This window comes from Bos taurus, chromosome 11 (assembly GCF_002263795.3).
Source record: "Bos taurus isolate L1 Dominette 01449 registration number 42190680 breed Hereford chromosome 11, ARS-UCD2.0, whole genome shotgun sequence".
Taxonomy (NCBI): domain Eukaryota; kingdom Metazoa; phylum Chordata; class Mammalia; order Artiodactyla; family Bovidae; genus Bos; species Bos taurus.
Genome location: NC_037338.1, coordinates 62,922,438 through 63,210,795, shown reverse-complemented (window position 1 = coordinate 63,210,795; position 288,358 = coordinate 62,922,438). Strand labels below are relative to the sequence as shown.

The window sequence follows — 288,358 nt, the reverse complement described above, 5'->3', positions numbered from 1 at the left end:
AAATAATTAATCTTTCCAGTGGAATCTTTCAAAGCCCCACATTTCCTGTTATTTTATACAGCTGCAATTTGTAACTGGAGCTCCTGCCCAGTGTTCCACGGGCAAAACGCCAAATCCACTACATTTCACCTACCAAGGTGCCCCGTGCAAATAATCCTTAACCACAAGTTAAACAGTCAGGTCCTGTCCTAGCTGAAAAGAAAAGCCTGGGGAACAAAAGAGTTTTAACATGCTTCTGCATTAAAATTTTAGTGGATGGTCACAGTATTTTATTTTCCAGTGTCAACACTGGGAAGTATCACCATGATGCCACAATCAAGGAAGAGTTTTCAGAAATGGATTGGTCCTTGTGTTAATATTTGTGAGTCATAAAAATGACACCCTCTTCCAGTTATCTAGAAGCCAAAAACTGTGGATTGCTCTATCAAACCCACCTTGTTTGCTTCCCTGTCTATGACCTGGAAGATCAGAGCCAAAGTTGGCTAAAAGGTGAGCCGGGAGGCAGATGCTGGCCAGTTGGTCGTGGCCCTGCCCTTCTGTCTTTCCGTCCTCCCTTTGCATTTCTCCTGTTCCCTCCACCCAGTTCTCTCTCCTGCAACCTCCCCATGAAGGAAGTTTTTTCAATCACTAAATTGGAAATTTCTTCTATTTCAAACCCTCTGCACTCTCTTGCCTACTCTTCTTCCTCCCACCCTCTCCCTATTTCTGCATATGACCTACCTCCTACTTTTTAAAAAGGGAAGCCATTGAAGCAGACCCTCAACTTCCTGCTACAGCCCCACCTTCCCTGGCGCCATCTCCCTTCCTTTCCTCCCATCTCGCAGTGGATGCTCCCATCCTGAGGTCAGGACCTACGTTCTGGATCCCAGCCCCTCCTGTCCTCTTTGGAGTCTCAGGTTGTAACGTGGCTCCTCTCCCCTGTATTTCAACCCTTACCCGAGTCTGAATCTTTCCGTTTACATTTAGACATGCTCAAGTCTCTTAAAATAAAACAAAACACCTGTCTCAACCCCAAGCCCCTTCCTGCTATTATTCCTTCTTGTCTCCTTCCCAGTGAAATTTCTTGAATGGGTTGCTTTTCATCAGCTCCTCTCAGTCTTCAGTTCTATCACTTGGGCTAAAATAACTAATGACCACCATGTTGCTAAAGCAAAGGACTCAGTCCTCACCTCCCTTACCCTTTCTGGGAACCTTCGCTCCTGAAACCTCTTCCCTGGCCTTCAAGGACCTGAAGCTCTTCTTATTTTCCTCCTACTTCTTTGCCTGTTCTTTTTGTTGTTGTTGTTTGTTTAGATTGTAGAAGTTTATTGATATGATCAAAAAGCAAACAGCCACATATTTGATTATCTTTGCCACTGCGTCATTTTGAATACTGTTTTTAAATGCATAACAAACAATATTTAAATAATTACTAGAAAAGTAAATTAAGAGTCTACTTAAGGCACTTCAGATGCCTATTCTTTGTCTTCTTTCCAAGCCCATCATTCTCTGCAGAGCCATTAAACGTTTAAGTTTTTAAGTTTCCCTTTCTCACTCTACAGTCAATCCCTACCGTGCATGTTTACAGCCCCAACAATCAGACTCATCTATTCATTTGCCTATTCGAAATCTCCAGTGAGGTTGCTCATTAGGCACAAGTCCAAGCTCCAAGTCAAGATCGCCCCTCCCCAACTTGGTTTTCTACCTCAGATCCTTATCTCAGCAAATGATGCTACCATCCACTGGATTTCTCAGGTCATAAGCCTGACATTCTCAATACTTTTCCCTATTTCTCAAACCCAACCATTTTGTTAGCCCCCAAAATTTTACTTCCTAAAATTTCTCTTATTTATTCACTTCTCTCCATTTCTACACCCACCATCCCAACCCTAGACACCATCTATTCTCTTCTGGATCATTACAACTGCTTCCCACATATCCATTCTCAACACTCTTTAAGTTCTTCTCCATAATGTTGGCAGACCACATCACTCTCTTGCATGGAACCCTTTAATGGTGTGTTGGACACAAACTCCATGTGCTTCTCAGATTCCCTTGTGTGCGTCCTTCTTTTTCTCTCAGTTGGTATTCTACCCACAACTCAGCTTCCAGGTTTGAATAAAATGCCACCCCTCTGACCTGACCAGAGAGGGGCTGAGAGATGCACTCTGAAGTACAGAGGGGTTAGCTTTCTGCAGTGTGAGAAACCAACAAATGAGCAATAGAAGAAAGGAGAATATGAAGCAGATGAATTACTCCCTCTTTTCTCCCTACTAAGAACTGCTCTGAAATATGATTTTCCTTGTAAGCTTCCTGGAGCAATCCTGTGGGCTGAACAACACATCTGGCCATTGATCAGCTGTGTTTCTTTGCGGCTGAGACTCCTTGTGACCCGGTGACCAGAGTGATAACACATATATAGCATTTCATTGCCTCACCTCCCTTTTTCCTCACTCTCGCTGCCCTAGGCTTTCACCTTCCGATAAAATGTCACCACTTTAATCTTTAATGCAGACTTTACTTCCTATAGGTCCCAGGCAAAGCAAATGCTTAAGAGAAAGACCAAAATATCTGTCCATGTCTCTCCATGGGTTGATTCCTGTATACTTCTTTAGCCCCTCCTCTCCTACTATTTTACCATCATTTTCTAGCTCCAGCTACAGAACAGAGTTCTTCATTCATGCCAAGCCCTCACGTGGCAGAAAGTCAACCTGGAAAATGCTTTTCACCACTCCTCTGGCTTCACCTGGCTAATTCCTTTCCCACCAGACCTCAGTTTCCATATCACTTCCTTCCAAAAGAAGTCTCTATGGCCCTCTCCCAGCTCCCTCCTCCCCAGTATCTCCTAAGTTTCCTTTGCTACAGTGTCTCAATGATCTACGTCAGGATTTGAATAGTGTCTGCCTCCTCCCCACACTGACTGTAAACACTGTGACAATAGAGATGGAGTCTTATTTGGCCCCTCTTTGCATCCTCAGCACAGAGCCTAACACTCAACAAACTTACACAGAGTAAAGGAGCTTATGGGATTGAACGCTCATTTTATAGGTGGAGAAGCTAAGATTGCAGAGATGAAGGGATTCATTCAAGACAGCTGATCAGTGGTAGAGCTCAGCTCTACCTTCTAACTTTTGTAAAACTTAAGAATCATCCTTCTTAACTCTGAAAAAGACAGATAACAGATGGATCAATGAAGCAGAATAGAGAATCCAGAAATAGATCTAATTACCTGCTTCAACATGTGAAAAGTACTTGTCCTCATTCATAATAAAATAAATGTAAGTTTAAAATATGAGTTTTTAATCTTTTCAATTGGCAAAATTTATTCAATGTGGTCATTTCCTCGTTTGGTAACGGCATTCAACAGTAAGGTGCCAAATACATGAGTGGATATGTGTTTGTGGAGTACGCAAATCATCTTCCTTCATGGAGGACAGTGCGACAATAGCTATTTTGATTGCAATAGAGGTCACATCACAAGAGCAGATGCTCTCTGACATGCAAGCCATTAGTTCAAATTTTATGTATTTATTCTACAGATATATTTGCCCAAGTGGGAAATGGAGAAGTATAGTATTCATTGCAACATTATTTGCAATGGCAAAAGATTTAATCTGAATCATTTAGGGACTGGTTAAGTAAGTTATGCTGTTTTCATACACTGAAATACTATGTAGCTATTAAAAAAAATGAGGTATTTCCTTTGAATTCCATGTTCCTATTATAGGAATATTCCATACTACTATATATTCCATGTGTGCATGCTACATCACTTCAGTTGTGTCCGACTCTTTGTGACCCTGTCAACTGTAGTCTTCCAGGCTCCTCTGTCCATGGGATTCTCCAGGCAAGAATACTGAAGTGGGTTTGTCATGCTCTCCTCCAGAGAACCTTCCCAACCCAAGGATTGAACACATGCCTCTTATGTCTCCTACATTGGCAGGCGGGTTCTTTATCACTAGCACCACCTGGGAAGTCCTGTATATTCCATATTTCCCTTTTCAGGATACATAAGCAAAAACCCAAGGTGATAGTAGTTTTACAGTACACCATAATTTGGGTTAAAAATGAACAAAAATCATAAATAAAGTCAACTGGATTGTAAATTAACCTAGTGAGAGCAGTGGCCTCGTATAGTTTGTCTTTCTTACATTGCACAGCAAATATTCAGTTAATATATTTTTATTAATTTCAATAAGAAGAAATGCCCTAAGTGATAAGAGAAAGAGGAAAAAAGAGAAAATAGACAAGCAATCATCATTTATACTTGTATGCTGGTTGAGAGAAATTTCATCAAAGGAGAAAGTGAAATGTGACAGTTAATATGATGGTTTTAGATCATCTGTGGATTTTTTGTTATTCTCCATGAATTAGTTAGTTATTCCTGTGGGAACTGAAGACCTATGTGTTCTTGATTGTATTAGCTCCTTTCTACCATAACTAGAAAAGAAAAGACACTCAATCAAACTCTTTTGGCCCAAAGCTTATTCCAATCGGGTCTCTGCCCTTTGCATGTCTTCACTACTGGATTAACCTGATTTCTCACTAATATGCCACGTCAGGAAAATCAAATGAAAAGATGCCTAGGAATTGACAGAAAGCATGCTCATGCTAAAAAAACAGGTATAATTTTGATTCAATCCTGGGTTTCACATTGCTGCCTGCATGTTCTTTTGGAAGATGTATGACTATATAGCTTAGTCCTGGGAAGTAATAACTGTGAAATCTGGCTGTTGCCAAAGTAAATATCGCATGTTTTCCTGTCAAAACAGTCAGTGTGTGTGCTTGCTGTGCCTCACTGGGGTCAGTACTGCTATAGAGGCACTTGTATTATTTTTTTCCCTGATTTGAATACTATTTTTTCTAAATAGTATTCAAATGTGTCAATCCAAAAGATGTTTTCTAATGTGTCAAAGGCCCAATGATATTTATAACATCAGGAAACTGAAATCACTATATTAAAGGCAGTGAGTGGTGCTGGAGAAGATTCTTGAGAATGCATTTGACAGCAAGGACATCAAAACAGTCAATCCTAAAGGAAATCAACCCTGAATATTCATTTGAAGGACTGATGCTGAAGCTCCAATACTTTGGCCACCTGATGTGAAGAGCTGACTCATTGGAAGAGACCCTGATGCTGGGAAAGACTGAGGGCAAGAGGAGAAAGGGGCGACAGAGGATGAAATGGTTGGATGGCATCACTGACTCAATGGACACGAGTTTGAGCAAACTCCAGGAGATAGTGAAGGACAGGGAAGCTTGGTGTGCTGCAGTCCATGGGGTGACAGAGTCGCACACGACTTAGCGACTGAACAACAGCAAAAACAACAAAGACAGTGAGAGTCTTTTCCAGACACCAGAGAGCAGGCAATGGGCTCTCTGCAGGATGAGCCTTGACCCTTTGACTTCATCTTAGGTATGTAGATAGACGGATAGATTCATACACAGGAGATTGATACAGAGGTGGATACATAGAGCATAGCCTTGCAGAGGGAGGTATGGGATGAAGGCTATATTTCCTGGCCTTTCTTGCAGCTAGATGTGGCTAAGCCATGATATGTAAGCCATGTATATGGGTCCTTCAAGGACTTAAAGATGAATCTGCAGGGATGAACACCTTTCTTATCCTTTTGGGTTTGGTTGCTTGTGTTGGGATGCTAGAGCGATGCGGAACTGAGGAAGGCATGGCCTCTATCTTCAAGGCATTTATAATTAATCACACACTAAAGGTATAAAAACTACTGGAAGGCAGAAGAAAAGAGAATTCATTCTGAGTGAAGGAAAGTCAGAAGACTTCACAAAGAGAATACAATCTAAGCTGGCTCTTAAAGAATGAATTATAACAATAATGACTCAGATTTATTGAGGACCTAACTGGGCTCTCAATAAATGGGCTTCCCTGGTGGCTCAGCTGGTAAAGAATCTGCCTGCAATCCAGGAGACCTGGGTTTGATCCCAGGTTGGGAAGATCCCCTGGAGAAGGGAAAGGCTACCTGCTCCAGTATTCTGGCCTAGAGAATTCCATGGACTGTATAGTCTATGGGGTCACAAAGAGTCAGACACGACTGAGCAACTTTCATTTACCTGAACTGGGTAGTGCATGAAATACTTTACAGACATTGTCTATTGATAACTTATTCTGTATAACAGTTCTGTGAGATAAGTACTATGATCATCCTTTTTACAGATGAAGGAACTGAGGAGTGAAAAGGTTAAATGACATGCCTGAGATAAGAGAGTTAATAAGTGGCTGAGCCAAGGTCTAAACCTCACACCATCTGATGGTCCTAAAACTCCACCCCAGCGCTAGGTTGCCTACAGATGAAATGGATGAAGACAGAAAGAAAAGCAAATTGTCACAAAGTCCAACAGTGATCGGTGCAGGCAATTCAATCTGAACCAGTTCTTAGGTGGAATTTAGGCCAGTGTTTCTTAATGTATATTAGCTTATTTGGCAGAGTATCAGTCTTTTGAGATGTTCTGCAAAGGAAAACCAAAAGATTTACCTACACACTAACATATGAAGGTTATAAGAAGGCCTATAATAAAGAAAAATGCTTAATTTAATTTTACAAAAACTAGAATTCCTCAATCCTATTTGACCACAGAACATTTTTTAAACTTTGCTTTATAAAATGTAAATTAAAGTAGAGGCTGTAAAAACATTTACCTACTCATCACCCAGCTTCAACAACTATCACTATTCTTTCTACTTATTTCATCTATGCCCACTTCCCCCGCTTCTCACTCTCTCTCTCTTTTTTTTTTGCTGAAGTATTTTAAAGGAAATTTCAGACAGCATGCTATTCCATCCTTAAATACCTTAGAGTATATCTCCATAAAAAGGATTTTCTTACAGAAAGTGTCATTATCATGCCTAACAAGATTAAAATATTTTTTCTTAATATAACAATACTCAATTTACATGTCAATGTCCCTGATTCCCCCCCTCAAAAAAAAAACAGAGCCCCCCCTTTTAATAAAACCATTGCAGCTCTGTGTTTGTCATATTGATTCAGTTTTACAACCAAACACCAGAAGCAAGCAATCACACATTAGAAAAATGTACAAATAGTTGATAGCTCTCTTCTAGGACACATTAGAGTTAAAACCCTCTTAAAAATTCAGCCTGAAAAGCACAAGACAGAGGACATTTAGGTCTTTATCCTCAAGACGTCTCTTGGCTAGAGAAGTGACTGACAACCAGGTTATATCACCTTTTCCTTTTCTCACTTGACTTGCCAAATAGAAAGAAAATAGAATTCTTTTAGCATCCCATGAATACGTATGCTGAGGAACACATTTTGGGAAATCTTGATTTAGACAAAACAACCAGTTGAAAGAAGGGACTGTTTTGGTATTTAATCAAAAAAGCAAGAGAGTTCCAGAAAAACATCTATTTCTGCTTTATTGACTAGGCCAAAGCCTTTGACTGTGTGGATCACAATAAACTGTGGAAAATTCTTCAAGAGATGAGAATACCAGACCACCTGACCTGCCTCTTGAGAAACCTATATGCAGATCAGGAAGCAACAGTTAGAACTGGACATGGAACAACAGACTGGTTCCAAATAGGAAAAGGAGTATGTCAAGGCTGTATATTGTCACCCTACTTATTTAACTTATATGCAGAGTACATCATGAGAAACGCTGGGCTGGAAGAAGCACAAGTTGGAATCAAGATCGCCAGGAGAAATATCAATAACCTCAGATATGCAGATGACATCACCCTTATGGCAGAAAGTGAAAAAGAACTAAAGAGCCTCTTGATGAAAGTGAAAGAGGAGAGTGAAACGTTGGCTAAAAGCTCACCATTCAGAAAACTAAGATCATGGCATCTGGTCCCATCACTTCATGGCAAATAGATGGGGAAACAGTGGAAACATTAGCTGACTTTATTTTTTTGGGCTCCAAAATCACTGCAGATGGTGATTGAAGCCATGAAATAAAAACACGCTTACTCCTTGGAAGGAAAGTTATGACCAACCTAGATAGCATATTCAAAAGCAGAGACATTACTTTGCCAACAAAGGTTCGTCTAGTCATGGCTATGGTTTTTCCTGTGGTCATGTATGGATGTGAGAGTTGGACTATAAATAAAGCTGAGCACCGAAGAATTGATGCTTTTGAAGTGTGGTGTTGGAGAAGACTCTTGAGAGTCCCTTGGACTGCAAGGAGATCCAACCAGTCCATCCTAAAGGAGATCAGTCCTGGGTATTCATTGGAAGGACTGATGCTGAAGCTGAAAGTCCAATACTTTGGCCACCTGATGCGAAGAGCTGACTCATTTGAAAAGACCCTGATGCTGGGAAAGGTTGAGGGCAGGAGGAAAAGGGGATGACAGAGGATGAGATGGTCAGATGGCATCACCGACTCAATGGACATGAGTTTGGGTAGACTCCAGGAGTTGGTGATGGACTGGGAGGCCTGGTGTGCTGTGGTTCATGGGGTCACAAAGAGTCGGACACAACTGAGCAACTGAAATGAACTGAACTGAACTGAGTGATAGATTTGGACTCATTATGTAGATTTCTCACTCTCTCTCTTTTTTTAAAAAATTATTTATTTATTTATTGTTTTGGATGTGGTGGGTCTTCGTTGATGCTTGGGAACTTTCTCCAGTTGTGGTGAGTGGGGGCTATTTTTTGTTATAGTGTGCAGGCTTCTCACTGTGGTGGCTTCTCTTGTTTTGGAGGGCTCTAGGCTCTCAGGCTCAGCAGTTGCAGTGTGTGGGCTCAGTCGTTGTACATGGGCTCAGTTGCCCCACTGCATGTGGGAGCTTCCTGGACCAGGGATTAAACCAGTGTCCTCTGCATTGCAAGGCAGACTCTCCTCCCCTCGACCACCAGGGAAACCCCAAATTTTTCTTTTTTGAAGTCATCACTTCTAAAATAGCGCCACTTGCAGCAACATGGATGGACCTAGAGATTGTCATACCGAGTGAAGCAAGTCAGACAGAGGAGAAATATTGTGTATGTTATCCTTTATATGCGGAATCTAAAAATAAATGATGCAAATGAACATATTTACAAAACAGAAACAGATTCATAGACTTAGAGAATAAGCTTATGGTTGCTGGTGGGGTGAGGGGATGGGGTAGATAGGGGTTTGAGGGGGAAGATGGGGGGAGGGATAGTTAGGGAGTTTGGAATCAACACATACACACTGCTGAATTTAAAATGGATAAGCAACAAGGTCCTACTGTATAGCATAGGGAACTCTGCTCAATGTTATGTGGCAGCCTAGATGGGAGGGGAGTTTGGGGGAGAATAGATACATGTATATTTATGGTTGAGTCCCTTTGCCATCCACCTGAAACTATCACAACATTGTTAATTGACTATACTCCAATATAAAAAAAATTTTTTTTTAATAAAATCATTCTATTCTAAAAGGGAGGGTTTAGTAATTAGTCCTGGTTGTGACTCCTAGTTACATAGGTGATATTAACACACACACATACAACACACAAGCTGCTGCTGCTGCTAAGTCGCTTCAGTCGTGTCCGACTCTGTGTGACCCCACAGACGGCAGCCCACCAGGCTCCCCCGCCCCTGGGATTTTCCAGGCAAGAACACTGGAATGGGTTGTCATTTCCTTCTCCAATGCATGAAACTGAAAAGTGAAAGTGAAGTTGCTCAGTCGTGCCCGACTCTTCGCAACCCCATGGACTGCAGCCTACCAGGCTCCTCCGCCCATGGGATTTTCCAGACAGGAGTACTGGAGTGACAACACACACACAAAACACTGCAAATCTTAAAACAGAGAAGCATGGCTGCCGAGTTAAAATCAGGTCAAAACCATCTGAGGCAAGTGACTAGGTTATTCAAGATCTGTTTGAAGGAGATGCATCTAAAAGAGAGGTTTGCAGTATGGATATGGAAAGGGACGGAATGATAAACCATACAGCACAATAGCGGTTCAGTTTCCCGTCCATGATAGGAGCTGAAATAAACACTCATACTAGTATCCTACCAACGGTATCTTCCAAAGTAAAGAATAGAAGAAGTAATTTCATTAACTGCTGCTTCAATGGCTGGCTAAATATTTATATACCCCACATGCCCTGTACTCAAAATTTGTACTAGCAAAGCAGCCTGCAGCAAGCAAAATATTGATTGAGTCATAAAAACTCAAGATTACTAACCCGAATATCTTCTTGCTTTGTATAAAACTAATTGCTCGGCCAGGGAACGCAATTTCTGAGACAATTACCAGGAATGGGGGCTTTAATGACTTTGTCTTAATGTTTTGCATAAGTGAATAGTAGCTGTCTGATTCAGGACCCTGAGTGAGTTTCCTTCCACTGTGCAGAGTTAATGGAATGCATTTCTCACCAGGAGCCCGGGTGATTCTTTACCTGAAGTCAGACCCGTGTACATCCCAAACTTGAAATTTCTTTGTGTTCCTGAAGCAGTTCCCACCCTCAGGTCATCCTCAGTGTCTGATGCTACATTATCAACTGTCAAATTGTGTGAAGGAAAGCAAACAGAAGTGTAAGTCATCAAACAGTGAAAGGTATTTCTATTACCAAAGCCCCAGGTACTCATTTGCTGGGTTTGACACTGCAAACAGACTGCAAGCCAGTTGGCTTCGGGACTGGTAGGGAAGTGTCAGGTCAGGGGAGACTAAGCACTCATATTATGTGCTTCCTGTCAGGAGCCTGACAACCCTTTCCCCACTTATCTCAGGACATAACCAGGCATGGCCTCGTTAATTGCTATAGGACAGGATGGACAAGGAGGAGTCAGGGCCTAGAAGCCAATCTCCTCCAGGAGTAGATAGACCCTGGGAAGGCCCAGCCAGCCGAAGGAGCAGTGAGGGTAGAGTTTAGCGTCCAGAGGGTATGGCAATAGGTAAACTTTGGTAGTGCCAGCAAGACGTCGGCAATAGGCAGCTCCACACAGAAGAGCGGAGGTGTCAGGACAGACAGGCAAAGTATGATGATTGCTAATCCTGGAGTTGCTGATGGTCAGAAATCCAGGAAGATGGTCAGTTTCACTGGGGCTGTAGGTCAGTGGAGTCAGGACTCCAGCACAGAGAATTTATAGGCAGGTAGAGCTTGAGATTGATCCAAACAGCATGGAAGCCCAATGTTTTAGTTAAGGTATAGCTGGATAAGTGAAGTGAAGTTGCTCAGTCGTGTCTGACTCTTTGCAACCCCATGGACTATAGCCTACCAGGCTCCTCTGTCCATGGGATTCTCTAGGCAATAGTACTGGAGTGGGGTGCCATTTCCTTCTCCAGGGTATCTTCCCGATCCAGGGATCAAACCCAGGTCTCTCACACTGTAGGGAGATTTTTTTTACCATCTGTGCCACCAGAGTGTGTCCAGCTAAATTTCACACCCTGATCAACACAGCAAACCTCACTCAATGCTGAGCACCAAACAATTTGTCACCAGCTCTTCCTATTTCCCCAGTTGGGTACTAGATTGGTGTGGAGCCTGAACTGGGCTAGACCCTGACTGGGGCCAAGTCAGGCAGGTGGCCCTGGCCATGAGGGAAGAAGGGCCACTGAACAAAGGGAGCAAGTAGGCAGGCAGTGTGTGCTTTGTAAACAGTGTCACCCACAGTGAGAAAGCTCAGTGACTGTTACCCAAGGGCACACATGAGGTTCCTGGACAACTAAGTAGGTACTGAGACCTTGGTACAGCCTTGTTTGCAGGTCACAGCCCCTTAAGACAGAAGGGTGCCTCCCACCTCCGCATTCCTTACTTTCCTCACTCACTGCACCCACAAATACCCAAACAGTCCAGATGCTTGTGAGTGAGACGGCAAAATCCCCTTTTACCCACTTCCCCAATTAGACTCCCCAGAATTCACCACTGTTAACCATGTGATCCTTCCTGACTTTCCTTCATGTGTTTATAAACACGAACACAGAGAAAAATACAGTGGTTCCTTTTCACGTAAGTGGGATTGTGACCCACATGTGTTTTATTTCTTCACTTAATAATATATCATCAAGAATTCTCTGGTGGTCCATCGTTAAGACTTGGCACTTCTGCTGCCAACGGCCTGGGTTCTATCCATGGTTGGGGATCATAACCACCTTCTTGACTGGGTGCTGTTATTTTCCCCTCTTAAAAATGATAGTTATGGGGAGTTTAAGTGACTTGCTCTTACACAGTTGGTGAGAAGTCTAACTACGATTGGAATTCCGACCTCAGTCTTTTTGTGAGCATCCTTTGCTATCACACTTATGCTGTGGACATCCTTGTGCATCTTGTCTTGCAGTTCTTCCTCAGCGAACCTTGTCAGCAGTTGCACCAGAAAAGCTTAACTTTTGCATTACCACCTCTTGACTCCCCTGGAAATGGAATCAGTCTCCCTGATTACTGGATCGCTGCTTGTCTCATAGGGCACATGGCTTTAGCTGCTCCAGTTGACTTGTGCTGGGAAGGGGCCCTCAACTCCATTCCAACCACTGTACCTGCCCTAGCTCCAGCCCCTAGGCTGTCTTTCTCTCTACCTCCAAACTCGTCCTCTTAAACACTAGTAGGTCTGACCCAGCATCTGTCACCCCTGCTCAGATAAGCCGACCCTGCCTGGTACCTTCTGCCTAAAAGTTTACAGCCATGAATGATGTAGATTTTCCCTCCCCTCTGCTGCTACAGCAAATAGAAAGTCTTTGAGGGGTCAGTGTCCATCATCCACCTTTCCTCCTCAGTCTCCCTGTTAGGCAGGAGCAGGTAGCAAGGGCCTGATACCAGGGAGACCTCTGCTCCCCTTCTGGGTCATCACTATGGAAAACAATGTTCTTCAGGGGCTATATCCCCCTCCTGTCTATTTCCCTTCACCTTTAGTAGGCTCTGTCCCTCTCACTTCCCTCTTGCCTATCTTCCTATCATTAAAACCTTCTTTAGCACATGTGAAAATGTGGGTCCCAAGCCCATGGCCTTGTCTTCCCCCGCAGAGAACAGGACTTTGATGCAAGGGTGAACTGCTCTGAGAGTGGTGGACATGGACACGGATGTTGGTGTCTGCTGCTAATGGGGTAGGGGGAATGTGTCCATCAAACTTTTGAAGCTGGTGGCTCTGATTCTGGATCTTTAGAAACTGAAGGCTCTGCCAGGCACACAGTGGCTCTGAGGTGTCAGGACAAAAGGCCCCCAAACCTATACTCCCCACCTCCCCCTGCCCTCAGCTCTCCCTGGTGTGGCTGCTTCTCTGGACCCTACTTGTGGTCACACCCTCCATGAAGCTGGTCTCCCTCATCTGTCAGGCGGAAGGCTTCATTTTCTGACCTGGCTGCCTTGTTATTTAGTTGCTAAATCATGTCCAATTCTTTGTGACCCCATGGACTGCAGCACACAAGGCTTCCCTATCCTTCACCATCCCCCAGAGCTTGCTCACACTCATGTCCATTGAGTTGACCTTCCAAAACGAGGGCAGATAAAGCAAGTAAAACTCAGGAGTTGCCACAACACCGGCCATGGAGATGCCATGGTCTCAGGGTGAGTCTCACGGTCTCAGGGTGGTTTCTCACAGGCCTGCTGACCTCACCCCTGTTCCACCCCAGATCCTCTGAGTCTGGGTCTCTGGGGTGCTGCCCACAATGTGTTTTAAGAAGTCCCCCGGGCCCAGGGAAGTCTGATGCATGCTCAAGTGTGAGAACATTCTGTGTGTGGCTCCTCATTCTCTCTCCTGGGCGGAAAGAGTGTCCACTTTCCTCACAAGACTAAGGGTTTTCTGTGGTTTGTCACTTGAAGCAAGGTGGTCAACCCCTGTTAGCCTAGGCTCAATCTGTTCTGGGCCATGAACCGAACATTTCTATCCTTTGTTTGGAGAAGCCAGGTGTATGCCCAAGAAAAGAAGGAAGTATCGCCCCTCTTGGGGGTACTATTGTTTCATGAGGCCAAGAAAACTAACAGTGGAGTCTTGGGATTTGGGGAGAGGAAGAATTTGAGGGAGGCAGCAGTTTTCCGGGTTTTCTGGAAACTGGCATGTTGAGAGGATCCCCTTGTTGCAGAAAGGGGGACTATACTTCTTAATCCTTCATGTACCACTCATGCTGAAGTCAGATTTCTAGTAACCAGTCTTCTAGAATTCAGATAGGGCTGGAGTAGGAGCCAGGATCATGAGGGCCCTTGAAAGCTGTTTGTAAAATGTTAGGTAGTTAGAATAGGGAAAAGGAGTCCAAAATGGCGGAGGCTAAAAGACAGGGAAGAGAAAAGCCTGCGAAAATAGAACAGAGGAAGGTCAAAGGAAGGTCAAAGGAGGTCCGAGGACCAGAGTGAGGACTTCAGGTAGAACAGCACTCCGGACTAAGCCCAATTTGCATAGGGCAGGCCCAGGGGGAAGGAAAAAAAAACATATAAAAACAGGAGCCAAAGGGCTCTCTCTCTCTCTCCCACCCGCTGGGGCACTCATGTCTTCGCATCTTTGTATTGATGTGCCCTCAAGCCTGGAAGATGGATTTTCCTGCTATCTTCTAAATAAAATAGAGCTGTAACACTGAGCTGTAACACTGATTTGTCTAAGAGCTATAACATGGACCATTCGAGACCTGAGAGCTATAACACGGTCTGTCCAAGACCCGAGAGCTGTGACACGCTGAGGGGGCTTTAATGTCCGTCACTCCACATCTTTGTTGTGACGAGACAAAGAACCTAGGAACGTACACTCGCCTGACATAACAGTTAGTCTTTATCCTCAGAATGATGGAGGAGCTTCCAGGCATGGGAACGGTATGCTCAGATTTGAATGCAGGGGACAGCTCTGTCTCCCTTGCAAAGAACAGATTGGAGTGTGGCATGATGGGGTCACAAGAGTGAATGTTCAGAAACCAGTCAGGGACACAGGTGAGGTGGAATGGCAGCTTGACTCAGGATATTGGCTGGGGAGATGGTCAGATTTTCAAGATAATGTATATGGAGGAAGGGGTGAGGGGAAGAACACACTTACATGCCATTCACTCTGTGTGAGTCACTTGACTGCTGGCAGCAGCAACCTTATGTGATTTGTACTGTTAGGTGAAAGTTTGAAAATTCATTTGCTAAGTCATGTCCGACTCTTTTGCAACCCCATGGACTGTAGCCTGCCAGGTTCCTCTGTCTATGAGATTTCCCAGGCAAGAATACTGGAGTGGGTTGTCATTTCTTTTTCTAGGGGATCTTCCCAACCCAGGGATTGAACCAGTGTCTCCTGCATTGGAGGTGACTTCTTTACTGCTGAGCCACCAGGGGAGCCCCAATAGTATCAATAGCATTTCATACATTTATTAACTAATCCAATTTGAAGTGATGTGTTTACCTAGGGAAACTGTGAAGTACTATTATAATCCTCATCTTTTTTTTATGTTCTTTTTTTTAAATTAATTTATTTTTTATTGAAGAATAATTGCTTTACAGAATTTTGTTGTTTTCTGTCAAATCTCAACATGAATCAGCTATCAGTTCAGTTCAGTTCAATAGCTCAGTTGTGTCCTACTCTTTGCGACCCCATGAACCGCAGCATGCCAGGCTTTCCTCTCCATCACCAACTCCCGGAGTTTACCCAAACTCATGTCCATTGAGTCGGTGATGCCATCTAACCATCTCATCCTCTGTCATCCCTTTCTTCTGCCCTCAATCTTTCCCAGCATCAGGGTCTTTTCCAATGAGTCAGCTCGTTGCATGAGGTGGCCAAAGTATTGGAGTTTCAGCTTCAACATCAGTCCTTTCAATGAATGCTCAGGACTGATTTCCTTTAGGATGGACTGGTTGGATCTCCTTGCAGTCCAAGGGACTCTCAAGAGTCTTCTCCAACACCACAGTTCAAAAGCATCAATTCTTCAGCACTCAGCTTTCTTTATAGTCCAACTCTCACATCCATACATGACTACTGGAAAAACCATAGCCTTGACTAGACAGACCTTTGTTGACAAAGTAATGTCTCTGCTTTTAATATGCTGTCTAGGTTGGTCATAACTTTCCAAGGAGTAAGTGTCTTTTAATTTCATGGCTTCAATCACCATCTGCAGTGAATTTGGAGCCCCCACAAATAAAGTCAGCCACTGTTTCCACTGTTTCCCCATCTATTTGCCATGAAGTGATGGGACCAGATGCCATGATCTTAGTTTTCTGAATGGTGAGCTTTAAGCCAACTTTTTCACTCTCCTCTTTCACTTTCAATAAGAGGCTCTTTAGTTTCTCTTCACTTTCTGCCATAAGGGTGGTATTATCTGCATATCTGAGGTTATTGATATTTCTCCTGGCAATCTTGATTCCAGCTTGTGCTTCAATCAGCCATAGATAAACATATATCCCCTCCCTTTTGAAACTCCCTCCCATCTCCCTCCCCATCTCACCCATCTAGGTTATACAGAGCCCCTGTATTATCCTCATCTTATAGATACAGAAACTGAGGCACAGAGAAGCGAAATAACATGCCCAGAGAGTTTCTGATTGCATGAAGATACTGGGGGGTGGGTGGGGGGAGGGCGGGAGGAAAGAGTAAAGGAAGGCACTTTACTTTCTGACATAAACGCTGGTAGATACCCATACCATTTCCTAAAACCAGGAACCTGGGGGGAAAAGCAAGCTTTTTAGGGGGAAGATCATGAGCTGTCCCTTGGTCTTGGGTTGGAGAGACAGAGCTCTCCAGCCTTATCTCTTTAATGTTCTCTTTTTACAGAAGACACCATGGTGCAACCTAAGCATTTTTATCAGAAAGATCATGATGAAAAAATATTCAGGTATTGGGAGGGGGTGAGTTCCAGTGATGTGGATTACTTTTAAGGCTCTTGGGCTAAGCCTATCTTTGAGATTCTGATCCCTAAGTCATGAAAGACAAAACCTTTGTCTTTTCATTAGTAGCCTTGACCTCAGAGCATTTAACTCTCTCTCTCTCTTTTTTTTAAATGTAAAGCTGCTTCTTTAGAGAAGGATTCCTCACCCAGGAGATGAGCATGAATCAGGAAATATGTGTTTAGGCAGTTTCTAAAAATCTGTAGTTTAAGCCAAGAGACCAGAAAGGTTTCTGTCTCCTAGGTAAACAGCAATTAAATGGTATATTAAAATGTATATTACGTACCCAATTGGTGCATGGAGTAATTATGTATTTTAGGAATATTTTAAAACACGTGTTCTGCCTCCCTCAGCACTGTTTCAATCCATCAAGTAACTGTATACTTAGAACATGTGTTCTGCATAGTAAGAGTCGTTTTATAAACCTCTCATTAAAGGGAACCAAACGAAAAGGCATCAGCTGCAGCCCATTTTTCAGAAGTGTTTATGCCAACCAAATGTAGACAAAGGAAAACAAAACCGTAGAGGCAAGTCATGGACCACGGAACTTCTGTCACTGACTGTAGAGACTCAGCAGTGATCCTGGGCTGGGAAGAGCAGAGGTCAGGACTCACTGGAACACCTTCTGAAGTGAGGCTAGAAGACGTTGATAAAGAAAACCAGGGGAAGTGTTAGAGCCCAAGCACAGTTTTTTTTCCCCCAAGGGGAAACCTCACACTCCCCCGAAGAGAATGAAAAGCAGGTGTTCTCCTGGCTGGTTGGCAACTGAGAAGCAGTGGGCCAAGGTCCAGCTCTGTGGGGTGTGCTGTGTTTGCCAAGGGGCTGGAGCTGGCCAGGTGAGCTGGGCACCCGGGTCGGTGGAGGTGGGAGGGCACAACAGGAGAAGGAGTGGCAGGAGCCCCCTCTGAAACCCGTGGCCCGGGGCCAGTGGGATACCCACACCAGCCATGGCCTCATCACCGCGCTAAAGGACACAGCAGCATGCAGAGCACTTTCCTTTCCTGGTATTTCAGTCTCTGCTTAGTATTTGTAAAGTGCTGTTTGCATGTTAACTCTTTCCAGCTGTAAGGGAGCAAGGGTGTACTGAACGTGCCTTTTTCCTGGTCTGAGAGCCATTAAATAGAAGGCACCAGGGCTTCTTCTAACCTCGGTGGATTTGGTGGTTAAGGGAAGTTATGAACTCTCTGAGCCAAGGTGGCATCAACTATCACTGAAAGGCCAGAAGAGCTGTTACACAGGAGAGGAGCTTAGGAACTTGGGATCCCACGTGAAAGGACTATTGGGGGTGGAAATAAAGCAACTCACTGAAAACTAGGTACATAAGGCAAAGAAGAGAGATCACAAAAAGAGGGTGGCGGTGGGATGGGGGTGGCGGGGAGGAGCTGAAGAGGAGTACTGGAGTGGCAAAAAAATTTGTTCGGCCTTTCCTAGCTTATGGGAAAACCCAAACGAACTTTTTGGCCAACCAAAAAGTTGGCCAAAAATAATAGGAGGGAAAATTTGAAATGCAAAAGGGAGAAATGGAAAAGTAAAACCTTCAAAGGAAAAATCAGGCCATGTCAAAATATAGGCTTTTATGTGTGTTTGTGTGTGAAGTCACTTCAGTCACATAAGACTCTGCAACCCTATAGATAGTCGCCCCCCCAGGCTCCTCTGTCCATGGGATTCTCCAGGTAAGAATAATGGAGTGTGTTGCCATGCCCTCCTCCAGGGGATCGTCTCAACCCAGGGATCGAAACCGTGTTTCTCATGTCTCCTGCATTGGCAGGAGAGTTCTTTACCACTAGTGTCACCTGAGAAACCCATGGGCTTTCATGGGATTGATCAATGATTTGCTTGTTTTAGGGCTTCCCTTGTGGCTCGGGTGGTAGAGAATCTGCCTGCAGTGCGGGAGACATGTGTTTGATCCCCGGGTTGGGAACCCCTGGAGGAGGGCATGGCAACCCACTCTAGTATTCTTGCCTGGAGAATCCCCATGGGCAGAGGAGCCTGGCAGGCTACAGTCCATGGGGTAGCAAAGAGTTGGACACGACTAAGCACACAGCACATTGCTTGTTTTAAGTTCGCTAGTGGTGGAGACAACATTTTTTTCTCCATGTAAAAAGAGAATTCCCTCTGCCAGAGAAGATGGCAGCACCCATCTTGTTTTAATTGTGATATTATAACGGCTCACAGCAGTGGCTATTATCTGTGAACCGGGGAATTCTTTTGACATTATTTTTGGACCCAGTCCTAATCAGTTTTAAAGTATGACACATTCTTCTAATGTTTAATGTCTAAAGTCATTGATGCTGCTGGGTGAGGAAGGAAATGAGCTGCGTGAAATGCCTGAGTGGGTCTTGGCAAGGTCTTACTTGAAGTCTTAAGAAATAACTGTGTCCTCAGAACCTGCCGCAGGTAAGGCTGCTAAATGACCCCGGACTTTGCAACAAGTCACATATTCATTACCATCCATGTTGTTGTCGCTGCATTGGATAGGAGAGTGCTGACCCCATTTCATCATCTAATAGCCCTCATCTATTGGGCACACACCATGTACAAGCATTGCCATGGATGTGTCACATTCATCCTGCCAGATCCCAACAGCATCTGGACAAGGTAGAGTTTCTCGGCTTCACTTCACAACATGGGAAATCTATCATGATCTTGGCCCCGTAAATGACTGCACTTCAGTACTGCCTGTTTAACTACCCAGAGGTGGTGTCTTTGCTGAATGGTGTTTAATGTGCTCATTCTTTACAGGACCAGCTTGTCATCTATCCAGACTGAATTTCTGGCAGGGCGTAAGTGGGTCTGCAAGGTGGTGGCCAAAGAGATAAAAGGAACCCTAGGGCATCAGATCCAGGACAGCCCCCTCCCCAGGGTCCACTTGATCATCTGCCACATGACAAAACATGCTAGGTGCTACAGGGGTCATGAGAGAAGCCTTACGTCCAAGGAGCTTGTGGCTTGTTTAGGACGTGAGTTACAACAAATCGGTCCATCAGTCCACCATAGTTTTTTTGTTTTGTTTTCTGGCCTCCCAGCATGCCAGAATCTTAGGTCCTCAACCAGAAATCAAACCCGTGCCCCCTGCATTGGAAGTGCAGAGTCTTAGCCACTGGACAGCCAGGCAAGTCCAAATCTACCACTGATTTTTGAGCATTTATTCAACTCTGTGCTGGATAAGACATGATCTAGGCCCTGGAATAGAGCAGTGAGCAAAACAGACAAAAATCCCTGCCCTCATGGAGCTTATAGTCTAACGTGGACAATAGAAAAATAATTGAAATGTATAGCTTGTTAAACAGCAAGAAGGAAAAGAGCATTGTAAAGAGGGAAGGAGCTTCGAAATTTTTTTTTCAAACTTCTTATTTTTTATTGGGGTGTAGCTGATTAACAAGGTTGTGGTAGTTTCAGGTGAACAGTGAAGGGACTGAGCCATATATATATATGTATATATACATATATATATATATACACATCCATTCTCCCTGAAAACCTCCTATCCAGACTGGCATGCAACATTGAGCAGAGTTCCATGTGCTATACAACAAGTCTTTGCTGGTTATCCATTTTAAGCATAGCAGTGTGTACATGACCTTCCCAAAGTCCTTAACTGTCTCTTTCCCCTGGCAACCGTAAGTTTTTCTAAGTCTGTGAGTCTCCTTCTCTTTTGTAAGTAAGTTCATTTGTATCGTTTCTTTTTCGATTCCACAAATAAGGGATGTCATATGACATTTCTCCTTCTCTGTCGGACTTCACTCAGTATGACACCCCCTGGGTCCATCCATGTTGTCGCGAATAGCATTATTTCATTCTTTTTAATGGAGCCTTGGAATTAACAGAGGGTCTTGCACTTTTAAATAGTGTGGTCTGGAAAGGCCTTGGTGAAGAAGTGACAACTGAGTAGAGACTGGAAGGAAGCAAGGTCACTAGCTGGGGGAATGGAAACTGCTGAGACAGTGGGGTGGGACAGTGTCATGTGGAGCTGGAGCAGAGGACACAACAGAAAAGGCAACAGAGTGGAAACTGGGTTCCAGGAGGAAAGGAGGCAAGGGATGGGGCTAGAGGAAGGAGGAGGACTCTACAGACCATTGTTTAGGAACTGTGGGCTTCCCTGGTGGCTCAGACAGTAATGTCTGCAATGTGGGAGACCTGGGTTCGATCCCTGGGTTGGGAAGATTCCCTGGAGAAGGGAACAGCTACTCACTCCAGTATTCTTGCCTGGAGAATTCCACGCACAGAGGAGTCTGGCAGACTACAGTCCATGGGGTCGCAAAGAGTTGGACACAACAGACCGACTTTCACTTCACTTAATAACTGTGGTAAGAATCACCAGGAAGAAACTGAAAGCTTCTGAGTGGAAGAGGAAAAGATTCTAGTTTTTTAATCAGCTCAGTGTGTTGAAAACAGCATGTATAGGTCTTAGGAGAGAAAAGACTAGTGCCAAAAGACCTGTTAGGAAGTTTCCAGATTTCCAGTCCTCCTTCCCCTTTTCCCCACCATTTAACTCATCATTCAAGTTTAATGATTCTGCCTCCATTTTCGTTTTGCCACTCTCTCTGCTAGTGACCTCTTGCAGAACCTTGTCGTCCTTCAGTGGGAGTGATGCCAAGGATGATCTTGCTTCTAGTCTCTTGCTCCCCAAGCCTTCCTCCACATCACTGCCCGTGGAATTGCCTCAAAAATGCAGATCTGATACTGTCATTTTTCTGGACAGTTTTAATGTGCCAGTTGCTGGGGAGATTGAAACATGATAAAGAGATGCCCTTTGCTGCTGAGGAACTCTGTCAAGTGAGACACACGAAAGAGCAGCGACCCACAGCACCAGGTGACATGTACCATCTCAGAGCAGGGCACCAATCTCTGCTAATCAAAAGGGGAGTGTAGAAGTAGTCCTTGGGGAAACAGAACACCATTACACCATGCCTGGGCATTCACAGATGAGAAAAAATTCTCCTCTGGAAAAGAAAAGAGCATTTGAGGCTCAGAGAATCACCGGGTCCATTCATTTCAGTCCAAGAAGGAAGACATGCTGACCCTGCTGGCACACTAGATGGGACTCCATCTCTCGGCAGTGGACTCACATTAGCCCAACTCACACTGACTGACACAAACATTTCAATTTGAATTTTTAAAAAATATATAGTTGTTGTTGTTTTTTTTTTTTTAACAGCAGTTTTAGATTTGGAGCAAAATTGAATAGAAGGTATAGAGAGTTCTTGTATACCTTATGAGTCCATTATACATAGTGCCTCCCCGATATCAAAATCCTGCACCAGAGCGATACGTTTGTCACAATCTTTGAACACATACTGACATAGCATAATCACTCAATACTATACTATACTATACTAAGTCGCTTCAGTCGTGTCCAACCCTGTGCGACCCCATACACGGCAGCCCACCAGGCTCCCCAGTCCCTGGGATTCTCCAGGCAAGAACACTGGAGTGGGTTGCCATTTCCTTCTCCAATGCAGAAAAGTGAAAAGTGAAAGTGAAGTCATTCAGTTGTGTCCAACTCTTCGTGACCCCGTGGACTGCACCCCACCAGGCTCCTCCATCCATGGGATTTTCTAGGCAAGAGTACTGGAGTGGGGTGCCATTGCCAGTAGTCCATAAGTTTCCCTAGGGTTCACTCTTGGTATTCTACATTTTATAGGTTTTGACAAATATGTGATGGCATGTATTATACAGCATATCATATAATATTGTATATACAGTATCATACAGAGTAATTTCACTGTCTTAAAATCCTCCATGTTCCACCTATTCATCCCTCCCACTACAATCCCCAATCTCTGGCAACCACTGACGTTTTTATTGTCTCCACAGGTTTGCCTTTTCTAGAGTTGAAGTCACACAGTATGTTGCTTTTCCAGTTTTCCTTCTTTCACTTAGTAATATGCATTTGTTTCCTCCGTGTCTTTCCATGGATAGAAATGAGCTTTGATAACTCATTTCTTTTTAACACCAGATAATACTTCTTATCTGAATATATCACAATTTTTTTAATCCATTTACCTATTAAAGGATAGGTATCCTTTAATAGGATAAAAGATAGGATAAAAGATATCCTATTAAAGGATATCTTGGTTGCTTCCAAATTTGGGCAATTATGAATAAGCTGCTATAAACATTTTCGTGCAAGTTTTTGGGTGGACATACATTTTCTGCTCATTTGGGTAAATATCAAGATTGCTGGATCATATGGTAAGAATATTCTTAGCTTTATAAAAAACTGCCCAGCTGTCTTCCAAAACAGCCGTACTATTTTACATTCCCACTGGAAATGAATGAGAGTTCCTGTTGCTCCACGACCTTACCAGCATTTGGTGTTGTTCAACTTGAATTTGAAATAAAAAATCTGGGGAATTCCTTGGTGGTCCAGGGGTTAGGACTTAATGATCTCACTGCCAGGGTCCAGGGTTTGATCCCTGGTCAGGGAACTAAGATCCTACAAGTTGTGCAGCACAGCCAAAAAAAAAAAAAAAAATGAAATAAGAAATCTGAATACGTTACAAGCTGAAGGTAGTCTCATGTTTGCCAATAGGATTTCTCTCCTTATATGAAAAACTACTTAGGAAGCCACACGGAAGCCAGCAAGTTGCTTGGTAAACAGGAAGGCTGAACTAGAGGAATTACCAGAATCCTCTTAATGTCTGGCATTAGTCCTAGTGGCCTGCGCCCTCAAAACAACTCTCTAGGACTTTGTGAGCTGGAAAAGAGATGTTATTTTTTTCATTGGTTCCTTAATTCTCCCACTGATTGTGACTTTCTATACAAAATATAATCATACCTGGGGCCATTCCTTCTCTTGCAGGCAAAGATGCTCAATCATTTTTGTGCCATGGACCTCTTCGACTATCCAGAACTCCTTTCTTGGATCCCTTTTTGTAATAATGCTTTTAAATGCATAAAATAAAATGAATGGGATTATAAAGTAAATCAAATATATATAGCAACATGTAAATTGTGATTTAATAATACACATTTCTTTATTAAAATATTAATTAACCTGATCTAATGGTGAGTTTAATAGCTATAGTAATTTTGAAAAGATAATGAATGTTAAAGCAGAGGAACCAGAGATCAAGTTGCCAACATCCATTGGATCATCAAAAAAGCAAGGGAATTCCAAAAAAAACCACATCTACTTCTGCTTTATTGACTATGCCAAAGCCTTTGACTGTGTGGATCAAAACAAAGTGTGGAAAATTCTTAAAGAGATGGGAATACCAGACCACCTTACCTGCCTCCTGAGAAATTTGTATGTAGGTCAAGAAGCAACAATTAGAACTGGACATGGAACAACAGACTGGTTCCAAATCGGGAAAGAAGTACATCAAGACTGTATATTGTCACTCTGCTTATTTAACTTATATGCAGAGTACATCATGAGAAATGCTGGGCTGGATGAAAGCACAAGCTGGAATAAAGATTGCCAGGAGACATATCAATAACCTCAGATATGCAGATGACACCACCCTTATGGCAGAAAGTGAAAAGGAACTAAAGAGCCTCTTGATGAAAGTGAAAGAGGAGAGTGAAAAAGTTGGCTTAAAACTCAACACATTCAACATAGTTTTGGAGGTTTTGGCCACAGCAATCAGGGCAGAAAAAGAAATAAAAGGAATCCAAATTGGAAAAGAAGAAGTAAAACTCTCACTATTTGCAGATGACATGATCCTCTACATAGAAAACCCTAAAGACTCCACCAGAAAATTACTAGAACTAATCAATGATTATAGTAAAGTTGCAGGATATAAAATCAACACACAGAAATCCCTTGCATTCCTATACACTAATAATGAGAAAACAGAAAGAGAAATTAAGGAAACAATTCCATTCACCATTGCAACAGAAAGAATAAAATACTTAGGAATATATCTGCCTAAAGAAACTAAAGATCTATATATAGAAAACTATAAAACACTGGTGAAAGAAATCAAAGAGGACACTAATAGATGGAGAAATATACCATGTTCATGGATTGGAAGAATCAATATAGTGAAAATGAGTATACTACCCAAAGCAATTTATAGATTCAATGCAATCCCTATCAAGCTACCAATGGTATTCTTCACGGAGCTAGAACAAAAAATTTCACAATTTGTATGGAAATACAAAAAACCTCAAATAGCCAAAGCTATCTTGAGAAAGAAGAATGGAACTGGAGGAATCAACCTACCTGACTTCAGGCTCTGCTACAAAGCCACAGTTATCAAGACAGTATGGTACTGGCACAAAGACAGAAATATAGATCAATGGAACAAAATAGAAAGCCCAGAGATAAATCCACGCACCTATGGACACCTTATCATTGACTAAGGAGGCAAGAATATACAATGGATTAAAGACAATCTCTTTAACAAGTGGTGCTGGGAAATCTTGTCAACCACTTGTAAAAGAATGAAACTAGAACACTTTCTAACACCATACACAAAAATAAACTCAAAATGGATTGAAGATCTAAATGTAAGACCAGAAACTATAAAACTCCTAGAGGAGAACATAGGCAAAACACTCTCTGACATACATCACAGCAGGATCCTCTATGACCCACCTCCCAGAATATTGGAAATAAAAGCAAAAAATAAACAAATGGGACCTAATTAAACTTAAAAGCTTCTGCACATCAAAGGAAACTATTAGCAAGGTGAAAAGGCAGCCTTCAGAATGGGAGAAAATAATAGCAAATGAAGCAACTGACAAACAACTAATCTCAAAAATATACAAGCAACTCCTGCAGCTCAACTCCAGAAAAATAAATGACCCAATCAAAAAATGGGCCAAAGAACTAAATAGACATTTCTCCAAAGAAGACATACAGATGGCTAACAAACACATGAAAAGATGCTCAACATCACTCATTATCAGAGAAATGCAAATCAAAACCACTATGAGGTACCATTTCACGCCAGTCAGAATGGCTGTGATTCAAAAGTCTATAAGCAATAAATGCTGGAGAGGGTGTGGAGAAAAGGGAACCCTCTTACACTGTTGGTGGGAATGCAAACTAGTACAGCCACTATGGAGAACAGTGTGGAGATTCCTTAAAAAACTGGAAATAGAACTGCCTTATGATCCAGCAATCCCACTGCTGGGCATACACACTGAGGAAACCAGAAGGGAAAGAGACACGTGTACCCCATTGTTCATCGCAGCACTGTTTATAATAGCCAGGACATGGAAGCAACCTAGATGCCCATCAGCAGATGAATGGATAAGAAAGCTGTGGTACATATACACAATGGAGTATTACTCAGCCATTAAAAAGAATACATTTGAATCAGTTCTAATGAGGTGGATGAAACTGGAACCTATTATACAGAGTGAAGTAAGCCAGAAAGAAAAACACCAATACAGTATACTAACGCATATATATGGAATTTAGAAAGATGGTAACAATAACCCTGTGTACGAGACAGCAAAAGAGACACTGATGTATAGAACAGTCTTATGGTCTTTGTGGGAGAGGGAGAGGGTGGGAAGATTTGGGAGAATGGCATTGAAACATGTATAATATCATGTATGAAATGAATTGCCAGTCCAGGTTCGATGCACGATACTGGATGCTTGGGGTTGGTGCACTGGGACGACCCAGAGGGATGGTATGGGGAGGGAGGAGGGAGGGGGGTTCAGGATGGGGAACACATGTATACCTGTGGTGGATTCATTTCAATATTTGGCAAAACTAATACAATATTGTAAAGTTTAAAAATAAAATAAAATTAAAAACAAAAACAAAAACTCAACATTCAGAAAAGTAAGATCATGGCATCTGGTCCCATCACTTTATGGCAAATAGATGGGGAAACAGTGGAAACAGTGACAGACTTTATTTTCTTGAGCTTCAAAATCACTGCAGATGGTGATTTCAGCCATGAAATTGAAAGACATTCCTTGGAAGAAAAGTTATGACCAACCTAGACAGCATATTAAAAAGCAGAGACATTACTTTGCCAACAAAGGTCCGTCTAGGCAAAGATATGGTTTTTCCAGTAGTCATGTATGGATGTGAGAATTGGACTATAAAGAAAGCTGAGCACCCGAAGAATTGATGCTTTTGAACTGTGGTGTTGCACTCTTGAGAGTCCCTTGGACTGCAGAGAGATCCAACCAGTCAATCCTAAAGGAAATCAGTCCTGAATATTCATTGGAAGAACTGATATTGAAGCTGAAACTCCAATACTTTGGCCACCTGATGCGAAGAACTGACTCATTTGAAAAGACCCTGATGCTGGGAAAGATTGAAGGTGGGAGGAGAAGGGGACGACAGGGGATGAGATGGCATCACCGACTCAATGAACATGAGTTTGAGTAAACTCCAGGAGTTGGTGATGGACAGGGAGGCCTGGCATGCTGCGGTTCATGGGGTCGCAAAGAGTTGGACACAACTGAGCGACTGAACTGAACTGAACTGAAGACATATGCAGTAGTTTTTATATGATTTGAAAATATCTGAAGTTTCTACTGCTGAAAAAGTCATAGTTCTTGGTGATATTGCTGTATAGGTTGTTTATACTCAAAATGGAATGGAATTCTAAATTTCAATTATACATTAAGGAAAAGAGATATGTTAACTTTTTCCCACTCATGTTCATGGAGCCCCTGACTTTTTCCCTCAGGCCTCCAGTTTGAGAACCACTGCTTTAAGCATATTTTGCCTGTGTCAGCTTTCCTGATAGCTCAGTTGGTAAAGAATCCGCCTGGGTTTGATCCCTGGGTTGAGTCGATCCCTGGATTGAGACAATCCCCTGGAGAAAGGAAAGACTACCTACTCCAGTATTCTGGCCTGGAGAATTCCATGGACTGAATAGTCAATGGGGTCGCAAAGAGTTGGATGCGACTGAGTGACTTTCACTTTCACTTTTTTTGGCCTGCATCTGTTGTATATGGTTTTTATCATCGAATTTTCTCCTGTTTCCAAGTCTGTTTGCACAGGAGCTTCTCTTCCAGGAAGCTTTCTCAGGTTCATCTAAGCAGGTCCCTTCCCTGTGATTCCTTCCCAAGCACCATGAGCTTCTTCCTTCTCATTTTGCCCTCAGTCATAGCATCCTATTTGTGTGTTTTCCCTTTTAAAAAATATTAAATATGGGACTTCCCTGGTGGTCCAGTAGTTACAAATCCAACTTGCAATGCAGAGGATGCAGTTTCCACCCCTAGTCAGGGAACTAAGATCCCACATGACCCAGGGCAGCTGAGCCTGTTTGCCACAACTAGAGAGTCTGCATAACACAGCAAAGATCCTGCACGTGCCACAACTAAGATCTGACACAGCCAGATAAATGAATAAATATTTTTTAAAAATTAAATGTAACTTTTTTCCTGATAATATAAATAATATGGGTTCATTGCAACAATTTTGAACATTACATAAAAGGACAAGGGAGACAATGAAAATCACCCAGACCCCAGTTCTTTGAGATAGCCACTGCTCATATTGTTTTTGTTTAGTTGCTAAACAATTGTATCTGACTCCTTTGCAACTCCAAGGAACACCAGACTCCTCTGTCCATGGGATTTCCCAGACAACAGTACTAGAGTGGGTTGCCATTTCCTTCTCCAGAGGATCTTCCCCACCAGGGATAGAATCCTCATCTCCTATAGTAGCAGGCAGATTCTTTACCATCTGAGCCACCAGGAAAGCCCACTGTTCATATTAGATCAGAATAAATTCTTGATCCCTGTGTGATGTCTTGGTATATGTTGGTCTCCCCTGCTAGAATGTAGCCCTACAAGTGGCGGAGAGTGGGAGGGGAAGAAACTTGTTGGTGTTAAAGGAAAAATAAAATCTGAGGGCCCAGAGGCTGAGCATTGAATGAATTTTTTTTTCTCTCTCCCAGGAGAGCCTGATCTATGGGGGACGAGACTGAAGGAGGGAAAAATTGTCCTTTAAAAGCAAAAATCTTGCTCATCATCTCTTTCCGATATTAACTAGCAAATCAGTGCTGGGTTTGTTGGTTGGGGAAATATTGGGCTATGTGGGGTGCTCACCCTGGGCTTTGGTGTCCATCTGCTTTCTGTGGCACTCAGGTCTATCAGCAGCTGGGTGGCCGTTTCAGGCACCATAATTGGTGTCTGCTCTCCCCCGGGACCTGGAGTGTAGGGGATGTTTAGTAAATATCTGCTGAATCTTTATTCCCCATTATTCCCTCCATGTTCCACTTTGTGATAATGTTTGAAACCCCTCCTTCATCTCTTTGACTCTGCCCACTCCTAGTTCTCTTAAGTAATTGACTTCCCTTCTTTTGTCTCTGAGAGACCTCATTAAGTTTTTCTTTACCTCAGTGGTGATTCCATATCATTTTTCATTCATTTGAAAAATGAATGAAAATTTGTCAGTGATGTCTATTTACTTGGTTTTGTCCTTCACCCCAACAAAAATAACAACTTATTGAGAGCAGAGACAGGACGCCTCCAGTCACATGTCCATTTCCCAGGAAACAATTTGTGGTCTATCACAGGTGCCCAGTAAACACTTATTGATGAAACTTAAAATGAATGATAAAGTAATTTCTCAGACCAAATCCTCCTTCTCATCATAGGCTACAAGACTTTCCTGGTGGGTCTGGGTATTGGTGTGCATGTCCATTCTTTTTTCTTTTTTGGCTGCTCTGGCTCTTCACTGTAGCATGAGAAGGCTTCTCTAGTTTCAGCACGCAGGCCTAGTTTCCCCACAGCATGTGGGATCTTAGTTCCCTGACTAGGAATCGAACCTGTGTCTCCAGCATTGGAAGGTGGATTCTTAACCACTGGACAACCAAGGAAGTTCCACATGTCCATTCTCATTGCAGAAAACCAATCTGCACTAATGTCTGCCCAAGCCCTTCCACTTTCCTGGCTCCTCTTGGTCACAGGTGTTCTAATAATTCAGTGCTGGTTTTGTGCTCACAACACATTTTCAATTCCTGAAATTTGGTTGTGTACTTGAAGAAATTTAAAGATTCAGAACAAGACTAAAGAAGTGAACAGTGATTACAAAACGATGTCTCATAGTAATTATAAAATTATCTATGGTTCCCGTGGTGGTATCAACATTTTACCTCCCCGACAATACATCTACATACATCTATCCATATGCTAACATTATATGTCGCTTCTTTAGTACTATAATCTCAGCAAGTTGCACAGACGCAAGTTGTGTCCACACCAAGTTGCAATACTCATTGACTGATACTGTTGCAGTGATTTTATGTCTCATCATAGCAAAAATACATTTTACACATGATTCTGAATTCACCCACCTATGCAGGTCTGGCAGCTCACCACTCGCACATCATGGTGCCAATCTATTGATTATCAGTTTTCTGATGCTTGGCCCGACCCAAATGCAAGACAGCCACTGTTGACCCACATGGGTTCCTCATTAAATATGTATCTATAAAGTGAGGGTATGGAGCCCTCTGTACATGTGGGGAGTGGTTGCAGATATTCTATTGAGTGTATTTCTAACTGTTAGGTAGAGCTGGGAATTTCTCTCCAACTGTGTAAATGGCAAAGGTTGGATAAAGAGAACTAAGAGTAAGCCAAATTGGCACCAGCCAAAGCAGGAACTGTATGAAGAACAGGTGTAACAGGTCGGCCACATCCAATAAACAGAGTGAAAGGAGATTAAAAGCCAAGATCAGCTAACTGTCCAGGAGAGCTCCCTAAAGACTCCCACCCACCTACTGTCCCCTAGGAAACCAACCCTTGCTTAATTATAATGAGACGGTACCAAACATAGAGAGAGAAGTAGTCAACTAAAGCAGGATATTCTAGGGTTAAGATGTGGTGGGCAATGGAATATTACTCAGCCATAAAAAAGAATGTATTTTGAGTCAGTTCTAATGAGGTGGATAAAACTGGAGCCTGTTGTACAGAATGAAGTAAGTCAGAAAGAGAAACACCAATATAGTATATTAACGTGCATATGTGGAATTTAGAAAGACAGTAACAATCATTCTATATGCAAGGCAGCAAAAGAGACGTAGATGTAAAGAACAGACTTTTCGACTATGTGGGAGAAGGTGAGGTTGGGAAGATATGAGAGAATAACTTTGAAACATGTATATTACCATATGTAAAATAGATGACCAATGCAAGTTCCATGCATGAAGCAGGGCATTCAAAGCCAGTGCTCTGGGACAACCCGGAGGGATGGGGTGGGGAGGGAGATGGGAGGAGGGTTCAGGATGGGTGGATACGTGCACCTGTGACTGATTCATGTTGATGTATGGCAAAACCATCACAATATTGTAAACTAATTATCCTCCAATTAAAAGAAACAATTTTTTAAAAAAGACGTGGTAGACATGAGGGCAGAGAGAAGAGATGCTTGAGCAAAGGACACAGAAGAAGACGACAGGGTTGTGGTGCATGTGGGTTAGACTGCACACCATGTTGTTGAGGTCAGCTGACTCCCATTAGGAGTACACCCTGCCAGGTAGGATTACACACGGGTTATCAAGTGGGAATAAAGTGGAAGTATTTGGATACACGGCTTTGGCCTTTCACTAGGAGTGATCTTGATCGGTGGGTTCCTTTTGGGCTCCAGATGATGATCTTGAGAGTGCAAGCCAGTAATTAGGCATCACTGATACACCAGGTCTCTCCCATATCATCAACGCTTTGTTATTCAAGTGTGCTAATATCTCTGTAGTGGCTCATACAAGTGCCAGCCTCCTCCTCCCTCTTCTCACTTCTCACTTACCTATGATTTCACATCTTACAAGGTCTTCAACTAAAAAAAGGTGGGCTAAGAAACTCTGTGAAACCCCAAATAGTTTTACTTATATACCTGTAAGCACTGGTTTAAGATTTTTTTCCTGGGGAGATTGAAAGAGATGGGAATACCAGACCACTTGACCTGCCTCTTGAGAAACCTGTATGCAGGTCAGGAAGCAACAGTTAGAACTGGACATGGAATAACAGACTGGTACCAAATAGGAAAAGGAGTATGTCAAGGCTGTATATTGTCACCCTGCTTATTTAACTTCTATGAAGAGTACATCATGAGAAACGCTAGGCTGGATGAAGCACAAGCTGGAATCAAGATTGTCAGGAGAAATATCAATAACCTCAGATATGCAGATAACATCACCTTTATGGCAGGAAGTGAAGAGGAACTAAAAAGCCTCTTGATGAAAGTGAAAGAGGAGAGTGAAAAAACTGGCTTAAAGCTCAACATTCAGAAAACTAAGATCATGGCATCCAGTCCCATCACTTCATGGCAAATAGATGTGGAAACAGTGTCAGACTTTATTTTTTTGGGCTCCAAAATCACTGCAGATGGTGATTGCAGCCATGAAATTAAAAGATGCTTACTCCTTGGAAGGAAAGTTATGAACAACCTAGACAGCATATTAAAAAGCAGAGACATTACTTTGCCAACAAAGGTCCATCTAGTCAAGGCTATGGTTTTTCCACTGGTCATGGATGTGAAAGTTGGACTATAGAGAAAGCTGAGTGCCAAAGAATTGATGCTTTTGAACTGTGGTGTTGGAGAAGACTCTTGAGAGTCCCTTGGACTGCAAGGAGATCCAACCAGTCCATCCTAAAGGAGATCAGTCCTGGGTGTTCATTGGAAGGACTGATGTTAAGCTGAAACTCCAATACTTTGGCCACCTCGTGAGAAGAGCTGACTCATTTGAAAAGACCCTGATGCTGGGAAAGAATGAGGGCAGGAGGAGAAGGGGACTACAGAGGATGAGATGGTTGGATGGCATCACTGACTTGATGGACATGGGTTTGGGTCGACTCCGGGAGTTGGTGATGGACAGGGAGGCCTGGCGTGCTGCAGTTCATGGGATCGCAAAGAGACACGACTGAGCGACTGAACTGAACTGAATAGCATAAAATAAGATCTCATAATTTTCTGTACAGTTGGATTTCAATTAGTACTATCTATGAAAGCATCATCTCTCATATCATTAGTTATCAAGAATTAACTCTAGCAGAACAAGTATAAAACACAGTTATAGATATAAATAAGGACACATAGGCATGCATTTTAAATTTAATATTCAGGTGAGGTCATTAAAAATAAACAGAAAGATTTATTGTTACCAGACAGTCCTGAGTTATTTTATTATGGGAAAAATTATAGAGTTTTGTATATTGAAATTCATGAATGCTAAGAAACCAAAAAAAAATTTTGTGGAAAGCTAACAAAGGTCCATCTAGTCAAGGCTATGGTTTTTCCAGTGGTCATGTATGGATGCGAGAGTTGGACTGTGAAGAAGGCTGAGCGCCGAAGAATTGATGCTTTTGAACTGTGGTGTTGGAGAAGACTCTTGAGAGTCCCTTGAACTGCAAGGAGATCCAGCCAGTCCATTCTAAAGGAGATCAGGCCTGGGATTTCTTTGGAAGGAATGATGCTAAAGCTGAAACTCCAGTACTTTGGCCACCTCATGGGAAGAGTTGACTCATTGGAAAAGACTCTGATGCTGGGAGGGATTGGGGGGAGGAGGAAAAGGGGACGACAGAGGATGAGATGGCTGGATGGCATCACCGACTTGATGGACGTGAGTTTGAGTGAACTCCGGGAGTTGGTGATGGACAGGGAGGCCTGGTGTGCTGCGATTCATGGGGTCGCAAAGAGTCGGACACGACTGAGTGACTGAACTGAACTGAACTATAAGTTATTTTTAATAATACACATACGGATGGATGTATTAGAGTAGAAATCAGAAGGAGAATCAGATAGCTATATCTGCTTAAACCAAAAGAAAGAAAAGATTTCACTCGCTCATTGCTAACTAGGTACTGTAGAGAAACCGGGGAATTTAGAGTAGTGACACTATGCTCATGTTTCTAAACTTTGGTCTTCATCAAGCCAAAGTTACTAACCTCCCTCTTGTGTTATACTGGGCATAGGAAAAAAATGGCTTCAATTTCAAAACCAGGTCACTACATCAACAGTTTTGAAATCAATTTTTATAGTTTAATGGCCGATTTCCTCACAGTTCACCGAAACACCAGCTCTTGACCTATTTATTCCTTTCATTTAGATCAAATAAAAGGCTATAAAGAGTCTTGAACCTATTCTACACTTGTGAGTTAAATGAGGGTTCTTTTTAAAAAATCTTCGATTATACCATACACCTAAACAAGGTTGCAAGAAATAGCCCTATTTGAACACCATTCATTTATTTTTTGTATAATAGCATAGACATTTGGAGCTAAAGGGATCTTAGAAATAAAGTAGTCTGTATCAGTCAGGAATATGGATTTTACGATTGACAGAATACGATCTCAAAACATCTTAGGCAAAAAGGAGAGTGGATTGGAATCAATCTTAATGTCCCATAACTGCAGATCAGGCAATATACATGGGTCTCAGTGACACCTGGTCTAAATGCCACCAGAATGATCTCTTACATCTGCTTTTCACTGCATGTTAGCACTTCAACTTCATGTGCCAGAACCAGGACTGCCAAGTGGTTGTGAGCCCCATTCTACACACTTTACCCAGAGATGGTGACTCTTTTCACAGTTCCAGTTCAACAACAAAAACAAACAAACAAAATATCTCAAGTGAGCTTTCTGATCGGTCCAGCTTCGGTCAGGTGCCCCTCCGAACTAATCAGTGATGGCCAGGGAGGTGAATGAAGTCCTGTAAGAAAATGGAGGTCCAACATTTGGAGTGTGGGAGAGAAACAGCTCCTGGAAGAAGGGAGGGAGATGATGGGCAGACACCCCCAAAAAATCCATTCTGACTCATTTTACAGATGTGGAAATTTAGGCTCAGAGAAATTAAGTGACTTACTCAAGGTCACAGCTTGTTCTTAAACTTGGCTCATCTGGCAGTCTGTCAAACACTTGCCTCACTCCCCTACACTGCTGCTCATTCTGTACAAGCTTCATTTCAAGCTCTTTCAGCAGGAAAGACAGCAGGCTAGGGGTGAAGGAGGGTGGGATTAAGGGTCTTATGTTGAACTTCTTGCCAGTCTTTTGCTAAAGTTCTAACTTCACCAGTCTTTCTGTTGTCTAGTTTTGCTTTATTTTCTTAGTGGGGACACCTGAAGCAGGAATCCCCCTTCTGCCCTTGTCAGTCCCAAGGGGCTTCAGCCAAGCTGAAGTTACATAACTATCACCATAACAGCCTACACTGGAGAGAGGACTCACAATATGCCAGAGACTGTGCTTTTGATACATTCTCTCATTTAAGTCTCCTAATAGCCCTGTGAGAGAAGCATTAATATCATCATCACCCTATTTTGGGGCTTTCCAGGTGGCGCTAGTGGTAAGAACCTCCTTGTCAGTGCAGGAGATGCAAGAGACTTGGGTTTGATCCCTGGGTGGGGGAGATCCCCTGGAGGAAGATATGGCAACCCACTCCAGTATTCTTGCCTGAAGAAACCCATGGACAGAGGAGCTATAGCCCACAGGGTTGCAAAGAGACGTGACAGAAAGGACTTAGTACGCATGCATCCCATTTTGCAGTAAGAAAACAGGCAGAGAGAGGTTAATTAATTTGTTGAAAGTTGTAACTGGGAAAGAATGTAGGTATTGTTGGAACCCAGGCAGTTTGATTCCAGGCCCGCTGAAGGCCTGATTGTGTCTGAGACTCCTCAGGTGCCTGCTGACCTAGAGCAGGTTCAAGTCTGGAGATAAACTGTTTAGGCTTTGGAGCTAAATTAGGGTTTGAGAGCTGGTCAACTGCTCACTAGCCTTGTGATTTTGGGGAAATAAGTTCTTAGCCATTAATCTTTGCCGTGGTTTTCTTAAAAAAAACAACAAAACACTTATTTTTATTTATTTATTTGGCTGCATTAGGTCTTAGTTGCTGCATGTGGAATCTAGTTCACTGACCAGAGATCAAACGTGGGCTTCCTGCATTGAGATTGAGGTGTCTTAGCCACTAGACCACCAGGGAAGTCCCCTACCTTGGTTTTCTTATGTGTAAAGTGAAGGTAGTAGTATCTGCCTCAAAGTCTTGTAAAGACTGAGTGAGATAAGATGTTAGAGCCAACAGCAGAGTGCCTGGCAGAAAATAAATTTCAAAAAGGTCATTTTAGTTTTGAGTCTTATTCTTGGGGGCTGGGTCTGACTTTTGGGCACCCAAATCCTTACACTTTTTTGAAGAGTATGAGGGTAGCTTATGTAAATAGGATTGTTTGTGACCTGAAGCTTGACCTTGATCCACCTTCAACCTGGGCTGGCTGGAGGAAAGTGGGTTTGGTAACTCAGGAAGGCATGTGGACATGGTGGCAGGAGAGAGGAGACCCTTGCCCTCCACAGATGGTGCTGAAAAAGACAAGGCTGCCAGTTACCCTCTACTCCCTTCTCATCAATCAGGGGACTCTTTCTTTCCTTTGGAGGATATTGCTGTGGTCCTTGTTTTTTTCTTTCCTTTGTCATGGCTGCACCAGGTTTATTTCTGATATCATCTGATTTGTGCCATATTCAGGCCCCTCCCAACCTGAGGGTTGGCCCTGGCAGAGCAAAATGCCTCCTGGATCTGTGTAATGATTGCACAAGTCCAACCTTACTTCCAGCCTCTCACATCCATTCTCACCTCCAAATATTTTAGCCACAAAAGGTATGCCTTTTGTTAAAACTTTAACCAGTTTTTGCCTGGATTTTTTTCAGGTCCGAGGTCTAGGAGCTCTTTCTGATTTGTGTGGCTGATAAAGGGTTGCATTTTTACTCCAGACAGGACCCACAGCAAAGAGGCGAGCGGTCAGCCATTCCACAGATGGGAACAAGAGCAAAAAGATGACCAAAGAGATGACACAGTGGATGAATGAAAGATGCCAGTGTCCTTTCAAATATTGTAATGATCAAAATTTTGCTTTAGAATGTGTGTGCATGTATCTTTGTATGAACGTCATATCTGAAAATACCTCCCCCCACCACCTCACTTTCCCTGCAGGCCTTTTTATTGTAAGCAAGCAGCCCAGCACCCAAAGACATTACAGAAGTTTGTGATTCCTTCAGCTAAGATGGTTTGACCTATATATAAGAAAAATCCCAGCTAGTCCAGACTCTCCGAAAGTGGAACTATATAACACATTTCCCTGAGATAAAATGCCATGAAATCCTCTTGGTTTTTTCCAGGAACCCTTGAGTCCTTAAAGGGACAGAACTTAAGGCAATGGGAAGAGGGGGAAAACAAACAAACAAACAAAAACTCACGCAACCTGTGAAAGAAAAACGAAAGAACCGAAGGGAGCAGATTATGAGAAAGAGTGAAATAAAATCAACAGAAAAGGACAGGGAAACCCAATGGAGGAGCCAATCAGAAGCGAGAAGGAACTGCTGGACATGCACACACACACAGACACACACACACACACACACACACACATTTTCAAGAAAAAGGTGCAAAGGAAACAAAACTGTTTGTTGTGGAAAAGGGAAGGGGGGCGGGGAGGGAGAAAAGAATGAAGAGAGAGAAGCAGATTGAAATCTCAAGATCTAGAGCGGGTCAAGCTGGAAGGACTGGCAGAGTGAGAACCAAGGACTTGGTGGGGAATCCCATAGCGATCTGTTTACAAAAAGATAGGCCTATGGAAATTCCACAAGTGACTTTCGAGATTCAAATCCGAAATAGAGAAGGACCCAAAGCACACACTATCTGTGTGTATTTTAACCGCCGGACGAGCTTCTATCTAGAGGAAATTCTCCCCAGCCTTGAACAGACACTGAAATTTTACGTTTCAACAGACCTAAATACCCTCCACGTGGCCTCCAACAGTGCCTGGGGGGCCGGCCAGTGGCCGCGGTCCCGCCCCCTACCTCCGGGAGCCCCGCGGGCACGCGCAGCGCGCGGGGGCCGCCCCCTCGGAACTCCCCTCGCATTGTCTGTGCGCCAGGGAGTCTCCGCTTCCCCTGCGCGCTCCGGGTTATTGTTCTCCCTGCGCCCGCGGGGAGAAAGGAGGGATGGGTGGGAAGGGGGCGGCGGTGGCGTGCGGTGGCCACCTGGGCAGGGGCGCCTGGATCCTGGAATCGTGCACACGGGGGTGGGTCCGTCCAATGCCACCTGAGGCGGGGGGGTCGGGAGGATGCGGGGGCCGCCTCGCGCCTCCCCAGGCCCGTTCCTGTCCCGCAGGTCCCCAGCTCCTGGGTGACAGCCGGACAGGCTGGGAGCGGGAAGCCGGGCGGGCGTCCCGGTGCCGCGCAGTGGCTCCCGCGGCCGCCTGGCCGCTTGCAGCTCAGGGGAGGGACGCTGTGACGCACCCTCCGGGTATTAGAACACTTCACCTTCTATTTATAGACACTCCTCCAACCGCAGACCTAGCTCTCCTTCCCTCCGTCGTGAAGGAAAGGACGAAAAATCCTACCTAGAATGGAAGCTCCTAATACGCAGTGATAAGGAAGAATTCCATTTTGCGCGTTCCTTTATAATTCCAACTATTAATTGCAGGTCTAGGGAGCTCTCTCTGGCACAGGGAATTTCTGAAGCTTTAAAACCTAGGCGACTTTATTTTATATGTCTCCTAAACATATCAAATAAATTCGTCTCTTGGGAGTTCATGAAATATTCGCCAAGAATTTGCTCAAACTGGGTAAGGCACAAACCCACTGAATTCAGAGAAAGGGTGCTTCTATCTGGTTTTCTGTATTTACTAAAAACTAGTAATTCTAACCATAAAATTTATTTGGGAGGGGACGTATTTGGAGGGAAAATATTGCACATTTCAAACAAAAGTAAAGTTTGCCTTAGGGTTTGGTGTTTTTTTTTTTTTTTTTTTTAATTGGTGCTTTTGGATACTGACTTTATGCTCTTAGATGTACACCATCCATGTAATTATAGGTGATTAAAAATAATTCTTACCTAGTCATAGTAACATTTGCAGTAATTAAAACAGGGGATTTTTTAAAACTGTAATTTATTTCTCATAATTTGGTTGTTTGTGCTGCAGTCAACACTTAAAAGGAAGCCTGATCGTTATCTTTCATCTTGGTTTCTATTCAGTTTCACTTTCTAAACTCCAGAGTCAACCAAAGAAATACTGCCCTTTACATTTATTAACAAAAAAGATATACATATGTAAATATAAGCATTTTATATGCCTTTTTGAAAGGCTTTTTTTTAGAGCCACAAAATTGAGAGCAATGTACAGAGATTTGCCAGATAGCCTCTGCCCCTACCCAAGCATAGCCTCTCCCATCATCATTATCACTCACCAGAATTATACATTTTTTACCAAGGATGAGCCTACCTTTACAAATCTATCACCCAAAGTCCATAGTTTACCTTAAGGTTCATTCTTGGCCTTGTACATTATATGGGTTTGGACATTATAATACAAAGTCTTTTCACTGCTCTAAAAATCCTCTAAACTCTCTATAGGTCCATTTTTAAAAGCCTAGCTTAACCACAGATTGCTTACCATGCAGACAATTCTAAGACCACAAAATGCAAGCAGAATGCCCCGTGTGGCATTCCTGCTAACACCTAGTGTGTAAAGTGACGGGTATCTGTATGTGAAAGCAATATAGTTGACCATTGAACAAAGCAAGGAGGTTGGAACACTGACCTTCCTATGCCCTGTGCAGTCAAAGATCCCAGTATAATTTAAAGTGGGCCCTACATATCCCCAGGGCTTCCCTGGTGGCTCAGTGGTAAAGAATCTGCCTGGGATTCAGGAGACGCCAGTATTATCCCTGAGTTGGGAAGATCCCTGGAGAAGGAAATGGCAACCCACTCCAGTATTCTTGCCTGGGAAATCTCATGGACAGAGGAGCCTGGCCGGCTACGGTCCATAGAGTCACAAAGAGTGGGACATGACTGAAGCAACTTTGTACACACGCACACAGTTCAAACCTTGTTTAAGGGCCAACTGTATTAAAACATTATTTTACTATACAAAAATCATATGCTATTACTGTAGAAGCATTTAATAAACTTTAAGAGCAAGCAAGAGCAACCACAATAGCAGTTGTTAGTGCTTTATAAAATATCCATTTGATAGTAGATCACCCTGTGAGAGACAATTTGGCAATAGCCATCACATTTTAAAACATATTAATATTTGCCCTTGGACCCAGCAATTCCTCTCCTGGGAATATATGCTACAGATGCAGTACACACATGTGAAGTCATTGGTTTGTTGCAGGGTTTGTACTAACAAAAAGTTAGAAACAGTATAAATGCCCTACAATTATGATGCATCCATATACACCCATATTCCATAGGCTTGAAGAAGATTAAAGCAACCTCTTTTTGTGCTGACACACTATTAAGTAAAAAAAGAAACGTGCAGAAACAGTATAAAATATCATCAATTACATTACAAAAATAAATATAATGCTATGTTAATTTTATAAATATCAAATGGATATTTATATGGAAATATTTATAAACTGGTAGCAATGTTTGCCTCCTGTGAGGTAACTAAGAGGCTAGAATGGGAGACAAACATTTTCTATTATCTATCCTTTTGTATCTTTGAATTTTGTTCCATAAGGATGCATCATCAATTTGCAAGTTTTTAGTCTAAAATTACTTTTAAATTCCTTTCTAAATTTACCTACATATGATAGGTCTCTCTTTAGTTTGTAGAAGTTCTACATTTGGGATTATTGTCATTTTAGAGAAGTTTACTGTGATGAAACAATATTAAATTAAACTAAACTAAGCTAAACTTTTATCCTCAGCACTCTTTTATTCTAGCTCTACCTGATCCGTGCATGAGTCATCACAGAAATGCTTTACCCAGAGGTTGCTAGCACTTTAAAAGAAGATTCTCAGTTATTGATATATATTTTTCTCTATTCATGTGGCATGTTATGAATGGGAGTAATGGCAAAGTTAATGGCCTATTGAGTATCTATTATAAAATAATTACTTAAAGATATTTTTTTATAACTCATCTATTTTATTTTGCACTAGACTGTCACTTAATGCAAGGGACTGTTTATCAGAAGTCATATTTTTGTGACTACAATGACCTACAATGACTTTTTGTGCTAGAGATCAAGTGGTTAGGTTTCAAACTATTCCAGTGGGATAATGGTGCACAGAGTGTTTCTGCTTCTGTTTTTTTTTTTTTTTTTTTAAACTTTACATAATTGTATTAGTTTTGCCAAATATCAAAATGAATCTGCCACAGGTATACATGTGTTCCCCATCCTGAACCCTCCTCCCTCCTCCCTCCCCATACCATCCCTCTGGGTCGTCCCAGTGCACTAGCCCCAAGCATCCAGTATCGTGCATCGAACCTGGACTGGCAACTCATTTCATACATGATATTTTACATGTTTCAATGCCATTCTCCCAAATCATCCCACCCTCTCCCTCTCCCACAGAGTCCATAAGACTGTTCTATACATCCGTGTCTCTTTTGCTGTCTCGTACACAGGGTTATTGTTACCATCTTTCTAAATTCCATATATATGCATTAGTATACTGTATTGGTGTTTTTCTTTCTGGCTTACTTCACTCTGTATAATAGGTTCCAGTTTCATCCACCTCATTAGAACTGATTCAAATGTATTCTTTTTAATGGCTGAGTAATACTCCATTGTGTATATGTACCATAGCTTTCTTATCCATTCATCTGCTGATGGACATCTAGGTTGCTTCCATGTCCTGACTATTATAAACAGTGCTGCGATGAACATTGGGGTACACGTGTCTCTTTCCCTTCTGGTTTCCTCAGTGTGTATGCCCAGCAGTGGGATTGCTGGATCATAAGGCAGTTCTATTTCCAGTTTTTTAAGGAATCTCCACACTGTTCTCCATAGTGGCTGTACTTTTAAAAGTCAAAAAACAGAAGCATCAGGGTAGATGAGAGGTGTGCACCAAAAAGCTATACCAGACATGAGATAAATTATGTTTTCAATTCCATTGTAGATATTTCTTTTTTCCCCCTTCCAGCTTCATTGAGATATAATTTACATATAATATTGTGTACGTTTAAGGTGTACAAAGTGTTGACTTGATACCCTTACCTATTGCAAAATCATATTGCAGGTATAAGTTCATGTAAGTTTGTGCCATTACCCTTCAACATAACAACAGGACTAGGTGCGGGATTGACTTTGCCAAGATGGTTTTCTTCAGAGGAACCAGCACCAAAGCCTTGTGATGAAGGTGATGATGAAGATAAAGAGGAGAGATATCTTTGAACAAGTACAACTATTACTCACTATATGAACTAATGCACGTAGGGCACTTTGCAAGAGTCTGGCAGAGAAAGGGGGCTCAACATAGAATTATTATTGGAATGAGGAGAGGTTTATTGTCTCCTGGGTCACAAGTTGTGTTTGGGGTCATAAGGGCTGCCCACGTTCCACTATTCTTAAGAGCTGCCAAGTCCCTGTGCAATGTTTCCCACCTACAGGTACCACCACAGTGAACCGTGTTCATGATTTGTTCTATCTCTAGGCACCAGTTACACTACTGTTAATACAGGTAGAGAGTGCTGGCATGCTGCTGTCCATGGGGTCACAAAGAGCCGGACATGACTGAGTGACTGAATAACAAGAGAGTTTTTAAATCATTAATTCAAGCTGGTTTTGCTCTCTACTTTAGCTAAGCTTTGTTCAAAGCAATAATCATGGCTTTTAGGTGTCAGTGACATACGTAATATGCATATAATATTTTATGGCAGAAAGTGAAGAGGAACTAAAAAGCCTCTTGATGAAAGTGAAAGTGGAGAATGAAAAAGTTGGCTTAAAGCTCAACATTCAGAAAACGATCATGGCATCCGGTCCCATCACTTCATGGGAAATAGATGGGGAAACAGTGTCAGACTTTATTTTTCTGGGCTCCAAAATCACTACAGATGGTGACTGCAGCCATGAAATTAAAAGATGCTTACTCCTTGGAAGGAAAGTTATGACCAACCTAGATAGCATATTCAAAAGCAGAGACATTACTTTGCCAACAAAGGTTCGTCTAGTCAAGGCTATGGTTTTTCCTGTGGTCATGTATGGATGTGAGAGTTGGACTGTGAAGAAGGCTAAACGCTGAAGAATTGATGCTTTTGAACTGTGGTGTTGGAGAAGACTCTTGAGAGTCCCTTGGACTGCAAGTAGATCCAACCAGTCCATTCTGAAGGAGATCAGCCCTGGGATTTCTTTGGAAGGAATGATGCTAAAGCTGAAACTCCAGTACTTTGGCCACCTCATGGGAAGAGTTGACTCATTGGAAAAGACTCTGATGCTGGGAGGGATTGGGGGCAGGAGGAGAAAGGGATGACAAAGGATGAGATGGCTGGATGGCATCACTGACTCGATGGACGTGAGTCTGGGTGAACTCCGGGAGTTGGTGATGGACAGGGAGGCCTGGCGTGCTGCGATTCATGGGGTTGCAAAGAGTCAGACACGACTGAGCAACTGACCTGATCTGATCTGATATCACACTAGAATAAAAAATGCTTGTCTGTGAACCTGCTGAAAGTATGTTGACTCATGTAGCTTATTGACCCAATTGCCGTGTAACTGTCTTCCGTAACTTGAAGTGGACCCTGTGAGCCACTTGGCAGATATTCCTCCTCTTCATGGCTTCCCTGGTGGCTCAGTAGTAAAGAATCCACTTGCCAATGCAGGAGATGTAGGTTCTATCCCTGGGTCAGGAAGGTCCCCTATAGACAAAGATGGTAACCCATTCCAGTATTCTTGCCTGGGAAATCTCATGGACAGAGGAGTCTGGTGGGCTATGGTCCAAGGGGTCACAAAGAGTTACACATGACTTAGCTACTAAACAACAATAGTGACAACTCCCCTTCACATCCTAGATTTGGTTGGGGTGGCTGCTTCAGAAGCAGTAACAGTGTGCTAATCACTGTTGCACTGTGTGCAACTGTGTGCACTGTGTGCACACACTTTCGGAGCAGAAAGCTCTTCTGGCTCCTGGCCATGTGTAATTAGACCTGCATGTATTCATGTGTCTGTGCGTCCATGATTCAGGTGGACGTTTGCACTGCAGTTGATCTCAGCTCAGAAAGGACACTCTCTGATAAATATACTCCAGTCAGTTATTGAAGAACCAGAGCACCTTATGTGGGTAGTGAAGATGTCAAAAAGATGGGAGTGTTTTGGGGGAAAAGCCCCAGTTTGTGTGACCTCTGTGGCAAAGCCTCAGGTTACAGAAGAGTGAGAGGTTGTGGAAAACCTTATCTTTGGGCATCAGCCTAAGATATATTGGCTTAGATTAAATCATGCATACAAAAGAATATAAGGCATACCTCGTTTTTATTTCACTTCAAGGTATTGCCTTTCCTGGATGTGTTTTCTGCAAATTCAAGGTTTATGGCAACCCTATATTGATCAAGTCTATTGGTGCCATTCTTTCCAACAGCATTTGCTCACTTTGTGTCTTTGTGTGACATTTTGGTAATTTGTGGAAATTTTCAAACTTTTTCCTTATTCTGTTTGTTATGGTGATCTGTGATCAGTGATCTTTGATGTTACCGTTGTTTTGGGGAACCACAAACAACAACCATATAAGACAGAAAACAATTGATAAATGTTGTGGTGTCTGCTTTACTCTTCTCCTGTCCCTCCCTCTCCTTGGGCCTTCCTATTCTCTGAGGCACAATGATGTTGAAATTAGACCAGTTAATGACCCTACATTGGCCTCTAAATGTTCTAATGATAGAAAGAGTCGCATGTTTCTCACTTTAAATCAAAAGTTAGAAATGATTAAGCTTAGTGAGGAAGATCAAAGAAGGCAATGGCAACCCACTCCAGTACTCTTGCCTGGAAAATTCCATAGACGGAGGAGCCTGGTAGGCTGTAGTCCATGGGGTCGCTAAAAGTCGGTCATGACTGAGTGACTTCACTTTCACTTTTTCTTTCATGCATTGTAGAAAGAAATTGGCAACCCATTCCAGTGTTCTTGCCTGGAGAATCCCAGGGACAGGGGAGCCTGGTGGGCTGCTGTCTATGGGGTCGCAGAGAGTCGGACACGACTGAAGCGACTTAGCAGCAGCAGCAGCAGTGAGAAAGATATGTCAAAAGCTGTGATAGGCTAAAAGCTAAGCCAAGTTGTGAATGCAAAGGAAAACTTTTTGAAGGAAATTAAAAGTGCGACTCCAGTGAACACACAATGATAAGAAAATAAAACAGGCTTACTGCTGGCATGGAGAAAATTTTAGCCATCTGGAGAGAAGATCAAAGGAGCCACAACATGCCCTTAAGCCAAAGCCTAAGCCAGAGCAAGGCCCTAACTCTAACTCTCTTCAATTCAGTGAAAGCTGAGAGAGGTGAGGAAGCTGCAGAAGAAAAATCTGAAGCTGTTAGATGTTGGTTCATGAGATTTAAGGAAAGAAGCCATCTCCAGAACATCAAAGTGGAAGGTGAAGCAGTAAGTGCTGACATAGAAACTTCAGCAAGTCATTCAGAAGATCCGGCAAGATAACTAATGAAGGTGGCTATACTAAACAACAGATTTTCAATGTGGATGAAACAGCCCTCTATTGGAAGAAGATATCATTTAGAGCTTTCACAGCTAGAGAGGAGAAGTCAATGCCTGATTTCAAAGCTTCAAAAGACAAGCTGACTCTCTTGTTAAGGGCTAATGCAGCTGGTAACTTGAAGTCAAAGTCAATGTTAATTTACCATTCCAGAAATCCCAGAGCCTTTAAGAATTATTCTAAACCTACTCTGCCTGTGCTCTATAAATGGAAAAATAAAGCCTAGGTGATAGCTCTCTCTTTAGTACATAGTCTTCTGAACATTTTAAGCCTACTGTTAAGACCTATTGTTCAGAAAGATTCCTTTCAGCTCCTTGACAATGTACCTGGTTACCCAATAGTTGGGATGGAGATGTACAATGAGATTAATGTTTTCATGCCTGCTAACACAACATTCATTCTGTAGCCCATGAATCAAGGAATAGTTTCTACTTTCAAGTCTTATTATTGAAGAAATAGATTTCATCATGCTCTAGCTGCCATAGATAGTGATTTCTCTGATGAATCCAGGCAAAATCAGTCGAAAACCTTCTAAAAAGGATTTACCATTGTATACTCTGTTAAGAACATTTGTGATTCATGGGAAGAGATCAAAATATCAACATTAGCCAGAGTTTGGAAGAATTTGATTTCAACCCTCCAAATTACTTTGAGGGTTCGAGACTTCAGTTGAGGAAATAACTGCAGAAGTCATACAAATACCAGGAGAACTAGAGTTAGAAGTGCAGCCTGAAGATGTGACTAAACTGTAATCTCATGATAAAACTTTGACAGATGAGGAATTGCTTCTTATAGATGAGCAAAGAAAGTGGTTTCTTGAGATGGAATCTACTCCTGGTAAAAATACTGTGAAGATTGTTGAAATGACAAAAAAGGATTTAGAATATTACATAAACTCAGTTGATAGAGCAGTCACAGGGTTTTATAGGATTGAGTGCAATTTGAAAGAAGTTATCCTCTGGGTAAAATATTATCAAACAGAATTGCATGCTAGAGAAACTTTTTGTGATAGGAAGACTCAATCAATGCGGCAAACTTCACTGTTGTCTCATTTTAATAAATTACCACAGCTGCCCCAACCCTCAGCCACTACCACCCTGATCAGCCAGCAGTCATCAACAAGAGGAAACCAGGAAACCAGGAAAGTGCTTATGACTCTCTGAAGGTGCAGGTGATGGTTACCTTTTTCTTTAAACAATAAAGTATTTTTAAATTAAGGTAAGTATATACATATATATTTTAGACATAATGCTATTGCACACTTAATAGACTACGGAGAAGTGTAAATATAACCTTTATGTGCACTGAGAAACCAAAAAATTCATGACTCACTTTATTTTGATATTTGCTTTATTGTACTGGTCAGCAGTTAAAGATTTCGCCTGTAATGTGGAGGAGATGCAGGAGACACAGGTTCGATTCCGGATCAGGCAGATCTCCTGGAGGACAGCATGGCTGCTCAGTCCAGTATTCTTGCCTGGAGAATCCCATGGACCTGAGCCTAGTGGACTACAGTCCACAGGGTCACAAAGAGTCAGGATACGACTGAAGCAACTGAGCACTGGTCTGGAACCAAACTTGCAAACAGTCTCAAATTTATTTGGGCCATTTCTTAAAATCAGTTAAAAACTCCAAAGCATTTGTCTCTGATGTGTGCCTGAATAAAATGAAAGGGTATTGTTTACGAAATTCAAAAATTGGCCACTCATATGTCTACCACCCCAGCTTAAGAAACAGGCTATTACCAGCCCCTTAGGAAGTGCCTGTGTGCCCATTTCTGAACATATCTGCCTCCATGGCTTCTCTTGGGAACTACCTTTCTGAATTTTATTTTGCTTTATAGCTGTAATGGTTATGTATGTATTCCTGAATAACATAGTATTTGATTTTATCTGCCTTTGAACTAGAAATAGATGGAATCTTTGACAACTTGGTATTTTTTTGCTCTGCATTCTATTTTGAGCCTCATCTAGTTCCTTCTTTTCTCTCCTCTTCCCAGACCTCCAGCCCAGATCCCCTCTGGGATTCTTGCATTTATCTCCTGACCAGGATCTCTTGACAGACTCTTCCCTCCAGAATTCACTTTGCAAACCACCACCAAATCCTCACCTTCAAATGGGAAGTTATATTTAAAACTATTTTCTAGCAGTGTATTCAAGTGGCCTGAGAAATGTTTATCTTTAAAATTTTGCACACAAAAAACATTTTGTATGACTATAGATTACAATGGAGATGGAAATGGCAACCCACTCCAGTATTCTTACCTGGAGAATCCCATGGACAGGGGAGCCCGGTGGGCTGCTGTCCATGGGGTCACACAAAGTCTGACATGACTGAAGTGACTTAGCATGCATGCATGCATAGATTACAAATCACACAAAATTTTAACAATGACTCTCTCTGGATGGTAGGATGATAAATAGCTTTTTTGTGTGTGTGTGATTTTTTCTATTCGCCAACTGTTCAGTGGAAGCTTAGGATGCAAGGTTCAGGTCTTCCCTGCTTTTATCTTCTCCTGGTGACTTAGCAGCAGCAGCAGTGGTTTCTGAGGTCTGGCCTGGTGAACAGGTGGGCGTGTGGGGTACAAGAGCAGAACATGGAGACCCTTTCTCAACGACACTCGTATTCAAAGCCACAGCCTTTCTTTTCCATCCCCAAGCCAGCACATCATTATTTCCTCTGAGTGAGGCAACCGGGCCCTTCAACCATTCTTGGAAACAGTGCCAGGATCGTATGCCACCTTGCAAACACACAGGAGCCTGCACTCAGAAGGGCTTTCTGCTGCTATGCTGTCTTGATGTTATTTTTGAACCTATGTTTTGTATGTGAAATTGGGTGAGACAGTGGAGCAGAGGGCATATTCATGCATTGTATGTTTGCTGTTCCTGTTGCCACATGAGCACAGACTTCTGGTTGTCCCAAGTGTTTGTGAGTTCGGCAAGATGTAAGAGTGTTTCATCTTTGATTGAGTAAGCAGGGGCGCTGGCAGCCCTGAGAGGTCATGCCTTCCATTCAAACCAGGACTTGTTCTGAAGCAAGAAAAAGGGCCATAGCATTCTAAAGACATGAATAGCCACGGAATCTTATATCCTGAAAATGAAGACACAGAAGGAAAGGGAAATATAGGGCACTCCATAGTTCCTTTTCCTTTTAGTCCTTCCTTACTCTTCAGAAAGTTGAAAGTAGAGGGTTGAGCATATATCAAGAAGTGAAATAAAAACAACTCGAATTGGTTTTGTGCAGTAGTTTCCATTGTTCTGGTAAGAATGGACTACATAAGCACCTACAATCTACAAAATATGAATTAGATCTTTTTAATGTTTCTGCTTATAAGTTGAATGCTCTTATACTTGCATTTAAAGTGGATATTCTAATATAAAAATAATGAAATTCAGGCTAATATTTTTAATTTTTGTTTACTTTTTGTTTTGTTTAGTCACTAAGTTGAGTCCGACTCTTTGGGACCCCATAGACTGTAGCCTGCCAGACTCCTCTGTCCATGGGATTTCCAGGCAAAAATACTGGAGTGGGTTGTCATTTCCTTCTCCAAGGAACCTTCCTGACCCAGGCATCAAACCTGTGTCTTCTGCATTGGCAGGCGTGTTCTTTACCACAAGCCATGAGGGAAGTCCCTTTGTTTACTTAGAATAACATGAAACAACAATTTTTTTTTAAACATGGCAAGTTGAGAGAGACTGTGGGAAAACTATTAACAGTACCTTTTGGGCCACCCCTCCCCCCACTGCAAATTATAATTCCAAACCTATAGTTTATGTTGCCTTGCAGCTCAAGAAATCCCAGGCTTTTTCTCTAAAACTTTTGTCTCTGCCGTGACTTCCTAAAGTCCATTTCAAGACCTAGAAGTCAAGAGATGACTCTTCTTTCTAAATCTCTGCCGTGTAGTAGCCGTACCCTGAGGGAACAGGCTGGGATACAGAAAGCATAGGAAAATCACACTGGTTAAAATCTCAGAATAGTGCCCCACCCCATATTAAAAACAAAAACGGAACACCTAGTGAGCATTAAATTCCTTAGAGGCAAGGACCTTCTTCCTCTTGTGCTTCAGTTCAGTTCAGTTCAGTCGCTCAGTCATGTCTGATCCTTTGCGACCCCATGGACTGCAGCACACCAGGCTGCCCTGTCCATCACCAACTCCTGGAGTTTACTCAAACTCATGTCCATTGAGTCAGTGATGCCATCCAACCATCTCATCCTCTGTCGTCCCCTTCTTCTCCTGCCTTCAATTTTTCCCAGCATCAGGGTCTTTTCAAATAAATCAGTCACATCAGGTGGACAAAGTATTGGAGTTTCAGCTTCAACATCAGTCCTTTCAATGAATATTCAGGACTGATATCTTTTAGGATGGACTGGTTGGATCTCCTTGCAGTCTAAGGGACTCTCAAGAGTCTTCTCCAACACCACAGTTCAAAAGCATCAATTCTTTGGCACTCAGCTTTCTTCACAGTCCAACTCTCACATCCATACATGACTACTGGAAAAACCACAGCTTTAACTAGACAGACCTTTGTTGGCAAAGTAATGTCTCTGCTTCTTAATGTGCTATCTAGGTTGGTCATAACTTTTCTTCCAAGGAGTGTCTTTTAATTTCATAGCTGCAATCACCATCTGCAGTGATTTTGGAGCCCCCAAAAATAAAGTCTGACACTGTTTCCAGTGTCATCCAACAGTGTCATCCAAAACAGTGTTTCCACTGTTTCCCCATCTATTTGCCATGAAGTGATGGGACCAGATGCCAGGATTTTAGTTTTCTGAATGTTGAGTTTTAAGCCAACTTTTTCACTCTCCTCTTTCACTTTCAATAAGAGGCTCTTCAGTTCTTCTTCGCTTTCTGCCATAAGGGTGGTGTCATCTGCATATCTGAGGTTATTGATATTTCTCCTGGCAATCTTGATTCCAGCTTGTGCTTCATCCAGCCCAGCATTTCTCATGATGTACTCTGCATATAAGTTAAATAAGCAGGGTGACAATATACAGCCTTGACGTACTCCTTTTCCTATTTGGAACCAGTCTGTTGTTCCACGTCCAGTTCTAACTGTTGCTTCCTGACTGCACACAGATTTCTCAAGAGGCAGGTCAGGTGGTCTGGTATTCCCATCTCTTTAAGAATTTTCCAGAATTTGTTGTAGTCTGCACAGTCAAAGGTTTTGGCCTAGTCAATAAAGCAGAAGTAGATGTTTTTCTGGAACTTTCTTGCTTTTTCGATGATCCAAAGGATGTTGGCAATCTGATCTCTGGTTCCTCTGCCTTTTCTAAATCCAGTCTTGAATATCTGGAAGTTCACAGTTCACGTACTGTTGAAGCTTGGCTTGGAGAATTTTGAGCATTACTTTACTAGCGGGTGAGATGAGAGCAATTGTGTGGTAGTTTGAGCATTCTTTGGCATTGCCTTTCTTTGGGATTGGAATGAAAACTGACCTTTTCCAGTCCCGTGGGCACTGCTGAGTTTTCCAGATTTGCTGGCATATTGAGTGTAGCACTTTCACAATAGTGCTTACCATGTAGCTTTCCTATAATAGGGACTTAATAACTGTCCATTTTCTCAATAAACATTTTCTACCTTAAATTTAAAACACTCTTTTTTCATCAGACCTTTCTCAAACACCTTAAAAGACTCTCTATTGCTTTAACCTACAAATTGAAACTCCTAATCAGACATTTTAGGTTCTATAATCTGGGTTCAATCTACTTTTCCTAATTCATCTCCCCAAACTCCCTAGAACTCTGTTAGTAATGGTTGAACAAATATGGGATGATTGGATTACACAGCTCCCAGGAGTTACAGAAGCTACTGATGGATAAATCATTAGCTCTTTTTAGGGTTACGTAATACATGTGAGCTCACATTAATGTCCCAATACTGGGACCTGGTGATGAGTCTTACAGACCCTAAATGAGAGTCGTAAGATATTTGATCTCAAAAAAGTCATCTCTGCAAGATCACATCCTAGCTTCTGCAGAAATCGGGGACCAAAGCTGGTCAGAGAGAAGCCTGCACGTGTTTTTTAGTCCTCCTGGAAGTGTGTGGGCTGCCGCCCTGTGGAACTCCCCACCTGGACTCTGGCAAATTCTTGGACTTTGAGGGCCATGAAATCATAGCGTAGCATTACTAAGCATCAGAATTTCATATGCTAGTAATGAGCCATTAAGGATAGTTTAGGGCAGAGACAAGCTTTTAAGGCAGTATAACCCAAGCAGCGGCTGTTCTCGTGTACCTTTGTGGGAATCAATTGTGTTTCCCACATGTCTGCGTGGGGGAGATTCTTAACCTGATGGGGCTGGGAGAAACTTCAAGAGCCATCACATCCATTCCCCTTGTCTTGAAGATTAGGAAACCCTTAAATCTTTTTGAAAAATTACCAATCTATCTCCAAACTTAGGGGGTAAGGGGAAAGGACCTGCATGAAAACCTGCCACAACCTCATATGAAAACTAGAAGGAAATATTTGAGTTAAAAGTGAATCACAACAGCACCTTCTTATCCCTCCTTCAAAGTGCCCCAGCTAATAGCAGAAATGAAAAACACTCATGTATCCTTTAGTGAAAGACATCCCAAGGCCTGGGGCTTACACTGTTTTCTTGTTTCTTATCCTTTTTCAGTATAAAACATTTTAAAGATTTATCCATGTTGTAAGACATACATTTAGTGCACTACTTTTAGCAGCTGCTTGTTATTCCATAGTATCTGCTACATTTTATTTCCTCTCTGTATTGCACAGTGATACATACTAAGCTTGCCAACAACATGCTGCTACTTCAAGTGCTGCTATGATGACTATTCTCAGTTGTACCCTTTTATGGACATGTTTCAAGATTTTCTTAAAGGTATATATTCCCAGGAATGAAACTGCTGGGCCATTAGGAAAACATATGCTACTTTTTCTTTTCTTTTGATGTGGACCATGTTCAAAGTCTTTATTGAATTTGTTACAATATTGCTTCTGTTTTATGCTTTGGTGTTTTGGACAGGGAGGCATGTGGGATCTTACCTCCCCAACTAGGGATCGAACCAGCAGACCCTGCACTGGAAGGCAAAGTCTTAACCACTGGATCACCAGAGAAGTCTCCACATGCTACATTTTATTACCTATTTCCAGATAACTCCAAAATGACTATCAGATCAGATCAGATCAGTCGCTCAGTCATGTCCGACTCTTTGCGACCCCATGAATCACAGCACGCCAGGCCTCCCTGTCCATCACCAACTCCCGGAGTTCACCCAGATTCACGTCCATCAAGTCAGCGATGCCATCCAGCCATCTCATCCTCTGTCGTCCCCTTCTCCTCCTGCCCCCAATCCCTCCCAGCATCAGCCACCCAATAGCAATGCATGAGGATTCCTGATTCCCCCCATCCTAGCCAACACTTGGTGTTACCCAACTTTCACATTTTTGCCTATTTAATTGATGTAAAGAAGTGTCTTGCTTTAATATGCAGTTATCTGATTATAAGTGGAATTGTATATCTCTTCATCTACTTCTTTAAACTGAAATATAGTTGGTAAACTGGCAAAAAATTGGCAAAAGGAGAAGAGGGCAGCAGAGGATGAGATGGTTGGATAGTATCACCGATTCAATGGAGGTAAACTTGAGCAAACTGGGAGATAGTGAGGGCCTGGCCTGCTGCAGTCCATGGGGTCACAAAGAATTGGCCATGACTTTGCGACTGAACAGCAACAATAGTTGGTATACAGTATTATATAAGTTCAGTTCAGTTCAGTTCAGTCGCTCACTTGTGTCCGACTCTTTGCGACCCCATGAATCGCAGCACGCCAGGCCTCCCTGTCCATCACCAACTCCCGGAGTTCACTCAGATTCACGTTCATTGAGTCAGTGATGCCATCCAGCCATCTCATCCTCTGTCGTCCCCTTCTCCTCCTGCCCCCAATCCCTCCCAGCTTCAGAGTCTTTTCCAATGAGTCAACTGGTGTACAATATCATGATTTACAATTTTTAAAGGTTATATTCTGTTTATAGTTATTATAAGATATTTGCTATAGTCTCCATGTTATACAATATATCTATTCATCCAGTTGTCAGTCTCTCAAGCCTCCTTTCTGTAAATTTGCATGTTCATATCCTTTGGCTATTTTTCTATTGTGTTTCCTGTTTTTTTTTTTTTTTTTCCTTTTTCTCTCAATGATTTGCAGGAATTCCTAGCATATTGTAGACATTAATTTCTTCTTGGTTTGGAAACACCCCTCAATGTATCAACTTTCTCTTGTCTTATGATGTTCTTTGTTCACCAGAAAACTAATTTTGATATAGTCAAGTTCATCAATCTTTTGGTTTTATAGTTTATGCTTTCAGAGTCTTTGAAGAAATCTTTTCCTATCCTAAGATTCCAAAGAAATTCTTCTGCTTTTAATTTCTATTAGCTTTACAGTTTTCCCTTTCATTTTTAGGCAACGTTCAGAAAACTAACATCATGGCATCTGGTCCCATCACTTCATGGCAAATAGATGGGGAAACAGTGGAGACAGTGTCAGACTTTATTTTTGGGGGGCTCCCAAATCACTGCAGATGGTGATTGCAGCCATGAAATTAAAAGACGCTTACTCCTTGGAAGGAAAGTTATGACTAACCTAGATAGCGTATTAAAAAGCAGAGACATTACTTTGCCAACAAAGGTCCGTCTAGTCAAGGCTATGGTTTTTCCAGTGGTCATGTATGGATGTGAGAGTTGGACTGTGAAGAAAGCTGAGTGCTGAAGAATTGATGCTTTTGGACTGTGGTGTTGGAGAAGACTCTTGAGAGTCCCTTGGACTGCAAGGAGATCCAGCCAGTCCATCCTAAAGGAGATCAGTCCTGGGTGTTCATTGGAAGGACTGATGCTAAAGCTGAAACTCCGATACTTTGGCCACCTCATGCGAAGAGTTGACTCATTGGAAAAGACTCTGATGCTGGGAGGGATTGGGGGCAGGAGGAGAAGGGGATGACAGAGGATGAGATGGCTGGATGGCATCACCGACTCGATGGACATGAGTTTGAGTAAACTCTGGAAGTTGGTGATGGACAGGGAGGCCTGGTGTGCTGTGATTCATGGGATCGCAAAGAGTCGGACGTGACTGAGTTGACTGAACTGAACTGAACGGATTCATTGAAATATTACCTTTGCAAATGGTATGAAATATGGATGCAACTTTATTTTTCTCTATGGTGAACCAATTTTTCCAACATTATCTATGAAACAAAACTTTTCTGTTAGGTTGGATTATTTTTCCCAAACCTTCACATCCTCCTGGTTATAGAATTATATACCCATGCTCTTTGCCATGTGGTTTTGCAGCACCTTCCACTACTTTGGTGGACTTGGCCATGTGACTTATTTGGCCAATGGAATATTAGGAGATGTGATGGCAGCAGAAGTGTTAAATGTGTTTGAGTGACTTGACTTCACCTCTTGAGCTCCTGTCATTGCCAGAGACATGTGATAAAGACCTGAATTTAACCTGTGTCCTGGGGCAAAACTCAGCTGAGTCCAACCAAGTCTTAACCAGATGGAATCAGCAGAGTCTCAGTTCACATACAGACCTGTGAAAGAGAAAAAACAATGGCTTTAATAAGTCACTGATATTTCAGGGTTATTTGTTATATGGTATTATTATTGTAGTGATAGTTGACTATCTCTACATGATTTCCTCATAGATTTGTCATGTTACCGTTATCACATACAAAGTTCACATAGGTAAATGGGTTGTTTCTGAGTTGTGTTTTCTGGTTCTCTGTTTTACATGTCTGCTACTATGACTTATAATATGTCATTATCTGGAAGGGTAAATTTCCCCTCTCTGATTTTTATTTTTAAAAATGACCAGATTATAATGGAATTTAATCTTCCATATATATTTGAGAATGTTTAAATTCTTCAAATCCTGTTACAAGTTTGAATGGTTTGCACTGAGTTTATGAATACATTTAGAGATCATTAAAATCTTAGTGGGCTTCCTCAGTGGCTCAGTGGTTAAAGAATCTGCCTGCAATGCAGGAGATGCAGCAGGAGCCACAGGTTTGATCCCTTGGTCAAGAAGATAGATGCCCTGAGGAAAGAAATGGCAACCCACTCCAGTATTCTTGCCTGGAAAATCCCACGGACAGAGGAGCCTGGCAGGCTACAGTCCATGGGTCGCAAAGAGTCAGACACGACTTAGCAACTAATCACACACACATACACACACAATTATCTTAGTAACGTTACTTCATCCTATCCACAAACATTATACACACCCCTATTTAGGTCTTCTTTGAAGTCTTTAAATAGCATTAACATTTTTTCTTTAGTCTGTTTTTTTTTGGCCGCACCACGTGGTATGCAGAATCTTAGTTTCCCAACCAGGGATCGAATCTGCATCCCTTGCAATGGAAGGGTAGAGTCGTAACCACTGGACCGCCAGGGAAGTCTAGTATTAACATTTTTTTTTTCATGAAAGTTTTGTGCATTTTTCTTAGGTTAATCCTCGAAGACTTTTAGAGTTTTCTTGCTATTGTAAATAGTATCTTATTTTAGTTTTTTAGTACTAGTATGTGAGTATACTACTGGTTTTCATGAAATGATTTTGAATTTGGGAATGTTGCTATATCATGTAGGATTAGGTTTGGCTGTCTGTAACAACATACACGCATACACACACACACACAAACTAAAATAAGAGTGGCACAAATAAGATGGAGGTGTGTTCAAGAAGTTCCAGAAGTCTGGAGGTAGCTGCTTTAAGGTTGGTGCTGGTACAGAAGGTGCCTTCTTTCTAGTTTCTCTGTGTGTGGTTTCCATATCCAACCTCAGCTCATGGTCTAAGATGACTGCTGAAGCTCCAGCTACTGTATCTCATTTCAGATGGCAGGAAAGAGGATGAAGCATACTCTCTCCCTTTAGGAATGTGTGCACCAGATCTGCTTTTAACCCATTGCCTAGAACGTGGCAACACTTAGCTACAAAGGAGGCTAGCAAACATTGTCTTTATTCTGGTTGGCCATATGCCCCATAAAAGAGTAGTTCTGGAAAAAAGAGAAAAAAATTGCTCGCTGTCATTTTGTGGCTTTCTCATATTATTTCTAATAGCTTATTGTTTCTATTAGGTGTTTTATGTGGTTGATCATATTATTGCAAAAATCCCGATTTTATCCCTTTCCTTCTGATTCTTCCATTTAATTTCTTCATCCTTTTATTACAAATCTTATTTTGTCAGCCAGGACTTTCAATATCATTTAAGCAGCTGTGGCAAACTTGTCTTGATCCCATACTTAAATGGAATGTGTTAAAGTTAATCCATTAATAATATTTTGCAGTACATTTTTGGTCCTTCATAAATTTAAGTACATTTCTTCCTATTCCTAATTTTTCTGAAAGTTTCTATTATTAATAAGGGATGCACATTCTCCAATGCTTTCTCTCTTAGCCTTCTTGAGGTACATATTTGGATAGGTTTTCTGATGTTAAATCATACTTGAATTTCTGAAATAAGCCCTACTTGATTTATTACATTTTCATGATAAACGGCTAGACAGGTAGCTAGACAAGTATATTCTAAAGAGGGGGAAAAAAATAAAGAGAGGGAAATGAATCTCAAGGTTTCTTCTAGTTTTTCTGGAGTAAGAATGTTGGATTCAGTTAGCTAATATTTAGAATTTTTTGCATATATGTTCATAAGCAAATGGGCCTATTCTTGTTCTTTTTCAGATTTAGAATCTAATTATAATTTTCCTTTTTTTCTGCCTCTGCCTCCTCTTGCTGATTACAACTTTTTAATTCATTTATTCTGTAATTTGGATTGTGAGCTAATGTTCATTTGGGCTCTATCTGTAGGAATGCTAATGAAACTCGGGTTGAAACTTCCATCTTCAATAAAGGATGTACTTTTGCTTCCTGGTTCATGTGAGTTGTATTTAAGCTCTTTGAGATAACAAAAATCTCATAAAGCACTTTTTATTTTTTTTGGTAAACATAACAGTTCTTAGTACATCATTAGTCTCACTCCATTGTTTAGAAAATGATAGTAACAAATCATTTGTACATTGAAATTTGCATTTTGAAACATGACTCTCCCATGTAAAAAATTCTTTTTGTATACTTCGAAATCATAAACTAGTAAGTTTCACACATACTGAAATTTATACATAACATCAATTACAGTGTTATTTTTAAGCTTATACATCTATTTGACTTAGTATACATTTTAAATGGTGTAATTATAAAGTATACCTATGGTATTTATCAAAGGCAATTTGCCAACTTCACCTTTTTTTTTTTTTTAGGGATTACCCTGCCAGTGTATTATACAATCCTGTGCACAAGAAATATAGAAAGGTAAGTGAACACAAAAATGAGAGAAAAAATGTGTAAGAGAAAGGAATATATGTGGAAAAAAGGAAAGAGATATGTGTGAGAAAGAAAAAAGGAAGAAATAAATAAGTAACAGTTCTTAAATTTTCAAAAGAAAGGAATAAAATGGGGGTTTCAAATGAAACATTTGATTTTTTAATATTTATTCATGTCACAGGCATATTTGCTAAAAATGCAGAAGCCCATGACCAGCTTACAGAGATGATGATTCAGTAGGTCTGAGAGCAAACTCAGGAATCTAGGTGGGCCTAAGACAACCATTTAAGAAATACTGGAATAGGGTGAGCACAGAATTAGAAGATGACACATGGTGGGGACTGGAGGCATGCCAATAACAACTGACAAGGGAGCAACTTCTGCCACAGGAGGCTAACCCTGGCTATTTGGAGATCCTCTGAAAGATCCTCTAGTGTAGTTTAGACTCAAAATCTTATGTTTTTAGTGACATTCATAGTATGTAAGATAATACCACAATCAGTTATATTCACCTGAGTCATAAAATGACCTCACAGCAAGAGAAATATGAAATAGGCTTTCTGAAAGTATCATTAGCACACTCTTAAATGTAGTAGCATAGCCCACACTAGAAATGGAGCTGATTCTTCCCACAGGAGGGATTTAGTGTGTTTCAATCATCACAGGGTGACCTGGCTAAGGGAACACAGCCCCCCTCCTGAATATCATTATGTCCTGGGATGATGATGCTGGCGTCCTTGCATTGCCAAACTGCAAAGAAGTTTCAACACAATGAGGGGCAATGCATACACAATCTGGGCACTATAGGAAGTGTGTAAGTTGGTTCATTTTCTTAGGTGGACTCAGGATGCAGGCTGACATCATGGAATAAGGCTAAAATCAGAAAGAGAAGAGGCAAGAGGTGTCAGGCTGAGTGTCACAATTACAGTTTATGGGAAGGGTCCCTATCTTAAAACAACAGTAATCAAGGAAAGCCTCCGTATGACTAGGGTAAGCCTTAAGGCTTATTGTTCACTTACTACCTCTCCTCTGAATTCCAGACCACTGTAAGGTTTTACTCTGATAATCATGGGGAAAAAATGATCTTGCTCCCTTCAAGACCACAAGTCAATCCTGGGTCTCTCCAGTTGACTTGTCTAAAGAAAATGGATACTGAGTATTCTAAGTGGACTGGAAAATCTTTTTTTCTAGGGATGTGATACGTGATTTGTCTTTCCTTGGTTTTTTAATAGGAAGCAAATGTCATAAATTTCAATAACCTGCAGAAATGTCCCTTGTGGTTAAGAAGGTGGATTTTTGCCAGTGTATTTCTTTTGCCGGCACCTCTGTTCAGGTTCATTAGTGATCCCAGTTACTTTCAAGTACAAGTGCGTGCAGTGTTAAGGTGTGTACAATGATTCCTAGACAGTAGGCAAGAAACTGAGAAAAAGCCGTAGCTCCGGGGAATGAGCAGCGAGATCTAGTAGTGAGTACAAGGTGTCAGGGTCCAAGGTGAGGAGAGTGGGCAGAGAAGTGGGAGAAAAAGAGTAATGCATGCGGGAGCAAGGGCTGGAGGAAGCTGATATTTACAAGCACAAAACCCACACAGCTTCACTCACGTCAGGTTAAGTACCTTTTCCAGAAACCCAATAAAGAAATGTTATGTATTCAGGAGGTGTTTCAACCTGTCCACACCCTACTCTGACTTCCCCAGAACACAGGCAAGCAAGGAGGGAAATGCCTCCGGTCTTGGCGTCCAGCTCCCTCGGCTCCCGGAGCACAGCCCCACAGAACGTCACACGGAGCTGTCTGCTAGAGTGGGCACAGCACCGACGGGAGGCAAAGTTTTGATCCGATTTACTCCACATCTGTCTGCCACTCGGGAGTGGGGTTTGGCCGCAGGGGCTCCCAGGCAGCGCCGGGCAGAGGCTGAGCAGCAAGAGCAGCAGCTTGAAGGCTGAGTAAGGAGCCAGCCTTCTTCATCGCCTCCTCCGGTAGGTGCGGAGTCGGCAGCACAGCCAGTCCCTATCGCTGTCACGCCTTCTGTAGCGCGGCCCTCAGCCGCCCCACCCCCCCGCCGCACGGCCCCATCCCTCACACTGTTCTTTGCGTGACTGACCTGAACAGGGCGGGAGGGAGGACCCGGGTGCCGGAGGGAGGGGAGGACCTTGGCCCGCCCACTCCTTCCCCTGTGGCTCGGAGCGGCACCTTCTCTTCCTCATTGGGCACACGCTTGCGTCCATCACCCCCATGCGGCCCTCGGATTGGCAGAAGGCGCACTTCTGGAGCGAGGAGAGCTGAGTGACTCCGCCGGTCTCCGGTGCCTCATCTTTCTCTCCACCGCTCCCTCCCTACTTCAACGTCCACCCACCACTCCCCACCCCCCACTCCACTTCCCCCCGCCCGGTTAGCGGCAGTGTCCTTAGAAGACTCATTGGGCCAGGGGCGAAGCCGGCCGCCTATCGAGCCGCACCGTCATTGGCCGACCCCCACGCCCGTCGGAGCGGCGGGCTTCGGCATTGAGTGATTCCGCTTCGCTCCCCGCCCCCCATAACGCCTCGCCCTCTCACTCTCCTCCTCCCCTCCCGGCTCTTTCACAGCCCCCCTTTCCCTAGCCGTCCCCACCGCATCTCCCCTGTCCAGCTGGGCGGGGACTGCTTTACGACTCTGTAAAGTCTGTGAGTCACTGCACAACCCATCAATCCAATTAAATGTCTTGAGCTAGCCGAGCAGGCGGTGCTGCTGCCGCGGCCGCTCGCCCCGCCGCGGCCGCCCCTGCTCGCAGCGCCCCTCTGATCCATGGCTGTCTGTCTGTACTTGTTACGGTGTAACCTCCTCCTCCGCCTCCTCCGCCTCCTCCTCGGGAGCCGCTGCAACTTCCCCTCAGCCAGCCTCCTCCTCCGCTTGGGGACTGCAAAGGCATGGGATAGACCTAGAGCCACTTCTGTCACCCCTCCAGACCTCGCTCAGTCTCCCCCCTTTAAATTAAAGTCTGATCCTTGCTTCTCATCGTTTTAGAGGTTTATTTGTCAGTCTTTTTATTTCCCCGGATTTTATTTTCCCTTCCTGGGGCAGGGGGGTCGCAGGGGCCGGTGGGCTTATTTTAGGGAAGGGGCTTTCTCCTCCATCCCCTCGTTGCTCCTCGTCCCTTTTCGGCAGTGACTTGGTTTCCCGGCTCCTCTCCACTCCCACCCCTCGAACTCACCGTCCTGCACTCTAGTGACGCACCGACACCCCCCGCCCACAGCCCAGACGTCCCCTCCCTCGCTGCCACCCCGACCCGTCTCGGAGCTGGACCGGGTGCCGACTTCGCTGAAGGGTGAGTGCTGTGTTGGGTTAGCGGGGGTGGGTGTTGGGGCGGAGGGAGGGTCTGGGCAAATGTAGCGAGTCCACTTTGGGGAGGGCAAGGGATCGCGCTGTGGACTGGAGGTTCCCGGTCCGGCGTGGATTTGAGGTGGCGACTGCCTTCCTCCCTCGCTCCCTCTTCCCCCGCCCCTCGACTCCTTATTCACCAGCCTTGCTGTATTTCTAGGTATTGCCAACGCTTATAAAATGAGCGGTAATGGCAAGCTTTCTTAGTGAGCGGTCATAATCAGCGAATTGAACTGATAGACTCTATGACCTGCAAAAAGTGTCAGACGGCTAATAATGGGTACGTTGTCTTCCAAATCAGAGTTAAACTTTTATTCAGTAAAGGCAAAGCAAAAGGTACGTCTGATTTGAATGAGATAGACCACGAGAAGACAGGTTGCCTAGTGGCATGTCTTGCTGTTTTTATTTTTAAATAGTTTCGTAGGTTCTCTTTTGGAAAAAAAAGAAAAGATAATTCAATATTAATGTAAAGATTACAAAGTCTTTGAACCTGTTGGAGGAAAACGAGGTAAGATGGAAATCCAGTTTGACACTTCATCTTTAGCTCACCTCTATTCTGGCCAGAAATTACAACACAGAATTTTTTATTTCCTGGTCACTGGGCACAGTGGGGTGTGTTAAAAGACAAATAGGGATTTTTTTATCTTTTGATAGCCCTTTTTTGTATACTAGATTGCTCTTGAGCAAAATTTTAATTTGGTTTCTTGGTTGCAGGCTGTTCAAAAGTACACATGCGTGGCCGTATATATGCTTTATAAGACTTGCCCTATGCATCTTTAGTATTTAATTTGAGGTAAAAATAAGAATTATGAGAAATACTTACTCTGAATCGCCTTCTGAGGTTACGTTTGAGAATTCAGCCTGTTTAAAATGGTACTTATTCTTTTTGAATCAAGTTCTGGTCTACTTGTCCACAAGATTCAAATTAGGCCAAACCAAACATCTTTTGAAATATTAAAGTACACGAAAGGCCTCTTAGTAGTTCATTCTCTCCTTTTCTTTCAGACTAACCAGAATAAGTTGTTGCTAAATTTAATTGTAAAGAATAGACTGTTCCTGTACTGAAGTCTGCCAAGTTTCTACAGAAAAATTTCTTTTTAAAGAGGAGCAATGTGTTTATGATCAGCCCAAAGTAGTAAAGTTGACTCAAATGTAAATGCTGTCATAAGGAAATGCTTGTCATAAGCCCCCAAACCTGGCAGAGTGTTTCAGGAAGACTTATACAAAGCCTTTCTGAATTGTTTAATACATTTCATCATGTGGCCTTTTTCATGAGTGTTTAAGACTGAAATCATTCAGAGGCCTTATAACACAGGGGAGCCATGCTGCCTGAGTTTGAATCTAGCCACAGTCACAGGATGGCTGACTGACCTTAGGCAAGTTCAAACCTGGCCTGTGAGGGTTTTCTCCTGTAAATGGGAGGGATGACTTTCCCCTCTAAGGGTTGCCTTAAGGGTAAGTGAGAGGGCACAGGTCACCGAGCACTTGGTGTTAGCTGCCCTACCTCCATCATCATCATCACCACCCCCTGAGAGGGTGTCTGGTCTAGTGGTTAAGAAGGGGACCTCCATAACCAGTCTCTGTAGGTTCAAGTCTCAGTATTTCCTCGTGCTATCTTTGTGATCTTGGCCAAATCAACCTCAGATTCCCCATCTATAAAGTGGGGATTAATAGAAAAATTTTCTTCATAGGGTTATCATGAGGTCAGAATGAGTTTAGACCAGTGTTTAGTGCTTATTTTCAAGTTTAATTCTTTGCTCTGTTCCTAGTACATCTAGAAATGTGAGTGACTGTATTTTTTAGAAGTATGCTTTTTGTAAAGATAAAGAATTATTACTGTCGGATTTACACTTTTAAGTAAAGTTTATACGAGTTTTTATGAAATTTAGTTATTGGATGAGTTGAGCTGATTACTTTTTGATTTTAACTTGCACAACAGAGTATGGATACCTCTATTATAATGATACGTATCACGCATTTGCTGTTACATGTGATTTTCTCCTCTACTAAACACAAAGCTCTTTGAGAATAAGAGTAGTATTTCATTCATGATTTAATCTCAGGTGCCTAGCATTGTGCCTGGTACATAACAGTCTTGATAAATGTTGTGGAATGGATTAAACAATCTTGTTCTCGTAGTTAAACGACATTGTAAGTGATACTATGGAGAATACTATTATTTGTGTTGTTGAGTTGAATTTTTATGTTTTCAATTACTATTTTTGTAAATAGAAATGGAATTATAATGTTTTATTAGGAAAATAATTTTTATTTTGAAGATTAAACTTAAAATATTCTGAAAAGTACTTACCAAATATCTCATCTTAATACCTAACATGGTCTCTTTTTTAATTGAAAAACTTTCTGATTCCCAAACTTCCTTTCACTACATTGGATGTTATTATAATTAGTATAGATTATACAAATTAGATTTTGAATGTCCTTAATGATGATGTGATGTTATTATTAGCTTCAGAATTAATAATAATAAAAGTGAACTTATCAAACCAACACTGTGGAAATAAAATAGCATAATTTCCTTAAAGACCTAAGCTTTATTTCTTTTTTCATTCAAGAGTGAAATTCTTTCTCTTGAGCAGACTTAATAAATAATTAGCTTTACAAATAGTTGTAGTAAATAGTATAACAGGAATCATAAAGAAGGTATATGTAATCAGTAAATAAAACACTTTAAACTTCATTACACACTTAATTAGCATTATACAACTGGGTAATACATATTTTTTCAATAAGCAAAATTGATGGGGCCTGCACCACCTGCTTCATTTATAGACTCATTCTGCTTTACTTGTCAGTAAAACCACTAATTACTGTGCCCTCTGAAAGTATAAAATGCAAGAAATGTCTTTCATGAAAGAGATGTCCTCGATAACAAAATCTGAATGCTCATCTACTCAGAAGTGTTACAGTGTTCCATAGCATTGTTGAAACATTTCAAATGGGTGAACTATGTAGCACAATGTGGGTAATTTTATATACATAATCCTTTGTTTAACCAAATAATCAGTTAATCCATTTTAGTTGAATATATTCCATTTTCATTGGCTAAAACAATTAATTTTAAAAACTTGCCTTTTTTGTTCATATACTTTGAAAGCAGTTAATCTAAAATGAAACTTTAAACAATTAATTTATAGGCACTTAGAAACTACACTGAAGCATATATTCTACAGGATGGAAGGTCTAATTTTTTGCTTGACAGATTTCAACATGATTTCTATAGCTCACATCTTTTTCTTTTATTTAACATTTTTTGGTGAGGACAGTTGAGTACTTTTGGTATTTTACAGATATATAGGATGTCCTCAGCTTTTAAAAAAACAAAGTTTCTGATGAAGAATTGTCTGGAAAGAAGAGGGAAAGAGGAATAAAAATAACCTTTAGGGCCTATCCGTGTCTTTTAGTATTAGGAAAATGGATAACAATATACTCTTGTCAGTGATCAAAAGGAGAAGAAAATTATTTTTGTGTTATGTGTTGCCATACACTTAGAATTAAAGTCCATGGAGGTCTAGACTGAGCCATGTTAACAACTGGCACGTGACCTTGAGCATTACACTTAACCTCCAAGACTCTCCCAGTTCTTTCAGTGTGAAGAGAGAAGGCAGTTGCCTGGTCCTCACTCACAGGGGACATTGTAGGGGTAATTTGTAAGTGCTTTTTAAAAGCACTGGAGAATGACAAAGTGCAAGCAAATACAAAGTAAACATTCACATTTAGAAATGAACATTTGTTTTGTCATTATTAAAAAATTGTGACTTTAGATCTTTTGTCTTAAGCCCATTTTTTCCTTTTAACTTTGTATTTATGGAGACTTCTTATTGGTATGTTAAGAAGAATGAATAAGGTACCTAAAGAGGCGAGGAACTTTGAAAGGGATTTTAAATGCTAACATTAAGTTTTGGTGTATCCTGGGTTGTAGCACATGTTGATGTTCTAAGATCAAACTTTATGTGTCTAGAAGATAATACATTTTATTAAAGATTGTAAAACTTGCACGTATAGGACCCCCTCCTGACGCTCATTTTGTACCTTGAGTACAATGAAATGTGCATGTGTCAGAATATAGTAGCTTAGAGGATTTCATTTATTCCATATAATCTTTTATTTAGGAAGGTGAGTGAAGACACGTATGGAAAGGCTGTATTTTAAGAAACTAGTTCTTTTTTTTTTAACATCTTGTCCCAAAAAGTGAGTTCTGAGTCTTTAAAAATAGAAAGCCTAGAGTTAGCACATTATATCAGTTTCTTTGAATTCAGCTTTTCCTCTCTATGGTTATTAACAGAAGAGTTGTCACAACCTAATGGTATTATATCACTTTTTAAAGTAGAAATGAAATTCTGGTTTATTCAGAGTAAGACTTTATTAAAACAGGTGGGACATACAAAGAAATATTTCTTTTGTTCCAACTAAATATTAAGTATGGTGAACAGTGATCCTCAAATGCAAGGTTGCTAAGAAGAAAGCAACTTTTAAAAGTATATTATCCTTTTGTCCTTATTGCTGAACATTCAGTTGATGAAAACTCAGACTGATCAGATTTCTTTTCTACTTCTGAATGTATAGTCCGCACTGTTGTTTATAAAGTTTCGTGTGATGTTATGTACAATCCTTTAGTATTGAATGTTTGCTTTTAACTTACTAAATGGCCAAAACAGTCCACCTTTTAAATTTTATCTGATTTTCACAACCTTCTTTGTTTTGTTCTACCACTGTTTTTCAATTTTCTTAATATTACTGCATGAATTTGTCTTTTAACGCTGTGTCTTTCTCATTTTGCTCTTCTTCTCCACTGGTCTTTTTCCTTGATTACTGCAGGTTTTTTTCTTTGGCTCTCTTTTGCCTTTGCCTCTGTTTAAGGCATGGAAAAGGGGTTTTCATCTATTTCATTCTGCTTTTCTGAGACTGAGGCAAAGGCCTTCTATATAGAAAATTTGCTTTGCCCTATCTCAAAAGATGAACTTTCTGATCATCTTATCTACACAAAACTTAAGGAACCATTTTGTAAACCTAAAACCAAGTTTTAACTTATGTGAGGTGATAAAAAGGGACAATAATGATGTGTTTAGTACTTCTTGCTTTTCTGTTAATCTCTTTTTTGGAGAGATACCCACAGAATTTTTTATGTCTACATTATCTTAAAACATCTCAAGCATCCATTGCTTGGCACCCAGCGCCTGATGAGCACTGGTGGCTGTCTGAGCTGTGACTGTGGCCACCTGACTATTTGAAGGGGCGTGCAGGCCTGAGAACAGCACGTGAGACGTGAAAAGCAGGTCCTTTGTTTTGTTTTTAACTCTGTTCAAACCAGACAGAACCCCAGACTCTGTCCACTGAGGTTTTCCAGGGTTCGCCATTGTTGAATGATTAATGGTTCCTGATGAAGTAACCATCAGCTTTATTGTGTTCCAATAATTTCAACTCAACTGAAATGTATCCCTTTGAGTTAACTTTTGTTTTGATTTTTAAGACTTCTTTTTACTGAGAAAATCAAGGAGTATGAAAATAAATATGTATTTTTAAATAAAAAAATTTATATAAAAATCCTTTGAGTAAAAAGATTTTCTAAGGACCCAAATCCATTGACTTGGAGAGAATGTTTAGTAGTTTCTTAAAATACTTCACATTATTCAGACATTAGTGGTAGAAGACCTTTCTATTTGATTAAATGAAATGAATCCCCCTTTTGATTTACAAAACAAATGCTCCATTATACCTTTATTTAAACAATTCAAATATGAGATTAGATAAACTGCATTTTGGAGTTGGTGAAATGAGACTTTCCAGAAATTATCCTTTGTAAAATCTATGCCTTTTAGAGGAAGTTTGGTCTTTTTTTTTTTTGTACACCGGTATCTCATTCCTGACTTCTGTTCATTTCATTCAACAGATTTATTGAGCATTTATTATGTGCCAGCTACTTTTACGAGGCAATACATTACAGCAGTGAAGAAAATGAACAAATATTATTGTCCTTGTAGAAATTACATTCTAAACTATTTTGATATATATTTAGAGCTAGTTGTCTACTACTTTGAGTAGTCACAGCTCCACATTGTGTAATAGTGGTCTACAAAAATGTTAAGATTTCTTCATATGGATTTTATGCCTTTTGACTTAGTGTGAAGGTCTAAAAGTGAATCCTGAAACAACTGCATTCGAGTTGACCATTTTTATTTGAGTTTGAGATGAAACATTAAAAGCATAATGTTGCCGATGTTTCCACCAGAAATCATGAAATTATCCTCGTTTATGAACCCCAGGACACCTTACAGTGGACGTGGTCTGAAATTTCTCCTAGCTTTTCTTTACACCTTTGAAGTTGTTTTCTCCCTTTGCTTTGTTTTCTTTGTGACAGAGCCTGAAAAAAATGTGTAACACTGAAAATTGCACAATGTAAATGTAGTCCTCATAGCTGTACTGCACAGTTTACAGGAAAATCTTAAATTTCCTTTGTCTAGTGTATGTAAAGAACTAATCTTTTGTTTCCATTATTATAAAAACTATATAATTTCCTAAACAAGTAAAACCCTTAGGGTACGTTTCACCTCAAATATTAAAATAGATACATGTGTTTTTACAGTATAACTAGCACTAATCTCGAAGAAGGCAATGGCACCCTACTGCAATACTCTTGCCTGGAAAATCCTATGGGCGGAGGAGCCTGGTAGGCTGCAGTCCATGGGGTCACAAAGAGTCGGACATGACTGAGCGACTTCACTTTCACTTTTCACTTTCATGCATTGGAGAAGAAAATGGCAACCCACTCCAGTGTTCTTGCCTGGAGAATCTCAGGGTTGGAGGAGCCTGATGGGCTGCTGTCTGTGGGGTCACACAGAGTCAGACACGACTGAAGCGACTTAGCAGCAGCAGCAGCACTAATCTGAGATAATGACTTTTATTAATTATTTTATTTTTGTTTATAGATAACACTTGTCCCATGTGTGTGGGGGTTGCTGCTGCTGCTACTGTTTAGTAGCTAAATCGTATCCGATTCTACAATCCCATGGACTGTAGCCCACCAGGCTCTTCTGTACATGGGATTTCCCAGGCAATAATACTGGAGTAGGTGGCTATTTCCTTCTCCAGGGGATCTTCCCGACCCAGGGATCAAACACTCATCTCCTCCATTGGCAGGTGAATTCTTTACCACGGAGCCACTTGGGAAGCCCTAATCAGAGACCGATAGACATGGCACCTGTCCATAATGGTGTTCACGGTCCAGATGGGAGAGAAAAGATCCCCACATGAAGATGGTCTCTTGTGTTGAACAATATGCGATCTAACTTGATGGGAAGTCTGGGAGAGGCCACTACAGTAAGCTAGGTCAGATGGACTTGCCTCCTGGAAATCCTGGACAGCCTTCATGGGAATCCATCCTTCCTTTTTTTTTCATCCTTCCTTTTAAGTTTGGCAAAGAGGGCCTTCTTTGTGCATTAGACACCTAAGGGTAGAACAGTCCCTTTTCTGGCCACTGCAGCTAGCTGCTCAGGGAGGACGGAAAGGAAATGGAGCACGCGTCCTAGGCATTCATTACATTTGTTAGCTATCCCCATGGGAGGCAGAAACTGCACCCAGAAATAGAATACAGCTGAGCCAAATTACCGGGGTTCAGCTTCCAGTGATTTGACTTTACAGAGGTGTGAAAGTTCTACACATTCTGTAGAAACTGGAGTTTTGAGTTTTGACAGTTTTTCTGGACCGATGGTATGCTACCAGTGGTATGCTAAACGATGCTCTTGTGATGATAGTCGTGAGGTAAGTAACCAGGGTACTTACAACCATTCTGTACCACACAGCCATTCTGTTTTTCACTTTCAGTACAGTATTCAACAAATTACATGAGATATTTAATACTTAATTAGAAAATAGGTTTTGTGTTAAGTGTTTTTGCCCAGTTGTAGGCCAGTGGAAGTGTTCTCAGCATGTTTAAAGTAGGTTTAGCTAAGCTGTGGTAGTTGGTAGTTTGTTTTAATATATTTTCAACCTAGAATATTTTCAGTTTACATGTGTCTCATCAGAATGTAACCCTCTTGTAAGCTGAGGGAGATCTGTGTATGGACACATAATGGATGTGGTTTGGCTTCTTGAGAACAAAAATTTTTTCATAGCTTTGGGAGGGCTGGTACATCAGTGAGGGTTCTGTACACAAGGAGTGTTCCCTGAAAAATGGAAGAAACGCTGAAAGAGGAGGAAAGAAGTAGAGAGGGAAGTTTTTGACAGTTACCAAAGACTCACTCATTTTCCCTCAATTTTGCCCAGACCAGTCCTGCCTGGGAGATGGGCATGTCCTGGGCCTAATATGCCAAAATTAGAAAGTCTGTATATTGCTGTAATATGTAGGTGTAATCTTTCTAAATTGTTTTGCTTTGCAGTCAGCTGAAATCTGGATGTGTATATGTTTAAATTCTCAAATATAATGCCTTGTTACTATGGCTTTTGTTTTCATTTTCCTGCACATTTGAAGATACCAAGATTTTCTTTGTTTTTTGAGTATATTTGTTTATTTGGACCTAAATCTAAGCTAGAATAATACAATATGTGCTTATCTCTTTAAATTAGGGGAAAGAATCTAAAGCTTTAATGTTTATTTTATCTGTTGATGAAAATATCTGGACACTTGTGTGGACTCTTCTTTTTTTTTTAAATAACAATTCTATCAAGAGTTTCTTTTCCTAAAAACTGCATCTGTGCTAGAACCATCATGTATCTATTTGACTTAAAGGCCACTTGGGATAGTTATGTTCATTATCCTGATTGCTAGTGGTTTCAAGGGTATATACCTATGTCATGACTTATTGAATTATACATTTTAAATATATGTATTTATTGCATATCAATGAAACTTAAAAAACAACCTATGTTGTAAGGTATGTTTTTCAAGATAAAAATCTCTACTGTAAGATTATATTTTTAAAGTTGGTCATTTATTTTTTATTTCTTTTAAAATTTTATCTACTGTTTGTTTACTTCTATCCCATACCCAAGACACATATAGTTTAAGAAAGACAAATGGAACCACGGAGACTCATGTGCCAGCTGAAATTTAGATATAGGACCTTAGAGAGCTTTTTACTCTATGTAATGCTCACTGGAGTATCTTTAAGTCATTTGCACAAATTTGAATTTGGAGAATTGGAGTTGTGTATTTTTCAAGGAATTCTCCTTTCCTTATAGTTTAACAAGATGATGACTCATCCTTGGTGTGGAGTAAAGAGCATGATTTTAGTAAGACTTTTTTTTTTTTGAGAGGTTAAGTGGCTTAATACTTCTTCTTAAATATTGTTCCTTTTATAAAATTGCATTTTTGTAAGTCAAATTTTGGCATGTTGGACCATAGACTGAATAGATTTGTTTAGGGAATAACCAAGTCTACTGTATTCTTCTTGCCCTCCTGGTCTTGAGCACAGCTTAGGACCCTGATGCTGGGAAAGATTGAAGGCAGGAGGAGAAGGGGATGACAGAGGATAAGATGGTTGCATGGCATCACTGACTCGATGGACATGAGTTTGAGCAAGCTCCAGGAGTTGGCAATGGACAGAGAAGCCTGGTGTGCTGCAGTCCATGGGGTTGAGTCAGACACGACTGAGTGACTAAACTGAGTCATATAGATCTGTTAAAGTCGTGGTCTAATTTTAATTTAGTTTTCCTTCTCTCACTCAATGTATGTTTCTAGAGAAGTTTCTTTGTTGTTGGAATTAATATGTTAACTTTAAAACAGCAACTTTTTTATGGATAAAAAACATTCTAGAAAAAAATTCAGAATTGTTTTTCTGGGATTGGGACTGTCAGGGTATTAATGAGTTGTGACTTTCAAGCCCAGGCTCTTTCTACCATATAAGAGGGCCGCATTACAATCACCCTTCCCCAGGCCACAATCCAGGGTGGGGCCCTGGTTTCAGTATTTTTGAAAATCCTTAACTTACTCCAGTGTACAGCCACACTATGTTCTGCAGCGCTGTTTCCCACACGATATTCCCCCACACCCAAACTTTCTATTGTAAAACTTTTAAGCCATGTATAAATCTTGAAAGAGTAATTCAATAAAAGACCCATATTTCCTCCACCCAGATTCAGTAATTCTTAATCTTTTGCTATATTAGTTTTATGACTGTTTGTCTCCCTTTCTTTATGTGTATACTTTTTTGTACCAGGTGAAATTAAATTTTAGACATCCTGACTCTTTTACCATTAAATATTTCAGTATGCATCTCCTGAGAATAAGGACATTTTTCCTACTTAACCACAGTACCATTATCGCACCTAGGAAAATTAATAATAACTCAGAATGCTCTTCATGGAGAAGGCAATGGCACACCACTCTAGTACTCTTACCTGGAAAATCCCATGGATGGAGGAGCCTGGTGGGCTGCCGTCTGTGGGGTCGCACAGTGTCAGACACGACTGAGCGACTTCGCTTTCACTTTTCACTTTCATGCATTGGAGAAGGGAATGGCAACCCACTCCAGTGTTCTTGCCTGGAGAATCCCAGGGACGGGGGAGCCTGGTGGGCTGCCATCTATGGGGTCGCACAGAGTCAGACACAACTGAAGCGATTGAGCTGCAGCAGTAGCAGAATGCTTTTCAAGAGCTCAATTTCATTTATTAAATGTGTATAAATTCACATTCTACTAAAAATTAAATGCAAATGGAGTGAGAAGTTCTGCAGAATATGAAAATCTGAGAATTTTTGCCAAAGATATGTGCAAGTAAGGTCACTACTTCAAACATTTCCATAAAGTAAATGCCTTTTTAATGTATGTTTGCGGTAAGATCCTTTTTTGGATCTAACGTCATTTGATCTTATCATGAGAAAAAACATTTATGAAAGTTCAGCCACAGTGTGGTTTAGTGGAAGAAGCCCCATTTTGGGCCAGAATGACCTTGGCTCATTCTCGCTCTGCCTCTTACTGCAGGTGACCTTGGAGAAGTTAAATTCATGTATCAGTTAGGATGCTTTCAGAAACTACTCCCAAGCTTGCTAGAATCATCAGGAAATTCACTGTTTTACAACAAATCCACAGGCAAGGCAGGCTCCAGGGTTGGTCAGTTCTGAGCTCCGGTTCTTAGCTACGCTCAGCTCCCAGCTGGACTCCTTGCTGGCTCCTGCTTCTGTTTTGGCTCCTTCCTCAGGCTGGTTCAGAGCCGTATGTTCTGGTATTCAGAAGAAGTCAGAAACCTCCACAGGTGTGGACGGTAAGCAGGGCTGGCTGAGGTTCTCTCAGGGAGGGGAAGGGAGGAATGGATGTTAGGTATACCGCTAACGGTATTCATTACTCCTCTCTAAGTCTCCGTTTTCCTTGCTTTTGACTAGAAACAGTGATATCTACCTCTGTGATTATTCCTTGATATATAATAGGTAAAGCAGTAAACACATAACTGATTTTAATAAATGGTGATTCCTATTTTTTTCTTCTTTCCATTTTATGGCAAATCCTGTCTGCCTTTGACCCTGCTACACTACATTCTAGTAAGTATATACTAAGTGACTCTCTTTCAACTGGTTTTTTACCTGTCCTCTTACCTCAGTATCTAGGGTGTAGCATTTTATATGAATTTTTCACATTGGTCAGGAATCCTCCATTAATCTATCTTGGCCCTTCTTATTTTTTTCTTATATATTTCAGTTTATATTATTTCAAAGCCAGGGAAGGGAAACTGTCAACAGTGTATGTATATTCATCAAAATACAGATCTGATGGGAACAAAAATCTCTTTAATTTCACTATTCATAAAAGCAGCAGAGTTGAAATAGACTTTTCCCCCCTTTTATTCAAAGAAATGCACCATGTCCTGTGGAAAAATCAGCAAAAGTGCTGTACTTGAAATATAGTATCTTATTAGTTGAGGATGGACCAGGTCTTTGATGTTTTGGGGATGTCAGACTTATCATGGTAGTTTAGCTGCTCTGGTTTCTCTAGACCTTATTTTCTAAATACAATTGTGTCTGATTTACATGTCAGTCTTTTCTGGATTGTTTGGTCTTGAACCCTCTCTTACCTACCATGAGAAAACATCTAAACACATCTAAAGATGTGTTTTCCAGTATGTGTGCATGCTGGAGGGTCTTTGTTCAGGCATGCCCTTCTCAAAATATGTAGAGAAGGATTGTCACATTTTTTTCCCCTATGGAATTTCTAAAGCACTCCTGAATGAATCACCTATGAAGTCTGCATCACAACCCAATTACCTGGGAAGATCTTCACTTTTTTTTTTCCTAAATTTTCTTCCTAATTGATGGGATCATTCTCAAAGAAGAGCTACTGGATTCTTCTTGACCCCTCAAGAGACTAATTGCTGCCAACCTCCATGGCAAGAATAGAAGAAGGGTGCAAGTCCAGTGTCTCTTTTGACTTGAAAGATGCCAAGTTTTGGCCTGTCCCTAAATTTTCAGTTAACAGTTTTTTCACTTTGTCTTTAAGTTTTAGATTTAGTGTTGATGAGATGTCTTATTGCTGTAGTAAGCTCTGTGAATACTGAAACCTCTCAGATTTTGAATCATTCCATCCATAATTCAAAGCTTCTGCTGGCATGAATTGTTTCAGCCAGAGGGATGCTTTTTAAAAAAACTTAAGTGTGTTTTGATGTTTCTTACACATCTCAAGTGAAAGTTCTATAAACTGTAAATTATGAAGCAGTACATTGAATGTGGAACTCTGAAATACATTTTATTTTATTAAAGAAACCAAGAAGGGACATTGTGGCAATAATTTTAGTTAAAAGTGCAAGATTTTGGGGGCAGGGGAGTTAGAGCTTGGTATTGCAACTCCTCAAAATGCTATTGGTTACTTTTAAAAAGGGTGACATAAGACTTTAACTTGTGAAGCCTGGTTTTGTTTGGCCAATTTTTAATTTTAGTACCTTGCAGAAAAGTTTAGTGGGCAAGATTCCCTTTGCTGTGTAACAAATGTTTTTACTGTTTAGCTAAGGTTTGCTCCCGATGGCTCAGAGGCTGAAAGGAAAAGTGAAATGGCTGTTGTTTCCCATCTGACACCAGATTTTGTTTTTATTTCCACTACCCAGTGTTAAAAAAAGAAATGAAAAGAAAGCAAAGATCAAGATCCAAAAGCTCAAACTAAAGTTTAATTTCCTAACTAGAATAAGGCTGGTTTTGCCATGATGTGAAAAGTCATGGGTAGGAAACATTTGTTAATAGCTAAACAGTTGGCCATGCTGATTGCTAAGATGAGTAGTTGGATGGGCATGTATTCCTGTCTACAGATACTGAATCAGGCAGGTAAAAACCAATCAAGGGTAAGCAGTTGGAGCCAACTCAATTGCTTTTTCTCCTTCCCACAGGTAAATGTTTCAACTATGCTTCTTGTCCCTACTCTTTAGTCTCCCTGAGAGGTTGAAACGAAAGTCCGGGTGACAAGTGGGTTGGAGAGCAGTGCATTATCTGTCTTACTACTCAAGACTTACATACTCTAATGATTAGAATAATTGCTAGAGCTTTGTCTTTTTTTCTTTCTTGATTCTATCATTTCTGCATTGCCTTGGAGCTTCTCATGCTGCTGCTGCTGCTGGTGCTAAGTCGCTTCGTCCGACTCTGTGCGACCCCAGAGACACAGTGCATGGGCGGGGTCTAAAGTTAAGTGGAGTAGATTCTGAGGTCAAACTTCTTTGTCCCAGCTCATTTATTGTTTTCACTTTCCATAAGAAGTTCTTATTTTAGCTGAAAAATGGCAGTATGACCAACGAAAAATTGTTGACCAGCTAAGAAAAGTGTATTTATAATAGTTTTGAAAAAATTATTTGGAAAAGAGATTATACTTAGAGAATGATTTTTATTATTATTTCTGAAAGACCCACATACCACGGAGAAATTTTCCAGCCATGAATATATTATTGTATTAACCATTTGTGCCATTCAGTTTGTGCATTTTTAACTATACACTATATATTTGAACATGAAGCATTTGGGGACACTTCCTGGTCAACTTTGAGTTTTGAGAAATAATTCTTTTTAAATTTGCAGCTGGACAAAACCAAAGGATAGTTTGAGGGTATTATTGGAATTGTATCATGGTTAAAATTTTTTATTTATAGGAAATTTGTCTGTAATAGCCATGAATTTAGCTTTATTCTGGAGATGCAGCCCATCTTTCCTAACTTAGTGTGAAAACCTCGTGGTTCAGGGACTGTCTTGTCTTCTCAGCACTGTTGTCATGTTCTCCTGCAACCCGTGTCACCTGTTGTGGCCAGTATAGTGACTGCTGAGTGGTTAGCACACTAGGTCAGGGGGTTGTTTTTTGCAGTACTTATGCAATAAGAACAACATGATGAAAACGGAAACATTTTCTATTAGGGCTAATATATGATCACCAATAGACACATAGAGGCATTTGAACACTTCCCCTCCTCCCCCAGTTTTGCTCTTACCTGCTTGCTGGTTGGGGAGATGGCCATAGAATCCATGTTGAGAGAGGGTGGTGGAGGAGAGGTGCTTGGTGCTGCAGCTTTTTGTTCATCTGTGTAGTAGTCTGCTGATCATTTCATATGATCTTTGGCAACTGTTCTGGTGACAAGTTTCACTTCTTTTGAAGGAACTGTGATTTTTATTTTTGAATAATTATATGAGTAAGAAAATGGGTTTTTTCAAAACAGATTTCCTATTTCCTAAAATAAAGTAGAAGCCTTTTCTTTTGTTCTTCTGCTTCATCTTCTATTAGCCATTTGTACACTTATAAACATTATGGTGTGAGAATTTCTCTTTTGAATTCCTTCAAGTTGCTTTTTGGTTCAAGTTATTGACATCCTACCTGACAGTGTCCCTGCTTCTTGTTTTAGGAATACAAAAGGAGATGTACTTTAGATTATTTGTACTTTAACTTGTGAATACTAGATGTAGGTATTAGTGCAAACTCAGTATGCCATTATGTGATGAGGAAAAAAAAAAAGACATGTTTATGACTAGGAAAACATTCTTGGTGAAAGAAAAGTTCTGTCCTGCTCACTTACTGAAATGAAACTGAGTTTTCTTTTATTATGTGTCTTGAAGTTGCAGTGATTCAGTAGTCATCTACAAGCATTAGAGTAGTAAGTTCTTGGGACTCTTTATACTCCCAAGGAGGCAGTTTGTGAAGCAAATGCATAATGCGTAAATGTATTGTGGCTTTTCTAACTACATGCTATAAGAGCAGATAATGTTTAGACTAGTGGGGAACAGCAGTTAAGCTGCAAGGTGTCAAGTGGAAACTTAGTCCCTTAGCCAATTCAGTTATCAGAGGCTTCCCTGTTGGTTCAAACGGTAAACAATCCACCTGCAGTGCAGGAGTATCTGGGTGGGGAAGATCCCCTGCAGAAGGAAATGGCAACCCACCCCAGTATTCTTGCCTGGGAAATCCCACGGACAAAGGGGCTTAGTTGGCTGTAGTCCATGGGGTCTCGAGAGTCAGATATGGCTTAGCGACTAGCCATCACCACCACTCCTCATATGCCCTTATTTTCTCAGTATGTATTTGTAATTGTTTAAAGTGATCCTATCAATTTGAAAACCAGAAAGAGTAATGGCAACAAAGCCCAAAGAGTTGATTCTAGAGTTTTATAGAAGTCTCATAGGGGGAACATATTAAGTGTGAGGATAATCATCAATTTGATTTTTCTTACTCATCCTCTTCCTTATCACCTGGACTGACAAGTTGACTTCTTCACTTTATGTAAAGTTTTATTTCTTCTAAATTAAAAATAAACCTTCATGAACTTTGAACTATAACAGGATGTGCGATGGGTGCTTTAATCACTGCTCTGTTCAGTCAGTAAAATTCCTGTACTTTTAAAACATTCCTGACTGTCAGACTGTCAGTGTTACTGCATGCTGCCATTTTGTTACCATTGTTTTGCCTCATTGTTGACTCATGTGATCAGGTGTCCTTCATCACATAAAGGAATGAAGCTGGCAACAGCCATTTTATAATGGTGTGTATAAATGTATAATGTATAATCTACTCCATATCTTTCTACAAGATTTTCTCGCATCTTTTTTATCATTCATGTTTAGGAGGCACTCAGGATGGCCCTTCAGGTTTCTTGATGTGTTTAAGAATGGGTGGCCACTGTTACTTGCTGGAACCAGCCCTGGAAAAGTTGAACTGGTGCCATATATTTCTTGCTACTGTTATGTCTGACTACAAAATGAAGGAAGTGCTAATAACACTTCCTACTTGTTTAGCACGTTTTCCTCCCCAGCTTTCCAAGGAGTTGACCAATATCAGGCAGGATTCCCAGCCTGTGTTTCTGTTATTTTCTAATTCCTGTAACATAATACTGCATAAGGCCTCCACTCATTATCTTTTTTCCTATGTTCTCCTAAAGTTTGGAAAGTAGTATTTGCTAATATCATCCCCACTTCTCAGATGCTAAGAATAAGGAATATTTTGGCTAAGTATTTGACCTGGGATTATACTGTAATCAGCCGCAGTGCCAAAAACAGAGCTTGGGATTCTTCCTCGACTTCATTTTATTACTGAGCAATAGTTTTTCTCCTTCTCAGATGTACATTCTTACAACAGAACCAAAGAAAATACATTTCCAGGTTCCAAAAATATTTCCCACATCTCTTCTTCAGTGTTCGTTCCAATGTTAGGATTTATACTAGATTTATTGTCTGAAGTAAAGTTTCAGCGCCAGTTATAAACATGATCCATTCCCATATTATTCCTGATTTGACTGCTATCCCAGAAGGAACTGGATAGTTGAAGAAAGAGTGTAATGAATGCATCCCCTATTTTCTTTTTGCCCTTCTAAATTTGATTTAATATAAGGTTGCTTTCTGCCAGGAAATTTCATGAATGGGCATATGTTAATAAGCCAGATTTTTTTTTCTACTATAGTAATAAACTAAACAAAATATCTCCCTGAAGTGGATTTAGTTAAAGTGTGTTAATACTTAAGCAAGTACTTCCTGAACTTACAGGAGGAAGCAACTCCAACCACTCTGAAAATGAAGTTGTTCCTATAAAACTTAAGTTACCGCAGTCTGAATATATTTTATGCTTTGAAGTATATCTTCCATAATTCTTTTTGTTGGTGAATGTTTGTAGAACTTGAGGGGGAGTCTGTCAAAACTAGAAGAATTGACTGTTCTTGCTTTAAAAATGCTTTTTTAAAAAAATCTAACTGAAGATAAAGTTCCTGAGAGTGGCAGGTTTTTTTTTTTCCCTTTCAGAGTAACAAAAGTGAAAGTTGCATTTTGATCAGTTTTGCTCGGCCTCTTTAGTGACAACTCCAGGCGCAGAGCGTGTGCTGGTGCACACACAAAGCGGGCTCCTTGTTTGGGTGCCCCGCACGTGAACCACTGCATGTCCACACAAGCCGCGCATAAAGAGTCCATTCTTGCTCACACGCAGCCAAAGGAGGCTGGCCGCTGCCGTCTTCTGCTCAGTGGAAATTGGCAGGCTTTCTTCTCCTGTAAACAACAGCCTGACGTCACCCCATGCAGCAGTGACAGTGAACCCACTTTAGAGATTCTCAGTTGGCAGATCTGCTGAAGGCCTGTCACTGGCTTTGATCTTCATTCACACCTGAATCAGTGCAGTGCAGAGAGATTCGTTTATGTCAGGAATACTAGCATAGCCCTTTAAAAGTTTGCAAAGTACATGACCTTGAATTTTCACATATAATGCTAATGAAAAACCTGTGTGATTGGCAGGAGAATTGTAGTTATTTCGATTTTAGAAATAAGCTAACTCAGGTCCAGAGAATTCAAAAGTTAGTCAGGGGTAGAATGACTGAAATGTAGGCCTTCTAAACACTGTTTTGTCTCTCTTTTTACTATATTAAATCACTTCTTTAATAATTGTTAATTGTTCTGTTCTGTTACTTCCTCTCCCATCCAAAATGTGTGGGAAGATAATTTATGAGTTTTTTTTTTTTTTTCCCCAGTCAAGACATCTGTGCATTAAAATCAGATACAGTCTTGTTGCATTTGGGAACTCCCAGACATTACATTAACCCACTCCCTTGCCTCAGACAGAGCCTTTCGAAAAATCTAGCATAAGTCTACACTCACCAGCCTAATTGGGAAGATTTATTAACAAGGTGATCCTGTTCTTCATTTGGCCTCTGAAAGCTACATAAAATCATAATTCTTCTGTGTTGTTAACAGGAAGAGACAAAGCTGACATGAAGTGGCTGTTCTATTAGTTAGAAATCAGGATTTTATTGGGAAGGAGGAGAGAGTTGAGCTGCTGGTTAAAATATAATGTGCTTGTTATATAAATAGTTGTCTTTCTCATGTGCCCACTTCTAGTTTATTTTCAGACAGTTACAAAAAGTGAAAAAGAACAATGACCCTTCCTGATTTATAGTTGCATATGTGGTTTGGGAACACTTGAGGCTGTAGATAACTCTTGGTTTTCTCTTTTTGACTCCGAGTAGGTTTTTCAATGTGACATTGAAGAGTAGGCAGAAGGGTGTTTAGATGTGAGTGGACTATCCACGGTAAATTAGTGGGACCTTAACTTCTCTACTGAATGCCGCAACTTGAGCCAGCTCCCCTCATTTTGACGTGTGTGTTTAGGGAATGAAAATTAATGTTGATTTTAGCTTACCCCTGACAGAAAATGCATTTAAATCCTATGTATTAAAAAAGAAAATATAATTTAAAAAAAAACTGCTTTCTAAAACTGCATTTTGGTACATAGTGGGCACTCAAAAAGGAATTTTAAATGAAACTGTGATAATCAGAAATTAACTGTATTAGCAACCTCAATAAGTCTAGCATCTATATATAGTAGTTGACTAAACTATATCCAAGAAAAAAAGTGCATTTGGGGTGAAAGAAATATATTTTATTGCATAACTTAAAATGAACCAAAGAGCTGTTTGTTTTGCTTTTTATTTCACTGAATAGAAAAAGTCGTTTTGCCTTTAAAAGACGGTACTGCTAGTTTTAAAAATTATAGCAGTTTGAAGGAATAGAGGGGTAGTACATCAGATCTACTTTAACACAAGTCACTACCTTCTTAGCATCTTTTGCTTCCTTCTATCTGTGACAGTGAATAAGGAGCAAAGTAACAGCTGCCAGTCAGAACCCCTCATTTCTGTTGGGGAGTGAAGTCTCAAAGTCTGGGGGTGCTGGGGGAGTGGAATGGCCAGGGCAGTGAGTGGCTCCCGCAGTGAGGGCAGTGCCAACCAGTGCGGGGCAGGCACCAGTGTGGGACTTCCCCAGTGCTGCCCATGGGGGATGCCCGTGCCCACTGGTTACAGGAAAGGCCGCAGGGGGTCTGCCAAACCCAGCTTTAAGTTAAAGAACTGATGCCTAAGTGTCCCAGGCTATCACTTAACAGCATGGAGTTTCTCATCTCTGCAAGCGGCTGCTTGTAATTGTGAACGCACAGGAGCAAGGGCAGAGGACAGACGTTAGGTAATGAAGTCAGGGGAGAGCCAAGCTGGCCTTAGATCTTAACTCTTAAGTGATCATCTTGTTATGTGTCCCACAGTGCATAAAACATGAGCAGAAAACAAGGTGGAATTTGAATTTTAGCCCTCCATAAGAGCACCAGGTTTTTATTTCAGCATTTCAGAGTTGGAAAATACCATTTTGGCAGATTTGGTACAAATGATTATGCCACCTGAATTTGTATGGTGTGTTGCGGTTTGTAATCACTCTCAGGAGCATTATTTTATTTTATTTAGCACCCGCAGCCTTGACCACCTCATGAGGAACTGCCCTTTCTCTTTATAAATGAGAAAACAGAATTCTGAGAGGTTTGACTGGTCAAAGGGCACCTAGCTAGTAGGCAGTACTAGAGTTCAACTGAAATCTCTGGCCTTTGACTCCAGTGTTCCCTTTGTGGAGCTAGGAAGGAGCACCTCGATAGCGCCCAGCTTTGTGGTCTTCCCACCTCTCGCTCTCGCATCTGCACAGAAAACCACAGGCAGCAAATCAAGCTTAGTGACCAGTTCCTGTTGCTCACAGTAAAAGTATATCATCAAAGGGCAGCTTCTTGATTGACTTTGAAGTTAATAATCCAATAAAGAAAGGGGACCCTCGTTATTTCTTACTCAGAATTAGAAGAGCTGTGTGGAGTGAACCGTAGGGACCATTTGGTTTTAATACACATTGTTTTACCCAGAGTAAAGCCCTGTATAAGGAAAGTGAAACTCCAGTTAATTGCAGAGAACTAGAGCCCATTTCCCAAGCCTCAGACCAGGTTGCATTTTCTCTTAAAAAGGACACCTCTTTCAACAGAGACCACAGTTCTCATCCCAGATATTTGAGTTGAGCTTCCAGCAAAAGCATTTATCCTGTGCAAAACCTTGTGCTGGAACCAGCTTTGTGAGAGTTTAGGATCTTTGCGGGAGACTTAATCTGGGTGAGACGCCCGCATGTTAAGTGTTTAGTCATTTAAGAGACTGAGAAGGTCACAGATAGATTCATGGATAACTCAGATTTGGCCTCAGTCTTCTGGAAACATATGAAGAATCCCTTTCTTACATGACCTCTTTGTAAGAAAAATGACAACTGTGGCCACTTTGGAGTGTTTCAGAGTAAGGTTGCCCATCTCTAAGAAGCTGAAGTCTGAAGATTAGAAGTAAATCAAATCGTGATTGTTAGCACTGGATTTCTCTGTTGGCATTGTCCCTAGAAGTTTTGACTGAGAAAATCGTATATTGTGCCTTGTTGTAAAAGCTCTGCTAATACCTTTGAATTCCTTGGCATACATTTTCAAAGAACCAGTGGTGAGTGAGTCCAGCTGAGAGCCTGAAGAGCCCTTTTGAACCCCCTGGTGATTTGGGCAGTCTCCAAGTCAGGCTGAATTGATAGGGGATGCAGAATTGATCAGAATAATTACAGGCTCCATTATGTAAAACTTTGCCAACAAACACGCTCGCGGAATGCCTTTATAGGACCTAACTTGCACCAGAATTAAACTTGTCTTTCTTACTAGTTACTTCCAAAGCCAAACAAACTACGTTGTGTAACTGGATCAGTTGGTGCAGTATTCTGCATGAAATGTTCAAGTGTACACAAAGGCAGCTGGGTTATAAAGGGCAAGTTAGCGTCCAGTATAGGAGGAAGCTATCTTATATTCTTAGAGAAAGAGAAAATTCTCTTTCATATAAAAGTGGCATTCTATAAAAGTGGCATTCAAGTTCCCAGTGTCTTGGCTCAGATCATGCTCACCCCTGTCAGCTTCAGGTTTGGCTCTTCAGCCAACCTCCCTTTACTCTCATGTTTCACCTCTAAGTCCTTGACTTGCACTCAGCTGTGCTTGCTTAAAATCAGGTGCCCCTGCCCTCACTTGGTTCTTAGGGCCTAAGAACTGGATGGAATGATTTGGGTTTAGCTTTTAAAAAGATAAACAGATATCCCATTGACTACAGTCTGAGTAGTACCTTTCTGCTGTAATGTGTTTCACTGCTTCAAATCAGGCCAAAGACAGAGGTAAAAAACTATAAATGGTATGTATGTAAACTTTGCGAAGAGGCTACAAGGGTTCTACCTTCATTTACTACATTTACTCAGAAGCGTCCCTCATTTCATTTAGTATTAAAGCCCAAAATTGAATTTCAATAACCATCTTTGTATATTTGTAGCTTTCTGTGAGTTGTGTCAATTTTTTCTCTTAGGTGATAAATGGTGGTGGTGATAAAGGGAAGTTCCATAAATTTTTAGGCAAGACCCCAACTCATTATTCATTTTGTTAATTATTCATCATTTAAATTTTCGTTCATCGTGTTAGTCCCCAAAACTTTAGGAGAAAAACAGGCGTTGCCTTTTCTGTTTGTTTGACGAAAAGTGTTAGAAACCTGTCAAACTAACTTGGAAAATGGAGACTTCCTGAGACTTCCTGATTTGCCCTTTCGCCTGGGCCACCAGACTGTGGGAGCACCAGTACCCCAGTCAGCTTGAATATGGCCAGGACTCTCTCCATCTTTCATCTCTGCCTGTTTTCTGCATGTTTGTCTCATTCCTTCTCATAGCTAGAGACATGGCCACTGATAGTTTATCTTATAGCTTATGTCACAGAAAAGTTCTCTGGATGCAAGGTTAGGAAAAAAATCGAGCTCAGATCTGTTTGTGTCTCGTGTTCATCCCTGAGTCACTCGGCAGAATCAGGGAAGTAGGGGTCATATAGAAACATGGCGGCACATAATGTTTGCCCATATTACTAAAAATGGATAGTTATTTCCCAGGATAAGAGATGATGGTTGGGAAGAAAATTCCCTAGCATATATGCTCACTACAATATGTCAGACCACTGGCTTTTAAATATTTTGGCAGAAAACCATAGTGAAAAAAAAGACACTTTACATTGAAGCACACATATACTCACACGTTTAATTGGGGGGAAATGTTGTGAAACCTTATTTACCCTCACTATGTACAAGGCATTCTGATACTTTCTGTTACATTCTATTGTAGTTCATTTTTAACAAATATTGATCATAATCTACCTAATTGATTTCATGACTCATTCATGGTTAAGATCTGTAGTTTGGAAAATACTGTGCTAGATGTTTAAAAATAGCGGTCCTTGGGCAAGGATATTTGTTCAGTCTTGTTGAAGAAATAACTTACATTCTGTAAAGATGCTGGGTCTCATAGGGTGACAGATATGTGATGTAAATGCCTTATCCAGATTCGTGGTGGATGATATGATGGTAGTTTTCCTACTGAGGAGAATTCTGGAGCCACTTCCTAGGCCTTTGTAAAATAAGCAAGGTGAGTGCCATGTGCTGTCAGCTGCACTCTGCTGTTTTGGACTTACCTTTTGCTGAGAGATACTGAAATCCTATGGACCTAGAAAATTTCCCGAAGTACTTTCAGTTCTTTCTTAAAACATCAACACTGCTTTCTTAAAAACTTTGTTGTGACAGTCTGAGAGGCATCTTTATTGATCATGGTAATACTGTAAAAGAATGGATGAAATCTTACTTATCCAGAAGTCAGTTCAGAAACTAAGGCCTCTTATTTTTCTTATTTTCTACTGAAACATTTGATTCCCTAGCCTTTGATCTTTTAAGCTGAATTGAGAAATTCAGATGGAAACTTAACAGCAGTAGAGAAGAAGTCACTCCTTAACGAGACATTTGAAAATGCCGAGAAGAGTGGTGTAGAGTTCCTTCCTGCAGAAGCCCATGGAGATCCTATGTAACAGCTGATTAGCATGTGGTGCTGTGAATCTCACTGTGAGGTGCGCACCCATACAACATTTAGAAGAATATATTGGAGAATATAAAATTAGACGTACAGAGCGGTTTCATAAACAAGATACAAAAAATGCTGACCATCAAGGAAAAGACTGATAAATTTGACAACCGTTGATGAACTTTTATTCACTAAAAAGACTAGGAAAAGTAGATTAGGAAAAATATTTAGAACACACATAATAGACAAAGGACTCATACTCAAAATATATAAAGAACTGTTGATGGGACTGTAAACTGGTATAACCATGTTAGGAAAAAATTTGGCATTATGTAGTAAAGCTGAAGATAAGATACAATGTGATCCAGCAGTTTTGCTCCTACTAGATTTATAACCTAGAGCAATAGTTCCTCAAACCTTCTAATCTCACTTTACACTTTTGAAAATTATTGAGGACCTCAAAAAACTTTTGTTTATGTGGATTATGTCTGATGATATCTACCATATTAGTAAATAAAAATTTTAAATATTGTTTATTCATTGAAAAAATCATTATGTATTAACATGACATTGTTTATGAAAAATAACTAAATTTATCCAAAGCAAAAAAGATTAGGCATTCTGATAGTTTCTATTACATTCTATTGTAGTTCATATAATGCAAAAAAAAAATTAGTGGGAATACCTATGGCTGATCCATGTTGATGTATGGCAGAAACTAACATGATATTGTAATTATCCTTCAATTAAAAATAAATTAAAAAATAATTGTCGGGAAGACTGGCATTGTTTTAGTTGTGTAGACCGATTTAATGGCTAGCTTAATAGAAGAGAGCTAGAGTCTCCTATTTGCTTTTGCATTTATCTGTTGTGGTGTGTTGTCTTGGTTGAAGTAGACAAAGACTATATAGCCTCACACAGTAATGTAACTGGAAAAAAGAGGAATATTTTAATAATCTTTTCAAACAATTGTGGATACTATTTGTAAAATCTGAAATCATATCAATAACCGTTTAGTTTACTTAAAATCTGTTAGTACCTTGCATATTTATTGAGTAGATCTTTCACTCATGCCTAATTTTGTAATGTCATACATTGATTATTTGGAAAATACTGTTTCACTGAGCTATGCAGATCTTTTCATTGTTGACACATTTCATTATACAATATTAAAATGTCACATTCTTTAACTTTATTACTGATCTCATCAGAAAAGTATTGAGATGCTATCAAGCATACTGTGGCAGATAAACAGTTTTCCAAAATTCTCATTTTCACTTGAAAGCCCAAATTTTATCACTGGCACCAAAACTCAGTTTTTCTTGAAGCGATAGGCTTCCTTGTCTGCTAGGTATTCAAGTCTGAATAACCACAGTTTGTCTGACTGTCATTCCTTCGGTAAGAATGGTGTCCCATGAAACAAGTGGCTACTGTTAGCTCAAAGGCAAACAATTGCCCAAGCCCTCTCTCCAGGCAACCTTCGTACCTTGGTATGTGGCAGGAGTGCTTTATGTGTACTCTCCCATTTTGTCACGTGGAACTTTAAAAAGGCATGTACTTAAGGGCTGAGATTTAATTGAATTAGTATTTTTCTCTGCTGTAGTGGGTGGAGGTCAGGAAAATAATGACTGCTAGTACAGTTTGGTGCTACTGTGTTTGTTCATGTCCTCCTGAATCCATCCAAGCTTTTCACTGTTTTTCCAATAGTAAAAAATGCAAATAATATCTTAGAATTATTATGAAAATAATTTGATTTTGTGGACGCTCTGAAGGGGTCTGGAGATCCCCAGGGATACTAGAACGTCCTTCCCCATCCAGGAGTTGGACCACACTTGAGAACTGTGCCCAAGAGAAAGCACGGCTCTTGTGTACCAGGACCATTACACATCTGGGATACATGAGTGTGAGTGGAGGTCAGGTGGGGGCGTATGATCAAGAGGGGTATACGGTAAGGAAGATGCTTTCAGGATGTTGACAATGTTCTGTTTCTTGGCCTGAGTGAGAATGTTTGTTCTATGGTATGTCAATCTGTCCATTTTTATTTATATACTTTTCTGTATGTCTTTTACTTACAAGTCTGATTCTCTGACTTTTTTTAGCATCCTTAGTTAGTGATACAAGGGTGTTGAGAAGGGGAAACCACCCTCCAGTGCTCCCCTCTTTGTATTGTGTATGGGATGTATTTCTTCAGTTTTTTATGCATTTTGGGCTGTGGTTCCTTTGGTGATATTACAGCCGAGGTCAAGTACCTCTGGTGTGTTTCCCTCATCATAGTTTCTGACATGGCTAAGGCAGTGAAAATTATGAGGAGAGAGCTTTTCTCTTTTTTAATTGAAAACTTTATGTAGTTCTTAGTTATTTGAAACTTAGGAACCTTACTATAGAAGATACTCCCACATTCTTCTTTTCTGGGAGGGAAACAAAGTGAGAAGTAACTCATTAAGGACACAAGTAGAAAATAAAACCACTCCTTCTTTTGCTGTTATTAAATCATGAAACAATGGTGACCATACACGAAATAGGAAGTCATGATAAGATTTTGACATTTCTGGATAATCTTACTTATGGTCATGCTTTGGGAACATTTTCACTATAGTTGTCTAATTTTATCTCCACAACACTGATTTAAGCACAATAGATACTAATACTCCCATTTCATAAGTAAGAAAACTGAGGCACCGAAAAGATCAATGAATTAATTCAGCAGCAAAGTCAGAACTACACTGTACTCTAGATTTCATGACTCCTAAGGAATTCAAGATAGTCATCAAAACTTGGACATTTTTGTCTTGGCCTTGTTGGTCCTCCTGCTGTAAACAAAGCCATTCCACTTTTGGCCAGGAAAATCAAGTCAGTGTTCTGATGTACATCAGTAAGTACCATGTACCTATCATGCTTCCTTATGCTCTGATACTTGGAGTGAGAACATTTAGAAAACTGCAAAGACTTAACTGAAATTTCAGTTTTGCTTGTTAAGAGACTGAATCCACTGAGGTGTGCGTTCTACGCTACTAATCTTGACGTTCAACCTGAACCCGTGTGCCATAAGTGAGAGGAGTGTTTATGCTCCTTTTATTAGCTCTCAGGGTAGGTAACTGGAGGGTGGAGGATCTGGAGTGCAGATGAAACCAATTCACTTTGAGATGTACCTGATGTCCCAACAGTACCGTCTTTTTGTTCCTTGGCTGAGGTTTACACACATGGGATTTATGTGTGCAAGAATGTATTTGCACTAACAGAAAAGAATGATCTCAGTTTGGGGCGTTAGGCAAAGATGATCTGGACTCTGGAGGATGTGGAAACTGGCCCATAGAACTGGCTTTGTCTTAAATGGACGAGTGGCAACACTTGTTGGACAAGTGGATCTATATCAGTCCATCTCAGACCTGTCTTTGGGTTTTACCTAGGAATGCAAAGGCACAGAAAAAAGCTGGAAAAAAAATTTTTTTTTGAAAACTACCCTTCCCCCTACTTGAAATTGAATGTCGTTTATTGGGGGAAATTGTTTAAAATAAGATGTTTCTGTTGCAACCTGCTCATAACTGCTGACTCCTCCCAAATTATTTCTAAAAATCTGGCAGTAGAAAGGACTTCTCTGAAAAACCATCTACAGCACTCACTTCCCTGAATCGCATTCTCCCTTTGTCAGGCAGTCTATCTAATGTCCCAGATAAAATGAACTCTTTGGGAGAATCTGAGTGCATTTCCACTTATGAGCACAGAGAAATAGTTTATTTAGAGATAGGAAGGATTTTGTCATATGCCAGTCCTTGTAGCAGCAGAGAGCTCCTATCCAAAAATTAAAGAAGGTGGGGATGGTGTGGGGGCACCTCTCCTGGATTTGCCTGGATTAGGCCTAGACTCAGAAGTCTGAGAAGGGACAGTGGTTTATGTTCTTTCCAGTTAATATAAATATGAAGAGTGAGAAGAAAGGCCATTGTTAATTCTGCCTTAGAAATCAGATTAATTAGGCAGAACCACACATGGGAGAACTCTTACAAAGTTTCCTCCACTATAAAGAAACTAGAATATTGATACAAATGGTAAAGACAATAAAAAGACAATAGAATAATATTATTATAAGAAGTTTTTATTTTAAGAAAGACACATAATAACCATTAAACTGCCATTTTTACTTTTGACATCTGCCTTGTTTCATGTGTGTTTTAATATAGATATAAATAATATCTATACAATGATGTCAGGAATATATATGTATTTGAAATATAACAATAATTTTCTTGTATTTCTATAGCATTTTTATGATTGAAATTTAGTGTTATAAATATTCTATGTTGATAAATCATATTTTACCAAAAAGTTATCTAATGCTGGATTATTAGATTGTTTCTTGTTTTGAGCCGGTAAAGAACCTGCCTGTCAATGCAGGAGATGCAAGAGACACAGATTTGATCTCTGGGTTCAAAAGATCCCCTGAGAAGGAAATGGCAACCCCCTCCAGTATTCTTTCCTGGAAAATTCCACAGGCAGAGGAGCCTGGTGGGCTATAGTCCATGGAGTGGCAAAGTCAGACACGACTGGGCAACTAGTGCATGCGCACACACACACACACACACACACACACACACACGCACTGTGTTGTGTGTCTTCTATACATGTGCCTTTTTGCTCTTATTCAACTATATCTCTAGAATACAGTTGTAAGAGTAGATTTATTTACTCAAAGGGTATAATATCTTTATGGTGCTAGTCTCAGTTCTTTTTTGAAAATGAGTACTTTCTATAACTGCTTAACACGCTAATGATAATAAACCTAGAAATATAAAACTTCATTACCACAATTTTGATTTCAGGTTTTTCATCTCAAATTGATAAAAACTATTATTCCCTTAAATTTCAGAAATACAGTTCCATCTGTAATATAAGTTAAAAATAAATTCCATTTGTGAATGTATAATTATCTAAATAAGCTCTATCCTTTATTATCTAAAATAAATCTCGCATATTATCTTCTCTTTTTTTCAGTATTTCCAGGAGGTTTATATCACTAGTTTTTTAAAACTATAAAGCCCTATAAAATCCGAATTTTTCTTTTTTTTCATAATAATGCTAGATGATTTCAATCATATGAATATATACCTAGTATGTACCAGAATTTGCTTTTTAAAAATTGATGTTTGTGCATGAATGCATGTTTCTTTTGTTAATTTTTAAAAGGAAAAACCTAATTTTAATTTGCGTTATTAGATATCAGTGTGGAATATTAAAATAATGTTTTTCTGCAAGCTGCAAGTCATCTTGTGTTCAGGTGGGTCTTTTTCCGAGGACTTGTTTTCTGTGTGTCTGATATATAGCTGTGTTAAGACTAAAGTAAGCTTTGTGGCTTAGAATAGTCTCCTTGCCAGTCGGTTGCTGCCACACTTTTCTTTCCCCTTCAGTCCATCCTATTCATTACTCCCAGATTAATTTTCCCAAAACACTACTTACTGAAAAACCTCACTGGAAACCTTAATTGACTCCCTGTTTCTAGCTGAATTGAGTATAAACTTTTCACCTTGGCATTTAAGATCCATTACAAAACATGCCTTTGCAGACTTATGAGAACTACCAGCCAGAAGATGAGCATGCTACTGTGGTCCCCAATCCCAGATTTGCCTCATCATAAACTTCTAGATGTGGGAATTTCCAAAATATCTCTTTTTTCAAAGTCCCCCAGGTAAAGCACCATTGGGCAGGGGGATGCCCTCTGCCATTGGCAAAGGGGAGAAACAGATTTACATCCTGTCTTTGCCACTTAGCAGCCCAGTGATTTCTAGCATGGGTGCAGACCACTACACCTAGACTTTCTTCTCTTTTCTTAAAATGGAGTCAAATAGCATTTTGTGAGAATAATCTCAATTATGCATACCAAGGTTGGTGGAGGGTAAGTACTAAACAAATGCTGGCTGCTACTGTTTATAGTGGCAGGTGTTCAGTCACCCAGTTGTGTCTGACTCTGTGACTCCATGGACTGCAGCATGCCAGGCTTCCCTGTCCTTCCTTCACCATCTCCTGGACCTTGCTCAAACTCATGTTTGTTGAGTCAGTGATGCTGTCCAACCATCTCGTCCTTTGTCGTCCCCTTCTCCTCCTGCCTTCAGTCTTTCCCAGCATCAGGGTCTTTTCTAATGAGTTGGTTCTTTGCATCAGGTGACCACAGTATTGGAGCTTCAGTTTCAGCATCAGTCCTTCTAATGAGTATTCAGGATTGATTTCCTTTAGGATTGACTGGTTTGATCTCTTTGCAGTCCAAGAGACTCTCAAGAGTCTTCTCCAACACCACAGATCAAAAGCATCAATTCTTTGTCATTCAGCTTTTTTTATGGTCCAACTCTCACATCCATACATGACTACTGGAAAAACCATAGCTTTCACTATATGGACCTTTGTCAGCAAAGTAATATCTGTGCTTTTTAATACGCTGTCTGGGTTTGTCATAGCTTTTCTTCCGAGGAGCAAGTGCCTTTTAATTTCATGGCTGCAGTCACCATCTGCAGTGATTTTAGAACCCAAGAAAATAAAGTCTGTCACTGTTTCCATTGTTTCCCCATCTATTTGCCATTACGTGATGGGACCAGGTGCCATGACCTTCATTTTTTGAATGTTGACTTTTAAGCCAGCTTTTTCACTCTCCTGTTTCACCTTCATCAAGAAGCTCTTTAGTTCCTCTTCACTTTCTGCTGTAAGTGTGGTATAATCTGAATATCTGAGGTTGTTGATATTTTTCATAAGAAATATCTTGATATTTCTTAAGATATTTCTCCAAGTAATCTTGATTCCAGCTTGTGATTCACCCAGCCTGGCATTTCACATGATGTACTCTGCATATAAGTTAAATAAGCAAGGTGACAATACACAGCCTTGATGTACTCCTTTCCCATAGTGGCAGTAGTAGTAATAAAAATCAGAAGCTTTATAATCAGGCAGATGTGGACTGAACTCACAACTCTGTTCCTCCTCTCTTTATCTTATCCAGATTGCATTATTCTCTGACCCTCAGACTCCTCATCTACAAACAGGGCTAATAATGCCTCCCTTATTTAATATGAGAAATAAAAAAAATAGGCTTCCCTGTTGGCTCAGTTGGTAAAGAATCTGCCTGCAATGCAGGAGACCTGGGTTGGATCCCTGGTCAGAAAGATCCCCTGGAGAAGGGACTGGCAACGCATTCTAGAATTCAATATCACATTGACACATAGAGGCACAAAATGATAGCAACTGTTTTTATTGTATGTCAGTTGGTGTCCTGGGGAGCTTCCCATGTGGCACAATAGTAAAGAATCTGCCTGCCAGTGCAGGAGACACAAGAGATGTTGGTTGGATCCCTGGGTCGGGAAGATTCTCTGGGGTAGGAAATGGCAACGCACTGTAGTCTTCTTGCCTGGAAAATTCCACAGACAGAGGAGCCTGGCAACTACAGTTCATGTGGTCACATAGAGTTGGACATGACTGAGTGACTGAGCACACACAATTACTGTCCTAATAAGCTCTTTGTGTTTTAACTACTCTTGTTATGAACCTTGTGAGGTGATACGACTATCATCATTATTTTACAGATGAAGAAAGTAAGATGCAGAGAAGTTAAATAACTTGCTTAAGGTCACACAAGCTATGGATTTGGACTCACTCCTCTGACTGCAGAGCCCATATCACCCACCAGGCAGTGTTCCTTCTCATTATTGCATTGCATTTTTATTGACTTTATTTCTCCCCATTTTCCTCCTCTGTGCTGTATCTATCTATCCCTTGTGCTTAATCACTCAGTCATATCCAACTCTTTGCAACCCCATGGACTGTAGCCCACCTGGCTCCTCTGTCCATGGGGATTCTCAGAGCAAGAATACTGGAGGACTGCCATGCCCTTCTCCAGAGAGCTTCCCAATCCAGGGATCGAATCCAGGTCTCCTGCATTGCAGGCAGATTCCTTACCATCTGAACCACCAAGGAAGCCCGTCTATCCCTTTGGAAGGTGAGTAATTTTTCTTTATATCCCCTATAGCACCTGGTAAGTACCTCATCTGTAGAAGATAACTTTACAAGCATGTGTTCAGTTGAGCACAATAAGCATACCCATTTATCACATCTGGTCACAGGTGAACTACTCTTGGTTTTAGGCAACTGTCTTCTGGCAGTCTATCTTCCAGCCACAAATCAGGACTCTAATTTGCCCAGTTAGCTGCTTTCCCAGCCTCTTGCCTCTGAGCTTTAAAAATTGCTGTTCTGAGGAGGGGAAGAGGTATCATGGGTCATGGAACTTGGCAGGGACTCTCTGGAAAGAACCAGATACCTGGAAGCAGCTTAGCTGGAGTGCTGGGAGGTAAGAGGCCAGGCTCGGAAACAGGTGTCTCAGGGGCAGGCTGGTTCATATGCCACCCAGGTCTCCCCTCCCCGGTGACTGTGATTGCGCCAGGAAGAAGCTTCCTCCTGCAGTTAATCTTACTCCTCATCCATTGCTGACAGATGTTGCATTCATGTCTTCAAAGTATGACCCTGTTTTGACTTGCTGTTTTATTTACTTATTTTCTGATTCTTTAAACAAATGTTTTATTTATGTATTTATTTTTGACTGTGCTTGATCTTGGTTGCTGCGCGTGGGCTTTCTCTAGTTGCAGTGCACTGGCGTCGCTTACTGCAGAGCACGGGCTCTAGGTGCATGGACTCAGTAGTTGCAACGCATGGGCAGTTGCCTCATGGTATGTGGGATTTTTCCAGACCAGGGATCGAACAGTTGTCCCCTGCATTGGCAGGTGGATTCTTAACCACTGGACCACCAGGGAAGCCAGTGAGTCACTGTTTTCAAGGGTCCATTTCTGAGTTGATCATCTTCTCTGACCTCTTTCCCATTCTGTGGCATAATGAGAGTGTCAGTTATGTTCTTTTTTCATGCTGCTACACTTACTTCTATGGATTTCACACTTACCCCTTAAAGACCCTTTTATTTTAGTTTTTCTCCAAAGGAGAGGTTTAGGTGTACATCTTCCTTTATTTTATTACTTTTATTTTGATTGGAGAGTTCATCAAAATTGCTATTTCTTGAGTAATCTGAAATTATGTATTACAGTTGTGATTATTTTTCTTTGATACTAATGTTTTATCAGGATATTTGATTTCTGTTTTTCATAATACCTACTCTTGAATTTTTATTATTACAAAATCAATAAATATTCATTGTAGGAAACTGTTAAAAATTCAGGAAAGTGTAAGTTAAAATGTACAAACAGTGTTGCATTCTGGTATTGAGTGATATTTATTTTTAACAATTTGACACATGTTCTTCATGAAATTAGCATTTGACTATACATACTATATCTTAATTTTCTTTTATTGTATGATTAAGAAGTATGGTACTTTGACTTGTTTAGGAAAATAATGGCAATGAAAGACAGGGAGATGGTGTACATGGCCAATAATCAGCATTAGGCATTTTTTGCTAATGCATTTCTTGGGACCTAGGCAGCCTTTTGTCCAAGCTCCATTTGGAAGTCTGTCTCCATAGTAAGAGCGACTAAAAGAAAATGAGCTTGACGGGGCATTTTGAGGTGGTTCCCTCTGTGAATTGCCAGCACTGGCCTTTACCCTGCTGTTTGAGTCTTGTTACTGTAAACAAAGCTGGCTTTGGACTGTGCACTACTGTGTGTGGTACTGGGTTCTGTATGCCTTGGTTTTCCATATGCTTTGCCAAATTGGTTTCCTGACCATGACCTTGTAGTTCAGCATTTCCCTTTTCCTCCACCCATTTCCTGCCTTTACTTTGACCATCAGGCTTCTTTTTCACATGACTCCCACGGTAGTAAGGTATAGTAGTCAGACCCATAGTCAGGAGACCACCCCACCCTTGGTCTCCTGAAATTCGTTTTGGAAAAGTACATTTTCCAGGTCTGTACTCAATAATTGTAATTTCAAACTACAACACAATTTCTAAAATGTCTTTTTTGTTCTGTTCTTAGTAGCACATTTTGGAATAGACCATTTTTTTTTCCTTTCCTTTTATCAGTCCTGGCATTGACATTGCTCTTAAGGAGCTTTTTCAACTCTTACCTGTATGCACATGGTGAGTCCTACAGCTTGTTCAGTCCTCACATCTTCCCTCTGCTTCTGTCCTGTATTTCTGTTTACTTTTATTAGGACATCTCCAGTTAAGTATAACATTGTCACTATTTGACCTCATTATCTTGCATACAAACTTGCTTCAACTACCTTTTTTCTTTCCTGTGGAATCTAATACTCTTTCCCTCTCCCAAAGTACCAACTGTTAGAACTAGTAAGAGAAAACAGTAAAGCAGCCAGATGCAAAGTGAAGTATGCAGAATTCAATAGCTTTCCTGTACATTATCAGTGATAATGATGAAATAAGGAAAATATAATGATAAAAGATATATTTGAAAATATAATGAAATAAAGTCTCAATCACTATAGCCATTAAAGCTATATAATACCCAGAAATGATTTTAAATAATAGGTCTGCAAGACTTATAAATTTTTTTTTGCTAAAGGACTAAATATGGACAGAAACATATTCCTAGGTGAGAAGATGCCAGTTCTCCCCAAGATGATCTGTAGATTCAGTGCAGTTACAACCAAGGCCCTGATGGAATTTTTAATAGAATTTGATGAGCTAATTCCAGCATTTCTCAAAATGTGAATAGAGAAGAATGAAAAGCATAATTCTACCAGGTACAAACATCTACCTCAAATTTATAGTTATTTAAACGTGGCATTGGCACAGGAAGAGACCAACAGATCAAAACACAGAATAGAGCCCAGAAAAAAAAATGCAGAACCAAACTGAATATATGATAAATATAGCATTTACAATCAAAGGGAACAGGACAGACTCCAGTAAACTAGAGAGCACACGAACCTAGCAGAGACCCTCAGATGAGAGACCCGTGTGGTGCTTCTGTTGGAGCAAGAGATTCTCTTAACTGGAGAGGAGGAGTAGGGGCAGGAGAAAGAAATGGTGTTAAGGAGATAAGCAAGGGTCTTCGTTTGTTCTTCCAAAGAGTTTAGGCCTTTTATTCAAGTACCTTATTCATCCTGCTGCTGCTGCTGCTGCTGCTGCTAAGTCGCTTCAGTCGTGCCCAACTCTGTGCAACCCCAAAGACGGCAGCCCACCAGGCTCCCCCATCCCTGGGATTCTCCAGGCAAGAACACTGGAGTGGGTTGCCATTTCCTCCTCCAATGCATGAAAGTGAAAAGTGAAAGTGAAGTCGCTCAGTCGTGTCCGACTCTTTGTGACCCCATGGACTACAGCCTACCAGGCTCCTCCATCCATGGGATTTTCCAGGCAAGAGTACTGGAGTGGGGTGCCATTGCCTTCTCCAACCTTATTCATCCTAGCTTAGTACAAATTTTCTCATATATTTTCTTCTATGTGCTTTTATGGTTTGTTTTATTACATTTAGATCTTTACTTCGAATTTATACCCATTCATTATATGAGGTAAGGGTACAGTTTTAATTTTTCCTAACTAAACAGCCAATTATCCCAATTCCATTAATTGAATCTTATTCCACTGCTTTTAAGTGCTGCTTTAAATGTCATCATATATATTTTTCTGGATTTGTTTCTGAACTCCATTGCATCCCATAAATCTTTTTGTCTGTTCCCATGCCTATATAAAATGCACCATCTTGAATAGTCTTAAGCAGCAGAATGACATGATCAGATTTGTAGAGAGATCCAGAGAGCCGTCCCAGTAAAACTCAAGAGATAGCCTCAACCTGAGCTGAACTGAAACAGTTGGGCTGGCATGGTACATGCTGGAATGTGGTGGGTTTCCAAAGAGAAGGGGATAAGGAAGACGCCACAGTTTCTCACTTGGGAAACTGGTTGGGTAACAGTGATACCTTTCACTGAGAAAGGGCATGAGCAGCAGCGTTTGAGAAGAGGATGAGTTCAGTCTCGGACACGTTGTATTTTAGAAACCCATACGACTTCTCACAGGGGAAGTAGAATCAGGCATTTGAATTTATAAATCTGAATGCCATGAAAGATCTGGATGGAAAATACTTGTGAGGCAGATTGACCTTAGGGAGTAGATGAGAGTGGAGAGGATGTAAGTGAGCAGGATAGTTTTTTGAGTTCCTTTTTTTTTTAAATGGGCATGACTTTACTATACTTAGATGCTGACGGGAAGGATCCAGAAGAGGGAAAAGGAAATAATTGATAAGTCCTGGACTCCAGGGTGACTGAGAACAAGAGCCCCAGAGATGTTGGGGTGCCAAGAAAGAGTGCATGTCTCTGTCACTTTCTTGGAGTGGGAAAAGTTAGGAGATTGTAAAGGCTTCTGTTTTCTCTGTGAACTAGGAGTGAGGTTTTCTGCTATAAATAAGGAGAGATGTAGTGGAATGAAGGGTTTGAATGAGGGGTGGAATGCGAAATGTTTGAAACAGCTACTGTGTGGAATGGAGAGCAAGACAGCTAGCACAATGATAGGATTTTGGACATGTAGAGTCCGAATTCAGAGGGACAGTGTCTATGTGAGGTGTGGGTCTGGAGCTGAGGCTTGAGTTCAAGATTAGATCTGGAGATTTGAGATCTGGGATTGTTAGAAATCTTAAATTAAGGGTCTAGAGGAAAAGGAACAGTTGGCAGAGCAAATGGAATCAGAGAAAGAGCCTCCAGTCAAGGATATTGAAGAAAAAACACTAGGAGCAAATAGAAATACCCAGCAAGTGTGATACTGTGGTGGCCAAGGGTTTCAAATAGAAGGGGCAAGTTACTGAATGGAGTCAGTACTGTAGACGGTGGTTCTTCGTCCTATAGAATCACCTGTGAAGCTTTAAGTGAGTACCCAGCCCTCTACCAACCCAAGACCAATTAAATTGGATTCTCCAGGTGGGGCCCTGGCATCAGTATTTTCTTCATAGTTGTAATTTGTAGCCAGGGTTAAGAATCAGTCATATACCAAGAGTTTGAAGACTGAGACGTAATTGGATTTGGCAACTAAGTCATCAGTGACTTTTGAGAGCAGTTTCAGTAAAAGGGTAAGCTGCTGCTGCTGCTGCTAAGTCGCTTCAGTCGTGTCAGACTCTCTGCGGCCCCATAGACGGCAGCCCACCAGTCTCTCCTGCCCCTGGGATTCTCCAGGCAAGAACACTGGAGTGGGTTGCCATTTCCTTCTCCAATGCATGAAAGTGAAAAGTGAAGGTGAAGTCGCTCAGTTGTGTCTGACTCTTCGCAACCCCATGGACTGCAGCTTACCAGGCTCCTCTGCCCATGGGATTTTCCAGGCAAGAGTACTGGAGTGGGGTGCCATTGCCTTCTCCAAAAGGGTGAGACTAGACCCCAAATTGTAGCAGGAGGGGCTGGATGAGTATACGGAGTTTTGTGGTAAACATAGACTAAATGGAGGGAATTGATGCCACATGGCCCCCATCTTCTTACAAAATAAATGTTGTCAGCTACTATATGAGTGGGGTGTGGATCTATTTGAGATTGTGTGCAGAGTAGGGAAGAAGGTGAACAGATGCTCCGAGGAATATAAGAGACTGCAAAGCCACAGTAATGGCCCAGACGAGTGTGAATTGCATTTTGTAATTGGCCTCTATTATTCATGGTTATTGAGGTAATACATGCAGTGCTGATACGTAGCATGGAGTTGCATCTAAGACAGGAGGTATGTTTTGGAGTTAGTATGTAAGGCAAAAAATGCATTTGGTCAAAGTTGTTCATGTAAATCCTTTAGAAAGGTGTGCAGTGGGGACTGCCATTCTGTCTCCCCAGAGAGCCAGTTTTCCCCTAGGAGCAGTGGAATTATCACTGTTTATTCCACTGAGCACCAGATGAAATAGTTGACTTGTATATAAATAAAATTATATAAAAAATGTCTCTTTACACTAAAACCACACTCAACTTAATTAAATATTCTCATTAAAGAGAAGTATTTGGGTCATTAAGCAAGAATACTTAAGTACTAAAATGGATTATGGGTACAAAAGAATTAGTTTCCCATATCTGCCCTGGGCATACAATGAGTAGAACAGGGGGTACTGTCCTATTCTACCTAAATTGTTATTTTCCAGTTTTTTTTTTTTTTAAATCAGCATATAGTAGTTGAACTTGCAGAAATTACATATGATAATGTAACTCACACTACTATATTTTTTTATTTCTTGCTTATCCAAAATCATCTTGAAAGAGTGTAATACAATGGTTATGGGCCCCGGCCGACCTGGGTTCAAACGATGTTACTGTCACTCACAGTATGTGCGACTTTGGTCACGTTGCTTAATCTCTCTTCTCCTCTGATTTCTCATCTATAAAGTCAGTATGAAAATAATATCTACCTCATAGATATATTGGGAGGACTGGTAAATAAGTCAATCCATGGAAAGCACCCAGTGCTGTTAGAAATTATTACTGTGAGTTGTAATAACAGTGGCGTGTGCTGATTCATAAGTGTGATTCGAAGTTAGGCTAAACTTACATCACAAGGTCAGATTTTTTATTAGATCTTAGACTGTGGCCAGGAGATGAAAAAGCTGCTGGCAAAATTCAGATGTTTACTACCAAAATTGGGGGCTGTATTTATGACTTGTAAATACTCAAACCTGCCACAAAAGCATCTCTCTCAAATCTCAAAATTAAACAAATACATCCTTGACTAACAGGTTACATCCTGATAAAACCATTGTAAGTTGAAAATATCATAAATCGAATAATGCGTTTAATACACCTAACATACTGAGCCTGTCTTAGATGTGCTCAGAGCACTTCCATTAGCCCACAGACGGGCAAAATCATTTCACACAAAGTCTCTTTTATAATAAAGAGTTGAGTGTCTTCTGTAATTTAGTGAATACTGTACTTCAAGTGAAAAACACACAATGGTTACAGGGTCCAGGGTAGTTGTATAGATGGTTTCCCCTATCTGGGAGATCTGGCTACCCCTGCCCAGTATCACGAAAGAGCGTATCACTAGCCCAGGAAAAGGTCCAAATTCAAAATTCGAAGTCTGGTTTCTACTGAAGGTATATTCCTTTCACAACATCATAAAACTGAAAAATCGTTAAGTTGAAGCATTGAAGTCAGAGACCGTCTGTACACCAAGCAACACTCAAAATCATGGTCTTTGCACTAAGATAAATGGCAACTGTGTTGGGAGGTACTAGATTTCTAGAAATGTGGATTTTCTAGATTGTCTCTGTCAAAACCAACAGTGCTGTGTTTTAAAGACAGACTTTTTTTCTTCTATTTTTTACACTGACGTATAGTTGATTTACAATGTTATGTTATTTTTCAGGTGTACTAAATAGTGATTCAAAGGCACACTCTTTTATGTGAAATAATATGAGTTGGATGGATTTTTAGACCTTATGATTTTTTTAAAAATTGGAGAGACATTTTAAAAGACCTTCCCTGTTGAAAAGGAACAATGAAATGATGTCTAATGATGTGTTAATGAAATTAAAGAATGACTAAAAGAAGAATGATAAAGAAGTAAGAAGAAAGAAGCATCATTTTGATAGAGTGGAGGGATTTTTTGATAGAGTGGAGGGAGAAATGTACATTAAGATTAGAGCATTTCTTAGTACAAGGTTTTTCATGTAGTTGAATTTTGTAATGGTCTCTTTCAAATTTGCAGTAATTACTGGCATAAACTCATTACCTCTCTTTTGAAGTATATGTGTCATGTTTGCAGAGATTTTTTTTTTTTTTTTTCCAGAATAAAACCTGCAACTGGTAAACGTACCCACTTTCAGAAATTATCTATCTGAGGAAAATAACACCATGTTTTGGCTCAGAAAATAAATAACTAGATTAAACCTCTGAGTTGTGAAGATCCCCTGGAGAAGGGAAAGGCTACCCACTCCAGTATTCTGGCCTGGAGAATTCCATAGACTCTATAGTCCATGGGATCACAAAGAGTCAGGCATGACTGAGTGACTTTCACTTTCACTTTCAAACCTCTGAGCTCTTTGAAACAACTGTACTATATAACTTTATGAATAACATTTAGTTAATGCAAAGTGTTAAAGCATCTCAAAGGAAGAGAATCATTCACCACTTTTTTAAAAAGTCAGAACCATAATAAGTTGAATTATAAATGCCTTCAGTTCAGTTCAGTTGCTCAGTCGTGTCCGACTCTGTGACCCCATGGACTGAAGCATGCCAGGCCTCCCTGTCCATTACCAACTCCCTGAGTTTACCCAAACTCATGTCCATTGAGTCAGTGATGCCATCCCGCCATCTCATCCTCTTTTGTCCCCTTCTCCTCCTGCCTTCAATCTTTCCCAACATCAGGGTCTTTTCAAATGAGTCAGATCATTTTAATTCAGAAGAGCATCATTTACAAGATAAAACAATTTCAATTCTTGGGATGCTTTACCTGGATAAACTGCTCTAGCCTCCATTTTTTCCCTTGGGTTTTATACCTCTGGAATGAAAAGGGGGATTGTATTCCCTATTAGGCTAATATGATAAATTTTTGGTTTACTTTCCCATAATGAAAAGATTAAGATTCTGTCATGTCTTTTGTGACTTCATATTAAATTTAATTCCTTTGGAAATTGCACTAAGTCTGTATATATGAATGTGTATATTGTTTTTATTATTCTGTATGTTTATAAAGAGATTAGATACTTGTTCAAGCAATCCAAAGTATAAAAGTATACCCCCTCTGACTAAAATCCCTCCATTCAGAATCTACTGGCACCATTTTAATGAATAAGCTTCTAATCCCTCCCCCCGGGAGATATAAAGAGATAAATGGCTTCATTAAATAAAGCCACACTAGAAATACTGTTTTGCTTTTTGTTATTTTCAGTCATGGAACTCTTTCCATGTCAATATAGATTATATTTTTAAATAGCAGCATAGTATTCCAATGTGAATGTATATATAATAATTTATTCAGTAAACCATTATTTCCAGACAGACATTTGTACTGTTTTTGTTTGTTCTCTTGGAAATAGTATGCTGCTGGGAACAGCACTTATATCTTTGCACACCATTTTTCTCAGTAAGATAAGTTGATAGGTATGGGCTTGCTGAGTCTAGCAGCATATTAAAACACATGATAGATAGTATTGCTGATTTGCTCTCCAGCGTCTGTACCAGTGTGTGCTCCTAGTAGTGCATGAGAAGGTCTGTTTTATTACACTCAGTTGCTTCTTTCCTAACTGATTCACTTATTCAAAAAAAAAGTGAGTGCTTACTACATGCCAAGGTATACTAAGGTTTCAATAATGAATAATATAGAAAAGATACAGGATTTGTTTGGGGAGGCTAGTATCTGTTTTCTAAACCTTCACTTCTTTTCTTCTCATTAATTTGAATAGTTAAATATTGCATGTTTACAGACTTATTTTTCCTGTAATTTGTTCTTATTTTATTACTACTTTTAGCTTGTTCTATAGTCAGATCTATCTTTCTATGCAGGACTTCTCAACTCTTAAGACCACAAAATTGTTTGCTCATTGGACGAGCTAAAGTTCTTGGTTGGAAAAACAGAAACTGACCCTGTTCTTCGTAAGCCCAAAATGGTATGAGGTGCTCAGAGAATTGCCAGGAAAGCTAGAAACAGGTAGTCCAGAGGAGATGGGTGGCCTGCAGCTGAGTAAGAGCACATGGCTAAGACGGACTGGTAAGATCAACCTTCTCATCCTGAATCTGCTTCTACTAAAATAATAATGTCAGGAATATGTAATCTTTTCTTGCTTTCCTTCATTCCTCTCCCCCGCCCCCTGCCCCCCATGGTAGCATCATTCTTAGGTATATTGTCCCCATGTGGTAGTAATGACAGCCAGAAGTGATTGTCTTACCTTTTTAGCATCCTTGGCAGAAAGAGGGCACTTCTTTACCAATTGTTTGTGCAGAAGTCTTGGATTGAATCTCATTGGCCTCTTTGGGGACACATATGTATCTATGAACCAATCATGAGGGGTGGAATGCTTTGACTGGCCAGCCATAGGTCATGTGCCCTTCCCCTCTACTGGTAGTAGAATCAACTGGATTGAGGAAAAAGGGAGGAGTGGTTCTCACAGAAACTTGGGGTTCTGTTATGGAAGAAGAGGGACAGATGCAGCAAAGCAGCAGATGTCCTCTGTCATCATGATGTTTGACATTTTCAGTAATACTGCATTCTGCATTCTTTCGGAGGAACAGAATTTCGCTGTGCAACTTATTGTTTCAGAAAATGAAAATTTCTTTTTTTATTAAATTAGTTATTTCTTATTGTACATCAGTCACTGTGCTGTGCTGTTTGCTTAGTCACTCAGTCATGTCCAACTCTGCGACCCCATGGACTATAGCCTGCCAGGCTCCTCTGTCCTTTGGGATTCTCCAGGCAAGAACACTGGAGTGGGTTGCCATGCCCTCCTGCAGGGGATCTTCCCAGTCCAGGGATCCAACCCAGGTCTCCCGCATTGCAGGCAGATTCTTTACCAGCTGAGTCATCAGGGAAGCCCAAGAATACTGGTATGGGTAGTTTATCCCTGCTCTGGAACTTCCCGACCCAGGAATTGAACCGGGGTGTCCTGCATTGGCAGGCAGATTCTTTACCAACTGAGTTACCAAGGAAGCCCACAGGAAGAGGAAATATTAAAATCCCAATAAGGAAAGTAAGCTATATCCTTCATTTTAGAGTAGATCGTAGGCGGTAGCCTGTGGGGTCGCTAAGAGTCGGACACCACCGGGTGACTTCCCTTTCACTTTTCACTTTCATGCATTGGAGAAGGAAATGGCAACCCACTCCAGTGTTCTTGCCTGGAGAATCCCAGAGACGGGGGAGCCTGATGGGCTGCCGTCTGTGGGGTCTCACAGAGTCGGACGTGACTGAAGTGACTTAGCAGCAGCAGCAGCGTATTGAATAAAAGACAGCTATATAGAGGAGCAAAGAATTGCTTTCTTTTTTTTTTCTGCTTCTTTTTTTATTATATACATTGAACACAGATCCTTAAAGATGCAAGATTCATATCTGGTGAAGATATACATCTTCCTAAAAATCCATTTGTTATTGAAATCTGATTTAGTGTTAAAATATGTTTAGAGGTCCAGAAACAAGGAAAGCCAAAGATATAAAACACAAAAGAAAAATACACATACCCTCAGTCACATAGCATGAAAAACCACTGCTGTGTGTTCCGAGACATTCCTGCAGTCATTCAGAACTGTTTCCCTGTTTGAGTCAGTACTTGCTTAATGTGTTTTCTCCCACAAGTGCCAGTAACACACAGAAAATATCAAGAAACAATGCGGAGTAGTGAAGCAAAGAAGGGTTTTGGAGTCAGCCGAACTTGAGTTTCAATCTGATCTTAAATGATGTGACTTCAAGCGTGCATCCCCATCTGACAAATGATGTAATATCTATCTCATGAGTTTAAAGATTTAAGTGACACAGTTTGCATAACAACAGTAACTATTATTATTATTGCAATTTAGAGTTATTATGTGGGGAAAAGGTAACATGCTTTCAGAAAATCCATTGCGTCAGTTAGCAAATTCAGAGACAGTTGTGTAGATGAAAGAAATACGATGCATTTCCAAATGTGCACTGGAATTTTCTTTTAGAGTGTAGGTATTGCTGTGGTAAACCTTGGGGTGAAAAGATTGATTTACCAAAGACAGGCTCTGATGTGCTGATTTGGATTTTTCTAGTGTTCAGGATCTGTGAGAAACATCCTATACGTTTTCAGGTTCCAGGAAGAACAGCAGCAGCTCCAAGTGCCTGGTGACTATGCCATGGTCCAGCACCCTAGAAACTGAATGACTTATCTGTGGAGTGAGCCCAGTCTGGCCCAGCAGCATTTGAACTCAGGGTCATATTTTACTTTGATTAACACTTTCGCTTATTGATGAGCTTGTTGTTTCAGCACTTTGTAGTTGAATGATTTACACAAAGGCTTTATCTTTTATTTGTTGTCTAACTATGGAGTCTAGCAATAATTTTATGACAGACCACATTTGGCATGCCTAGTTATTCAGGGAATTTTCAAAGAACTGTAGTGGGACTTTTTAGTCACACATCCTCTCTGTTCTTAGTCATCCATTCCTTTTATGGTAGTCATTAGCAAATATCTCTCAACCACTTCTATAATAGTTAACAGTGTAAGCTCTCTGTTGTGTTGGCTGTTTTGAGCTCTGTGTACTTAATTATGAGGCAGTCAGCATATACTTGTGAAAACATAAACTAAATGTTGGTATATTCTCTGCATGGTTTCTTTTTACAGAACTACAGTTGTAAATACACGCATTAAACTAGTTCAAAATCATTAATTAAAAGATTTTTCCCATATACATAGTTTTGGGGGTTACTATCTTTTCTCTCCTTCAGTTGTACCCCTTACCTAAGTGTGATAAATTACTTTTAGAATTAAGGAAAAAGAGAACTGAAAATCAGGGTGATTAGAGGTTTTATTTTATTTAATAGGGAAACAGACATTTTGAAATTCCAGGTGATCAGAAGCACCTTTTCCATTTAACTGCTTGACCCTAACGGCCTGGTCAAATTCCAGTGTTGCACAATTGTATTCTACCTTCCCTGAAACCTAGTAAATCTAATTGTTTGGCTGCTCCCTATTTCCTTAACTTTAAAAACTGTTTATAGGCTATGCTCTTATTAATAGTAAGTGTACACCAAAAGCAGAACTTGGCACCTTCTTTAAAAACTTTCACTCCAACTCCTTCTTCCAACCCTCTACTTTCTTCCCAAACTCACAGACACATTTCTCCATACGTACTCAGTAGCGTTCTTTTCTGTATATCCAAAAGACGTTGGACACAAGGTCTGAAAGCTGCACCAAGGGTAATAATTAATTAAGGTGAGAAAAGGAGATACTGGGCAGGACCTTGCTCCTGATGTCAAGAAAGTATTACAAAGTGCTCTTCTTGGCTCCTTGCAGGCCCCTGACTCAGCATATCCTGAGTTAAACTTGCTAACTCGCCCCAGCCTCTGGCTCTCCCGTTATGGCATATCTCTCCATCCTCTTATCGTCTTGACCACATCCCAACTCTTCCTCACACTCCCTATGCAATGCTCTGAGCTCTTGGTGGTGTGGGAGTGGTCCTGGCAAGCCCCAGATCCCAGTGAACTCATCCAGCAACCAATAAGGGCATCCATTCATGTCAGTTTGCTCCACAGATATCACTGTCTTGATAATCGTGGGTCTGGTTTGAACAAGTTTGGGAAATACCACTCTATAGGATAAAATATTCTCTCCCATAAAGACTGTGCCAAAAATGACCCCGACTGACTTCTGGCTTCAGCTCCTCTGATTTCCCACAAGTGCATTTTATGTTATAATCTCATCAGACAAGTCTCAGTACTCTAGTTACACTTTGCTGTTTCATTCCCCTGTCAGAATTGGCTCATTTTGTAGTTGCTTTTCCTTGTTTCTGCCATGTGAAATTGTGTTCACCCTTTAAGCACAACCTGAATATTATGTCTTCGTCAGCCCACTAGGTGGGATTAATAGCGTTTTTTTCTGTGACTCCGGAGCTTAAGCTTTTTAACCACTAGACTGTGTGGGCCAGTAAATCTCTATTGCTTGGAGTCAGACTCCCTGAGTTCAGATCCCAGCTGTACAGCAGCTGCCTGACCTTGAGTGATCACATAAACCTTCGAGTACTCAGTTTTCTTTTTTGTAAAGGTACATCATAATAGTGAGTAACTCATGGAGTTTCCCAGGTGGCGCAGTGGTAAAGAATCTTCCTGCCAATGCAGGAGATGGAAGAGATGCCAGTTTGATCCCTGGGTCAGGAAGATCCTCTGGAGGATGAATTGGTAACCTGCTCCAGTATTCTTGCCTAAAAGATTCCATGGACAGAGGACACTGGTGGGCTACAGTCTGTGGAGTCGTGAAGAGTTGGACATGACTGAGCATACAGTCACTCACTCATAGAGTTGCTATGAGGATCCTTTCTAAAAAAAATTTTTGCCCGTGCAGCACAGCACGTGAGATCTTCGTTCCCCACACAGGGATCAAACCTGTGCCCCCCTTCAGTGGAAATGTGGAGTCTTAACCACTGGACCACCAGGGAGGATTAAGTGACAGGTAATTAGTGCTTAGTAAATGTTTTCTTACAATGATTATTTGAACTTCTGATATATTACTATGGTGCTTCTGATGGTGTGCCCTTTGCTGGGTTGTTAACTCCTCAGAGAAAGGGGCTGTGCCTTACTTTTGTCCAACGTCTGTGATAATGCTTGGTGCTGTTAGTAGTGGCACTAATGGTGCTGGTGGTGCTCTGTAGATCTTCCTTTGTATCAGGTACTATTCTAGGAAGTTTGTAAAAGTATCTCCTTCAGAGGGTTGTTAAGGTCAAATGCCCTGGTAACCACATTATAAGGGAAATTCTATTGAATCTGCTTAACTGATGAGGAAACTGAGGCATCTTGTCTAAAGCTACAAAACTGGTAAGAATAATAACCAGAATTTGGACCCAGGCAACCTGGTTAGATGCTGTGCTCTTAACTGTTACACTAGGCTCCCTAATAAAATGAGCCAATTTGGGCAGGGGAATGTAAGAGCAGAGTGTATCTAGGAGAAGGGGGTGGCAGAGGATGAGCTGGTTGGACGGCATCACTGACAGAATGGACATGAGTTTGAGCACACTCTGGGAGATGGTGAAGGACAGGGAAGCCTGGCTTGCTGCAGTCCATGGGGTCGCAAATAGGCAGACACAACTTTGCAGTTGAACAACAACAACAATACATATAATTGAAGTTTTAAGGGTATGGGGAAATAGACAAAATACAGGACAAAAATAGCCAACTTTGGTGAAAATGAAACCTACAGACTCAATAAACTAAATGAACCTGAAGCAGAATAAACACAGGGAAAACCACACCAAGCTACATCATAACCGAATTGCTGAAAACCAATGATAATAAAACTCTTAAAAGACACCAGAAAAGAGTCATATATACACAGTAAAATTTTCTTAAGTATCACAAACTCCTCATCAGTAACTACACAAGCAGAAGACAGAAACGTCTTTAAGATGCTGAAGGAAAAAGCAACCAATATAAAATTATATACTAGGTGAAAAATCCTTCAGAAATGAAGACTAAATACCTTTAAACCAACAAAAGGTGACTGAATTCATGGCCAGCAGACCTGCACACCAAGAAATGTAATGGGAAATTTTTCAGGCTGAAGGAAAAAGATCCCAGATGGAAAATTAGATGTCCATAAAAGAATAAAGAGCACTGAAAGTGGTAAATAGGAAAGACTTTTCTCCATTTAACACTAAGGGGAAAAAAAAAAAAAACCCTGTTTAGATAACAATTGACTGTTTAAAACATCGATTTTATTGTGTGGCATGCAGCTTATGTAGAAGTAGAATGAATGACTTATTTGTCAGTTACAAGTTTGGTTATGATCTTTGTATTTACTTCAGAAACATTCCTTTGAAAGATAATTAGTTATACTTAGGGGAACCTCCACAATTTCTATGTTACTTTCTGTATTTTGTCTTACAGTTTTGAAGATTTTTGTATAAAGTGGGTGATGAAAAGTTTGAGCAATAATAAAAGTTCCAGGAAGATTTAGTTATAGATGTTGAAAAATGCATGTTGGACATTTGTAGACTTCATTTGTAAGAAACATTCTTTCATAGTACACATTTGCTATGAGGTGTTATTCAGTACTATAGATTAACAAATATCTGCCAAAAGAAATAAAAGTGTATAGAAATGAAGTCACCAGCATAGCAAATGATACACAATTTTTAATAGTTGATTGCTTCAGTTATCTTCCTTGGTGGTTCAGGCAGTAAAGAATCTTCCTGCAATGTAAGAGATCCGGGTTTGATCCTTGGGTCAGGAAGATTGCTGGAAATGAGAATGGCTATCCACTCCAGCATACTTGCCTGGAGAATTCAATGGACAGAGGAACCTGGTGGGCTACAGTCCATAGGGTAGCACAGAGTCAGACAGCACTGAGCGACTGACACTTTCACTTTCACTTCAGTTTTCAAATCCATTGATAAATAATCTGTACCACTATTTGTAGTGTTACTTAGTGACAGAATTTTGATGAAACAAAAGGTAAAAGGTAAAGCAAGGTAAAAATGTGTAAGAACTAATTTTGTCCTTAGGAAAATGATCTTAAATGTTTAATTTTATCCAGAGCACAAGATTATAAATCACTTAATTGTACTGTTCAGCAAATTCTAAATACAAGCCCAAAGGAAAAAATAAAATCAAGTAAAATTCTCTTAATCACTAAGTATGTGGTTAATTTATATTCTTTCTTGACTATTCACTATCTGATAGTTTTATTCATGGATTTATACAGATTTTATCTTTTGCTTATAAAACTGTAGTATCAAATGACATAATCCAACCCCCTCCTTTGGCTTCCTTTTGCTCTTCATCTTTTGAAACACCTCAGTGCTTATGAGCCTCCCAGATAGGGGAAGCAATACTTAAAACCAAACCAGTCAGTTCTGCCACATTCTAAGTGTTTTTAAAAAGTTTCTTAAGGTGCCGGTGGGGTGGAGGAAGGTTATATAATGGTAAAACCACCAAGATTGAAATTTTAGGCTCATAGGTGAAACTCAATATCAAATTCTAATTTTTAGCTTTGCTTAATCATCTCAGCTTATAATATGCTTGTCCACCTGCTTCTCCAGAATATTTTATTTCTGTTTTTGATAATCTTCCTTCTGAAGTATGAATTTTCACCCCAGGCAAAAGATTTGTAGTTAACAGACTGATAGGGCCGACTCAAGGAAAACTTTTTAAGAATTCCCTTCCTGAGGGAGTTTTGATGGTTTGATTAGATAGGGTGCAGTGCTCAGAATTAGAAGGAAACTTTTTACTGGCTCAGAGAAGAGCCAGTTTTAAGGACGGGAGTATCATTCTTCTGGCCTGTTGTACAGTTTCAGCTCTTAGGAATTCTTTAAATGCTGTGAATCCCAGGGATTAAGTGTGACAGAGTAATAGTTACACCCGTTATTGTTGAGAATTGTTTGCACTCTTGTTTCCTATATGCATGTCCTCCTACATTCTTTGAGTTTGTTGTATTTGACAGCTGTGCATCAGCAGAGTTTTATAGTTCAAAATAAATAGAATGTGCTATAGCTGTAACTGTATTTACTATAATTTTCTCTCTTTTTTACTCTCTGGTAGGAGGGTTTGTTTTTGTTTGTTTGGAGCTGTATTTATTTAAAAAAAAAAAGAGTGGGAAATAAACACCAAGCAAATTTGAATTCTAAGATCTATTGTTATAGTGGAAGAAGTCCAAATCCATTATAAATTACAAAAGAGATAAAATGACCATCCACACTCTGTTTTTCCTTTTGTTTTAATGAGTGTTTCCTTGTTCTGAGTTTAAGTTCTCTACTTCGGCTTTCCCTCTTTCTTCTTATTATACTTAGGTGTCTCCTCCTGGGTGAGGCAGTTGTTGATTATTTCTTCTTTACATTAAAACAAACAAACAAACAAAGAAGCCATGCCCTTGCTAGAACCTAGCTTTTCTTCCTAAGGTTTATTTGGGAGATAGTGTTTTTAAAAATCAATATTGTGAAATCTGTAAAATTTCCAGTAAGATGGCTTTCTATCAGTGGGCACTCATTATTTGTTAAATTAAATGAATTCTTGCGTTTACATTTAGTGCAGAATTGAGAAATAGCAGATGGTAGAAGTCCTCAGAAAAGAATCAATTAATCCCAGGAGACTAAAGACAAAGATTGCATGTTCCAATGGTTTTGTAACTCTGCAGAGCCTGACAAAAGTGAACCCTTAGCTGTTGGGTCACATTGCATAAGACGCTGAGTGTGAACTCCAGCCATTCAGCCACGTTGTTTACCACCTGGAATAAGCCAGGCCTGGCACTGGTCCTGGTATTGATACGGTGACCAGCAAGGCAAAGAAGTGGCACTTACCTTCCAGGTTCCCCAAGAAGGTGGTAGACTAAAAAGGAATCTGGGGATTTTAGTCAGGTGTTCTGAAGGAGAATAAGCTTTGGAAAAATGCCTGCAGGTTAATGTTGAAAGATGGGACTTCAGCCTTTCTTTCCACTTTCTTTCCATCCTGGTCTCTTAAAACACCAAGTGCAAAAAATAGTTGTGCAATTCTGAATATACTAAATGCCATTGAATTAGACATTTTGTATGGGTGGGTTATAGGATATGTAAATTCTGTCTCAATAAAATTGTTGGAAAAATTTATCTGCTGTATTTAAGTTTTTCTAAAAAATGAATCTGGAGAAAAGAAATTGGTTACTCTCTGTGTAAGAGAGAGTTTACTTAGGAGGTGGAATTACCAGAAAATGAATATTTAAATTACTAGTACTTAAAATATTTCCAAATATGAATATTTATAAGTTTGCTTATTACTATGGGTATCTGTTATAAATTTTATAATATTTTATAAGTGTTACAATTAGAATTCAATCCTCAGTTCAATTCAGTTCAGTCGTTCAGTCGTGTCCGACTCTTTGCAACCCCATGAATTGCAGCATGCCAGGCCTCCCTGTCCATTACTAACTCCCAGAGTTCACTCAAATTCATGATCATCTAGTCGGTGATGCCATCCAGCCATCCCATCCTCTGTCGTCCCCTTTTCCTCCTGCCCCCAATCCCTCCCAGCATCAGAGTCTTTTCCAATGAGTCAACTCTTCGCATGAGGTGGCCAAAGAACTGGAGTTTCAGTCCTAAATTATGTTATAATCAAGGTACTATTTTATTTTAGTAGAAAAGAGTAAGAAGTCATTATGGTATGTAATATAGATCATTAGTCCTAAAAGATTTAATAAAATTAATTATTTGGTCATCTTCAAAGACTGATCTGTTAGTGTCCAAATTGCATGAGTGAGTGAGTGAATGTTAGTTGCTCAGTCATGTCCAGCTCTTTGTGACTCCATGTACTGTAGCCCGCCAGGCTCCTCTGTCCATGGAATTCACGAGGCAAGAATACTGGAGTGGGTTGCCATTTCCTTCTCCAGGGGATCTTTCTGACCCAGAGATCGAACCTGGGTCTCCCACATTGTGGGCATATTCTTTACCATCTGAGCCACCAGGAAAGCCCATACAAATTATATAGCTATAAATGAAATTATTTATTTCTTTCATTTTCACATAAGCACTACATTCAAATTTCTGGTATGTATAAAAGCAAAACTATGAAATGAAATTTATGTGTGACATTTTGAAATTATGTTCTCTTATTGTTGATCTGTGCTTTCAGCAGCTGTATTAGTTACCAACGGCTGCATAACAAACTGTCCCAAAACTCAACAGCTTAAAACAACACACATTTATCATCTTAGTTTCTGTGAGTAAGAAATCCGGGTGCAGCCTGTTTGAGTGCCTCTGCCTCAGAGTCCCTCAGTGTCAGGCAGGGCTGCAGCCTCATTTGAAGGCTTGATGGACGGAGGATCTTCTTCTAAGCTCACTCAAATGGTTGTAAGCAGGATCCAGCTCCCCACGGGCTGTTGGAATGGAGGCCTAGGTCCCTGCTGGGATGTTGGAAGGAGTTTCCTGATCTGTGGGCCTCTGTCTGGAGTAGCTTATGACATGGCATCCAGCTTCCATCAGAACAGTCAAGCAAGAGAGGGTGAGCAAGATGGAAGCCAGTCTTTTTGTAAACAATCTTGAAAGTGACATCCCACCACTTTGCTGTATCATCTATTAGCAGTGAGTCACTAGCTTAGCCTATACTCATCGGGGAAGGGAACATCACAAGGACAGGAGGCGAGAATGGGTGGGAGTAGGGGGGCGTGTTAGAGGCTGCCTACCACAACATTCCTCTCCGAAAGTTCTACATAATATGTATTATAACTTAGAATTTGTTTTCTTGCTAGGGATATTATGGCATCTCTTGAAATATTAGTAACACTCAAAGTTGTGATGGATTAAGGTCTAGAGAACAGTAAATTAGAAGTGTTACCACATCACTTTCTGTCTTACTGCTCCAGTCTGCTGTGAGCATTACCCTTTGTCCAGGATGGCTCAACACCCTCTGAAAACAGCCATTGGAGAAGGGAAATAGAGTGAGGGGAACAATGCACACGGTCCAGAAGTTGCAGCTCTCATTTCAGCTCAGATTCCATTTGCCAGAATGTAATCACATGGCCACACTCAGCTACAAAAGAGGCTAGGAAATTTACTCTTTGGTTGGGCTCCATCGATTATCTGGAAAGTTCACTTAGGTAGGACATTCTATAAAAATGATCCTAAAAATAAAGCAGAGGCCTTTCTCCTCACCTTTGTCTAATTGCCACCACATTATATAGGAAAATTCTGAGTTCCATACAGGTTTCTGGTACTAGAATTGTATATTGTCTCAAAGTGGTTGACATTAGTAATTTTTTTTTGTTTTTTAAAGAAATTGTATTAGCCAATCACCATGTATTTCAAATTGTAAACACAAAGCAATTACTCGCCATTCCCACCATCCTGTCGAGTGTAGAACTTTCTGATCACACATAGACTGTTTTAAGTGTAGGATTGTCAAAGAGTTCTCCAGTTCTCATATTTTTAAAACCAACTAGTGTCACTGTTGCCATTCTGATACATTACCTTGAGTGTTCTTTCCCATTTCTCAGTCTGGCAAATTCTTACTCATTTATGACCTGTTAAAGTTCATTACAAAATAAAATGAATTACACATGGAAAGCATGATCCTTAAAAGGAATAATCAATAAATTAGACAATCAAAATCTTAAAGTTTGCTCTGTGAAAGACTGCGTTAAAAGAATGCAGAGATAAGCCACAGAGTTTGAGAAAATAGTTGCAAAGAATGTATCTGACAAAGGATTAGTATCTAGACTATACAAAAAACTCTCAAAATTCAACAGTAAATAACAAACAATCCAATTTAAAAAGACAAAAGTCATTAAGAGGCATCTTTTTCATATGTTCAGCCTCAGTCGATTAAGGAAATGCCAGTTAAGTCAGTGAGATATGTATATACCTATCAGAATGGCTAGAATAAAAAATAGTGACAATACCAAATGCTGGTGAGGATGCCAAGGAACTGGGTCACCGGCCCATTGCTGTTAGGAATGTAAATGTTACAGGCACTTTGAAAAACAGCTTGGCAGATTCTTTTAAAAATAAACATGCCACTATCACACAACCCAGACACCTGGGCATTTATCCCAGAAAAATGAAACCTTTTAAGTTAGTACAAAAACCTGTACACAAATGCTTGTAGTAGCTTTATTTGTAATAGCACTAAACTGGAAACAACTCAGATCCATTGATAAGTCAATGGCTAAACTAACTACGGTATGTTCAGCACTGCTGTATGCTGCCGTGCTGTGCTCAGTTGTGTCCAGCTCCTTGTGACCCCCTGGGCTGGAGCCTGCCAGGCTCCTCTGTCCATGGAATTTTCCAGGCAAGGATACTGGAGTGAGTTTCCATTCCTTTCTCCAGGGGATCTTCCCAACCCAAGGATCGAACCCATCTCTTGCATCTACTGTCAGGCAGGCAGATTCTTTAGCACTGACCCACCAGGGAAGCCATGTTCAGTGCTGCTGCTGCTGCTGCTGCTGCTAAGTTGCTTCAGGTGTCTGACTCTGTGCGACCCCACAGACGGCAGCCCACCAGGCTCTGCCATCCGTGGGATTGGCATGAACGCTGGAGTGGGTTGCCATTTCCTTCTCCAATGCATGAAAGGGAAAAGTGAAAGTGAAGTTGCTCAGTCGTGTCTGACTCTTCGTGACCCCATGGACTGCAGCCCACCAGGCTCCTCCGCCCATGGGATTCTCCAGGCGAGAGTACTGGAGTGGGGTGCCTTTGCCTTCTCCATGTTCAGTACTACTCAGCAACAGAAAAGAACCAAGGAATGATACATGCCGCAACCTGGATGGGTTGTGCTGAATGGAAAAGCCAGTCCCAAAAGGTTGAATATCATATGATTCCATGTATATAAAAATGGAGAACAGATTACTGATTTCCAGGAGTTAAGGAAGGTGGGGAAGAGGATAAGGGAAGTGGTGTAGCTATTAAAAAGCAACAGAAGGGATCTGTGTGGTGATGGAAAAGTTCTGTGTCTTGACTCTATCAATGTTGATAGCCTTCCTTTGTAAGATGCTATCCTTGGGGAAAACTGAGTGAAGGGTGCATGATATCTCTCTGTATTGGTTTTTACAACCACATGTGGAAATACAGTTATCTCAAAATTAAAAGTTTAACTAAAAAATTATGAAGTCCTTAGAATTCCATTGGGCTGTGGGCTCCATGGGGGAAGGAATATCTTTATTTCATGAACAGCTAGTACAGTGCCTACCTAATGAAAAATGCTTTAAACTGTTTGATGAGTTGCCTTAAGGGAGAGAGGCTGAACATATGAATGTAATCATATTAAGCACCCGTAACTGACAGTACACCATCAGATGAAGGTTATTTCTCTGCTGAACTATTTATTTAAAACTACCGAGCATCTACCTTAGCTCATTTGTCTTCTAAGTGCTAGAAATACAACAGGGAACAAAATTGGGGTACAGGGAAGGAATTCCTGCTTTCACGGGACTTACAGTGTAACTGGGTCAGAAGGTAATAAACCCAATACAGAAATTATATATGTTAGGAAGTGGTAAGTGCTAAGAAAAAATTGAGCAGTGTTTAGGGGCTGAGAATATGAAAGTGCAGAAGTGAAATGGATTGCAATTTGTAATTTTAACCACAGTTTAAAGACCAAGGGACAATGTCACTTGAGTAAAGTTTTGAAAGAAGTGAGAGGAAAACCATCAGGTATATGGAGGAGGAGAGTTCCTGGAAGAAGGAGCAGTCAGTGCAAAAGGCTATGAGGCAGAAAGGTGTCTAGCACGTTCAGGCCTAGTAGGGAAGTGAAACCAGGGTTGCAGGACAGAATGAGAGATAGAGAGTAGTTCGGCCCTGAAGTTAGACAAGAACATGGAACATGTAGCGACACTTAGGGTGTGGCAGAGTCGTTGGGTCCTACTTTGAATAAATGGAGAGACACTGGAGGCTTTGAGTGGAGCAGTGAAATGATCCGACTTAAAGGTTAAAAAAGGATCCCTCTGGCTGTTGTGTTGAGAAGGAACAGTAGCAGAGCAAGGTAGAAGGAAGGACGAGAACTTCAGAAGCTACTTCAGTACTCTAGGAAGGAAGTGCTAGTGATATGACTGGGGTGGTAGCAATAGAGTCCTGAGAAAAGATCCATTTGTGTTTAGATTTTGAAGGCAATGACTGTAGGATTTGCTGCCAGGTTAAATGTGCTTTGTGAAGGAAGGAGGACTCCAAGGCTTTGGAGCTGAGGACTTGGGCAAATGGAGGTGTCATTAACTGAGATGGGGGTGGAATGCAGGAATGGGGGGCACCTAAGGGGGGCACATGAGAAATACATGTTGAATTTGAGATATCTGAGTAGAGATGTTGAACAGGCAGTTGGATATTCCCATCTGGAGTTCAGAGAAGAAAAGAGCCTGGAGATATAAACTTGCGAGTTGTCAGCATTTCTGTGATATTTAAAACCATGAAACTAAATGAGATCTCCAAGGGAGGAGTTTCGTGAAGTCCAAAGACTGAACCTTCTAAAGGGGCCTAAAAGCCTAAAAGGACCCTTGAGAAGTCAGAGGGAGAGAGATTGGGAGAGACCAGCAGAGAGAGGATGACAAGTGAGAAAGGAAGAAAACTACAGGCTCTTGGATCCTGGAGGCCAGGTGAACAAAATGTTTCCTGGAGTAGGAGTCAGTGATCAGCTGATCGACTCTGTAGGTTAAGTAAGATAAGGATTGAGAATTCACCACTGTATTTAGGAATGTGGAGGAAACTATTGACCTCCATATATCAGAGAAGAATTATTTTAGTCTTCAAACTAATCTGTGGCTCATTTCATGGACAAAGTTAACTTTTAGAAAATTTTGTTTAGAAAGACTGCTTTTGGTTCCTCAAAAAGTTATAGAATTCCCATCAGTTCAGTTCAGTTCATTTCAGTTGCTTGGTGGTGTCTGACTCTTTGCGACCCCATGAATTGCAGCATGGCAGGCCTCCCTGTCCATCACCAACTCCCAGAGTTCACCCAAACTCATGTCCATCGAGTTGGTGATGCTATCCAGCCATCTCATCCTCTGTCGTCCCCTTCTCTTCCTGCCCCCAATTCCTCCCAGGATCAGAGTCTTTTCCAGTGAGTCAACTCTTCACATGAGGTGGCCAAAGTACTGGAGTTTCAGCTTTAACATCAGTCCTTCCAAATAACACCCAGGGCTGATCTCCTTTAGAATGGACTGGTTGGATCTCCTCACAGTCCAAGGGACTCTCAAGAGTCTTCTCCAACACCACAGTTCAAAAGCATCAATTCTTCGGCGTTCAGCTTTCTTCACAGTACAACTCTCACATCCATACATGACTACTGGAAAAACCATAGCCTTGACTAGACGGACCTTTGTTGACAAAGTAATCTCTGCTTTTGAATATGCTATCTAGGTTAGTCATAACTTTCCTTCCAAGGAGTAAGTGCCTTTTAATTTCATGGCTGCAATCACCATCTGCAGTGACTTTGGAGCCCCCCAAAAATAAAGTCAGCTACTGTTTCCACTGTTCCCCCATCTATTTGCCATGACATGATGGGACCAGATGCCATGATGTTAGTTTTCTGAATGTTGAGCTTTAAGCCAACTTTTTCACTCTCCTCTTTCACTTTCATGAAGAGGCTTTTTAGTTCCTCTTCACTTTCTACCATAAGGGTGGTGTCATCTGCATATCTTTGGTTATTGATATTTCTCCCAGCAATCTTGATTCCAGCTTGTGCTTCTTCCAGCCCAGCATTTCTCATGATGTACTCTGCATATAAGTTAAATAAGCAGGGTGACAATATACAGCCTTGACATACTCCTTTTCCTATTTGGAACCAGTCTGTTGTTCCATGTCCAGTTCTAACTGTTGCTTCCTGACCTGCATATAGGTTTCTCAAGAGGCAGGTCAGGTGGTCTGGTATTCCCATCTCTTTCAGAATTGTCCACAGTTTATTGTGACCCACATAATCAAAGGCTTTGGCATAGTCAATAAAGCAGAAATAGATGTTTTTCTGGAACTCTCTTGCTTTTTCCATGATCCAGCGGATGTTGGCAATTTGATCTTTGGTTCCTCTGCCTTTTCTAAAACCAGCTTGAACATCAGGAAGGTCACAGTTCATGTTTTGCTGAAGCCTGGCTTGGAGAATTTTGAGCATTACTTTACTAGCGTGTGAGATGAGTGTAATTGTGTGGTAGTTTGAACATTCTTTGGCATTGCCTTTCTTTGGGATTGGAATGAAAACTGACCTTTTCCAGTCCTATGGCCACTGCTGAGTTTTCCAAATTTGCTGGCATATTGAGTGCACCACTTTCACAGCATCATCTTCCAGAATTAGAAATAGCTCAACTGGAATTCCATCACCTCCACTAGCTTTGTTTGTAGTGATGCTTTCTAAGGCCCACTTGACTTCACATTCCAGGATGTCTGGCTGTAGGTGAGTGATCACACCATTGTGATTATCTTGGTCATGAAGATCTTTTTTGTACAGTTCTTCTATGATCCAGCAATTCCACTTCTAGGTATATACCCCAAAGAATTGAAAGCAGGAACTCAGATACTTGCATGCCAGTGTTCATTAGCAGCATTATTCAGCCTAACATAAAGGTAGAAGCAGCCCAAATGTCTATCAGCAGATGAATGGATAAACAAAACGTGGTATATACATACCATAGGATGTTATTCATCCTTAGAAGGAAATGAAATTCAAATACATCCTACAACTTAGGTGAACCTGGAAAACATACTAAGTGAAATAATCCAGACAGAGAAGAACATGACTTTACTTACATATCAGTTCAGTTCAGTCACTCAGTTGTGTCCAACTCTTTGCAACCCCATGGACTGCAGCACTTATATATGTGCTTACATATGCCTGTGTTATGCAAAGTCACTTCAAAGTTGTCTCCAACTCTTTGCGACCCTATGAACTGTAGCCCACAAAGCTCCTCTGTCCATGGGATTCTCCAGGCAAGAAAACTGGAGTGGGTTACCGTGCCCTCCTTCAGGGGATCTTCCTGAATCAGGGATTGAACCCACATCTCTTACCTCTCCTGCATTAGTCGGCAGGTTCTGTACCACTTGCACCACCTGGGAAGCCCCCGCCTAAGTTACCTAAAATAGTCAAATTCACGGAGACAGAATGTAGAATAGAGGTTGTCAGAGGACGAGGGCCAGAAGGAATGGAGATTTAGTGTTTCAGTTCAGTTCAGTCGCTCAGCTGTGTCGGACTGTTTGCGACCCCATGAATTGCAGCACGCTAGGCCTCCCTGTCCATCACCAACTCCCAGAGTTCACTCAGATTCACGTCTATCGAGTCAGTGATGCCATCCAGCCATTTCATCCTCTGTCGTCCCCTTTTCCTCCTGCCCCCAATCCCTCCCAGCATCAGAGTCTTTTCCAATGAGTCAACTCTTTGCACGAGGTGGCCAAAGTACTGCAGTTTCAGCTTCAGCATCATTCCTTCCAAAGAACACCCAGGGCTGATCTCCTTTAGAATGGACTGGTTGGATCTCCTTGCAGTCCAAGGGACTCTCAAGAGTCTTCTCCAACACCACAGTTCAAAAGCATCAATTCTCCGGCGCTCAGCTTTCTTCACAGTCCAACTCTCACATCCATACATGACCACTGGAAAAACCATAGCCTTGACTAGACGGACCTTTGTTGGCAAAGTAATGTCTATGCTTTTGAATATGCTATCTAGGTTGGTCATTTAATGGGTATGAAATTTCTGTTTGGGATGATGAAAAAATCCTGGAAATGGGTAATCATGATGGTTGTACAACAATATGAATATACTTAATGCCACTGAATTGTGCACCTTAAAAAAAGTTGAAATGGCAAATGCAAACCACAATAAAAAGAAAATATGGGATACAGATAAAACACTGTATAAAGGGAAACTGATTATATATACCTATATAATATATGTAAATAAAAATTGATGAATGAGTAAAGAAAAAGAAAGCTTTTTTAAAGTTTCATTTCTAAGAAATAAAGTTTTATCTCTAAGCTTGCTTTAAGCATCGTCTATGACTTGACTTTCCTTTGAGATGCAGTAGTACATGTTTGTTATATACTCCTTTCTTAATCGCTCAAGACTTAGCTGTTGCAGTTAAAGAAGATAATGTCCCCTTATAAAAGACATTATCTTCAGCAGGGCAGGGAGGAGTCAATTGTTACAGAGTGATCGAACTAATTAAAATTTTTAGAAAAAGAGTTCATTTAAAAGAAATATCTATATCTAACTATATGTATATATAGAGATAGCCCCTCATTTATAAAACCTTTTTCTCTCATATAATGGTTCTTGAAAATAATATTCCTTGGATGCACATGTAAATAATTTTCCTGCTAAAACCAGCATTTTTGATAATTTAGCAGAGCTGATATGGAGAAAACCTTGAGTACTGGAAGGTTTCGTGGCACAGCATATTTAATAACCGTGACAACTCAAGAATTTTAAGCAGACTCGCCTCCTTGTCTGGGATCAGTCGGCACCAGCGTGTCTCTCCTGGCAAGCCCTTAAATGTACTATTTCAGCCAAAACTGTACTAATGATGGTCTAGCAGATTTTAACAGGATATTTTTAAGACTTGATATTCTCATAATTAAAAAGAAAAAAAAAACTTTCCCCCATTCCTTTCAGAAGCCACTCCTCTGAAATATGTGGCAAATTAAAAAAAAAAAAAGTCTGAAATTGCTTTACAGCCTTGATGAAACAAAGACTGGTGTGTTGGTGTGGCTGCAGGGAGCTCTGCACTGCTTTTGTATGATTTCAGAGGTGAATTTAGATGGCTGGAAGATAGATGGGTGCCAGATGCAGTGTGACATAGATTCAGGCAGCTGCTCCTGGGCTAGGTTTCATTAGCTGGTAAGTGCGCCAGCAGAAGCAGCAGAGCGAGGCCCCAAATGCCAAAATGACAGTGAGAACAGTGGAACAATACAATATTCACTAAGTGATTTTAATCTCAGAGATTAAATGTCACCCAATCAGTTTCCAGGTTTTAAAAACCAACTTGTATGAAGCCATTAGAGGGCCCAAGTCTTTGTCCACGGGGGTGAAAAGTTTTACTTAAAAAAAAAAATTTTTTTTTATTAGTTTTAAAACAGAAAGTGTTGTAAACCCATTTTGGTAATATACAATTAAAAGTCATATCCACCTCCTCAACACACACACTGCAGAAAAGAAATGTATTCATTATTGCAACCAGGCAAATACTCCTCAATCAATGGACCCAATGTTGGTTTGTTTATCTATCTTTCTTAAAATGAAAGTCTTGGAAGAACTTCCCAAGCCTGTTCCAGCTTTAGGCCCCCCTCCCCAACCACTACCACACCCATTCTTCTTCAAAGAAAGACCAAGATCTCAAAACAGAGAGCGTATATTTATTTGCTTTTGAGACTTTATGATCTGCATAGCTAGTGGTGAATTTGTACCCAGCCACATAATTAATCATGAATTAAAACCATTTTTTTTCCCCTAAAGAATTCCTGCTCTTACTACTTGTGGGGTCATAAGTAATTATGAAGCTGACTCCAGAACTCCTCATGCTTGATTTCAACTCACATGTTTTCTCGGCCGAGAAAAGGATCCTTTATTTAGTATATTAAACTTACTAAACTTATCTTTGCTTTCCTGTAAAGAGTGTTATGATCTAATACATCAGTGATGCAACCATTTTACTTGGGGTAATTTTTAAAATTAAAATGAACATGAAGTAAATAATTGATTGAACATGTACATATTTGAAAACTGTAAATCTAGCCAGTCTCTGCTTTTCTTATTTCGTTTTAGGAAGCTAACGCATCACTTATAATAGCTCTGAGGCATTACAGTGTATTTCTTTTTTTTCTTCCAAATGCATGTGCGCTCAGCTCTCTTAATAACAATAGGTGTTGTATATGTGCTCAGTGGCAAACAGCTTCCATTGTGTTTTAGTATTTTGCTTAGTAATAATATTGTGATACTACTCTTTTTTTAGTCTACAGCATGGTTAAAATTTTAGAAATATGCTCTGATTGAGGCAGAAACTCTGAATGTTCAGAAGCAATTATAATGTTAATTAATGGCTATATGATACCTACCAAATTTTAATATATTCTTGACCTGAATATATGGCATACATGTTCTCTGAAAGTTTAATTTGTTTGGGACAATACTTCCATCTGTGCACTTACATTTGAATTTAAGGGAATCATATCTTAGGTGACATGATTTTATTTATTTTTATTTAATTTGGGGGGAGGGGAAAGGATGATTTCTAAAATCTGTTAACATGTGAAATAGCATAGTTTAAAATTTGGTTAGAACTGTTAACCTTACTCATAGAGAATAGATTGATGGTGCCAGGGGCAGAGAGCAGGGGGTGCACAAGAGAAGTGAAGGCAGTCAAAATGTATAAACTTCCACTTAAAGAAATCCTGGTGACTGGGATTAACAATGTGTGTATGTATGGGCTGTCTCTTCAGTCATGTCCCACTTTTTGCGACCCCATGAACTGTAGCCTGCCAGGCTCCTCTGTCCATGGGATTCACCAGGCAAGAATAGGTTGCCATGCCTTCCTCCAGGGGATCTTCCTGACCCAGGTATTGAACCTGTGTCTCTTGTAGCTTTCCTGCATTGCAGGCAGATTCCTTACCACTGAGCCACCAGGGGAAGCCCATGATTAACGATTTTGTACTGTATATTTGAAAGTTAAGAGAATAGATCATAAAAGTTCTCATCACAAGAAGAAAGTTGTAACTTTATGGTGATGTATGTTAACCAGACTTATAGTAGAAATCATTTTGTAGTATATGCAAAATCAAATCATTATATTGTACACCTACAACTGATACAATATTTATGTCGTGAGAGAAATCACTCAGTCGTGTCTGACTCTTTGCGACCCCATGGACTGTAGCCTACCAGGCTCCTCCATCCATGGGATTTTCCAGGCAAGAGTACTGGAGGGGGTTGCCATTTCCTTCTCCAGGGGATCTTACTGACCCAGGGATCAAACCGAGGTCTCCTGCATTGCAGGCAGACACTTTACTGTCTGAGTCACCAGGGTTTCATTATATCTCATTTAAAAAAAAAAGAACTGTTGACCAGAGTCTGTATTTAGACTACAATTCAGTACAGTTATTCACTAAATGAATAAATGACTTAGCAATTAGAAAAGAAAACGAGTATTTGATGATCAGATAAAAATTATACACATCTGTATACATTCATTGGAGAAGGCAATGGCACCCCACTCCAGTACCCTTGCCTGGAAAATCCCATGGATGGAGGAGCCTGGGTCAGACACGACTGAGCGACTTCACTTTCACTTTTCACTTTCACGCATTGGAGAAGGAAATGGCAACCCACTCCAGTGTTCTTGCCTGGAGAATCCCAGGGACGGGGGAGCCTGGTGGGCTGCCGTCTCTGGGGTCGCACAGAGTCGGACACGACTGAAGCAATTTAGCAGCAGCAGTAGCATATACATTCGTGGCTTCTCTAATAAGTTTTTATGCCTGAACCTCACTGTAAGTAAACCATGAAGTCTGTCTGTGCTGGGTTTTTTAAAAGCCTCTTATTAAAAAAATTGAAGTATAGTTGATTCGCAGTATTAGTTTTAGGTGTACAGCATAGTGATTCAGTATTTTTACAGATTATATTCCATTAAAAGTTGTTACAAGACAATGGCTATTATTCCCTGCACTATAGTGTATCCTTGTTGCTTATGTATTTTTTGGTGTGTAAAATACTTTACATTTACTACTTTATTTGCTGTTCATAATAACCATAAAAAGCAATATAACTAGTATTCACATTTACAAAAATGGCAAAATCTTTTTTTTTTCAATTGGAGTATAGTTGCTTTATACTGCTGTGTCAGTTTCTGCTGTGTAGCAAAATGAATCAGCCATACATATGTATACATCCCCTCTTCTTTGGATTTCCTTTCTATGTAGGTCACAGCAGAACACTGAACACCAGTGAGTTCCCTGTGCTATACAATAGTTTCTCATTAGTTACCTATTTTATACATTGTTGTTTTTAGTAGCTAAGTCATGTCTGACTCTACAACCCTCTGTCCCTGGGATTTCCCAGGCAGGAATACTGGAGTGGCTTGCCATTTCCTTCTCCAGGCGATCTTGCTGACATAGGGGTTGAACCTGCATCTCCTGCTTGGCAGGCAGATTCTTTACAGCTGCTGCTGCTGCTGCTGCGTCACTTCAGTTGTGTCCGACTCTGTTCGACCCCATAGACAGCAGCCCACCAGGCTCCCCCGTCCCCGGGATTCTCCAGGCAAGAACACTGGAGTGGGTTGCCATTTCCTTCTCCAATGCATGAAAGTGAAAAGTGAAAGTGAAGTCGCTCAGTCTTGTCTGACTCTTAGCGACCCCATGGACTGCAGCCCACCAGGCTCCTCCATCCATGGGATTTTCCAGGCAAGAGTACTGGAGTGGGGTGCCATTGCCTTCGAGGCATGTACATAATTGGTAACATGATTTTGTTGTTGTTATTCAGTTGCTCAGTCATGTCTGATTCTTTGCAACTACACGGACTGCAACACGCCAGGCTTCCCTGTCCCTTACCATCTCCTGGAGTTTGCTCAAACTCATGTCCATTGAGTCAGTGATGCCATCCAACCATCTCATCCTCTGTCATCCCTTCTCCTCCTGCCTTCAACCTTTCCCAGCATAAAGGTCTTTTCTAATGAGTCGGCTCTTGGCATCAGGTAGCCAAAGTACTGGAGTTTCAGCTTGAGCATCAGTCCTTCCAGTGAATATTAAGGATTGATTTCCTTTAGGATTGACTGACTTGATCTCCTTGCAGTCCAAGAGACTCTCAAGAGTCTTCTCCAACACCATAGTTCAAAAGCATCAATTCTTCGGTGCTTAGCTTTCTTTATGGTCCAACTCTCACATCTGTACGTGACTACTGGAAAAACCATAGCTTTCACTATATGGACCTTTGTCGGCAAAGTGATGTCTCTGCTTTTTAATATGCTGTCTAGGTTTGTCATAGCTTTTCTTCTAAGGAGCAAGCATCTTTTAGTTCTTCTGAATCCTCAGGAGTTGTTTCATGGTAATCAAAGCTCCACCTTTCACCCCCTTCCCTGTTTTTTCCCTCTACTCCATTGACCTAAATTTGGAAACCTTTTTTAGTTTCATTATACATGCTACTCACAAGGACAGGGCTTGCAAAACCTCTTTGATTAGAGGTGAGTTTGGGGTTCATGAAGAGTCTGTTTCAGCACATTCAGTTTTGGTGAACCTATCTAGACTCAGATTGCATTTCTCATGAAGCGCCATTAAAAGCCTGCCTATCCTTTTTGAATTTCCTCTGAGAGGAGAAAATGAAGTCACATGTGTAACATATTTAGCATAGTACTTGGTACAAGGACTCATTCTGTAGTTCTACATTCTGTTTCTTTCCTTTACCTTATACAAATATTCCCTGGAAAATTTCTCATTTAACTTTGTGAGAAATATGGGTAGAAAACATGGAGATCCTCAGAGAAAAGCGCTATGTGAATAAGTTTAAAGGTGTTATGTGGTTATTACTATTAATTACCAACAACACAAAGTTTTAATTGTTAATAATAATTTGACATTTTCCCCCCAGTGAAGTCACAAATTTAAGCCACAGTCTCCTACCACTTATGTCAAATTCTGTTAATTATCTGTGCTATACCTATTCCCATGTTCCTTTATTTTGGTTTTGTTTGTTTGCTTCTTTTGGTGGTAAAATATACATAACCTAGCATTTAGCATCTCAACCCTTTGTAAGTGTACAGTTCAGTGGTATTAAATAAATTCGTATTGTGTGCAGCCATCACCAGCATCCATCTCCATAGGTCTTTTCATCTTGTAAAACTGAAACTCGGGACTTCCCTGGTGGACCAGTGATTAAGACTCCAAGCTGCAATGCCGGAGACATAGGTTTGATCCCTGGTTGGGGAACTAGATCCCATATGCTGTAACTAAGACGCAGTGCGGCCAAAAAAAAAAAAAATTATTAAAAAAAAAACCCCCAAAACTGAAACTCCATACTCATTAAACAATAACTTTCCATTCTCCCCTACCTCCAGCCCCTGGCAGCCACCATGACACTGTCTTTATGATTTTGACTAAGTACTTCATGTAAGTGGAAGCATGTAGTATTTGTCTTTTTGTGATTGGCTCATTTCAGTAAGCATAATGTCCTCATCCATCAGTGATGTTCATCCAACTTGTGGTGCGTTGCAGAATTTCCTCACTTTTCAAGGTTGAATAATAATCCTTTATATGTATATAACACAACTTGTGTGTCCATTCATGTTTCAACGGATGCTTGGTTGTTTCCACATTTTAGCTGTTGTGAAAAATGCTATGAACATCGGTGTATAAGTATCTCTTTGAAACCTTGACTTTCAGTTCTTTGGGTATACACCCAGAAGTAGAGTTGTTGGAGCATAAGGTGGTTCTATTTAAATTTTTTCAGAAACCACCATAGTCTTTTCCTCAGTGGCTGTACCGGTTTATGTTCTCATCAACAGGGCACAAGGGTTCTGACTTCTCCACATCCTTGCCAGCGCTTGATGCTGCTGTTCTGTGCTGTCAGTCAATCGTGTCTGACTCTGTGACCCCATGGACTGCAGGCTCCTATGTCCATGAAATTTTCCAAGCAAGAATTCTGGAGTGGATTGCCATTTTCTACTCCAGGGGCTCTTCGAAACCCAGGGATCGAACTTGTATCTCTTGATTTCCGGCATTGGCAGGCAGATTTGTTACCACTCTGCCACCTGGGAAGTCACCAGCACTTGATCTTTCTAGGTTTCGTTTCTTTTGTTTTTGATAATATCCACCCTTACAGTTTTCATTTGGATTGCCCTAGTAATTAGTGAATTGAGCATTTTTTTCATGTCCTTATTGGCCATTCATATATCTTCTTTGGAGTAATGTCTATTCAGATCCTTTACCCACTTTTTTTTTTTTTTCCACTTTTTTTTTTAATATAAACTTATTTATTTTGATTGGAGGCTAATTACTTTACAATATTGTATTGGTTTTCCCACACATTGACACGAATCTGCCATGAGTGTACACGTGTTCCCCATCCTGAACCCCCCTCCCACCTCTGTCCCCATACCATCCCTCTGGGTCATCCCAGTGCACCAGCCCCGAGCATCCTCCTTTACCCACTTTTGAATTGGGTTGTTTTTGTTGTTGAGTTTTAAGAGTTTTATGTATTTCTGGATATTAATCTTTCATCTGATACATGATTTAAGAATATTTTCTCCCATTCTGTGAGTTGCCTTTTCACTCTCTTGATAGTGTCTTCTGATGCACAATATTTTAAAATTTTCATAAAATCCAATTTGTCTGTTATTTATTTGCCTATGCTTTTGGTATTATAGCCAAGAAATTAAGGCCAAATCCAGTGTTGCAAAGTTTTTGTCCTGTGTTTTCATCCAAGATTTTTTTATTGATTTAGTTCTTTTAGGTTCTTCATTCATCTTTAATTTATTTTGGTATGTGGTGTTAGATAAGTCCAACTTCATTCTTTTGCATCTGGATATCCAGTTGTCCCAGCACCCTTTATTAAAAGAGTGAGTAGTCTTGGCACCCTTGTCAAAAATAATTAACTGTATATGTGAGGGTTTATTTCTGAGCTCTCTATTCCATTCCATTAGTCTATATGTCTGTCTCTATGCCATTACCACACTGTTTTGATTATGGTAGCTTTGTTGTAAAATTTGAAATTAGGAAGTGTAACTCCCTCCAGTTATGTTCTTTTTCAAGATTCTTTGGCTGTTCAGAATATCTTGAGAGTTGATATAAATTTTAGGATGATTTTTGTATTTCTGCAAAAACATGTCATTGGAATTTTGATAAGAATTTCATTGAATTTGTAGATTACTTTGGGTAATATTGACAGTTTAATAATATTAAGTCTTCCAGTCCATGAATATGGGATGTGTTTTCATTTATTTATACCTTCTTTAATTTCTTTCAGCAATGTTTTGTAGTTCCCATTGTCCAAGTCTTTTTCACCTCCTTAATTAGTTCCTATTTTATTCTTTTTGATATTATCATAAATGGAATTGTTTCTGTAATTTCTTTTTCAGATTGTTTATGAAAGTGCAACAGATTTAAAGTAATTATTGATAAAAGAAGGACTTCTGTCATTTTGTTATTTGTTTTCTATCTAACTTACAGATTTTGTCCCTCATATTTTGTATTACTATCTTCTTTTTGTGTTGAGTTGAATTTTTCTTTCGTAGTTTAAATGTTTAAAAATGTTTAAATTCCCTTCTCATTTCTTTTTGGGTATATTCTATAGCTATTTTCTCTCTGGTTACCATGGGGATTACATTTAACATACTAAAGTTATAACATTTGAATATAAATTTGAATTTATAGCAACCTAGTTTCAATAACATACAAAAACTCTGCTCCTTTGTAGCTCCTTCCCAACCCCTTTCAGTTATTGATGTCACAAACTTACACCTGTAAGCCCCCTGTGCCCTAAACATAAACTAACAATTCTTTCAAATGCACCAGTCTCTTAAATTATAGAGAAGACAAGATTTGAAGTTAAAAACCAAAGTTACAGTAATACTAGCTTTTACACTAATAATTTTTTCTTTAAATCTTATTAGTCTCTTAGATCATGTAGGAAACCAAAAGTGCAATTAAAAACCATTTTTAAAATAATACTAGCTTTTAAATGTGCCCACGTGTCTACGTATTTCTCCATATGACTTTGAGTTATCGTCTGGTGTCCTTGCATTTCACCTTGCAGGACTCCCTTCAACATTTGCTTTAAGACAGTCCTAATCATCGTGACGGAGAAGGCAATGGCACCCCACTCCAGTACTCTTGCCTGGAAAATCCCATGGGTGGAGGAGCCTGGTGGGCTGCAGTCCATGGGGTTGCTAAGAGTCGGACAAGACTGAGCGACTTCACTTTCACTTTTCACTTTCATGCATTGGAGAAGGAAATGGCAACCCACTCCAGTGTTGCTGCCTGAAGAATCCCAGGGACGGGGGAGCCTGATGGGCTGCCGTCTATGGGGTCACAGAGAGTTGGACACGACTGAAGCAACTTAGCAGCAGCAGCAGCAGCAGTCATCATGAACTCCCTTAGTTTATGTTTATCCAGGAATGTCTTAATTTCTCCCCACTTTTGAAGGATAGTTTTGCCAGATATAGGATTCCTGGCTGACAGGTTTTTTCCTTTTAATACTTTGGGTAAATCAGCCTACTGTTTTCTGGCCTCCCAATTTCTGATGAGAATTGTGCTGATAATCTTATTGAAGATCCCTTGTATATAATGAGTTGCTTATGTCTTACTGCCTTCGGGAGTCTCTCTTTGTCTTTTGAAAGTTGTATTATAATATGTAAGTCTTGTTGACTTCATTTTACTTGGAGTTTCTTGAGCTTCTTGGATGGTTATATTCATGACTTTAATCAATGTGGGAATTCCAGCCATTATTTCATCAAATATTCTCTCTTCTTCTGGGACTCCCACAGTGCACGTGTTGGTCCAGTTGATGGTGTTCTACAGGTCCCTTAGGTTCTCTTCACTTCTCTTCAATATTTTTTTCTTTCTCTTCTCAGATTTGATTATTTTCATTGTCCTATCTTTAAGTTTGCTGATTCTTTCTTCTGTGCAAATCTGCCTTTGAATCTCTCTAGTGAATTTTTCATTTGAGTTATAGTACTTTTCAGCTCTAGACATTCTTTTTGGTTTCCCTTTTAGGTTTTCTTTCTCTTTATTGAAATTTCCATTTTGTTCACACATCATTTTCTTGACTTTCTCCACATCTTCCTTTACTTCTTTGTGCAGTTTTGGACATTATGTTAAAGTCTTTGTCTATTATATCTCCATTAGATCTTTTTCGAGGATAGTTTCTGTTGATTTATTTTTTCCTTTTAATGGATCATGTTTTCCTGGTTTTTTTGCATGCCTTGTGGGTTTTTTTTGGTGAACACACGACATTTGAATCTAATAGTGTTATAACTCTGGAAATCAAGGTTTCAGACCCTCTTCCTCAAGGTTTGCTGTTTTGTATTGTTTTTGTTGGTCATTTTTGCTTTTTAGAATGTGGTAGCCTGTCTCTGTGCCAAGATCAGCCTGAGGTGTAAATTTAAGGTTTTCTCGGGTCTTTTCTGAGCCTTTCTTTAGGTGTACATTGTTATGTTCTTATTTTCTCTATATATTACAATTTTTCAATGTCCTAGTCTTTAATGTCTAAGTGTGGTGGGTAGGTGCTGGCCCTTTAAAACCCCTTGGAAAGTCATTTCAGGTGGAAGGGGAGGGGTTTGCAATAATATGGAGAGGGGCAAGTGCAGCAACAATGATTTCCACTTCTTTGTCTGTACTAACATCATCAGAAGCAACAATGAGAGCCCAGACCCCCTAATATTTAGAAGACAGAATCCTTTTTGCTCCCCTAACTCTTACAAGCTTCTTGCAAGCTACTCAGGAGCATGTGCATCCCCAAGGGTAGGAGGGTGGCCAGCTGCTTCTGTGCTAAGAGTGGTAATTGACTGAAAGTAACCAAAACTTACTACAGTTTACCATGGAAGTCTTCCCCTGGAAGTTGGAAGCCTTCAACAGATGCCAGAATTTCAAAAGATTGTGCCAGTGCAATTGTTTTCCAGGTGGAGTCACAGATTCCTGGTGCTTCCTACTCTACTATCTCCCAGAATCCTCTCCTCTTCATTCTGTCTTTAAGAGAGCTCTGATTTTATTCGGGGTAGCTCTGTGCTAAGCTAAAATACATGATATTCTGGCACCCTTCTAGATGAAGTGGCTACATTCTGCTCTGTTCTTGTCTGTGAGATACGGGTAGAGGTCCCTGGGGAGAATGCTGCCACATCACTTCAGTTGTGTCCGACTCTGTGCGACCCCATGGACTGCAGCCTACCAGGCTTCTCTGTCCATGGGATTCTCCAGGCAAGAACACTGGAGTGGGTTGCCATTTCCTTCTCCAATGCATGAAAGTGGAAAGTGAAAGTGAAGTCACTCAGTCGTGTTTGACTCTTAGCGACCCCATGGACTGCAGCCCACCAGGCTCCTCCATCCATGGGATTTTCTGGGCAACAGTACTGGAGTGGGGTGCCATTGCCTTCTCCCCCTGGGGAGAATATGCCTTCTGAAATAAAAAGACAAAGCCTCATGAAGACAAGACTTTTGAAAAAAAGAAAAAAAAAAGACTTTTGAATTTATTCTTATATAGAATGTAGATGAAATAGCTGGTGGATAGCAACTCTCTTGTGACCATGAGCTACCATGAGGATAGTGAACAGTTCCCTTTGAACCATCTTTCTAGTCCTGAGCTGTGAACCCCAGACTTACTAACTTCATGAGAAAAAAAAATAAACTCTTAGTCATTTCAGCCATTGTTAGTATTTCTTTACTTACGTGGTGGTGATAAGTTGCTTCAGTCGTGTCTGACTCTTTGCAACCCTGTGGTTGTAGCCTGCCAGGCTCCTCTGTCCATGGGATTCTCCAGGCAAGAATACTGGAGTGGGTTGCCATGCCCTTCTCCAAGGCATCTTCCTGACCCAGGGATCAAACCAGGGTATCCTGCATTACAGGCAGATTCTTTACCATCTGAGCCACTACTTACAGCCAAGTAAATCCTAATATACTACTCAAGCCTGTAATCCATCAAACAGAATGGAAGCATAGACCAGTGGAAATATTTATGACTCTGATGAGTGCCAGTATTTTTCAGGGCAATTCAAGAGATTGAGATTTGGGATCTAAGGTTCAGTTGCATACACACATAATGGATATTAAAAAAAGATGGGTATGTCTACTCTTATTGAGATTTAAAGCTTTCTAAATTTTTTGTGTACATTCCTCATTTCTTGGGGTTCACTTGCAAAACATTATTGGCATTTTTTTTAAGTGAAAAAAGAAAGTATTGTAGCCCAGTTACAGCAATGAAAGTAGGAAGGGACATACATGTTGGTTTCTCCCATTACTTATGTTTTAAAGCATTTGAAGAAAGTAGCTGATCTTTTCTAGTCTTTATTATGCTTTGTTATGTATACATCTTTCCATCAGAGTATGAAGTGACAAGGAGGAGAAAATGATGAATAATTAACCAGCCAGAGATCTTACTTTCTCCTAGTTCTTTTCTTAAGCTTAGCCTAGGGCCTGACACAGTGGACAGTCAGTAAATGTTTGTTAGACAAAGAAGAAAAAGGTGGAGTTGGTTTTATATTGAATTGCAGGGACAGAGGTACATTTTGAATGCTAGTCAGATGATGAGATTTATTCAATAAAAATGTTTCTTTCCTGTACTCCAGTCTGACCTAATGCCTTAAGTAAGTGGAGCTCCATCTAATCTCCAGTGTGTATCCCAAACCTGTACATGAGATTCATCACGGCTGACAGCAGTGAATGAGGCCTGATGGCGAGGAGCAAGGGAGCTTGCCTTGCAACACCACAGAGCACTGGTGCAGTATTGAATTTAATGAGCATTATCTAATTAAGTAATTATTAATAACAAAACAGCTATAATACCTTACTTTATCATTTTTTAGAGACTGTGCCAACATCTTTACATTCATAATCTCATTTAACCCACATAACACCATGCCATAGGTTCTAATTCTGTCCCATTTTTGCAGTTGAAAAAATTGAGGCTTAAGCAAGTTGTCTAAGGTCAGATCGCCAGCACACAGTCAAGCTGGAACTTGAAACCCTGTCTGTCTCAGGACGATTTGACTCCAGAGTTAGTGTTCTTAGGCATGTCAAAAAATCTTAACTATAGTTTGTTTAATTACATGTTAAATAATCTCAAAATACTCTGTGTTTTGTACTTTGGTTTCTCTGCAAAGAACCAAAAGTTAATGGTATAAAAGTGGTCTAACTCATAGTGAAGACTTTTTTACTGTTAATGTGAAAAAGATGATTTCTGAGGAAGGGTGCTTTTCATGATCTTTTTTTGTTTACTTCGAGTGGGAGGGTGGGTTGGAGGTGGATGAGTATGCTTTGCTGGCGTTACAGCAACGCATGGTGGGGGCAGAAGAGCGTGAATGTACATTACGCAGAGTGCAGCTTCACATCCGATAGGTGTATCACTGAGCTGTATGACTGTGGCAGCCTGATGAATCATGGCATTTTAAGCTCTGTGTGTGTCATCAACGTATGTGGGTTGAAATTGCACGGAAGCCTAGTAGTCCACAAGAAATAAATAAAAGCAAAAATACACCATTGGAGTAACTGCAGCATTTCATATAGCAACTGAGTATTTGTGAGATCTGTACATTTTGAGCTTTTTGTTTTTAGGGGTAATGATTTTATTAGCTTAGATCATTTTAGCATTTTCTCTTTACTTAAGTGTTTAAGATTCAGTCATAAAAATCTCACTCTGAACTAAAGCTGTTTATAGACACTAGTGTGTGGGCATTTTGAAAAGAAAAAGATATATTTTTAAAAGATATGTTAAAAATTTGCTGCTTTATAAATAGGTAGGTAGATAGATAAATGGATAGATTACCATACTTAAAATTCCCATATGAATCTGTTTGCAGAAATGTGCTTTGGCAAAGAGTCTTCATTAAATACTTAAGTGAAGTGATATTTGCAATAACATAAATTTGAAAAAAAAAAAACAAAAACCCTGCATCTGGAATCTGCGCTTTGCTGCTTGGTCATTGTGGCATTCTGAGAACATTTTCTTTGAACCTCAACTCCTCAAGTGTAAAGTGGGGTGGTAGCAGCTGGGGCTACTTGGAGCTTTGAGGGATAGGGAGCAACAAAGATGGTGATGTCAACGCACTTCATAATGTGTAAAAATAAGTAATTATACAGATTTAAAGGTGTGGTGTTGTTATTACATACTCCACAGCCAGCAGATGGACCAGTCTAACACCATCCTTCATCCATGAGAGTGACAATGTCAATTTCCGTCTCTCAGACAACACAGATTTATTGAACTCTTATACTGTGTGAGGACTTCCTTCACATGAGCGGAACTTACGTTTAGATTTACAACAGCTATGGTTTATACAGTGGTGTATTGTTTATTCAGACATTCTGTATACATGCATTTCATAGATGTTTGAACTTTCTCCTTAAGCACCCAAATTTGTTAAATGTAAACCTGTTCAATAAAAACATTTCCTTGTATGATTTCCCTGTATTGTTGTTATTATTACATTGTCCCCCCAGAAAGCATTGAACATAATGCTGCCTTTTCTCCATGATTCAGGATCATTTAGATTGCTGAAGTATTCCGTTAGAATACAGCGCCCTTTAGGACAGGGCTAGTGAGGGGCATGGTGCTATTTGTCTCTATTTTAAATGATCCCATGCACTAAATTTTTTGAGCTCTTATGTCAACATTTTTTAATCCCCCAACCCTGGTTTCCCACCTTTTTCTTTTCCTTTTTTTTTTTTTGGCAGGGGAGGGGTTACTATCAGTGTGCTTCTTTTTAAATCCATTCTCCCCACTAATTTCCATTTACGATCTATTGTGTAGGGGAAAAACAAAATAATCTTTAAACTTAAATAGATACTCAGGGAGGGCATAATAACACATGAGGTTGATGCGTGGGCTTTATGATTTCTTCTTTTTTTTCCTCAAGGACTTCTTTTTGCTTGCTTTATTGGTTCTGAGTAACTGGAGTCTCTCTGAATGAATCATTTTGCGCAACACCACCATTTATAGTCTGTATCAGTTTCCTCTAATAGTCACCAGTGATACTTATCTAGCTCATTACTAATTATAAAATTCTTCAGCATTCCTCGATCCTCACATGCTCATGAGAGATAGGCAGGTTGTATATATTTTTAAAAAATATTTTAAGATGATGAATGAGAAAACTAAGGCATAGTTGGAGGTTATTTGGCAGGTTATTTTATCCAGGGGTTGTAGCAGAATGCGTTCTCGAGGCTTATTCACCCAGACATGCATGTAGCCTTTACCTGGATGTTCTTGTTCAGTTGTGTCCGACTCTTTATGACCCCATGGACTGAAGCACGGCAGGCTTCCCTGTCCTTCACCATCTCCCAGAGTTTGCTCACACTCACGTCCATCAAGTCAGTAATGCCATCCAGCCATCTGATCCTCTGTCATCCCTTCTCTTCCTGCCTTCAGTCTTTCCCAGCATCAGGGTTTTTTCCCAGCTGGATCTCCCATTTCACTAGGTCTGGGCAGGACTCGGATTACATTTTGGAAAAACATCCCCAAAATTCTAATGCATAAAGCTTTTCCTAACTCTTGCCCCTATTTTCTACACTCTTCCGCCATCTCTGCTCTCATTCAGAACCACTAGGTTGAGTTTCTATGACCAGTAAGTGATTTATTAAGATGTTTTCACCTGCATGTCAACAAATAGTGTCTTACATTTATGATTTTTAATGGTCCTGTAGTCAACTGAGGGCTTCCCTGGTGGCTCAGATGGTGAAGACTCTGCCTGCAATGCAGGAGACCCAGGTGATGTGGTGATCAGAATAGTGCCCTCTCTCCCCACCCATGTTACCCATAGTAAAAGAGAGTCTGTGAATGTTTCTAAATTAAGGATCTTGAAATTCTTATTGTCCAGATCATCCTGGGTTATTTGTCTGTGCTCCATGTAATCATAAGGGTCCTCATCAGGGGGAGGCAAGAAGGTTAGAGGCAGAAGAAGATGGGACGACAGAAGCAGAGGTTGGAATGGGACATTTGGAAGATGGAAGAAGGGGACACAAACCAAGGGGTATAGGTGGCCTCTAGAAGCTGGAAAAGTCAAGGAAACAGATTCTCCGGTGAAGCCTCCAGAAGGAACACAGGGCTGTCAACACTGCAGTTTTAGACTTCAGAACCTCCAGAACTGTAAGAGAATAAATTTGAGTCATTTTAAGGTACTGGGTTTATGGTAATTTGTTACAGCAGCAATAGGAAACCACTATAGCTGGCAAGTCCAAAATACAGACTCCTAGGCGCTCCCACAGAGATACTGTTTTAGCAGAGCTGGGCAGGGTCTGGGTTGTGGGGTTGAACCATTCCCCTGGTGATTCAGTGGTCTGTGTCCTTGGACCTCACCTGTGATTACAAACATACTCATAAGACCATGGACTGTCTCCCTTGGAGGTCTGAAGGTGGGTAGTCCTAGCCTCAGTTGTTCTTATCAGCTCATCGGCTCAGTGAACACGTTCAAGGACCCAGGCTCCACCTGGACCTTTCCCTACCACGTTTGGTCCTTAGCCTTCTAACATCGTGCACACAGAATGGCTGCCATAGCTCCAGGGACCACATCCTCCTACAGTCAGGAAGGAGACAAAGAGCTCTTCCTGCATGCCCATATGTCTTCCATTTTTTAATCAGAGAAGAAAAATTCTTCCCCAAGGCTCCCAGCAGACTATCCCCTCTACCCGATGGGCCAGAACTGCACCACCTGGCATTACCTCCAGCAGCAAGAGAGGCCAGACCAGAGTGCATGCGTGCTCAGTCACTTCAGTCATGTCCATTGTGTCCAACTCTTGGCGACCCTGTGGACTGTAGCCGGCCAGGCTCCTCTGTCCATGGGATTCTCCAGTAAAGAGTACTTGAATGGGATATGACACCCTCCTCTAGGGGATCTTCCTGACCCAGGGATCAAAGCTGCATCTCCTGCATTGCACGCAGGTTCTTTACTGCTGAGGCACTAGGGAAGCCCCCTAGACCAGAGTACTGTCTCAAAACGCTCTCCTGTTCTCCTCCTCCTGGGAACCCTTCATGTCCCTCAAAGGGCACTTGCCCCTCATCCACCTGGTGCCTCCCTCCTCCAGAGATGACCCCTTATGCCAGGTCTTTGTGCCTTTTAAAATCACCTCACATGCCACCAGTGGCACTGTTCACTTTGAAAGGAAAAAAAAACAAAAACAGCACATTTTCTTATTTAATCTTTATAACCCTGTGAGGTGGGTAGTATTTTCCCTTTTTTACAGTGAAGAACCAGAGATGGAGAAACATGCCCACAATTCACAGTGGAAATCTCACCAGTGGCCGATCCGCCTTAACTGTGAAGCTCAGGCTCTTAACATCACACCAGCTCCAGCAGTGATTCTCTGCCATGTGCTATTCCTAGTACATCTTTGAATATCAGGGTTTGGGCACAGTTGAAGAGAGTACAAAGTCACAGCAACACTAAACAAATCAGTCATTACAATGCAGTCACCATCACTGGAGGGTTTTAAGAGAGGAGTGAGGCAACCCAACTTTTGTTTTAAAAGGATCCTTGACCACTGTCGTGAGGCTACATGCTTGGGGCCAAGAGTATTGCAGTATTTGCTTCCCATCTGACTCAAGGTCAAAGCCAAAGCCATTGCGTTGGCTTCTAAGGTCCTCTGCACCCTCCCCCCTCTACCCGTTACCTCCTCTGTACCCATGCTCCTCTCCCCTCCTCCTCCACTGTGCCCTGAGGTCCCTGAACCCTTGGGCATACACCCCACTGCAGCCCTGCTCACTTGTTCTGTTCCTCGTGTCAGGAAAACTGGTGCTTGGCTTGAGTCTTCTCACCTTCAGATCTTTGCTCAGACATCATTCAGTGAGGCTTTTCTAAAGCACTTCTTCAAAACTGCCCCCCACCCCACACAGACACACCCAAGCACACATTCCCCATCCTCCTTCACTGCTTTATTTTCCCCTAGAACACCTAATTTCTGTTATGCTGTATAATTGACTCTTCTTTCTTTTCTCTTTCCCCTCACTGGAATGTTAGAGCCATGAGAGCAGGGATTTGGGTGTGTTTTGTTTGCTGCCACATTCTCAACTCCTAGAACCTAGGACACAGTGGACATACAGTAAATATGTATTGAATGAGTGTATTCTTTATGCATAGCTCTGATTGGTTCCATGGGCGGTAAATTCCTAGAAATGAGATGACCATAGTACAGGATATGGACCTTTTAGGAGATTCTTGATACACATGTCCAAACTCTGTCTTCCCAAGTTTGGATTCACTGAGAGTTTCATCAGTGGCTATGACAACCTGTCTGCGGTGCCTTCACATTGTTAGCAGTTTTATCTAACTTGCCAGCTTGGTATAGGGCAATTATATTTCTAATGTGTATTGCTTTGATTGGATGCATTTGTACTCATTTTTCCCCCTGCATTTCTTCCTTTTGTTGATCATCAGCTTGTGTCCTTTGCCAGTTTGTCTAATTTAGTTTCATTGTTTCTTAATGTACTGTAGTATTGGTGTAACTGAGCCATAGAATTAGGTTAGGTTACTAAGTCTCTGTTATCTGTTTGCACATATTTTTCCAGGTTTGTCATTTTTTCTTTTAATTTTGCTTATGGTGTCTCTTGATGTATAGTTTTTTAGTGTAATTCATTTTAATTTTATAGTTCTTTTTTTGCTTTATGTTTGGAAAACAAATCTTGTCTACCTCTAAGATCAGTTATTCATCTATATTTTTTTTTAGTTCTCTTACATTAAAAAAAATTATTTTATTATTTAGTTAATCTCTTGTATTTTTTCATGTGTGAGGCGAAACTCTAACATCCGTTATTGACCTTAAATCGTTAACTGTTGCACTAACAACGCCATCTTTAGAATATACTAAATCTTTATACTAAGGTCTGTTTCAAGTATTTCAATGCAGATTCATTTATATTTTTCTTTTGTCAGAACTCAACTCTGTTAGTTATTACAGCTTTTTAATACATTCTTTAAATTTTATTTTTTTTCATTTATTGTTTATTATTAATAAATTTTACACTCATTCTGTCAAGTTCTGGAATAGATGAGGAATTAACATCCTAAAATAAAAATCAGATTGTGCCTCTCTCCCATGGGAAGTCTTTTAATGACTCCCCCCCACCTTCAGGATTTAAAGGCCAGACCCTTCAATGTGGCATCCAAGTCCTTCCTAGATGTGCCCAAACTCTCTGGTCTGGTTTATTGCTACTCCCTGCTTGCGATTTACACTTCAGAGCCTCACCCATGTCCTCTGCTGTTTCTCACTTTCCCATTTCTGCTAGTCCATCTGCCTGTAATGACCTTAACTAACCACCATATAGCCTAAAATCCATCACCACCTCCCTTTTTTCACATGGTCAGTCTCTGTGGCCACTCGTGTGTCTCCATCGTCACCCTACGCATGTCTGTATCAGCGTGCAACCCGCTGTGTCACAGTGATGAGTTAGTCTACCCTGTGAACTCAGTGAGCGCATCTCTTGTTCATTTTGCATTTCTTGTACCTGGCATGCTACCTGTCATGGCGTAGGTGGTGTAGATGGATTAGAGGAGAATATCTAGGACTGGAAGTCAGGAAATAGATTGTTGCAGTAAGGAAAGTGAAAGATGATATGGCCTTGACCAGGGCAGTGGTGGGGAAATGGAGAGGAGTGGACATATTTGAAAAACATTTAAGAGAGAAAATTGATAGGATTTTATGTCTGGTTAAATGTGAGAGAAAGGGAGAGAGAAGAAACTCAGAATCTTAGATTTCCAACTTAAGACACCAGGGATACCTTATTGGTGGTTGTTGTTTAATTACTAAGTTGTGTCCAACTTTTTTGCTACCCCATGGACTGTAGCCTGCCAGGCTCCTCTGTCCATGGGATTTCCCAGGCAAGAATACTGGAGTGGGTTACCCCAGGGAATCTTCCTAACCCAAGGATCGAACCCTTATCTCTTGCATTGGCAGGTGGATTCTTTACCACTGAGCCACCAGGGAAACCCACCTTGTTGGTACCTTAACCGTATTTAAGCATTCAGAAGGAGGGACAAGTTTAAGGAAGATAAGATTAGGACAATCTTAGATGTGCTGTGAGTTGGAGATGCCTTTATACTACCCGGTGAAAATGTCTAATAGGTAATGAGATAGAAACAGGCTAATTATATACTATTATTGTTAAATCCTGGAGAAGGAAATGACAACCCACTCCAGTAGTCTTGCCTGGAGAATCCGACAGACAGAGGAGCCTGGCAGGCCATAGTCCATAGGGTCGCAAGGAGTTGGACATAACTGAAACAACTTAGCATGCACATTGTTCAACCTAGGACACTTTTGAGGTTGAAACAGGGTGCTGTTACTAAGTATGCCAGGACAAGCATATATTAGGTATGACCCTGACAAACTTGGATATATGTATGGTCTTTATAAAGCTTAGATATGAACCTCAAAGAGAAAGGTCTAGAATGTGATTAATGATTTGTGAATCATTAGCATATAGATGCCCTGAGAGTGGGTGAAGTTGCCTCATGAAAGTTCCGATATCCTAACCAACCATCACCATCATCCACTCACCTTTGTAATCTTCTCTGGTCCCAAATTGCAGTTCAGTTCAGTTCAGTTGCTTAGTCCTGTCCGACTCTTTGCGACCCCATGAATTGCAGCATGCCAGGCCTCCCTGTCCATCACCAATTCCCAGAGTTCACTCAGACTCACGTCCATCGAGTCAGTGATGCCATCCAGCCATCTCATCCTCTGTTGTCCCCTTCTCTTCCTGCCCCCAATCCCTCCCAGCATTAGGGTCTTTTCCAGTGAGTCAACTCTTCACATGAGGTGGCCAAAGTACTGGAGTTTCAGCTTTAGCACCATTCCTTCCAAAGAAATCCCAGGGCTGATCTCCTTCAGAATGGACGGGTTGGATCTCCTTGCAGTCCAAGGGACTCTCAAGAGTCTTCTCCAACACCACACTTCAAAAGCATCAATTCTTCAGTGCTCAGCCTTCTTCACAGTCCAACTCTCACATCCATACATGACTATTGGAAAAACCATAGCTTGACTAGTCGGACCTTTGTTGGCAAAGTAATGTCTCTGCTTTTGAATATGCTATCTAGGTTGGTCATAACTTTCCTTCCAAGGAGTGTCTTTTAATTTCATGGCTGCAGTCACCATCTGCAGTGATTTTGGAGCCCCAAAAAATAAAGTCTGACACTGTTTCCACTGTTTCCCCATCTATTTCCCATGAAGTGATGGGACCGGATGCCATGTTCTTCGTTTTCTGAATGTTTAGCTTTAAGGCAACTTTTTCACTCTCCACTTTCACTTTCATGAAGAGGCTTTTTAGTTCCTCTTCACTTTCTGCCATAAGGGTGGTGTTATCTGCATATCTGAGGTTATTGATATTTCTCCCAGCAATCTTGATTCCAGCTTGTGTTTCTTCCAGTCCAGCGTTTCTCATGATGTACTCAGCATATAAGTTAAATAAGCAGGGTGACAATATACAGCCTTGACGTACTCCTTTTCCTATTTGGAACCAGTCTGTTGTTCCATGTCCAGTTCTAACTGTTGCTTCCTGACCTGCATACAGATTTCTCAAGAGGCAGGTCAGGTGGTCTGGTATTCCCATCTCTTTCAGAATTTTCCACAGTTTATTGTGATCCACACAATCAAAGGCTTTGGCATAGTCAATAAAGCAGAAATAGATGTTTTTCTCTTTTTCCATGATCCAGCAGATGTTGGCAATTTGATCTCTGGTTCCTCTGCCTTTTCTAAAACCAGCTTGAACATCACGAAGTTCATGGTTCACATATTGCTAAAGCCTAGCTTGGAGAATTTTGAGCATTACTTCACTAGCATGTGAGATGAGTGCAATTGTGCGGTAGTTTGAGCATTCTTTGGCATTGCCTTTCTTTGGGATTGGAATGAAAAGTGACCTTTTCCAGTCCTGTGGCCACTGCTGAGTTTTCCAAATTTGCTGGCATATTGAGTGCACCACTTTCACAGCATCATCTTTCAGGATTTGAAATAGCTCAACTGGAATTCCATCACCTCCACTAGCTTTGTTCGTAGTGATGCTTTCTAAGGCCCACTTGACTTCACATTCCAGGATGTCTGGCTCTAGGTGAGTGATCACACCATCGTGATTATCTGGGTCATGAAGATCTTTTTTGTACAGTTCTTCTGTGTATTCTTGCCACCTCTTCTTAATATCTTCTGCTTCTGTTAGGTCCATGCCATTTCTGTCCTTTATTGAGCCCATCTTTGCGTTTCAGACTTAAAGAAAGTAGGGAGAACCACTAGACCATTCAGGTATGACCTAAATCAAATCCCTTACAATTATACAGTGGAAGTGAGAAATAGATTTAAGGGCCTAGATCTGATAGATAGAGTGCCTGATGAACTATGGACTGAGGTTCATGACATTGTACAGGAGACAGGGATCAAGACCATCCCCATGGAAAAGAAATGCAAAAAAGCAAAATGACTGGGGAGGCCTTACAAATAGCTGTGAAAAGAAGAGAAGCAAAAAGCAAAGGAGAAAAGGAAAGATATAAGCATCTGAATGCAGAGTTCCAAAGAATAGCAAGAAGAGATAAGAAAGCCTTCCTCAGCGATCAATGCAAAGAAATAGAGGAAAACAACAGAATGGGAAAGACTAGAGATCTCGTCAAAAAAATTAGAGATACCAAGGGAACATTTCATGCAAAGATGGGCTCGATAAATTGCAGTAAGGGATGATTATTTTTTGAAGTGAAGACCTATAGGTTTATAGGGTAGTAAGAGGAAAAGGAGCCAGCAAAGGAACAAGTAGCCAGAGAGATAAGAACCAGGAGTTCAAGCAGAGTTACTGAAAGAAACAGTTGGAGGCAGTCATTAATGTCAAATGCTATAGATAGGTGTTCAGTCAGTGAGGAACTGAGAAGTCTCCAATGGCTTGGCATTTAGGTAGTAATGGTGCTCTTTCCAGAGGTGGTCAGTATAGTTTTTTTTGTGAAGCCAGAGGAAGTAGGTGGAACTAAAACCATGAAGGGTAACGACAGCAGCTGTTGTTAGTTGCTAAGTTGTGTCTGGCTCATTGCAGCCCCGTGAACTGTAGCTCTTCAGTCTCTGTCCATTAGACTTCCCAGGGAAGAATACTGGAGCAGGTTGCCATTTCCTTCTCCAGGGGATCTTTCCAACCCAAGGATCGAACCTGGGTCTCCTGCATTGTCAGGAGACAATGCCTTTACCTCTGAGCCACCAGGAGCCACCAACATTCCTGCAGCATTGAAGCAGGGGAGGAGTGTTTCTTGTTTTAAAAGTGAAGAGGGAGAACACCAAGTCTGTAATTTATTGACTGCAGGAAGGAGCCAGTAGAGAGGGCAAGGCTGAGTGTGTAGGAGAGAAAGAAATACTAGTCTCCAGTCATATTTAAGCTGTTTTACTCAGCCCAATTTTCTTGTCTGGAGTACCTGTGCTGTACTGTAGTTGAATGCCACCAATCTGTTCCAGTAGCAGTCACCGAGACTTTAAAAACCATTCATTAGATGTTTTTCTGTTTAGTTGGCTTGGGATCTAGGTTTTTCTTCCTCTTTTTCACTACAGACTCAAGATGTGAGCCTTTGAATACAATATATGTCTTCTAGATGCAATGATTTGCAGAAATGTCACTGGCAAAGTGTTGATAACCCATCCGTTTAGGTTTATGGGTTGATAATGATAGTGTCTTTGTTGATAGATTTAGAAACATACACTGCAGATGAAAATATTCTTTTGGGATGTATATATGTGCATTTATGTGGTATTATATGTATTAGAAGGAAAAGTGAGTTTTACACCGAGAGTTGATTTTTTTTTTTCCCTCTTGAGAAGCTCCATTAAGGAAAAAAATGTTAAATTTCAGAATAGAAACCGTTCGTTTTCTGATCTGCTACCTCATAGTAAGAAGTTCAGTTGTAAGGTTAGCTTCCTCAGAGAGAAGAAGGCAGGGACAGCAGCAAAAGGAAAAGGAAGGTTTAATTGCTCTGAAAAGGCCCAAACATGCTCTGAAAAGTAAAGATTTCAGGCTTAATGTGCACGGAACAAAAGGCCGTTGTGAGCTGTGTATAAGAGTTGGTGAGAGTTTGTATTCTGCCCCTTTTTTCTGTGGGAGTTATTTCCTGTTGTTGACTAGAGTTCTTTATTTAGAACCACCTAGCTTCAGAATGCCTGCTAAGAGAGCAGAAAAGTGTGTATTTAAAACATAGGCTTATTTCAAGACAGTCTCTGAAAAAAAAAAGTTACACTACCCATGTGCTGAGAGAGCACCACCTTCCCAGAGATCAAGAGGGTATGGGGCTTTATTCCTATAACCCTGCATGGAGGGACACAAAGAAGAGAGAATCAGAATGCATTTGGAGTAGCTGTAAATGGTCAACTGAACACCCAGTGGAAGATAGTTCACCAGGAGAGTGTTTTCTAAATTTTTTTAAAAAACAAGATTTCACTTTTTAGGGCTAGATGTATGTTAAGGAAGTCACAGGAAGCCTTACACATTTTGTAAGGAAGCCTTTATCCTTTCTAGCATGGGTGGGCTGCTGTCCTCAGGATCGCACAGAGTCGGACGCTACTGAAGCGACTTAGCATGAATGCATACATTGGAGAAGGAAATGGCAACCCACTCCAGTATTCTTGCCTGGAGAATCCCAGGGACGGAGGAGCCTGGTGGGCTGCCGTCTACGGGGTTGCACAGAGTCGGACACGACTGAAGCGACTTAGCAGCAGCAGTGTGATAGAAGTTAGCCTGACGGATGAGAAATACACCCCCAATACTGGCTTTAAACCTATTCTCTTATACTTGCCTTGTCAGTTGGGCTTCCTATTAAAAACTTCGGTTATGCTAGCATCGTCATTGAATTTTGCAGTCTGTTATTAAGAGAGAGAGAAGGACAGTATGCATGTGTGTGTGTGCTCAGTCGTGTCTGACTCTTTGTGATGCCAGGGACTGTGGTCTGCCAGTCATATCAAATGAGTAAAAGGGATTAGATCATTACTGAAATAATGAAGATAAATGCATGAAATATAAATATTACCCATTGCTTTATTAATAGATATAAGAAGTTGTGGGAAAAAAACCTTACAAAGTTCTATTTCATGGGAACCAAGAGAAAGAAAGGGGAAAAAATGTGTTTTTTAATGTCTTGAAATCTAAAACAACACATTTAAATGGTTTACTACAACATATTTGTTTGCTTTTCATGTTTTTAACAAAGAAATTAAATTTTATAGTATCTCTCCCTGATTCCAGTACTCCTCCATTTATGAAAATTAACCACTTTCCTGAATGTTTTTGGTCTGTAATGTTTTTATTCTATAATTACACTCATCTGTATTGATAAACAATATATAGCATTGTTTTGCATGTTTTAAAGTATTTTCTATAAATGATATTATACTGTACATACTTTACAACTGGCTTTATTTTACTGGGCTTCCCTGGTGGCTCAGAGGTTAAAGCGTCTGCCTGGAATGTGAGAGACCCAGGTTCGATCCCTGGGTCGGGAAGATCCCCTGGAGAAGGAAATGGCAACCCACTCCAGTACTTTTGCCTGGAGAATCCCATGCAGGGAGGAGCCTGGTAGGCCCCAGTCCATGGGGTCACAAACAGTTGGACACGACTGACCGACTTCACTTTCACTTTATTTTACTCAACATTATGTTTTTGAGATTTAACCATGTTGATATTTGGTAACTTTAGTACTTCTTAACCACCATAGCTTTCAAATGTATTGATTAATTCTCCTTTAGCTATTACAAGCAAAGCTACTATAAACATTCTTCTATGTCTCCATGGGGGATGAAAACAAGAGTCTCTCTAGATTTAGCCCTTATCATCCAGAATTCCTCCAGAAAATTAAGCCCCAGTACCCTAAGGCAAAGGAGGGCATGGCAGCCTACTCCAGTATTCTTGCCTGGAGAATCCTCATGGACAGAAGACCTGGTGGGCTGCAGTCCATGGGGTCGAAAAGAGTCAGACACGACTGAGTGACTAAGCACACGTGCATCGCATCCTAAGGCATTTGTTGTATGTAATGAATTGTCTTCTGTCCTCTAAGTCTAGAATGGTTCACGTTTGGGGATAGAGCTGGAGACTGATACTTGCTCCTAAGAGTGATCACACCAATCTCTTTGTAATTCTTGAGTTCAGTGGGGAGGTTTGAAATCAGCCCTGGTGGGGTATTTACACCACAGAAATCAGCAAATGCTTCAAAAAGGGCTTCTTTCCTTCTTTCCCATTCTCCACCCCCACCCCAACCCCAGCCAGTTGTTAAACATTTACTAGCAACCACTGGTTCTTACCTTTATACCACCCTTGGGAGAATTGAGGAAATAGTCACTTGAATTCTTTTCTGTAGGGCTTATTTTCTCATGGAACCCTCATGGAGAAAGACTGCAGGTATGTGGGCAGGGTGTGTGCATGTCCAGCTCCACTAGCTAATGTCAGATTATCTCCAAAGTGGTCAAGTGGAGAACTGTGAACTAACCTTTTATAATTTGCATTTTTCCTGTAACTGAGGAGATTGAGTATCTCTTCACGTTTGTTGGATATTTGAGTTTCCTCTTTTTACCCATTTTCTGTTGGTTTTATATTAAAAAAAAAACTGACTCGGAGTTCTTTTTTACTTCTGAGTATTAATCTTTTGCTGATTATATGAATTATATACTATCACTTGACAGTCTTTCACTTATCTTTATCTTGTTTATATTGTATTTTGTTTAATGGATGTTTAATTTTTAATGTAATCCAAGTTATTGGTCTTTTTCTTTATAGTTTGTGCATTGGCTGTCTTACTTCTTTTCTTTTGTTTTTGACTGTTCCAGGTGGCATGTGGGATCTTAGTTCCCCAACCACGGACTGAACCCACGCCCCTGCATTAGAATCATGAAGTCTTAACTACTAGACCGCCAGAGAAGGCCCTGGCTGTTTTGTTTCTGAATAGTCAAAGTCTCAGCAGGAAAAAGTATTCCACTCAAATGATTCAACTAAAGAGACATAAATGAAGGGACTTTTGACAGAGATGTGACAAAACTTGAAGCATGGAAGACCAAGAACTTAGATCTTACTATCCTCAGGTCTACAGGGGAAAGGGGAGGAAATGGTGTTGCTAGAATCTATGAGAGTGAGTGCCCTGGAGAAAGGGTCACCTGCAGAAGCTGTGGCTATGGAGGGATGGGTCCTGCTGTAACAGAATCCCAAAGTAGGAAGGAGCAGGGAAGAAATAGCCCAAGCTCTCTCCCCTCTGACCCACTGTTCTCTTTCGGGTACCTTCCTGTTGAGGAATCCAGCTGGAAGCTGGTTGGCAAAGGAGCTTGGTCCCTAGGGGTCAACATTTCCAGGCGCAGAGCAAAGAAGAGAATGAATCTTAAGAGACTGAGAATAATCACACATTCCTTATTCTGAGCCCATAAATATATTTTCCTGTATTCTCTCCTAATTGTTTTAAAGTTTTGTTTCACATATTTAGACATTAGTCCACCTGAAATATATATATATTTTTTAATCTGAGATACTAATTTTATTTTTCATGCAGGTATCCAGGTGACCTTTAGTCATTTATTGAATAGCCTATTCTTTCCCACTGATCTGTTGCCTCACCTCTGTCATACTTTATGCTTGCATACATGTGTGGGTCTGTTTCTGCACTCTCAATGCTGTTCTGCTGATCTATTTATCCCTTGCCAACACCACTCTGTTTTAATTACTAGAGCTTTATAATAAACCTTGATATCTGTTAGGCCACATCCCCCATCTTGTTCTTTAAACTTATTAAAGCTATCTTTTGTCCTTTGTTATTCCAGATGATTTCTGGATTTGCTTAAGTTCCTTGGGCAGGGGGAGGGGAGCATTGGGATTTAAGTTGGAATCACATTTAATTTATTGATGTGTTTTGGGGAGACTTGAATAGTATTAAGTATTCTTGTCCATAAATGGTGTGGCTCTCCATTAACTCTTTTCATCTGATGAACTTTTGGAAGGGTTTCTATTTTCTCACTTTTCATTTTTGGTTGTAATGTGGAAATAGTAATTCTGGAGTCTTTATCTTTAGAGGTTTTTTTTTGTTTTAATCACTAAAATTGAAAGCATGATGTCTAACAGTTCTAAAGTGGTAACAAATTAGGATTGAGTGAAAATGAATGTCTACTCATCAAAATTCTTTTCAACCTTTTATAATTTGGGCTTTAATTTCTTAAAGAAAAGTAAACAAATATAAATGATGTTCAAATTACCATTACTATTCCCACAAAAGCTGTTTATCAGCTGTCCCAATATGTACTATGCTGCCCTCTGTGTAATGAGGCCAAATGAATCACTGTAGCCAAAGTCAGGGAATCTAACACTTTTTCGATGAGTTTTTCTTTTTTTTTAAATTTGATATGACTCTTTCATATGTATATTTTCTTTTAAAAGAATCATCTTTAGCAACAACTAAATACATGCATTGTTTGAGCAAACTCAAGTTTGTAGAGTGTACATTATTTGTAACAGAACAGAACGGCAGTGGGCGTCAATGCTATAGATGATATTCTCGTGGTATTTGCTGCCATCCCCTCTCCTTTCTAAATTTGGTGTTACAGATTCAACTTCTGTTTTCAAAAAGGGAAGTTGCATATAGCTCATTCACACTATTATTTTCTCCTTAAAAGCCAGTTTCTCTGGTAATTGACCATTTAAGGAGTTTCATACACCTCAAACAAGACTTCTCTAAAGACAGCAGTTTTGAAATAAATATTACTTAGAAAGATAATCTTTAATATTTAAAGCATGTTTAGGAAAACCATTAACGAGTTGCACAAATGTATCTAATGTAACATTGCTGTCTATCTGAATAGTTTACCTTGGTTTCTTCCTACTCGGCTTTCACTTTGCCTTTCTGAAATTTTAAATGTAAAAATATTTTTATTTAAAATATATATTTTTCAATTTAAAGCAAATATTATTGTATAGTTAGATAATTTTGGAAAAGTCTTGTTTATTCTGGCAACATGTCTTTAAAGGACAATTCTGCATTGGTGACTAAAAGATAAAGTCTTGCTTAAGTGTTCCCTCTCCTCCAGAAAACCAATAAAATTCACAGTGGCAAAGTACTGATTCATTTTTTTGTTGTATGCACTGTTTCCATTTAAACTGTGTTCTCTGCCCACATGTTTATTTTTAATGATACTTCATAGTATCATACTTCATAGTCTGAAGTCAGAGGTATTTCCTGGACATCTATACACATTAAAGCTTTGACCTTTTTTTCACATCTCAAAGTAGAAGTTTTATATCTGGGACTTCAAAAAGTGGCTTAAATATGTTATTTACACTCCCCAAATCACCCTAGTTCTCTTAAATGACCTCTTTACTCATAGGTGATTTAAAGGTACACAAGCTTAGATCACTTCTACAACAGATATGAGAATGTGTGTCACAGAAAATAGGATATGAAGTTGGTTTTATATTCTTCCAAACTCCTCTGTGAAGGTAGTCCCCATTGTAGCCACCTTTTCATAGACTCTTAGCTCTGGGAAGGGGCTACAGGAACCTTTGGGCCCTAGTGCCTCATCTGGCGGGAGGTGGACACAGCCCTCTAGATGGAAAGGCCCTGATTCAGCTTCCTTGCTGACTGTGGCTGAAGAACTACACTTGAGATCTTCTAACCAACCACATGTGCTCTTTTCACCAGAACCAGTGCTAATCCTAAATCTGTGATACGGCAGATTAAGAAACTAAAAAGTCAGTGATCAATCATAGTGATTTATTTGTACAAGATCTTCAGACTCCTACTCCAAGACTCAGGCTTGATGGTCTGGAGGCTGTACAATTTCTAACATTCACACAAGTTTTCTAGGGAAGCCAGAAGTGCCGGGTACCTTGAAAAGAAGGTGAATTGCTCAAGAAGGGAGCATGGTTTATGGACAGGAAATCCAAGGTCAACATGCAGATAGGCTAGCATGTAGAGGCCAGAGAGGTAGTGCTGTCTGGGGAACTGAGGACAAGGAGAGAGGTTTCTGAGGAGCACCCACCAGCCGTGGAGGAGCAGCATCTGGCAGGAATGGGAGCACTGAAGAGTTGTCACCAGGGAAGGCTTTCTCTTTCCAGCTGAGAAAAGATGAAAGCAAAAGCCAGAGTGTCTAAGGAGAGCCACTCCATTTATCAGAGGATTTTACCAGGAAATAGTGGCCAGTGAAGTAGGGAGGAAACTCATGCTCAACAGAAGCCATCTCATCTAGAAATAGAAGGGACTAATCAAAGATGCCAGAAAAAAAGAAAAGGGTTTCAAGAGCGTCTTATTCCAATATCATCATTAAGATTTTGTTCTAAATTAGGATTTAAATATTGTCAGATCTTTAAAAGAGAAAAAGGTGTGTTCACTAACAGGAAAATGACTCTCTCTCAGAACACAAGGGGCCGTCATTGCAAAGCAGCCTAGTAACAGTGAGGGAAACTGCGAGAGTGGCTCTTCACTGGAGTTGAAACTCTGCTCTTGTGAAGCATGGCTGCAAGGACAGGCAGGAGAAAGCCTGACGTGAGGAGGTGGTCAAAGAGGTGGAGAAGGCTTTGCAGAGGCAGATGAGTTACCCGGCTCCTTTGGCACCGTCAAGTTTTAACTTGCTAGAGGCTGAAAAGTTCTGAGCCTGTTCGTGCTGTCTTTGTGAGAGTGTTCATTAGTTTTCCTAGTCATCCTATCCTGTGTCAATTCTCTGATAATCAGTTAGGTAATGTGGGACTTCCAGACTTTATTTTGAAGATTTATTAATAGATTTCAGTGATCAGTGAATGGGAAGTCTGCATTCAGTTAGACTGTCTGTATTTTCCAAGAAAAGATGATTTAACCCAGCTGGCTATATTATTGTGTTTAATAACTGAAACATTTATGGGGGGGGGGGCATAAGAATATTTCCAAGGTATATAGATGGGTGATTGACCGGTATTTCTTGTGGAACTTGAAAGATAAAACGTAATAAAGGAGAAAGGATAAGTTTGCAAACTGTTGTGAAATCTTTCTCAGTTTATATAGCTAGCTTGTCCTTGTGTCAATTCTTTGGTGCATATTAATTAAGTGCTAAAAGTGGCCTTCAGTTAGTGCAGTCATCTGGTTGTTTGCAAGACGTGAGGGTACAGAAACTTTCAAGAGAAGCAGTGAAGTGCAAACTAGTACCCAGAACCACAAAGCAATGTTGAGAAGTACCTCTCTGAAATTAAACTTGTGAGTATTTTTAAAAATTACCGTAACAGTCCTATACTTACAAGAGCAGTGTTTCTTTTCTCCCTAAACAGATATGTTCCTGATAGTTAAATGTGGATGACTGGCCTAATTTCTTGTATGTGCAAGTGAGAGGGAGAAACTCTAAATCCTGAGGGTAGGATTATTTTAAATGGGCTTTTAAGTGTCCCAGAGAGTGAAAGTGTGAAAACCATACTTATGTGTTCACTAAACATTTCTTGCTCATTTGCTAGGAATAAACAATATTTTTTTAAAAAAATCATGCATACTAAAGGGAAAGGGAGTTGACTTCAAAAGCTCTGGGAGGGCCTTTCCTTAGCCTCATGGAGTTGGATTCCCAGGGCCAGGCAGGAATTGCTGTGCTGGGCTGAGGGGGACTCGGCCCTAGGGGAGGGGACTGTGTACCACTTGGTGAGGGACCACATGAGCAGGTATTCAAATGGCCACTTCATGCTTTGACTTCATGGTAAAAGATGCCAGAATCTCAAAGTGGGGAAAGTGGGACACATATATAACATAGATACCTGTATATAACATATATAAAATAAGGCATTTACCTTCAAAAGTATGGGAAGGTGAAAAATATTTTACCTCGGAACTCAGATTGCTTTCCTAAGAACTCAGACCTTTACTGAGCACACACAGAATTCGTGCTTTAGCAAAATCATGCATCCACTCTGGAGACACAAAAATTGTCACTTTGATCTTTAGTTCTTCCAGTAATTCATCTGCTAGAAAATATCCACGTGTCACAAAAATTGTGCAAGTCTAACTTGGTGCTCACTTCAATTCATGAATAACAGTTTAAATTTATTTTAAATTCAAGAGAACCTCTGGCCTCTGCTACAGAGATATCACAGTATTGCAGCTTCTATTTCAATGGCTTCTCTTTAAAGTGAGTGGGTTGTTCGGAAACTGTTAGTAGTGTCCTCTCTGAAAGGCAGAATTCTGGAAATGAAAAATATCTTGGCCTCATGGCAAAATGTTTGAATACTGTGCCACTTAGGCACAAACTGAGCAGGATGCGCTGAGGGCCCGGAGCACGACTTCCATGATGAGTAATTTGGAATGCCATTGTAATGAAATTTTCCAAAGATATACACAGATCATTAGCTTTTAGCACTGGCTATACTTAAAAAAAATCTGTGTAACCTTTTCATTATATCGAGGGTCCAGTAAAAAATCTTTTTCATTCCCTTTCAAGATAAAACAAGAAACATTTTCTCCTCTACCAACATTTTAGCCCAGATTTAATTTCAATAATACTGTCAATTTGATTGATAACAAATCATTACTGAACAGTTCCAATAGGTCTCAACTTGTCTTGATGTTAACGACTTATAATCACCTTTATGTTAGGTCTTAAAGCTTTATTATCCTTAAGTATAACTAGTATAGTGGACCATTAAATTCCAAAGAGATCTGAGACAATATTGATTGGGGTGGCAGCCAAAATTTTAAGGTGCCTGAATTCCTTTTCATAACATGTTTAAACTGAATGTGCATGCCATTTTTAAAATAATCATTAATTTTCCAGGGGAGGTCTCCTGTCCTAGGACTTTTAAATTTGCACCACACACACAAGCCTCCCAAAACTAGTATAAATTTTCCTAATAAATATAAGTAGTTCAAAGCAGAACTTCTTAAGGAGAAGGAAAAGGCTATAGCTGTGAAACTGCGCCTAGGTCCCCCCTGCGTCTTCAAGCCAGGCGTCCCTACCTGCGTGGGCTCTGCCGGGTTTGCACCGCGGCCGAAGCCTGCCACGAAGCCTGCCACGAAGCCTGCCAAGTCGTTTCCCTCCTGTTCCGATAAAGTACTCTTGACTTGGTGACCCATTTCAAGTGTTGGGCTGAGGACACCGCACTCAAGGGGGATTTGTCCCCACCTCCAGCCGGAGCCTTCATCCTACCTCTTGGACACTCTGAGGGCCACTCATATGTCCGGAGGCGCAGGCATCGGAGAGCGTCTCAGCAGCGGACGCGCTGCCCCCGCCCTCCCGGGACGTCTGTCTCGAAAACCCCGCGGGCAGCGCGGATACCGCGCCCCGCGGTCGGATTTTTCTCTTTCCCCATCTACCACCACCGCCCCCCCCCCGCCCCGGGACCCTGCCTGCCCGGCTAACCGGCCCCAAGTTGCAGAATAGCTGAGATGCTTGTCATATTTGCGGTCGCGCGACTCAGCAGGCTGTGCGCGCGCGGCACTCGTTGCCGCCTTTGTCACTAGCGGCTCCGTCATTTGCATGAGTGGTCTGAGGGGATTACTGGTGGTTAGTTGTGGTCCCCTGGCTGGAGTGTCTCGTTTCCTCTCCCCTTCTCCTTAAGCTTTTCCTTAAGAGAAAATCAAGGGCGCGCCGGCTGGGTAGGGAGCCGTGGGCGGCGCTGCCACCCGGCATCTCGCGTGCTCCGCCTGCCCCTTCCTGCTCCTGGGGCGGACGGGCCCCGCTCGGCATTTATCGCGCCTCCCGGGACCGCCGGGGGAGGGGGCGGGGCCCGGTCGAGAGGGCGGGGCCTAGCGGCCGAGGGGCGGGGCGGGCCGAGGGGCGGGGCCTGCTGAGCCCGGGGCCCGGAGCTCGCGGGAGGCTCGCTGGCCGCACGTCACTCCTGCACAGCTAGTGCTGGAGCAGTGGCTGCCGCTCGCTCGGTCAGGGCGCCCCCTCCGCCCGCCTCCGGCTTCCTCCTCCGCTGCCTGCCGCCGCCGCCGCCGCCTCCTCCTCCACCATTGTATAATGCTCCGAGCGCGCAGGCAGAGGACGGCGGAGTCTTAGCTTCGGTCTCGCCTCCTGCCCGCTCCTCGGCGCCACCCTTGGGCCCCCGGAGCGGGGGATTCCGCATGGAGCGGGAGTAGCTTGAGGAGTGGGCAGAAACCCCTCCCGATGTGCTAGTTCCCAGGTGGAGCTGCATGTGGTAAGTTCTCCCGGCGCCGGCTTGGAGGGGATTCTCGGATGCGCGGGGCTCCGGGTGGGTGGGGGCAGCGCTGGGACCTGGCCAGGGCCGGGTGAGCCTGGAGGGCGGAGGAGGGGCGCTGGGCGGCCGCGAGGGTCGCGGGAGCCTCGGCGAGAGGGACCTGGGCTGGAGCAGGTACCGGGAGGAGCGCTCCCTCCCGCTGCTCCCCGGCCCCGCGCCCTTGGACCCCCGGGGCCGGCGCCGGGTACCCCCAGCGTTCTCGGGCAGATCTGCTGGGGGAAGGGCCAGGCAGGGGACGGGCAGTCACGGACCGGGGTCAGGAGAGGGTCGGGAGCTAACCAGAGCCTAACGGTGGGGCGGAGGGAGCTTGGAGCTGTCGCTTTTACATCTGGGATCTGTGTGCGTGTTGTGGCGGTTGTGTTGTTGTGAACGTGCGAGACTTTTTTTTTAAGACTCGTATTGCTGGCGCGACGGCTGCTTCACTTTTCAGTCCTGTGGCCGGGTTTGCATCCAGCTTGCTTTAGTGTATTTCTGTGAGTTGCCCTGTGTTTTAACTTAGAAACATCCCTCTCCGCCCTCTTTTCGCCCGTGCCCAAGTGAATTGATTTTGAATTTGTGTGTTAAACTTGATGTCTCATTAGTTTTTTAAGTTAGAAATCTAAAAGTCATCTTAGTGGTGACCGCCTATGACTGAGAGGGAGGGGGCCGAGGGGAGCCAGCTGTCCCAGGCCCTGGACTTTGTACCAAGACGTGGTGCCTTCAGAGCGCCCCTGCATCGAGAGAAAATCATAAATTCCCTCCACCCTGCCTTGGCCAGGAGTTATCTTACTTTTAGCAGAAATAATAGTAATAGATTGAGATGGGAGTAGAATTCTGTGTTTAGCCTTAAATTTCTCAAAAAGATTAGGTATCATTGTCTTAGAATAACTTTTTGCTTCCAAGCTGGTTAGTTTCAGGATGTTTCAGGAGGTGGAGAGTAAGTTTTTACAGGCACTTAATGGGGAAGGGCGATCAGCAAGGTGAGACGTCCAGTCTCAGACTGTACCAGTTTTCATTTGAATTAAGCTGGACAGCCTCCTTTGGTCTTAAGGAAGATAATAAATGTTTTCAAGCTTTGTTCATGAAATATGCTTTGTGATTTCTCAATATATGTTAAGAAATGTCCATAACGTGTGTAAAGAGCCTAGAAGTTGTACTAGCCAATCGGATCCCTGAGGCCTTAAGTGTTCAAAGTAGCCTTTTATAATTAGAGACGAGTCTCTGACAAGAGTGAAGTGGGCTCTTGGCTCCACTCAACCCCTGGAGGACAGTCCACCTGAGAGCCTCTGGGTTGTTTTGCTGATGGGGGCCTGGGGGCGGGGGCGGGGGGGAGTTGTTCAGCTACCCAGAAGCCATAACTCACCCCTAGAGCTCCTCCCACTCCTCCCCCTTTTTATAGCAGTCTATTCTGATTTGAGTGTGGTAGGGTGTGCTCTGAGGATGAAAATACCCATCCTGAGATCTCAGCTTCTGGCAGGAGCAAGAAGAGCTTGTTCTTGGATCTCTACTTTAATGTTCATTTCAGCTATTTCTTCGTGGAAAAAAAAGAGAGAGAGATAAATGTTAGAAAGTCTGCCTTTAACTTTGTTGATTTACTTAGAGATATTATATGTTAATGTAAAGTTGTTTACGTTCTTCATCAAGTTTGAAACCCTTTAAAATAACTTTATTTCTTTACCCTCCTAATTAAAATGTGCATAACCATGTTGCTCTCAGGTGAGAAAGCTTATGAAATGGATCGGACAGCCTTTTTTTTTTTTTTTTTTTTAACATTCAGCTCTGTTCTTTGGGTAATTACGATAGAAGACTTAAATTTTATAATACCAACCAAGTGTAGGACATGAATATCCTAGTGAACAGTTTTATTGTCAAGCGAGTGTCACAGCTTCTTAGGTAACAGCTGCCTGGGCCTGTTTCCCTTAAAAAACTAAGAAAGGGATATTAGCTCACATTTAGAAATCCTTTAGACTTCTGTTTGTTGAACTGTCCCCTTGAAAGCCTTTTATTTAATTGAGAAGCTGAAATATAAACGTTACCCAGTTGCCATGCACTAAATTATTAATAATGAGCATAGTTAAATGGTATTTATTTTGATATTTTAAAACTCAAATTTGTGTAGCAGCAGATAGCTTTTGGCATATGCTATTTTAAACAGTGTTCCAACGGCAGAATGAGTTGCAACACTACTTAGAAAGGTGCACACACACAAAATAGATAAAAAACATATAAGGGGACATTGAAATACATATGTACATATGTACAAATAAATCAAGATTTTTTCTGTCAAAAATTAAACTGATGAAGAAAATAAAAATAAAAACATACTTCAAATTATCAGTAACAAGTTATACTAAAAGTTTGCCCACAGTCAAAATATTTTACACTTTAGCTATTAAGAAAGATAAAAGCTACAACATAAACTTTTAGAAGTTTCTTTTGCTGTGATTTCTTGTTAAAAAACAAATACTAATAAAAGCATGAAGTTTTATTTTTTATTTTGTTATATCAAAAAAATCAAGACAATTTTGTTAGTATTGTAACATAGACTTTAAAAATGTGTAGGTTAATATATTTTGGAGTATGAACTCTAACTCACTTGTAGAATTTTCTAAAACTTTGTTGCTACAGAATTTCATATTTACTGTTACAGCCTATCCTGTAGGAGATAGTTATAGTTGCAGCAGTTTCTTGGCAAAGCAGGGGTGGGGTGGGGGAAGAGAGAGGACAGAGAGGTGTCTCTGATTACTGAGTGCAAAGATCAGGTGTATGCTCAAGGCACCAGAGGGCAAGCTCCAGTTTTAAGTGAAAATGGCCTTGAAATAAGGGTAACACCCACCTTCACGGTCTTTCCATTAATCTGCACTGACCAGCAGAACAGGATCATCTAAAAATGCGGTGGCCACTGCATATGTACAAGTCATGTCTTTTCTACCAACTGTTAATAATTATTCCTTAAACAGCCGACAAAAACCCCCGAGCTAGGACTCCTGCTTAAAGAAATGTGTGGATATTTAATTTAATTCTAATATTCTTTTTTTTTTTAATTTTTACTTGGAGGATAATTGCTTTACAATCGTGGTGTTGGTTTCATTGGCATGAATCAGCCTGTGGCAGGTACACATATGTCCCCTCCCTCTTGAACCTCCCTCCCACCCCTCACCCCAGCCCACCCCTCTGGGTTGTCACAGAGCCCCCAGTTGAGCTCCCTGTGTCTTACAGCAAATTCCCACTGGTTATCTACTTTACATATAGTTAGTTCTAATATTCTTGAAGGGAAGAGCAGCTCACCGAAGTTGGCATATCTTTTAAACAAAATGATTGTCTCCAATGGCCAGTGCAGTTGGCGTTAAAGGCAAACTTTGCCCCTCTATACAGATGCTGGGCAGTCCTGTGAGCAGCACTGTCCCCCAGAGCGCCCATCACTCATTGTGTGGAACAGTGTCTTTCTCTATGAGCACTGTGTGGCAGTTCATTCTTTGTATGAATCTGTGAATGGCATATGTCAGGCCAAAAAGACGACATTCCTATTCTGGGTAATAAATGGACGCCTTGTTGGTTTTTTTTTTTTTCCTTGAAGATCATGAGACAAACAAAACATGCTTGGCTGTCTAAAAATTTTCTTTGAAATAGAAATTCGAAAATAAAAATATCAGAATATCTTTGCAAACATATGATTGCTCATAGGACAAAACAGATGTATGTCATTTCAACAAGCACCCCAGACAATGAAAACTCCCTTTTGGAAGGGAATTCAGCTCTCTTTGTGGTCGGAGGGCCCTAGGAGCTAGAAAGCCTCCTTCGTCTCCTCTCAAGGTCTCCCGTCCCTCCTCTGAACTTAAACGGGGATCCCTGCCTGGAGTCCCAGCAGCCAGTCCCACAATTTGGTGTATCTGTCTTAGCAACCCAGGAGCACAGAAGCCGTGTTCTGCACCCACTGCAGCTTTCAGTTCGGAATGGAGTCGGCATCTGCTGTCTCGTCTGGCCTCCTCTCACACTTGCACGCCCGTGTGTCCCGAGCTGGGCCTGCCCCTGAGCAGGGACAGCAGAGCCAGGGCCGAGTGTGCCCGCTCGGCGCCGCCCCGAGTGGAGTGAGCCATGCGGATGCGTGGGGCGGGGGCCGGAGGGAGGGGAGCGGAGGACAGCGCCGGGCCGACTGCGCAACTGCTACAGCAGGTCCGACTAGTTTTAGGTGCCCAAAGGCAGCTTTGTTTCTCTAGTAACTCCGAGTAGCAAGCAGCAGACCTCAGTTGTGAACACTCATTTATGTCTGGCCTTACTATCTCTCTGTCCCCTTGCAGAAACCTGTAGCTTCTCAGAGTTGCTCTTTAATCCTCAGCTTTTTTTTTTTTTCTTTCAAAAACCTTCATAGGTGGTTAACTGAAAAGACGAGGCTAAACCAGGCATTTGTGTGCTTCTGAGGAGTTTCATGAAGTAGAACAGTGAAGGGGAAGGGCTTCTGACTCTTTAGGACTCACATCCCCCCACCCCTCCACCCCCCCACTCCCCCACTCCCCCACTCACTCACTCACTCACTCACTCAGTTGTCTCTGTGAACCTGTTCAACAAAAGTAAAAAGTATTACTTGATGGTGCCTGTGGTCAGAAAATTAAATAATGAAGTGTTACTTGCTGCTGATCAACCTTTAGCCCCTTGCTCTGCTCTTCTGGCTGACTGCTTATCATTCCACGCCAGCCACAGCTCCCCGGCTTCAGGCAGGCCGGCTGGCGTACCCCACCCTGGTGTTTAGAAGTGTTGAGTTAAACTCAGGGAATCTGAAAGTCCCAAGGTCATCTCTACACCAGGACAGGTTTGCATAAAATTCTAGCCACGCCAATGAGATAACGAGGTGGCAACTGTTTTAATCTGAACCTGTCTTAGTAGTTATTCCGTTTTTTAATAATACTTGATACAGATTTGCTTTTCAGATTTCTTCCCTTTTCTTGAGGAGGGAACCTCCATGTTTGTGTACTTCTGTGTCTTCCTTGCAGTCACAGAAAAAGGGTCTGGCAGAGGAATTTGAGCACCATGGTCTGTAGCTGATGAAGAAGTTTTTGCACTGCCTCTGTGCTTGTCACGAACCTGGTGATGGTCTTTTCCGAATAGTTTTGTTTTTTTTTTTAACAGACTACTTTTTAAAATATTTTTTATTATGGCCAGAAATAGAAAATAAAATAGATTTTACCAGATGACGGTTGTTAGCTGTCTAGCAGTAGTTGGTTAGCAAATTCAAAACGTGGATTCCTCAACTGGCACCTGCCTTCTTGCTTTGGAAGCCTCTAAAGATAGGCAGGGTGAACAGAATGTTCAGGGGTGGCAGTGGGGTGGGGTGGAGGCAAGATCTCCTTAAAGGTCCTTGAAGCTCCTACAGGTTGAAGTTCTGAGAGGTAGTTTCCTTAGAAAATAAATATGTATTGTTTTCAGTGTGGTATTCTGATTACTTTTATTATGTTTGACTGAGTGACTTTGAGTAAAGTTCTGTGGGTCATTAGTTATGGATGCTCAGAAATCCTTTGGAAGAAATACTTTTTATCTCAAAATAGCCCCAAAGTAATTATTTTGTTTATTAAAGAAGGGCTGTCATATTTACAAAGTATCATTCACTGCCTTCAAGCTTAATTTGTATCCTCCTTAACTTTTTCTACTCTGTGAATTATTCAAGTGTATGAAATAAAGTTTAAGTTGTCTTTGTAAAACCTTATCAGGAGTCTGCCTAATTTTTAGAATTAACTTAAACATTCTGAATATGAATGTTACTTATATGAAATAGATATTTACATAGTAGAATAGTTGTTTCTTCCCTTTCGTGTGTGTTAGTCACTTCAGTCGTGTCCGACTCTTTGCAACCCCATGGACAGTAGCCCACCAGGCTCCTCTGTCCATGGGGATTCCCAGGCAAGAATACTAGAGTGGGTAGCCATTCTCTTCTCCAGGGGATCTTCCCAGTCCAGGGATTGAACTCAAGTCTCCTGCATTGCAGGCAGATTCTTTACCCTTTGAACCACAAAGGAAGCCCTTCCTCCCTCTCAGGCGTCTCTGAAGTATATTTCTTTTACCTTGTACCTTAAATTTTAATATGCTTCCCTGGTGGCTCAGATGGTTAAGTGCCTACAATGTGGGAGACCCGGGTTCGATCCCTGGGTTGGGTAGATTCTCTGGAGAAGGAAATGGCAACCCACACCAGTACTCTGGCTGGAAAATCCCATGGGAGGAGCCTGGTAGGCTACAGTCCATGGGGTCGCAAAGAGTCAGACACGACTGAGTGACTTTACTTACTTACTTACTTAAATTTTAATACTCATATGTCATATTATAGAAATGTGATAGTTTTCTTTTTAGGGATAGTTTTCTTTTGAGGAATTCAGATTTAGACTATATACAATGTTTAGACTTACTCAACGAGTAAGTAAAGAATATTTCTCTGGTTTTTCTCTTTAGATTGCATGTAGAAGTTAGAAGATAAAGTAAGTTCTGTATTTTTGAGGAATATAAAGCATATCTTCTTTTAAGTGATTTTTCACAGTATTAAAGCATTCCCAATTTTAAAACAGAGGAGATTAAAAATTAATAATATCCCTTAAAAACACTTTCATAAAAACACTCCCTAATGTAGCATACTTAGTTTTTGTTAGTTTTATTCAGTGACAAGTTAGTTGGCTAACAAAACCTAGAAGGTAGTAATCTTTTGTTTTAATTAAGATGAAATTTTATTTTCACAGATTTGTTCTAGCAAATTATGTTTACCTGTTTTGGTGTGACCGTTTTATGTATCTGAAGGCCTTCTTTAAAAAAAAAAACAAAAAACACCATCACATACTTTTGGCAAAGCATTTGGTTTCAACCCTAAGCCTTTTCCCCTCTGACATTGTTTATTAAGGGTCTCTAGTGTGAGCAGAAAAACAAGGTATCTTTGGGGAAAAGATAGTACAGGAGAGTTGAAACCAGAATCCCATCCAAGCAATTATAAGTACTGGAGAAAAAAATGTTTTCATTATGCATGGGAATGGGGGTGGGACAAGAGTGGTTGGCCTTTACTGGCATATAATCTTAAGGGAAAGAAATTCAAATCTAAGAATTCCTTCCCTTAATGTTAATGAGGCTTTAGATTCAGCATGCTAAAGCTGAGTTCCTGACAACAAATTAGTGTGGAATAGCATCATAATTTTAATGTCTATAATAATATATTATTTATAAAAATAATATTATAATGGTTCATATTTACCAAGTTTCCTATGGAAAGATTGGTGATAATAGGTCATCTCTTATGAACATACAATATCATAGAACTTCAATACCTCAAACAGTGATGTAGTTTGTAATTTGCATAGGGAGAATTCCGGCAAGTTATACAATCAACTTGCTTCATGATCTCTCTAAGGTTACCAGTGTTTTACAATTTAACGGCTCCTCCCCAATATTCTTTATGAAGTTTTCCCAAAAAACTGCCAGAAGCCATTTCTGTTCAGTGTGGAGGCAATGTCCTGTTAATACAAAGCAATTGGATTGTTGAAGGCTTTTCTATCCTAGTAAAATTCCTACTGCTAACCTTGAGACTCATTGTGTTGTTGGAGATCACTTTAGGACCCCCACTGGAAATTCTGAACTACTGGCTTCTCCCAGTCCGCATCTTATGACTCAGGTTGTATGTTTGTTGTGTGTGTTCTTGCTTCAGGAATCCTCCAGGGATTTTAGTCATGGGTTTTGAAACATCAGTGTTACTTATATACAGACAACAACCTTTTCTTTATACAATATTTCCAGATTTTGAACCATAGCATAATATAGTGTGGTCTTGGCAGGGCTCTTGGCTTGTCAAGCAGTGTCCTATGGAGACCTGAATTAGGGAACAGTCTTGGAAATGTGTATACTTTGAGATCTGTAGATAGAAATTGCGGTGAATAATCAGAATTCAGGAGTGCCTGTTGCTCTCCTGCGCCCCCTTGTGGTTAGATGTGATACTCTCTTTCAAAGCTGAAGAGGAGCTCCAACTTGTAGTGGGCATGCTTGTTTACAAAGAGCATTTATAGCTTTCTTCTGTGTAAAATAGCTTATCAAGTTAATATCATAGTTCTCACTGAGGGTATAAATAGTTTATTGTGTTTGACTTTTTTTTTAATTTGTAGAATTTTTAAAATATGTATTGATGTGTGTGTACATGTTTTACCTTTTTATTATGGAAAATTCCAAACACACTCAAAAGTAAATAGAGTACAGTACATCCCCTTGTGCTCATCATCGGGCTTTAACAATCATCAATATTTTGTCAGTCTTGTTTCATCTTCATGGTCTTTTTTTTCTAGAGTATTTTAAAGCATATTCCAGGCATAGAATCTTTTTTTTTTTTTTTTTTGCTCATCTTAAATTTAGAAACTGTATAATTCGGCTCAGTCTTACTTTAGGTGTGCAGTGCTTTTAGTCAAAATTGTTACATAAACTAAGAGAACTGTAAACATCCTCAGTATCTTTGGAAGGTGACTGATGTCCCTAGATTCCTAAGAGTTAGGTCTAAAACCTATACCAGTAAGACAGGATATTAGAAATATTTTCTATTACTTAACAGTTACATTCTAAAAAACTTGTTTCTTTCCAGATGTTTATTAACAAGGCCATAATTTATTCCTAAGAAATATTCACTTGAAATATTATCTCTCACGATTTGTTTACTAAATGCGGTTATCCACATTTGAAAATGTCCTTTTCTTTTTCCAAGAGGAAAGGTTATGTTTGACAAACCAGTCAGAAACCGTCTGCAATTTCATAGAAGTAGATAAAAGTCCTAGGAGGGAAGGCAAGAGTTTCTTACATCCCCAAACAGTAAAAGCTGTTGTTTTAATTGACTTCAAGGTTGACTTCCTGGCCGAATTTCGGTTTGTCTCCAGGCTTTAAGACGCTGTCAAGAAAGCCCGGGGATTGTTCGCCGCGGGACCCGTCCGACTGGAGTCTGATCACGGATGCGCGGCCGCGCGCTACCCGCGGCAGAGAGCGCCGCCGGGAGAGCCCGGGGAGGCGCCTCCGCAAACAGTGGTGTCGGGTTACAGCCTCGGAGCCGCGCCGAGCGCGCCTAACTGGCTTGATCTAGTGACTGGCTTCATAATTACATTGCTGATTTGTTAGGGAAGGCTTTGTCTTACTTAGCAATTAGCATGGATGTTACTGCAGGGACCTCATCCTGGATGAGCTTGGGCTTAAAGAAAGAAAAAAAAAAAAGCTTCCCCGATAGGGGCAGCTTTAGGGGTTCAGTTACTTACCCTCCCTTGTCTTCTGGGAGTAAACACGCAGAGGCTTTCTCCCTGTTGGAATTTTGCCCGTGTTTCTGCCATTCCCGGAGGCCGGAAGCAGTCGCTTTGGGGTCTGCAGGCAGCCTGGGGGAGTGCTGACCCCCGCACGGCCTCCCGGAGGCTCACCACCAGGAATTGGGGGAACTGCACGGGTCACAGTGCATGGAACATCCCCGCTGGCAGATCCTTGCAGGCACCCCACTTTCTTTTTTAAATTAATTTATTTTAATTGGGGGATAATTACAATATTGTGATGCTTTTTGCCATACATCAACATGAATCAACCACGGGTATACATATGTGTGTCCCCCATCCTGAACCCCCTCTCCCACTTCCCTACCCACTCTTTTCCTCTGGGTTGTCCCAGAGCACTGGCTTTGGGAGCACCCCACTTTCTGTCAGCTCTCTCCCAGATCTGCCAGCACCCCCCCCCCCCGCATGTCCCTTCAGGGTGTCCTCTAAGTCGTGTCCCCCCACCCCCACCCCGCGGCTTCTGCTGTTACCTGGGGGAGGAAGGGTGTCAAAAGCCTACCCATTATCAGATTCCTGAGTGTTGGATGTTGATTAAGGTGTAATATTTTAACAGTGTAGAAAGTTGTCTAAGGGAACCTGGCTTCCCCTGTGGAACAAGGAGGGGGCCTTTCCTTCCTGCCCGGGAGGTGATGTGTGGCCAGCTGACAAAAGAGCTCTTCCCAGAGTTCGCTGGAGGCTGGTGGCAGGCGTCCTGTTCAGGAGCAGGGGCTGCACTTGGACCACCTCAAGAGCAGGACCCAAAGCACACCCTAAGGCAGGCGTCAGAGAGGAGAGATGAGAATGTTCTGTGTTTCAGAAGTTGTCTCATCGGCATTTGTAGCCAGCCTCTCTCCTGCTCTGGAGAGACTGTCACCCACTCAGTTTTGCCAGGGGCAACTTCTTTCTTCTTCCACTGCCCCCGAAAGAAACTGAAAGCATGCGTGTGTTTCCATTTACAGGACTTTGGGTTTGGCGGCTCAGGATGTCTGAGTGAGGAAATAGCCTCTGCTAGCCTGGTTGAAGACACTCGTCACACGTCATAGCTTCTTTTTTCTTCAAACTGGGTAGCTCTATGAGGAAAAGGCATCATTCTGAGTCATTAGCGTTACTGTGAACGCCTCGTTTTTATAATTTTTAGTGTCAGCATGGGCACTTCTGGACCCTTCAGCAGCCAGTAGTCACACCACTTGTCACACAGGACGGTGTGGTTGAGGAGACCCGGGACTCTTATTAGGAGCCTTTCACTTGAGAGCTGTTAACCAGTGACACGGGCATACAGAAACGTGCACAGGTCCTGAGTGTGCAGGCCAGTGACTCATCGAACAGCAGACGCCAGCCTCTTCACCCTGGTGAGGACGTAGAGTGAGACCCGCTCCCGGGGAGCCCAGAGCCCCACTAGGAGCTACTCTTCCCTGACGGCAGACACCAGGACTGAGCTCTGCCCTGTAAACCGACTGTTGAGACAACATGTCACTTAATCGTGAAGCCCGCTATGCTCCTGAGAAAGGAAAACCCTGGATTTCTACTTGTCACTTACTGGTCCAAAAGGAAATTGGAACAAGCTCTTGAAAATGTACACAAGGTACAGACCATCCAGCCTTGAGGTGTTTTAAAGTAATAACTTTCAGGATTCCCCCGTGTGCCCCGCCTCTGTGTGTGGACGAACGAGTGTGTGTGAGCATCGGGTGGTGCGGAGCTGGGAGCCCTTTCCACGTCTGCCTTGGTGTGCTGGCCGCTTGCCGCCCCTCCTGGCTGCCTCTTTGATCATATGGTCAGTCTTACCCTCCCCAGTGATTTCCTCCCTTCAGAAATTGGAACTAAGCTATCAATCCTGACCTTCTTTTAAAACACCTTTTGCAGCATTAATTCCCGTGGTTACTGAGTAGGATTTTCCTTCTGGAGGGTTTTCCTTCTGTTTGGGGTGATAACTGTTTGGGGGGATAAACTGAGTTAAAGTCTTTTGCATCTTTTTTTGACCCCCCCCTCCACCCCCACTGAGCCAGAAAGCCAGCCCCCATGGTGGGCCGGGGCAGGCTCCCAGTTTGGGCCTTTCATAAGCCCCAGCGGTGATGCTGCCCTCAGGGGCCACGCACAGCCCCTCCGTGCACCTATCAAGTCAGCGGCCCCCAGGCTCTGGGCCTCTAGGAAGCACTGGTGGCCACAGCGGGCTGCAGGTTAAAGCAGTGGGTTTTGTTGTTAGTGGGGATTACACAAGTGGTGGTTTGCAAAAGTGGATTTAATATTGTTAATTTTAAAATCATAATTAGTTCGTGGGGAACCTGGTGCTCAGCCATTCGTAGACAGCCTTTTGGGCTGGGGTTTTGTATGGAGCAAAGCAGCTCTCTCGCTGCGAGCTATTGAAAGTCAGCCCTCGACAGAAGTGTTTGTATTATTACAATAACCAAAAAAAGGAGGGGAAAAAGAAAATCGTAACATTTGACAGTTCAAATAATATTAAAGGACGGTGTTTTAAACAGTTTTTCCAAGGCATAGCTGTAAAATAATTGAAAAAACACTGAGTTTAAGAGAACTTTTTTGATTGCTTGTTTTTTCTTTTTTTTTTTTTTAATGTTTGCGTCTTTTTCCTGTAGTGCTTTAAAAATGTAAAAGCTATGAAATGCTCCTTTTAACACATGGGTACTATTTCAGTTTCTCTCAGGACACTGGGCCTCACTACCATTCACTCTCTGATCACGGCAAGAAGAACCTAGGCCCCAGTGAGCTGGTGGTATCACATGTATCAGTCTGAGAAACTGAGATTTATCATTAAAATTGAGCTTAGGACATCTTACTTCTGCATGTAGTCTTTCTTTTTTGATGTCAGTTGCCATCACAAAGCTACTCATTCTTTGTTTCCTTACCTGCTTAGGCACAAATAGGGAAGCAGTTTAAACTCAAGATTTAATTGAGTAAAGGTATTCTCAGGCTTAAATATGAAATAGCTGGGTGGAGAAAAAAGGAAGTCGTGGTTGTCAAAATGAGGTCCCTAGACCAGCATTACCTGGAAACTTGCTGAAAATATAGAGCTCGGTCCTCCACACTAGACCAAATGAATGAGAATCTAGGATAGTGGGGGGCGGGGGGAGCATTCTTTTACCGAGCCCCCTCTGTGAATCTGATGCTCACTCAAGTTTGAGAACTGAAGAATGAGAGAGGCACGCACAGCTTTCTGGATGCAGGGTCCTTGCCCACCCTCAGTGCCTCCGGTCCCAACAGATCTTACCCAACGCCTGCCCTGTACAGCTGTGCCCTCTGAGGTTCGTTCAGACTTCCCCTTTGTCATACCCTCCCTTCACGCCAAGTTTACACCCAGAGCCAAAGACACACATCTCTGTTTTTGTTTTACAGTCCGTCTCTGGCTGTCCCTCAATGTCTTTTCTCATTCTTTCCATTTACTATTCATCCAGTCGCTATTTCTGAAGCATCTTCTGTGTGTCAGGGACTGCCTTACCTTGAGGATACAGAGATGAACAGAACTGTCTAAAACCCTCAGACAGCTTACCGTCTGGGGTGGGACACGTTCACCGAGAGGCAATCCTGCCTTAAGTATAAACCTCAAATCCTATCTCTGGAAGTCTCTCCCCGGTCACCCAGTCTGTACTGATCTCTGATTCCTGACTGTGGGAGTCATTAGAATCTGGAATTGCAAACCCCCAAATAATATCTTTTCCTGCTTCTCTGGTTCTTTCTCTTCTGAGGAATCGCCTAGTGACATGTTACTGTTGACCATCTTCCCTGGGCAGATTTGTAGCATTTGAGGGCAGGGTCTTTCCTAGTGAAAGTGGCTTGACTGAAAGCCAGGTTTGGTATCTGGAGAGTTTTATTCACTATTAAACTTCCTGGAAAACTCCCACAGAGAAGTGTCCATTTGTATTGCTCCCTATGAGTTTTTGTTCTCTCTTTTCAAAACTTAGATTGCTGCAGTTAATACTTGCCAAAATTTATGTTAAGCAAATCAGAATGTTAGGGGTTTGTTTCTAACAAGTTTATTGGGGAGGGAAGGTATTTTACCTTGAACTGTATATTAACAGCCAGTGAATATTCAATCAAAAGAGTGACTGTGGTTAGTTTTAGACCCCTCTAGGTGGGCAGGAAAGGGAGCGAGCACGCACCTCACTCCTCCATGTCAGGGTCTCTAACCACCCTGAAGTTCCGGATCTCCTTTGGGCCTTCTACTGAAAGACTGGATAGAAGACCACGGGCTTTGGGCCTGGGTCTTCACAAGTCGAGGGAGGAGGCAAAGTGAGGTGCTGAGCCTCGGGGTAGCCTGGAAACCAACTTGTCACAAGCTCCTCTTTTCAGGGAACTCCAGGCTACCATCCAGTGTCCAGTTCCACTCCAAGGGGCCTCTGGTGCAGGAACAGCACACACCTCCTGCCACACCCCCATCCCTGTTACCCTGAAGCCCTTAATGACCTCCAGCTACTGCTCCATCTTCACTCTGCAGCCAAGTGGGGCCTTTTAAAAGGTCACATGCCTCTCCAGTGGCCTGAAGAGCTACTGCTGTTGTCTTGGAGTGCCTGAGGAGAGGCTTTGGACAGCCTGGCCCTCGTATTTTTGAGAGGCTTGTCTTGTCTTTGAATCGTGTCTGTTCCATGTTCACACATCTCCAAGTGAGGGTCCTTCTCACCTCCCTCCCACTTCCAGGAATTGGAGGCCTCTTCTGAAAGTGGGCAGACAGAACTCTGAACAGCATGTTAAGCAAACTTTGGGAAAACTTTTTTTTTTTTTTTTTACAAATTTTAAATTAAAAAAAAAAATGTAATGTTCTACATAAGAATGTGCGTTAGATTTTACCATGTCATTTTTCACTCCTTTTTGTAAAAATGTAGCTAGAGTTCAGATTACAAATCAGGATTGTGTGCATTTTGGAATCTTACTGGGTGTGTAGAGCAGTTTGCCTCATAAAACAAAATAGAAAAATGAAGCCAAACCTGCTTTGAGAGATACTCTATCATGGGTCCTTATTTACACATTTGAGAAGCATCCAAGATTCAGTTCATCTATCTGTTCCTGCTCATGGATTTGGCGTACCCAGGTCCTCCTCCTTCCCCTTCCAGACAGCATTACAGATGTCTTATCAGGCTTTCTCTAAATCATTCGGATCCATATCACATCACAGAGCTGTGACCAGCTTTGTTGTTGTCGTTGTTTAGTCGCTTAGTCATGTCCAATTCTTTGCGACCCCCTGGACTGCAGCACACCAGGCTTCCCTGTCCTAAACTGTCTCCCAGAGTTTGCTCAAACTCATGTACATTGAGTCGATAATGACCAGCTGCTGCTGCTGCTAAGTCACTTCAGTCGTGTCCGACCCTGTGCGACCGCATAGACAGCTGCCCACGAGGCTCCCCCGTCCCTGGGATTCTCCAGGCAAGAACACTGGAGTGGGTTGCCATTTCCTTCAATGCATGAAAGTGAAAAGTGAAAGTGAAGTCGCTGAGTCTTGTCCGACTCTTAGCGACCCCATGGACTGCGGCCCACCAGGCTCCTCCGTCCATGGGATTTTCCAGGCAAGAGTGTTGGAGTGGGGTGCCATTGCCTTCTCCGAATGACCAGCTAGATCATTCTAATTGGAAATCAGGTGCTTCTCACAGTGAAGTATCTCTCTGAAAAGTATCTCCATAGATCTCCCTCAGCCATGAGAATTTGGCTAACCATGCCTGTAGTCCCACGTGCTTTTTAAATAGTTAAGTTCTATGTGCTTGCTGATTATTTCTAGAGAAATGTGAGTTATTGAAAAAGTCCTGTTGTTTTTTTCCTGGTAACAAGTCTTTAAAAGACAGTTCTGTGTGAATGACTGAAAGAAAGGAAACATCTGCATTGTCTTTCCTGAGTGTTACTTCTCCTTCAGAGAGCCAGTAAACATTTAAAGTAGCCATAAGCTTACATACTTGTTTTGAGGCATGTGTTTGGTTTACATTTTGGGACAGTGCCTCTCAAACTTTCTGTGATGAAAGACCATCTTCTTTGTGTTTTCCTCCTTTATGGACTAATACTTCAGTGAAACCTGACAGAATACTGGAAAAATGAAATGAGTTACACGGATGTAAAAATAGAAGCCTCATTTTAAAAAGTTTTATTTACAAAATATAATTACTCTGTAAATCTGCCATAAAAATTTCTAAGCAGTACAGAATTTCTACTTACCTCATTGTGAACCAGTAATAGTTTGTAGACTGGTTCCATCTATGGATCACACTTTGAGAAACACTGTTTTAAGAGAGAGAGATAGTGTGTGTGTGTGTATGTGTGTGTGCGCGCACGCACGCACTTGTGTACTCTCACACACACTTGGGTGTATTGGGTACATTCAAATTATAGTGTATAACATAGGTTATGTAACTGCCTTATATGATAGCTAAATGCATATGGTGAGCTCTTTGGTAAAAGTGGGGCTTCCCTGATAGCTCAGTTGGTAAAGAATCCACCTGCAATGCAGGAGACCCCGGTTTAATTCCTGGGTCAGGAAGATCTGCTGGAAAGGGATAGGCTGCCCACTCCAGTATTCTTGGGCTTCCCTTGTGGCTCAACTGGTAAAGAATCCACCCGCAAAGCAGGAGACCTGGGTTTGATCCCTGGGTTGCGAAGATCCCCTGGAGAAGGGAAACGCTACCCACTTTAGTATTCTGGCCTGGAGAATTCCATGGACTGTATAATCCATGGGGTCACAAAGAGTTGGACACGACTGAGCAAGCTTCACTTTCACTTTTTTTTTCCTTTGGTGAAAGTGGAGTTTTTCTGGATGTGGCATTAAATTGTAAGCAAATACAAATGGTATATACTTGAATACAGTTATCTGTTTCAAAATACAGCTGTCCGAGTGTACTTCTGATAGATAAAGTAGCAAGTGTTTTGTACTGTGAAATGAAGTCGCCTCCTCTCTGATTCACACTCAGGTTTAAACGGGCACAGATACTTTAGATAGGAAATGTCCTATGCCGTGTGTACATACAAATGAGACAGCACTGAGCAGAGCAGTAGGAAATGCTGCTGTCATGTGAGGCACTAGATAAACCCTTTGTTACTATCATACACACCTTCTTTGCCTCAGAGAACAGTTAATTATGGGACTGGTCTTTGGTCCTAGTGATTGACAGCCATTTTCTTAATGTTTACGAAGTGGGGGGAAGTGTTTCCTATAAGTAACTCCACATTCTTTACAAGCGTTAACAAAGTCTCAGGCTGATTCTGACTTGATGGATTGCAGTTGTCTTCGTTCTCTGCTGGAGACTGAGCCACATGAAGGCAGCCACCCGGAATGGGACTTGCGCGCCAGGCTCTGTGTCCACCTGCACGTCTGGCCTTCTTCCACAAAGCCGAAGAAGGAAGTTTTATTATGGTTAGCCTTATCCCTTTAGGATGAGACTCCCACTTTAAAATGATAATAAGGTGTAGGAGAAGTTGTTAAGCTCCTTGAAGACCAGGCTTTATTCCTGTGCCGGACGACCCACTTTCTGGCAGAGTGCCCAAGGCAGTGTAAATGCGGGATGAGTTAAAGGATTAAAGGAGGTCATTCAGTAAAAGGCAAGTCACCTTTAGAAAAAAATGCTGGGTAACTGCAAAGCACTTTCTTGTGTGTGACATCATCAAAAAGAGTGAGTGGCCTTGAGGAGAGCATTAACACGCCCCTCTGGGTAAGCATTGTAGAGGGGGAAGGAACAAGCCACGGGCCTAGCTTGATGAGAAGCCACGGGCCTAGCTTGATGAGAAGCCCGTCTGCGGGTCTGAACGATGACACAAGGACAGCTTTCTTGGTTAAATCGTTATAAAGTGGGGTCTGTGAGACACAGACCGGTGGACTTGTGATTGCTTGGTTTAGATGCTGAAGTTCTGAGAGGAAGGGCCAGCTGCTCTCCAGAAGGCGCAGGCATTTGGTGGTGTCTTCAATCAGGACAGAGCACAGGAGGAGGCTGCCATATCAGGCAAGGTGGGCAGGAGTTAAAACCCATTCCCCAGTGCTCAGGGTGTGAGATAGGAGGTGGTTGTCTCTTTGAAATCGCTGCAGGAATCACAGTAGGTATTTTAAGAAATGTACCCAGTACTCAAACAGCAATACTTATAATCACAGGAAATTGCTTTTAAATTAGTCCAGTTGCACTCAGGTATGACAGCCTATGATGAAACTTAGCCACGGAAAAACTTGGGTTGGGAAATCCTGCACTTGATTCTTGACAGAAAAGCGATAGCAGCTCCATCACTGTGGTCATTTAATACAGCCTAAGCCCTTCACCACATGTCACCAAACAGTCAGGCTCTGTGCGTGATGGGGAAGAAAGCAGTGTTTTGAAAGCATATGCAGTTCTACCAAAACTGTACATGTTCCCCTTTTTCCAACTGCGTTCTTTTCATCATTCCAGGTGTGTTCAAGCTGTAACCTGTGACACCTTTACCTGTTTAGGTCATAGCATTGTCAGTGTTTTCTTGGGTTTTAAAAATAGATCTGTTGGAGGGAGGGAAGTTGAACCTGCTTGGTAACAGGGTGGGTAGGCACAGGCACACAAGCGAGAAAGTCAAAATCACGGTTTCCATGGTAATGTTTAACTTGTCTGTGTCGTACACATTTCTCAAGAAATACATTCAACAGACTACCCAGTGATAAAAATTGCTCCACCGCCACACAGAGGTAGATTTCCCAATGAATTCCTCTGTTGTAACCAGCCCTGGTCAGGGAACTCAGGTCCTGAGTCCTGACCTCTGAAATCGGCATCTTTTTTGAAAACGGGAGGGGGGCGGGGTGGAATTCGTTTCTGTAGGATTGATTCCATCTCCTTCCTTTCTCCTTGTTAGATATATGTTGGGGAAAGGAGGAAAACGGAAGTTTGACGAGCATGAAGATGGGCTGGAAGGCAAAATCGTGTCCCCGTCAGACGGTCCGTCCAAGGTGTCTTACACCTTACAGCGCCAGACTATCTTCAACATTTCCCTTATGAAGCTCTACAACCACAGGCCCCTCACCGAGCCCAGCCTGCAAAAGACCGTGCTCATCAACAACATGTTGCGGCGCATCCAGGAGGAGCTGAAGCAGGAGGGCAGCCTGCGGCCCGCGTTCCCCGCCTCCGCGCCGCCCGCCGCCGCCGCCGACCCGCTGGGCTCCAGCTCCCGGGAGGCGCCGCCCGCCTTCAGCCAGCCCGCTCCCGCGCCCTGCGAGCTGGGCGGCGCCGCGGCCCTGGAGGCCTGCCTCACCCCCGCCTCGCTGCTCGAGGACGACGACCCGGACACCTTTTGCACTTCGTCGCCGGCCGCCCCCGCCAGACTCGCGCCTCCCGCCCTCCTCCCGCCGGAAAAGGACAGCTTCTCCTCCGCCCTGGACGAGATCGAGGAGCTCTGTCCCACATCTACCTCCACGGAGGCCGCGGAGGCCGACGGCCCGAAAGGGGACTCCTCCTCCGGGGGGCCCGGCGCGCCTCAGAGACCCGAGGGGCTGCAGGAGGGCGGCCGGCCCGAGGACCCGAAACTGATGGACTCCCTGCCTGGCAACTTTGAGATCACCGCGTCCACGGGCTTCCTCACAGACTTGACCCTGGACGACATCCTGTTCGCCGACATTGACACGTCCATGTACGACTTCGACCCCTGCACGTCCGCGTCGGGGACCGCCTCCAAGATGTCCCCCGTATCGGCCGATGACCTCCTCAAGACGCTGGCCCCCTACAGCAGCCAGCCCGTCGCCCCGAGCCAGCCTTTCAAGATGGACCTCACCGAGCTGGACCACATCATGGAGGTGCTGGTCGGATCCTGAGCCCCGGGGCCCCCGCACCTGCTCCCCACCCCACCCCCCGCACCCCGACAGCTCTCCGCACTGTGCATGCACCCTTGCTTGCCTTTTTCTGAGAAGAACATTCTACAAAAGGACCACACTAGTTTTTGCTTTGAGCAGAGTTGGAGTGCCTTCATCCAAGTATGACCACTTTTAATATGCTTTTTTTGAGTGGTTCCTCAGAGACCTACTACCCGGGAATAAGAAAGAATACATTTGAAGACGATGTGGCTGTGTTGAATGACAAAAACAGTTCAAGTGAAGCACAAGGAATAAGTTGGGAAAGCTGTAAATTGCATGTGCATATTTGTCTATTTTTTCTATAAGTTTTATTGCAAGAGTTAAAAAAAAAAAAGAATATATATATATATTATTTAGATAATCTCAGTACCTTTTCCGGCATTTTCGCCCTGTATAGGTTGACTTGGCAATTCAGCCTTTTTAGAGGCATTAACTACTCCTCGTAAGTGTTGCATTTACATGGCTGTTTAGAAACTGCTGCCCAAATTTATTTTATATTTTTGTACAGATTCTGCAGTTTATGATATTGTTTTTCTAAAAACAAATGCTGTTTATACATATGAGATAGCTATTTTGATAGGATTTGCTCACATAGTTCCTGCAAACTTCAGATGTACAAGTTGCACTTGTACTTTTATAGAGTTGTAATGTTTTATATGTGTTTGGTGCAAAGAGAAAATTGGATCAAATCAATCCGCAGTTGATGTCCCCAGATGCAAACACACACACACACACACACACACACACACACACACACACAGCGCTTTAAAAAGGGCCAGGAGATATCACACCCAAATTTCATGAGCACTGACCCCCTGGCATGAACACCCGCCAGCACTGTGACTTCCAAAGCCAGAGCCACGTGTGCTCATCAAGCTTGCATTAAGCAGTTGGCGGGAGGCAGCCATGGAGCTCTGGGTTTACATGATGGTTCTCTTTCGCTCGCTCTCTGAAGGGGAAGGCTACCAAGTATTCTATTTATGCCAAGTCTGCGCTTTTAATTGTTTTTATTTTTTTTTAAACAAAACCCCAGATCTTTCCGTTTTTGGCATAATTTTTATGAAGACCTGAAATTTTACACAAGAACAGAATTTTATGAAAAGCGACCAACCTCTTCATGGAACTAAACCCTATTGCAATGTTTAGGGCTCACCAAGAAGGAACTCTTCCCCTGGAAGGCATCCATCATGTTGCTCAGTTGTCTTTTCTGGCTTCCCTTCCCTAGAGCTTTCATTCCCTCTGTTGCTAAGTGCTGAAAATGGCACCGTCACGATCACCACAGTGAGCCTGACTCTCCTCGGCCCAGCCTGGGATGCACTCGTGTGACGCCCATGGCTCTTGAACCAGGAGTTGGCCCCGTTACATCACGGCCTCTTATCTGGTTGCTTTCTCGAATCAACTGCTTTAACTTCACTTTACAAGGCTGTTTTACCCAAATACACAGGACTGTCTATGCATGTCCCCCTCTGCCCCCACTTTGCCATCCTCTCTCTGCCAGGAGAACTAGCTTTTTATTCCTAGTGATCTACTTTTAATTTTAGAATGTTTGCGATGTATCATGCTTGTTGCCGAAATTGTTTATGGCCTTTCTGTATCAGTTTTTTCTTTTCTTCCGATGGTACTTCTGCTGGTTACAACCTATATTGTTGAAACGCAGATGGCTTCTTTAGGAGTAACTTTTATATTTATTTAAGAATTTTTAAATTATGGGATTTGTGTTGTTGTTGTTGTCTTTGTTGTTGGTCATTTGTCAATATTCAGTCACCAATTCTGCTCACTTCTTGCCATGGATAAAATTGAGTCTTTCTGGCCAATTAAAAAAAGACAGCTTTATAAAATGGCACTTTATACAAGCCATAGATAGTTTTATTTTTATAATGCACATGGCAAAGCAAATACATTTGTGATGAAGGAACTGCTCATCTAAGCAGAAGATTCATGTATGATATGATTAAATCTTTCTACATTCTGATTTACTCCCCCCCCACCCCACCCCCCCCCCACCTAAATGTGTTTTTAAAGGCTAATTATCAACTCATTCAAGCAGTGAGGAATCGATCAAATTGCACTGTTCTCCTGTAAGCACCCTCCACCAGACACCTCTTACTACTACAGATGTGTCATTCCCTATAATAGGACCAGGGACCACATAGTTAAGGTGAGGGTTTTTGTAGATGCTTCCAGTGTCACTGTGCCTGTCCATTTGAAGCGCTTCCTTTTCCTGTAGAGAACAAGACCGCCCAGACGCCACGCTTCTGCTAGCTGGAGGACCCAGCAAACCCTCCACATGCCGCACACAGACACATTCGTGTCCGTGCACAATAGTGTTCATTATCCCGGACAATAACAGGGTAAGGCAGCTGATTTGCCATTGTTAAAAACTGATTGATAGTAACTTAGAACAACTGTACTTTGGTTGGATTAGCAAATTGTGTGTTTAAACAAGTCCCATATGTTGGGCAGCAGTTCAAATAAGCACTGCGAAATGTTGCCCACACGTGGTTCTCCCACTCTCCCGCATTGATAAGGCTGGGCTTCAGGATCAAAACAAAAACCCCCAACAGCAGCACGCAAGTGCTTTTTAACTCTGGATACCCTTGCCATGAATTCTTGGTATTCAAGGTCTAATGAGGAAGAACAAGGGAAGTTAGTGGCCCTTTTTCGAAAGAACAAAACCACCAAGTGTTCCAGTTATCTTTGTGTCTTATTTTGACAAAGCGATGTCCCAACAGGGAAGAACGTGAGCCTGTGTGTGATCTCCGAGCCCCAGTTCAAGCATGGGACGTGCGTCCACATGCCACCGGTGGCAGTGCCTTCCCCCTCCTGAAGGACACCACATGGGTTTCAGAGTCAGGCAGGCAATGTGAGGTGCCTTTACGAGAGCGACATGCTGGGTGGGGCTGGGAGAGGACAATTATTGACAGTGATGTGCAATGAAGTGACAAGATGAGAGCAGAATAATAAGAGCTTTGAATTTGAAGTGATTTTTTTCATAAGTTATTTATTCCTTTTTTTTTTCTGTGTAAATATATTTATTTTACTGTGGAGCTCTAACAACATCTGGATGGTAACATGTGCAGAATGTAAGTAGGAATGTATTCTGTAGGAATGTCAATCTGTACTAGAAGGGGGTCTGAGCCAGACCCCTGGGTCTTCTCATCATATGCACAGTCCATATTCATTTTTACTCTCTTCTCTAAAATATGGGTCTATTTGAAATATGCAAAAGGTATGGATGAGGAATGTTTTAATACCTCCAAATTTTTAAGAAAAGCATCAAAGGGTTGATATTTTTTAACTTTTTTTAGTCGCACTTTCTCTCTATGACAGAAGGGGCAACCATACCACTGACACCCTTGTTCACACCAAAGGGTGAGAACTAGCCAAGCCACCTCCACCTGAGGAGTGTCTTTCTCAATTGTGCTGTTTATTGCCATAGCCCCTCAGAGTGTCCCAACTGCCCTGAGATCAATCAAGGAAAATTTCTTAAATAAATAAACTCCAAAGAGCCAAGTGTCAACTTACGGATCATTTTTAAAGCTTAAATTTATTAACCACCCTTGGTGGTAAATAATGAATTATGAATCTGCAGGGCAGCCTTCTCAGATGACAGATGTTAAAAAAAAAAAAAAGAAAACCAACCAGAGAGAGAGACTCTACGTTGTGCAGCGATTGTTATTCTCTATATGAATTGTCTTAATTTCAAAATCTTGCTGTTACAAATTGAACCTTTATACACTTTCTGAAAAGAATTGAAAAGAGCATATTTAACCTTTTCTGGCTGTAAATGGTTAACTTCCTGTAACTGCCAGTGGCAGTGAGGTGTGTGCGTCCTGCTTATGTACAATTGTTTTCAGGGCTTCTGAGAATGAGTCTAAATGGTTCTTGAAAATTAGCCAGGATCAAGTACTATTGCAAACAAAGCCAATAAAAATTGTGGATGTCTTTTGGGGATAACAAGTTTGGAAGAGAAGTGCGGTCCATACAACCAAGATTTGGAACAGATGTACATAGCAACATGTTTGGTGCATGGTTTTTGAGGAGGGCTTTTGTCAAAAAGGAGGTGTAACCTTTCCCCCACAGACCTGAGAGCTGTGCCTTTTCTATGCAATATTACAGACGTTACATCAGAACCCAGATGGTTGTATTCACATGTAGGTTTGGGCTGTAATCTGAACAATTGGACAGATTAAATGTACATGGAAATGAGCAGTCTTACTTTTGTAGTTTTATATTATACAATAAACAGTTAAAAGATGAGAGAGGTGTGTTTGCAGTTTCCTTCTGCCTGGAGTACAGCCAGCTTGTATGTCACCGTCTGCCCATGTCGGTGAATGGTGCCCCTCCCACCCCCCACTGCCTCCCCTCAAGTTGGTGCTATCACCGTCTCCCTCTGTCTTGTCTCAGAAGCACTTTTCTCTGTTGGTTCTCCCACTGCCCCTTGGGTGCTTCTCAAACCTCCTTCTCCAACTCTTTCTAACATTGGGTTTTTCCCAGGGTTCAGTTGGTGACTCAGCTCTTTGCTGAGCCTCTACTCTGCTTGTTTTCCCAAGGGTTCCTAATCCATCCAGGACTCTGAAAACTTATTTCCAGCTCCTACCTCTCTCCCAGCTTCCCTGGTGGCTCAGACAGTAAAGAATCTGCTTGCAATGCCGGAGACCCGAGTTCAATCCCTTGGTTGGGAAAGTCCCCAAAAAAGGGACTAGCTATCCACTCCAGTATTCTTGCCTGGAGAATTCCGTGGACAGGGGAGCCTAATGGGCTACAGTCCATGGGATCGCAAAAGAATCAGACAGGACTAACACTTTCACTTTTTCACCTCTCTCCTGAGCTCTGGACTTCAGCCAAGCTTTGCCATCTCATACTCAGTACATCTAAAACAGCCTCATTTTCCCAACAGGGCTGGTCCTTCCTCTTTGGGCCTCTCTTTGGCCTCATCACCCTTCTCCTAGGTGTATTCCAGCAGCTTCCTTTCCGAACCTACTACAGCTTCTGCTTCCCCAGCTCAAGCCGTCTTCCCCCTTCACCTCCAATTATTCCACCTGCTTCCTAGCTGCTCTTCACCGCCGTTGGGTCATTTCTCTAACACCCTTGTGGCCAGGTTTGGCGTGCCAAAGCACAAGTGGTTCACAAATTTGTTGCACATCCTCTGGCAGCACCACCCCCCATTTATACAGTCTAGCTCCCCTCTGGCCCCTTCCCCGTCCTCCATAGGGTCGTGGGGGAGACCCAGTGCTATCTCCTTGGCAGCTGGGCCATCTTGGAGGGAGTCATGGGATGCCAGCCTTATCTGCTCTGGGTAGTTTTGGGCCACTCTTGCCAGCTGGTGAGGGAATGGGGCTGGAAAATGAGGGTTCTGGTCAATCAGCCATGGAATATGGTGGCAATTGGGGAGCACTTGAGAGCTGGTATAGGTTGAAATGTGTCCTCAAAAAAAGATCTGTTAAAAATTCTGACCCTCAAGACCTTAGAAAGTGACCTTAATTTGGAAGTAATTTTACTATTTTAACTTTAAAATTTATCAAACTTAAATGAGTCAAGTTGGGTGGGTCCTAATCCTAATGACTAGTGTCCTTATTTTTAAAAGGGGAGATTTTGACACAAGCACAGAGAACAAACACCCTATGAAGATGAAGGCGGAGATCGGGGTAGCATGTCAACACACCAAGGAACACCAAAGATTGCCACCAAACCACCAGAAGCTGGAGGGGGCAGGGGTGGCATGAACAGATTTCTTCCTCAGGGCTCTCAGAAGGGACTGACCCTGCTGACACCTCAGTCTCTGACTTCTAGCCTCCAGGATGATTTCTATCGTTAAGGCCACTCTGTGTTACGGCAGCCCTAGCAGACTCACAGTGGGGAGAACAGGCTTAGCTCAATTCAGACAGCCCGGTGGAGATGCTCATTAGGGCACTAGAAATAAGAGGCTGCTGCTCAGTAGAGAGGTTTGTGTCTGGAACATGAGCATCTGCTACTAATTAGAGATGGGACTTGGGTGACTCGTTCAATTTCTGTGTTCCCGAGGAGGAGATAGTCATGGCTACTAAGTCTGTTGGAAGATGTTGACAGGGCAAGAAAAATGCAAGCTGTGGATGTTGTCCATCCTCTCGTGCCTCCACCTGCACCAAGTGCAGTAAGCACTCAGAACATGTGTTGAATTGAAAAAACAAACAGGGACTTCCCTGGTGGTCCCGTGGCTAAGACTCCACGCTCCCAAAGCAGGGAGCCTGAGTTAGATCCCTGGTCAGGGAACTAGATCCCACATGCCACAACTAAAGATTCTACATGCCACATCGAAGACCCAGCACAGCCAAATAACTAAATAATATTAAACAAACACTGTAGTTGATTCTTCTCTCCAGAGGAGAGAAGCACAAAGCCTGATCTTCCTTGTCTGGGTCCCAGACCCACTCCCATCCGGCCCTCTGGTGGCCCCTGTCGCCAGCACAGCATGCATGCTCTTGCTTGTGCCCCCAGACCTGCTGTAGAAGTTTCATCCATTACCCGCAGGCCAAGCTTAAGCGCCTGCACAGGAAGACTCCTCCTTTTCTGGAGGACTCTGCCTTTGCAAAGACACTTAGCAAGGCCAACTGTGTCTCAGGCTAGCTTCTGAGCTACCCGCTGCTACCTGTACAACTGTGCAACTGTATTTCCTGTGCTACCCCCTGATGTTTGGGAGAGCAGTCACCTTGTTGATCTTCATCTCTGACAGAGGCCAGCAAACTTCAGCCCTTGGGCCAAATCCTGCCCGCTGCCTGTTGGTGTGAGTTTTATTGGAACATGGCCACAGTTGTCCGTGTGTATTGTCTGACTGCTGTCCGAGTGCAATGGTCACAGAGACCGTATGGCCCTCAAAGTCTGAAATATTTGCTCTTTGGCCTTTAACAGAAACAGTTTACCAAGCCTTGATCTTTACAAACCACACAGTGCTTAGGACAGAATCTGACCATAGTTGAGGCCAGGCCATAGCCGTTTCATTCAGGGTCTTAGACCAGGACGTCTAGAAAGGGGTCTGGAAATTGGCACAGTACAGGGGTTGGGAGTCAGTGCTGGAGGGGAGGTTTGAGGGTTACAGAGGGCAGGGGAGTCATAAAAGTCACACAAAAATGGAATCTTCTGAGGGCTTAACACCTGGGGAGGCTTAGATGTGGACCTTCTGGCCAAAGGGCCCCATTTTACAGATGTGAAAGCTGAAACCCAGAGAGGGGAAGTGACTCTTGTTTATGACAAGAGAATGTAGTGTGAGGGTTCACGGTTTTGCAATCAGACTGCCCGAGTTTGAGTCCTGCCTCCATCATTGATGGCCTATATGTGACCTTGGACAAGTTTTCGAACCTGCCTACACCTCAGCTTTCTCATCTGTAAGATGAGGGTCATAAGTGAGCTTATCTCATGAAATGATAGAGATCACATGTGAAGCACAACAGGTCTAGGGCATTAAAAAAAAAAGAAATCCTCAAATGTTATCTGTAGCAAACATGGCAGTGACAAGGCTAAAATCCAGGCCTCCTCTTGATGTGGGGTTTTAGGTCAGGCCTTTAAGCAAACCTGGGGCCTCTTAACATTGAAAGCACGATTTACGGGGGCACCACCATCTCCCTAACACCACACTTGTCATCATGGCATTCAGTTGTGTATTTACTGAGGACACTGTGCTCCAAGCTTGTATGACAATATGGGGTCCCAGAGTCCCTATTGTCTCTTCTGTCTTTGCTTTTAATGTACATTTGCTCATTTGCGAGAGGAATCTTAGCTGAATTGGGAGGTTCGGGATTACCACTTGCTGAGCACTCACACAAGCCAGACACCACTGGGTGCCATGTGCATGATCTGGTGGACTCTGCCCGAGCCCTTTCAGGTTTATCTGGCCACCTCCACTTTATAGAGGAGGGAGTCTGGACTCAAAGAGGCTAAGCAACCTTCTGAAGGTCACACAGCTGGCACATGGCAGAGCCAGGATTGCAGGCTGGGCCTCTCTGACCCTTATAACCCCTTCAGCACACTCTCCTATCACCCATCATCACTGCTGGTGTCATTCCAGCTAGGCAGGTGCTGCCTGGAGGCTGAGCAAAGTGAGGGAGTCAGGAGATGGTGGCCCAATCAGAACTTCACCTCTGTCACTTGCCTGACCTTTGGACAAGCCGCTTCTCCCCACCTCTTCTCCACAGGGGTATGGCCCCCTCCCAGCACACTGAGGCACTACCCTGAGGGACAAGAGAGAAGGTGTCCCAGTGGGGCCAGAAGTGAACCAGGAGTTGGGACTGCTTTAACAGGGCTGAAGACGCTGTGTAACCTTGGATCGGCTGCTTCTCCTCCCAGGGACTCAGTTGGCTCAGTGGCCAAGGAAGGAGGCAGGACTACGTTCATGCCACATGCTTTGGGCTGTGCTTCTTCCTGGCTGCAAGTTGGAATCATGGGGGCCTTCGCCAGCATCCCTGGGCACAGAGCCCCAGGCCTCGAGAGTTTACAAAACCACTCAGGTGGGAGGAGCCACTGCGCTCAGTCCCCCAGCACCAGCCTTCCCAGCTGCTGGGTGTGCATGACCACGACCGGGGAGGCGCACACACTGGCGCCATCCCTGGAGCTGGGAACCCCCTTGTAGCAGGCTGGCTGCTCCAGCCCCACAGCCGGCCTGCTGCCTCCTTCCCATCCTCCTCCCCCCCTCCCTGGGCAGGGAAGCCAAGCTGCCAGCTGCTAGCAAGGCCTATTGTTCAGCAGTGACAAGAAATGGCTGCAGGAGCCCAGGCCCCAGGAAAGGCTCGAGACGGTAAGGGGGAGGGGTGGGCCAAGCTGGGGAGATGTCTTCTCGGGGTTTGGCCTGCCTGCCTGGAGAAGCCAGAGCACAAACACACCCAACAGACTTCTTCACACTTGTCTCCTCGGGATGTCATCACCGGAAGAAGTGCGTGTCGATGTTCCTGTGTGTCAGCGTTGCCGAGTCAGGCTGCCTCTACTCGAGGATTTATGGTCACTTATCTCCCAGCTGAGTGCTGAAAACGGTGCCAGGTGGCCAAGTGCTTTGGAAATGCTGTTGTTCGAAGTCAGTCCAATCCACGTGCTCATGTGGAATGCTGCCTCCTTGGGCCTGGAGAGGTTCCAGGGAAGGCGACAGTCATCCTGGACGTGTGTGTGTGTGTGTGTGTGCGCAGTTTAGCAGTGTAGGAAGCATTTCACATACATTTGTGCTGTTTGATTCTCAGGACAAATCAGGAGTGGGCGGCAGTGGAGGGAGGCTGAGCTTGCTCGGGAAAACTGAGGTACACAGAGGGGCAGGGGTACCGGCCCAGGCTCTAAACGCCTACCTTTATTACCTTCTGGTGCTTCTGAATTTAAAGAAACTGGCCTGAAAGTTAACTATGAAAAAGAAGGGTCAACAGCCTACCTTGGAGCTTGGAGTCACAAATCTCTTAGAACTTGGTAACAGACTCACTAAGAGCTGCAGCCATTAGGAGCTTCCATTCAGTCCTTTCTGTCCCTGAGAGTCTTTCTCCCTTGCCCCCACTGGCACACACTCTCCCAATGTTGAGGGGAGCAGAAGGGGCTTAGCTAAGGGGGCACCAATGCCCTTCCTCAGTTCTCAGCTGTGAGGCTTACCTAACTGTGACTCCTGGAGCCAGCCCAAACACTCAGCCTAAAAAGACCCGCACTTGGAAGGTCAACCAGCTTATGGACAAATGCTGAGTCCTCTACTCGCCCCAAACCCAACTGCCGTTCACAGGCCTTGCGGATGTCGACCTTCTGCAGCAGTCCTGCCCCTGCGCTGGCTTCTCTCTACCTCCCGGGACTCCCCCAACTCCCTCCCACACTCCTCCGTCTCTGACTTGAAGCCTCTCCCTGCTGCCTTCTCCTCCTTTTGGTCTCTCCCTGCCTCCGTATGTCTCCTACTTTACTCCTTGGAAGCCATCTTTGCTGCTGCAAACTCTGCTGAGGACACCGCCTTTCTGCCCTGGAGTCTTCCCCCTCCTCTTAGGTCCAGGGAACTGGGCTCCAGCTTCTGGGCTTTGAGGCAAGCCTAGCGGGATCGGAGGCTCCAGGGCTTGGGTTTCTTGAAGTCCAGGACCTCTGAGTCACCAGGCAAGGGCCCTCAGAGTGTCTGAGCAGGGCTCCCCTGCTGCTCCAGGGCCCTGAGTACCTGGCTGCGCCATCTGGGGCCATCCAGACTCCCAGCTGTGGGTCAGTGGGGATAAGAAGTTTTCCAGCTGTTTTCCAGGTTGGCCTGAGCAGCTCCGACTGGCCTGAGTCCAGCTGGGCTGTGGGTGTGGAGGGAGTCTCTAGGCAGAGAGGAAAGGCTCCCAGGGCTGGCTGAGCTTGTAGGGTGCGGGGGCAGGGGGCCGGCAGAGGGGGGCTGTGATGAAGAGGTTGGGGGCTGTGCCAGCAGCGAGTGGGCAGTGGAAGAGGCTTGGGTCATTTTTCTAAGGGGCCCTCAAACCAACTGTGCAGCGTGGGCAGGGGCTGCTTGGGACGCTGCACGGGGGCCGACAGGTACAGGGAAAACCTGTGCCCACAGGAAGATGGAGGTGGGGCTGCTTTCTTCTGTAAAACACCTTCTCTCTGCTGGACACTGGACTAGGTCTTCTCTTGGCTACCCACTCACAAACTCAGGCAGGGAAACTGAGGCCCAGGAAAGCTAAGCAAGTTGTCCAAGGCAGCACAGTTGGTATGATATTTGGGGTCTGCGTGTACCTACAGGCCTCTGTTCAGCAAGACACGGACACGTCACACTACTGCTGATAGGGGCCTGGGCCACACTGTGGGCCGTGGTGGAGACAGTGCCATGAAAAAGCTTGTCTAGCTGTCTTGGGGCTGGCTCAGAGTGGCATGATCTGTCCCCTAAATCCTAGCAGTCTGCATCCCCAGCCTGCCAGACCCCTCAGTTTGGCTACAGGGAAGAATCAGATGGGCAAAAGAAACTTTGGAGGCCAAAAGAGCTCTTGCTCACTGATATTGTGGGTCATAGCAAACAGAGGAGAGAGCTCTTTATAGCTGGAAATGATCTGCAAGCTTGTCTAATGGTGGAGGCTGCAGGAAGACAAAGCTGGGGCAACTACAGGTTAGGGAGCCCTTGGACTTTCATTCAATTCACCTTTGTCCACTAGTCCCTCAGTATCCTCATCACAGCAGATGGTGCCTGCATTCCTAACAAGCTTCCGGGAGATGCTGGTTCATGGACCACACGTTGAGTAGCCAAGTGTGCGATTACGTCACTCTTGCGCTCCGTCGACTTTCTTGGAATAAAATCCAAAGTTCTTATCGTGACTTTTGCAGCCCCTGCTACTTCTCCAACCTTACATCTCTCCTCTCTCTGTTCTCTCCTCTCTCTGTTCACTTTGCTCCGACGGCCCACGGCCTTTTGCTCCTACAGCATGCACTGCTTCCTTAGAAGGTGGCTCCCTGTGCTGATTGGGTGCTCGTATCTGGGCTGGAATTTGTGTGTTTTTGAGGCCATATCCCCAGCACCTGATACAGGGACTGACCCTCCTGGGTAGCTACTTGATGAAGGAATAGACAGACTAGATTCTTCTGGATGTCAGGGCTCGAGGACTGAGCGAAGCAAACTGGCACCTGCCCCTCTGCAACCCACAGCCTTGTTCCCCAGAAGAAAGCTGGGATGAACCAAGAAACCCATCAGGCATGGTCAATATTCCTGACTTCCTCCTATGTCTGACCAGGGCTGTTTCCCACCCACTGTCTCACTAACAGCTCAGCAAGGCAGGTGCTGCCATGACCACCTGCTTCTCATCAGAGGGTGGGCTTCTGCCTGCTGCTCTTTAGGGCTCCACTTGCTGTCCCCTGGGCCAGTGACCTGAGTGCCTCACCCCTTCCTCTCTCAGGACCAAACCTGGGGTGACCTGTGGGACTTGGAGAAGAGGTCAGCTGCCATGCCCTGTGTGCTTAGGCTGGGGGCCACACCCAGGCCCTGGGCATGTGAACCATCCACACTCCTCGCTCCCCAACACTGAGGTCTGGGAGGGGTGAGAAGAGGGAAGGTGAGGGCATGCTACCTCCAGTTTGTAGGGAAGAGCCCCCAGGGGCATCGTCTAAAGCCAGATAATTGATTGAGATAATGAGGTGCGTGTTGGTCTTGCTGCCAGGTAAGAGGTACTTGCCATTTCCAACTGGTGGAGTTGTGTGTTCCTAGTCTGCACCTCCCTGCCCCATCACCTAAAGGGAGCAGAAATCTCTTTAAAATTATTTTTAAAGATTTTTAAATTAACAGGCTTTTTTTTTTTTTTTTTTCAGAGCATGTTTAGGTTTATAGGAAAATTGTGCAAGAAAGCCAAGTTCCCTTATAGTCTCTTATCCTGCTCCATCAAGTTTCCCCTGTGTTGACTTAACATATAGCTCACAACCTAAAAGTTGAGAATTCTGTTTTATTCAGTAGGCATATGTAGGACTTCAAGCCCGGGAGACAGCATCTCAAGTGACCCTGAGAGAACTGATCTGAGGAGGCAGGGGGCAATGGGCGAAGGGGAGTTGTCAGGTTATATAGAAGTTTGCAACAAAGGGCAGGTAGTCTGAACATCAAAAGTATTTTTGTGAATTAAAGAAAACCATCTATCTCAAGTTAAGAACTTTAGCGTTTTTTTCTATGTATTGGAAGATGCAAGAGCCTGGGCTCACTGAAATCATTCCTTTCATAGGCATCTCAGCTATCTGGGGCCAGTATCCGGAGTTTTTCCTCAGTGCTCGCCGTAAGAGTGGTTGCAGCCTGTTGGCTGCCGGATTGCAGGTATTGTTCTTCCTGGTTGCCCTGGAGGGCTGGAATTGCTGGTGACTGTGACATCCTTGTTCACTGACGGCAGGAAATACTCTATTTCTCACCTGTTAGTAACATTTTGCATTCATGTGTTATATTTTTTGCAATTGATTAGCCAATATCGATACATTATTATTACCTAAAGTCCACAATTGATGATAGGGTTCACCCTTTGTGTTGTACCGTTCCATGGGCTTTGACAAATGTCATGTGTGCAACATTATGTTTCATACAGAACACTTTCACTGCCCGAAAAATACCCGGTGTTCCACCTGTTAATCCCTGCCCTCTCCTCTTGGCAATCCCTGATATTTCTAATAACTCCATAATTTTACCTTTTCCAGAAGGTCATATAATTGGGATCATACAATATGTAGCCTTTTCAGACTGGCTTCTTATTAGTAATACACAGTTAAGTTTCCTCCATGTCTTTTCATGGCTGGTTAGCCCATTTCATTTTATTGTGGAAGAATATTCTGCTGTTTGGATATTGAAACCCAGGAGTACCCTCTGGGGCTCCTAGGCACAGAAGCCATTTTTTTGTCCCCTGTTTCTTGTTGGGTCTTCCCTGGTGGCTCAGACGGTAAAGAATCCACCTGCAATGTGGGAGACCTGGGTTCAATCCCTGGGTTGGGAAGATCCTATGGAGAAACGAACGGCTACCCACTCAGGATTCTGGCCTGAAGAATTTCATGGACAGTATGGTGTTTTTTGTAGGCATGACTCCAACCTCCATGACCTTCCCTGAATTCCAAAGGGCAGATATGAACAGTTAATCTGAACAGCTAATCAAGGGAGGAGCAGCCAAGAAGCCACCTGAGACAAGATTACAGGGACCAGAGAGCTCATCAAGACTAGGAGACCACCTGAGACCCTGCACATGCCCTAATCTTGTCAGCAACCCCACACCCCACACAAATATAACTATTTGCTATAAAAATTCCTCAACATATCCTCCCAGGTTGGCACACATGGTTTCTCCAGGCAGAAGCCTGCTGTGTCCCCCTCTGCCTGGCAAAGCCATAAGGCTGTCTTTTCTGCTTCACCCAAATTCTGTCTCTGAGATTTGATTCAGCACTGAGTTATAGAGAGGCTGAACTTTCGGCATCAATATATGATGTTTTGTGTATCCATTCACCTATTGAAGGACATCTTGGTTGCTTCCGGTTTCTGGTGATTATGAATAAAGCTATTGTAAACATTTGTGTGCAGCCTTTTTGTGTGGGCATAATATTTGAACTTGTTTGGATAAACGTTGAGCATGATTGCTGGATCATGTGGAATCACTGACTCAATGGACATGAATTTCAGCAAACTCTGGGATATAGGGAAAGACAGGAGACTGGCATGCTGCAGTCTGTGAGGTTGCTAAGAGTTGGAAACGACTTAGTGAATGAACGTGTATGCGTGCTAAGTTGCTTCAGTCGAGCCTGACTCTTTGCAACCCCATGGACTGTAACCCACCAGGCTCCTCTGTCTATGGGGATTCTCCAGACAAGAATACTGGAGTGAATTGCCATGCCCTCCTTGGTGGGGATCTTCCCAACCCAGAGATCAAACCCACGTCTCTTATGTCTCCTGCATTGGCAACATATCACTCTGTTTAATTTTCTTCATAGCTTTTTATTATCATGTGAAGTTATGTTTGCTTCCATCTTCTCCTCTTCTTCCTTCTTCTTTTTCTCTCCTATAACATACAAACCTCCTGACAATAGGGACCTGTCTTGGTCAATAAACTCCTCAGACACCAGATGGTCCCGCAACCCCAGATGCTTATACCACACTGGGGAGGGGGATGCTAACCAGCAGCCCCTGAAACTTGACTGATGTCATGTTTTCAAGTAGCTCCCTGGTTGGGGACAGGACCTGATTGACCACACATACAATAGAGAAATATGATATTTTCCCCTGTGTGCTGAGGGCCAAGTTCACAGCCTCCCGGGTGGCATGGAACAGCAGCATGGGTTGTCAGAACAGGGATTCTATCAGAGGCAGAGAAAACTGGGTGGGAACCGGCTTTGCCTCAGTTTACCACCTCCTCCAACCTGCCCGTGCTCAACAATAGAACAGCTTTCCTTACACTCACCGTTTTCCCTCAGCTCCTACTCTGTTGCACAGCCTTTAGTGGCTCCCTATTGCCATGAGGAAATATGTTAAAAAAAAAAACAAAAAACAAAAAAACCCTTTTCAGGCTTTGCAGCCCTGTTTTCTCCCATCCCACTGACTTCCCAGGACGCCCTCTTCCCAGCCCCCACCAGGCCCGGCCCACCCTCTGGAGCTCGGCTCACCGCTCACCTCCTCTGGGAAACTTCCCTGACTGCCTGCGCTCACAGGCTCCTGTGGGCCTCCTGTCAGCCCCCGCCCCCGTTAGTTTGCTCAGCTCGCGGGGTTTTGGAGGATTGCTGGGGCCTGTTTCAGAGCTCGGACTCCAGAGGAACAGGGACCGAGTCCAGGGCCTGTGAGCGCCAGCTGGCTGTGGAGTGTGATTTATTGGAAGGGGTAGGAGGGGAGACCGAGCCACCTTGGTGGGGCTAAGATCCCTAAGAGCGCACCAGCTCAGAGAGGTGGGGCCGGAGCCGTGGAGAAGGGTCCGTGCAGCCGACCCTCCTCCCCTCCGTCTCCTTCCCCCCGTGCGGAGCCAGGCGAGTTGACTCAAGTGGCAGGAAAAATGCTCCCCCCACCCTTCCAAGCTGCTGCACATCTGTGCCCAGACAAAGCCAGCTATTAATCCTAGCTTTTGTGTGAGTGTTTGGGTGTTGAATTCCACTTGGATCTGCCAGCTTTTGGAAGGGGAGTTTGGAGGGGATTTAATGACAACAAAAGGAACCCACTGAGGAGAATGGGAGGGGACCAGGGGGGCTAAGAAACCCAAGTGCATTCACTCTGAGCCTGGTGAGGGCTCCTGGGAGCTCAACTTCGGCCAGAGCCTAGCAGCCTAACGGGGCTCCCAAATTCCCAGGGTTTGAGTCACAAAAAGAGGCCACGCCCCAGGAGAAAAACCCCAGCTTCACCGGCCTACTGTCTGCTCCAGATACTGCCTGACAGGGCCTGGCCACTGCCCCTGTCCCTTTCAAACCAGGGTAGCCCCTTACCCCAGGGACCAAGCCCAGGTCAGGGAGAGCCTTCAAGGCACCAGGAGTCCCCAGCACAGCCATGAGGGCAGAAGGCCTGAGCAGTGGGCTGCCTGATGGCCTCGACCCACCCCTCCTGAGAAGTCATTGAGCACCTGGTCCCGGCCAGAAGTTCCACCTCCAGGAAATCCAGTCCCCACCAACCCTAACTCAGCTGAGACATTAGAATAGCCCAGGACACAGTCCCAGTGTGTGTGTGTGTGTGTGTATCTAAGAATGTTGGGTAATTCTGAGGGGGGAGGACCTGCCGCCCCAGGCAGGTGTTATTTGACTAGTTTGTGTAGCAGAAGCTCTGCTCTCATTACTAGATTAATAAGCGGCCTGAGGTGTGAACTGAAACCCCCTGATCTGCCCCTGCCCCTCCTGCTTTGTTAATTTCACTTTTTAAATGCATTTCCCATCTGTGGCTGTTTGACTCCCAAAGCTGGCCGAGTTGTCAGGTCACACAGTGAAGTACAAGTGGTTTTAACTCTATGTGGTGCAGAGACAGACCCAGAGCTTCCTCCCGGTTTTTCTACTTTAGCTGAGACGTCTGGTAATATTTATTCATTCATTCAATAGCTGACCGAAGTATTGCTCTGCAGCCCAAGTTCTGCTTTTAGCTGTTGGGCAGGAAACGCACAATGTGGCTGCCTGCTACAACTACGCTTCCGGGCTTAATGAACTGTTTTCTAGTGGCTGTTAGTATGTCCACAGATGTTTTATTCTACCTTAATTAATTCTAAGGCTTCCTGGGTGGTGCTAGTGGTAAAACAAACAAAAAAACAAACAAACAAAAAACCCCACCTGCCAGTGCAGGAGATATAAGAGACGTGGGTTCAATCCTTGGGTTGGGAAGATCCTCTAGAGGAGGTCATGGCAACCCACTCTAGTATTCTTGCCTGGAGAATCCCATGGACAGGGATTGGGCTGGCTACAGTACATAGGGTTGCAAAAGAGTCAGACATGACTGAAGCTCCTTGCTGCTGCTGCTGCTAAGTCGCTTCAGTCGTGTCCGACTCTGTGCAACCCCATAGATGGCAGCCCACCAGGCTCCCCCGTCCCTGGGATTCTCCAGGCAAGAATTCTGGAGTGGGGTGCCATTTCCTTCTCCAATGCATGAAAGTGAAAAGTGAAAGTGAAGTCGCTCAGTAGTGTCCGACTCCTAGCGACCCCATGGACTGCAGCCCACCAGGCTCCTCTGTCCATGGGATTTTCTAGGCAAGAGTACCAGAGTGGGGTGCCATTGCCTTCTCTGGAAGCATGGCACAATTAACTCTAGAAATAAAAAAGTAAGCTTGAATCATTCATTCATCCCTTCACTCATTCAGGCCCACCAGGTCCTCTGTACTAAAAACCTGAAATGTTCTCCCAACACTTTCCTGCTCTTTGTGGAACAGGAATGCACGGGTGCTATAAAGCCTCTCTTCTCCCAGCATTGTTTCCCTGGACCTGGTCTCTGACAGCCCACAACTCCAACTGCCCTGGAGGCAGGTGGAGAAGAGGGGGGGCTGCCTCCATGATGATGGCTTCCTCTGGGTCAAGGAGGATGCACAACCCCTGTAACTCTCAGATGGAACCTTCTGGAAACCATAAAGCCACTTTATTCCCGAGGGCATAAAGCCCATTTTGTCAGACAGCACCTGCACCAGTTGTTGAGGGCCTCCCTGAGCCTGGGAGAGAGACCTCAGCCACTCCACTGACTGGGGAACCCCATGCCTGGGGACACCTCGCTCTGCACTAGGGCGTGTGGATAGGAGCTCCCCGCTGGGTTGACAGTGAGGGGCTTGCAGGCACAGAGATGGTCATGAGGGTTAAGAGGATGGTGAGCTTTTAATCCCTTTGTCCTACTTCATAAAGGTTGGGGGAAGGGTGAAATGAATCCATAGGTCTTGGGGAGCTCTGACACATCTGCCCATGAGCTGCAGTAAATGGAGTTATCATGGAGGGAAGGACAGTCAAGACGGACAGCAGTCCACAGGCTTCTCAGGATGCAGTGCCAGGGTGTGGAGAAAGGCCGGGGGTCCACACCCCTCATCAAGTGTGGCTCCTGGGGAATCAGTCCATGAGCAGAAGCTATGCAGACCCTTCTGCTGTCTATGGCTCTGGGGCTAGGCTTCTCTTTCTCCAGTTTCCCTCCCAAGATGGTCAGAGGACTTCAGTGAGGGTCACAACCATCAGAGACTCCCTGTGTGTCTGCTCAGCCCTGGGGCAGGAAGGGTCCAGCTTCCTAAATCAGAAACAATCAGAAGTGCCATTTATTGAGTGCCATGTGCCAGGTGACATGCTAAGCTCCTTACATGGCATCAACTCAGTGAAGACTTGTAACCATCCATGAGGTCAGCACTACTATTATTCCCATTTTATAGCTGTGTACACTGAGACTCAGAGAAGTTAAGGGCCTGATGCCAGGTAATATGGCTAAATGGAGATGAGGCAGGACTTCAAAACCTGGACTCTTCTCTACTCTGCTGGGGATCCCTCAGACCTCTGGATCTTCTTCTTCCCCAGGGCCACCTCTCTCAGCCATTTCTCAGTCTAGCAATGTGGAAAACGCCTGGAAGACAAGGAAAAATCCAATTTGAGCCGCTAGTTTGTCTTCTTGGTCAAAGGTGAGATGCAATGAAGAAGATGAGTGGTCAGGAGATTACCTGGAGGTTTTATTGCCCCATGATGTTGACCTTTCCCCTCTCAGAAGAAAACAGATTAGCAAATTTTGCTCTAGAAAGTAAAATTTTAAAGTAAAAATGAGGTTTTTTTTCCTTTTGACAAAAACAAGTACGCCCTTTCTATGGCAAAACTAGAAAAAACAGAGACAAAAATGTAAAATACTCCCTTTGTGTTACCCAGAGGTGATGACTGCTAAAACCTTGCAGATATTTTTGTCAATATGCACTTTCTAAGTGCGGATACCGGAGAAGGCAATGGCACCCCACTCCAGTATACTCTTGCCTGGAAAATCCCATGGACGGAGGAGCCTGGTAGGCTGCAGTCCGTGGGGTCGCTAAGAGTCGGACGCGACTGAACGACTTCACTTTCACTTTTCACTTTCATGCATTGGAGAAGGAAATGGCAACCCACTCCAGTGTTCTTGCCTGGAGAATCCCAGGGACAGGGGAGCCCGTTGGGCTGCCGTCTATAGGGTCTCACAGAGTCGGACACGACTGAAGCGACTTAGCAGCAGCAGCAGCAAGTGCAGATACATACATACACATACCCCTTTTCAGATTCTATTTTCCTAACAGAGCAAAAATTTTATTATTATTATTTGGAAACTGCATTTTCTTTAATTCAATAATTTATCTAAACATCTTTTCAAGTAGGGACATATTTATTCACCTACCCTAATGTATTCAACAGCTGTTTGGTATTCTGTTTTATGGCTGTACCATAATGATTCATTGAACTAATCTCCTAATGTTAAGTAATTAGGAATTTCTACTTTTTGTTCCTCCTGTGATCAGCAACTCTAGTTAAAATCTCCGTGCATCCTTGTCTAGAATCTTGAAGTAAAACTAAGGAATCAAAAGGTGAGAGCGTGTTGTCAGGTAGCCCTCAGGAAAGATTGTAGGCAGGTATCCTCATAAACAGAGACTCCTGCTCCAGTCACACACACACGCACACACACACACCATTGCTATTCCTAGAATATTCTTTCATTAAAAAAAAAAGGTTGACAATTTGATACATGAAACACTATCTCATTATTGTTTTATTTAGCATTTCTTTCATTATTAATTGGGGTCAACAGTTTTTCATGCGCTTATTAGCCATTTTTCTTTCCTCTCTCAATTGCCCGTTCATGTCCTTTGTCTATTTTTCTATCGGATAATCTTTCTAACACGGTTATCTTCTTTAGGTGAGTAGTTCTCAACACTGGCATGTTAGAATCACCCGGAAGACTTTTTAAACAAAGAATAAAAGTGAGGGAGGGAGGAGGGGGGAAGGAAGAATGACAAGGGAAGGAAGGAAGAAAGCAAAAAGGCTTCATCCCAGAGTAAATATTTGGTGGCGCCTGAGTTTCAATATTTTTTAAAGTGTCCTCGTGCTTCTAATTTGCAGTCATGGCTGAGAACCCTTGTTATAAATTAGGTTTCTCCCACTGTCTGGCTCCAGATGCTTTCATCGCTGAATCTATTTTCATTTCTTTGACACTCAGTTTTCTCTGGTGAAAAATGGGCAGCAGAACTGGGAAGCAACACAGCACCCTCCTCCCAAATTCTATAATCCCATTGAGGAGGCTGGAGTTTCAGGAAAGAGGGTGAGGCAGACGCTGTGGTCAGGCTCTCTGCCAGGTGGATTGGAAAAAATTAAAAATGCTCACTCAGGCAATTAGACTTTCCCTGAAGACAGCCTGAGCTCTAAGAGGAGGGGACGAGGCTGGGGTTTTTCCGAAACTTTGTCTGTCTACGGCACCCGCCTTCAGATGCACAGCAATCTTGCCCTTTCTGGGACTTCGAGGTTTAGAGTTGAAGTCTTCTCTGAGACACTTCCTCTCCTTTCAGAGGTCAGCATGAGACAGGAGGGGTATAGCCAAGGTATCAGCACCAACCCCCTGGCTTCCAGGCCTGCCCTGGGCATGGGAGGGCTCTCTGGAGCACCTCCCATGGGCTGCACCACCTCTAATCCACCTGAAGGGTTTATGGCAGTCTCCAAACAAAGTTGAGTACTGTTAAAACTCAAAGGCTCCATCCCTTTCCCCTGCAAGAGCGCAGGCCATGCCAGTCCCACCTGGGGGACAGGATGGGATGAAAGGGTCTTTCTGGTGATTCAGGCAGGAAGGTCCCTGGAAAGCCCCAGGCCGGCTCGGAGCCTCTCCAGGTCAGGAACATGCAGGACGGCCAAACATGGTAGAACATGGTAGAACATGGTTCATCAGCTTGCACCCTGGCCCACTTGGTGCGAGTGTGTGAACCCGAACCTCAGTTTCTTCATGTATGAAATGCTGATGTTTGGGCTGTTGAGAAGACTTTAAAAAAAAGCAGTGTATGCACACTGTAGATCCCCAGAAAATGCCTGGAGCGCTCTGTGCCTGTCTCTCCATGGCCTTTCCCTACCCTCACCTGTCAGAGCTGAGGGCAATCTGAGTCCAGCCTGGGAATTTCCATCCCCCTTTCCATCCCCATGGCCCCCACTTATTCCATTTCTCAGGACAGAGGAAGCAGCCCTGCCCACATGGTCTCCAGGCCCCCAGTGCTAAGTGAAACTGGGCCTCCAAAGCTGTGTCCCTGCATGCAACCTCCCTGCCTTCTCTCCTACCCTCTCCTCTCAAACCCAACAGCCTTTGCACTTTCCCACTCAGACTAAACTAAACCATGTATTTATAACTGTAAACCTGATTTTTATCAAGCACTTTGCCCCAGGGACCAAGCTTCATTTCCAATACCTTATTGTTTACAGGAAGATTTTTATTACCCCATCTTACAGATGAGGAAAGTCAGACTAGTTCTTCCTAACTTGCCTAAACCCACAGGGCATTAAGGAACAGAAGTGGATTCTCATACTACCATGCTCTGTGTTTTGTACCATATATACTGACTGCCTGTGTGCTTACCCTACGTGTGTGTGCTATACTGTTTCAGTTGTGTCCGACACTTTGCAACGCTATAAACTGCAGCCTGCCAGACTCCTCTGTCCATAGGGTTCTCCAGACAAGAATGGGTTGTCATGCCCTCCACCTGGGGACCTTCCTGACCCAAAGATTGAACCTGTGTCTCCTGCATTGGCAGGATTCCCTGGTGGCTCAGACAGTAAAGCGTCTGCCCGCCATGCGGTAGACCCGGGTTCGATCCCTGGGTCGGGAAGATCCCCTGGAGAGAAATGGCAACCTACTGTAGTATTCTCGCCTAGAAAATTCCATGGATGGGAGGAGCCTGGTGGTCTACAGTCCATGGGGTCACAAAGAGTCGGATACGACTGAGCAACTGCATTCACTCCTGCATTGGCAAGTGGGTTCTTTACCATTAGCACCACCTGGAGAGCCCTGTGCCTGTCGCAAGGAGCTAAAATTCCAGTAGGAGTTCTCTCTCCCTCCCTTGGGCTCCCACTACATCTTGTTCAGCTCGCTCTTCACCATTGATCCCACCCTGCCCAGCACTGGCATTCTCTGGGTACCTCTCATTTCCTTTGACCTTAGGGCAGAAAATGTGTCTTTGTATCTTCATCTTTGAGTCTGGCAGGAAGCTTAGAGAATGGTAGGTTCTTAAATTATGTTTCTAATTTTAAAGTAATGTGTTCATTATAGAAAAAACAAAACAAAACACAAAAAGTAAGCAGAAAACAAATATTACCTATAATCCCACTACCCAGAGAAAACCATTGCTAATATCTAGGCAAATTTCTTTCCAATCTCTCTCTCTACATATATATAGGATTTGTAGATATATAGTTTTTATATTATATATATTGTATATATATTATATTATATATATTCCTGGAGAAGGAAATGGCAAACCACTCCAGTATTCTTGCCTGGAAAATTCCATGGACAGAGGAACCTGGCAGGCTACAGTCCATGGGTCACAAAAATTCGGATGCGACTAAGTGACTAAACACACACACACACACATATTTTAACTTGGGCTTCTCTGGTGGCTCAGACGGTAAAGAATCTGACTGCAATGCAGGAGACCCAGGGTCGATCCCTGGGTAGGGAAGATCCCCTGGAGAAGGGCATGGCAACCTACTACTCCAGTATTCTTGCCTGGAGACAAGAGGAACCTGGTGGGCTACAGTCTGTGGGGTTGCAAAGAGTCGGACACAGCTAAGCAATTAACACCCTCACTTTCATATTTTTACTCGGACAAATAATACACATTTTGCATGAAGTGGACATCTTACAATACCATTTTCTATGATGCTTTTTTTACCTTATGAACAATTCTCATAATATTAGAAATTCTTTGAAAATGGCATTTTTGATGGCTGTAGATTAGAGATCCCACATGTTCTCTCATGTGATTGTGCCCTTCCTGTTTAAACCACTTCCATATTGTTGTAATTCATTTACAGCCTGTTTGATTATTCCTATAGGAGAAATGCCTTAAATGGAATTGTTGGGACAAAGAGAAAGGATATTTCCAAGGCTCCTGACACATCACAGTTAGCTCTGAACAAACCCTTGTCTATCAAACCCTCTCCCGACCCCACCCACCCAGATTTACTTAACTACCAGCTGGAGGGCCCAGTCCCCCAGGGTCCACCTTCTTCATTTCAACTCCCCTTGCTTTTTCAAATGGTCAGAAGCAGGGAGGAGGGTCCTGCGAGATGGGACCTGAGAGAACTGGCCAACCTATGCCCAAGTTTCCCTCCATTCTCACCTGAACTCCAGCATCAGAATTACTCCTTTGGGTTAAGGACTCAAAAGTCTATGACTGCAAATGGATGTGTAGTTGGAGACAGCCCCACTAAGCCATGGCCACTAGGCTAAACTTCTTTGTCACTAGATTAACAGCTGAGACTTGGGCTCAGGGGTTGGGCCCAAAGGTATGCATGCTTTTAATTTTATTGAAGACATTATGTAAACATATTAAAGAATATTCTGGGGGAAACAGACAAAATATGGCTACAGCTTTTTCCTTTTTCCACAGTTTTCAAGGTCAGGAAAGTAGTCTCTATGAAATGAGAATAATCTTTAGTGAGCCTTTAGATCAGTATCTTCAGAAGTGTTCCACAGTTAGTTGGATGGGTTTTCATTCAGTTTATAAATGACATCCATAAAGCAATTGTCCTGCTTCTCTAGCACAGGGCTGGATACATGAGCCTCCAGGGGCTGTGAGCGTCTCAGAGGCCGAGGACAATACAGCCAGAGTGCTTTTCCCACCTCCATTGTAAACAATTTGGAATTTAATCTAAAAAGACGCTAAGGGGATCAATTATTTGAAGCAATTTGTGTCAATTTCCAAGTCAACTCCGGGTCATCATCCAGGAAAGACAATTTTTAGTACGGAAACCCCGGCCTGCCTATGGGAACAGGTCTTCCCCCTCCCTCACCAGTCACTACTCAGCAGAGGCCGATGGCTGCGAGAAACAGCCGGCTACCTGAGGGCTCCTGGACAGGGAGACAGGATCGCTCCCCCAAGGAGGGGAGGGACTGCCCTCCCTCCGAGCTGGACCGGGCGGTGTCGCTGCTCCATAGCTGCGGGTCTCAGACTTCGCGACCGTGTGGGTCTCCGGCAGGGCCCGTGAACACAGCGCGCGGGGTCCAGAGACCAGTGCTGGCCCGGGAGTCTGCCTTTGCAAGTTTAAGCTCCGAGGGTGAGGGAAGCCGCTGCTGCTGGTCCCGGGGCCACACTTAAGAGCGCGGCCGCCCGGGAGCTCGGAGGGAGGGACCCAGGGGCGCGCCCCAGGGAGGCGGGCCAGGCTCACACCCCAGGGCCCCTGGGAAGGGAAGCGGCGGAGGAGGCCGGAACCGCGGGCGGCGGCGCGGCGACTTGGGCTGGGTGACACGGGGGCGGCGGGCGCCTCGGCGGCGGGAGGCCCCTCCGGCCACCCAGGGCGCGGCGGCCGGGCCTCCCTCCCCGGGCCCCGGGGCAGCTCCGGGGCGCCCAGCGCGGCTTCCCCGGCCTCCGCGCCCACCGCGCCGCAGGAAGACAAAGGCGCCACGGGGGACGGAACTGGAGCGTCCCTCCTGACTGTCCAGACTGCCTGGGCCCCTGCCTCTCAAACCCGTCCACCTCCGCGGCTGCCTGTCACTAGTGCTGGGCTCCCCTCCAGCTCACAGAGGGAGGCAAAGAGAGACCGCTCCACGTCCAGCCCCCATGGCCCCTTTCCCCCGGCCCCGCACCCAGAGCCACCGTCTAGAGCCCCAGGTTCTATCTCCGGAGCGCCTTCTCATAGCCATGCGGCCTTTAGCAGCCCACTTCACTTCCCTGGTCCCAGTTTCTCCTTGTGTAAAGCAACTGGGTTGGAAGGGGCAGTTTCTGAACTTCCTTCCCCCTCTACAGAGCTACCTCGTCCACCTCGACCTGTGAGTGGCAGGTGGTGGGGTGGGGTGGGTGTAGGGAGAAGAGGGTTGAGGCCCTGGAGAGCTGGGAGGTGGTGGAGGAGAGGGGGCCCAAGGGGGCCTCCTAGATACCTTCGAGGGCTCGCCCACCCTCCACCCCTCCCCCCACTCTTCCTGGCCTCCAAGAGTAGGTTGGCAGAGCCCCTACCCAAGGGAAGGCCCCCTGTGGGAATCCCCTGGCTCTCTGGGTGCTGGTTTGCAGCCACTGTTTGCCAGAGGATGAGGGAAGGAACAGGAAGGAACGTGCAGGCTGAACTGGAAAAGCCAGCTGGGCCAGAGGCAGTCCTTACTGTACCTCACACCTGAGGCTGAAGCTTTGCTTGGCTATGTCCCCTGCACCTGCCCTGCTGGACACTGGGGAGCCCCAGTCTGGGCACACCGCTGTCACCAGGCTGAGAGCTCCAGAGCAAAAAGTCTAGTAGCTTTTAGCTTTGAGGCTGCACACATATGCTCCTAAGACTGTGTGGAAATGACATTATTTTCAGCTTAAATCTATCTTCCTGTAGATTTACTCAGTGAGTTCAAAGATGCTAGTTCTTAATTTATAAGCTCGGAGGCAGCTTCCAGCACATTAACCTCAAGGCCTTCATGTCCTCCCCAACCCACTCCTGCTCCCCTCTGCAGGAAGGAAAGCTCCCACAAAATGTCCAGATGGTTCAGAGCAGTATATAAGACAGTCTGGTTGCAAGTGGCAGAAATGCCTCTTAAAGATGTATATACCTATGAAATATATACATCTAGACAGTATTTCATATGCATATTTTTCTTCAGTTCAGTTCAGTCACTCAGTCTTGTCCAACTCTTTGTGACTCCATGGACTGTAACACGCCAGGCTTCCTTGTCCATCACCAATTCCCAAAGCTTGCTCAAACTCATGTCCATCAAGTCAGTGATGCTGTCCAACCATCCCATCCTCGTCCCCTTCTCCTCCTGCCTTCAATCTTTCCCAGATCAGCGTCTTTTCCAATGAGTCATTTCTTCGCATCAGGTGGCCAAAGTATTGGAGTTTCAGCTTCAGCAACAGTCCTTCCAATGAATATTCAGGACTGATTTCCTTTAGGCTGCTGCTGCTGCGTCTAAATATTTGGCTTACAGAATCTAAAGAAAGGTTCAAAACTAGTAGGAAGGACAAGGATGTTGTTGGGCCCCCAAAGTGATAGGACTCTCTCATGACCACTTCCAAGCTTAATAATTTAGTCTCAGCTTGACTTGTCTTCAAAAATCTAAGCATGCTAAATTGCTTCAGTCATGTCTGACTCTTTGCAACCCCGTGGACTACAGGCTCCTTTGTCCATGGGATTCTCCAGGCAAAAGTACTGCAGTGGGTGCCCTCCTCTGGCGGATCTTCCCAACCCAGGGATCAAACCTACATCTCTTAGGTCTAGCTGAATTGGCAGGTGGGTTCTTTACCACTAGTGTCTCCTGGGAAGCAAGGGAATCCTTAGCAAACCTATTTGAGAAGGGTCTGCTGCAGGCCCAGACTGCTTCACCAGTATCTGGGTTTGAGAGAGGCTCCTTTGGATCTAAGTCTGTGCAGGACTTGGGAAGTCTTATTTCCTGGTAATGGCTCCAGCACACAGAGACTCCCACTGCCCAGGACTGATGAAGCCCACATGATTCTCAGGCTGAGACCCACCAGACAGTTCTGCCAGAAATCTGGGACCAGTAGGGTGGGGCCAATCTCCCCGAAGGGCTGGCAACCTGGGAATTTGACCTGTTCAGCGGAAGCGGTCACAATTACCCTGTGCAGTGGTGAGGGTTGTGCACCACAGCTCCAGAGGTGCTGCTGACTCTGTGAAGGTGCCTCCTGGAGTTGTGCAGTGCACACTGCATGTGGTCCTGGAAGCATTCCTGTCATTCAGGACAGCCAGATAGTCTTTTTTTTTTTTTTTTAAATATAAACCTACTTATTTTAATTGGAGGCTAATTACTTTATAGTATTGTGTTGGTTTTGCCATACATCAACATGAATCCGCCACGGGTGTACACGTGTTCCCCATCCTGAACCCCGCTCCCTCCCCATACCATCCCTCTGGGTCATCCCAGTGTACCAGCCCCAAGCATCCAGTATCATGCATCGAACCTGGACTGGCGATTCGTTTCACATATGATATTATACATGTTTCAATGCTATTCTCCCAAATCATCCCACCCTCGCCCTCTCCCACAGAGTCCAAAAGACTGTTCTATACATCTGTGTCTCTTTTGGTGTCTCGCATACAGGGTTATCATTACCACCTTTCTAAATTCCATATGTATGCATTAGTATACTGTATTGGCAGAGAAGGCAATGGCACCCCACTCTAGTACTCTTGCCTGGAAAATCCCATGGATGAAGGAACCTGGTAGGTTGCAGTCCATGGGGTCACTAAAAGTCAGACACGACTGAGCGATTTCACTTTCACTTTCCACTTTACTGCATTGGAGAAGGAAATGGCAACCCACTCCAGTGTTCTTGCCTGGAGAATCCCAGGAACGGGGGAGCCTGGTGGGCTGCCGTCTATGGGGTCGCACAGAATTGGACACGACTGACGTGATTTAGCAGCAGCATACTGTATTGGTGTTTTTCTTTCTGGCTTACTTCGCTTGTATAATAGGCTCCAGTTTCATCCACCTCATTAGAACTAACCAGGTAATCTTTAGAAAGAGATTAGCAACAGAGCTTCCTGAGGTACCTGTGCGCACATGGCCTCGTAAAGAGATGCCAGGCAGTGGTATGATGACGTGATTCCTCTGGGGGGGTCACACTGCATTCTCAAGGTGGGGTGCACTGGCCATGGTGGTAAACAGAGATGGAAGCCTTCCTTTGAGCTCCACCTGCCCTGTGAACCTCTGGGGCCTGCCTTGCAGTGTCAGGGAACATCCCAAGAGTGTACCAAGCACAGATTTGTAGTTAGAAGCCCCAGGCCGCTGTGACAGAAGAGCCACGTGACCTTGGTCAAGGGTCATTCTATGTAGTAGTTTCCTAGGACTGAGGAACAAATTACCACAAACTCCTGAGCTCCCCTTACAGTTCTGGAGCTCAGGAGTCCAAATCAGGGAGGCAGGAAGGTTGGTTCCTTCTAGAGTCTCCGGGAGAACCTGTCCTGTGCCCATCTCCTGGCCTCTGCTGGTGATCCCAAGTTTTTTGGCTTGAAGACGCATCACTGCGATCTCTGTCTCCATCTTCCCATCACCTTCTCCTCTGTGTCTCTTTTCCCATCCTCTTCACCCTCTTAAAAAAAAATGAGTTAAATTTAAATTTTATTGTGGTAAAATATGTGTAACATAAAATTGACCATTTTAACCATTTTTAAGTATATGGTTCAACAGCATTAAGTACTTTCACACCCATCCCTCTTTCACAGAGGCACTTGTCGTTAGACGTAGAACCTACCCTGATCCAGAATGTTTTGTTCTGAGATTCTTAATTACATCTGCAAATATGATTCCAAATAAAATCATAGTCACAGATTTGGGGGAGACATCTCTTTTGAGGGGGCTGGCAGTCAATAGTAGAGCCTCCAAGCCTTGCTTTCCTCATCTGTGAAATGGGACTCCTCATGCTGCCATCTCCACCTCTTTGTAGGTTGGTTGTGGGCACTTAGGTGTTGTCTGTGCTGGGGGGTTGGCAGGGGGAGGGGGGAGCAGTGGGCCTGTCCTCTTTTGTAGTTGCCCTGTGTGTGGCCTTAATGAGCTTGGTCTCCATGTGGCCTGAGCTCCGGCACCATGCAGGCTCCCCATGAGGCGGGGTGCTATCCTGCAGAACTGCAAACAGGCATCTGGTCAAGATCTAAGGAGGTGGTTGGGGTATGGGAGGGCTGGCCAGGTTGCTTCATTAATCTCTCTCTACCCACAGAGCGCATTCCTCAGAGGGCCCCTGTGACTCTGATGCTGAGTGGAAAATGAGGGTGAATATTAACCTTGAGACCATCCCCTCCTCCAGAATCCATCTCTCCCGGCTGGGGCTCTAGAGGGAGGCAGACCGATGGGGGGCTGGGCCAGGACCTGGCCTGTTGGCCCCCAGGAGCTGAATCTCAGGAACACGCTTCTGAGCTGTGCAGCCTTCTGGATTTCCACTGCCTCGGCCCAGGGTGATTTCTTACCCCTCTCAATTCCTCTGGCTCTTCCTTGGCTCTGGCCTTCACGTGGGACAACCTTGGCCCACTTGCCCAGCCTCAGTGTCATCACCTGTGGAACAGCGATAGCATAGGAGATCCTTCAGGGGCTGATTGGGAGGCTCCAAGATGCTGGCAGAGCTTGGAGGCAATGCATGGATGCATGGACGGGCAGCCAAATCCTCCGGGTGTAAATCTGGTTTGCTGTATGCTTTGGGGCAACTTGTTTAACCTCTCTGGGCCTAGGTTTTATCATGGTATGTGTAAGATGGGATGAGAATAGTGCCTATATCATAGGGCTCATGGAGAGATTCCAGATATGCAGCTCCACAGGTACCATTTGTGCCTCTGTGAAGGCACCCCCTGGAGTTGTGCAGTGCACAGCTGGGGGTTTCTGGATGAAAAAATTTGCTGAACGCCCCCCCTGCTGTCTGCAGGAACCTTTCCTAGGGCACATAGGTCCTTCCTGGCCCTTGCTTTGGGCCTCCCTGCCATGGCAAGAGCACCTCCAGGGCTGTTTCTTTCTCACCCTTACCCCTCCCTACTGTACCTATGCCTTGCAGAGCCCAAAAACTTCTGCTGAAAGCTGGATGAAGTTGGCAATATTTCAAGATATTGACCTTTAGGAAGGTTATTGTGATAGATGAAATGTTTGTGTTCCCCTAAATTCATATGTTGAAATCTTAACACCCAGTGTGATGGTATTAGGAGGTGGGGCCTTTGGAAAGTGAATAGATCATGAGGGTAGAACCCTAATGAATGGGATTAGTGCTGTTAGAAGAGACACAGAGAGCTCCCTTCTCTTCTGCCATGTGTGTTGTCTATGAACCAGCAAGTAGGCTCTCACCAAAACCTAGCCAAGCTGGAGCTTTGATCTCTTTCTTCTGGGTCTCCAGAAATATGAGAAATAAATTTCTGTTATCTGTAAGTCACTCAATCTATTGTATCTCTCCGATAGCTCAGTTTGTAAAGAATCCGCCTGCAAGCAGGTTCGATACCTGGGTCAGGAAGATCTGCTGGAGAAGGGATAGGCTACCCACTCCAGTATTCTTGGGCTTCCCTTGTGGCTCAGCTGGTAAAGAATCCACCTGCAGTGCAGGAGACCTGGGTTCGATCCCTGGGTTGGGAAGATCTCCTGGAGAAGGGAAAGGCTACCCACTCCAGTATTCTGGCCTGAAGAATTCCTTGGACTGTATAGTCAATGGGGTTGCAAAGAGTCCGACACAACTGAGTGACTTTCACTTTCAATCTACTGTATTTTCATTAAAGCAATCTGAAGGGACTAAGACTCTATTAGAAGAAATATAGCGGGTAGAGGGACAAAGCTAAATGACACCAGGAGGAAATAATCAGATAAATCCAGAATGTGGAACATTCTACAACTGGCCTGGTCTCTTAAAAAAAAAAAAATCAATGCAATGAAAATAAAAGGATGGGAGAACTGTTGTAGGTCAAAAGGAACATACAGTCAAGTGAATGTGTACTCTGTGAGCAGACACTGACTTGAACAGATGAGCTACAAAAGATACTTTACAGACTTTTGGGGGAATTTTAATAGACTGGGCTTCAGATGGGTATTCAGAAATTATTACTAATTTTCTTAGGTGTGATAATGGTATTTGCAGTTAGGAGAATATTCCTTTATGTTGGACATGCTGTTGGCGTGTGGAGATGACAGGGGACGATGTCCATGATTTATTCTGAAATTCTTCGCGCAGTAAATACGTAAATAAAACCTAAGCATTCTAAGTTTCAGGGTGGCTCAAGGGAGGAGAATGAGATGCCCCAGGGGACAGAGCTCAGCTTCCTGGGCTTGGCTGGGCCCCCAGTGCTTGCCAAACCCAGGGGTGTGCACTTTCTGTGTGTTTGGAAGGAAATGTGCAGCAGCACCTGGCACATAGTAGGTGCTTAACCAAACTTCAATGAATGAAAGAACAGACAGTCTTTGTGGGATTCACCTTCTAGGATGGGTTCTGGCTGAGCAACCCTGTTTACATTCCACCTATCTTCCAAGCTCATCACAAGACAGTTAAAAACACTGGCAGGGCGTCAAAGGTCACCTTTGAGGGAAATGCCAGGGAGGGTTCTCTGAGGTCTCACTGGATGATTCCAGGCACCACCGCCATGGCCTCTCTCTAAGCCTCTTCAGCATCTCCTGAGCCCCCTCGTGGAGCTCAGCTACTTCTGCAGCCCCGCCATTCAGATCAAGAGTCAATTGCTCATAATCCTTCTGTCCTGAACAGCTGGCCTGCTGGTCCTTATTCATTTTATTGAATCAGGTGTAGCGTCAGAAGCAGTCCTGTTCCCTGTAAGGCTCCCAAGTCAGGTGAGACACATTGTGGGTACCCACTAAGAACCTGGGGCCCTAAGCAATAATAACAACGATAATGATTAATGAAATAATAATATGTTACATCACTCAGTATTTATTGTTTCCAAGTTTGTGCAAATTTGTTTAACAAAAGTTCTTTCTTTAATTATCCTAAGAGGACTGTTTTTGTTGATTTTTTTTTTTTACTTTAATGCTGATCCCCATTTGGCAGACTGATTCCTAGTTTCACAGTTAAGAAGTGGCATACCAGGGTTCAAACTCCAGTTGCCTCATTCCTGCTTCTTTCCCAGGAGCAACGTTCAGCCCGCATTTCAGGGTTCCTTAGCCGTGAACGCTTGAGGACAGCTGAGAAATCCTGGAACAGCCAGGGCCCAAGAGCCAGTGGTGTGCTTCGTTCCCTACCAAGTTCTGTGTTGAAATGATTATCCTTAGTAATAGCTCCTGCCCCTTCTTTCACAATCTTCAGAAGCACACCACAGGGCGGTTCAAAGTCGAGCAGGCTGATGCGTCACCTTTGATGGAAGTGCCTGGGAGGACCCTGTCCGAGAGGCCAGCCCGCGGAGCTAAGTAACCTGGTGGCGAACACTCCCCTGCAGTCAGGAAGATGTTCAGGCTGTGTGGCTTTCTTGTCAGCCCTTAGGGAAATGGCTTCCTGGTGGGTCCCCACTCTGAGCTAGGCTGGATGTTTCTCATCTTTGTTCCTCTCTCAGGGCCGATTGCTCACCCATCTTCCGGTCGGCAGAGGGTGATATTAGATAAAGACCAGCTGTTACTGGTGGGCTGTGCCCACGTATTCTACCCCAAATGCATCCCTTCAGTAGGTATCTGGTGACATAGGGCCAATGAGGCCCTGCCTGCCTCACAGATGTTAGGTTCCAGCCACAAGCCCCAAAAAAACCTGGGAAAGAAGGATCCAGTTTTCACTGAAAATGAAGCTTTCCAGGGCTGCTGACTAAGGAGTTTTCTTTCCAAACATCTGAGAGAGCAAACAGATTGTAAATTAAGAGGGAGTTACAAGATAGTAACTGAAGGGAAACCAAGCCGCCCAGCTCTCTGGTTGTGGCTGGTGTGGCACTGATGGGATCCAGGCGGCCAAGAAAGGTGACTAAGCAGGCGGGCGAGTGGGTGGGAGGGGACCGGGGTGCTGGGGACTGCGTTCAGGCTTCTTCCTTGAGCCAAGGGGCACTGGTTTCTTCTGACAGGAGGTGGAACACTGGTCTATGTCTTCCTGTGAGCCAATGAATTAGTGATTCCCACCCAGATCAAAGTTCAGTCTCCCAAGGCAACTCAGCAAAAATAAAGTGAAACAAATTCTCACCCACTCAAACCGGTCTTCCCATGACCAAGGCATTAAGCCTGGATTCGGACGGGCCTTGAGTCACACTTCGCTACTCCTTCAGAGTGAAAATACTGGTTTCAGTCAAATGTCTCCATTCAGCTGAAGCTTGGATTTATTAATGGGAGGAGGGCCCCTGGCATAGTCGTCTCTGGCAGTCATCCTGTGGATTTGGGGTGCTGGGGCCGTACAGGGGAGCCTGCCTCAGAACAGAAAAGTCAGGAGCAACTCCCTCTGCTGTGACCACACCACCTCCAGCCCTAACTCAGAAGTCCTGCTTTGGAGAACAGAAGAGAAAAGGAGCGGTGGATATTGGAAGCAGACAGTTGGCTGGGCAAGTTTCAACATGGGCATGCCTTCAGTTTTCCCTGTTGTGTCCCTGAATTCAGTGACTGTCAGTGTGACCCTGTCATTCAGGGATATCAAGCTCTGTCTGAGGACCCCCAAGTCCGAGCACACCCAGGCCTTACTCAGGAACTTACTGCCCATCACCACCCACCGAGGGCCCCTCTGGGGAGAGGTCAGGATTCTGGGTTTGGGAATCTCCTTACAGAGCCATGAGCTTTCCAAACAGGAAAGGGGTGGGCTATGGAGCCATGCCCCAGGAGCACCTGAGATCTCCCCATGTCCAGCCCTTACTTGCTGCTTGTTCAAGGCAGGAATCAAGGCCAAATCATACCCAAACAAATAGCTTTCAGCAAAACCAAAATCCCACGGGGTTGGTGTTGGTGTTAGTTTCAGAGCTTGGAGAATCGAGTCAGTGATCAATGGAACAGGGTATCTGGAGAAAAATCAGACAGAATATGAGGCAAAGCTCTCATATTTGCAGGCCAAGGCACAGGACAGATGCTGGAAGGATCCCTCCATTTCGCCGAGGGGCTCAGTACTAACTGGTTCAAGATGCAAACAAAGTGAATGTCTGCCAGGGACCGTGGGCCCGATCGGAGCCAGACAGGGTCCCACCCTTGAGGAGCTCACAGCCTGAGGGAGCGAGGAGCAAGGCCACAGGTGACTTGACAGCCCTCATCACACCATGAAGCTTTTGGGATCAGATAGACCTGGCTTCTAGACTCTTCTGCTTCCTGGCTGAGTGACCTTGGGGAAATTACACAGTGTTCCAAGTCATGGTTTTATCCCCAGCAAACTGGGGTGAGTAGTGTTCAGGGACCTCTTAGAGTTCCAGGGAGGATTCTGAGGGCGTGTGTGTGCAAAGCGCGTGCCTGGCACCCAGTGGCACTGCTAGTAATGCAGGCTGGTTGGATGACAATAATGTAAACCTCTTATTATCAGAGAACCCTGCCAAGCGCCCAGGGTGGCAGGAGACCAAGCAACTGGTGTTGGGGATGAACGGGGCAGGGGAGGGGCAACCAGAAAGGCTTCCGGGGGTGACGCTGGCCCCGTGGTAAAGAAGAGCGACCCTGGGAGGGGGCATTTGGGTCCTGGAGAGCAGCTGGCCATCCTGGCAGAGCCTGCCGCACATGGGTGCAGCCCCAGATGTTTTGTGATACACCGAGCGAGGAGTTCAGACTTTGTCATGAGGGCAAAGGAGCACCGGGAAGGCTTTCTGATAGAAGAGCACTCTGCGCTCTGCCAAAGGTTAGATGCGAAGGGAGGCGAGGTGGGGTGAGTCAGCATGGGCTATCACAGTGGTCACTCAAGAGACTCTGGGGGCCTGAAGATGGAGGAGATGGGGGTGTAGGAGGCATCACTGGTAGGAACTCCAGGTCTGAGAGGATTAGGCATGAGGCAGGAGAGCAGGCCCTGAGCAAAGGTGGGGTTTGGATGGTTAATGGGGACAGGCCACCAAGGCCAGGGGTGAGGGTGTGCAGGCAGGGGCAGTGCAGCTTTGTGGTGCACATACTTCGATACAGAAGTCTGTGGGATCCTGGGTGGTGGTGGCGGGTTTCAGAAGCCTGGGATAGGGCTGGGGAAGGGGCAAGGATGAGGAGCTCGATCAAGACTGTGTGTTACCTGTTTGGGCTGAGGACCCATTGGGAAACATTACGTCGGCAACCAGGGAGCCCCTTTCCCGAGGCAGACGCAGCACCCACTGACCTTGTGATTTTCTGTGGCTCTAGTCACTGACCCCCAGGAGAGAGGTCACCACATGGGGACAGGAGCGTGAGCGTGGTCCAAAGGTGGGTCGAAAGGTGGAAGCCAAAGGAGCCGACGTCGCCACTCACACTCTTGGTCAGGGTGGGTAAGGGGACCATTGTCTAGTCCTTAAATCCTAGTTTTGGAAAGCTGAAGGAAGGGAACAGTTCTTGAAAGTGGTAAATCTAAAATAAAATATATGAAATGATATGAATTCTAGCTTCAGAGATTGTCCTGTTGAAAAGATAAGGTAACATGATGGACAACGGAGACATGAGACACGGAGGGCATCCAGGGACTGTGGATGTCAGGCGGCCTTTCTGACTTACTGTCGGGAGGACAACCATTGCTCCCAGCCTCAGCCTTTTCTCTGTATCATCAGTGATGGAGTGCTGACCTGGACGAAGGATGATAATACAAAATTATTTACTGAGTGCTTCTTATGTGCCAGTGACTCTATGGATTATCCTCATTTAATCTCCCATCCTGAATAGATGCTTTTATCTCTTACTTGTTTTACCATCCTTACACTTTGGGAGCACCAGGGCACAGACATTAAGCTGAGTGAAGGAAATGCTCAGGATGTCCATGAACTGCCCAGAAGCAGAGTGAGAAGGATTTGGCAAAGCTTTGCCTGCTCTTAGGATCCGTGGGCAAGATGGAGAAATGTGAGTGTCCCTGTGCTGGGAAGATGTGTCCAAGTCTTCCTGGCGCTCTGCAAGGGGAGTTGTGGGGATTTGTACAGCTCAATATCTGGGTCGGTGATTGGATCACACAGGTTATTTGTCAATCTGTGGATGACAAAGCTGAGGAAGGAGGGGGAGACTACATGCTAGATGGTACAATTAAGATTTGATGAGATGGACAGGCTGAAATAGTCATCCAAAGCTAACAGGGTAATGTTGTAAAAGGACAAATGAAGAACTGTTTTTGGTTCTTAGAAACTCAAGGACACAAGTAGATGATAGAGAAAATCTGGCTTGATGGCAATTACGGGGAAAAGACTGTTTACACAATCTAAAGAGACAATGTTGTTGCCATAGACAGTATGGTAACATTACAATAATGCAATTGTAGGCTACATTTGAAAGAAGTGTCTGAAATGAAATAAATATGAGCCCTCTGCCAGTGATGAAGCAACATCTGGTCCAGTTTCAGGAGCACATTTAAAAACATTAATTTTATTTATTTATTTATTATTTATTTTGGGCTGCGCTGGGTCTTCGCTGCTGTACAGGCTTCTTCTCTAGCTGTGGCGCGCGGGTCTGCTCTCCAGTTGCGGTAAGCGGACTTCTCACTGCGTGGCTTCTTTTGTTGATGTGCCCGGGCTCTAGGCACATGGGATTCAGTAGTTGTGGCCCCTGGGCTTAGTTGCTCCAAGGTATGTGGAATCTTCCCGACCTGGGGATCGAACCTGTGTCTCCTGCTTTGGAGCCAGATTCTTTACCACTGAGCCACCAGGGGAGCCCTCGAGAGCACATTGTAAGAGGAATTATGGTAAACTGGAATAATATGCAGGGAAGGATGACAGGTATAGGAAAGACCTGGCAGCCATGTTGTCATGGGTGACCTGGTAGAAGGCGGGGACAGGGAGCATGATACTGGTCTTCAGTATTTATGGTAAAGGGATTAGGTTTCTCCCTTGAATCAACCTTATCTTGGCGCCCTTCTACCTAACCGTCAGTTCTGGCCTGCAAAGCAGGTGTGTGTGTGGGGGGGGTCAAACAACCTGTGAGAGTCTGAGCTCACATGAGGTCTTGCAGTTGTTCAGACAAAGGCTAAACTGGCTGCCTGTTCAGAGGGGAGATGCAAGAGAGTGTAAAAGACCGAGAATTAGGAAACTGGATTCAGGTAGGGCCCCTGGTTATAGATGAGTAACGTTGTGAATGCCAATTTCCTTTTCCAGGCTTCAATTTCTTCAGCTCTGGGAATGTAATCATCATTGGCTCCCAACGTTTGACAGCAGTGGAACCCTTTGCTCCAGTGAATCTTCTGCAAATCTCCCTGCTCCCCATATAAACCCAGTGTGTTACTATGGACACCCCCATCACTGCAGGGCCCAGCCCTCCTGCAACACTGCTTCTGGGAGTGACTTGCAGAGCACTGGGCCAGCTGAACTTTCAGTTCTAAAATTCTGATTCTCTAAGGTTTCTCCAAATTCGCTTTTTAAAATTGTTTTTTTGAAAATCCATGTTTTTTTCATTTGGCCGCTCAGGTCTTAGCTGTGGCACTTGGGATCTTCAATCTTTGTTGTGGTATATAGGGCCTTTAGTTATGGCATACAGAATCTAGGGGGCTTCCCTGGTGGCTCGGTGGTAAGAACCCATCAGCCAATGCAGAAGACACTTGATAAAGAAGGCTTGATCCATGGGTGAGGAAGATCCCCTGGAGTAGGAACTGGCAACCTTCTTCAGTATTCTTGCCTGGAGAATTCCATGGACAGAGGAGCCTGGTGGGCTACAGTGCATGAGGTCACAAAGAGTCGGAAACGACTTAGTGACTGAACACACACGCAGGATCTAGTTCCCCACCAGGGATCAAACCCAGGCCCCTTGCACTGGGAATGCATAACCTTAGTCACTGGACCCCAGGGAAGTCCTCCTACTTTAGCATTTGATTCTGTAGATTCCGACCCCTCATTTTATGCATCAAGTACCTGCGACTTAGAAAGGGATTTATCCAAGATCTTAACAGCTGATTAGTGGCAGAGCTAAACTTAGAACACACAACTCCTAGCTTAATCCAGTGTCCCTTCTACCTCCCCAGACTGCTCCCTACTTCCACCTGTGATTTGTCTCAGCGTTTGTGCCTCTGAAAGGTGCTGGTAAACCTGAGCTACCCCCTATTGATCTCTCCCCCTTGGAAAAGCAACAGAAAGGTGACAGATCCCATTTGAGGCATTGCTACAGCCTGAGACAATGGTCCCAGAATTCATTTCGCTATGTACTACTTTAGCTCCATGACATACTGTTTCTAAGGACCAAGAAGTGAAAAGCAAGAGTGACTCAGACTTCTGGTTGTCCTACATCATCTGTTCTCTTTCCTCACTACTAGAATCCCTTTAAGTTGGCCACCCAGGATAAAGGTATTTCCCAGTCTCTTTTGCAGCTAGATATGGTACTGCACATCTTTTGCAGTTAGATATGGCACTGTGTGAATCACAACACTGTGGAAAATTCTTCAAGAGATGGGAATACCAGACCACCTGACCTGCCTCCTGAGAAATCTGTACGCAGATCAAGAAGCAACAGTTAGAACTGGACATGGAACAACAGACTGATTCCAAATTAGGAAAGGAGTACGTCAAGGCCCCACTTATTTAACTCGTATGCAGAGTACATCATGAGACATGATGAAGCACAAGCTAGAATCAAGATTGCTGGGAGAAGTATCAATAACCTCAGATATGCAGATGACACCACCCTTATGGCAGAAAGTGAAGAGGAAGTGAAGAGCCTCTTGATGAAAGAGGAGAGTGAAAAACCTGGCTTAAAACTCATCATTCAGAAAACTAAGATCATGACATCCGGTCCCATCACTTCATGGCAAATAGATGCGGAAATAATGGAAACAGTGACAGACTTTATTTTTGGGGCTCCAAAATCATTGCAGATGGTGACTGCAGCCATGAAATGAAAAGACGCTTGCTTCTTGAAAGAAAAGCTATGATCAACCCAGACAATATATTAAAAAACAGAGACATTACTTTACCAACAAAAGTCCATCTAGTCAAAGCTATTGTTTTCCAGTAGTTATGTATGGATGTGAGAGTTGGACTATAAAGAAAGCTGAGCACTGAAGAATTGATGCTTTTGAACTGTGGTGTTGAAGATTCTTCTTGAGAGTCCCTTGGACTGCAAGGAGATCCAACCAGTTAATCCTAAAGGAGATCAGTCCTGAATATTCATTGGAAGGACTGATGCTGAAGCTGAAACTCCAATACTTTGGCCACCATGTGAAGAAATGACTCATTTGAAAAGACCCTGATTCTGGGAAAGATCAAAGGTGGGAGGAAAAGGGGACCACAGAGGATGGGATGGTTGGATGGCATCACTGACTCGATGGACATGAGTCTAAATAAGCTCTGGGAGTTGGTGATGGACAGAGAAGCCTGGCGTGCTGCAATCCATGGGGTCACAAAGAGTCGGACACGACTGAGCAACTGAACTCAACTGATGGCACTGCAACTAAGTTCTGGTCAATGGGTTGGAATTAGAAATACTGTCTATACCTTATGGAAAGTGTCCTTAGCGGAAAGGAGTATGCCCTTCTCCCATGATGGCTGGAATGCAGACTTGGCGGCTGAATCCCCAAGAGAATACCTGGACCATAAGAGAGACCATGTGTTGAGAATCGCAGGACAGGATGCTAAGAGTTTCCATTTTGGATGAGCTTATGAAGCCTCTTTACTATCCCCAGACTGTTTTCTGATGTTGAACAGGCAAGAGAAATAGACTCCTAATGTGGAAGCCACCATTACCATTTCCAACCAACTCTGTCATTGAATGTAAGACAGCATTATTTTATATATCACTAAGAAAAAGAAACTGCTGCCAATTAAACAGCTACCCCATCCAATTGTATGACACACGCCAATTTCAGAGAAGTTCAAATGTGACGAAAGTATGAGTCTTATTATATGTAGTATTTTTGTTTTTTGTTACTCACAGCCAAGCCTAATCCTGATGCAAGAAACATGAGGGAGCAAAAAGACAACAAGTTCTAAATAAAGAGCATGACAATCATGTAGAGGGAAGAACAAGTCTCTCTATAAACGACTGACTCACAAAAATAGTAGTGACACATGACTCAATTTGGGGAAGTTTCTCCTATAACTTTGTCGTTTGACTTGAATTAACTGGGGGATTAGGTATGGCTATTTGGATTTGGCCATCAAGTAAGATGAGACTCTAGGGCATGAGTGTACTGGTTTTAAGATGTGGAAGATGCAAAGTGTGTTAGTCGCTCAGTCGTGTCTGAGTCTTTGTGACTCCATGATCTGTAGCCTACCAGGCTCCTCTGGTAGCTATCTGTGGGATTTCCCAGGCAAGAATATAGGAGTGGGATGCTATCCCCTTCTCCAGGGGATCTTCCCAATCCAGGGATTGAAGCCAAGTCTCCTGTGCTGCAGGCATCCGGATTCTTTACCGTCTGAGCCAAGGCTAAATCAGTCTTCACTGTGTGTGACTTGGCTTTTAGGGTCTCTGACTCCTTGGTTTCTTCTCCCCACCTCTGCAGGGTCCTCTGGCTGACTTTGAGAAGGACAAATGGGCAGCTGCTCTGAGAAGCAGCTGAAGATCAAGACAAACGTGCAGCCAATAAGCTCTCCCGTCACTGAGATTCCCACGGAGATGTGCAAGGCTTTCCCCGCACCAGCCCTGCTAGTTACTGCTTTCTGGTGTAATTCAAGCCTTGATCTGGTGCAAAGCTGAGCTGAAAAGCTGAAAAACGGAAAGCTGAAAAGCTAAGACTTTTGGTCCTCAGGACTAGACCCCTGACCTTAACCTATGACAACCAAGTGTTAATGTACCTGTTGTGACTAAAACATCAAAGGCCAATATGACACACGAAAGGGAAATGTGGCTTATTGAAAAGTTGAGTTTAAGGCCAATTATTTACTTTGTGTGTCATTAAAGCAGGGGCACTTTCTTGAGAAATGTTCACTTGACCACTTTTAAATTATAGCACAGTAACGTAAGTGATCCTGTTTCCTGTGACTGCTTCTTGAATCTACTGGGACCACAGGGGCCTTTATAGATTTTGTGAACTATGCTCTATCGTTTATTGATGGTTTCCTCATGTGATAAATGTTTTACATTTATTATTTAATACATCAACCCCACAGGTAGGTGGTATCATTCCCATTTTTAAAGACAGTGGAACTATGGCTCAGAGAAGTTGATTAACTTTTTCATGGTATCACAGCTAATAAATGGGCTCTGAATTTAGGCTGATGAAAGCTACCATTATACTTTAGTTGTAATGGACTGTATAAGCAGCCCTTCAGCTTCAATTTACTGAAACAAGTAAAAGTCTGCTGAGGAATACTTTTATCCTTCCATTCAGAAGGTCCACCGGGCACTGATAACTTGTGATTATTCTGAAGGAAAGCCTTCTCTGAAAAAAAAAAGTTGGGGGAAATGGCAGGAGATGGACTGGATAAGCATCGTTGCTTCAGGCCTTACTTAATTTACACTCCAGCAACTGTTGCAATGGCCCGTGTAATAACCTGGCAACACAGGAATCTCTGTCAATGACAGAGGTACAGAAGAGTTCCAATGGAACACTCCCGTAGCCGATGAGGTGGACTACTGTTGGGCTGATTGCCTGCTTCTAATGAAATGGGTCATGTGACTTTGCTAAAGCAACACCTAATCTAGTAACAATATTTTAAAAGTGCTTTTGAGAAATTTTCTGCTCACCTTAGTTTCATGCATATATTTTCTTAGGAAGAAAAAAAATTCCCTATATATCCCTATTTAACTTCACCAGTTCTGCCAAAGATACATTATCATGAATCATGGAAATTTCTTGTATGCTCTCATGTTCTACATAAAAACAGCTTAGCTATTTAAAGGGTTGTTTCAAATTCTTATGGGTGAGAATCTAATTCTTCTTGGTTTTAATAAAGTGAAAGCCCTACCAAATGATTTTCTCTGGATTGAAATACATTAATATGAAATAAAACTTAATGTCCAAATTCATGACATTTTCCTTTAGATACCAAAGTACAGACACCAGGCTAAATTTCTTTTAAATTATTTTATTTTTGTGTAAGCTAAAAGGAAATTTACACACTGAAATCTCAAAAGACCTTAGGCATGCACATTAACCTTGTTAGAGGTTCTTCTACATGTCTTTCTTTTTTCCATAGGAATTTCCCCAAACATTTAAAACCCATAGTTTTTACTGTATATACAGCCTAAACCATAGCAATCTATGATTATGTCATTTTACACTGTGCAAAATCCTCAAAAAATAGTGGTACAATAGAACAAAAAAAATCAGTAACAAGTAAATTTCATTGTAAGACATTCATGTAATTTGGTCCTTCTCCAAACCAAACTGATTTAAAACACACACAATCTCTTTAAACCCCTTCAATCAAGTTCTGACAATGATCCATACCCTATAACAAAAGACCAATCAAAGCAAGTACCTTGCAAAAGGTCAAACAGCAATAGGCCAGATTGAAAAGATTAAAAAAGAGCACAAAAATGATAACAAAAGCCAGACCTGAAACAAACCCACCACACATAAAATTAAAAAAAAAAAAAAAAATTAAACAGGGACTTGGAGCTTATTTATGATAGCAAAAGTAATTCAATATACAATATGGAAAATTAATGGGACATTCAATGAAATCTGAAAAGGCTGAAGGGGATTTCATAGACAGTGGAGATTTGGGTTTTTAATTTTCATTTTTTATTTCAAAAGTTGTGTAAGAAGGACACCACCAGTGTATTTCACAAAGACATAAATGTATACACCCCAGCAACACAAAAAGAATAAATCTTCAAAAATGTTCACCCCCGATTATTTACATTTGTTTCTAATATAAATTTATGACTTCAGTATGTAAATAAATATACATTACTATGTATACCTTTCTAGTGCGGCTTACCAACAAATCAGCTGAACTTTTAATTTTTTTTTTTTTTTTAATTAGAGCAGGTATGCTTTTGATGGTAGGGAAGGGCTGGAGGGAAGGAAAAGCAATTGAAACTGTCCAGTTCACATCAGTTATCCATCTGCCTTCTCTTGGGAGCTTGTGGAAGGTGTCAAGGTGGTCGGGAACATCAACACCTTGGCATGCATGAACGTTAGGTCAGGAAGGCTGGCGATCACCTTGATGGCTTCTTCACTCAGGTGCTCTTCTCTTTTCGGTTTCCTGTTGACAAATGAAGAAAGACAAGTGTCTTAAAGTGACTTTAGCTATGGGCCAAATGGGAGAAAATCCACTCTCAAAGCAGACAGCAACCTGTGGGGACCTGAGTATCTTCTCCTCTGCCAGTCCCTGAACCTCATCATACCTTGGTGTTGAGTGCTTTCTGTGCCCGAGGTGAAATTTCTTCTGAAAACTCACACCGCATTTATGTATGTTCATTACAGTTAGACATGCCTAACTGTACCCGTGTACAGCTCACAGCTCTATTTAAGGTTAGAAGAATCTACCCAGGCATACTTTTAAAATGCTAGGGACTTCCCTGGTGGCCCCGTGGTAAGACTCTGAGCATCCACTGCAGGGGGGCATAGGTTTGATCCCTGGCTGGGGAATTAACATCCCACATACTGTGCAGCGCAGCCAAAAATAAAAAACAGTTACCAAGAAGAAACATAATGCTGAAGCCCTAGTAAACTCCACCTGATTAGATGTCCCCCTCCCCACTGAGAAACTACCAGTTATCTCAACATAAAGTATGTCTGGCACAAGCCCTCATTAAGTAATTTTCACCTCAGGTGAAACCCCAAAGGGGAATTCCAGGACAGAAAGCCCTCAGCTCAAAAACACCCAGCCTCTGCTCCACTGGGATACAGATGGTTGGTCCAAAGCCTGCAGCACTAGGACCAGCTGCTGAGGCCAAGAATGCACCCAGGCAGGAAGGACTCAGGGAGAGGGGAGTCTCGAAATCTGATGGGTCCTGTAGATGAAATGCCCCTAGTATAAGAAATGAGCAGTGTGGGACCCAGGACAGAGAGGAAGAGCTCCTGCTGACCTGGGTCCTTCAGTGTGCTAAAGAAAATGCCAACCGAGTCTCAACTGTGGCTCACATTGAGCACAGGACTGTAATTCAACCTTTATTTTTTCTAGGATGTTAAATACACTGAAAGAATAGTTGCAGTCATAATGATATTAATTTTAGATCAAAGTTCGTTTAAAACTGTTGACTCTACAAGGCTCAGTTCTCTTTATGGTACTCTATTAGGTGGGACACAAGTCATTTCTTCCACTTAAAATTTTTCTTTGTCCTTAGGATGTGGTGAAGGAAGTCAGGAGATGAAACAAGAAAGGAAAGATAGATGCAAGCCTTTAATACCTGCACTTTTCTGTTGTAATCACATTTGAGTTCAGGCTGAAACAAAAATATTTTACAGAACAACTGAAAAAACCAAACACCAGACTTTTAGGACTGGTCTTCCAATATGAAGGTCAGCTTCAGGCACACTGAAACCATCAGCAGATCAACCTCAGTTCTAGGGTTTCTCAGAAGAATAGAATTAACACTCCAAATTCTTTCTGATTAAAATCTACATTTTTAATGGCATTTAAATCACAGAAAAACTATGAAGTGGATGGGAAACTATCTGCGTTATTCCAAAATGAAACCAGAGAGGCTGGTGCACTTCTTAGTCTCAGAGTGAACAGCTGGAAAGCTCCACGGGAAAGGGCAGCCTCTCACCAGTAGTCGATCTCAGCATCACTCACAATAGGGTCAAAATGACATTGTGTCTTCTGATGTGACACAGCACCTGTGATGTCTTCCAGCCAAAATGTTTTACCTGAATCCATCAAACCTTTAGACAGAATATCCAGTTGATAGGAAATAAGGGAAATGGAGAAACATTTGAAAACTACTTGAAGGAAGCAAATGGACAAATCCAGAGGTTGGGATGTCCTCTAGGACACATGGACTGATCTTTTCAACCAGCGAGTGTGGTTACACTGAGAAGCCAACAGGAGGGATGGAGGTAGATATACTAGGTTGAAAGTGACCTAGCCCTAACAGTTAAGTACAAAAGTCCTAGACTAGATTTTGATCTGGAGAAGGAAGAGAGAAAGGACACTCTTGGGAATTTGAATATATACAGCCTGAGTGTTAGATGAAATGAAAATTGACTGAAATCGACAGATGGAGACCACTGACTACAAGAGTAGGCTCAATTTGTATAGACTATAAAATCTCATTTTTGGTTAAAACAACTGTATGTGTATATTTGCAAAAATAAAGATCTGAAAGAACTGAACTAGGGAGTTATAGTGATATGACTGGTAAGAATGTGATACTTTAATTAAAAACATTTTGTCTGTATTTTCTTTCTCTTCTTACTGCTTTTGTAAAGATAAAAAGGTATTAAAAACAGTAATAAGTAAAATCGCACTTAAATGCACTTCCTCATTTGTGGAGTGCAGCTGGGGTGTGGGGAAGGAGAGCAAAGACGTTTTCACCCAAGGAATGGTTGGTAAAGATTATTCTAGAGTTTCTACCAATTGCCTTCTTTCAGAGGCACTACTTGAAGGCTATCTGAAGTTGGATTTAAAAATAAGAGAAAGTTTACATAGTTGACATATTTTGTGCATTTATCTGTAGTCACTAAGGAATTGATGTGCTCTAGTTTTCTTACAATATAAGAAAGAAGAAAATGCTTGAGAATTTGAAAATAAAATGTTACATCGTGGCCTTTCCCCAAGAGGCAGAGGCAATGACCTATTTTTGATTTATATTCTCCCAAGATTTATCCTTTTGGCCAATGCAATACAATTAAGGGTCTAGAAATAAACCCATACAATTATGGTTAAACTGATTTTCAACAAGAGAGAAACTGGGAAAAAACAGTCTTTTCCACAACTATTGCTGGTATAACTGCATATCCATGTGCCAAAGAATGAAGTTGGATCCCTACCTTACATCATATTCAAAAATTAATTCAAAATGGATCAAAGAACTAAATGTAGGAGTTGAAATTATGAAACACTTACGAGGAAAGTTAGCGCAACACTTCCTGACCTTGAAGTAGGCAATGGTTTCTTAGATATGGCATCTAAGGTACAAGCAATGAAATACACATACATGTATATATGTACATATATAAATATCTATACAGGGCTTCATCAAATTAAGAAACTTTTGTGTTTCATAGGACACTAACCAAGGAAGTGAAAAAACAGCCTACAGAATGAGAGAAAACATTTGCAAATCATACCTGATCAAGTATCCAGAAGAACTCTTACAACAACAAAAATGTCCTTAAAGAAGAGACACAACTGTTCAACAAGCACCTGAAAAAATGCTCAATTTCACTGGCCATCAGGGAAACGTGAGTCAAAATGCCAATGAGATGTCACTTCATACCCACTGGGATGGTTATAACCAGAAAGTCAGACAATAACAAGCCTTGTGAGAATGTAGAGACATTGGAACTCTCAAACATTATTAGTGGGGATGTAAAATGGGGCCACTGCTTTGGAAAACAGTTTGGTAGTTCTTCAAAAAATTAAGTGTAGCATAACCATGTAACACAGCAGTTCCACCAACAAGAAAACTGAAAGCATTTGTCCACACAAAAACTTGTACATGAATGTTCATGGCAGCACTACTTATAACAATCAAAAGGTGAACACAACTCAAATGTACATTAATTGATTAATGGATAAGCAAAATGTGGTACAGCCATACAATGGAATACTAGGCAGCCATAAAATGGAATGGAAAGTACCAAAATACGCAACAATATGGCTAGCTTGAAAATATTATGCTAAGTGAAAGAAGTCAGACACAAAAGGCTATACAATGTATTATTCCATTAGTATGAAATAACCAGAATATGAAAATCCATAGACATAGAAGGCAGATTAATGCTGCCAGGAGCTAGAAAAAGTAGAATATAGGGAGTGACTGCTAATGGGTATGGGGTTTCTTTTAGGGATGATACAAATGTTCTGGAATTAGATCGTCGTAATGGTTGCACAGTGACAGACTTTATTTTCTTAGGCTCCAAAATCACTGCAGATGGTGATTGGAGCCATGAAATTAAAAGATGCTTGCTCTTTGGAAGAAAAGCTATGACAAACCTAAACAACGTATTAAAAACCAGAGATAATACTTTGCCGACTGTCTTTACCGTCCGTCTAGTCCAAGCTTTGGTTTTTCCAGGAGTCATGTATGGATGTCAGAGCTGGACCATAAAGAAGGCTGAGCACTGAAGAATTGATGCTTTTGAACTATGGCACTTGGACTACATACAAGGAGATCAAACCAGTCAATCCTAAAGGAAATCAATCCTGAATATTCACTGGAGGGACTGATGCTGAGGCTGAAGCTCCAATACTGTGGCCACCTAATGTGAAGAGCCGACTCACTGGAAAAGACCTTGATGCTGGGAAAGACTGAAGTCGGGAGAAGAAAGGGATGACAGAGGATGAGATGGCTGGATGGCATCACCGGCTCAATGGACGCGAGTTTGAGCAAACTCTGCGAGATGGTGAAGGACAGGAAAGCCTGGCATGTGCAGTCCATGCGGTTGCAAAGAGTTGGACACGACTGAGCGACTCAACAATAACAATGGTCGCACAACCTTGCAAATACACTAAAAGCTACTGAATCGTATACTTGAGGAGGGTGGATTTCATAGTATGTGAATACATGTCAATTAAAAGGTCAAAAAAAAAAGAACAAAAAAACCATGTATGCCTTTTGGCAACTAGTCCTTTGGCTTATATAAGCTTCAGCTAAAAGTCTGTGGCTATTAACTAGCTGCTACACACTGATTAAGATGAGGAAGTAATTTTTCTCTGTATTAGAAAAGGTAAGCTAGAAAATGGAACTATTTTAAAACTTGAGAACTTCCATTTCTTTAAAAAGTAAGTCACTTTCACAACCTATGTTTAGAAAGAGAAGAGCACATGTATTTTCTCTTACGTATATGCAAAGGCGTTTGAAAAGAGTATGGAATGTTGTTTGCTATATGGCAAATTCCCTCTACCTAGACCACTGTTTCTTAACCCTTCCTCACACTACAGTTCCTCAATGCTTTTTCACTGTGTCTTCTGTGTACTGACAAAAGCCAATATTTTGCTGGGGTGTACACTTCAAATTTTGTTTTAATCAAAAACAAAAAATGAAACAAAACCTAAAAATAACAAAGACACTTAAAAAATTCTGTTGCAACTATGTCACCACCCTCTCTCTTCCCTGTACAACTGAGATTCACTCATGGGGACATTTTACAGTATTACCTTCTAATAGTAAGACCTGTGAATATTTGCACTTCTCACCATTTTCAAATAGTTAATTCCTCAAAACAGAAAATTCAAAGGTGGCAACTTGTTTTCCTTTCGATTTATTGTGTTTTAAATGTGAAGCTGGACAGGTATTAGTGACCAATTCAGTTACGGCACTAACCCCAAGATGCACGCTATAGTTTCAGTTCATCCCATAACAGTACAGAATAAGAGAAAAAAATGAAAATAACTTAAAGTTATTTAAGTTGGAAGAGTGGAAGAGTGCCTTAGTGTACAGAATGTTTCAAGGGTGAGCTGAAAAGTTAGGAAAGCAAGCAGGTTAACTATGTGGCTTAGAGCTCCTCCTAATGGCACAAACAGTGAATTCTCACCACAGAGACTTTCAACATTACTACCGTTCACTCAGTGAGACTGCAGAGGAAACACCAGGACTGCCCTTAGAAAAGGCTGTACACAAAGCAGCAGGACAAAGCCCAAATGATAAAAAGAGCATCGCTTGTTTGCTTGTTTTTAAAGTCATTAGCCTCTAGCTAACATATATAGAAAAAATGGATGAGAAATTTGTGTAATAAGAACATTAAGTTGAAAATACAACTTATTTGGAAAGAGAAAAAATTAGAAAGCAAGCAAAAAATCCACACTAGCTTGATAGGAGGCTTAACTGTGCCAGGTAATATTACCACAAAGAAATGAGCGACGAGAACGAGGGAGAGAATCTGTGGCTAAGCAAGAATGAGCAGACTACAAACCCATTCCTGGGAAGAGTTCAGGGCAGGCTTGCTTACAAAACATATAATAATGGATTTTCTTAATTATGAACATTAAGTGTATTAATAACAATAGCGATTGAATGGATACTTCAGCACACAATACAGTTTAAAAGGCCATGTGAAAATTCAAGCCAAAGTGTTAAGACAGGTAAGCATTTATTATTCACAAAGAAAAGGGTTAGTTTTTAAATGGATATTTTTCTACAGAAGAATTGATTTAAAAGATAAATCAGAATTTGACATGTGAATGGAATGTATTTACCCAGGAGAAAGTGCTATAATATCTCTGCCTAACTGGGCAAAGGTAAATATTTCCACTTTTTTTTTTTGGCTACACCATGCAGCATGTGGGATCTTAGCTCCTCAAACAGGGACTGAACCCGTACCCCCCCACCTTGGAAGCGTGGAGTCTTAACCACTGGACTGCAAGAAGGGTCCCAATATTTTATTTTAAAATGTTGATGAATCACAGATTTGGGACAGCAGAGTTGGTATCCCAATCAACACTGGTATTTGCTCTTGCAGTAGAGATTACCTTCATAACCATTCCTTTATAATGATTACCTTCTTATTAGAAACTGCCTTATTCTATGGCTAACATGTCAAAGCAGCGGGTTATTTCAGAGCTTAATTATGTAAAACTAAAGGTTTTTTGAATCCTACACACAAGCCCACATGAGATTCCTGGTATCTGAGAAAACTGCTTTTCTAAAGGTCATGAACCTAAGGGGATCCCAGAAGGCTTGTTAAAAAACAAGGCTTCAGGACCTAAATCAAAGGTGCCACACGTCAGCAAATATTCAGAAAACAAAACAGTGGCTGTGCCCTTCTCTCTTAGCCTGGAGGTGAAAGGATTAGCTTACATGACTCTGGGATTATCAAACTCGGACCCCAAAGATGATCACCGCAGTAGTTAGGAAAGAAAAGGAGGAGCATTTGTGCAGTGCCAATTCTTTAATCAGACTCTTCTTTTGTTACAAAGTTAGGTATAGGCGTAGGGAAAGAGAAAAAGACCACATCTGTCAGCCCTTTCCAGTCTCTCGTGAAATAGCTCTCCTCTTGTAAATTCATAATTAAATGTAACTTGATACTATTTTCTAGAATTGGGCATCCATTGCATTTATATAAATGTAAAGTGAATTTTTAATACAGTATACTGAAATACCACCAACTTACATGCTTTCCCATCTGGGCTACTTTGTTCAAACATAGAATTCAAAATTAGGGTGTAATGAACACTAGCTTTTACCTGGTAGATGTGCTTGTCTTCTCTACTGTGGACATGAGTCTCGCAAATGCATCAGTCACTTTGAGGCTTGAGGTGGAGATTTCCAGCTTAGAAGTTGTTAATTCATACAACTCTGGATCCACACCTTATAGTACAAAATGATAGTCAGTGATGGTGCGCTGCAATGGCTTACTCAATTAGCCACAATCCAAGATGCAAAAGGCAATTATTCTGTAAACATCTGAGTCTTTGTAAGTACAACACATCTTTAGAACACTGTAACACTTTATTTATTTCTTAAATTATAAATTCCACTTTTCAGAGTTTCTATAAAGTGGGAAAACACTTTCAAAATTCCACTTTGGTATAAATATAGCCTTAATTAATCTAACATTTATGTAGCAGATATCATTCAAATACTTCTAAAAAAAAAACTGTCTGCTATAGGAAACTCCCTAAGCACTGGATTAGTCTGTGATACGAAAGTTAACAATCTTTTACAAATAGAATGCACAATGATTTGTTGCACAATATGACACCTCAGTTTTTAAATGGACTGATTTAACAGTTTTTGAACTTCCATTTTCCCTTATCTCCATGACCATTTTTCCTCTGTGTTTTCACTCATATCCCCAAATTTGGAAGTTAATGTAAAGTCTCACATACACTAAATGATTTGGTTAATTTAAATACATTCTGACTATCTGAGGACATGAAATATTATCCAAAGAATTAAATTATTACTAAAGAAAAGCTATATATCACAATGTTCTTCTTTAGGTAAGAAGAGGGGAGGTAAAATGTTTTCAGAAAAAGTGAATAAAACAGCTACTTTTGAACAAAATGAAAATCATCTCAAGGGTTAATTATACTCCTAAAGTTTCACAGCTGAATCTAGTGGCTAACAGTTCAAATATCTTCTTGGAAAAATTCAAAATGAAGCTGAGTTCATTAGGATTAGGTTTATTGTAAAAGTCTAGTAAAATCCTTCCCGTCTGACTTCCTTAAAATACACATACATATTTTAAAACTTCCTTGAATATTAATTTATATAAAATATGATGACTACAAAAAAACAAGTAACAAGTATTTTCAACTCATGCTAAGCTTAGGAAAATAAAGACAATCAGACAAAAATTTTTTAATTATACTCTTTCTTTGATTTCAGCAAATTCAGTAGTTTTGAATAGAAAAGCAGATTTTAAGTACAAATGTCTTATAGTTTCATCAATCTCTACTTATTATTTCTTTAAAAAGAAGATCAGCAGATAAAATTATATATAATAGAGTCATATATTGATGCTCACAAGTTTTCTCCTTTTAGGGTATTTCAAGGTTAAGAAGAAAATCAGGAACTGCTTTCTATGAACCAGCTTTGTAGCTGACTAGCAGATATAAACACAGATCTCAGATGTTTACAGCAATTACACCAGCAAAAGCGGCTTTCACAGTCACCATGTCCAACAAGGGAGGAAGGCTATAGAAAATGTTGACTCTCCCACGTTCTTAATAGTTCATTAAGGTACAGTTTCAAAATATACTTTAAAAGCCCCTTTCTTTGTATTTCTATAATAAGCATAAATATGCAGCTAAAATGCAAAAATTTACAGATGCTTGTAAAGCAGGACCAGATGAACCCAAAGCACCTCCTTCCTCTACTGTGAAAGGTTCTATTCCAAGTAACCACAAAATTCAGGTAGATGGTGAATGCATAATGCAGAATAAACAACTGCTATCTGACTGGCAACAGGAAAGTGCTAGTGAAAATTTAGTTGGGTTTGTAAAATACTGGCCACTTAGCTGTCAAACAGGAAAGTGGGAGATTGAAAAAAAACAACAAAACAAAACCCAAATCAACCTCCCTCAGCCCTCCAAAACCATTATCACCAAAAAAAAAGTACTATGGCTCTATTTTTCAAAACCAAGATAACTACACAAAAAACCGGAGAGTAAATTTTTTTAATGGAAAAAGATTCTTTTTTTTTTTTTTTAAACAGAACCTTAATGAGGCATAGTTCAGTTACAGAAATAAAGCTAGCCAACCAAGTTCTATGCCAACCTCCTAAGTCTCAAACACAAAATAAACAACTGCAAGCTAAGACAAAATGACTTTCCCAGAAACAAGTCAGAAAAAGTACAAGCAAGTGGTGAAATGGAATACTCAGGAAAGTGTTTACACCTACAGCTTGATGGAAGTTTTAACAAAACCCAGTAGCAATAAAACAAGTCCAAGCATATTTATAGTAATCAGGTTTACACAGAGGCTAGAGCATATTGATGAAAAAATGGAACAAAAATATTTAAGAGGTTCCGAAGTAAGGATCACAATCGACCATGCTAATTTCACTTCCATTACAGCTCTAAACCTCGGAAACTGCTTGTTCTTCTCTAAGCTGTGTATGTATACTGAACCTGGTTATCAAGTCATTTCTGTACTTCTTTATTTGGTCAGATTATTTGTGCTCTTATGGATGATTTTTAACTGAGTTTGAAATGTAACCAAAAGTTAAATTTAAACCAGGTTTTTAGGCATCCAAAAATAGTGACCTCATTTAAGTTATCATACAGTTCATGACAAAACAAAGCTGAGAGCAAATTAAAAATAGGAGCTTGGTTGGTGATGGACAGGGAGGCCTGGTGTGCTGCGGTTCATGGGGTCGCAAAGAGTCGGACACGACTGAGCGACTGAACTGAACTGACTTCATTCTTGGGATTATAGTAATAAGGAAACTGATACACAAGTGTTTTGGTTCCCCTACCCGCCATTAAGTATTAAAAACTACTCAGGTCATTCCACAGCTCACATGTATTTAGAAGTAATTTAAACAGTGAAATACCATATTGAAGTTAAAACCAGACACAGATTAGTTTCTTATATGCTTGTAAAATCTTGGAAACAATGAAAATGATAACCAGGGGATTAGATTTGAGGAATCCATTCATTCTACAAAATGGCCTTGGAACATCCTTATAATACAATCATATTTCCATAACCAGACTTGGAGATGGGTATCCTGGGTCCCAGCCTCACCCTTAGCTGACTATTCTCTTAGCCTCCCCCATTTTCCATTATAGCTCCTGAACTGCTAGAAGTGGGTGGCAGGGTTATCTAGTTGAACAGAACAAAACCAGCAAATTCTCAGGAACCAGGCTGGCTATCTACCTGATCCTAGCGGGGACTGAGAGGGACCCTCACTATGCATTCTGGGCATCAGCATCTACAGGGCACTCTTACAGCCGTCTGGTGATCAAAAGGCGTGATTACCAGAGCACAAGTAGGGATGAGAGAGAGTCATTAAAATCATATTAAATAAAATATAAACATAAAAATGCCATTGTATTTTAATTTTTTATTCAGTTAGAAAATGACAAAGTACATTAGTCCTTGGGTCAATGAACTGAACTTCTGCCAGGCTGAACATTAACAGGCACTCCAATAAGTTTTAATTTCTAGCTTTTAGTATCTCACAGCAATTATTTTCTACTATCACCTTTAACATTTTTTTTTCCCTCCATGGAAAACTAACAGTAAGCTTTCTATTCAAGAGCTACATAAAAACAGTAATAATTCTATGTGGGACTATATAACTAAGTGCTAGACTCCAACATTTTGGAACCTAATTATACATTTAGCAGTGCTAATAAATAACTAATTGAATGCCAGAATCTGTAAAGGTTCTATTATCACAGACACTATAATGTCACTGTGTACTAAAATATTCTCATATATCTAAAGTTGTATTTTTTCAAATGGCTTTGTAGAATATGCTTTAAAAAATAAGCATATAAAAGATCACATTTTCTATTTACAGGGGAAAAAAAAAACCACCCTGCCTTTAACTGTGTAAAGGACATTAGGGCTGTTTTATATCTAGAAACTACTTTCAGCTCTGACTATTACACCCTGACAAACCTTTTCTTAAAATACATTTTTCATATAAGTCACTTGTTATAGTCAGATACTAGAAAATAACAGTAGAATAGATGAAAGAAACGTATTAGAAAGACATTACAGAGAATACAATCTGTTTCCTTGTTTATAGGAAAGTCAAGTGATGTGGTCATGCTTTTAGTAAATATACTAGAATTGTGGTTTTAACACTCTGCTGACCTGGGATTGTGGTGCTGCTGCTAGAGCTACTGTCATCCACGGGCCCAAAGAAATCAAGGTTCAGAAGAGTGGAACCTCCACTAGCTTGAAATTCAGTGACCGTGTTGGTAGGCAGCCACACAGAAGGTAAGCCAAGGGAGGAGGGGTTATGTGTAAAAAGGGGTAAGACACACACTTGAACATGCAGGTTATAATTAGTAGTCATTACACATTTTAAAATCAACATTAAAACAATGTGTACAGTATTAGTTTTTCATTGCTAAGGACATTTCTAAAGTAACAGTTTAATTCAATGTACATTTTCTCATGTACAATGTAAAGAATTTAACACTTAGTAAGGTTTTAGTTAGGAGTTCAGTTCTTTCAATTGAAACTTGAAGCCAGACCAGAAAGACCAAGGGGGAAAGTGTACCCGTTAAAGGGAAACAATACTTTAATCTCAACCCAACATTAAATCACTGTACATGCCCAAATCAATCTTTTATGTTAGTAGTGTTGGTTTCTAATGAATGATTTTAAAAGTGACAAAGTTGTCGGTTTCAGGACACACACCAATACATTAACTTAGTTTAAAATAAATAAGGTAACAGAAATGTCATAACTGCCCTACCCTGATGTGCAACCTCAAGCTGTACTGTTCCCCTTTAACTCTGAAACAGTAATCAGAAATAGTATACATTTTTAAAGAAGTTGTTAATAAAAAGCACGATGATTTGACTGAATAGGACACCAGACAACAGCAAAAGGTGCATCCAGGCTTTCCTTCAGCACTGTTATTCAATTGGATGCTTTCCAGATACCCTAGGATCCCCTACTCTAAGGCAGAGCTGATAAGAGAAACAGGTGTTTCAGACCATGGCTCAAACAACTTATGAAGTATAAGGACTAAGAATAATTGTACTTTACAGTCCGATTAAAACTTGTGATATCAACACACAGGAAACCTAGGATTTTGTGTTATTAAAAGACCCCACCTTATTAGAATAAGTTAATCCTTCCTCAGGATTTTCTTTTAAAGCTATAGGAAAAACCAATTATTTCTGGAACTACCTACTAGTATTTTGAGCTAAGTTTTAGAAAAGGAGCATGAAAATCATTCATTTTTCATTTGCATACAAGTGCTCTATAAAATATTATTAAGTCTGAAAACTACTTTGAGTCAATAAATATGGATCTATTTGCACATTGTTTTTGGTTAAATAATTGTGCTTTGTGCTTTAAAGCAGCCTCTAGACACAAGACTTGGCATCCAAGAAAATTCCATAAACTAAAACTACAGAAAAAAATTTCAAATAAATTGGTCTACCTAAAATGTTATTTAAACTACCTAGATATTTGTGAGAAATAAAGAAGCTTTTCTTTGACTTAAGATAAAAAGAAATTAAAATTTTATCTGGTTACTACTACTTATATATGGACATTAATAATGTTAATAATAGTAACGGCTGGTTTCTTGAGCAATCACTATTCAGAAAGAAAGCCTGAATTTCCAAAGATAAGAAGTTATGTTCAAACAAAAATGGAAATCAGCAGAGAGAAGTCTGTCTGAACTTTGTAGCTTTCTTAACTCTAGCTCTGGCGCTAGAGGCTCTACGGAGAGACGTACCATCTAAAGGGTTAGTAAGGCCACTGCTACTCCAGTCAAACTGGACGGGTGGTAGAGACTCCTAGAGTTGAAAACCAAAAAATCAAAATTAATCAGTATAGGTTGTAGCAACATAAAGAATCCTTAAAAACAGAACAAAACACTATTATAGCAAGATCATTAGGCAATAAAATACCTAAAGACAAAGTTGGGATAATTTACAATTTCAGATGGTTATCTACAAATATTAACACAAACTGAAATTGCAAAATTTATAAGCAGTACAGCTTGTTGACATTAAAAATGGTGTATCTGAGAAATGGAATTATCTTACATTTTCAAACAGAAGTTTATAGACTGATTCTCTATCAAGATTTCAATCTATTCTCCAATCATAATTTAAACTACTGGCTTGAAAACCTCACTGATCTTTTTTCACTAAAGAGTGATCTATTTTATTTTAAATAATTAACCACTTACAATTTCTTAATAGATAATACAAGGCAACAGAGAAGGTAGCATACTGAATTGGAAGCAAGCTGGGTTATTAAGGACTAAGTAACTAGCCGTATAAACATGGATGTTAATTTATTTGGTTTCCTTATATATATACAAATTAAAAAAAAAACTTATAACCTCTAATTTAGAAATTACTTATAATCAGTATTAGAATTTAATTTTTAAAATAATGTACTGAAAAGTAAATTCAGAACTCATTTGAATATTCTACGTTTAAAAACTCTGTTAACTGCCAAACACATAAAGATAAAATAAGCAAATGATAAATATAAGATGGAAGGTAGTACAAAACATTAAAAAAATGATCCATGCTTTAAGAATATTCCTGACAGGGAAAAAAAAAATGCATTTTCCTCTTTTATTTTGGGGGTGGTGTTGGCAACACTTATTGAAATAACCTTTTACTAGACTCTTACTATCAACATGGTATCATCTTTTTTTTTTCTGTTTGCTCATTGTAAGGTAGGCACTTATTAAAACTTTATAATCATTTTTTCTCTGTAGACAAAGACACTGTTCCCTGTAGGAAAGGAACGTGAACTGGCTAATTTTGAAAGTCCAACCCTATGGTATTATAATACAATTGCTTTAATAACCAATGACGGGCATGTTACTATAAGCATTTGGTCTCCCCCATATCAAGTCAGGCCTGGAGATATAAACAAAATAAAATACTGGTGATAGTGGCAGCCAGGATGAGAGAGAGGTGGAATGGGGGGTTGGTGAGGGAGACGGAAATGCTGTATCTTGACTGGTGGTGGTCACATGAAAAAATAGCATAGAACTATACACACATATTGAGCAAATGTCATTCTTGGTTTTGATATTATTCTATAATTATGCAAAATGTGATTGTGGGGAAAACTGGTGAAGATACAAGGCACCTCTTCTGTATGATCTTTGCAACTTCCTGTAAATCTATAATTGTTTCAAATAAAATTTTAAAAATCCTGGTGAAAATCTAGTTCATAACCTACCTGCAAGACTGATAAATAACATTTATAAAAGATCTTCTTTAGCTGAGCTCAAAAACAAACAAAAAGCTCTAGGTATTCCAACAGATTCAACTTGTTCTACTTCTCAGTCAGGAAAAAAACCTTTAGAACTATTCAATACTGACTAGATGGACAGAACTCAGATTTATGTAATAATAAAATTTCTGGGTAAAGCGAAGCAAAGCTCTTTCATTAACATGTTTTATCTAAACGATGTCAAGAACCTGTATGTTTTGAAATATTTCAATGATTTTCTGGAATTTTACTTTTCACAGACATGTATGGCATTTTTAAGATACAACCAATATTATAATAATGAGGTACTAAATCATGAATCAAAATTTAGTGGAATTGAGACAGATGAAAAACAGATACCTAAATAATTACAGGTTAACTAATGGAACTGACACGCAGGCAACTCAAAGAGAAAGCACTGGAATGAAACATTTAAAAACAACTTTATGTGGCATGAATGATTACTGCAGAGACGAAAGGAGACAAGTTCATAATAAAAAGAGGGGGAAGAAAAGGCTAGAGACAGGAGACTTTGGTTCTAGTCCTAAGTACAGCACTGACATGTGATTTTAGGTAAATTACTTTGTCTTTCCAAATATGTTTTCTAATTGTAAAACGAGAGTACAGAGCTAGACTGTCATTTTTTTCTTTCTTCTAACTCTCAAATTCTGATTCACAACTGAAACAGCAATATAAAGCAGCCTAAGAGAGGAAATCTGCTGGTGGTAACCAGCCGGATAACTGCTAGCCAGAGCGCTGACTCCACTCGGCAGTGAATAAAGCATGGTTAACATCCTAACCTTACTAAGGGGGAATCAGTATGGCGCTGTGATTGGTGTGACCTTGAAATTCAGTGAAAAAAGATGTCAACAACAACAAAAAGTATCACTACGTGCTTTTTATCTGTAAACTGTTTTTTTTTTCCAGGTAAAATTATCTTTTTTTAAAAACCCCACATTATTAAAAATCAAAAAAATAAAAATAAAAAATAAAAAAAATAAAAACCCCACATTAACAGATATCAGTAAAATACTGAATTTCTAAACAAGAGATGTAATGGCAAAAAGACTGATGAGTACAAACTCATTTGAAAGAAAAGATAGACATTTAGCAGGTACCAAACTGAAATAGAAAAGACAGATCAAAAAGCATGCAGACATAATGAGAATTATGCCACTATGCTAAGTTTGAAAGTCACTGTTCAAGGATGCCAAAACATAAAAGGAAGGTTTGCCACATGCTTTTTTGGGGAAAAAAATTCAGGTATTGAACAGGTCTTTGCTGACACATTTTGCTAAGCTTCTAGCACTAATGTTTATGGTTGTTTCACCTGAAAATTATCATTAGGAGGAAGAATGAATAGCCAAAATGTTATGTGAAAAATAATAAATACACTGTATGCCAAGGAAGAGTGGTAAGAAATACACTTTATATGGAGAACCTTTAGAATGTATTTCAGATGTTTGCTGAGTATTTTAACCTTAATCAAAAGTATGGAGCCAAAGCAAAGATCATGCAATTTAGTGATGGAGGTCAGGCATCTCAGCACAAAATTCTGATATGCATGCTGAAATCTTCAGTTTGAATGTTAGACAGCAGACCTACATAGGCTCAACTCAATTTAGAAATAACTTTGAACTTCCATTGGGAAATACTGTTTTCATTGGTTTTCCAAAGCCTAAAAACTAAAGCCAATGAGGATCACAAAATACCAGAAAAAGTATAGAATAAACTTGTTAATTCAATATTGATGTGTATTTTTAAAAAAGAGAAGTGTACATGAAACACAATAAAAGGAAGTACTTGATTAAAAAGAGCTTTTAAAAAATATAAATAGCAAGAGACCAAGTTCCATCTTCCAGCAAACAAGTTAGATATGCTTCAATGTCACTGAAAATTCCCATACTTGCCTATAACTAGGGAGACAGTCCTTTGATTATAAGTACATAGGGGTCTATATGTATATACAGAAATGGCAGCAGCTGAATCCTTGTGGAGCTGCAACTAACTGCCATCAAATTAATACACGCTGATTTCTACTAAAAATCTTCCATTAAATTAACACACATGCTTTTTATTAGGTTATCTAGACTTTTAATCAAGTCTGTAATTAAATTATATCGAGGTATGACTAGGCAAAAGTGACAGGTGACAGCTAACTAATAAAATAAGCAATAGCTTATGGGGTTGTAATACATAGAAATGGCTGGATGGAGGAGAAGAGGAGAAGGCAAGGAAAAATAACAACAAGTGGCTCAAATTAAGAACTGCTCCATTTCCAGAAAACATACCAGGCAGTTAGTCAAATTACTTTCCTAACACCTAGCACTGGAATAAGAATGCTGACTGAGGCAGAAGTGAGAATGTGCTGTAATTCTGCAATCTGCACAGACATGGCAGGCCTGTGAGAATAGCTGATAGCCAGAGGGCAATATATAGCCAATGAAAGGAAGAGAGCTAAGGACAGATTCAGCCTACTGAGACCTCTTGCCCAAGGCTCCTTGCCTGTTGCCCAATCAGTAAGGCCAGGCATTTTATGCATTAGGTCTCCATGCCCATGAATTCAGTGACAGTAATAAACTGGTTTCAGAGGGACGTTGAAGCTAAGCTCAAGTATAAACCACAGTGGTACACAGCAGTAATATTACATGTTTCTTGAAACACACCTGAAAAGGCAGGACCCTGCTTTACAAAATCATCTGCCAAAGTATGTTCTTCAAAACACTAGTTCTACAGGTGTTAAAAGCTCTTCCTTGATCCCTACAGAAAAGGGTTCTATGGCCAAGTAAATGTGAGAAATGAAATAAAATTAAATAGCGTTATTCACTGCAGGATTTTTCAGAGTCCTTAATAGACGTGTTAGGAACCTCCAAGTCTTGTTTAGGGTTTGATATGAAATATTTCCTGATCTCACTTCACTATGGAACCCTTCTTTAGTGAATCAATTCTGGGGATTAGTGTTCAGTGGAACACATCTTGGGAAAGGGTGTCCAAACATGCATTTTTGTGTTAGACATAATTAGTGATGATATTTAAGGTTAAGAAATGACAAACACAGCAAGAATATATTTTAGAAATGGTAATATTCATTAAGAATATTAATATTTTAAAAAACAATTTTAACCTGCACTGAGTCAGTTGCTAACTTGATGTCAAAAAAGTAAGCAAACCAAGTAAGCTATGTTCTCCGAGGAAAAAAGTGAGAGGAAGGGCTTTAATATTAAATATATTTTTAATACTAAATATATTTGACTGAAATATGATTTGTGCTTAAATGTGCCAAAGAAGTAAAGGGTAAGAAGGGTAAGAGAGCCTTCTTTTTCCCTTATTCTATACAATATTTTGTTAAAGGCTGTATCATTTTCAACTTAACAGCTTTATTCAAACTCTTAAAACAACAGTTATTGATATAATAACACACCTAAATTTTATAACTTTATAAAATTTTTGCAAGCTTCAGGAAAAACACATAATGGCAGACTTGAAGAGCTGGTATAAATGCAATGTTTTCCTTTTTTTGAAAATCCAGCACTTACCAGATTTATGTGTCAGTAATAGATCATACAATGTACCAGCTGTAAGCGATTTTTTGCTTGCTACAAAGTTCTTATTTTACAGGTAAAAAGACTAAGGCCTAGATAGGTTTAAAGGACTTACCCATAACCAGCCAGTTCTCAAACTGTCTTTTCTATTTTTTAAAATTAAAGAGAATTTTCTCATTGTATTTCAAAGGATGTTAATAAGAAGTGAAATCACATTTATCATGAAACTAAATTTTAAAAATATTTTAAAAATGAAAAGTTATATATTAAGGGAAACAACAATGTGTGTGGACATATGTGTACATACATGCATAAATGTATCTATATACATCCAGATATTTTTACCTGGAATTGGTCAGATGTACATGTGTTCATTTCTGGTGACATAGTGGTGGTCTGACCGATGGAAGCGATTTTTTCTGCAGCAGATAGTGGTTTCAGTGGTTCCTTGGTGGGCTCTAACATACCCTGAAAAAGGCATATTAGCTATTAGTTGGGGGAAGGATTGGCTCATAAACTTCACAAGAAAGTTAAACTAGCAGAAAGCAGAAAGAACACAGGTCATTTGGAAAGTACTGAAGACAAAAAGGAACTAGTCTTAAATTTTGTTTAGTGAAAATCTTACAGCACTCTAATGGGAAATATTTCATAATAATACCTTTGTAATCCAAACTTTTGAAACAAGACCTTGTAATTTAAACTGGATTTGCTTTAGAGTGCCTGGCTATCACTGTCACACAAATGCACAAACACATGGAATGGTGGGGGAGGGGATGCTACATCGCTTTAGTCGTGTCCGACTCTGTGCGACCCCACAGACGGCAGCCCACCAGGTTTCCCGTCTCTGGGATTCTCCAGGCAAGAACACTGGAGTGGGTTGCCATTTCCTTTTCCAATGCATGAAAGTGAAAAGTGAAAGTGAAGTTGCTCAGTCGTGTCCGACTCTAGCGACCCCATGGACTGCAGCCCACCAGGCTCCTCCGTCCATGGGATTTTCGAAGCAAGAGTACTGGAGTGGGGTTCCATTGCCTTGGTGAGCAAAACAGTATATTACATCCATGTGCTGAGAATGCAATACTGTTCTGATGTTCAGACATAAAACTGCAGGAAAGGGCACTCTTCATACACGTTACACCATGGTGGTACTTAGAGAGGTGGGAGTGGATGTCTAGTGTGATGACATCCATATGCTACAACGTGAATTTAGTGTCTGATCCTTGCTCACTACAGAATGGGAGCCTTAGTTCTTTGGACTAAGGCTCCCATCCTGGGAGTACTGGAGTGGGGTGCCATTGCCAAGTTACTGGCATGGAAGAAGGCCCAAGCTTTTATGAATTTTAGAAATTTAGAATTCATGTATTTATGAATTTTATGACAAGCTCTTGAATAGTTACCAACCAGATAAAAGTCTCCTTTTATGGGGGTGGGGGGGTGCAGGGGGGGCAGGGAAGCTGCTAAGTCTAACAATCTTATAGTTAGAATCTATACATTTCTTAAAACAAAGCTTTCAGGAGAATCCCCCTACTTTCATAAAATTGAGCACAAGCTAAAATAAATAATTTATATATATATCAATAGTTCTTAACAACAGTACACGTGAAAGGCTTTAATCTAGCATCTTGAAAAATGAAAATAAATTCATGGTCTAATTCAATGTCATATATATTATAAAGGCGTGTGCCCTTCTAGAAAGACTCCATGTGTTTGGTATACCATTACTAGTCTTAGCCAACTTTTCTAATGTGAACTCTCCCTAAAGCTAGTGGTTCTCAAAGTGGTCCCCATCAGTAGCTCCTCTATCATCTGGGAACTTCTCCTACCCCAGACCTACTGAATAAGAAACTATGGGGGTGGTGACTAGCATTCTGTGTTTGAAACAAGTCTTCCAAGCAATTCTAATGCACATCAAAGTCTCAGAACCAGTGACTTAAATGACTACTTCAGGTACTATTCCTCCAGATGAGATCAAAAGATATTGAACATCTCATGTGTGTAAAGTACTATGGAAAAAATTCAGGTATCATTAAAATTTGAAATCAGATAACCCAGATATGAAAAAGAATGCTTCTAAATGTAAGGCATCAAAAAGAGGGAGGAGGAGAGGATATAACCACTAAAACAACTTTGGTATTAAAAGCTTACAAAAATGGTAAAACTACATTACTAATAAAAGGTTGTAATTAAGAGAGGGGAAAAAAACATAGATATGAGTCTTTAACTCTTCATAAAACTTAAAAAATTGCCTAATGTGCTGAGTCTAACACAGAAGCATTAAATAGGTTACTGTCCCCAACATGCAGAATGAAAGTGTCCACAAATTAAATTCCTACTTCCTATTCAGAATGTGACAATACCACCACCAACAATCCCTAGAAAGCTACTTCTTGAGAAAAGAGATCCAAATAACCTAGAAGTTAGAAACATTATGGACTACATTTACCTACAACATAAAAGAAAGTAGGGATGATCAAGGTGTTTTGAAAATACAAGATAACCATTCACAAAGGAGCAGAAATTGATTTTTAAAAAAAGCTCAAAGAAGCTTTTGTCCAATCTCACAAAACAAACCAACAAAAACAAAACAAAGCAAGATTTCAGTTCCGTAACAATAATTAGAGCTTTTTCATAGAGAAGTTTGCAGATTAAAATAAGGTCAAGTTCCACAGCAAATTCATTTTCACATGCACATAAAGGTTTTTAAATTTAAATTCCATACGAAGTGTTCCTTAGTTTTTTTTTTTTTCCTTTCTTAAACACAGTATTTTTCTCCTTATTTTCAAGTTATTGGTGAAAAAATTTTAAACTATTTTTAGTCTAATAGGACATTTTTATCCACCAATAACTCAAAGACATGCCAAAAACCACCAACACATCAAACTTTAAAATGTGACTGAGTCTTGATAAGGTACGGAATGAAAATTCCTCATTTTCCAGGACTACCTGGCATATCTGAAAAAAGAAAATTTAACATGTTTAAAACATTAATGGAAAAACTAAGGACCAATTATAGGTCCTGGCTCATTTTCATTTGTTATAATTTGCTATCTACAACCTATTGTATATATCCATGGCTTCAATATTGCATTATTTAAAAACAATCAGAAATGCATTTAAACAAATGATATCTAAGGCTTCAGATACTTCAGTTTCTTTTTAAAAGCAAATTAAAAGAGACTTCCAAAGGTGAATTTTACAAAAGTTATAAACACTGCTGCTGCTAAGGCGCTTCAGTTGTGTCCGACTGTGCGACCCTATAGATGGCAGCCCACCAGGCTCCCCGTCCCTGGGATTCTCCAGGCAAGAACACTGGAGTGGGTTGCCATTTCCTTCTCTAATGCATGAAAGTGAAAAGTGAAAATGAAGTCGCTCAGTCGTGTCCAACTCAGCGACCCCATGGACTGCAGCCTACCAGGCTCCTCCGTCCATGGGACTTTCCAGGCAAGAGTACTGGAGTGGGGTGCCATTGCCTTCTCTGTTATACTACTATTATAAACACTAGTTAGTACTAAAAGTGTCTATAATACATAAAATACAGAAAAATGTCCTCAGATCAAGACTTGAAGGGATTTATGAGCTCAAAAAAGGATATTATTGTATTTATTCCCTTAATGGTCCCATGTTGCTGCTGCTGCTAAGTCGCTTCAGTCGTGTCCGACTCTGTGCGACCCATAGACGGCAGCCCACCAGGCTCCCCGTCCCTGAGATTCTCAAGGCAAGAACACTGGAGCGGGTTGCCATTACCATACCTTAAAATACACTTTCCATGTCATGCTATGTAAGTTGATTTTACAGAATAAATGCAACAATAATAAATACATGCAAAAGCATCATTGTACTTACCAATCCTGCTGCATACATGGGCACTATAACAGGTTGCTTCTTATTGCCCGTGAAGAGCTACATATGTATATTAGAGAGAAAGAATATGTATTTAGAGAATGATCTGTCATACAATGAAACAGTTTCCAAAATACTCTGTAATGCTTTATTATATACATTGTGAGTGAAAAATTGAAGAAATTGTTAAATTGCCCTTATGGGGTTACAGTTTTGATCTCCTAGCCCAATTCCTTCATCTCATAGTTAAGCAAAAACACGAAAACATCTTTTCCTAAAGATAAGAAATTTCAGAGAAAAACCTAGATAGATTTACACTTAGACGTTGGCGTATTTAAAATAAATGAACATTTAAACAAATTAGTATCTGTTTTTCTGAGAAACTAGCTTATCATAATTTGTATAGAGGTGTGAAAGAATTTAAAAACATCCGTAAGTTGATTAAAGGATTTTCTAAGGTACTAATAAACTTACAATGTTTCGGGTGTCTATGCCCAGGGAGCATAAAAGTTTCTTGTTGCTATGGGAGCCACCCCACTGATATCTCAAGCCATGTGCATCATGGACATCCTGTAGCTCGGTCCACACATCCAGCAGTTCCCTGCAAAGGTCACAACACAATGAAGCCACCAACAATGGGTTACTCAGTAGCTCTCACCATGAATTCTACTTTTAAAGTGACTATAAAATATTATACATTCCAATTAATTTTGTGTCTAACATGAGTAAATATATGTACCTATTACCTGAATGAAATCAAGAGCCAACATTTAGTCATGAGGAAAGTAAGTTAAACTCATCTGAAACAATCAAGCAAAAATTTAGCCTGTATGTTATGCTTAATTTTAAAACAAAAGCATTTAAAAGGAGGATAGAAATCACTGAGCACTTCATCATCTTACTAGAGCTATTTAATGTTTTCTCCTTGAGTCTTGACCCCCACACACACAGTTGCAATTACAGTATACAAAAAAATTCTGTATTCTTTTTTCAGACTTTAAGCATTTCCTTATCTACATATGTACCCTTTTCAATGGTTTATTATGTCCTTCCTATTAGACAGATGCATCATCATTTATTTAGCCACAATCCTACAGTTTTAATTAAGTTGTTTTTACTGTTGGCTCCAATTGCTAGTAAGGCAAGAATATCTTCCTGTACTTTACAGTGTGTTACTGTAGAATTCTGTTATTTCCTTAGAATGAATCTCATGGGTCTAAGAGTATGAACTGTCTGTACAGCTAGCATATTTTTAAAAAACATATCTAAATGGTTTCAAGATGGCAAAACATCAATCTTTTTATCTCCTTTTATTCTCAGAAATCACCCCAAAACAAAAGTCAAGAAGCAAAAATAATATTCATCTTAAATGAAATTAAGAAATACTGCTTCCAGAGGTGGTGAGTAATGAAATATAAGAGAAGCATCCAGGAATAACTTTGAAATTAAAATTAGAAAGTCAATCTAGACCCTCTAACATCTAAAAATTAATAGCAGTTTTGGAAAGAAAACAGAGGCACTGGAGGGAAGGTAGCTAGCATTGTAAGACAACTGCTCAATGCTGAAGAACAGAAGCTTCCTGATTGAAAAGTTGTGCCTAGTACTCAGTCAGAAAATGAAAAAAGACCCATACCAAGATACTTCACTGTAAAACATCAAAACACCAGCAATGAAAGACTCTAAATTATAAATGTGAAGTGTGGGTAGAATAAAGTAGTATTTTACTTCCTGGGAACCTTTTCTTCCCCTGCCCCCCGACCTACCCCACAAGAAGGCTATTAGAGGACGTGCTTCACCAAAATGGGATTTAACTGAAGGGAAGTGCCAAGACAACATGTGACAGGACGCCTAGACTGATCTATTCCAGACTGGAAGGAACTGGAAGATGGAAGACTCCAGGTTAAAAATGGATTGGCCAGTTTGATAGGTCTTATCACAAGTAAGATTGTATTAACAGGCTATTCAAGGGTAGGGACAGATTTAGTAAGTTTAAAAAAAAAAAGAGGAAATCATTAAATCCAGGAAAAAAGTGTACTATAAAAGAAATAGTGGCTTAGCTTTGAACATTATTTACATGATCATAATAATGAACATACCAAATAACAATTTAACCAAAAACTATGACATAAGTGTATTGGGAAGATGAAGGGAGGAAAACAGCAGATGTAAGATCTAAATTCTCATCTATCATACTAGGAAATAAAAAAATAATATACAAAAATTTGACTGAATAGAATAGTGCTTTAGAAATTTTTTAAAAAAAACAGCTCAAAAGTGGAGAGGTAGAGAGATTTTTTAATTACATCTTTAGGCACAATATGGTTTTTTAAACTTAAACAAGTTAATGTTTTAGAACCTTAACAGTTTAAAATAACCTTAGATAACCTTATAAATGAGAACAGTCAAACTAACAAATATACAAGTAGACCTAAAAAGTGTCTATTACTTACCCACTTTCAGCTAAGGCCTCTCTTGTTTTTATTGGCAAGGTGCTTGTTTCCAGCAAGTGCTTCAGGGAAGTAACTTCTTCTTCAGTATCAGGGACAAATATGGAAGGAAAACATGCTTCGAAAATTCGCTCCAGGCGGTTTAGTAAAGCTGTCTGTATCAAAACACCCCCCAAAAGTTTATTTTCACTTTCATAATTTTAACAGTGTCACAGCTTTATCATTAATATAGACACACTCACTCCCACAGACCGATATTCTGTCCACTGCTAAGGGGTGGAGGAACTACTAGACAGATACAGGAAGCACTAAGTGGAAGAAGCGTAACTACTCATAAACAAAGAAAGTGAAGTCGCTCAGTCGTGTCAGACTCTTTGCGACCCCACAGACTGAAGCCTGCCAGGCTCCTCCATCCATGGGATTTTCCAGGCAAGAGTACTGGAGTGGGTTTCCATTTCCTTCTCCAGGGGATGTTCCCGACCCAGGGATTGAACCCGGGTCTACCTACATTGTAGGCAGATGCTTTACTGTCTGAGCCACCAGGGAAGATAACTACTCATAGAACACTTTAAAATAATTGTGGTGATACAATGATGACAAATAAATGTAGTTACACATCAAGCATTATGCCTGTCACTTTACAAACATTACCTTACTTAACTGACTACAAAATTCTACAAAGAAGAAATTATTACTCCCTTATACAGTGAGAAAGCAATCAAAGTTTGAATTATCTTCCCAAAGCAAAAACAAAACAAAAAAACCCAGTCAATATTCATATTCTTTTCAATACACTGGGGTGTTTCTTACTACCACTCACATACTCTCTATTTAGAACAATAAGACTGGATGCTGGCAAGAAGTGTTACGCTATTATATAATAGTTGAACAGAACCTAAATACAAACACTTGAATTTTGAAAATATTTTTTAAAATAAAAAATTTTTTACTGAAATATAGTTGATTTATCAGTTCAGTTTAGTCGCTCAGTGGTGTCCGACTCTTTGCAACCCCATGAACCACAGCACGCTAGGCCTCCCTGTCCAACTCCCAGAGTCTACCCAAACCCATGTCCATTGAGTTGGTGATGCCATCCAGCCATCTCATCCTCTGTCCTCCCTTTCTCCTCCTGTCCTCAATCTTTCCCAGCATCAGGGTCTTTTCAAATGAGTCAGCTCTTCGCATGAGGTGGCCAAAGTATTGGAGTTTCAGCATCAACATCAGTTCTTCCAATGAACAACCAAGACTGATCTTTAGGATGGACTAGTTGGATCTCCTTGCAGTCCAAAGGACTCTCAAGAGTCTTCTCCAACACCACAGTTCAAAAGCATCAATTCTTTGGCGCTCAGCTTTCTTTATAGTCCAACTCTCACATCCATACATGACCACTGGAAAAACCAGAGCCTTGACTAGACAGACCTTTGTTGGCAAAGTAATGTCTCTGCTTTTTAATATGTTGTCTAGGTTGGTCATACCTTTCCTTCCAAGAGTAAGTTTCTTTTAATTTCATGACTGCAATCACCATCTGCAGTGATTTTGGAGCCCAGAAAAACAGTCAGACACTGTTTCCACTGTTTCCCCATCTATTTGCCATGAAGTGATGGGATCAGATGCCATAATCTTAGTTTTCTAAGCTTTAAGCCAACTTTTTCACTCTCCTCTTTCACTTTCATCAAGAGGTTCTTTAGTTCTTCTTCACTTTCTGCCATAAAGGTGGTGTCATCTGCATATCTGAGGTTATTGATATTTCTCCTGGCAATCTTGATTCCAGCTTGTGCTAGTTGATTTATATGTTATGTTAATTTCTTCTGTACAGGAAAGTGACTCAATTATACATATGTATTATATATATATATACACACACACACACATATATATATTCTTTTCCATATTCTTTTCTATTATGGTTTGTCACAGAATATTGAATGTAGTCCCCAGTGCTATATAGTATGACCTTGTTGTGAAAACCTTTCAGAAATATCTCTGCTGCTAATAGAACAAAGGGGGAAAGAATGTCCATTATGACTAAGAAATTTAACAGCTCATTTGTCATTCTGATTATTTGTGTTATCTTTTAGATATTCCATTTCTCTACTCTTCTATGGTGTGTATATTTGGGGTTTTGAATAGTACACTCCCTTTCCTCGAAGCAAAGCTTGCATACTCCCTAGAGTATTTTCTCTGAGAACACTGGCATTTTGGACTATTTTTACTGATTGATACTTGTTGTATTTAGACTAACTTAGATTTGGGAGGTACTAGTAGGTTTCGTGTATGTGCAACCTACAAGAACATTTATTCCCACTTTCCTAACTTTATTTCAGATACATGTAAAATATTTTCAACTTAGCTTACCTTACTACTTAAAACACCAACCAGAAATACAAAATGTTAGGTTAAAGCTTACTGCAAGATTAAATGCACCACTGAAAATGCCACTCACTGTACAAGAAAAATGCCACAAAATGATGGTACTTTCTGCCAAGTAACAAAAACAAGTGAATGCTTGATTTCTGTTGTTTAGTATAGTCAGCAAACAGGAAGATGAAAAACAAAAGGAAAAACTTTCATACACCTATTTTCCAAAGCAAAATCTCTTTTGAAAACTTATCAGAGCAAAAAACTTAATGCTGCATAATTAGTCTCAGGGTACTTTTTTGCTATCTCTACAAAAGTTAGTCTAACACCTTCATTATATTCATCTGTGTGATATGGGAAAAGGTTCTCAGTATCAATTATGAAACCTACAGTAAAGAGTAGAGTCAAGATCCCAAGGCTTGTGAAATTTGAGTGCGTCAAGGGGACCCACACTTGCGGGCTTCAACAGAGGGAATGGACAGACATTACTTTTAAAGGGATCAGATAACCATCTAATTGGAAACATAATAAGCACTTGCTCCTCCTGGGCAGGGAAGGTAAACAAAAACTCACACATGACCAAATTTTAATTCTCTGTAAATTAAAACAGAATCTTCTTGTATCCTCTTTGTTATCCGTTTAATGGGATAGAAAAAAATATGTATCTCTCTAGGGATGAAAGAAAGGATTTCAAAGCATATTTAATCATTTTGATCAATCATTAAATGTAACTACCAGGTCTTACATATGAAAGTGTTAGTCGTTCAGTCGTGTCTGACTCTTTATGATCCCATGGACTGTCCATGGAAATAACCAGGTAAGAATACTGGAGTGGGTAGCCATTCCCTCCTCCAGGGGATCTTGCTGACCCAGGGATCAAAGCCGGGTCTCCTGCACTGGAGGCAGATCCTTTACCATCTGAGTCACCAAAGTCTTAGGTATACTAGTAAGCAAATCCTCACATCAGTGGAATGTATTGAAGAAATAGAATGTTATTTAAACCTAACCACTTTCAAACTTTGCTTTAAACTTCTTCCCCAACCTTTTTTCATAAATAATAAAATTACATGGAAATTTTAAAGGAAAGTTCCATATGACTTTAGGATTAGATATGACAAGTCAATTGCTTCAAATCTTTTTGTTGAATGAGGTAGAGCAGGAGTTGGCAGATTTTTTTCTCTGTAAAGCCAGATAGTGAATATATTTTGTATTGCAGGCCATCCATAAACAAATAAGTGTGGGTGTATTGCAATGAAACTTTGTTTACTAAAACAGGCAGCAGGACAGATTTGTTTTCTAGGCCATAGTTTGTTGATCCCTGCTGCTGCTGCTGCTGCTAAGTCACTTCAGTGTCCGACTCTGTGTGATTCCATAGATGGCAGCCCACCAGGCTCCCCCCGTCCCTAGGATTCTCCAGGTAAGAACACTGGAGTGGGTTGCCATTTCCTTCTCCATGCTGATCCCTGAGGTAGAGCCAAAAATTTAAAATGAAGATTCAAATAACCAGAATCCACTAACTGAACGGTACCACCCACCATAAGGAGGAACTCTTTAACAGTTCAATAAGAAAGCAGCTAACAGAATTAACATATTCTGATTAAAATTAAACTTCCTAACATTTTATTTTTAAAAATTAAACTGTATATTAAAGTATAGTTTATTTACAATGTTGTGCCAATCTGACTTACAACAAAGTGACAGATATACACATATATGCATTTTTAAAAAATATTCTTTTCCATTATGGTTTATCACAGGATGTTGAATATAGTTCCCTGTACTATACATTAGGACCTTGTTGTTTATCCATTTTAAATGTAAACAGTTTGCATTCGTCAACTCCAAACTCACGGTCCATCCCTCTCTCTCTCTCCCTCTTGGCAGCCCAAAGTCTGTTCTGTATGAGTCTGTTTCTGTTTTGTAAATAGGTTCTTTTGTATCATATTCTAGATTCCACATATAAATAATATGATTATTTTTTAAAGTATATTGTTTTAACTATCCACAAGACCAGTTTGATGCTAAAAGGGTTGTATTTCGTTCATGGTAATAAGCATTGCCAAATTTCATTTACTACTAGTTAATTCCAGTAAGTAAATGGCTGATGTAATTATAATACTTCAGTAGAGGACTGTGGACCCAAGGGGCTGAGACTCAGTTTCAGAGTTTATAAACAGAAGCTATCAGGGCCTACCTCACAGGGTGAATAATAAATTAGAGGAGTGAATGTTTGACACTCAGTGTGTTCTGAAGAAGTGATAGCTTTTATGACTACTGTTGTTATACAGATGACACATACAGACAAAATGGCATGCCAAGGAATAAAATAAATGTCAAAACTAGTTTCAAATCTCATTAAGGCTATTTCTCTACCACTATTTAACATTCTATATCATGATTAAAATACTTGTCTCAATTTATATCAATTTCTACCATATTGTAATAAGAAATTAAATAACCAAATATTCTGTGCGCTCCCTAAGGTCTTCCTATCAAGTTAGGAGTCAAGTACCTAAGTAAAAATATGTCATTAAGAGCTGCTTATATAAACAGAATCTGTTATTGCTACTTCTTGAGGATTTTAAATTTTGAAAGTTGGTGATCATTTTGGTTGATAGTTGGCATTTGTGACTTATATCTTGATCATATTATGAAATACAAAGAGTATAAACCACACATTAGGGGTATTAAGTGCTTTACTTCCCAAGAAACACAATAAAGCTCAAAGATGTGATGGAACATAGTCCAAATAACTTAGTAAGTAGAAGAGGTATAAGAATATAACATTAATGCCAGAAGAAGAGAAACCAACCTACCACAAGAATAGCTTCTCCTGTGATCAGGCAGACAAACTTCTTGGAAAAAAAAAAAAAAACAACGGATTTTCTAAAACACTGTAATCAGACACTAAATTTTAAAAAACTCACTGCTATTTTGAGCAAGATTGATACTGCCAAAGGTTTCAGGTTTTTGTCATGCAATTTTTCCCTCAACACTGCCAGCCAAGGAAATTTAACATGTGCAACAGCCTTAAAGTCAATAAAGTGAAATATTTTTTAAACTTCGATTTAGTCTACTATTGGAGAAGGCGATGGCACCCCACTCCAGTACTCTTGCCTGGAACATCCCATGGACGGAGGAGCCTGCTAGGCTGCGGTCCATGGGGTCGCTGAGAGTCGGACACGGATGAGCGACTTCACTTTCACTTTTCACTTTCATGCACTGGAGAAGGAAATGGCAACCCACTCCAGTGTTCTTGCCTGGAGAATCCAGGGACGGCGGAGCCTGGTGGGCTACAGTCCATTGGGCCGCTGAGAGTCAGACACGACTGAGTGACTTCATTTTCACTTTAGTCTACTATACATGAGCAAATTATTCATCTAACACTACAATTTAGTTTCTGACAAAGTAAACTGTAAATTTTTACTAAAGAGTCAGTGTTGCACTCCTAATCAATGTGATGGTAACAAAAAAAAGTACACACACATTTAGCATATCAAATATTTAGCTGAAGTTATAACAGTAACTAAATAGCAACTAAATAAAAAACTACCCACTCCAGTTACTTGAATTTCAAATGCCTTCAACTTCAAAGAGGAAAAATAACCATCAGTTCTCTCTTGAATTTAGAATTAGAAAACTGGTGACTGAGCCATGTTTGTCACATTTGACATATCAAATTCCAGCCTGCAAACAGCAGCGCATCTGGCCATTAAACCTTTAAAGAAACTTGGGCTCTGACAAATGTGGGGTACTTGCTCTTCCAGGCAAGTACCAGGCTCCATTTTATTTTCTCTGTTGTGTCCAGTGCTAGGAAGCCAAGGGAGAAAGTTTGCTACTTACAGAGAAGTGCACTTGTGCTCAGAAGAATTCCTACTTGTCAAAACTATTCTGAGAAGGGCAACTAGCCAGAAGCAGCAGTTTCACTCTCAAGATAGTCTGACAGATGAGTATACAGGCCAACTAGGGGTATCCTACACAAATTATCATTTGCCTATTACATTTTGCTATTCACCAAAACAGTTGGCAACACTGTTTCTTGCACCTTTAAAAGCCATTTTAAAGAAATGTATTTCTGAGATTATTCACGAACAGCTAACATTTATTAAATACTTGTTATGTGCAAGACATTGTGCTAAGCACCTTCACATGTACAATTTCATTTTATCTTGAGAGTTTTGAAGTAAGTCCTATTACTGTTCTCTACATCTCAGGTTCAGGGGAAGTAGCTAATGCAAGTCAGTGCTGAACCTGGATCTGAATCTAGGAGGGTGACTCCAGAGCCTTGATTTTTAGGTATCAATAATTTCTCATCATGGCAAATAGATCGGGAAACAGTGGAAACAGTGTCAGACTTTATTTTCTTGGGCTCCAAAATCACTGCAGATGGTGACCGCAGCCATGAAATTAAAACACACTTGCTCCCTGGAAGAAAAGCTATGACTGACCTAGACAGCATATTAAAAAGCAGAGACATTACTGACAAATTCGTATAGTCAAAGCTATGGTATTTCCAGTAGTCACATATGTGAGAGTTGGGACTATAAAGAAAGCTGAGTGCCAAAGAATTGATGCTTTTGAAATGTAGTGTTGGAGAAGTCTTGAGAGTCCCTTGGACTGCAAGGAGATCAAACCAGTCAATCCTAAAAGAAACGAGTCCTGAATATTCATTGGAAGGACTGATGGTGAAGCTGAAACTCCTGATGCGAAGAACTGACTCACTGGAAAAGACCTTGATGCCGGGAAAGACTGAAGGCAGGAGGAGAAGGGGACAACAGAAGATGACATGGTTGGATGGCATCACTGATTGGATGAACATGAGTTTGAGGAAGCTCTGGGTATTGGTGATGGACAGGGAAGCCTGGCGTGCTGTAGTCCATGGGGTCACAAAGAGTCGGACGTGACTGAGCGACAGAACTGAACTGTATTATAACCAGGACCAACTTCTGCAGTAGGCACAGGGCCTGGGGTCCACAATAATTTTAAGGGTTCATGAGAGCATTTTAATGGTTAATATCAGCATACTCATTTTTATACCAAGTTATAAAACAGAATTTATGGGGAAGGGGCTCACAAAAATCATATGTGAAAGTGAAGTCGCTCAGTCGTGTCCGACTCTTTGCGACCCCATGGACTGTAGCCTACCAGGATCCTCCGTCTATGGGATTCTCCAGGCAAGAGTACTGGAGTGGGTTGCCATTTCCTTCTCCAGGGGATCTTCCCGACCCAGGGATCGAACCTGGGTCTCCCGCATTCCAGGCAGATGCTTTAACCTCTGAGCCACCAGGGAAGCCCAAAATCATATGTGGTCATGGCTATACTACCTTCCAAAGGTTCACTGGCTTTTATAGGATTTCTCTATCTTTCCCAATTTTCTCATTTCTCATATATTTGTTTTCCTATTAGGAAAGACGTATTAGGGTCTTTATTACCTTGGATGTCTCTATATTTTATTTTCTTCAACCCATACAGGATTTCTGGGAAAGCAAAAATGATTACCAAATAAATGATTACCAAATGTTTTAATTCATCAATGAGGGCAAAGCACTAAGCCTGATTTATACTCACTCCCAGTTCTGTCCTATCTCCATGTCTGGGTTTGGAGGAAGAAAGCCCTCAGATATACAAGCAATCATTTCATTTTATTCACTGATGCAAGTCATACTATCTAATACAGGGCTTCTCAGCTGATATGGCTCAGTTACAAACAGGTTTACAGGTCTTCCAAAAATACTGAAAACTATATATGGACATATGGTATTATTCCCTCTTGTGATGGCTAATTTTATGCATCAATTTGACAGGGCCAAGAGGTGCCCAGACATTTGGTCAAACATTTTTCTAGATATATCTGTGAGGGTGTTGCTGAATGAGATTAACATCTGAATTGGTAGACTAAGTAAAGCAGATTGTCTTCCTTAATATGGATGGCCTTCAATTGAAGACTGTTTGCGGACTGTAGATCTTAGGATGTCCATGATCACCTCCATAACTGCATGAGCAAATTCCTTATAAAAAACTGGTCAGTCTGTCTCTCCATGCATGCATGCATCTATGCATCCAACTTCCTGGTTCTATTTCTCTGGAGAACCTTTGACTAATACACCTCTGTTTTGTATAAATGACTACACTGGGGTATAAAGAGACTGTGTACTGAAACTCTCATTCAAAGTTCCAAAGGAGTGTATAATGCCAGCACCAAAGATCCTAGAATCTGGCTCTTAGGCTAGACAAAGGCACACCTCCTTTAAAGCACCTTGATTTTTTAAGGTAATTTCTAAAATTCCTTCAACATATTTCTAGTTAGTTTTCCTTTCTTCCTTACAAACAGTAGTCGATCGTGTCAACAGTTTTAATATTGATAGCATTAGGTCTTGTTCTTAAGTGGAAGTTTAGAAGAAACATAAAATCCACTGGGCAATTTAATCTTCCATTTAAGAGGCTATCTTATGCCTTACCATCATTAAATATTAAGTAAGATATCAAGTACAATCTACAATTGTATACTTATCAATCCCTAATTTCAAGCTATATAAGAAGAGTAACCAATTCCCTATGCTCTAAAAAAATGGTTTGCTGCTTTTGCACAATTTCTGGATAAATCTAATAAAGTATTTCTATTTTGGAATTAAAGACCAGAAATTCAAATTTTCTGAAGGAAATAAAACAAAAGTAATTGCTGTCCAAATACTTCAAGCAAGCAAAGAGCTATAACGCCTAAAATCTCCATTTCTTTCTTTCTTTTCAAATTGAGATGTTACTGACTTATAATATTATGTTTCATACGAATAGTTCAATATGTGTATATACTACAAAATGATCACCATAGTCACATATTTTTCTTTTCTTGTGATGAGAACTTTTAAGAACTACTCTCTTAGCAACTTTCAAAACAAAACGCAGTATTACTAACTCATCACCATGCTGTACATTGTATCTCTAGGACTGATTTATTTTGTAACTGGGAGGTTGTACCTTTTGACTACTTAATTTCTTTATTTTGTTGCTTACTTATGTTTTCAGTCATAAGTTCAAGTGTTTACCTACAGAAAGGAAAACCTGCACAAATCTCAGGCAGGTGATTAAATAAATGAAGGTGAATATGTCATTACACTCAGTATGAGAATGCTGGCTCTGCTAAGCAAACCAATAACTGAATCTCAAAATAACATAAGCCAAAGTATTAGTGATTCTCTTCTTTTTCCTTTTCGGGACATTCAATTTTTAAAGCTCTCAAGATAAATCTTCTTCTAATAACATTTTCCCAGTAGTGTTATCAGTTAGATGGCTAATAAAAGAAAATGATTCATAGCTTCCTTTTCTATAGTCAATTAATATAAAGAGATTACTTACCCCAATTACCTAAATTCTCAAATAACACCCAGAGAAACATTTTAAAATTTTTACAAAAGCTCAGGGTTTAATGCAGTGTTCATGACATTATTGCCTTTACCATATATCTAGGAAAAAGCATCTTGACTATTTCAATAAAGGTTCCTTCCTAGAAGATTAACAGGTTAAAAAAAATAAAACTGTTAGAACAATATACATAATGGTCTTTTGAAAAAACACTGCTTTCAAAGTAAGGAGATTTTTATTATTGTCATTTTATTTTGTTCAACTCTTAGCCCCAAAAGTGAAAAATAGTTTTGACCTTTTTCTAATTTGTACACTAGAGACAGCACTAATTTGCTTTTCTCTACAATTTATAAGAATGTTAACAGGAAAATGAAATAAACTGAACTCCAGGCTCTCAGAAAAAAAAAAAAATTCACTGAGGGGGAAGAATATTTCTCAATAAATGGTCATTATGGTTTTTACATCAAGGTCTGAACCCTCTGAGGCTTGCTGGAATCACATTTGAGAATTGGGTTGACTAGGAGCATTTTAGAAATTTGAAAGAGTTTTTTCTAGACTCTTTCCTAAGTAACAAATTATTGCAATAAGGTTGCAATAATTGATTGTCTCAATCTAGGAAAGACATATTTTATTAAAATGTTAAGATATCCCTTTGTAGACTGAAAAAAGGAAAGTACTAAAAATAGGGACCTGGACAATGTCACATACATAGTGAAAAGTCAAAGAAATTTCAAATAACAACTATATCATTTGTCTGACTTCACAAACAATGAACTGTTGCCTGTGTTTGCTTAATTGCATTAACTGAGCTCTGAATTCTAAAAGACTCTCACAACATTCTGTCAAAGTACACTTTGATGGCACTCTGTTCAGGACAGAATTGCTGTATCTTGGTAAGATTCAATCTACAATCAAAGTTTTACAACTTACAATTAAAAAAAAAACCCCAATGTTTACATTAATATGTGAGGATTTCTGCGCTGTCCCCCATTACATGGTAGCAGCTAGGATAAAGATTTTAGGATAAATATTAGTAAATCTATTCCTCTCTAAGAGAACTAGATTAATGTGCATTTCAGCAGATTCTGAAAAAGGAAGAAATTACAGGTCACAGGCCTCCTTCACAATAGCAGGATAAGGATGAAAGTCACTTTCCATCTCCCCAACTCAATTCCTTTCCAAATTCCTCTTCTAGCCCCACTTCCAGCAGTTTCTCCTTTCCAACATCCATCTCCAAGTTTTGCTCATTTTGCATAACCCATTCAGCAAAAAGAAAAGCTTGAGGATGGAACCAGACAAATCTCAGGAAGTCAATGCATCCTGCTATATCTATACCATTTGTGTTTTATTTTTACAAAACAGAACCATACTACAAGATTCTTATTTTTCAGTGTATTTTTTTCACTCATTAAAAGATTTACTGTCCTTTTATCTTCACAAAAGTCTGCTGCAACAGATATTATCTACTTTTTATAGACAACTGAGTTCAGAAGTAGTTTGTCCAAAATCATAATGCTATACGACACTGAGTCAAAATTCGAACTCAGATCTGTAAGATTCCATAAAGCCCATGTACTTTATTTCCTCCTAGTATATCTAGTTATCAAATTATACATAAATAACTAATCAGTTCATAGGTTGCAAAAAAAAAATCCTTTTTTAAGTGGTTATACTTTAAAAATTCATTATATAATGACAATGTTTAAAGTTCTAAGGTTATAAATTAAAGACCATCCAATACCAGTGTCACCCTATACTCTAGTAAGATGAAAGTAAACAGGGAAAGGATTAGGTCAAAAACCAATAGTCTTTGCTTTGCGTTATATAATTAATTCACTCTTTGTTTAAAATTATAAGCTTCTGCCTTAATAATGAATTCAATAATGAATTACTCAACAAGAATAATACATATTAGCCAAACCATGTAATAACAGAATTAGCAAATTAAGCTATTCAGACACTCAATGTCAAATGAAAAGTGATCCGTTGTGCACTCCAATGGGTGGTACCATAATTTCTATAAAATCTTAATGTATTAGAGATATCAAAGCAATGATGTATAACCATTTCAATTAACCAGACTTTGGAAATATTTTCAATTGAAAATGGTTTGCTTAGCAAAAGATAACTGAAGAATTTGTTGATTCTGATTCTCAGTATCTTTAAAATAGGCCTGTGGACCAAGTTAATACTTGGTAATAATACATGTATCAATAAAAAGCAGTGATTTTCAAGGAAATGCTCTCTTCTACACTCCTAGGGTTGAGGAAAGGTTAAATGTAGCACAGGGTACAACTCAGGACTGCGGAACAATCTGAATAACATACTGCACCTCTACTTTAGGGGCTACTTTAGGTCAAAATAAACCTTAATGAATCTTCTATGAAATTCTGGACCAGAAAAAGATAAAGGACAAGGGCTAAGGGGTACAAATATTCTCCCTGACAAGGCTAATTCCTAAGAAAAGTAAACATAAACACACATTTGCAAGAAATTTTAAGCAAATAAACAGTCACATTAAGTCAAGGTATGGCTGTTTCCTGTCCTAGGTCTAACCCTCAGTTGTGTCCTACTCTTTGCGACCCCATAGACTGTAGCCCACTAGGCACCTCTGTCCATGGGATTTCCCAGGCAAGAATACTGGAGTGGGTTGCCATTCCCTTCTCCAGGGAATCTTCCCAACCCAGGGATCCAACACCGGTCTCCTGCATTGCAGATAGATTCTTTACCATCTGAGCAACCAGGGAAGCCCTCTTGTTCTATGTCTAACCCTTAATTTATCTCACAGCCTCATCCCAGGTCTTTTATTAGCTATTAAACTCTGAGGCCCAAATCTGCTTTTTTCAAATCCTTTTTCTAACCTTCAAGTCCCTATAGCCTTCAGCACAGACTGAGGTTTCAAATTCTGCTTGCTCTTGTCTACAATCAAAATTTGTCCTAGACAAAATTAAGAGATTATTTTCTGAAGCTTAAATCTTAGTTTAACCTTGTAAAATCACTCTTAAGGTAGAAACTGAAGGATTTGGTGGAATAGTTCATTAGCTAATTAATGAATTTTTACATAAGTGGTATTTATATCTACCAAAAAACTAAGTTGATGAATTTCCATAAATATTAAAGAAACAGATAAAGAAAAATCTTACCAAGCATTATTATAGGAATGTCTCTTTAATCAAGTGATTGTGAAACATGTAACTAATCTACAAATCTGGCAAACATTATGTATCATAAAGAGACTCCTTTAACAGGTACCCAATTACAAAATGCTCTTTGAAAAGCTGAATTAGAGACCTCCACAGCATTGTTATACAAAACAGAGAAAAATCAGTAAATACCTGAACTGAAGTGGTTGTTTCGTGTAAATGACCACCAGCAACTGCTCCTTTGGAAGCTGCTAAGGAGACACTGTGCACTTTGGGGGTTCCCGGAGTATCAATCTTTCCATCTGTCCTATGTGACTGCCAGGCTTCCTTTCGATGATGAGATTCAGTGGCTTGCTGGTCTCCAAAAGCAGCCCAGGAACAGCTATCTTTCTGTTCATCCTCAAAAGCATTCCAATCTACAACCTGGCTAGGACCAGCTGAACTGAAGTCCGCAAAATCATCTGAGTCTTGAAAAGCACTGCAGTCATCTTGAATATTTGGCACAGAATCAAAGTCTCCAAACTCACCTTCTTGCCCAATTTCCAGTTTTGAAATAGGTTCAGTGCCTGTCCCAGTAGGTTTTCTTGCCAAACTGCATCCCTCTGATAAACTATCAGAAGTCTGTTTTAGGTCTGACTCAGTAAATATAATTTCCTCTTGGCAAGAGACAGTATTTGATTCCCCGAATTCTCCAAAGTCATCACCTGGTTCACTCAAATGTGGAAAGTGCTCTGAGGACTCTTCAAAAGTGACATCACTCATTGAGTCTTGTGTACCAGCAGTAACAAAAGGTGGAGTTGTGCCACTGGCTGTGCCAAAGTCACCAAAATCATCCTCAATGGTATCGTTGCAAGTCACAAAGTCATTACTACTATCACCATTTTTTACACTCACAGAATCATCTAAAACATTTTCTTCTGTAGGATCAAAGCTGAGGCTCTGGGAGTCAGTAAACCCTCTAATTTCTTCTTTGGAAGAACCAACTTCATCATCTGCATCCAAAGTTTTAGTAGAAACCATGCACAGATTAGAACATTTAGAAGTGAATATATCAAGATTTTCCTCAATTTTACATTGTTCTCTCCTACTGGCTTCTGAATTTTCAGCTGGGTCTGCCAAACTCCAAGCCTCTGACTGAACACTTGAATTGAAAAATTCATCTTGTTGCAATGTGGGAAGGCCTTGCTTTCCCCTGCTGAAACCCCTGTCACTCGCTACGCTTATTTTTGAAACACAAACCTGATCCTTTCTAGCAGTGTCTCCTTTATCATCACAGCTTCTATCCAAAGACACTTCTTTTATAGAATTCAGTTCATTGACTCTATTAATTTTGTTTTCCTGAATGGTTAGTGCCTCATCATTTAAAACTGCACATTCTATTTCTTCTAGTTGTATCCTTTCTTTTCTGGAAAATGTGGCAAAATCTGCAAATTCCTCAGCAGGACTAGGTGCATAGTCTAAATTATACTCAGTACTGTAAGTGCTAAGAGGCTTTCGTCCTTTTGAATCAGCTGCAGCGTCCAGATCATCTGTTCCCTGAGGATTTACAGTTTCCAACACTGCAAACCCATTTGTTAGAATCTCCAGACAAGGCGGCTTTTCACCATTGCAGCTCTCTAACTGCTTGTTCTGATGAACAACATTCAGGTCAGTTCTAAAATCTCCTGGAGAGAAACTTTCAGGTGTTCCAACATTCTGTCTCTGCTCTACTTCTTTATCTCGTGGACTTTCTATGCCATCAATGGAAGTATCTAAAGTTTTAGATGAAATTATTTCTTTGCTGGTGGTAGAAAGTAAAACATCAGACTGTCCTTTCACAGGAGAAGAAAGTTCAGCAGTGATGTCTTTATCGTTACTATTTTTAATGGACTTAAAGCTTGTAAGGCTATCTACATTTTCTGAGAAATCATGAATTGGCATAAAATGGTTTGAAGGTACAAACTCTTCCTTGGGACGAGTGTAATCTGGTGTATCAAAATCAACAAACCCTACACCAGAAGGGCTAACTTCAGAAAACCCACCAAATTCCCCAAATTCATCGTCATCATCATCCTCAGCTCCGTTGTCTAGTGGTGGTGGGGACGAAGAGTACATTCGAATGATGTCTGGCTCCATTGTTCAATTGCTTTCAATACTTAATTTATACCTGGAAAAAAAAAAAAAAAGATTTCTTTTTAGGGAACAGATTACATACAACAAAGTCATTCAGAATTCTCTCAAAGAGGTGTAAATTTACAGTGCTCTGCTTTTTATTTTTTAAACTATTTTTCTGTAAAGCAATTATCCTTCAATTAAAAATTGAATTTTCAAAATTTAGAAATTTTTAAAAAACCTAAAAAAAAACAACTATTTTTATCTTAGGTAAGATTACACAGCTATAATATAATGGCAAAAAAACCAAAACAAAACAGCTTTTACACTGTATGTTTCCAAGGGCATTGGTAGCATATTACTGAATCTGAGGATTCCAGAAAATTTCAAATAAACACTTACAAAAGTACATCTATAGGAGTCTCTCTTGGGGCCCTTGCTTGTTCTCTTAGACTCTCCTTCTAGTTCACTGGGGATTCAGGGCTTGCCTTGTGGATTTGTAGGAATTCTTTATAAATAAAATGAAAATTCTGTCTCTCATAATGACTGCAAATATTTTCCTCAATTTGCTTTTCAATGTTTATTTCTGACTCAAGTTAATTTTTTCTGATTTTAAAGACTTTATTTTTTCAGAGAAGCTTCAGGTTCACAACAGAATTGAGCAGAAGATATAGAAACTTCCCATACGGATCCTACTCCCATTAATTTGCACAGTCTCCTCTGTTATGAACATCTACCAAAGTGGTAAATTTGTTACAACTGATGAACCTACACTGACGCATCATTATTACCCAAAGTCCATAGTTCATATTAGGGTTCATTCTTGGTGCTATACATTCTGAGTTTGGACAAATACATAAAAGACATGCATCTACCAGTACAGTATTACACAGAATAGTTTCACTGTCCCTCAAATCCTGTGTTCCACCTCCTCTATTCATCTGTCCCTCTCCCCTACCCTGGCAACCTAGAATGTTATTTAATTAGACTTATAGAGTATGTAGCTTGTATATACTGTATGATTGGCTTCTTTCACCTAGTAATATGTATTGAAGGTTCTTCCTCCATGTCTTTTCATGGCTTGAAAATTTTATTTTCTTAAACTATTGAATAATATTCCATTACCTGAATATACCATAGTTTAATTTTTTATAACTTTCCATTTTGAAATTGCTTAGGACTCACAAGAAGTTGTAAAAATAGTACAGAGTTCTCACATATGCTCTCACCCAGTTTCCCTCAGTAAGAATACGGTAAACAACAGTACACGATCAAATCCTGAAACCGACATCCGTATAACCTATTAAATCAGCTACAGACCTTGTTTAGATTTCATCACTTTTCCTCTTAGGGTGTCTGCGCAGTTTTATGAAACTGATTATACGTGCAGATTAGATTTCACTGTCACTATAATTGGGGTTAGAACTGTTGCAAAAATAGTTCAATAATATCAGTATAAAGTCCTTTGTGTAATCCCTAAATAGTCATGCCCTTCCATAAACCCAAACTGTTGGAAACTACTAATCTGTTCTCCATCATTATAATTTTGCTATGTCAAGAGTGTTATCTAAATGGAATTATGTAATATGTAACCCTGTGAAGTTGGCTTTTTCACTCCCCTTAATGCCCTCAAGATCCATCCATGTTGTTGTATGTGTCCACAGTTCATTCCTTTTTATTGCTAAGTAGCATTCCACTATTTAACTTAAATGCAGAGTACATCATGAGAAACGCTGGGCTGGAAGAAGTACAAGCTGGAATCAAGATTGCCGGGAGAAATATCAATAACCTCAGATATGCAGATGACACCACCCTTATGGTAGAAAGTGAAGAGGAACTAAACAGCCTCTTGATGAAAGTGAAAGAGGAGAGTGAAAAAGTTGGCTTAAAGCTCAACATTCAGAAAATGAAGATCATGGCATCTGGTCCCATCACTTCATGGGAAATAGATGGGGAAACAGTGTCAGACTTTATTTTTTGGGGCTCCAAAATCACTGCAGACGGTGACTGCAACCATGAAATTAAAAGACACTTACTCCTTGGAAGGAAAGTTATGACCAACCTAGATAGCATATTCAAAAGCAGAGACATTACTTTGCCAACAAAGGTCCGTCTAGTCAAGGCTATGGTTTTTCCAGTGGTCATGTATGGATGTGAGTTGGACTGTGAAGAAAGCTGAGTGCGAAGAATTGATGCTTTTGAAGTGTGGTGTTGGAGAAGACTCTTGAGAGTCCCTTGGACTGCAAGGAGATCCAACCAGTCCATTCTGAAGGAGATCAGTCCTGGGTGTTCATTGGAAGGAATGATGTTAAAGCTGAAACCTCAATATTTTAGCCACCTCATGCGAGAGTTGACTCACTGGAAAAGACCCTGATGATGGGAGGGATTGGGGGCAGGAGGAGAAGGGGACGACAGAGGATGAGATGGCTGGATGGCATCACCAACTCGATGGACCTGAGTTTGAGTAAACTCCGGGAGTTGGTGATGGACAGGGAGGCCTGGCATACTGCAATTCATGGGGTCACAAAGAGTCAGACGCAACTGAGCAAGTGAAATGAACTGATTCCACTATATAGATGTCACCACAGTTTGTTTTTCCATTTACTCCATGTAAGACATCTAGGTTATTTTCAGTATTTTTACAACTACGAGTAAAGCTGCTATGAACATTTGTGTACAGATTGTTATGTGAACATGAGTCCTCATTTCTTTAAGATGAATACTCAGGAGTGCAAAGGCTGGGTCACATGGTAAGTGTGTAATTAATGTTATAAGCCAAACTGTCTTCCCAAGTTAACTTTTAAGGGGTCAAATTGATTTTCCATTAGTAGTTTTCTTCATTATTTTGCTGTCATAAAGGCTTAAATTTTAAATTTAATAAATATTCACTTTTATTTTCTTCTATTTTACAGGTTTTTTTTTTTTTACATTTAATAAATTTACAATTTATTTTGGCATATGGTCTAAAGCAAAGGTCTAAGTGAATTTTTTTGTAACTAGCAATTATCACAGTCACATTTCTTGAATAATTCTTCCCAGGCGTGTTAGTTTATCATATCTCCTTTTTTTTTTTTACACATTCAATTCTTAAATGGAATCTGTATATGAGTTATTATTTTCCTCTGTACTAAACAGTCAAAAGTGTCACAAGACAGACTTATCAGTAAAAGGAAAGGGAAGATTAATATCAACGTCCTAGAATAAAACAGCCCATAAACAATAAATTGATCCTCACAGTTGTCAAGTTAGACACAAAAGGAAATTGTTTACTACAAAACTTAACCAGTTTTGCAAGATAACAACAATAAATTCTTTCAACTCTCAGGATAAAATTTCTTAAGATCTTCCAGTTTTAGAGAGAAGGTGCCTTATAAACCACATAATTTGATTCAGAGAGGAGGAAAATGAGGCTCACTGATAAGCAACTTTACTGAGTTATAGCTGGTTAGCAGAAAATGGCTTCAGAATACAAAAAGATCTTTAGGTTAATGACTGGTCAGTGCTGAGAGAAATAAGCAAGTCAGAAGAAAAAAGATCCCATTGTAATGTATCTACTTTAAAGTAGATTTAAATTGTGTACCTTACAAAATCAGCATTATGAAGAAGGAAATAACTGCTTTAGTTCCAAGATACTTTTTTTTCCCTGACGATTTAAAGAGAAAATCATACACACAGTAAAAGATACACATAAATTCTATTTTCTTCCCTTGTTGAGCTTCCTGATAACGCCTTCTAATGCTGGGTGTACAAGGTCATTTGGCCTCAACAGTTTCCCTATAATTATGAAGTTCCTAGTGTTTAAAAATATTCTCCAATTGTTAAAGTGTGGAGAAAGGGACACTTGCACACACATACAGAAGGCAATTTGGCTATACTATGTGAACTCTATTTTTTTTTTTTTTTCGTTAAACAAAACGCTCCAGAGGGATTACTTAAGCAAATTATGCCATATCATTAAAATAGGATCCTTCTGAATCTTTTTAATATAATTCCTTTTTTAAATTTAAAAGCAATCATAATGATGCAGACATGTCAAAAGGACACAAAAACCAGCTTGAAGGGATTACTACTGTTTAAATCAGGGACAACTTCAGGATCAAAATAAAGATGATGATGGATTATAAGTCACTGAATAAAATAATAAACTATCAGCCCTCATGGATATAAACATGTAAATAAATAAATTGAAAGTGTGATTAGGAACAAGATATTGCACAGCTTCAAAATACCTCCCCACAACATATTTAATTACAAAGGGAACAAGGGTAACTTTCCCTTGGTGAAGACTGACACTTAAATTAAGTGATCAAAGTCAGTATCATTAGAAGCAGAAATACAGAAATCATGCATCCACCACCTGATAAGATGCAATGAGGACACAGACTCCTTTCTGGAATCCCTGCCAAAAAATACACAGTCTGACTCGATTCATGATGAAACTTCAGACAAATTCAAATTGAGAGATAATCTATAAAACAACTGGTCTATAATAATCTTCAAAAGTATCAATGCCATGAAAGTAACAGAAAAATTGGAACTGTTCCAGACTGAAGTTGACTAAAAGAGCTGTGGCAAGTAAATACTACACTTGATTCTCAACTGGCTCCCCTTTCTATATAGGTCATTATTGGATGACTGTGAGACTTGAACAGAGCCCAAGGAGTAGCAGCAATGCACTGATGCTTTCTTGATTTTGATGGTAGTGTTGTGGTTATGTAAGAGAAGTCCTCAGTATACACACTGAAATATTTGGAAGAGATGGGGCAACAGTCTCAAACTGTTCTGGGAAAAAAAAAATCTTATTTGTACTAAACCCGCAACTTTTTATAAGTTTCTGATTACTGCAAGATGAAAAATGAAAAAAGTTAAAAGCATCCCAGGAGATTTACGCTTGCATTTAAATATACTTATTTTATAATAAAATGTGTTACTTACACAATAATAATGCTTTATTAAAAATTACAGCAGATATGCATAAAATTTACCAAATTTAAACTACTTTTAAGTGTACGGTTCAGTGGCTTTAAGTGTATTGACACTGTTGTACAACCATCACCAGCATCAATCTCTGGAACTTTTTTATCCTCCAAAACATCAAAGTGCCTTTGTACTTACTAAATGACAACTCCCCATTCTCCATCCCCACCCCCTAGCTCCTGCAGCCACCATTCCACTGTCTGTCTCTAGGAATTTTGACTACTCTAGGTGCCTCCTGTAAGAAGAATCATGCAGTATTTGTTCTTCTGTAACTGGTTTACTTCACTTTCCATGATGTCCTCAAGGTTTATACATATTGCAGCATGTGTCAGAATTGCATTCTTTTTAAGGTTGAATACAATCCTATTGTATGTGATACTATCATCTGCTGATGGACAGGTGGGTTGGTTCCACATTTTGGCTACTGTGAATCATGCTTCCATGAATGTGCGTGTATAACATATCTTATTTTTTAAAACGTTTTACTTTGAAAGAATAATAGATGAACGAAGTTGCAAAAACGGTAAAATCCTGTGCACCCTTCACCCAGCTCCTTCTAATGGTGACATCTCAGATAGTTCTAGCATAATAGCAAAACTGGAAACACTGGTATTACCATCAACTGAACTACAGACCTTTATTCTGTTTTCACCATTAAAAAAAAAAAAAAAAACTTGCATTCTTTTGTGTTTGTGACTGTGAAGAAGGCTGAGCACCGAAGAATTGATGCTTTTGAACTGTGGTGTTGGAGAAGACTCTTGAGAGTCCCTTGGACTGCAAGGAGATCCAACCAGTCCATTCTGAAGGAGATCAGCCCTGGGATTTCTTTGGAAGGAATGATGCTAAAGCTGAAACTCCAGGACTTTGGCCACCTCATGTGAAGAGTTGACTCATTGGAAAAGACTCTGATGTTGGGAGGGATTGGGGGCAAGAGGAGAAGGGGACGACAGAGGATGAGATGGCTGGATGGCATCACTGACTCGATGGACGTGAGTCTGAGTGAACTCCGGGAGTTGGTGATGGACAGGGAGGCCTGGCGTGCTGCGATTCATGGCATCGCAAAGAGTCGGACACGACTGAGCGAATGATCTGATCTGACAGTTCAATTTTACGCCATGTACAGATCTATGTAACCACCAGTATCAAGATACAGACCTGCCCCCACTCTTCCAACCCATTCCTGTCCCTGTTGAGGTTGTTCAGTTGCTCAGTTGTGTCCAGCTCTTTGCGACCCCATGGACTGCAGCACGCCAAGCTTCCCTGTCCTTCACTATATCCTGGAGTTTGTTCAAACTCATGTCCATTGAGTCAGTGATGTCATCCAACCATTTCATCCCCCTTTTCCTCCTGTCCTCAATTTTTCTCACCGTCAGGATCTCTTCCAATGAGTTGGTTCTTTGCATCAGGTGGCCAAAGTGTTGGAAGTTCAGCTTCAGCATCAGTCCTTCCAATGAATATTCTGGGCTGATTTCCTTTAGGATTGACTAGTTTGATCTCCTTGCTGTCCAAGGGAGTTTCAAGAGTCTTCTCCAGCACCACAGTTCAAAAGCATCAATTTTTTGTCACTCAGCCTTCTTTACAGTCCAACTCTCACATTCATACACGACTACTGGAAAAACCATAGCTTTGATATATGGACCTTTGATGGCAAAGTGATGTCTCTGCTTTTTAATACACTGTCCCTGGGCAACCACTAAGCTATTCTACATCTCCTTTAATTTTATGAAAAGTATTAGGTAAATAGAATCATACAGCATGTAACCTTTTGTGGTTGACTTTTTTCATTCAGTATAATGCACTTAAGGTCCGGGGCTGGATGAAACACAATCTGGAATCAAGACTGCAGGGAGAAATATCAATAACCTTAGATATGCAGATGATACCACCCTTATGGCAGAAAGTGAAGAAGAGCTAAACAGCCTCTTGATGAAAGTGAAAGAGGAGAGTGAAAAAGCTGGCTTAAAACTCAACATTCAGAAAACTAAAATCATGGCATCCGGTCCCATCACTTCATGGCAAATAGATGGGGAAACAATGGAAACAGTGACAGACTTTATTTTCTTGGGCTCCAAAAATCACTGCAGATGGTGATGACAGCCATGAAATTAAAAGACGCTTACTCCTTGGAAGAAAAGTTATGACCAACCTAGACAGCATATTAAAAAGCAGAGACATTACTTTGCCGACAAAGGTCCGTCTAGTCAAAGCTATGGTTTTTCCAGTGGTAATGTATGGATGTGAGAGTTGGACTGTGAAGAAAGCTGAGCGCCGAAGAATTAATGCTCTTGAACTATGGTGTTGAAGACTCTTGAGAGTCCCTTGGGGTTGTGGTAAGGACTGCCTGAGTAGATGCATACTGGAGTGGGTTCAGTTCAGTCGCTCAGTCATGTCTGACTCTTTGCGACCACATGGACTGCAGCATGCCAGGCTTCCCTGTCCATCACCAACTCATTAATAATACATACACTGTGTATTTAAATAGTATTTATAATAAAGATGCTAAAGACATTTACATATAGGTTTCTGTGTGAACACAGGTTCTTATTTCTCTGGGATAACTGAGCAAGCACAGGATCACTGGATCTTATGTTAGCGCATGTTTAGTTTGGTAAAAAACTGCCAAACTATTTTTCAGAGTGCTGTATCATTTTACATTCTTATAACATTTTATTTGTAAAGGACCATCTGTGATGTTTAAGTAGAATCTGTTCATGGTTAATCTACTGCCTTTTCTGTTGTTTGAAAAATGAAACATTTTATTGTTTTCAGGCTTACTTCAAACTGGGATGTTAAGGCAAATACAAAGATCTGAATCAGGAACTTTGTAACCAACAACAGAAAGTAGTTTTTCTTCTTGTCCCACTTTAGCAAGGTATTCTCTCTCTCCTCCTTAGGTGTGACAGGCTTTATGAGACCCCCGGACTATGAACGTTTCCCCATTCCTCAAAACTGTGTCACCTATTGATGAGAAGAACACGGGTTGCACATTCACGTCAGCAGGTCTTGGCTCTGGTCCACCTCACCCTTCAGAAACCTGAGAGAGCCACTGCTCCTGGGTCTCAGCTAAGAATGCCAACCAGTCAGTGTGGAGGAGGTCTGAAATTTTCCAGAAAATTCTTCTGTGCCCAAGCCAATTCAGTAAAATTTGTTAACTGAAGTATATTTGTTCATTTTAGCTTAAGTGTAATGAATTTAAATATTAAGTCTGACTTAAACAAATCTACTATTTTTTTTTAACCACAGGAAAATATGGATTTTTAAGTAGTTCTTTCTACTGAACAGAAGTATAGATGAGCTGACATTAATACTGTGCCTAGCACACAACCACCTCAATAAATATTTCTTCATCCTTGATGAACTACTTACTTCACACACAAGGAGTCCTATCTATTATCCAATTTCTTTACAATCTGAACAAACACTTGTGGGTGTGTGCATGTGGGTTTTGCAGGGAAGGGGGGGTATGCTCAACTTGCCTTTTTCTTGTCTGCTGATTCCAAGATCTGTTAGAGGACAGTAAACAAGTAACGGGGATATCTAGGAAAGACTGAAGTCACAGTTTACACAAGGCTCTCATGACTGAGTAGTCATGGTAGTCCTAAAGGTAGTCAGAGCAACCCTGTGTCAGAGTGGCAGCCAGGAAGACAGGGGTACAATGAGTGAAGGTGATTCAGAATTCATCTCTCTCAAGAGGAAGAGCCACATTTGCCTAACGAGCTCTAGCCAAGTCTGAAATGGTCTTGGGAAAAAAAAGATGGTGAGTCTCCAGGCTGAAAGCTCTGGGCTCAAGTGGCAAGATGGGCTTGGGAAGGCAAAGGAATGAAAAGAGGGATGGGGCTGATATCATTTAAGACTATCAACCCATTTAAAAATAGTTTCTCAAGAAGCACAAAGTTGGAGGACTTAACCTAACCAGATACCAAGCCTTTGTTTAAAGCTATATGGCCATGTGATAAACCAAGATGCCAGTGCTTTCAACAAATGGTGCTAGATCATCAACTGGGAGAAAAAAATCTTTGATTCTACCTAATATCTTACTCAAAAGTTAGTACCATACAGAGTGTAGGCCTAAATGTGAAAGATAAAATAATCAACCTTCTAGGAGGTAATTTAAGAGATTATTTTCATGACTTCAGGGAAGGTAAGGTGCTTTAAACAATAGAAAGCAGCAATCATAAAAGAGTAAATTGATAAATTGGACTCAAGGTTAAAAACTTCCATCAGGAGAACATTAAGAGAATGAAAAGGCAAGCCACTGTCTGGAAGATACTTGCAATACATGTAACTGTCAAAGAACTCACACCCAGAATATGCAAAAAATTCCTACAAATCGATATGAGACGATCTAAAAGAAAAATGGCCAAAGTATTTAGACAAAAGAGTACTTCACAAAGGAGGATGTCCAAAAAGCGAATAAGCATATGAGAAGTCATCAGGAAAATGCACATTAAAACCACAACAAGACACAACAACATCCCCACTAGGATGGCTAAAATTAGAACAATTTAAACTATAGCCACTGATGGCAAAGACTGGAGCAACTGGGATTTTCATTCTTTAATGGCGGGAGTGTAAACTGGTATGCCCACTTGGAGAACGGCTCAGAAGTACTTACTAAAACTATACCAGGTTTATATTCCACAAAAGCGAGTATTTACATGTGCTAAAAGACACGCACAAGACCGTTCTTGACAACTTTATTCTTAACTGAAAATAACCTAAATGTACATCATCAGAATGGTTAAAATAAACCACGGTATAAGCAAACATAGCAATGAAATGAATTATTACTAATATGCAACAACACAGATGAGTATTACAGACATAATGTATAAAAGAAACCAGATAAATATATATAAAATACACATTGCATGATTCCATTTCTATGCGGTTCCAAAGACACAAAACTGATCTATGATGGTAATTCAGAATAGTGGTTATCTGATGCTGGGAAAGACTGAAGGCAGGAGGACAAGGGGACAACAGAGGATGAGCTGGTTGGATGGCATTACTGACTTGATGGACGTGAGTATGAGCAAGCTCTGGGAGTCGGTGATGGACAGCCTGGTGTGCTGCGGTCCATGGGGTTGCAAAGAGTCGGACACAACTGAGCGACTGAACTGAACTGATAGGGAGGGGTAGAGTACTGACTGAAGAGCAGCATTGAAGAGCCTGCTGGACACTAACAGAGATAATGTTATTATCGCTCCACTGGGTAGTATTTATACTGGCACATACTTTTATAAAAACTCATCCTGTTGTACACTTACGGTTTGTGTGCTTTGCTGTGTGTATGCTATATGTCAAAAAGTGTTTCTCAGAAAATCAACATACTTAGATTAACAGCAGTTATGTTACAAGTGAATGACTATATGACCATAGTTAAAAATATACTACTCTAGAAAAAAAATTTTTTGCTTATTAATACCCTGCCTTATTCTGGGATATAACTATAAGGCTGTATTTATATAGATATAATATATCTCAAGAGGTAGTATGGCATGAGGGCAAGATCTTGGATCTGGAGTTAGACAGAGACCAGGTTTAGGTTCTGGTTTCCCTGTTTACTAACTATGTGAGTTTGCCCTCTCTGAGCCTTCAGTTTCCTATCTATAAAAAGCGGCTTGCAGTCCCTACTCTACAATGCTGTTATGAGGATTTTAGATAACAGACCTTAAGTACCCGGCACATTCTGTGCACTAAGTTATCAACTATCATCACATTTAAACTTATACCCAAGTCTGTGGCTCAAATCACAATCTAGCCTTAACAAGATCTAAGCCAATGTTTGCTTACTTGGCTCAAACATTCACACTACTCTGCACAGACTTTTAAAAGGTCACTGAGGGACTGCCTTGGTGGTCCAGTGGTTTGGACTTTGTGCTTCCAATGTGGGGGTGCAGGTTGGGTTCAATCACTGATTAGGAACTAAGATCCCACATGCTACATGGTGCAGTCAAAAATTTAAAAATAAAACAGAATCACACAGCTTAAAAGGTCACTGAAAGAATAAATCATTTAAGAAAACTATTAGTAACCACATTAAAGATACAGGAAGTTGACTTTATTTCTAATTTCTATAACCAATCCCAAGAAAATATGAAACAATGCCCAAGGTTAAAGGACTGAGACCATAACCTCTGAACTAATTCAAAGGACCGGTAGTAGTCTGTTAAAAGATAGAGGCTTTGAAATAGAACAGGATAGTGTAACCCAAAAGTTCTCACCAGTAGTACCTTGAAGGATACTGGCTGTAGATACTTCCAAGTTAGAGAAAAGACCACAAGAGGAAAAGCTTCTAAGCAGGTGCTTAGAATGATTCTGCATACTTCTCTGAGAGAGAGAATCCTCCACCAAACCTCTGTCCTTCATCATCCACACAAAGTATCCTCTACCCCAAAGAACCTTGAGCACACATTTGGTGGTAATGGTGGGGTCTCTAAGAGGCCCTCTAGGGAATCCCAGAATCATCCATTGAGAGTTCCTTCTGGATAAGCTAAAAACTCACCAAAGAGAAATCCCCATCTTTTACAATAGTGGTCCCCAAACTTTCTGGCAGCAGGGACCGGTTTCATGGAAGACAGTTTTTCCACGGTGGGGGAAGGGGATAGTGCAGGAGGTAATGTGAGAGAGATGGGGAGCGGCAGATGAAGCTTCCACTCACCTGTTGCTCACCTCCTGCTTTTGCTTTTTGCTTCCACCTCCTGTTGCTTTTACTCCTGCTGTGTAGCCCAGTTCCCAGCAGGCAAGGACTGACACTGGTTAGGGAACAGGTCCAAGGTCTGGGGATTGGGGATCCCTGTTTTATAGGACACCAGCCCAGCTTAATCAATGTATACATCAACTTTCAAGGCCAGACAGCACTTTCAGATGACGTAATCCAGCTTTACCAAGGACCCTTCACCCCAAACACATTTTTATAGGGACTGAGTTGGAAGTGGATGGTTGTGGTGAAGAACACAAGCAGAAAGGTTAGTGGTAAGAAAAGGGAAAAGACAACTGTATCTGAACGTATGCTACTGACTTAAATAGTACAAATGACACTGCTACTGCTAAGTCACGTCAGTCATGTCAGACTCTGTGCGACCCCATAGACGGCAGCCCGCTAGGCTCCCGTCCCTGGGACTCTCCAGGCAAGAACACTGGAGTGGGTTGCCATTTCCTTCTCCAGTGCATGAAAGTGAAAAGTGAAAGTGAAGCCACTCAGTTGTGTCCGACTCTTCGCGACTCCGTGGACTGTAGCCTACCAGGCTCCACCATCCATGGGATTTCCCAGGCAAGAGTACTGGAGTGGACTACCAAGCTTTATTTAATGGAACACACACACACACACACTCACTACCTTTTTACTACAATATGTTTGAGGTTTATAATTAATCACTTGTTTAAAAAAAATATTTTTTTTAGAAAAATGAAAGAAAATACTATATAAACAATTAACATCGATTTGCATTACAAATGTTGCCTGTTATTTCAGTAGTCTAAATTATTTAAATCTTTACTGTAATATCCTCATGGGAGTTTTCAGATACTATCACTATCAAAATGCACTGTCAATGAATCCTCCCAGCCTGCATTCCTGCTTAGGAGTCATCTTGTCATAAAAACCAAAAGAAAAAGCTTTTCTTCTGAGCCATATGAAGACTTAAATTCAGTTAACTCTTTGTTTTCAATATATCTAGAGATGCCTTGGCCATGATGTCACAAAAGTTTTCATGCTTCTAAAATTTTAAATCTATAAAATGATCATTTTCTTTTCTCTTTTTGAGTGGTTTATTCTCAGTGTATTAAATTGTTCAGTCACTATGTGGTGTCTAACTCTTTGCAATCCCATAGACAGCCAGGCTTCCCTGTCTTTCACTATCTCCGAGAGATTGCTCAAACTCATGTCCATTGAGTTAGTGATGTCATGGTGCTCAACAGTGGCTAGCAAAACATGGTGTTCAATGGTGGCTAACAAACCAAAGAGAGCCCCTAAAAATAAAATCTTTTTAGTAAAGACCTGAGAAAGGTGACGGTGTTTGTTTCATTTTAGGATTATCATCCTCCCTTCAACATAGGGTACAAACTTTAAAACTCCCACAATTCCAAAGCTGAGTATTTTTCAGAGACCTCAAAATTTCTCTGAACTTGCCATTTTAAAAACAAAAATCCAAGATACTACTGGCATCAACTGTATCAATAATACACAATATTATTTAAAATATCTGTCAAATAAATAGTATATTCTACATACTTTTATTTCCTGCTTCCATCAATATTAATATTACTTTGGCACTATGTATCAATACTTATGGGAGAAGCACTCGTGAATTATCTCATTCAGTCCTCACACTATGGTATGAGATATGAATGATTATATTCATTTTACAGATAAGTTTCCTGAAACATCCACAACAATTTGGAAGGAGAAAAAAAGGTGCTTATAAGGTAAGATGAAGAAAGTATAACCAACAGAAATGCCAAGAAGTGAATCTCTTATTTCAATATTAATGTACATAGTGGCAAAAATGTGGCAAATAATGAAAATAAGCAGCAAAATATCTTTATATCTAAGTTGTGCATGTGTGCTCAGTTACATCTGACTCTTTGTGCCACCATGGACCTTAGCCTGCCAGGCTTCTCTGTCCACAGAATTTTCCAGGCAAGAATACTGGAGTGGGTTACCATTTCCTACTCTAGGGGATCTTCCTGACCCATGGATCAAACCCAAGTGTCCCATGTCTCCAGCATCGGCAGGCAGATTTTTCAAAAGAGAAGACTGCCAAAAGTGACAACTGAATTATTTGTCTTCCTGGTTTTGATGTAAGGATGAGTCACAAAAGTAAAATATCCTATATGTAAGATAAATGACACCCAGAGCAGCAAAACACATTTACTCTTCAATGAAGGTGGCTAAACAGCAGTAAGAGTTATTATGGAAGCTAGTTTTCAAACATTCCTAAGAGCTTTTCTTTCATTGTATACTTTAACCTCCTATGCAAATCCATAAGTACTGTACTTATTTGCATGGTTTTACAGCAAAAATTAAAACAAGATAAATAAAAATATTAGAAACTGTTTTCTCTTTAACTTGTTATATCAACAGACCATATTTAAGAGTTTACTAGCCATTTTCCCCAAAAGGTTTAGTTCAGTTGCTCAGTCATGTCCAACTCTTTGTGACCCCACAGACTGCAACACACCAGGCTTCCCTGTCCATTACCAACTCCCAGAGCTTACTCAAACTCATGTCCATTGAGTCAGTGATGCCATCCAACCATCTCATCCTCTGTTGTCCCCTTCTCCTCCTGCCTTCAATCTTTCCCAGCATCAGGATCTTTTCAAATGAGTCAGTTCTTCGCATCAGGTGGTCAAAATATTGGAGTTTCAGCTTCAGCATCAGTCCTTCCAATGAATATTCAGGACTGATCTCCTTTAGAATGGACTGGTTGGATCTCCTTGTTGTCCGAGGGACTCTCAAGAGTCTTCTCCAAAACCACAGTTCTAAAGCATCAATTCTTTGGTGCTCAGCTTTCTTTATAGTCCAACTTTCACATTCATACATGACTACTGGAAAAACCACAGCTTTGACTAGATGGACATTTGTTGGCAAAGTAATGTCTTATGCTTTTTAATATGCTGTCTAGGTTGGTCATAACTTTTCTTTCAAGGAGCAAGTGTCTTTTAATTTCTCAGAAGGTACTTCAACTTAAAACTGAATAAATGACACTGGATAACTGTTGATAACAAAGGCAATGGAAGAGAAGCAGCAGTGCAGGCAGATGCACTAGCCCTCAGAAAGCCACTTTTCCCCTAGTACCTTCTGCTCTTATGTAGTTGCAGAATAAATTAAGCACTCTAATTTTCCACCTTAATATCCCTGAAATGTTACACTGAAAGTAGAGTCTAAAAACAGAAACTATTTCATGTCCCTTCACTAAAATCTTGCTTACATTCACAGTATTGTGTACAGATAAACCCTGGACCTTCTGTTTTCTTTCTCAGCTGCTTGCTCAGGGGGCTCTTTTTAAATTCTCCATTAATACTGATGCTTTCAGCCAATAAATGTTCCAGAATCTTCCATCCTCAAACAAATCAGAGCGAAACAAAACAAACCCCTCCCTTCTGTGCCCTTTTAGCTCTCCTCCTCCTCCTCACCACCAAGCTGCTTGAAAGGGCCCTGTCTATTCACTATCTCTACTTCCTAACCTCCCACTCACTCCTCAACCCAGCACAATCTGGCTTCCACCCTATCACTCCACTGAAACTGCTCTTTCAAGAGTCACTTTATTTGAGTGCAAAAGACTATCAAGACAGTGCAGGCACAGGCCTATGTTTCTGACCACTGCATCCTCAGGGCCTGGCTCACACTACTTCAGTTTCCTTCTGGGGCACGTGGTCACTGACCTCTCTTTTGTTTTGAAAGCCCACAAAGTATGGTTTGGGGATTTGTTTCTCAGCATAAGGGGAGGTATCAGCCGGAGTATCACCAGAGTGTAATACTACTCTGGCTGTTGCTGTTTAGTTGCTGAGTCATGTCTGGCTCTGTGACCCCATGGACTATAACCCGTCAGGCTCCTCTGTCCATGGAATTCTCCCGGCAAGAATACTGGAGTGGGTTGCCACTTCCTTCTCCAGTGGATCTTCCCAACCCAGGGACTGAACCCAGGTCTCCTACTTGGCAGGCGGATTCTTTACTGCTGAGCCACCTGGGAAGTCTGATACCACTCAGGGCAGAAAGCTGCTGGGAGCAGAGAGCAGGAGCAAGGGAAATTAGCTGACTGAAACTACTCTGGGCAGTCAGCTAATTTCCTTTGCTTCTGTTCTCTGCTCCCAGCAACTTTCTTTAGTACTTCATGTAAATTTTCCACAGATTTTGCCATCAGCTGACAAGAATAACTGACACGTGTTGAAAGAAATTTCTCACTGTGAAGTTTTAAATTAGCATTCTGGTCAAGACTAGCAAGAGTTCAACCTCCAGAGACCAGGGTATTCTGGGAAAAACAAACAAATCCCAAAACTGTACTTTGTCGGCTTTTAAAACGAAAGACCCCCTTTTAGTCTGTAACTAAAATATGTACACCTTGTAAAGCTCTTGGCAGCTGCCCTTTCCCTAACAATGTTGTTACTCTCTATATCATGAATACCTATGAAAGCAACTCATCTTTTGGAGGAAAAAACATCTAGCAAAAGTTATAAAACTGCAACCAAATGCAGTTAAAATTCAATTATCTGAACTAAAGAAAGCAGTGTCCAAGATAATCTAAAACTCACAAATCTGGCCTTAAAATATGACCTATGGAACAGAAGATTTACCTCACAAATGATGTCTTTCCCGAGTACTATTAGTTTTAATTTGTTCCCTGACCACCCATCAATTGAGAAGAAGACCTAGAGACATGTGAGGTAACAGAAGGAAGCCAGACAATGAACCAGGCTTAGAAACAGCCATAAATTATCCAAAGACAATAACACATAATGGCTCTCTTGGGGTAGATTATCACAGAACAAAAGTTTTGTATATCTGAAAAAATCAAATGTAAACACATTCCAAAACAGTGCTCATGACTGTGTGTGTATACAGGTAACATAGGTAATAACCATAGGCGGATCTACCTGCACTGATATCTTTCATGGAAACTACAGAAGGAATTCCCATGACAAACAAATTTCTAGCTAGCCAACCTTTTAATGTTGTTATGGTTTAAAGTTTTACCTTCTTCTGAGAGGTAGAAAGACTAAAAAGGGTAAAAAGGAAAAACAAACAAACCCAGACAACATTTATTATTTGCAATGTACTATTATACTTTTGATTAGAAATGACTTGAGAATTAACCTATTGGATAAAGCCAAATTTTTCAAAAATCTCCCCTCTGTAATTTACAGAAGAAATGTATACAAATTTCACCAAACAGTATTTACTCTTATTCTCTGTGTACTTTTGATATTTTTAATGTTTTAAAATTTTTTCTTAAAATCTGGTCATGATCCCCTATAACTGATTTTACAAACCAGAAACAAGTCATAACCCAGAAAGCACTGACTCTCTCCTATGATCAGCTTTCTAATAACAACTCATTTTACAGTCTTGGGGCCATGGCTGCAAGTTTATATAAGAAGCGAAAAAAAAAAAAAATCAAAATATCTCTGTACACAATCTTAGCACAGAATTTGTGTTGTTTATGTCATTATGTCTCCAACTGCATCCATTAATTCTGTTCAAGTTTAATTCACCTCACAATAATATTATCATCTCCTTCCTTCTGATCCACTTCCTCTAAATCCAATTATTGCCTCCAACATATAAGAAGAGGAAAAAGAGCGTCTTTTAAAACAAAGAACTCCTTGATGTGGTACTTACAAGGACAAAATGCATTCCTAAATAATATTATTTGAATGAAACAAGTAATCTGATAAAGTGTTCCCTTTCTCTTTATAGAATTTTGCATAAAAGTAATAAATAAAAAATATTATTCATTTTTCAAGTTCATACTACCCTCAGTCTAGGAAGCAAGCCACTTTAAAGATAAAATTAAAGATACCATCAGTGGGGGTATATTTCAGTTCACATATTCCAGGCAAATCAGTAATATATCAGAAATTTTATAAGGCATATTCTTCTGATTAAGTAATTTTATCTCCAAGAGTGTATTCCACAGATGCAGTCATATAAGTATGCAAAGATATTTCCACAAAATGTTAATTCCTGCATTGTTTATTTTTATAGAAGCAACTGAAAACTTAAAGGGTAAATAGAAACTGTAGCCTTTTTTTTTTTAAGACAAAGCCAAATTGCTCATAGGGAAAGGTGTTTAAAACACATTTTTAAGTGAAAAAGCCTTACTGAAGAGGCATCCTCTCTTGATTCTCCTATCTATCATATCCTTTCTTTCTCCTCCTCTAGTGGATCTGCTTCTTCTGCTTGCCTCATAAATGTCCATGTTCCTCAGGCTTTGGCTTCCTTATATTCTTATCCCTGAGAGATCTCTTCCCCATTTTGTTTGATAGTATATGCCCACAATGCCCAAACCTCTATCTGTGGCTGCCCAATCTCTGTATACCCAACTACCTTTCTGAATCTCTCTACATGGATTTCCCACATAGATCTCATATTCTCCAATTTCCAAACTGAAGTTAACCTCTACTCAAAGAACAGAAACCACTTGTTCTTATACAATATTCTGAATTCTAAATCCAGAAATCTGAGTTATTGCTGTCTGTTCCCTCTGCCATCTTCCTCCATCTTCCTCCCTCAAATTAAATCAACCACAAACTAACTCCTTAACATTTCTTACTGTATTTAACATCACACAACCAGTATCGGATTTCAAGGCCTCATTATTTTCGGCCAAGATTCCTGTAGTCACTTGAAATTCCTTACCTTACCCAGTATGGCTAAGATACTCCTTCTTTCCTCCAGCCAGACAAAACTACCTTCTGGTTCCTCTACTGGCTCCACATTACGTCTAAGTTGTCCTATATGCCACTTCTACCAATTTACTATTCTTATAGTTACACAGAACTCATTTGCTAAGCTTCCAAAAGCCTATTCAGGCACAATGTTTTTCTGTGAAGTGGTATCAGCAATATTTATCAAGTTATTATGTGATAGGAACTGGGCAAGGTACTTATTCATACACTATCCAACTTAATTTCAACCATCCATTTTTAGAAGAAGGAATAGGCTCAGAGAGGTCAAGAAAATCTGCTCAAGGTCCTATAAAGAGTTATGTTCGGAAAACAGGGCTCTAACGTTAAAAAAAATCAGTGTTCTTTTCATTACGTCAGGTTGCTTGTCTGAAATAATTCTTTATATCTATTTCATTTAACAAAGTGAATCAAATTTATTTCCATTTTTTTTTCTCTAGTAGGCAATAAACCAATGCTTCTCAAGCTTAACTTTTAATAAAGTATCTTTTAACAGAATATGGCCTGAATATCTGCATTAAAAAAAAGTTTCAAAAGTAATTCTGATGGCAAGTGAAGGTTAAGAACCACTGTGTTAAGTTTCCAGAGAATATAAATATTACTGGAGTTTATTACTCTTGGGGATACCATAAACGTCTCTAAACTCCACTGTTGAACTCAGTAATATAGGTAAATCAATGAAATAGTACTTTTTCTTAAAAAACATTTTCCCTTACTTACAAATGATTTGATTACACAAATATTTCTTAAAGTTCTGTCAGTATACATACATGAGAAAATCACTATTAAATTTAACTCTCTTAAGATTTCAAAAACAAGAAGTTTAGGATAAATCTTCAACACTTTTCTTAAGAATTAAAATCAAAAATTTTCCTTTAACGATCAAACTTAAATTACTATACTAATCCTTGAAACAGTTATAATTATGTATATAATTTAAATCTTATAGAATTCTTGGAAAAAACCCCACATTTTTTAAAATTAATCACGATTTCACTTGCAGTTGAACACTAAGAAATAAATATGTGAATAGCAGTGACAGAAACTTTTCTTCACTTCCAGAAACCAAGGTCACTGGTAATCTGATTAAAATCTGTATTTTTTATTCAGGTGTAACACTTGCACTGTGCTTCAAGTAAACTTCTGAAATCTAATGGGACAGAAAGCTGTCATCTACTGGCTCATTATGATACAGAGGAATAAGTCCTAAATACGGAAAGAAGTAAGAAGACATGGTGATTTAAGTACAAGTAAAAAGTAATGAATAATCAAACATTCTGTTTTGGCTTCAGCTAAGAGAAAATTTGAATTTGGTACTATATATATATATGTATGTATATATGTATGTATCTTATATAGTTTTTTTTTAAGGAACAAAGGTGCTACTAAAAGTATCTAGTGTAAAAAGTTAGGGAGCTCCCTGGTGGCCTAGTGGTTAGGATTTCATGCATTCACTTCCACTGCCCAGGTTCCACCCTAGTCAGGGAACTGAGATTCTGCAAGCTGCGCAGCACAGCCAAAAAAAAAGAGAAAGAGTTAAATTATTTCTTAATAATAGGCTCATTATTGTTTAAAAATAGCTACTAAAAACAAAAGCCTTAAGAAAATTAATCATTGCTTCAGATTTTGAGTGCTGCTGTAGCAGAAGTGTTTATCTGCAAATACTCCATGTTAATGTTTCTGCATGCATACAATAAACAATCACTGATGCTGAAGCTCCAATACTTTGGCCACCTGATGCCAAAAGCTGGCTCTTTGGAAAAGACCCTGATGCCGGGAAAGATGGAGGGCAAGAGGAGAAAGGGGCAGCAGAGGATGAGATGGTTAGAGAAAATCATTGACTCAATAGACATGAGTTCAAGCAAACTCGGAAACAGTGAAGGACAGGGAAGCCTGGCATGCTACAGTCCCTGGGGTCTCAGAGAATTGGACACAACTTAGCAACTGAACAACAACATGTAACATGATAAACTGCAGCAAAACAAAAAATACTACAACACACAAGCAATGATCAAGAAGACAACAACAACAAAATGCCCACTTGGGAGGTTGGGTGAGGCAGAAATGTTATTCAATGCATCCATTTAAAAAACTGTGGTCGCACTAAGATCTAAGATCTTAATGTAGGATTAAAGATCTTACTCCTAGAAGTTTTGTTTTGAAAAGTATCGTTTAAAGAAAGCATTTAAAGAATAAGAACATATGACTCAGGATGACTTCTATTATCTAAACACAGACTTGTTAATAAAATTGAAGTAGCAAAGTAGGGTTTTTACATTTATTATTAAGTTTATTGTTAAGTATTTTACCTTTCTTTTTTTTTTCCCCCTTCTGCTCACTTATCTCTGAGATTGTGATGAACAGGGGAGCCTGGCTTGCTGCAGTCCACAGGGTTGCAAAGAGTCTTGGACACAACTTAGCAACAACAACAAAAAGGCAAAAGGCAAAGCACTCGCTCAGTCGTGTCTGACTCTTTGCGACCCCATGGACTGTAGCCTACCAGGCTCCTCCATCCATGGGATCCTCCAGGCAAGAGGACTGGAGTGGGTTGCCATTTCCTTCTCCAGGGGATCTTACCAACCCAGGGATCGAACTCGGGTCTCCCGCATTGCAGGCAGACGCTTTACCGTCTGAGCTCCCAGGGAAGCTCTGGCAGCTTCCTACCAGAAGCAACAACAACACATCTATCTTTTTTTCTAACTGCTGAGCGCTGTTTATAAAACCAAATCGTGTACCATCACATCATAAACAAATCGGGGTAGTTTGCCTTTTCCTTTCCAATTCTCACCTCTCTTGTTTTTCCTCATTGACTGTCATGGCTACTGCCTCCCATATGAGATCTAATAATAGTGGTGAGAGTCGGCATCTAATATTTCCCCTTAATTAAGACACTGGTTTTTGGTCTGAGGTAAATATGCTTGATCATATTACAGAATTTTCTAATAATTCTTAAAGTTGTTTTGTTTTAAAAAATCAGAAAATGGCTTTTTAAAAATATCTTTTCAGTACTTAGGGAGATAACTACACAATTTTTCCTCAGATCTACTAACGTAGCAAAAACACCAATACATATTCATAAATATTCTCAGCCTGTTTGCTATTAGGGAAGCCCAGTTTGTTTTCTATTGCAGGAAAAAGGTATGTTTCCAAATAATCAAATAAGAAAGGTGTTAGATTATCTATTCAAATAAACATAAGTCAAAAAGAAATATTTAACTTATTTGATATGGTATGGACCCAACAGAAACAGAAGATATTAAGAAGAGGTGACAAGAATACACAGAACTATACAGAAAAGATCTTCACGACCCAGATAATCACGATGCTATGATCACTCACCTAGAGCCAGACATCCTGGAGCATGAAGTCAAGTGGGCCTTAGAAAGCATCACTACGAACAAAGCTAGTGGAAGTGATAGAATTCCAGTTGAACTATTTCAAATCCTAAAAGACGATGCTGTGAAAGTGCTGCAGAAAATATGCCAGCACATCTGGAAAACTCAGCAGTGGCCACAGGACTGGAAAAGGTCAGTTTTCATTCCAATCCCAAAGAAAGGCAATGCCAAAGAATGCTCAAACTACCGCACAATTGCACTCATCTCACAGGCTAGCAAAGTAATGCTCAAAATTCTCCAAGCCAGGCTTCAGCAATATGTGAACCGTGAACTTCCAGATGTTCAAGCTGGTTTTAGGAAAGGCAGAGGAACCAGAGATCAAATTGCCAACATTCGTTGGATCATGGAAAAAGCAAGAGAGTTCCAGAAAAACATCTACTTCTGCTTTATGCCAAAGCCTTTGACCGTGAAGGCTTTGACTGTAAAGTCTTTGACTGTGAATCACAACAAACTGTGGAAAACTCTGAAAGAGATGGGAATACCAGACCACCTGATCTGCCTCTTGAGAAAACTGTATGTAGGTCAAGAAGCAAGAGTTAGAACTGGACATGGAACAACAGACTGGTTTCAAAAAGGGAAAGGAGTCCATCAAGGCTGTATATTGTCACAGTGCTTATTTAACTTATATGCAGAGTACATCATGAGAAAAGCTGGGCTGGATGAAGCACAAGCTGGAATCAAGATTGTCAGGAGAAGTATCAATAACCTCAGATATGCAGATGACAAACACCCTTATGGCAGAAAGTGAAGAGGAACTAAAAAGCCTCTTGATGAAAGTGAAAGAGAAGAGTAAAAAGCCGGCTTAAAGCTCAACATTCTAATAGTAGAAACAGTGTCAGACTTGATTTTTTTGGGCTCCAAAATCACTGCAGATGGTGACTGCAGCCATGAAATTAAAAGATGCTTGCTCCTTGGAAAAAAAGTTATGACCAACCTAGACAGCATATTAAAAAGCAGAGACATTACTTTGCCAACAAAGGTCCACCTAGTCAAGGCTATGGTTGTGAAAGTTGGACTATAAAGAAAGTTGTGTGCCGAAGACTTGATGCTTTTGAACTGTGGTGTTGGAGAAGACTCTTGAGAGTCCCTTGGACAGCAAGGAGATCCAACCAGTCCATCCTAAAGGAAATCAGTCCTGCATATTCATTGGAAGGACTGATGCTGAAGTTGAAACTCCAATAGTTTGGCCACCTCATGCGAACAGCTGACTCATTTGAAAAGACCCTGATGCTGGGAAAGTTTGAAGGCAGAGAAGGGGACAACAGAGGATGAGACGGTTGGATGGCATCACCGACTCAATGGACATGAGTCTGAGTAAACTCCAGGAGTTGGTGATGGACAGAGGCCTGGAGTGCTGCAGTCCATGGGGTTGCAAAGAGTTGGACACGACTGAGTGACTGAACTGAACTTATTTGATCCAACTTACTCCTTACTTTCACATTTATGAGTAGGCTATAAAACAAATATTTTCTTGTAAGTACTGAACATACTCAAATTAGTAGCAGAAGTTCCTCCAGGTTTCATCCACCGTCTATTCTTACTCAACTCTCCCTCAATCAATCTCATCCACCTAAGCCTTAATTAGTACATTCCAGGATTCCTGAGTTTCCCCTGCAGCCCAGCCCTCAAACCTGAACTCTAGTCCAGACAAATCACTTCTTCTCAGTCCTCTCCATTTGAGCTCCTCAAAGACCTGGAACTCAATAAGAAGAGAACCCAAGTTTTTCTTTCTCAAACTCGGTCCTCATTCACAGCTCCTTCACCCCAAGCAGATGGCCCCACCACCCACCCAGTTCTAAGTCAGAAAATCCAGAGTCTTTCTTGACAAAGCTCCCCTCCCTTTGCTATCTCTAAGGAACAGTTTTTATCTCATGAATCCCTCAATTATGGTATACCTGTGAATGAAGTTGCTCAGTTGTGTCCGACTCTTTGCAACCCCATAGACTGTAGCCTATCAGGTTCCACCATCCATGGGATTTTCCAGGCAAGAATACTGGAGTCGGTTATACCTCTTTCCAATTCCCCTGACTCCATTCTGATGTAAGCTGTCATTATCTAATTTCCCCCATTAGTACTTAATCATGCCCAACCCAAGTAATCTTTTATTTATTTATTTCTTTGATTTCCGCCCCCACCCCAGGCTGTGGTATGCAGGATTAGGGATGGCATCCCTGATTAGAGATGCTAAGAACTGACTCATTGGAAAAGACTCTGATGCTGGGAAAGATTGAGGGTAGGAGGAGAAGGGGACCACAGAGGATGAGATGGTTTGATGGCATCACCGATTCGATGAACACGAGTCTGAGCAAGCTCCAGGAGTTGGTGAAGGACAGGGAAGCCTGGTGTGCTGCAGTCCATGGGGCTGCAAAGAGTCGGACATGACTGAGCGAATGAACTGACTGAACTGATCAGGAATCAAACCCAGGTCCCCTGCAGTGGAAGCCTGGAGTCTTAACAACTGGACCTCCACGGAGGTCCCCCAGGTAACCTTTTAAAAAGTTAACCTGATCACATTAATCCCCTGCTTCCGATAAAGACTTTTAAAAGGTCTTTAATACAGTTTACGGAGAAGGCGATGGCACCCCACTCCAGTACTCTTGCCTGGAGAATCCTATGGACATAGGAGCCTGGTAGGCTGCAGTCCATGGGGTCGCTAAGAGTCGGACACGACTGAGCGACTTCACTTTCACTTTTCACTTTCATGCACTGGAGAAGAAAATGGCAACCCCCTCCAGTGTTCTTGCCTGGAGAATCCCAGGGACAGTGGAGCCTGGTGGGCTGCCATCCATGGGGTCACACAGAGTCGGACACGACTGAAGTGACTTAGCAGCAGTTAATACAGTTTAAGCCATTCCTAACAGAAGCAGAAGATATTAAGAAGAGGTGGCAAGAATACACAGAAGAACTGTACAAAAAAGATCTTCACGACCCAGATAATCACGATGGTGTGATCACTCACCTAGAGCCAGACATCCTGGAATGTGAAGTCAAGCGGGCCTTAGAAAGCATCACTACGAACAAAGCTAGTGGAGGTGATGCAATTCCAGTTGAGCTATTTCAAATCCTAAAAGATGATGCTCAATATACCAGCAAATTTGGAAAACTCAGCAGTGGCCACAGGACTGGAAAAGGTCAGTTTTCATTCCAATCCCAAAGAAAGGCAATGCCAAAGAATGCTCAAACTACCGCACAATTGCACTCATCTCACAGGCTAGCAAAGTAATGCTCAAAATTCTCCAAGCCAGGCTTCAGCAATATGTGAACTGTGAACTTCCAGATGTTCAAGCTGGTTTTAGGAAAGGCAGAGGAACCAGAGATCAAATTTGAAAATCCAACATCTGCTGGATCATCAAAAAAGCAAAAGAGTTCCAGAAAAATATCTATTTCTGCATTATTGACTATGCCAAAGCCTTTGACTGTGTGGATCACAATAAACTGTGGAGAATTCTGGAAGAGATGGGAATACCAGGCCACCTAACCTGCCTCTTGAGAAACCTATATGCAGGTCAGGAAGCAACAGTTAGAACTGGACATGGAACAACAGACTGGTTCCAAATAGGAAAAGGAGTACGTCAAGGCTGTATATTGTCACCCTGCTTATTTCACTTCCACGCAGAGTACATCATGAGAAATGCTGGGCTGGAAGAAGCACAAGCTGGAATCAAGATTGCCGGGAGAAATACCAATAACTTCAGATATGCAGATGACACCACCCTTATGGCAGAAAGTGAAGAGGAACTCAAAAGCCTCTTGATGAAAGCGAAAGAGGAGAGTGAAAAAGTTGGCTTAAAGCTCCACATTCAGAAAACAAAGATCATGGCATCTGGTCCCATCACTTCATGGGAAATAGATGGGGAAACAGTGAAAAAAGTGTCAGACTTGATTTTTTTGGGCTCCAAAATCACTGCAGATGGTGACTGCAGCCATAAAATTAAAAGACGCTTACTTCTTGGAAGCAAAGTTATGACCAACCTAGATAGCATATTCAAAAGCAGAGACATTACTTTGCCAACAAAGGTCTGTCTAGTCAAGGCTATGGTTTTTCCAGTGGTCATGTATGGATGTGAAAGTTGGACACGACTGAGCGACTGAACTGAACTGAACTGAACTGAAGCTATTCCAGGCTGAGATCTCTCCAGTCACAGAATCCCTCTCCCTTCCCCCGAGATTTTCAATGTTATAAACTATGCTTTCAAACAGTGGTGCTGGAAAGACTTGAGTGTCCTTTGAACAACAAGGAGATCCAACCAGTCCATCCTAAAGGGAATCAATCCTGAATATTCAGTGGAGGTCTGATGCTGAAGCTTCAATACTTTGGCTTACTCACTGGAAAAGATCCTGATGCTGGGAAAGATTGAGGGCAGAGGAGAAAGGGGTGACAGAGGATGAGATGGTTGGATGGCATCACCGACTAACTCAATGGACATGAGTTTGAGCAAACTCCTGGAGATAGTGAAGGACAGGGAAGCCTGGAGTGCTGCAGTCCACAGGGTCACTAAGAGTTGGATACGACTCAGCAACTGAACAACAATAACAAGGCCTTCTTTCAATTTTTGAAAGTCAGACAATAACATTCTTTTGTGCCAAGGGCTTTTGCATCTGCTGTCTATTGCACAAAACATGCCCACAAATGCTTAAATTCTTAAAAGAGTAACCAATTCCTCAAGTAAGTGTCCTGACACCCTCCCCCAACTCCTACTACACATATTTCTTTCAGAACATAAGAAGTGCAATAAGTTATAGTTTGTAAAAAGAAACATAATTTCAAAAATCACTGTGCAAACTGAGTATACTGGGGAAAACACATAGATAGGCTTAAATGTGGAAGGTAATTTTAAGAAACCTATTAAATACTTTCTAAAACAATGAAGTTACCTTGTATTTCCCTTCCATAGATAAAAATGTCATGCTCTAGAGCAGCACTATCCAACAGAAATACAATAAAGCCACATATACAATTTAAAATATTCCACAGTTGATTAAAAAAGAAACAGGTGAAATCTAATATATTTTAATTAACCCAAATATCCAAATATTATTTTAGCACATAATAATGTATGGATGTGAGAGCTGGACTGTGAAGAAAGCTGAGCGCAGAAGAATTGATGCTTTTGAAGTGTGGTGTTGGAGAAGACTCTTGAGAGTCCCTTGGACTGCAAGGAGATCCAACCAGTCCATTCTGAAGGAGATCAGCCCTGGGATTTCTTTGGAAGGACTGATGCTGAAGCTGAAACTCCAGTACTTTGGCCACCTCATGTGAAGAGTTGACGCACTGGAAAAGACCCTGATGCTGGGAGGGATTGGGGGCAGGAGGAGAAGGGGACGACAGAGGATGAGATGGCTGGATGGCATCACCGACTCGATGGACATGAGTTTGAGTGAACTCTGGGAGCTGTTGATGGACAGGGAGGCCTGGCGTGCTGTGCTTCATGGGGTCACAAGGAGTCAGACACAACTGAGTGACTGAACTGAACTGAATGTAAATCTATATTTCACGTTAGTTTTTGAAATCTGGTGTGCACTTTACACTTAATAAAACACATCTTTACTTTGGACTAACTTTATTTCAAGTGCCACATGTGGCTATTGGTTTCTCCTCTGCTCAACATAGTCCTAGAAGATAATATTCTATTTCTTATAACTAAAGTGAAAGCGAAAGTTGCTCAGTTGTATCTGACTCTTTGCGACCCCATGGGCTATAAAGTCCATGGAATTCTCCAGGCCAGAATACTGGAGTGGGTAGCTTTTCCCTTCTCCAGGGGATCTTCCCAACCCAGGGATCGAACTCAGGTCTCCTGCTTTGCATGCGGATTCTTTACCAGCTGAGCCACAAGTGAAGCCCAAGAAAACTGGAGTGGGTGCTGTGTGCTTAGTCGCTTAGTTTTAGTCGTGTCCGACTCTTGCCACCCCATAGACTGTAGCCTGCCAGGCTCCTCTATTCATTTTGCCTTCTCCAGGCAAAAATACTGGAGTGGGTAGCCTATCCCTTCTCCAGGTGATCTTCCTGACCTAGGAATCGAACCAGGGTCTCCCGCATTGCAGGTGGACTCTTTACCAACTGAGCTATCAGGGAAGCCCAAATAGCATGCTAACAGAATCAGAGTTATTTTTAAAAGAGCATGAAATTAAAGTTAACCTCTATCAACAAGGATATGCCTCACATTTAAATCCTTCAAAAAATTTTAAATTATGCAAACATTCTATGCTGCTGAAAAGCCTAAATTCAAAATAAAAATTCAGGTAAACAATTTTAAAACTGCATATTTATTGACCATTTGAGCAGACTGCGGGAAGAGCAGTGCTCTAAACCACTGCTGGTAGGAGTGACTTTATCACAACCTCTTGGAAAGCCATTGACTTTCCCTTTGATTTAACAACTCCACTTCTAAGACTTAGTCATATGGGAATAACCAGAGACAAAGATTTACCTACAAACTGTTCACTGAGATACAATATGACTCATACATACACATAGTGTGTGTGACACTCATATGTCCATAGGGAAAAAAATAAAACCAAGTGTAAAACACCGAAATGCTTACAGTTCTTTTTTTGTGGTGTGATGACTAGTAATTATTTTTACTATAATTCATTTAAATATATATAATGAGCGCTACTCTGTCCCAGGTGGATGCTGTTTTGGGCAAGTCAGCTATAAAGGAACATTTTTGGGTCAAAGGGGGGAGAATTTGAATATGGCCTTGAATATTAAATTTTTTGAAGTGGTACAGGAGTCTAACTGAATAAAACTAAACAACCTACAAAACAGTCTGTATGATAAGATTGCATTCTGGTAAGAAGTATACATATATATGTATGGAATAATAGGCAATAAACTGTTAACAGTGGGATTTCTGGGTAATGTGAATGTAAATTATTTTATTATTTTCTACAATGCTTTTATATGCTTCTATAATAAGACTTTAGAAAATTAAACTATATATACACCTTATTGAGCATCTACTACATACAATACCGCTAGGTTCTATAAGGGGTAGAATTGAGTAAATGGAGTCACAGGCTTAAAGAAACTTTAATTAGGAGGAGCATATAAGAAAACAGTACAAGTAATTAATGCAAGGCAGAATGTAAACATCAAATAAAGTAAAATGTGGTTATGAGTCTAAGAAAAAAGACCTCACTTGATTGGGAAGAGTAGTGGATGAAAATGAGGAAAAACTTCATCAAAGAGAATTTGAAATAAGGATTTTAACTGACAGAGGAAATGGCAGGCACAAAAGATAAAGCATGGAGCAACTGTCAGAGCAGGAAGTCACATTATAGACTTTGGCTGAAATGCAGGATATATGAAGGGAGCAGGAAGTGTACTGGGAAAGCAGGCTGTGAGGGCCTTGACTTCTCAGAAGGGATCAAGTACCTCTAAGATTTTTGAGTTTAGCAATGGGCAAATTTGCTGAGGTTCCAATTCAAGAAACTGTCCTACCACTTCTCGTCATCTTGGTTCCATCTTGCTACCATCTTGGTTCAAGCCACTACTATCATCTATTCATTTTTAATTTCTGCAATAGTATACAGGTGTACTACATATAGAGCCGACATCTGTATTCCTTATGAAATGATCATAATGATGATGTTTAGCTGTATCACTCAACAATTTCTAATGAAATCTTCTGGCTGCCACTCTGGTACTCCTATAATCTACTTTCTCTACAGCAGCCCGACACATCCTTTTAAAAGATAGATTGTCACGTCGCTACTCAAAACCCTGCAATAGCTTCCCATCTCACACAGCAGAAAACCAAAGTCATGAGAGTTTCCACAAAGCCCTAGATAGAGCACTGTCCTCTCACCCTCTAAATCACTGAGTCCCATACACAAACACAAACGTTCATGTGCACACACACATATACAAAAATGCCAAGACACTGAAGCTCTATGACGGCTACTATTTTTGTTTAAATTTGATAATTTCAGTGTTTCCAGCACTTAGAACAAGGCCTGACATATAGTGAGTGCTCATAGGTATTTGCTATATGAATGGAAGGAACAGAATACCATGATATCAGTAGATATTTAGTTGGAAAGGTTTGTGGCATGCTATAAATATTTATATAAATAGAACACGCACTGAATTTATTCTAATTACAACTTAATTTTCCTCTGGGAACTACTCACCAAAATAGTGCTTGTAAATTAAGTTCTAAGCATACAGACAACCTTTAATTTATTAGCAATTTATCTTCACAAGGTTTATTTAAGTTAGTTATTTGGAACAGGAGTGGTGGTGAATGAAAAATAACAGGATGGAGCCTTAAATTTCCTATTTTTCCTCTTTTTTCACTTTTCCCAAACTCCTTACTTCCCTGCGTCCCTCTTCTCCTCCATATAGTTTCAGATCTTTCCCTTTCCCAGGGAATAGGTCTAATCCAGACCCCTAAGCCCTACCCTAGGCTGAGGTCAGAAATAGAAACTGGAAGTGTGATACAGGGCTGTTGAGATGGCTGGCAGCTGGTAAAGGAGAGCCTATGCAAGAGAAGTAACTGCAGAGGAAGCTCAGGAGGCCAACAATTCTTCATTCAAATATTTTCAAACTAAAACTTTTTATATTTTAAAAGGAAATCAACACAAAATAACACTAACTCCTTCCTGTCCTCTTTTTAAATACACACTGTTGAAAGACAGAGTAATACTTTGTTTTTAAAGGAAAAACCTGAACTTTGTATTTTACTATGATTTCAAGGGTACAACCAAGTTTAGAAAAATACATAGGATGAAAGATCAAGTACACACCACCTGGCTGTGTTAAATCTTAATCTTTACCAAATCTGCCTCAGATTTAAAAGTTACCGTTGAAAAGCTATGGGCTCTTCCTAGATCCTTTATTCCTCTCCAGTTCTCCAGAGGTAACTTTTACTTTGATTTGGAGTTTATCATTGCAATGCAAGTTTTCATACTTCTGTCACATATTATTTGTTGTTGTCATTTAGTCATTAAAAGTCGTGTTTGACTTTTTGCAACCCTGTAGACTGCAGCATGTCAGGCTCCCCTGTCCTTCACCATCTCCCGGAGTTTCCTCAAATTCATGTCCATTGAGTTGGTGATGCTATATGATTCCTATAAAATATACTGTATTGGCATGCTTTAAAAACTATATAAATATGGGAGAATGGCATTGAAACATGTGAAATGTCATGTATGAAACGAGATGCCAGTCCAGGTTCAATGCACGATGCTGGATGCTTTTTGCAACCCCGTAGACTGCAGCATGTCAGGCTCCCCTGTCCTTCACCATCTCCCGGAGTTTCCTCAAATTCATGTCCATTGAGTTGGTGATGCTATATGATTCCTATAAAATATACTGTATTGGCATGCTTTAAAAACTATATAAATTTGGGAGAATGGCATTGAAACATGTGAAATGTCATGTATGAAACGAGATGCCAGTCCAGGTTCAATGCACGATGCTGGATGCTTGGGACTGGTGCACTGGGACGACCCAGAGGGATGGTATGGGGAGGGAGGAGGGAGGAGGGAGGAGGGTTCAGGATGGATTTTCTTTTAAAAATTTAAAATAAAAAAAATAAAAATAAAAATAAAACCAGCTTGAACATCAAAAAAAATAAAAATAAAAAAATAAAAACTATATAAATATGATAAATAGACCTATTAAATCCCGCCTCTGTCATCACTTGCTTGACCTCAGCCAGGTTACTTAACATCTCTGTGCCTAAGTTTCCTTTCTGAAAAGTGGGGATAATACCATCTCCTAGTTTACAGGGCTGTTGTATTAAGTGAGTTAAATGAATGTATATAAATCACTAAGAAAAGAATCTTGCTGGGAGTTCCCTGGCAAACCAGTAATTAAGACTCCCCACTTTCACTGCCAAGGGCATGGGTTCAATCCTTGGTGGGGGAACTAAGATCCAGCAAGCTGCAAGGGCTAAAAATAAATATCTTGCTCATAGGAAGTAATGTGTATTTGTTTAGTAACATCATATAAAGTTGAAAAGGAATCTGTGACTGTGTGTGTTATGTATATGTGTGCATATACACTGATTGAGAAAAGATTAATTATCAAAATGATATGTATATATAATCCATGCTGCTGCTGCTGCTGCTAAGTCACTTCAGTGGTGTCCGACTCTGTGCGACATCAGAGACGGCAGCCCACCAGGCTCCCCCGTCCCTGGGATTCTCCAGGCAAGAGTACTGGAGTGGGGTGCCATTGCCTTCTCTGATATAATCCATATAACACCATATATTTTCAAAATTGTGTAAAAACTAGAAATACTTATGAATTTCAGGCTGGGAATACTTAAGAATTTCAGGCTAGCCTACTTAAAGAGGAATTGAAAGTACTAAGCACAGAGAGAAAAGGGTATTTTTTAACTCACAAATTCTAGATAAAATTAAACAAGAATATAAACATTTGATTTAAATAATGTGATCGTTTAAAAATACCTAAAAATTTAATGTCCTCCTTTTATGAGTTTTTGGGGGTAGGTAGGGAGAGAAGGGGTAATCTCTCAATGAGACGCTAATCAAAGATTTATTAGACTGTTAAGGGAGGCACTTTAGAATTTCACACAAAATAAAACATTATTTGATAAATTTCACTATTTCTCTGAACCAGTTTTTCTCTAAGTAGGAAGAAATTAAATTTTAAAATGATCTATTTTAAAATAGGATTCACCTAGATTACAAGATTTTCATAGGCAACTGGATTCTGTAAAGTTTATCAATGCAATTGTGGATGTATTTTCTTTGAGTACAAGATTACTTTTATAATAGTCTCTAGGTCAAAAGATCAGAAAATATCAAAACTTAAATGTCCTACATACTATGTGAATTCTAGTGAATTTCTTTCAAGCACTTTAAAAAGATTTATCTATGTTTTTAATAGATATCTATAAAAAGATATCTATGCCTTGAAGATTAATATATCTAAAGATACATAAATGGAAGAATTCGATCTAATGAGCACTTAATAAAGGTTAACATTTACTGGTCTAGATGTTATACACAGGATCTGTTTTTTAATCCATGTGAGATATCTTCATGAACAAAATTTTGAAGACTACTATAAATTCTTTAAATATTTCTGCAAAGAATTAAAAATGACTACTACAAAGGCCAATACTGACGAAGTCGGCAAAGCACATAAAATGTAGAGTAACTGTGTAGATTCTGTCAACACAATAGCGTTCAAACAGCTGTTTCCCTTAGAGTTTTGGCATATACTCACGTCTAAAAGGTTAACGGAAAGCAATAGTTAAATGCAACCTCAATGATTAAACTATCTCCGCCTCCCATTCTACCAAAAAGACTAAAACGTAGCTGGTGAAAGGGAAGATTAAAGTTCAAGAGTGTTACTTCTCCTAAAGCGAGAACTTTGAAACGGAACTACCGATTTTGTTTCATTTGCCCCCCCAGTAAAATATTTCCAAGTCTGGGTTAGTCCTTCCCTTGGCCCCAACGGAAGATTCAGTGGGAAATCAACGTGAACTAACCAGCAAAAGTAAAACCTAAACATTCTCAGTACTTTCCCACTGGGGAAAGGATCCTATCACCATTTACCTTATACTATGTCCCCTGCCCAAGCAAGATGTTAGCACCTGCCAAACTGGGCGCTTCAAGAATAATGGTCCAACTTTTCGCACGCAGTCTGGGAAGGGGACTCAGGCGATTTCTTAGGCAGTGCAAGAAGGGAGTAGAAAAGGTCCTCTCAGGAAGGGATGAATGAGCTTTGGTGCCGTCTCCTCTGCCTGCTGGAGGATTCAAAAGCTGTTTGCTTCAGAGACCCTAGGAAGCAGCACAATCTGGTCGCCGCTGGCCTGGGGCCTGGGCGAAGCAGGCAGTGTTTACACCTGTCACGAGGGAGGGGGAGGGAGAAAGAGGAAGCCGGAGCAAAGCCCCAAACTTCTCAACAAGCTCCGGGAGGGAGCGGCCAGTGCGGAGCCGAGGGCAGGTGGAAGCGGAGGGGCAGGGGGAGCCAGCGGCGGCCAGGGACATGGGAAAAGCTCTCACTTCGTCGGCCGGTGCCCGGGAGGGCAAGGAGGGGCCGTGTGCCTCAGGCGCCGCGGCCGCCGGCGTCCCCACACCCGCTGTAGAAGAGGACAGAGCCGGGAGCCCGCAGGCCCGCAGAGCCGGCAATGTCCCCGCAGCCCCCGGCTCCGCAGCGGGCAGGTGTCCCCGGCCCAGGCGAGGATCCGGCGGGTGGGCCGGGCCAAGTCCCCTAACCTCTTTCCCCCGCGCGGCTGGGAAAGCTGGTGAAGCTTACCTGGTTCGTCCGGGGCGGCCGCGATGGGCATGGCTCAGGGGCCCGGGGAGGAACTGGCTCCCCGGGGAAGGACCGGCTATTCGGACGCGGCGCTGGTGAGAGCGGAAGGCAGGCTGTTCACAGCCCTGTCAGCGAAGCAGCGCCATGGACGCCCACCCGGAGTTTCAGTGCTGCCGCGAGACCCCCATCCCATTACCCTCCGCCCTCTTCCGCCGCCGCCGCCGCCGCCGCCGTCGCCGCCACCGCCTCCACCTCCTCCTCCGCGGAGACCCCCGCCCACTCCACACACTCTCCCATCATGCAGCGGGGGAACCGCTGCCGCTGAAACGTCACTTCCGGGCGCAGGTGGCTAGGTCGGGGCCCGGCGCTTGGTGGGTGCAGAAGGGGTGGGGGGGCGGCGGAGGACACACAGAGGGAATCAGTGTCACAGAATGCTTACCCCTGCGCAGGCGCCATCGTGCAGAGCGCCGGCAGCCATTTTGGGTGCGGGCAAGCTGCCCTTTCCTGACTTCCTAGCGAGTCATCGAGCTGTGGGGTGGGGGGAAAGACGTCCTCCTGCACTCCGCCGTTCCTGAGACAGCGCTCCGAGCAAGGGGCAGGTGCTCCTCAGCCCAGTAAGATTAACGTTCAGCTCGGGACCGTCTTAACTCTCTTGTTGTCCAAGTAAAATTTGCAAAGGTTTTGAGGTACGGAACTGTATCTTCACCAGAAACCTACTGGAGAGCACTTATTAGCTTGCCCTTTTCGCCACGAAAAACGACTTTTTCGTTCACAGTCTAAGTCCCTTCCTCTTTTTTAATTTACGCTGACAGAAGAGGAAGTTGATATATAAGAAGAGTTAAATCAAATTTAAAATGGGAAGCAAGAGGGAAAGCACCCGCCGAACTGAAAACCGTCTTTGAGACCAACAATAACAAAAATTTTGGGGATTCTGCTAACAGATTGACACGGTGGTCGTTTATTCATATATGCTGCGTAAGACTATTCGATT

General features: G+C 41.4%; 2 protein-coding genes, 1 long non-coding RNA gene and 1 other non-coding gene across 9 annotated transcripts; 2 read left to right on the top strand and 2 right to left on the bottom strand.

The window, feature by feature from the left end:
• The first annotated feature begins 60,066 nt into the window (after positions 1 to 60,066).
• Positions 60,067 to 175,913, top strand: SERTAD2 (SERTA domain containing 2). Of its 4 annotated transcripts, none has more exons than XM_010810111.4 (3): positions 60,067 to 60,685; positions 162,835 to 163,457; positions 170,663 to 175,913. In XM_010810111.4, the coding sequence occupies exons 2-3, from the start codon at positions 163,447 to 163,449 to the stop codon at positions 171,612 to 171,614; spliced, it is 963 nt and encodes a 320-aa protein (XP_010808413.1). In that variant the 5' UTR covers positions 60,067 to 60,685; positions 162,835 to 163,446; the 3' UTR covers positions 171,615 to 175,913. The 4 variants fall into 4 exon arrangements, with proteins under 4 accessions (XP_010808413.1, XP_005212891.1, XP_010808414.1 ...); XM_010810112.4 differs by lacking the exon at positions 60,067 to 60,685 and adding an exon at positions 152,240 to 152,549; XM_005212834.5 differs by lacking the exon at positions 162,835 to 163,457.
• Positions 175,914 to 179,656: 3,743 nt separating this feature from the next.
• On the top strand, positions 179,657 to 185,614 carry LOC101903182 (uncharacterized). The gene is made up of 3 exons (XR_236416.5): positions 179,657 to 180,420; positions 184,295 to 184,383; positions 185,128 to 185,614. It is a non-coding gene; the product is annotated as an uncharacterized lncRNA (long non-coding RNA).
• Positions 185,615 to 213,130: 27,516 nt separating this feature from the next.
• On the bottom strand, positions 213,131 to 287,652 carry AFTPH (aftiphilin). Of its 3 annotated transcripts, XM_002691385.6 has the most exons (10): positions 287,368 to 287,652; positions 251,446 to 253,399; positions 238,397 to 238,548; positions 236,421 to 236,547; positions 235,950 to 236,006; positions 232,455 to 232,577; positions 227,060 to 227,120; positions 225,454 to 225,537; positions 221,364 to 221,487; positions 213,131 to 214,274 (listed from the first exon to the last, which is right to left on the bottom strand). In XM_002691385.6, exons 2-10 carry the CDS (start codon positions 253,366 to 253,368, stop codon positions 214,127 to 214,129), a joined length of 2,799 nt encoding a protein of 932 aa, XP_002691431.1. In that variant the 5' UTR covers positions 253,369 to 253,399; positions 287,368 to 287,652; the 3' UTR covers positions 213,131 to 214,126. The 3 variants fall into 3 exon arrangements, with proteins under 3 accessions (XP_002691431.1, XP_002691432.1, XP_059747765.1); XM_002691386.6 differs by lacking the exon at positions 225,454 to 225,537; XM_059891782.1 differs by lacking the exons at positions 213,131 to 214,274; positions 225,454 to 225,537; positions 227,060 to 227,120 and having other exon boundaries at positions 221,358 to 221,487.
• TRNAS-GGA (transfer RNA serine (anticodon GGA)) lies at positions 245,970 to 246,041 on the bottom strand. The gene has a single exon. It is a non-coding gene; the product is annotated as a tRNA-Ser (tRNA).
• Positions 287,653 to 288,358: the final 706 nt, after the last annotated feature.

Excerpts from the sequence above, each read along its gene's own strand:
- AFTPH (XM_002691385.6), bottom strand. The coding sequence starts at position 253,368 with ATGGAGCCAGACATCATTCGAATGTACTCTTCGTCCCCACCACCACTA. Across the intron at positions 227,121-232,454 it reads GTACATCTGACCAATTCCAG|GAGTCTCTACCACCCGTCCA; the intron begins GTAAAAATATCT and ends TTTCAACTCTAG. Across the intron at positions 221,488-225,453 it reads CAGCAGCACCACAATCCCAG|GTGTGGATCCAGAGTTGTAT; the intron begins GTCAGCAGAGTG and ends TTGTACTATAAG.